General features: G+C 42.5%; 2 protein-coding genes and 2 long non-coding RNA genes across 6 annotated transcripts; 2 read left to right on the top strand and 2 right to left on the bottom strand.

The window, feature by feature from the left end:
- Window positions 1–40,200: 40,200 nt before the first annotated feature.
- On the top strand, window positions 40,201–193,414 carry QPCT (glutaminyl-peptide cyclotransferase). 3 transcript variants are annotated; one of them, XM_075203332.1, is made up of 9 exons: window positions 40,201–40,261; window positions 45,170–45,357; window positions 68,546–68,598; window positions 104,689–104,835; window positions 114,961–115,242; window positions 120,313–120,489; window positions 164,730–164,829; window positions 178,830–178,946; window positions 189,783–193,414. In XM_075203332.1, the coding sequence occupies exons 3-9, from the start codon at window positions 68,587–68,589 to the stop codon at window positions 189,926–189,928; spliced, it is 981 nt and encodes a 326-aa protein (XP_075059433.1). In that variant the 5' UTR covers window positions 40,201–40,261; window positions 45,170–45,357; window positions 68,546–68,586; the 3' UTR covers window positions 189,929–193,414. The 3 variants fall into 3 exon arrangements, with proteins under 3 accessions (XP_075059433.1, XP_075059434.1, XP_075059431.1); XM_075203330.1 differs by lacking the exon at window positions 68,546–68,598 and having other exon boundaries at window positions 40,203–40,261; XM_075203333.1 differs by lacking the exons at window positions 68,546–68,598; window positions 114,961–115,242 and having other exon boundaries at window positions 40,202–40,261.
- Window positions 41,135–45,072, bottom strand: LOC142144456 (uncharacterized). Its single transcript, XR_012689716.1, has 3 exons — window positions 45,048–45,072; window positions 44,318–44,347; window positions 41,135–41,704 (listed from the first exon to the last, which is right to left on the bottom strand). It is a non-coding gene; the product is annotated as an uncharacterized LOC142144456 (long non-coding RNA).
- Window positions 131,423–133,651, top strand: LOC142144455 (uncharacterized). The gene is made up of 3 exons (XM_075203334.1): window positions 131,423–132,036; window positions 132,267–132,350; window positions 132,948–133,651. The coding sequence occupies exons 1-3, from the start codon at window positions 131,532–131,534 to the stop codon at window positions 133,220–133,222; spliced, it is 864 nt and encodes a 287-aa protein (XP_075059435.1). The 5' UTR covers window positions 131,423–131,531; the 3' UTR covers window positions 133,223–133,651.
- A 7,863-nt stretch (window positions 193,415–201,277) lies between the features above and the next one.
- Window positions 201,278–216,723, bottom strand: LOC142142912 (uncharacterized). Its single transcript, XR_012689392.1, has 3 exons — window positions 216,660–216,723; window positions 201,722–201,835; window positions 201,278–201,368 (listed from the first exon to the last, which is right to left on the bottom strand). It is a non-coding gene; the product is annotated as an uncharacterized LOC142142912 (long non-coding RNA).
- Between the last annotated feature and the right edge of the window lie 42,762 nt (window positions 216,724–259,485).

The raw sequence follows: 259,485 nt of genomic DNA, 5'->3' as shown, positions 1-259,485 counted from the left end.
GAATACAATAGGTGGGGACAGCATGTAAGTAGCATCCCAATGTATTCAAGCTATAAGGCAGCACTTTAAAAGCACAGGCCCATCATCACCATTTATTTATATAGCGCCACTAATTCCGCAGCACTGTACATAGAACTCACTCACATCAGTCCCTGCCCCATTGGAGCTTACAGTCTAAATTCCCTAACACACACACACACACACACACACACACACACAGACACATATTAGGGTTAATTTTGTTAGCAGCCAATTAACCTACTAGTATGTTTTTTGGAGTGTGGGAGGAAACCCATGCAAACATGGGGAGAACATATAAACTCCTCACAGATAGGGCCATGGTCGGGAATTGAAATCATGACCCCAGTGCTGTAAGGCAGAAGTGCTAACCACTTAGCCACCGTGCTGCCCATGAAAAGAAACCCCTTTTTCTTTTTTTTTTAAAATTGACATTTAAAGTAAATACATAAAATGGTTCACATGTCCCCTTAATGCCATGCTATGTGTCTGCTCTAAATGGACAACTAAGATGTGGCAAGTAGTAAAAAATCAGCCCATGTGCAACAGAACTTCTGTGTACACTGCATATGTCAGTGACCTGCATGATCCTAAGTGGCTAAAGAAGAGCTGGGGGGAAGAGAATTCTTGCTACATGATGAGTGCAAAGATTGATATCACATAACATCTTAATTAACCTGAAAGTTACCACACATGTATTGTATAACCACTGACCCACCTACCACCGAATGGCTGGCAGGGAGAAGTGAAAAAGCACATAGGAAAATGATGAAGACTAGAATAGGTGTTATCAAGATTAGCTGCAGGCAAAACCCTCTTGGAATACAATAGCTATCATAACTGTACAGCCATAATAATACACTTAACTATGTGTCTCCTGCAGCCCATCATCTGCAATCAAGAGGAAAAGTGCAATCTAGTGTAGAAACTCTAAGGAAGGGGAGGCTGAAATGATAGGGGGTTTAGAAATTATGGTTATGTGGAACTAAAAAGGGAGGAAAAAACAGTAAAAGACAGGAGAGGTATAGAATAAGGAAAGGTAAAGAACTAGACAAAGGGAGAAAGCCACAAGATGGGAAATACAATGAGAAATGCAGCAGGGAGCATACAGGAATACAGCAACATCCAGAACTGCAAAGACTGACTATTTCTCCACCCATTCAACTTATAGACCCTGTCTACCCCTCCCCTATGACACCAGATGGGCGTACTCCCATAGTTAACTATTAAACTCCAGAGAATAATCCAGTTTGAAGTAGAGATGAGCGCACTCGGATTTCCTGAATCCGAGCCCACCCGAACGTTGCCGTTCCGAGTCGGATCCGAGACAGATCCGGGTATTGGCGCCAAATGAAAACTTGAAAGCGAGGCTCCGATCATAATCCCGTTGTCGGATCTCGCGATACTTGGAACCTATAAATTCCCCGCTAGTCGCCGCCATCTTCACTCGGGCATTGATCAGGGTAGAGGGAGGGTGTGTTAGGTGGTCCTCTGTTCTGGTAGATCTCGTGCTGTGCTGTTTAGTTCTGTGCTGTGCTGTGCTGTGCTGTGCTGTGCTGTGCTGTGCTGTGCTGTGCTGTGCTGTGCTGTGCTGTGCTGTGCTGTCCTGTTCTGTGCTGTGCTGTGCTGTGCTGTGTTCTGTTCTGCAGTATCAGTCCAGTGGTGCTGTGTGCTGTGCTCTGTTAATTTTGAGTTCAGTGGTGCTGCTGGGTCCTGTGCTGTGTCCTGTTCAGTCCAGTCGTGCTGTGTCCTGTGGTCGGTGCATCTAAGGGCATAGTTATTTCCCCATTATTCCCAAGTGTTTAAAAATTTTTAAAAAAAGTTATAAAAAAAAATACAAAAAAATAATTTAAAAAAAATTAAATTACAACAAAATTTGCCAAACCAATCCTGCAGTATAAGCCCATTGGTACTGCAATATTACCAAGTTCACACATTCAGCAGTAAAAGTCCAGTGGTACTGCTGCAATATTACAAAGTTCACACATTCTGCAGTATCAGTCCAGTGGTGCTGTGTGCTGTGCTTTGTCAATTTTGAGTTCAGTGGTGCTGCTGGGTCCTGTGTGCTGTGTCCTGTTCAGTCCAGTGGTCCTGTGTCCCGTGCTCTGTGCTTCTAAGGGCATAGTTATTTCCCCAATATTCCCAAGTGTTTAAAATTTTTTAAAAAAGTTAATAAAAAAAATATACAAAAAACTAATTACATTTTTTTTTAATTACAACAAAATTTGCCAAACCAATCCTGCAGTATAAGCCCATTGGTACTGCAATATTACCAAGTTCACACATTCAGCAGTAAAAGTCCAGTGGTACTGCTGCAATATTACAAAGTTCACACATTCTGCAGTATCAGTCCAGTGGGGCTGTGTGCTGTGCTCTGTCAATTTTGAGTTCAGTGGTGCTGCTGGGTCCTGTGTGCTGTGTCCTGTTCAGTCCAGTGGTCCTGTGTCCCGTGCTCTGTGCTTCTAAGGGCATAGTTATTTCCCCAATATTCCCAAGTGTTTAAAAATTTTAAAAAAAGTTAATAAAAACAATATACAAAAAACTAATTAAAAAAAAATTTAGTACCGGAGCCACCCCACTACACAGTCCAGATTTTTTTTTTTGGAAATTCAGAGCCGTGGAGGTTTTTTTTATTAATTATATTGTGGTGGCCACTCCTCTACGCAGTCCAGATACATTTATTGGTGCGAATCATACAAGTTCAGGGTTTTTAAATTATATTGTGGTGACCCACTCCTCTACGCAGTCCAGGTACATTTTTGGGTGCGATTAAGACCAGTTGATGGTTTTCTTATTATATTGTGGTGACCCACTCCTCTACGCAGTCCAGGTACATTTATTGGTGCGAATCATACAAATTCATGGTTTTTAAATTATATTGTGGTGACCCACTCCTCTACGCAGTCCAGGTACATTTTTTGGTGCGATTAAGACCAGTTGATGGTTTTCTTATTATATTGTGGTGACCACTCCTCTACGCAGTCCAGGTACATTTTTTGGTGAGATTAAGACCAGTTGATGGTTTTCTTATTATATTGTGGGGACCACTCCACTACGCAGTCCAGAAAGATACCTCGTTGCAACGTTTTGGACTAATAACTATATTGTGAGGTGTTCAGAATACACTGTAAATTAGTGGAAATGCTTGTTAATGAATGTTATTGAGGTTAATAATAGCGTAGGAGTGAAAATAAGCCCAAAAACTTGATTTTTGAACTTTTCATGCTTTTTTCAAAAAAAATCCGAATCCAAAACCTTAAATCCGAACCAAAACCTTTCGGCAGGTGTTTTGCGAAACAAATCCGAACCCAAAACATCGCGAAAATCTGAATCCAAAACACAAAACACGAGACACCAAAAGTCGCCGGTGCATATCCCTAGTTTGAAGCTATACCATCAGCTTTTAAATTGCCTTCAGACTTATTTTATCCCTCAGTTCTTATTTTAAGTGCTTACATCTGTCACCACCTCTTGCTGTTGGAGGTATAAATTCCAAACCAATATGGTCCCTCCAGGATTACAGTTAGGCTTGTATATTTTTTCAGCATGTTCTGGTGGTGCTTTAAAACCTTGTTTTTTTAATTTATGTATGGTCTGAATTATATATTGATTACTACAATCATGTATATAACAAATTGTATATTGCAGTTAATAAAAGTTTGAATTTGAAATTTAATTTTTTTTCATAATAAATGACTCAAAATATGTTTTTTTGATGTTGAGTGTATCACACCTGAGGATCTGTCTGTGTCCTTCCCAGCATCCTCTGACATCCTCTCTTCATTTGATCCCACAAATGAAGAGGAAGTTTCTACTCTCTTCTTATCTTCCTACTCTACCTCCTGACCTCTTGATCCCTTACCCTCACAAATTTATAGGTCTTTGTTTCGTGTGTTCATTTAATCTCTAACTAAAATCTATACTCTATCTCTCTACTGGTATCTCTCCATCACTATTCAACTATTCAAGCATGCAATGATTACTCCTATCCTAAAAAAAGTAAATTCTGACCCAAACTCTCTCTCAAATTACCGCCCCATCTCTCAGCTCCCATGCCCCTCCAAACTTCTTGGGAAAATTGCCTACACTCGCCTCACAAGTTTCCTTTCTGTAAACAACCTATTGGATCCTCTTCAATCAGGCTTTCGCCCTCAACACTCCACAGAGACTGCGCTGACCAAGGTTGTCAATGATCTGATTAGAGCTAGCACTAAAGATGATTACTCTCTTCTAATTCTCCTGAATCTCTCTGCTGCACTCGACACTGTTGACCACTCTCTCATACAGACCCTACAATCCCTAGGTCTTGAAGCTACTGTCCTATCCTGGTTCTCATCCTACCTATCTAATCGCTCTTTCAGTGTTAATTTCTCTGGAACAACCTCCACTCGGCTTCCTTTATCAGTTGGAGTACCACAAGGCTCAGTCCTAGGTCCTCTGCTATTCTCTATCTACAACACTTCTCTTGGAAAACTAATAAGCTCCTTTGAATTTTTGTATTATGTCTATGCGGATGATACACAAATTTATCTATCCTCATCTGGGGGTAAATGTATCAAAGTCCGGTTTTTTCATCTCGCGGGAGATCGGCGTCTTTGCAGCCAAAATTTAAAGGGGCAGGTACTTGAAAGGGTGGGGTTATCCAAAAAGGAACAAATACAGAGAAAAATCCCCCAGCACACAGCTATAACCAGTAAAGGAACTGCTATTTCTTATTTTACATAAAAAGCATCTTCTGCTTTTAATGAAAGTTGCTCTGGCGTACCAGACTACACAGCACTGCGTCACATGTCTGGCAAGTGTGCCAGGGGTTGTAGGACATGTAAAGCAGCATTACTATATATCATACTTTATCTTCTATACTGGAATAACTATATGGTACAAATAAAATTCTAATAATATATATTTATTTGGAATAGTGAATGTATGCCTGGCAATGTCCATCCTAATTTCCACAAGGACCTGCAACTGTCTCCTGCAGAGGTCACTCCAGCTGTGGAGTTGACTGCCTGCTGCCAAGCCCTATAGGCTGCATTTTTATTGAGGTACTGTGTGGCAGGCCCCAAGAAATGGTCGATGACCTTAATCAGGGCCCTCAGCTACATCTTGAAGAAGCTAGCAGACCGCATGTTTGCTGCCACGATCTGCCTCTAGCTGCTCTGCAGCATCTCCCTTGTGGATGCAGCTTGCCTCCTGCAGCTTCTGTTTGCCAAGAACTTTGTTGGACTTTGCCATTAAATGTATCCAGCCTGCAGTACCGTTGTCCCACCAAAGGGGCCACTGTGTTACTTAGACTGCTCTCCTACCTGCCAAAGTTTAGTTTGTTACCCCGGGATGCTTAGCACCTGTACTTGGCTTATAAAAAAAATACCTTCCCCCAGCAGTCCTTGCGAGTTCATCTGTTGCCTTTACTGCTGCTGGTTTTCCTGTGTATGAATTTTCTGGTTTTGACCGCTGCCTTGGCTTCTCGTTTTGCACCTCATCTTATGACTCAGACCCAGCTTTGTTGTGACTTCTCTTCTGCCTTCTCCCTGGTATCGTGGTGGACCGTGTGGCTTTGTCCCCTGGCTTGTTTGACCCTCCTGCTTCACTGTGTTTGAATTCCATTACACCACTAGAAATCCTGCACCTACACTTTATTACCTATCCAGCCCCTGTGTTCCATTCCATTGCACCACTAGCAATACAGTATCTACACTCTGTGGCATATCCAGCTCCTGTGTCTATAGTTGTTACACCTCTGTGTCTGCTCCAGTCTCTCTTGGCTGTCTGCCTACCTGGACCACCGAGTACTCTGCCCTGCAGACCACTACACTTTCTCTGCTTGCTGACCATCCAATGCCTCGTGTCTCCCTAGTATCCTACAGTCCTGCTACTCGTGACTCGCCCGATACCTCGTGCCTCCAGAGCAAACCAGGTATCCTGACACTCGAGGTTTATCCAGCTTCTCAGTATTGCCATACCCTGCTGACTTGTATTAGTTGCCTTACCATTTATTGCATTTCCAAACATGTGTAATAAATAAACCACTTTGTTCCACTTTCACTCTCTCAGTGGTCTTCATATTGGAATCTTGACATTTGCAAGTAAATCAGGTTTTTCACCATTCTCATTGATTTGGCTCACAAAACACGTATGGGCGTAGCTATATAAGTCACAGTTCCCTCAAAGACCAAATCTAAAATGGCGGATGTACACTACACACTACCTGGCATCTAAATGCAGGGGCTAAACAGCGCATCCGGGAAGAAATAAACAAGAATGTCAATGCTGTGGCTCACATATACAGCTATGTGACCGAAATAGAAAAAAAAGAGATAAGTGAACTATAAACTGCATAACCTGGATGTGTTTCACTCTCTTAACCATAACCTCCTAAGACATTTACCACTAACTTAACTTATCAAAAGAATAACTACACTGAGACTTATGAAAGTGGCTAAAGAAGGTCACAGTTAATTAATTAAATGAATAAGAGGCGATGAAAGCGACCTATGAGGCCGCTAAATCAAACTGATATTTGGAACCAAGTGTGGATGGCTAACGGTCAATCAGCGATAATGCTGTAACGATCAGCCGCAGCCCACAGTGACTTCTTACCAACTGTGCCTGCTCTGTGGCTTGGGTAAGAACAGGGCCGTCTCTTCCATTGGGCACGAAGGGCAAGGGGGCCCGTCTGAGGAAGCGCTCTTAATAAAAGATAAAATCCTGAAAAAAAAAAATTACTTACCTTGCGGTCACGCGGTCCGGCTCCGGCTCCCTCCCTGGTCTCCTCCTCCTTGCTGTGCTCGCCGTAAATGTCTGGCGTGACATCATCACGCCCGACATTTCCATTGTGCAGCGCAACATGGAGGAGTCACACCCGTGCACGCGAGAAGTAGCAACAGCCAGCAGTGAATCGGAAAAAAGAAGAGAAGAGAAGATGATCGGAGAACAAGCCGATCAAAGGTAAGTTAAGGGGGATGTGAAAAAAAAGTGATTATATGTATATAATCACTTTTTTTTGTTTTTCGCACACGCACATGAATGTCATTTATTTAAATTGCGCTATATTTTTAGGAATGGTAAAAAAAGGCATCTTCTCTGTGCCTGTAGCAGAATGAACCTCATCGAAACACATAGAAAGTACTAGTGTTTAAGAACCCTGAAAACAGACAGTCACCCAAAATCTTGACATAAATAAAAATGGGAACCTCAGTTTCTAACAGGTGCCACCCCTGTACCCATCTAAAAGAACCACCGGGTCCCAGGTACTTCAACTCCCTTTTGTAACACACCGTATTACATGACACAAGATTAAATGTAATCAGAACACTGCATGGTGTCAATTGCAGTGATAGGATGGATGAATAGGGCTCGGGTGATCTCAAACTATGAATGTCTTGGAATCAATGACCCCCACAGTTTGGGCAGGGCCATCTTCCATCTTAAATATATATTTATATATTACACCTTTTTTTTTTTTTTTTACATATATAGGGGCCCCGGTGCACTGCTTTGCCCGGGTCCCCATAATGTTGTTAAGATGGCCCTGGGTAAGAACCAGGTTAAAACTCACATGGCATGGAAGCAGGGTGGTCCAAAAAGGGCGTGGGTGGGTATGATCTCGAGCAGTGAATGAGACAGGGCATGTGACGTGCTAGGACTTATAAAGACAGATCTCCAGGCACTCCCTTTCGTTCCATATGGGACTCTCTTTTCATAAACTGCATAACCTGGATGTGTTTCAGTCTCTTAACCATATCCTCCTAAGACAAATACCACTTACTTAACTTTCTAAAAATTCAGTATAACTTTATTCAAACATATCAAGGCTGCAAATAGAATTATATCTTATCTATCCAAAGATACGCCAGCCACGCAAGAAATGCAGATTGAAACTCCAATAAAATAATAAAAACATAAACCAATATAAATGATAAAGAATAATTAAAAATAAAAAATAAATAAACTAAGTTATACTGAATTTTTAGAAGGTTTGATACAAGGGCTGTTTTAGCTCTGCATTGCCTCATTTTTTGTGTATATTTACTGATTTCCTATACATAAGAAGCGCTAGGAGATTTCTCTTATTTGCAGGGCCTGATCAACCACTAGGCTGACCAGGCTGCAGCCTGGGGCGCTGGGTCCCGGGGGGCGCGGCACTGTGGGTATTTTTTTTTTTTTTTTTTCTTCATTCATTTTTTTTTTCGGGGTGGGGGAGGGGGGGGGTCGCCGCGGGGGGGTGGAGGGCTCGACGATCAAAAGCATTGGTGGTCAGTGGTTAGCAACTAGAGATGGTCACTGACCCCCGTGTTTTGGTTTTGGATTCGGTTTTGGATCTGGATTACCGTCGTGTTTTGGTTTTGGTTTTGGTTTTGCAAAACCGCCATTGCGTGTTTTGGTTTTGGTTTTGGTTTTGTTTGGTTTTGTTTTGCAATTTGTTATAAAAATTACATTTATTGGTGCTAAAATAACATAATTTAGGTATTATTTTGTAGCTACATTATTATTAACCTCAGTAACACTAATTTCCAGTCATTTTTTATTCAATTTTGAACACCTCCTATGTCACAATATGATTTTCATACACTTGAAAAGAAAAATTGCTGCAGTTCTTGCCAGTGATAACAAAAAGGCCATTGTCATGCCTGGGCATAAGACCAAAAATCCACCTCTTAAGTGTGGAATTATTTTTACACGAATCCTGGCAAGAGTTGTCTATCCATTTGTAACATTTTGAAAGCCACACTCAGTAGAGGTAGGGACCTTAACCATCTGGGATCCTCATCCATGTTTCGTCATTTTTCAGCGAGTTATTGGCAAACTGTTGGGAAAATCAGAAACTTTGGTTAAAAAAAAATTAACAACAAGCATTCCAGCATAATCTACCTCCCTTCTCTCATCTACATCCCAGCACCTGCAATCTTCCCCCCCAACAATTGGCAAGTAAACAATCCTCTGCAAGAGGAAGCAAGAATGAAACCTGTCACCCAGTCGCAAAGCGGATCACAGACGCCCTGGGCAGTGCCGTAACTAGACATTTTGGTGCCCTGGGCGAGACAGGACACCGGCGCCCCCCATCTAAGTGGCAGTGGCATTTGACAAGTGGGTGTGGCCAACCTAATGTGTGGGTGTGGCTAGCACTTTACTGAAAGAAAAGTGCTTGATTGAGCCAGGGCACAGAGGTAGGTAGCGGGTGGCTGCTGCGCCCCCTTGGGCTTGCGCCCTGGGCGATGGCACCGCCTGTACCACCCTAGTTACGGCTCTGCATACACTCTAAAGTGTATACTGTCTAAAAGGGATTGCAAAATTTTGTAGGGGAATAGGAAATTTTATTGAAAATGGTCAAAAGTTTTCCTATGTGCAGCCCCTAAATGTCACTTCTTATTGACACTTATTGACATAATCCACATTAACGCAAACTCACAATTTTGCATACACAATTGAAAATGAAAATAAAAAATCAACTCTATTTTACACTCAGTAATATTCACACTCATACACACATTATTTGTACTTATTTGACCGGTAAACTATATTTTCCAATGTCAACTGTTTCTAGAGATAGTACCAGTTTTGTGCAGTACAACTTTCCTTCTGTATGATAGGTGTGCTTTAAATGTTGTGCTTATTCTGCATATATAGACAAAGTCACAGTACAATTTATCTTGTGCATTATACAAGTTGAGTCTGCTTCTTGATACCATGAAGAAATCAGAGATGCAGGGGGGCTGTCTTTTAATGACAGCTTGTTTTATCTTTCACCCTAGCAATGAGCGAGCAGCCCAGTGGGGACCAGCGCCGGCAGTGACAGATGAGTACATAATTTAGGGCAGGGAGGAGCTTGTTTACCCAGTAGCCAAAAGATTAGACCTTTGCTATTATCCTAGCCACAAAGTTAGAGCTCTTCTAATATACTTGCAGCCAGTCTACATACATTAGCCAACAGAGTGTAGGTCAGCAATACATTAGCTATATGTTAATGCATAATACATTATCCAATACAAAGCTATATGTTATAGAATATCTTTTTACTTACAGTGGTGGTCAGCGGTGAACGGCGCTGTAGCTCCGGCCCAGCGGCATCCTGCATTAGCATTTGGAGCGCAAATGCGTTCCAAACGCCTAACTTCCTGTCGGTGACAGGAAGTTCGGCATTTGGAACGCATTTGCGTTCCAAATGCTAATACAGGATGCTGCTGGGCCGGAGCTACAGCGCCGTTCAAGCTTCCGATGCCAGGAACAAATTGTTTCTGGTGGGGGAAGCTGTGTGTGATTGAGGCAGGGCACAGAGGCAGGTAGCGGGCGGCTGCTGCGCCCCCTTGGGCTTGCGCCCTGGGCGGTGGCACCGCCCGCACCACCGTAGTTACGGCTCTGGCCCTGGGTACTATGCTAGCGTTAGATCTGTGTCCAATGTCCACTATTAATACAGTTGGTTTAAGACATTTAATTGAGGTGTTATGTCCCTGTTAGCAAATGTCATCACTATACCATTTTACTAGAAAAGCTTATTCTCTCCTGTACCGGAAAGTTCCTAAAAATGTCATTATTGGGTGACAAAATGGTATTCTACCCACTGTACACTTAACCACAGATATGTGTACAAGCGGAACTGGGCAAACAAAAGATTATATGACTGTGAAAGCCCACTGGGTTGGTCTTTCGCCTTCCCCAGCATGGACAGCAGCAGCATGTACCCAGGTGCATCACATTTTTGAGAAGTAGGCTACTCTGTGTATCAGCAGCTTCACTAAGAGGCATACAGCTGACAAACTGTTCCAAAAACTAAGGGATGTCATTGAAAGATGGCTAATCCTGCTTGGAGTCTCCTGAGGATATGTCATTTCTGATTACGACCCCAATATTGGTCCAGCATTACAGCGGGGCTGAATTCCATCACATTTCCTGTTTTGCACACACTATCAACTTGGTGTTACAGAACTTTTGAAAAATGACATGCAGGAGATGCTGTTTGTGTCCATAAACATTTAGGGTCAATTTGTGGTTTCTGCAACAGCATGTAGGAGAATACAGCAGCTGCAAGAAGACTAGCATTTGAGGGGAATATACTTTAGTCCAGCGAAGTAGTTACCTGTGAAGAAAGTGCAGACACAGTTAGCTTGAGTCAAGTGATTGCCTTAATAATAGATTTTGAAAAGGTGCTACATAAAATTATAGTGTGCAATAAAACAAAGTAAATGTGCTAACTATATTTTAATTGTAGATGAAATACTTAATTTTCTTTGCAAGGATCCCAGACTTATCAACATCTTGTTGGGACGTCTTCTCCTTCAGTTTCTCTGGCAACTGCTTGTAATAAAAGAAATTGCTTTCCCAAGACACCCAGTGGTGATGCAGATGAGTCCGCTAAACATTTTGATATTTGCTGTGCTGTAAAAGAATTGCCCAAAAACCGTGACAGCTCTGCCCTAAAATCAACTAGTCATTCCCTTTGGAAGGCCATTATCAGTAATTACATCATACTACACAGACTTCTATGATATTGGGATATTGGGATGAATTAGTATTGTTGGAGGAAGATTATCACTAAACCCTGCCACCTCTCCAGTTTCGCAATGAGCTATGGTACAATAAAATGTAACTGCAGATTTAGACCAAGACTGTCAGCCCTATTATTTCTATTTCAGCAATTACAATTAGCAATGGAGCAATGGAGCTCTTCTCTTTGGGTGTTACCTATATAACGCAGCACAATTTGCCTGCAAATTCTACAGACAAGCCTGCTTGTCTTCCTCTCCATCAATGACTCTTAGCAATTGAGCACTCGTCTTTGGGTGTATATTACACCCAAACATTATTAGTGAAAATTATGAAAAATACAGTTTAATCCCTGATAGGCCCTCCACCATCCTTTGCATGTTAATAGTAGGATTGGTTGGAATTATGGTCAAGGTCACACATTTTTTTGACAAATCCTTCAAACCAGCCCAGATGTCAAACTGTTGTGGTCTGCCCCCTGCGTCATCCCTGCTTGTGTTTGGAAAGTGCATATTGGTGCCAGAACCTCACATGCCAGAACTGCTCCCACTGGTGCCACACTGCTGCAGGACTTACACAATCAACCGCATCCTCATCGTCGGATACCCAAATCTCCCCCACATCCTCTTCTAAAGACAAAGTGTCATCCTCACTTGGTGTATCACCGGCTACACTCGGGCTGTTCAGGCACACATCAGCAGAACTGCTGAAAGGGCCCTTCTTTATGGGTAGACTAAAAGAATGGTCACGATTAGACATCCCACTGTTGGATGGACTCTCCACAGGGATTTTTGTCATTTGTGAATCAGAGCAAATATTCTCCTGTAATGCCTCACTGTTATCTTGCAGCTCGGCTTTGACGCGTAACAGTAGTTGTGCACCAATTGTAGGCTGGGTAACTTTTTGGGATCTGCCACTAATAGCCAAAGGTGAAGGCCTCATTCTCTCTTTGCCACTGCGTGTGTAGAATGGCATGCTTGCAATTTTTTTTTTATCGTCACTTAACTTTTGCTCAGTTACACTTCTTTTTCGCTTCAATACAGTAAAATTTTTTTGGGTTTTTGTTTTTTGCACTAATTTGAAAACACTCTGTTGTTTGACATCGCCTTGGCCAGATGACGTACTGGGAACACTAACATCAGGACTGGTGACAGAACCTGGTTGCTCATTTAGATCATATGTGGACTGCTTTGAATCCATTCTGAGCGCAAACCACTGGGGAGTGCTAAAAATTATTTAGTAGATTCTGCTGACAGTTATGACTTTTGACAGCCAGAAATATTAATGCACAATTAGGGAGGACACCCCAAAAACACTGAGGTGTGCTACAAATTATTTAGTAGATACTGCTGACAGATATGACTTTTGACAGCCAGAAATATTAATGCACAATTAGGGAGGACACCCCAAAAACACTGAGGAGTGCTAAAAATTATTGAGTAGATACTGCTGACAGATATGACTTTTGACAGCCAGAAATATTAATGCACAATTAGGGAGGACACCCCAAAAACACTGAGGAGTGCTAAAAATTATTGAGTAGATACTGCTGACAGATATGACTTTTGACAGCCAGAAATATTAATGCACAATTAGGGAGGACACCCCAAAAACACTGAGGAGTGCTAAAAATTATTGAGTAGATACTGCTGACAGATATGACTTTTGACAGCCAGAAATATTAATGCACAATTAGGGAGGACACCCCAAAAACACTGAGGAGTGCTAAAAATTATTGAGTAGATACTGCTGACAGATATGACTTTTGACAGCCAGAAATATTAATGCACAATTAGGGAGGACACCCCAAAAACACTGAGGAGTGCTAAAAATTATTGAGTAGATACTGCTGACAGATATGACTTTTGACAGCCAGAAATATTAATGCACAATTAGGGAGGACACCCCAAAAACACTGAGGTGTGCTACAAATTATTTAGTAGATACTGCTGACAGATATGACTTTTGACAGCCAGAAATATTAATGCACAATTAGGGAGGACACCCCAAAAACACTGAGGTGTGCTACAAATTATTGAGTAGATACTGCTGACAGATATGACTTTTGACAGCCAGAAATATTAATGCACAATTAGGGAGGACACCCCAAAAACACTGAGGTGTGCTACAAATTATTTAGTAGATACTGCTGACAGATATGACTTTTGACAGCCAGAAATATTAATGCACAATTAGGGAGGACACCCCAAAAACACTGAGGAGTGCTAAAAATTATTGAGTAGATACTGCTGACAGATATGACTTTTGACAGCCAGAAATATTAATGCACAATTAGGGAGGACACCCCAAAAACACTGAGGAGTGCTAAAAATTATTGAGTAGATACTGCTGACAGATATGACTTTTGACAGCCAGAAATATTAATGCACAATTAGGGAGGACACCCCAAAAACACTGAGGAGTGCTAAAAATTATTGAGTAGATACTGCTGACAGATATGACTTTTGACAGCCAGAAATATTAATGCACAATTAGGGAGGACACCCCAAAAACACTGAGGTGTGCTACAAATTATTTAGTAGATACTGCTGACAGATATGACTTTTGACAGCCAGAAATATTAATGCACAATTAGGGAGGACACCCCAAAAACACTGAGGTGTGCTACAAATTATTGAGTAGATACTGCTGACAGATATGACTTTTGACAGCCAGAAATATTAATGCACAATTAGGGAGGACACCCCAAAAACACTGAGGAGTGCTAAAAATTATTGAGTAGATACTGCTGACAGATATGACTTTTGACAGCCAGAAATATTAATGCACAATTAGGGAGGACACCCCAAAAACACTGAGGAGTGCTAAAAATTATTGAGTAGATACTGCTGACAGATATGACTTTTGACAGCCAGAAATATTAATGCACAATTAGGGAGGACACCCCAAAAACACTGAGGAGTGCTAAAAATTATTGAGTAGATACTGCTGACAGATAAGACTTTTGACAGCCAGAAATATTAATGCACAATTAGGGAGGACACCCCAAAAACACTGAGGAGTGCTAAAAATTATTGAGTAGATACTGCTGACAGATATGACTTTTGACAGCCAGAAATATTAATGCACAATTAGGGAGGACACCCCAAAAACACTGAGGAGTGCTAAAAATTATTGAGTAGATACTGCTGACAGATATGACTTTTGACAGCCAGAAATATTAATGCACAATTAGGGAGGACACCCCAAAAACACTGAGGTGTGCTACAAATTATTTAGTAGATACTGCTGACAGATATGACTTTTGACAGCCAGAAATATTAATGCACAATTAGGGAGGACACCCCAAAAACACTGAGGTGTGCTACAAATTATTGAGTAGATACTGCTGACAGATATGACTTTTGACAGCCAGAAATATTAATGCACAATTAGGGAGGACACCCCAAAAACACTGAGGTGTGCTACAAATTATTTAGTAGATACTGCTGACAGATATGACTTTTGACAGCCAGAAATATTAATGCACAATTAGGGAGGACACCCCAAAAACACTGAGGAGTGCTAAAAATTATTGAGTAGATACTTCTGACAGATATGACTTTTGACAGCCAGAAATATTAATGCACAATTAGGGAGGACACCCCAAAAACACTGAGGAGTGCTAAAAATTATTGAGTAGATACTGCTGACAGATATGACTTTTGACAGCCAGAAATATTAATGCACAATTAGGGAGGACACCCCAAAAACACTGAGGAGTGCTAAAAATTATTGAGTAGATACTGCTGACAGATATGACTTTTGACAGCCAGAAATATTAATGCACAATTAGGGAGGACACCCCAAAAACACTGAGGTGTGCTACAAATTATTTAGTAGATACTGCTGACAGATATGACTTTTGACAGCCAGAAATATTAATGCACAATTAGGGAGGACACCCCAAAAACACTGAGGTGTGCTACAAATTATTGAGTAGATACTGCTGACAGATATGACTTTTGACAGCCAGAAATATTAATGCACAATTAGGGAGGACACCCCAAAAACACTGAGGTGTGCTACAAATTATTTAGTAGATACTGCTGACAGATATGACTTTTGACAGCCAGAAATATTAATGCACAATTAGGGAGGACACCCCAAAAACACTGAGGAGTGCTAAAAATTATTGAGTAGATACTGCTGACAGATATGACTTTTGACAGCCAGAAATATTAATGCACAATTAGGGAGGACACCCCAAAAACACTGAGGTGTGCTACAAATTATTTAGTAGATACTGCTGACAGATATGACTTTTGACAGCCAGAAATATTAATGCACAATTATGGGGGACACCCCAAAAGCGCTGGGGAGTGCCAAATATGAAGAAAAAATAATAAACCTCTATCCTCCTCTCTGCACTAGCGATTTTGGTTAGAGCAATTGCAAGAACAATATGGTATTCTCTGTCCCTGCTCTAATTAGCCTATGACTACACCCTGCTCTCTCCCTCTGTCAAATGGCGATGGATTGCTGTGGAGGCGTGTATTTATAAAGTTGAAGTATCGCGAGAACCGAGTCCCGAGATCCGACGACGTCACAATGACGTTCGGCCTCGATTTGGATTCGGAATGGGCGGGAGAGTACCGAGCTGCTCAGCTCGGTACTCGGATACCCAAAGTTCGGGTGGGTTCGGTTCTCGGAGAACCGGACCCGCCCATCTCTATTAGCAACACACAGCCAATCGCCAGGCTGCCTGTTGCTGTGCAGCAGACAGGAAGCAGGACGTCTTCACTTCCTATCTGCTGATCTGAGGAGAGGAGCGATGCTGGCACAACTACAGGTAAGTGAAGGGGGGAACTGCCCTGCATATCTATAGGGAGGGGGGGAACTGCCCTGTATATCTATAGGGAGGGGGGGAACTGCCCTGCATATCTATAGGGAGGGGGGGGGGGAACTGCCCTGCATATCTATAGGGAGGGGGGGGGGAACTGCCCTGCATATCTATAGGGAGGGGGGGGAACTGCCCTGCATATCTATAGGGAGGGGGGGGAACTGCCCTGCATATCTATAGGGAGGGGGGGGGGAACTGCCCTGCATATCTATAGGGAGGGGGGAAAACTGCCCTGCATATCTATAGGGAGGAGGGAACTGCCCTGCATATCTATAGGGAGGGGGGGGAACTGCCCTGCATATCTATAGGGAGGGGGGGAACTGCCCTGCATATCTATAGGGAGGGGGGAACTGCCCTGCATATCTATAGGGGGGGGGAACTGCCCTGCATATCTATAGGGAGGGGGGGGAACTGCCCTGCATATCTATAGGGAGGGGGGGAACTGCCCTGCATATCTATAGGGAGGGGGGGAACTGCCCTGCATATCTATAAGGAGGGGGGGAACTGCCCTGCATATCTATAGGGAGGGGGAGAACTGCCCTGCATATCTATAGGGAAGGGGAACTGCCCTGCATATCTATAGGGAGGGGGGGAACTACCCTGCATATCTATAGGGAGGGGGAGAACTGCCCTGCATATCTATAGGGAGGGGGAACTGCCCTGCATATCTATAGGGAGGGGGGGAACTACACTGCATATCTATAGAGAGGGGGGGTAACTACCCTGCATATCTATAGGGAGGGGGGGGGACTACCCTGCATATCTATAGGGAGGGAGAGGGGGGACTGTCATGCATATGTATAGGGAGGGAGAGGGGGACTGTCATACAAATCTATAGGGTGGAAGGGGGGGCTGCCATGAAAATCTATAGGGAGGTAGAGAGGTTGATATGTATGAAGGAGGGCAGAGGAGGGGGGCTGATATATGTGACTGGGGGAGTTTTGATGTGACGGGGGGGGATAGCTAGCTAGCAGAGTGGAGGTAAGGAAAATAGCTGCAAGGGGGATGGATGCAGGGTGGGAGGTAAAGAAAATGGCTGCAGCAGGGGTTAAGGAAAATGGCTGTGGGGGGGGGGGGTTGTGGTTAAGGAAAATGGCTGCAGGGGGTATTTAAAAAATAGAGCAGCTTTGGGGGTCAGAATCTCATGATTGTGTGGTGGTCACATGGGTGGTCTCAGCAATCACTAGAATACTAAATATTAGTGAGATGGGGCTGGTAGAGGTTTGTATTTGATTGACAACAAATATTCAGATATTGCTTATATATGCCTGTCCAATGGGGTACTTTTAGCTGGCCATAATGGAGTGTTTTGTTTTAACTAAAGGGCCTAATCATTCAGGGTTTGCATTATAATACATTTTTGCATTTTCAAAACAGGACGCCAACTTTCCAGAAGCCAGCGAGAGGATAACAAAGTTGCAAGAGAGAAGAGCAAGGACAGGTAAGAGACAATGGCACAATCTGTCTAAATTTGAATGCTGGAGAATACACCTGAACATTCATATTCAGGAGTGTTCCTATACACCTATATATTCGGAGGAGGGGGGGGGGGGGGGCGCTGCGGCCGTATTAGCCTAGGGCGGCCAGAACCCTTAATCAGGCCCTGCTTATTTGTGTATATCATATTATTGTTACATTTATTGGGTGGTTTATGTCTTGAGGAATTGTAGCTGCATTTTGTGCATGGAGCGCCTGTGAAGTTTGCTTTATAATTATCTCACTTAACTTATCTACACAATAACGACACTGAGACTTATGAAAGTGGATAAAGAAGGTCACAGTTCATTAACTAAATGAATAAGTGGCGGTGAAAGTGAACTGTGAGGCAGCTAAATCAAACTGATATTTGAAGCCAAGCGTGGATGGCTAATGGCCTACTCCACTTAACGGAACAAATCCTTAACTGCCTGGCCAGCACTAAATCTGACGTCAGAGTGACTACTCCCCCTCCCGACTACACAATGGCTGCCATCAGAAGCGGACTAAGGGATCCTCACCAAAAAGGACCATGAGTCACTTTCCTTGAGGGGGTAGCACCTGCGGTCAAACAGTGATATTGCTGTAACGATCAGCCGCTGCCCACAGTGACTTACTACCTTGCTGGATGTCCGTAGGGGACTGACAGCCCGCCACTGCCTAACCTACACATAAAGCTACAAAGTGACTATAGATCCACTGAATTAATATAACTACACCCTCGTCCGTGAGGTGAACCCCATCCCTGTGAAACATCTGTGTTTGTCCTGTAGCTAACAAGGGGTGTTCGATAAAGGAGCCACCCAATTGTTTAACGTGTACCCTTACTCCCCGGTTAATTTTTTTTGACTACCTTTTTCATTACATTCAAGGGGATATCAGACCTCCACTGGAGACGGGGCACTACTGCAGACCATATCAAACTGTTGGTCAGCCATTTGGATTTGATGTATGTCAGGTCCTTGCGTAATCTGAGAATCAGGTCTATTGACTTCCCTTTACCGAGCTTGTTGCCTCCTCAATGTAGTACTAGGATATCAGGGGGCCACAGTGATTATTTGTCGTGTCAGTCAGGGAATCAGGTTGGGCCAGCAGAGACCCCGTCTGCCCGGCCAACTAATGTCAATTGGGAATATAAATTGACTTAATTTGCCAGCTTTCTTGTGCCTGGATGCCCAGAACACGTATCCACAATCCAGATACGTTTAGTCTGAGTCGGGAAACCTGTAAATATAAAATTGCAATGCTCACCATAACCTTCAACATAAGCAATTGTAGCAGTGATATGGAAGCATCTGTTCCCGATCAAAATTCCTCTGTGCATCTTGTGCCCCGATCAGCGGAAAATCAGAGAAACTAGTTGGATATGAAAGAAAGAAAAAAGGTGGGAGATGGGGGGACGGGGGGGGGGGGTGAGCTAAGAGAAGGCAGGGTAGAGAAGGGGGAGGTGAGAGCAGTTTGCAGCTCCTGTGAAGGTAGAAAACCTAAAAAAACGGAGGCAAACCACTAATCAGGCCTTGGACCGGCCGAAAAAATGGGAAAAATTCCTTCACGCCCTTGCATAAAAGTGATAAGCAGCAGAACCAAGGGCTACCGGAATTGAGAAGAGAGAAAAGTGAAGGTGAGCAGGCCAAGTAATCAGGGAAAAAACAAAGCACATATGGTTAGACATTTGGCCTAATGTGTTTCTTATAGGACATTGATTTCAATCTCCCCAATGTTTTAATGGCTGCTACCGATGCACCACTTAAGGCTACTGATGTGGCCACCCCAATCCGAAAGGAATGGGTGCCATACTGTGCTGGGTCCAAACCCCTAAAACTTAGGGCTCTTTTAAATATTGCCTGGAATTGAAATCTTGTGATTGGGATGTTATTTAAATGCACTAGGAAAACGGGTGTGTGGGCAGGCCTATAATTACAAAATTGTTTATTGAACTTCACTGGACAGATCTTCGTGTCAGCATGTGGGTATATGTGTATCTATGAATCTTTACCTAGCCTGGTCTGTGTTTGGACCTTATTAACTTACATAATACTTTAGCGTCTTAAATGACTACATGTTGGGTCAACAGGCCTGAGAGGGGGTGAAATTTTGACAGCACTACTATCTCTGAAATTCTAAATGCGCCAAAAAACGCCAGCGCAAAGACTGTCTAGAAACACAAGCATTCATAAGGGTTCTCTGTTACCGATTGAAGGGACAACATTAGTTGTCGTAATAGCTGAATATCAACTGGTCGCCTCAGGTCTTCTAGAACTGGTCTCTCTCACGCCAAACCTTTTAGGGCTTTTACCATTATAAAACTTTTTGTCACGTCTGGGACGTTATGAAGGCAGGACATAAATGATATACCCGATAAAGTATCCCCCATGTCTGCCTTGGACGTGCCTGTATTATATCGTTCCCACATAAATACCATAATCCGTCTGACCTGACTCCTGGGTCTCCCTTACATTCAGGAATTTGGACCACTGACACCATACTGCCTGTTCTGCACATCTCTTGGAGGGGGCCAGGACCCACTCTGCTAGCCCTGTTATGCCGGCCAGATAATCTTACAAACATAAGGGGGACACAATGTTCCCATAAGATTAGCATGCGGTGCTAATGCCTTAAAACGATTTCCTCGGTTGATTTGGAGGCGCTGCTGTCTGCCACAATGGTATTCTGGCTCTGGGAATCTGCAACCGAAAGAATATTAGTATCTACCACACTAATTTCATTTACATTACGAGGGGTGGCTGGGGGTTGAATAGATTGGGCGGTGGCTGGGATCACTGGGTCTGACATTTTGCCTTGGTGGTCCATCATGCTGCCCATATGTATCACGGTTAAGTGTCAGACCAATATTCCTCGAAGGCTGAGCTGGCCTCACTCGTAACCACATGGGCCTCTGCGGTCCCTAAATTGAAATCTCTGACTTGGTAGGTAATTAGACATGGAACTGCCTAACGGTGCTTCATACTTTACCCGTTGTGCGTCATTCCTGAATATGGCAGGTGTAAACGGTAAATCTGACATGCTAGCAGTGCAAGCATAATGATAGTCTATGACCATGCTATTTGGGTGGCCTGTTGTTGGTTCGGATCTTGTGGTGTTATAGAGGGGGGACTGAGAAAAGGGCTGTATGAGTGAACGGGTATGGGGTTGGGAATATCAGTGGAGACCAATCCTGAACATCAAGGTTCCTACAACTGCCCAAATTCTCAAAAGCTGGGCCATATTGGGAGCTTACATCCTGAGGCTCATTAAAGGGACTGGCCTAGCTAGCAGTGGGGAATGGGGGAGGAATGCCCTTATATAATTTCTACATTGCCCATTGCCATCAGCATCCGGTGGTAGTATCTCTATCTAGTAACCCTGCTGATAAAGGGAACGCGGGGCCGCAGTGGGTTGTCTATAGAGCTGGGCTCCCCAATCTGACCCTCTGGGGTTGTGAGGTAAGAAAGGACTGGGGGAAAAATAAAGTTGGTGATGGGCAGGGCACAAAGCTGCATAATGTACGTTTCTCACTGGCACAGGAGGGGTTAAATGCACTACTGACTCGTGCCTTGTGAGGTGCTGCTGTGCTGCTCCCCCTGCTGGATTGTCCTGCAATTGCCTGTTGCCATGTATGATACCTGGGGGGGGTGTAAGGAATATAATAGGGCCTATTAACAGTGCTTGTTGTTGGAGGAGACACACTTTTCCTTGTACCTTCAGTGCTCCATACATTGAGCCTGCCAGGCGCACCAGAGCTGGGCTCCTGCGTCGCTCACTCTGGTGCGTGCGCTCTGCGCATGCGCACTGGTGCCGGCGGTTCACTTAGAGTCGCCGGACCACCCAACGAGGAGTCTCCCCTCCTGCTCCTCCGAGCATGATAAGGTAAGTTAGCGCCACGGGTTGGGGGACAATGAGGTGGAAAGCGGGCAGCACTAGCGCTCACACCACAGTCCATTTCACTATTAACTGCCGCAATATGGCCACCAGAAGAGGAGGGGGGGTCACAAAGGCTACTGGGGCGGGTGACTGCACACTTTGGCCGGGGCATGTTACTGAGAAGTGGGCAATCAAAAATATTTAAGGGAAAAGAAAGGGAAAATAAAGAAAAGGAGGGAATGGAAAAGAGGGGAAAAAGAAGGAGGTGGGGTGGGGGAGATGGTTTGGATGCAAAAAATGGAAAAACGGTAGGCAAAGCAGAAAAGGAAAACACTGACAAAAGGAAAGGGGAAATGGAATCAGGCAATAGCATATATAAAGCAAAAAAACAGGGTAAGGCAAACTGTATTTGACTACAAATTCTTTCAATGTGCTGCACACCAGTGCGCACAGCACTCTTTCACCACTCCTCTGCATGCAGAGCAGCAGTGAACAAAAAATACCTCTCAAATTTCCCACTCGCGAGACAAAGCTTTCCTGATCAGAGTGGCAGGCGAAAGACCTCAAATCGAGACTGTCCTGCCTAAATTGGGACAGGTCGCAGGTATGTGTTTATAATCACCGATGTAAAAGTAATGTAATGGACTAAATCATACATGATTGTAATATGTGTTTATCTTTTCCATTATGCAAACTGTACATGGCACGGAATCCCCTGACCGTTGTGAGGATCCCCATGACAGTGATGAAGGAGATGACAAAACCTTCCGAAATGCGACTAACAACATCTCCTGAGCGTCAAAATGTCACCAACAGTCAACGAATGTTGACAGATTTCTAGAAGACAAGCTGCAAAGTCAACAATACTTTAACCCAGGTATGTGAACATTTACTGTTGCACCTGCTGCTTCGAGTGACCAGGAGGCAGTTGTGTTTCAAAACTTCAAATATTGGGCCAGGTGAAAAAGGATTTAGTAAATTGCCTGATTTTCACACATTATCCTCAATACTTTATTCATCCACAAGTGCATCCTTTTACACTATTGTATATGCATCAGTGTGCTTAAACTATTTTCCTACAATCTGTACCACATGCCCGATTGCCTGAAGGCAAATGAATCATGGCTGCTGCTAGACCACTTAGCAAGCAGACATCAAATCTGAAGAGATGCATCACATATAGCTTGCACATTTATCGAGTGGAAATGCTTTCTATTTCTACAAAGTAGTTTCATTTTCACCCAGCAGGTATCAGGGCTATTTGTGTAGCATCTACTGCCCCTATAACGTGCAGAAAGTCAGTGGTGGGAAATTGCTGCTTTATGAGCACAAGGGGCTTCTCATTGAGTGGCAGATGAAAAAAGTGATGGATGACTAGCAGGAGAGCCCGCAGCACCACCATCAGCACATGGCTAAAGGTGGACTGTGACAATCCTGCTACAACATGAACCATCCCTGCGAAAACTGATGGCTTGGATCCTTTTGTATTATTAACCTTTTGTATTCTTTTTGTATATGTCCCCTCTTCACCTTCTTTCCTTTTTTTGCATGTTCTTTATTGTTACTATCTTTCTACATACACTAGTGAATATATGTATGTGTGTACATGTATGTATTTATGCATATTCTCATGTATCTTGCTATGACTGTGTGTATTTTCGTATAAGAGGTACATAATCCTGTTAAAAGAGGCACCTTCCTGTCCATCATCTGCGTGTGTTTCTGCGTCAATGGACACTGAAGAGCCTATGGAATTAGGAGCCTACCGTCTTTCTGCAGAAGAAAAAAACAGAAGACGGACGCAAGGTCTGTGTCTTTACTGTGACATCAAAGGACATTTTTCCCATTCCTGCCCTAACAAGTCGGGAAAAGAGTTGGCCTAGGAGAAAAAAAAGGAGGTTCACCTAGGTCTGCAGATCATCTCCTCTAAAAATGTAGTTTTGCTTCCCGCGTACATTACTTATGGTGCTCATTCTGTTGATATCTCAGCCTTTATTGATAGTGGTGCCGCTGGATATTTTCTGAAGATTTGATTTGCAAATCTTCTGAAATTCCTTTCAAGGGTATCATTACCGTATGTGGTCTAGAAGGAGGATTACTCCCAGATGGCAAGGTCTTGTATGAAACTCCTCCGTTACACTTGACAGTGGGAACCCTTCATTCAGAAACTCTCTCCTTCTACCTTATCAAACTCCCGTCTGTATCGGTAATATTGGGGCATTCCTGGTTGCGCCTTCACAACCCTGTAATTAAATGGGCACAAGGGGAGATTACCTAGTGGAGTCCCTCATATTCTCAGACTTGTTTGAGCTTGCGGCTTCGGATTCTGCAGCCTGCTTCTGAAATACTTCCTCCTCAGTACCGTGAATTCTGGGATGTATTCTTTAAAAAAGAGGCTGACACTTTGCCTCCACATCGAGATTTCGATTGTGCCATCGAATTAATGCCAGGTACTAAATTACCTAAAGGAAAACTGTATTCTGTCTCTGGTCCTGAAACCAAGGCCATGCAGGAATACGTCAAGAAAAATTTACAAAAAGGGTTTATTAGGCCTTAAAAATCTCCGGTGGGAGCTGGCTGTTTCTTTGTCTCCAAGAAGGATGGTGGACCACGTACCAGCTGTCTTCCAAGATCTCATTAATGAAGTTCTCTAGGAATTCCTTGATCAGTTTGTGGTTGTGTACTTGGATAACATATTAATATATTCCCGCTCCCTGTCTCAGCACCGGCTCCATGTTCAACAAGTTCTCCATAACTTATGGGACCATCATCTCTTTATCAAGTTTGAAAAATGCGAGTTTGAGGTTCAGTGTATCATTCCTAGTATATATACCGTATTTCCCCATGTATAAGATGCACCTTTTTCCCAAAAACGTGGGGTCTAAAAACTGGGTGCGTCTTATACAGTGGTAGCGGGGATTTGGGGGGGGGGGGCAGCGGTACAGTGGCAGCGGGGGGATCCAGGGGGAGGGGGCAGCGGTACAGTGGCAGTGGGGGGATCCAGGAGGAGGGGGCAGCAGTACAGTGGCAGCGGGGGGATCCAGGGCAACCGGCCAGCAAGTTCTCCCTGCCTGTCTCTACCGAACGGACCTGCACATAGTGTGCAGTGCCGGCAGCAAGCCCCTGCAATCTCTGCACACTTTTTGACAGCTACTGTAATATTTTCTTTTTCAAATTTTGAGGCCAAAATTAAGATGCGTCTTATACATGAGAGCGCCTTATACATGGGGACATATGGTAATATCCTCTACCGGTTTCTCTATGGACCCAAGTAAAGTTCAAGCTATCCTAGATTGGGTGCGGCCCATTAATCTAGAAGCTGTACAAAGATTTCTGGGGTTCGCCAATTATTACCGAAGATTTATTCAAGGTTTTTCCGATTTAGTGGCTCCCATTGTTGCTTCACCCGAAAGGGGGCAGATCCTAGTAATTGGTTCCCAGAAGCTATCAATTCCTTTGAGGCTCTAAAGAAAGCATTTATCTCCGCCCCTGTCTTGAGACATCCTAATCCTGAGCCGCCTTTCATTCTGGAGGTTGATGCCTTTGACATTGGTGCGGGTGCTGTTCTCTCTCAAAAAGATCCTGGTAATCACCGGTAATCACCGGCTGTTTCCCTGCACCTTTTTCTCCCGAAATTTCTCTTCTGCAAAGGCTAACTATGATGTTGGTAATCGGGAACTCTTAGCCATCAAATGGGCTTTTGAAGAATGGCATCACTGGCTGGAAGGAGCCATCCATGTCATCTCAGTCATGACTGACCATAAGAACCTGCAATACATTGAATCCGCAAAATGGCTGAATCCTAGACAAGACCGTTGGTCATCGTTCTTTACCCGCTTCCGTTTTGTTATCAGTTATAGACCAGGATTTAAGAACACTGATGCTTTATCCAGAAGCTTTGTCTCTCAACATGCACCAGTTCCGAAACCGTTGCCTATAATACCACCTTCATTTATTCACGCAGGTTTAGCCCAGGACTTGGGTATCACCCTTTGCAGATTCCAAAAATTGTCTCCCTCAGAGACACCCGCGAACCGCTTATTTGTGCCAGTCCATCTTCAAAAGGCTGTCCTCACTGAAACCCACGAAAATAAAACCGCCGGACATCCCAGTATCTTTAAGACCACAGAAAGTCTCTCACGCTCTCTGTTGCACCACCATGGCGTCAGATGTTCGAGATTTTGTTATGTCCTGTGAAATTTGTGCTAAAAACAAAACCCTTAGGAACTGCCGTTTTCTGGACAGCTTGTGCGATTATCTGTTCCTACAAGACCTTGGACACATTTGTCTATGGATTTTATTGTGGAGCTTCGTTCCTCAGCAGGACACAATACTATCTGGGTAGTGGTTGACTGCTTCAGGAAAAATGTCCTATTTCATACCTTTAACCAGACTTCCTAGTGCATAGATTTTTTCGTCACTTTTTGTCCAGCACATTTTTCGGCTCCATGGCTTACCATTGGATATTGTTTCTGATCGTGGCTCTTGGTTTATTGCTCAATTCTGGTAGTCCTTTTGTACATCCTTGGAACAAATATGAGCCTCTCCTCAGCATACCATCCACAATCCAATGGACAAACTGAAAAGGTTAATCAATTCCTGGAACAATTTCTACGTTTGTACACTTCTGAATTTCACAACAACTGGTGAGCCCTGTAACCATGGGCAGAGTTCGCATACAACAACTCGCCATTCCTCCACTTGTACCTCTACGTTCTATTGCAATCTTGGTTACCATCCTAGATGTAACTCATTGACTTCGCTTAACCCTTCTGGTCTCCCTGGCATACGCTCCACGGCTTCTAGACATTTGCAGATCAACACCGTAGGAGCTGCTCTTTCAAAGTGGGTCAGAATGTTTTGGCTCTCCACCCGTAATATCAGGCTCAGACAACCCTGTAAAAAAACTAGGTCCTAGATTCATTGGCTCCTTTTCCATCATCAAGCAAGTGAATCCTGTGGCCTTTAGGTTGAAGCTTCCCCGCTCTCTGAAAATTCCTAACACGTTTCATTGCTCCTTGCTTGAACCTGTAATTTTTTCCAGTAAATTTAAACATGTTCAGTCTCGGAAGCCGCATTCAGTTAATGTGGAAGGATACCGGGAATTTTTGATAGAGAAAATAATTGATTCCAAGAAAGTCCAGGGGCAGATTCACTTTTTGGTTCAATGGAAGGGCCGTGGCCTGGAGGAATATTCTCGGGTACCGCTTGTGATCCGCTGCTCGCTTCCTCCTTCAGAGTCCCAGCTGTCATGACAACAGTTGGCGCGTCACTCCCGCTTCCCCTCGTCCCGTCCATCTCCATGGCAATGGTTGGGACGCCTTCTGAACAGCGCCGCGTCCCGACAACACTGAGCAGCCGGGCGCGTGCGCAGGGTAGTGAACAGCCTGTGGGCTAAATAATCAGACAGCAATTTATTAAGAAGCCCCTGGGGGTACTTACTGGGCAAGGGTCCTGATTGTCTCTCTTCTGTATTTAAGGCAGGGAGGGCTTAGCCTCCCTGCCGGTTATAGCGTTCCAGTCCTGCACTGCTGCTAACCTGCTGTTGGATTGCTGTATACCCGATCTACCATTGTGAACATTTGCCTGTACCTTGGACCTTGCTTGTTTGCCTGTGACCCTGACCTTTTGGCTCGTATTCTGGACTTCGCTGTTTCACTACGGACCTCTGACCTTGGCCTGCTTCTGACCACCCGCTCCAGCCTGGGCTAGCGCCCCCGGTTCCATCTGCGCTGTGGCCATCAGGTTTGGTACACTGGATTCTGGATCTGCCCAACTTGGCCCTACTCCCAGCAGGGCGCAGAGTCTAACGGATGGATGGTATTCACCGGTGACCACCACAAGGAGATTTGGGCTTAGCGGCGTCCGTCCGCAGGTCGCGGTCCCTATTAGAAGTGTCAGGCGAGATCCCAGGGAGTAGACAATAAGATGTTATGCAGAGACACAATGGAAGTGGATGGAATGTAAACTCTTCAGTGAAGTAGTGGAGTGAAGATAGATGCAGGATGAACAATTCATGTAGCGGTTTAATGGAGATTAGTGTGGCTTGAACAATACAGCCTGTAGTGTAACAACACAATGAAAGTAGTTGCAGCGTGAATAGTTCAGCTAGCAGAGTGACAGAGACAAGTGCAGCTTAGCAATACAGCCAGTAATATAATAACACAATAGAAGTAGTTGCAGCCTGAACAGTCCGGTTAGCAGAGTAACAAAGACAAGTGCAGCTTAGGCGTTTGGGCCTGTAGTATAGCAGCACAATGAGGACCGATGCAGCGTGAACAGTCCAGCCAGCAAGATAACAGGGACAAGTGCAGCTTGAGCAGTATAGCCTGTGGTACAGCAACACAGTAGAGACAGGTGTAGTGTAGATGATCCAGCCAACACAGTAGCAGAGACAGGTGCAGCTTGAGTGGTGTAGCCCATAGTACAGCACCACAGAGGAGACAGGTGTAGCGTGGATGATCCAGCCAGCAAGGAAATGGAGACAGGTGCAGCTTGAGCCGTATAGCCCGTAGTACAGCAGCACAGCAGAGACAGGTGTAGCATGGATGTTCCAGCCAGCAAGGCAACGGAGGCAGGTGCAGCTTGAGTGGTGTAGCCTGTAGTACAGCAGCACAGTGGAGACAGGTGTAGCATGGATGATCCAGCCAGCAAGGCAGCAGAGGCAGGTGCAGTTTGAGCGGTGTAGCCTGTAGTACAGCAGCACAGCGGAGACAGGTGTAGCGTGGATAATCCAGCCAGCAAGGAAACAAGGCAAGGAGGCACTGACAATCCAAAGTGAACGTACAGGAGACAGACAAAGTTTAATCAGGCAGGTAACTTGATCAACAGGTCCTGAGGAGATAGAGGAAGTGCCTTTTCAAGTTTGGAGCCAGAACTGAGAACCAATGGGAATACATGCAGAGGACACAAAGGCTCTAGGTCTGCATATGCGCAGAACCAACACCAGAACGCCAGCAGCTGAAGTATGCTTTAATGAGGAATAAGTGAGTGTCTTGGTCTACGGTTGTGGAAGCCGAATGAGCGCCGTGTGACAGGCCATCTCTGATGAGCTTTTACTTGTCACACGCCGCACTCCCGCTGTCCACTTGCGGGAACCGGCGTGTGTACGCGCTGCCTCCCGCTACTCCCCCGCCTGATCTCTCTGTTTTCTTTACTTACCTGTTCCTCGCTGCTGCAGTCATCCAGCGCCTTCTCTCTCCTTCCTTATTTGGCGATTACTGGTTCTGCGCATGCCCAGAACATCCTAACCCTTTTCTGTGTTTCTACTGCCCTCTATTGGCTGCCTAATTGGAACTACACTATAAAATACCTTCTGACCTGAAGTCTGTGCTGGTTCTTTCAGTCAGTCTCTGACAACCGTATTGAATACAGCTCCAGTGTCGTCTCAAGTTCCCGGGGATTCCTACTCAGCCTTTCCGAGTTCCTGCACCTCCGGGCTCCTACGCCACAGTATATTCCGCTATTTACTCCTGGTGCTATATCGCATCATCATCGCTACCACCTCCAGTGGCAACGCGACAGGCTATCCGGTAGATCCGCTCCTAGCAACATCCCTTGGCTCATCTTCTCGCCAGTTGCCAGTAGCAACGCATACTACCTAACATCTGTCTACGCTCTCTCTCTCTCGTGGTTCGCTGGGAACTTCCTAGGGGGCCGCGACCTGCAAGTGGAATCACTGGTGAACACTGTCAAAGTAAATTTTAACGAAACTAACAGAAATATATATGAATTCACATATAATACTAATATATATAGAACCAATGTATTCTAGAGGCCTGTATTTTTATAAAGACATGTATTTTTAAGAAGATGAACTTTATCCTAGTTTTAGCAGAAAAACAAGTTATGTAATATTGCTAATGAGACACAGGCTTATAGCATAAGGTCCAACTATTGCACAAGATGGCGTCAACAGGATGAGAATCAAGGCCAGTTTGGCTAAAATAAGGTTAGAATGACCTTTAAAACAAAATCCATATCCAAGGAAATGTCCTCCTAACAAGTAGGAGTGATGATGTATTGTCTGTCTTATCGGACGCCAGGAGGTTTGGTTTTGGCGAGTGACAGTCGATGACATGTAATGTTTTTGGCACAAGTGACCATTTTACCCTATAAAGATACGAGCACTAATTTTATCTAATCAGAATTGGCTATCATATTGACTTTGATATACACTGAACGTACCTGCTCCGTTCAGTTCATTATTAAATAATAAAAACCTATTATTGGAAGAAAACTTGTTCATCCATTTATTACCCACTGGAAGATTACTTATACAACACCTTTTGCTTGTTAGACTCCGCGCCCCTAGCTGAAGTCATGTCAATTCCAGTGAACTACCAGGATCCAGTTGTCCCTCGTTGGAACCGTGACATTACTACTCTGAGCCTAAATCCTGGGGGCATCTGAGTAGCTGTGAGCCCATAAAGCTCTATGGGAAAGTCGGCTGCTAAAGGTGAAGATCTCTGCTCTAACTGTTCTAAAAGTTCATCTAGGTGGTCGTGGGCCCTAACATCTGGAAAGTATGCGTCAGTGGAGGGAGAGTAAACATTAATTCAGGTCTAAAAACCACTGTGTTGAATGCATGGTACTTTTGCATACAAAAACTGATTGATTTAAGATGAAAAATACAGGTGATGTGTATTTATCAAAAACAGTTCTGTAGATCTGGAAATCAAATATAATCTACCTATCTTCTTTTAATTCTTTAATGTAAGCAGTGTAACATAACCAAAATTTTTGATGAGAAAAATTGCTGTTAGGCAATGCTCTAGATGTCAAGGTCTTAAACATATTCTCAGGGACCTCTGTGATAAACGTATTTTGTATTCACAGACAAAAGACCATATAATGTTTATGTGAGGAATAAGAATAAAAGGGGTATGTGTAAAGAGTTGAGTTCTGAGTCTTCCCAGTCCCAGTTGTGGTACTATATTTGCCTGAGTCTCTGAGTTGTTGGAGGTACTGAGTCTCTAATCGTGGGTTCAGGTCCCCCCTGTTCCTTTGTCCAGGTTCCAGTCCATCAGCTCCAGATTCCAGGCATTTATTTCAGTACGGAGTTCAGTACAGCATTCCTCCTCCTAACTTCCAGTATACGGAATTAGAGCAAGCTCTATGAGCAAGGCATTCATCCAGCCTCCCAGTTTCCACTAAACTCCTGCCACAGCTAACCCCAGGGGTCCCGAGACGGATCCCAGAAACCCTCTTGCTGTGACAATCACGATGTACCACGCTTTGTGGAATCAGCCATGGACATTGACACTCACCTTCAGTTATTTGAGTCCATGATGGCAATGCATGATATACCTGTGGCGGAGTGGTCAAAATATTTGATACTTAGTTTGATGGGATGAGCGCAGGAGGCATACCATGCCCTGAGCCCAGAGCAAGGGAGAGACTACCAGGAGATTAGGAAAGTATTGTTGGCTCTGTCAAAGTCGAATAATTGGATGAAAGAAAATATATTGATTAATATTGTTTTACCATGCGATTGCAATCAGTACACCACGTGTCATGACGCAATCGCACGATAAATAACACACGCTTATACTTACACATTCACTTGTATATAGTTAATTTTTATAATAGTTCCAACCCACAGTCATTTATGAACTAATGTTATTGAATTTATAGTTATATATGATAATGGTAAGAAACACTTTATGGAGATCTAGGGTTCAGGTTACAGGAAACATATCATGTTTGGTGTCATTCTAATCCCCTATTTATCCTTAATGATTCGGTTCCATCGGCTTGAGATCGCACTTCGTGTATGCTAGTTATGGAATATAGGGAATTAGTGATCAGAATGGTATTGTGTGTATAATGTAAATAGACCAGTTTGAACTAGCTTTATTCAGGAAGATTGGTATGCATCTGACCCCCCACCCTTGGAGAGCTGATCCCAACCCTTGGAGGGTGTCGTTTGAACTGACCTATGAACTACACTATACTGGACTGTCCTGGAGCCTGAGCCTATGAAAACATGCCAAGTCATCTGTATTGAATTTACTGTAACACCAAATGTATATATATTACTCTCTGGAATTAGCTTACAGTCTCTTTGACCACAGACTTCACTATTGAATGACTGTAAGCTGGATCCAGCAGGGCGCGGTGTATGTATCGGCTGTACTTATTTATTTGTTATTATTTTGCTAATAAATCTCTTTGTGAGTTTGAACCACAAAAATCGCATCGACAATGATTATTGATAAATGATAAAATAACTTTAATAGCTCAATATGTGGTCACCCCTGAATCCTACCGCAGTGCGTTCAGAACTATGGCAAGAAGCAATGACTCTTCTTATACGGAATTTAGCAGTTTATTGCAAAGAAACTGTAATCGGTAACTAGAAGGGAAGCAAGCCACAACCGTAACGGACATTAAAAACATCTTTATATTGGAGCAGCTAATTAATAAAATGGCTCCAGAAATTAGAGAGTGGGTGGCGGACAGAAATCCCACTACCACAGAGAAAGCAGCAGCATTAGCCGATTAATTCTTGGCAAACCGTCCCCGAAGGAGGGGACCTAGCGGAGGTGAATGGGCGAATATTTGAAGGACCCCACCCAATCGCGATACACTACCGGCTATATCACACCCCATGTCGCCACGTTCCCAGTTGCACACTCTAGTGCGCCCAGACCTCGTGGTCCAGCAGCATCCAACCCTAGGAGGTGCTACACTTGCCAACAACCGGAACACATACAAAGATATTTCCCACGGGGAGAAAGACCATTCTCTGGATTGAGACCAGGTGGACCCCGAGTTTCAGTGTGCCAAGGAACATTAATTGAGGGTGGGGAGGGGTACTACTATCCTGATGCGCCAGAGGCAGAGGAAGTAGTCTATCAGGTGGAGGTAGTAGCAACAATCGGAAAGGCTACCCCTGCAAATATGAAGGGACACCTGCAGTTTGTAAAAGTGAATGGCCAGGAACCGCATGGACTCCGGGACTCGGGGGCTTCTGTTACTCTGATACGGCCCAGTTTAGTCCCACCTAGTCAACGGAAAATCTAAATTTCAATGGTGGGAGACCAGATTACAGTTATCCCCATGGCCAGGGTTAATTTGAATTGGGGCCTGAGTTCGGGGAAGGTGAATGTGGGACTTTTGGATGGATTACCTAGTCACGTTATTCTGGGGGGTGGATTGGCCAGTTACTTTGTGGGAGTTCTCATGCGGAGTCGACCACGGGCTTTGGAGACAGCTCCCGAGAACCCACCCATACCAGCACCAGAAGTTCCTGTTGGATCAGCTGCCACAACACCTGAACTGTTGTTGGTGAGTACCGCTGTACTAGACTTACCTGACATTGACGTTAATCTGGGGGAGGTAGATAGGACTGCATTTAAGGAAACCCAATGGACTGACCCATCTTAAAATGGTCTCCGCAGTGCGGTGGAAAAGACAGATTGGGGACCTCAGGAGGATAGGATCATGTGGAAAGAAGGGAGGTTGTACCGGGTGCCCACCAAGGCTAATTCTCTAGAGCCAGGAGTGGATAGGAAACAGCTGATTGTTCCCCAGCAGTACCATCGCCGGTTATTAGCACTAGCCCATGACAACCCCCTAGCTGGCCACTTCGGGGTTTGTAAAAACCCATGCCCAGTTGCTACGACATTTCTTCTGACCTATAGTAAACCAGGAGGTCAAACACTATAGGTCCTCATGCGATGGATGCCAATGCCATGCCCATCATAGGTGAGCCATTTAGGACGGTAGCCATGAACATTGTGGGACCTTTTAAGAAACCAAGCCGAACAGGGAAGAAGTACATCCTGACCGTAGTCGACTATGCGACTAGATATCCTGGCACTAGCATCCATAGATGCTGAAAACATTGCCCAGGCTCTCATGATATCTTTAGCTGTGTAAGATTCCCTCAAGAAGTAGTCACCGACCAGGGGACACAATTTCAATGGGGCTTGCTGCAGATAGTATGGGACAAATTTGGGGTCCATCCATTCCGCAAAACCCCCTACCATCCTCAGACTAACGTTTTTTTGAGAGATTTAATTGGATCCTTTATCAGTTGCTGCAGACACATGCTGAGTTGGAGGGGGAAGACTGGGAAAAGCCATTGCAGCAGCTATTATTCGCATAACGCAAAGTGCCGCAGGATTCTACCAGGTTCTCTCCTTTTGCGTTATTATATGCTCGAAGGGTATGGGAAGCTCTTGACCTAGTCCAAAAAAGCTGGGAAGGGTCATTTAAGGAACCTGAGATTTCAGTCTTGGAATATGTGGTAGAAATGAGGGATAGACTGCAGAGGTTGATGCAGCTCACTCATGACCATACTTTGGGGGTCGCAGGAACGGCAGCGCCATTATTACAACCAGGGGGCTTGAGAAAGGGAGTTAGAAGTTGGACAGAAGGTGATGGTGTTAGTACCTGCCAGAAAGCACAAGTTACAGGCAACCTGGGCTGGGCCCTATACTGTAGTGGACAGACAGGGCCGGGTAGATTACGTTATTGCACTAGATCGAACCAAGAAGCAGGTGGGTTCCTATCATATTAATAGGTTAAAGCAGTACGTTACCAGGGAAATAGGAGCCATGGCAATCTGCTGCCCACCTATGGACGACCCAGAGACTGACCCCATACCCGACATTCTCGCAGCAACCAAAAAGGGGTGGAGGCTGTGCCCATAGACCAGCAGTTAACAGGAGCCCAGACTCAACAGATGAAGGGAGTATTGGAGACAGAGTGGCCTCAGTTCACCAGCAGGCCTGGGCCACTCATGTAGTGGCCCATCATGTCGACATCGGGGAGTCTCGGCCTATTTGGCAATGCGCGTATCGAGTGAGTCCCGAGGTGCTTGACATGATCAAAAAAGATGTAGATGAAATGCTGTCACTGGAGCTCATTAAACCATCCAATAGTCCCTGGGCGGCCAGTGTGGTGTTAGTGCTCAAGAAAGACTGGAGTACACGCTTCTGCGTGGATTATAGGAAACTGAACAAAGTGACGGTGACAGACGCTTATCCCATGCCACAGGTAGATGAGCTGTTAGACAGGCTGGGGGCGTCTGGCTATGTGTCCACGCTGGACCTTAGTAAGGGGTACTGGCAGATACCCCTTACCAGGAAGGCACAGGAGCGGTCTCCATTCACCACTCCATTTGGACTATTTGAGTTTACTGCCATGCCCTTCGGAATGAAGAATGCCCTGGCCACCTTTTAGCGTACAGTAGACCGTTTGCTGACAGGGTGTGAGTTTTCCCAGGCATACCTGGATGATATAGCTATCTTTAGTGAGACCTGAGAGGACCACCTGCAACATGTGGCCTCAGTATAAGCCCAGACTAGCCAGGTAGGGTTGACGATCAAACCACACAAATGTCAGATGGGGATGGTGTAGGTGTTGTACCTTGGGCACAAGGTTGATGGAGGAAATATTTTACCGGAGCCAGCAAAAATTGATGCCATCCTGAATTGGCCTCACCCCCCCCAACCAAAAACAGGAACGTGCCTTCCTTGGGATGGCGGGGTACTATTGCAAGTTTGTGCTCCAGTACAGCACCATTGCCAAGCCACTGACTGATTTGACGACCAAAAAGTACTCCCGACAAATTTACTGGACCTCTGATTGTGAGCAGGCCTTTTCCCAGCTTAAGGATATCTTGCCCCAGTCCCCCGTATTAGCAGCCCCTGACTTACGACGGCCGTTCACTGTGCAAACAGATGCCTCGGGCTGTGGAATAGGAGCTGTCTTCAGTCAAGTAGGGGAGGATGGTTGTGAACACCCAGTGGCCTATCTCTCCCGGAAACTTGTTGATCGCGAGATAGCATACGCCACTAATGAAAAGGAGTGTCTGGCCATAGTTTGGGCTCTCAAAATGTTGCAGCCGTACTTATATGGGCGAGAGTTTTCGATGATCACAGATCATAATCCCCTTAGTTAGCTACAACGCACCGCAGGGGACAATTGACGGTTGCTGAGATGGAGCTTGGCCTTACAACCAGTGGTGGGATTCAGCCGGTTCGCACCGGTTCTATAGAACCGATTCCTAAAATACTTGCGGTTCGGCAGAACCGTTTTTTGGCCTGCTGTGCGGCTTTACACCTTGTGCACTGTAGCTTGCCCTGCTGGCCTGGAGAAATCAGTTTAATAGCTCTTGAAAAAGTTCTTTATAGAACGAAACGCAGAGGTCCGCTATCATTTGATACTTTGGCACTTGACATTTTAAACAGTTTTTTACTTTGATGACAGCGTGTAAACTGTCATTATCTGTATGTAGAATAAAGTTATTTTATTCAAGATCCATCCGTCTGCTTGATCTGTGAGAGGAAGGAGCGTGACTAACGAGGAGACCACTTGTTTTACACTGCAACAGCATTTGGGATACCGCGCTATTACAGGTATCTCTGGAGGTTAATTTGACCACTATACGTTTTGATGGTTCCCGCGAGGTGACAGTGAACAGAATTGGAATCTTTCAACCTACATACGTCTGCTTGGTTATGAGGCGGAAAGAGGGCTAAACAGTGAGGAGTACACTCACCTTCATATTTGAATAGAACTTGGGGCACACCGCTACTGTGAAAAATCTTGGAAGGTGTAAAGTTTGGACACACAGTGCGGTAGTCTTCGTTGTGGTGACATCAGGCGGAATTGGAATCTACTAAACTTATATGTAAGTAACGGATTGCACTGTTTTCCTTTTATCAACATGAGAGCTGATTGTTATTTTCTTTGTATATATATGGAACGAGACTAACACCTTTGCTTTGAGGCACATTATTTTCACTGCAGTGTTTAATGTGGCAAGAGAGGGGAAGGGCGGCTGAAGGCTGCTGCTAGCTTGCTGAGGAGGAGAAGGTTAGCTCAGGGGCTGGCAGTATGGCTGGGCTGGGTGCTGGGCTGGCTGAGGGCTGGCCAGAGAGGAGAGGAGCCATTTTAATTAGCCTGTAGTGGTGGAGGGGGGAATCAAAATGGCGCAGTAGTATGATGAAGATTCTTCATGCTGCCATGTGACCATGACTTCTGTACTTAGAGTGAGGCTGAGATGTATGCTTCTACTTCCATGTCCATAAATAAATGTTATTATATACAATTTTTTTATGTTTTTTATGTAGCCCTTGAAACAAGGATGAAAAGGCAACATACTTTGAGAGATTTTTTCAATAAGAAAACAAAGTCAGATTCTACTGTTGTATCAGAATTGCCCTTGGAAGGTTCAACACAGTCACTAGCACAACCAATACAATGTGAAGAAAGCAGCACGTCAATTGAAATAGAAAATCACAACAACTCCAATATTGCAGACAGTCTTCCGGAATGCTGGTCAGTGCAACAATATAAAAATTTTAAAGAAAAATATGAAGGCCTGGGCATTTGTAACAAAAAGTTAGGTTGTGAGTATTGTGCAAAATATGATTTCATAAAAGAGAAAAGTGTTCATGTGTCAAAAGAGTGGAAAGGTTTTCAGATTGAGGCATCAGGGAAAAACAGAATGGTACAACAAGCTTCTCTAAGGAAAAAAATGAAAGAACATTTTTCATCAAAGGCTCATAACATTTGTAAAGACAACTTCAAAATACGTGAGCAGGATACTATAACAAACGTAGTAGATACAATGAATAAAAAATATTTCAGTACTACTTGTAGAGTATTTAATACAATTTACAGCCTGACAAAAAGATGTAAACCATTTTCAGACATAGAAGATGAGATCGAACTGCAAATGGATTAGATATGGGAATAGGATTGCATTCACGTAAAACTGCTGTGAAAATAGTAGATTTTATTGCCAAGGAAATTAAAAAAGAAATATTTACTAAAATTACTGCAAAAGATAAGAAAATATGTTTGATTATTGATGAAGCTTCAACTATATCTTGCAAACCAGTTATAATACTGTTCTTAAAAGTTGAGGACTCAGTTTCATCTCCAACAATTTTTGTTGAGCTAGTTGAATTGGAAAAACAAGATGCAGAGACAATATGTTCTTCAGTTCTGGAAAGCTTACATAAAATTGGGCTTACCAAGAACTACTTACAAAAAAATTTAATCGGATTTTGCTCTGATGGTGCAAGTGTTATGCTTGGGCGAAAATCTGGAGTGAGCACTAGGATCACAAAAGACTTCCCAAACATAATAATATGGCACTGTTTAAACCATCGCCTCCAACTTGTTTTAGATGACTCAATAAAGGAAATAAAGCAAGTAAATCATTTCAAAATATTCCTTGATAAGAATTACTATTACTATTTTTCATCAATCCAATAAGAACCAGATTGAACTTACCAAAATATCCGAACAACTTGGAATTGAAATTATTAAGATTGGTAAAATTTTGGGACCAAGATGGGCTGCCTGTAGTTTAAGGTCAACCATAGCTGTGTGGCGCGCTTATCCTGCACTACATCACTATTTTTCTTCAAATGCCAAGTACTTGGGTATGGCTACCCGTCTTAAAAATATATATTTTTTAACTGATTTGGCATTAATGATTGATATTTTAAACGAAATTTCTCTGCTTTCCAATTCACTGCAAGCAAGAAATACAGACATAATAAAGGCTGAAAAGCTTGTGATTCGATCTATTAAAGCATTTGAAATGCTTGAAAAAGAAAAGGGTCCATACGAAAAAAAGGTTAATGAATTAATTACTTCAGAAAGCTACAAAAAAAATCGATTTTGTAGAAAATCATCGGTTTGTTGGCCTTCCTCGGAAAACACTCTTAGAAGGCATTGTAATGAATTTAAAAAAAAGATTAATGGATTGTGGCCATTTAAAAGCAAGTTGTAGCCAATTTGATGATAGTAATACATTACAATTTCTCAAGTTTTTGGAGCCAGATTACTGGAATATTGAAGAAGTAATAGTTCAATGGAAAGCAGCTGAAGAGCAATTGCATGTATTTAATACATTTTTCAATTACCAAATTGAGATTAATGTGTATCGAGATTTTGTGGAAAATGTGTTAAAAAAGCAACGAGAACTATTCAATTCCTGAAAGTGTTCAAAGAGCTAGAAATATTGTCAGAACAATTGCTGTAAGTTCAGCAGAAGCAGAAAGGGGTTTTTCAAAGATGAACATTATATGTTCTGAGAAGAGAAGTCGGCTAACTGTTTCCAATATATCAAACATTATGATTATCGGTCTTATCGGCCTACCGCTGAAGGAATGGAATCCTACTCCTACAGTGCAAAGATGGTTAAGGGTAAATCACACAGCTGATGATGCTCGGATAAAAGCAAAGAAAATTGCAAGTGAGGACGCCAATCAAACAGCAATATTCACTGTTTGTGAGGTATTTAATATTTAAAATCTTACGTTACACATAATCTAGTTGTCTTTACCTCTTTTACTGTTCTTATTGCAGTATTTAATGCGTGAATTGTTAGACTACCTTTCGGTTTATCTTTTGGTATAGTTAAAATGGTCATTAGAACATAGAACCTGTTGTTAATTTTTTTGAATCCCACCACTGCTTACAACTGTATAACTTTTCCATCTCTCACAAAAGGGTAAAGCTCACGGAAACACGGATGGCCTGTCCCATCAGTAGGAACCAGACTCCAAGTCTCGTTGCACCCCTGGAGATGTTCAGCCAGTCTCTCTCACCACAGGGTACATGGACTAAAATGTGGGGGGAGGAATGTAAAGCAACGGCATAATGTATGGGGTCAAAACCCTTTTATCTAATCCATACCTGAACTGCACTTTTTAGCCATGTTGTTATCAGGAAGTATCAGTGATGGAACTATAACATCTCCTTGGAAAAGTACTTCAGGTGTTAAATTACACCCCCACAGGGAACACTCAGGAGTTGAGTGAAATAAGCTACCAGTTATTTCTGTTTGCTTCCTATTGTCCAATAGTGAGCTCTACAGGCAGCCAGGAGCCGGACCCAGCAAGGGTCACCTGAGGGAAGACACCTGGGGAGGTAGGGGAGGGTGCTGGATATTGTGAGAAGCCACAGATCGAGACCTTTTGCAACTCCCCTTGGCAGGCAGTGCCCAATGTGGGATTATGAGGTGATAAAAGAGGCTACACTGGGAGCTGGACACATATGTGACTAATTTTGGCCAAGAGATGATGATCTGCCAGAAATGTGCTGTGGAAGCTATCTCACTGGATTTATTTTAACTGATTTCCTCACCTGTTGGACCTGTTATCGTTAAGGGGCCATGCTGTATTTAATCTTGTACTGCAGAATAAATCATCCTTCTATTTTTCCTCTAATACTGTGTCTGAATAATTTGAGAACCACGTATCTTCACAGTCTGTGACTAGTAATATTTAACTTATAATAGTTGGCTTTACCAAAGACATTAAGTAACACAGTAACCTTGAGTGAGTGTTTTATTTGATCTCCAGTAAATAGTAACATAGGAGAGGGGAAAATTATTACTGTATTAGTGTACACTGGGGCATTTAAACAGAACACCCTCTTGCTCTTTCAGGTGAGCTGTTAAATAAATTACTGCTATTCATTACATTAAATTGCATGTTGGTTTTCAGTCCGTTTTTAATCGGCTTGGGGAAACACTGCCTCTCTGTCGTAGGGGAGTACTTCATTGTAGATCCAGAGAATGAGAGGTTATTCTTCATACTAAAGGTAATTTAAGTCTCATGATACTTACCTGTGAGCCCGTCCCCCCCCCCCCCCCCCACACACACACACATCTTCTCTGGCATCACACATCCATGTGCAGAAAATCATTTCCTACAGCAGACATATTTTTTCGTACTGACTTTTTCTGTCGGCATTACCTACTTTAGTGTGGATTCTTAGTAGTTTTTAAATTATGAAATATTTTTCAATACGTCTGCATGTTGATTATACTAGCAAAATATTACATAATAAAGAGCTCTGTTGTGAGTGAGTAGATGCCCCCCCTATCAATACTGAAGGTGTTAAATAAACTGGCAGTTTTCTATATCAATGAATATCTGCTCTGTGGTTTGAGCCTGTTTTTCTGCACTTGGACAAGATGTTTCCATGGTAACCAGATGCAACTCGGCTTCAATTCAATGAAGTAGATAACAAAATTAGCAATTATGAGAGGCAAAAAGGAAAGACAAGGAAGGAATAATATGCAAGCTCATACTTAAGACATTGAAATGGACTGACCATGAGACTTGAGTATATGTCTTAAAATAACTAGTATTTAATATTTATTAAATATTGCTACTGCACTGAAAATGTATTAGCAATTACTTGATTTTGGATTGTCAATTCTGCCTAACATTATACTACTTTATTGTGAAGCTTAAAATGACACAGTAATAGCCAAAAGTCTGGAGTAATTCTGTTTATTTACTTGTTTGTATCTCTTATGTTTCTGGAAAACATAAAATAGTGTTAATATTTGAAAAAGATTAAAAAAAATAAATTAAATTTGAATCAGAACACATTTTATAGTGCACGAAAATTGTATATTCAATCTAACAATATAAGGTTAAAGATTAATCTTTTATTGAAGGTTACTTAAAAACTGTATGGATTGAGTGCAGTCCCTATTTACAAAAAAAATGTTTTTGGTGAATGCTAAGAGAGCAGATATTCCTCTTAATAGAAATGATTCTAGACTCTAACTATTACCTAAAGCTACCATAATGGAGTAGTTCCCAGTCGAATGTTTAACACAAGGAAAATATTTGAACAGTATATTTATTTTCCTATAATTTATAAAAGCCATAATTCTTCATATTCTTTTGTTTATCACTATACTCAATATTTGAAATTGGAATACTTGACAGTATGGAAATGACTGCAAGCTCAATGATCCCTTGCTTCTTGACTTGGATTTGCTTCTTGACGTTCAGTCTGAAATAAATAGCTCTTGTAAAGATGCACTGGCACCTTCTCCTGAAACCTTTTAAGTTCACCACTTTTAAAACCTCTTGTGGTTGTGGCTTCTGATTTCTCCTTCCTTTCATATCTCCCTCCTCAGTGTCACACAGCAATAGTTTTCATCGGCGCAGTGAGAAAAGCCTCTGAGCCCTGGGAAAAAATGGCTGTCATGAATGGGACCATGGCGATGGTGAATTTTTCACCCTAAATAGGAGAGATGCTTTAAGACCAAAATGTAACATTCTGTTGCTCAGAAGAATGTAAAGGTTATTCCTCTCTCATGTCTCCAACTCAAATAAAACAGGCAGTGTAAAACCCTGCCCATGACTTCCACTGTACGTGATTTTTACAACGTGCTTTAAATCTACTCATCAGTTTTGATGAAGGTTATAGAAAGAGGTTTATAACTAGTCCAGGGGGTAAATGTATTAATGTCCGGATTCTTCAACTCCGGCGTGTTCAGCGTCTTTGGCGATTAAATTTAAAGCGGCGCTGCATGGTAAAGAGAAACTTCCCATTACAATGCAGTGCCGCTTTAAATTTAATCACCGAAGACGCTGAACACGCCGGAGTTGAAGAATCCGGACATTAATACATTTACCCCCAGGTCTTGACCAGAATTCGACATACCTACTACAAGTATTGTAAGGAATCTCATACAATACAGATTAGTCATTTAACGCTCTTACTGTATGTGACGAAATGAGTGTGATAACCCTGTGAGCATTCAGTTTCTCATTTCTCACATAATGTGGATTATAGTACTTTTTATAGCCCATGCGTTTGTTCCCCAGCTCACCAGACTATAACTGCATTGTCCAATTACATGTGGCTAAGGGGACATTGTAGTTCAGTGTACATATGTATATTGTGTATTGTATATTGATGACTTGGTAAGGTTGCTATTCATTGTCTTTAAAGTGAAGCCAGGGGGATTATGGGTAGGGATCAGGTTGCCATGTGCTGGAGTAGGAAAACTAATTAGTGTCCATTGTTCACACCAGGCTAGTACAGACAGGCCTTCTAACAGGGGCGGTTCTCTGGAAGAACAGCTCATCTTCACTGCCCTCTCCAACCCCCCCTAGTCCAGCACTGACCAATGGTTTAGAAGAATAGACCCAGGGGGTTGCATAGGGAGGAGAAAGACTGTGGAAATTAGACCTGAGATATAAGGAGCGACTCCAGGGGGGAAGGGTGTTCATGCTGGGATTTCATTCATGAAGGTGCAAGATCTAGCTTTTGAGTTGTCGTTCTCTAAGTAGAGTCTATATATGCAGCTGAGAGGGATCCATGGGTTGTGAAGTCTGGACAGCAGGTGACTATAACTCCTTAAGTTATTGGGGTAAGGGACAGATAATGTGGTAAATCTGCCCGGCATTTATTTACTGTGTGTACATAATATTCTAGTGTTGTTTGTATGACAATAAATATACTGTTGTATTTTTATAACTGCATTTTGCCTGAGTGACCATACGAATCCTAGAAGGTACTGGGTAGCACTGGGCCAGATATACCCGGTATCTTCACACTGCACCTACAATTATTATCTTTCCTAAAGGCACATTTGCAGACAGCTACTAAGGAGGATGATGTTCTTATATCTTGCATCGGTCAGGAAAAAGTCACAGTCTAATTGATTAGCTTGCAAGAAAACAAAAAAAGTGCTTTACAGAATGCATATTGGTTGGTATACACACAAGCATGACCATTGATGCTAGCACAAGTGTAACTAACACTTTCCACCATATCATCCTCTATTTAGGCACAATCTAAGAATTCTGGGGTATTAATTCAGCTATTTATACTGGAGGAAGTTGGAATTATTCTGACACACTTTTCTATTTAACAAAGCATTGGTGGAATTTTTTTTGGGTTTAGTTGAACATTTATTAATGTAAAGGGTCTGATCTTTAGGCAACTTGATGGCTCAGTGGTTAGCATTTCTGCCTCATAGCACCAGGGTAATGAGTTTGATTCCCAACCAGGGCCCTATCTGTGTGGAGTTTACATGTTCTCCCCATGTTTGAGTGGGTTTCCTCTGGGTGCTACAGTTTCCTCCCACACTCCAAAGACATAGTGGTAGAGTCTACAGTCCTAAACACACACAAACTAAGGTTAATTTTGTCAGCAGCCAATGAACCTAAGCTTCTATATTTGTCATTGTTACTAACAAATATTCTCTGTAAAGTATTGGTGGAGCTATATAAGTAAAGATGATCTACCCGCTATGGGGCCATGCTGTAACTAACTGCTTTTTTCACAAGGTTTAGATATTTTTAATAAAATCTTCACTTAAGAAAAGCCTAATGCATGAGAAATCAGCAATATCTCCTGCATTAGGCAAATTACTACATTAACCACAGTCCCATAATACTCAATCGGGACTGCGGTCTGGGCAATATTATCAAGTTCAGAAAACCGTAGCTTTACTGAACTTGTCCGCAATGGCTAATGCCATCTGAAGATCCCTCACTGCAGCTTTCCTGCTCTCACCTCCTGGAGAGAAAACCTGTCATGAAAAGCACTGGGGCTCTTCACAGCACTCACTCCTGAGAGATGGTGGGTACTTGGTAGTTAGAAATATTGTAACCCCTGGAGTGGCAAATTTGCCACCTCAATGGTCCTTAATATTAAGGGGTCCCTAAACTCCCTGTCATCATACAAATATAGTGTAGAAAAGTAAATAAAACATGGATACATTTATAAAATATCAAGTTTAATTAAATAAAATGCTCCCCAATACCATGTCAGATTTTATTTTAAACCAAAGGGAAAAACTTGTAGTCCAAAACAATATGTACTTAACAAAATACAAACCATATCTTATTTCAATCCAAAGGGAAATATCTGTAATTCAATGGGAAATGTTCTTAATGTGTTTGTTTTGTACCATCCAACCCTACTACAAAATGTATAGCACAGGCAAAAACAAGCATAAGCAATGGGTACATAAAATAAACGAAACGAAAATGACCATATATATTTATCTTATCTGCTGCCACAAATGGTATGCTTTTCTACACCGTTTTAGCCATAACACCAGTTTTGATCCTGAAAAATAATAGATTATATTTTCATGCTTGGCTGACAACAAACTACAAAAAGAACGACCATTGACAAAATGTGTCACTGCTAACTAGTCTCGGCTAGGTGTCCTTACTGTTCCATACCTCGGGTGGCCATTTTTTCAAAATTACTTTTCTGCCGGGTGCGCCTGTCACATAAATCTTCTTTATTTTTGTGTGAACACGGGAATAACGTAGCATAGCACCTTGTAAGATTTCCACAATCATTCTAAGGGCAGTGTCTTCGGATGGTGATACACAATATTTCCATGGTACATTGACAACAAAATGTAGAAACAGTGTTTCGCTGGAGCTTTTAGCAAAAGGGTAAGTTCTTCTAAAGTATTCTTTATTTATCAAATAGTGTGCGTTTTTTCCAATTTTAAAAGGTCTACAAGTGGTGTCTTTAAAAAGTTGCTGATGTATATTACAAACATTCAGGAGTTCAAATTTCTTCCCAGATCCCACATTAATTTACATACCAAGATGACGTCCCAGATGTCTTCATTTGACTACATTTGTTATTTAGCAAACATACCCAACCCACGCCTACAGGATCATATATTTGTTTCTCCGCCTACCTATGACTTCTTCCCTCCTGCAGGGTGGGATATTACAACCAGTGGGGGAGAGGAATGCTGAATGAGAAACGCTGTCTCTGATCCCATACACATGGAGAGCAGGATGAAGAGCAGAGCCATGACTGCCTGCCTTGTGGGGATACTGTACCTGTCTGGTCTCCTCAGTCTTGTCACTGGGCAGAACGGAAACACTCAGTGGACAACAGAAAAAGTAGGTACATTTCTACTTATTGTACAGTAATATGGGATACATATATGTATACAAATTACAGTCTTACCTCAGGCTCAAAATTTGCATGGCGTGTTATTCGCATCTATAACGATAAACCACATCCTGTTGGATTAAAACGAATTTCATTTAAAATTTGATCGATTTTTGAAAGTATCTACTGCAATAGTGATAACATCAATCGGCACGTGGCAATGTATTCTATTTTGATTAATTTATCTCATCATACTGCTTTAATGTAATGTATTTTCTGTTTCTGTTTTTGTCTTCATGTTTTAATGCGTTTAACACACTTCAAATAGTTTCATGTTTCAGTACCACATTTATATTGCCATTGTCAGAAACTGCATATTGTTTATAGTAGCAGAATAATATTGACAGTACCCAAGAGTGATGGTTTTAATTTAAATTAACCTAATATGAATACTATTTTGTACTGTGGTTAATATGGAATGTTTCATACAGTTATATTACTAAATAGATTACTTGTGACTTTTGGAACCTTTTATTTTTTTTAAAAAAAGGAATCAGAATGATTTGTGATCATAATAAATCATTGCAAAATGCATCTAATAGCTGCTTATTTTAACAGTTATTATCCATTAGGGCTGGTTACTACAGAACCTCACAGCTATTTTTCTGTGTGCCTAATGGCAGTTACGGTAATGAAAACTCGTAAAATTTTGTTTCCACTTCTATGAAGTGCGAGCAAAAATAAGTGAAGATCATTACATACAACATTACGCTGTAACATACCCACAAGGTTACTATGGAACCTCGTGGCTAATTCAATCACCCTCACTGTGTTCTTGTGGGAAACATTTTTTATTTTTTATCTTTTACATTATGTCACTGATCCATGTGTTGGTGCAAGAGTATACGGACAGATCAGTATTTATTTTCCTCACCTTCTTCAATACACTGCATGAGTCTTGTGTCCTACTGAAGTCTATGGGATGTAGGAGGAAAAATGCTTCCACCAGGGGTTGACTTGGGAAGAATCCCTGCCCAAATGTTATACATTGAACACCCTCAACAAACCACACAAAATGGGAGGGGAAACATTTAACTTCCTTTTTTTTTTAAATGAATGTTTCTATTATTCAACAAAGTATTTATAAACGATAGCAATAGTGACATGCATGAAATACTGTAAACAGGCAATACTAAGGGGAGATTCAATTACCCCGTGGGCCAGGCACGAATACAGTTACTACAGTAATAGCTGCGCAGTGCTACCCGATGCTACGGTAATTTCAGCGCTGATTTTTATATTAAAATTAGAGATGTTCCCCCATGTTCTGGTTTTGGTTTTGGATCTGGATTAACTTTGTGTTTTGTTTTCGTTCTGGCAAAACCTCCCTTGCGTGTTTTGGTTTTGGATCCCGATATTTTTTTTCTAAAATCCCTATTATTTTTTTTTGCTAAAATCACATATTTTTGCCCCCCCCCCCTGCATTATTATTACCCTCAATAACACTAATTTCAAGTCATTTGCAGTCAATTTTGACCATCTCACATGTCACAATATTATTTTCATACACTTTCAAACAAAGACTGCAGCGACCTCGCTGGATGCTAAGCGACAGAGCAATGACACAAACAATCAGCAGTTCCTAGCACAGGAAACATTGCCACACAGTAGTGTCAGTAAAGAAAAGTTGTGCAATTAGCAATGGAGCTCTCCTCTATGTGTTTTACCTATATAACACAGTACAATGTGACTGCAGATTTAGAAAACCAAGCCTGCCAGACCTATTATTTGTATTTCAGCAATGACAATTAGCAATGGAGCTCTCCTGAATGTCATTAGAGACTTTGAAGAACACTGCTACCCTCCTCTTTCTATTGTACCTATGACGCTGCCCAACTGCACTAGAGACTGCCAAGAACTGTGCTACCCCTTCTGTGTCTCTCTGTGAAATGGATCGCCGTGGAGGGCGGTACTTATGGAATCCAAATCTTCCGAGATCCGTTTGCCTCGTTTTCTATTCCGAGAGTGCGCAAAAGTACCGTGCCAAGATGGCTTGGTACTCGGATCTGCTCAGTTCGGGTGTGTTCGGTTCCCGGATGCTCAGGCTCGGTTCCTGAACCGAGCCTGAGCATCTCTAATTAATATTATTGTACTAACGGTATTAAAGCGCGCCCCTAAATTAGTTACATGGATTAAATACATACAATGCAATATAAATTAGATCTATACACTCTTCTCTGAATGGACTGTCCTAATAAATGGACTGTATGATTCTGCAATTGTGTGCATATAATGTGATCTTTATCCTCCTAAAAATAATATAATAATTTTAATAAGTTACAGTACTGACATAGTGATTTTATTCTTACAGTACAATTAACAGTTATACCCAAATAGCTAATACAATTAACATTTTATAATACATATTTATAAAGATCAAACGTAAGTTCAGTAACTAACATTGGTGCACTTGAATCGTTGGGGACCCGGACAACTAAAGTTAATTGCACTTTTGGTGGACTGTGAATGATGCTTTTCCGGTGTTCTGGATCTGATGTTAGTAGTTTACACTTACTAATGTATTTGAAATTGTACTATTCTCACTTGTATGTATTAGCTTCAATCTTTATATTGCTTAAAACTGAATGTAATAGACCGGTGACCCCTATTTTTATTATTATTATTATTATTATTATTATTATTTCTTCCCCAATGGAAGTGATACATTATTTGAACATTTATATGATATTTTAGTGTTGATCATATTTTCTCGCTCTCAACAGGCACAATGTTCCTGCTTTTCACTCCCCATTCCTAGCTGTCCTTTTTTTCTTCAGCTTGTTCTGCCCATCTGCTGTAACAGTTTCTTTCCATTCCCCTTGAGGGATTTTGGGAGATGTAGTTCTTCTGTGATTGCAACACCGTCTTGCCCTCTAACACTAAACTTCCGACCATAATTCATGTAAAAGCCCCAATGGGGCATCATGATGGATTACAAAAGTTAATTCCATTCTTGCTTGAAAGGTTGCATTTGAAGAATGTTTTCAAACAAAATATGTTCTGGTTGGTGCAAAGATACAGTGGTGCTATAATGTTTGTGAACCCTTTAGAATTTTATGAATTTCTGCATAAATGTGTTCAGATCTTCATGTAATTCATACAAATAGATAAAGAGAACTCAATAAATCAAATAACACAGAAAAGGATATATGTTTTCATTAATTAAAAATGATACCTTAAATTTCTTTGTTGGAAATATTTTGTGAACCTCTAGGACTATCAGTTCAGTTAAGAGGATATTTAGAGTCAAGAGTCAATCAATGAGATGACAATAAGATGTGTGTTTTGGCTACCCTGCCCTTTTTAAAAAGAATTAACCTGACTTTTCACTACCAAAGACTGGTTTTTGACACACAGATTTGTGAACACATGCCATCCTTTCTGAGAATCTCAGAAATAGAGTTGTCAATGCTCATCAGGGTCGGAAAAGGTTACAAAAAGTCAAACACCAAACAAAAATAGTGTGCAAAGGAGGATAGCAAGGGGATAGCCACTATTCTCCAAGAAGATATTTCTGCTCATTTAAAGTTTGCTGAAGACCAGCTGGAGGAGCCAGGAGATTATTGGAAGAATGATACGTGGATGGATGAGTTTCAAATAGAACTTTTTGGCTTACATGAGAAGCGTTAGGTTTGAAGAAAACCAAATACTGCATTCCTACATAAGAACCTTATCCCAAATATATTACAGTAGCAGTGTCATGGTTTGGGGCTGTTTTGCTGCCACAATACCAGAATCTCTTGCCATCGCCATGACCTTGCTCAGTGTATGGCTCTGAAATGACCACCAATTATAGTTGTGCCAATTAAAATTTTATTGGATGGGCTGGAAAATGTGTCCAGCCAATGATGGTGTGTGGTGTGGCCCCATCACAGTGTGACTCAGTGACGATTGGAACAGCAGCAAGGGTGTATTAGGGTGAGCACAATAGGTGGGATAAGGGTAGACTGCAATAAATACTAATATTAAACAACCACTACTAAGGCGCTATATGATCCTAAATGCAGCCAAAATCCTAAACTCAGGTAATACAATCTGAAATGGTTAATAATAACCAAACATTAGGACATTCAGCGCATAAAAGTTCCCATAGAAAACAAATGGTTAACAGCAATCCATAATCACAATTCAGTTCTTATAGTAGGGTGATTATTTCTGTGACATAGATGTAGTCTCTTTCAAAGTGATTGAGCCCTTCCCATCACCTTCCGTGGAAAATAATACAAATGGATTCCTACCAGAGATCCTGATGTTCTCAGCATATAGGATATCCAGCGGAATCCTCTGGATGTCAAGCAGATCTTTGGAATATCACCACTTTTCCACCTTATTAAAGTCCTCCAAACGATTCTCACATCCGATAATATTTGATAGTGAGACAAAGGAAAGCAAACAGACTATAGTGTAATAACGTTTGTAAAGGTTTCTAAGTTTTATTAAAATAACACATTAAAACAAAGCTTTCCTTTTATATATAAAAATAAATATAAATATAAATGAAGTGTGATTGCTCGTACTGGAAATCAAACATTCAAAGCATATTGTGCAGAAGTCAGATGTCAAAATCCCGGGTGGAACCTTCTGTTCATAAGTCTTCAAACCAGTGATAACTGTATCGCCAATCACACTTTCAAAAATGTCAGTCTTATCACTCGGACGCGTTTCGACCAGCGAGGGGTCTTTGTCAAGGAGATAAGACTGGCTTAAAACTTCTAGCTATTTATACCGGATGTGACCAATCCAAGATGGTGGCCACGTCCGGACACAATCTATTCTGATATGAAGTGAAAATAAATATAAATGTAAGAACATCGAAAATGTATCATAAGACAAAACCAAAAACAATCTGCAGCATGAAAGATGAAAATAAAACAAACAATAAAGATATTGATACGATTCGTTATACCGGAAGTGACGTATCGTTACTATGCAAATCGAAAGTAATCGATATCGGGACCTACAGGTTAATGCACAATGCAAGATATACCTTTCCACATAGTACACAACTAGTGGTGGCACTCAGAAGGGAGGATGAAAACAGTAGGCACTGATAAGTGATAAGTGATACACGTACAAACGCTATTCCGGAAGTGACATGTCGTCATGGTGATTCAGATAGACACAATAGTCAGACATAACGAATCGATAGCAACATGGTAGATGGATCTCATATTCATATGAATTCAGACTGATAACTTAGGTTAACATGTAAATAACATATGTTAGGGTAATTTTACCTCTCCTTTATCAAGTCCCTTCAGATATCAGTGAGATAAGATGCTGGTTAACCAGGAGATCAGTAATCAAGACACAGACATGCCAATGTCAAGATGTATACTGAACTGTGCTCGTTTATTTCTGGCATACATTTATACATGAAAAAACTTTTGATCTGGTTATAGAGCAGAAACACATGATTGATATTTTCCTGAGTAAATATAAATCTTCTGACAAAGCTAGTTAGTTCTCTTCATGTCACTTTTATGGGTTCTTATCAAATTTCACTGGAGCCAGTACTCGATTATTTATTTTTTTAGAAATTTCTTTACTTCTCTGTATTCCTGTACCTTTGTTGGGTTTTATAACCCAACAACCCTGCTAGCCCTGTGCACCCTAGTATTCAGAATTGATCAATTTCTGAATATACTGTACTGTTGGGTTGCTTTACCGCATGCACTCTTATAGCAGTTATCTGTATTTTACAGAGAATTATACCTCAATACCACCGTTCAAAAACCTCTTAATTCCTTCTATTCTGGCTGAAAAATATTTGCATACCATACAAAGAAATATAATCAAAAAACAAACAACAATAATAACAATTGTGCAAATCTCTGTTGCAGCTGTAACCATTTTTGCTTTCTTATTTCATAATCACCAGAATATCCTTTTTACAATTTCATTATGTAACCCAGGTGGTAATTTCTTTATACTGTACAGACAGATAGGCTTCCCTTCAAAGGGTATGTGATTAACTTGCCAATATAGTAACACTTGAGACCAAAAAATACCTTATATTTTGCTGCAATATATATCCTTATTTAAATGCACATTTAGCATACAATAATATTGCTTTGCATCCACAACACATTCAAAAACAGTTCTATCAATTACAGCTTCCAGTGTAGAACAGTATCATCAGAATGCTTTGTAAGTATAACAGCACATGAACAGTCTGAACAACAACCAAATTAATTATTAAACTACAATCGTGAGTACTTTTGACATATATTAAATTCAACCATATAGTAAGCGCTTTTTATGCTCTTACACAGATATCTGGGTTCAGGAAATCTCTCTTACCATATACAGATGAACAGCTTTTAGACACACAACAAGAATGCTGGACAGAGAGTAAATCAGTGGAAAAATCACAGCTGAATTTACTCACCATACGGGTTTGAGCTGTCCGTGATTCTAGCTGGTGCTGCAAGCGTTATTTGTCATCTGTATAGGTTGTCCGAGATCCCGGCTATTCGAGCCCCCACGTAATGTTAGGGTAATTTTACCTCTCCTTTATCAAGTCCCTTCAGATATCAGTGAGATAAGATGCTGTTTAACCAGGAGATCAGTAATCAAGACACAGACATGCCAATGTCAAGATGTATACTGAACTGTGCTCGTTTATTTCTGGCATACATTTATACATGAAAAAACTTTTGATCTGGTTATAGAGCAGAAACACATGATTGATATTTTCCTGAGTAAATATAAATCTTCTGACAAAGCTAGTTAGTTCTCTTCATGTCACTATTATGGGTTCTTATCAATTTTCACTGGAGCCAGTACTCCCAATGTCCTCATCATCCATTATCCCATGTCCTAGGCCTCCATCCGGGGTCTTTGAGATAGTTCAAGGCTGGAGCTGGTGATTACACTGAATGTATTTTTAAGGCAAATACCAAGATTTTTAACTCCTTCACATATCATTATTACCATCATCATTGAGTACCTAGAAATGCTCTCACAATCTCCCTCCTTTTAATAATATATATAAAAGGTAAAAAATGTTAAGGCCTGAAATGGTGACATCTAACGCAGCCCAGACTAATTTTGTACAGTCTCTTGTGAGAAAGCAAGGGTCTTTCACCATTCACCTGGGACCGAGTACAGATATCAGCACTTCTGCCCCTGTTTATTCAAAAAGTATCTTTTCTTCATGCCTCTGCTGTAATCTCTATATCTTTTCTGAACATACATGACATATACCAGTTCCATCCTATCAATATGATCAATACCACAGTGATAATGAGTAGTGGGTATAATGCCCATACACAAACACTAGTGTTATGCTGCAACATACATGTTTGAAATACTGCAGTTTGTTGTGGGCAAACAGGTCTTATATCTCTGTTATCACAAAGATCTAGGTTATGTGTCCAGTGTGACCAGCGTCTTCTTGCAGTGTGATGGGTGCAGCCAGGAGTCTCGGTTCTGGAGTTTCACTGGTGTGGGGGTGGTCAGCAAGACCTGATACGGACCCTCCAACCTTGGTTCGAAAGTTCTCCTCACGTGTTTCTTTAAGTACACCCAATCGCCAGGTTTCAGCTTATGCGGCTGTAGGTCTGAACCAGGCTCTGGAAGTGAAGAAAGTGCTAGAACATGCAAATAGTTCAAATGGTCAGTTAGACTTCTCATATAGCTAGTCAAATCTCCATGTTTATGTTGTAATTGCTGTGGATAATAACACTCTGTCTTTGGTAGTGTTCCAAAAAGTATTTCATAAGGAGACCGCTTGCTATTCCTATTTGGCACAGTTCTTACACTGAACGAGGCTAGGGGCTGGCATTCTGGGCATGTTTTTTTTTTATTTTATTATTATTATTTCTGCCATGATTTTCTGAATCTTCAGTTTCAATGTCCCATTCAACCTTTCTACTCGCCCACTAACCTGTGGTCTGTACGGCACATGAAAAGCTTTCTGTATGCCTAGATCTGTCATTATGTGTTGTATTATTTCCCCTGTGAAGTGTGTACCTCTATCTGATTCAATTACCTCAGGGACACCATACCTGCACACAATCTCACCAATCAGTCTTTACGCAGTTGCTTTTGCTGTTGCCTTGGCTACTGGCCAAGTCTCCGGTCATTTACTGAAAAGATCTGTACAGACTAGAACACATTCATATATTCCAGATTTAAGCAGTTGTATATAGTCTATCTGTAGTCTTTGAAAAGGATAAAAGGCTTTTGAAGTTGTACCTTGTGACGTTTTTACTCTTTTTCCTGGATTTGAAGTTCCACAGATCCAGCAGGCCTGAACATAGTCTGTAGCAGCTTTATTGAATCCTGGAGCTATCCAATGGTGATGGACCACGCTAGTCATCTGTTCCTTCCCCAGGTGTGGCTGTCCATGAGCTATCTGTAACATGGGAGGGAACAAAACCTGTGGAAGACAAAGTTTATCATTCAGTTTCCACATACCAGCGCAATCTTCTTGTGCTCCTAATCATTTCCATCTTTCTTTCTCCAATGGTCCTGTTTGCTGTTGAAACTTTTTAAGATCAGTGTAGTCAGACATTTATTTCTGTACTGTGTATACTTCTCTTTCAGGCTTTCTCTTAGCCACTTTTTTTTTTTTTGCTTCTGCATCTGCACAACGTTTTCCCTTTTGAAACAAAAGTCTCATTCCTTGTATGTGCTTCTATTTTAATTACGGCAACCTTGTGTGGTAATTGCAATGCTCTAAACAAGTTTCTTATTAGACTGGCATGCTGTGCGTCCTTACCACTAGAGGTCTTGAAATCTCTGCTCTTCCATATTGGACCAAAGTCCTGTGTCACTCCCCAAGCATACCTGGAATCCACGTAGATATTGGCAGTGGTTCCTTCTGCATATTCCAATGCCTTGGTGAGTGCTATCAGTTCAGCAGCTTCTGCTGACAGTATCGATGATAGTGGTCCTGAGTCAACTACTTCATTTTCTGTAGTCACTGCGTATCCTGTAAATGGTGATCCGTTATCATAATACCTGGAACCATCTACATAAAGTACATACACAGCATTAGACAAGGGAGAGTCAGTAACATTTGGAAGAGACTGTGCTTCCATATCCATAAGAGCGAGGCAATCATGTGAAAAAGAAAAATTGTGGTTAATATTTTCACCCAATTCATCATCATCATCATCACCTTCACTATCACAATGTCTTTCTTCTGATGGCTTTTGTTCTTCACTATTATTCCCTCCTTTTGAATCTTGAGATTCATACATTAGGGGTAACAATGTTGCTCGATTTAATACTGTGCACCGTTTGATTGTGACATGTGAAGCACTTAACAATGCTACCTCGTACTTAGCGAGTCTGGCTGCTGAAAGGTGTTTTTACCTGTTGTATCGCTTGTACTCTTTGTGGCGTCAGATGTTTAGTGCCCTATGAAATGCAGTGTCCTAAGAAAATTACCTTCTGTGCTGCTTGGAGCTTGGATTTGGACACTCTGCAGTCCTGCTGGGCCAAAAAGGTTAGTAGAGAAACAGTTTCTTCTTTACACTGTTGTTCACTATCAGCAGCTATCAACAAGTCATCAACATACTGCAATAGTCAGGTAGTTTCAGGATATTGCGGTAACCAACCTTGTAAGACAGTTGACATTGCTTCAGAGAATTCTGGAGGGCTGGTGGCCTCTCCCTGGGGCAATCTGGTCCAGCAGTATTGTGTTCCTTCATGCGTAAAAGCCAGCATTTTCTGTGAATTGTTAGTTATTGGTATAGAAAAGAAAGCATTTGCTAGATCTTTAACTGTAAACCACATTGATGTAACAGGAATTTGGTTCAGCAAGGTATGTGGGTTTGGGACAATGGGTGCGTTCATACCCAGTCGTTTATTTATTTCTCTGAGATCGTGAATTAAACTGAATTCGGGAGCTCCTCCCTCTTACTGTTCTCTTTCCTTGACTGGGAATAAAGGTGTGGTAAAAGGGGATCGACATTTCTTTACTATACCTTTGTCTTGGTATTCTTGTAATTGTTTTGTGATTGCTTTATTCTGTAACAAAGTCAAAGGATATTGTTCAACACATATTAGTAGTGTGTTAGGTTTTAGTATAAGTTGTACCGGAGCAACTTTTAACAGTCCCACATCAGTTTTTTCCCTTTGACCATATTTTCTCAGGTACATCCTTCAGCCACTGTGGTAGTGGTGCCTCATCTTGAGATGTTTTTTCACTTGGTTGTATCAAAAACACCTGTGCTGCTGCTTCTACCTGATTAGATATGTTGTCTGGAAGTTGACTGGTGCATTTCATCCCTTCTGGGGTGTATTTAATGCATGCTCTCATTAACTAATATGTCGGCACCCAGTAGATTTACAGGACAAGTGTTTGAAGTGAAAAACTATAGGGACAGGAGTACAGTCTTTGTTTACTTGTATCTTCACTTTTTTACTTTTCCTCAGGTGTATAGGCTGTCCTGTGAACCCTGATGCTGTTACATAATCTGAGGTCACTTATTCTTGTGGTACTTGATCGTGTCTCAATACTGTTTGGCTTGCTCCCGTGTCAATTAGGCAGTCCAATTATTGACCAGTGGGCAGTGTAATTTGCACAGTAGTTCCAGGCAGCTTACCTTCTTCAGAGGTGTTTACAAGAACTGGACAAGGTGTTGACAACAGGGAGCCATATCTTCATCTCTTTGCTGCTGCTGCCATTTCTTGTATTTCCTGCAGTCCTTCTTCATGTGACCTGGTAATTTACATCAAAAACATCTGCCAGTCATGTCCTCACCTTGATTCCTTTGTCTTGCACTTACTGTTTCTGTTCCTTTTGGCTGCTGCCTTACTTGCCATGTTCCTTTTCCCTGTACCAGGTGTACAGTTACCTGAGGAGTCTTTTGGGCATTCTTTTCCCTTTTTTTCTGCTTCTTGGTCCTCCAGTCCTCCAAGTACCTGTAGCAAAGATTACATTTTCATAGACAATGCCTCAGGTCTGACTGTAAAGAGTTGGTTCTTACCTCATTCTTTAAACCATTCAAAAACTTTGTTTTCAACATTCTTTGACCATCTGGGATTTCTGTAGAAAAACCATCATCATTTGTCTGGTCGTTAATTTATCCAAATACATCCTTACTGAATCATTTCTCTGTGTTATGTCTGGTGCTTTTAATTTTTGTTTATGATACCACCATTGTACTCTGGCTAGAAATTCAAGACCACTGTTATACGTATTTCTTTCTTCTACAGGGGGTGCAGGATGAGTAATAGCGCCCCTTTCACCTTCTGGTGCGCTTGCTGTTAACCCCTGCTGTTAATTATTTGAGTCATCACTCCTATTATTAGCACCTTCGGCAGTATTGGCATCAAAGTTTGGGGTAGGCACCCTTTGTATTCTGACTGGATACATATTAGTGTGAGAATGCAATACCTGCTTTTCCAATGTTATTCTCCTTCTCACCCTCTGGTTTGTTGTTTCTCTTTAATGGACTGATATTGTGATCCTTCAACCGGCTTACCATCATTGGTATCTTGTAAACATTTTCCTGTAAGAATTATCTGTACAAGGAGGTGCATTAGATTCCACATTGCAAACACTGTCTCTCAGGATAATCATTTATTTCATTATTAGCAGACTGAGAATGGATTTGACTTGGGGTTTAAAACGTGATTGATGGAGTGTTACCTGCGTCCACTGGGGTCACTGAATGAGTTTCTAATTGCGAATGCCCCTTTTGTGCTGCTAACTGTACTATGTGACCTGCCTGTTGAGGTACTAGTGGTGTATCTGGTCTATTGTCTGGTTTCTGCAGTGGAGCTGTAGGGTCCACATAAGGCGGTGGCATGTCTAATAGACCTGTACCTATGTGTGCATTCTCTCTTTTTTTTTTTTTTTCCATCTCTAATGATACTGTATACCACATGTTAACCACATCTGCTTGTCCTTTTCTGCTTATCCATGCTTTATTGGTGTTTTGAAACCTTTTTCACTTTTCTGGATCTAGTTTGCCCTCTAATGGGAAACCTGCTCTGTCAAATATTTGTTTTTAAATATTTGTTGTCGATTATTTATTTTTTTAGAAATTTCTTTACTTCTCTGTATTCCTGTACCTTTGTTGGGTTTTATTACCCAACAACCCTGCTAGCCCTGTGCACCCTAGTATTCAGAATTGATCAATTTCTGAATATACTGTACTGTTGGGTTGCTTTACCGCATGCACTTATATAGCAGTTATCTGTATTTTACAGAGAATTATACCTCAATACCACCGTTCAAAAACCTCTTAATTCCTTCTATTCTGGCTGAAAAATATTTGCATACCATACAAAGAAATATAATCAAAAAACAAACAACAATAATAACAATTGTGCAAATCTCTGTTGCAGCTGTAACCATTTTTGCTTTCTTATTTCATAATCACCAGAATATCCTTTTTACAATTTCATTACGTAACCCAGGTGGTAATTTCTTTATACTGTACAGACAGATAGGCTTCCCTTCAAAGGGTATGTGATTAACTTGCCAATATAGTAACACTTGAGACCAAAAAATACCTTATATTTTGCTGCAATATATATCCTTATTTAAATGCACATTTAGCATACAATAATATTGCTTTGCATCCACAACACATTCAAAAACAGTTCTATCAATTACAGCTTCCAGTGTAGAACAGTATCATCAGAATGCTTTGTAAGTATAACAGCACATGAACAGTCTGAACAATAACCAAATTAATTATTAAACTACAATCGTGAGTACTTTTGACATATATTAAATTCAACCATATAGTAAGCGCTTTTTATGCTCTCAAACAGATATCTGGGTTCAGGAAATCTCTCTTACCATATACAGATGAACAGCTTTTAGACACACAACAAGAATGCTGAGAGTAAATCAGTGGAAAAATCACAGCTGAATTTACTCACCGTACGGGTTTGAGCTGTCTGTGATTCTAGCTGGTGCTGCAAGCGTTATTTGTCATCTGTATAGGTTGTCCGAGATCCCGGCTATTCGAGCCCCCACGTAATGTTAGGGTAATTTTACCTCTCCTTTATCAAGTCCCTTCAGATATCAGTGAGATAAGATGCTGGTTAACCAGGAGATCAGTAATCAAGACACAGACATGCCAATGTCAAGATGTATACTGAACTGTGCTCGTTTATTTCTGGCATACATTTATACATGAAAAAACTTTTGATCTGGTTATAGAGCAGAAACACATGATTGATATTTTCCTGAGTAAATATAAATCTTCTGACAAAGCTAGTTAGTTCTCTTCATGTCACTTTTATGGGTTCTTATCAACTTTCACTGGAGCCAGTACTCCCAATGTCCTCATCATCCATTATCCCATGTCCTAGGCCTCCATCCGGGGTCTTTGAGATAGTTCAAGGCTGGAGCTGGTGATTACACTGAATGTATTTTTAAGGCAAATACCAAGATTTTTAACTCCTTCACATATCATTATTACCATCATCATTGAGAACCTAGAAATGCTCTCACACATATGTCAGTACAATATCGGAACATGGGAAACATATATATATGGTTAACAAATCCATAGAATAAAAAGGTAAGTATCTACATATTAATGGATCCTAAAATAGAGTGCTAAAGAAGAGTGCAGCAGTACAAGATGTCAATACAAATTGAAGGGAAGATTCTCAAAGGAAACATTTGATTTCGAAATCCTTATTTAACCCATAGGGGACGAGGCTATTGAGCTGAAATATTCACCTCATCTCCATCTGAGACAACGCAATATCTATATTTTTATGTCTCCATGTAGATTGAATAGAATCTATACCCAAAAAATACATGATGTCTGTTTCTTTGCAAGAATGATGAGTTTTAAAGTGAGCAGACACTGAGTGCGTTTCTAAACCTTTTTTAATGTTATAGAGATGTTCGTTCATTCTCTTTTTCAAAGTCCTAGAGGTCTTCCCCACATACAATAATCCACATTTACACGCCATCAAATAGATGACATTAACAGAATTGCAGGTAATGAATTTATTTATTCGAAAGGTTTGACCATTCACTGTAAATTCAGTAATTCTATTGGTGGAGTTGTTCTTAAAGGTGGATTTACAAGCTTGACAATTCCCACATCTATAGAATCCCTTGTTTCTATTAACACCTATTTGTGGTGTATCATGAGGGAGTATACCTCTTACTAAATGATCCTTTAAGTTAGAGGATCTTTTATAAACAAATTTTGGTTTGGAAGGAAGGATAGTAGAAAGAATATTGTCTTTTAATAGAATATCCCAGTGTTTACAAATGATACGTTCTATTTTTCTATAGTCTTTGTTGAATTTGTAGACTGCAATAAAGAGGTAGATTTTCAGTGAGCATTTAAAGAAGACTGGGGGAGAGTCTGATCACACATGTAGGGAATATCCTATGTATCAAGTTTTCCCTATAGATTGTAAGCTAATTTGAGCCATCTTTACCTTCTGTTTGTATATAATTTGTTTGCATAGTGATCCCCTAAATTTACATTGCGATGTAGTATGTTGGTGCTTTAGAAGCAAAAGATGATAATAGCAAATTCCATAGGTAAGTAGAGGCACGGGTTAGTAGATGGGAGTGATAAGTGGTTATAAGGTGCAAGTCATAGGCAGATCTAGGAGGGCATGAGGGAGTGGTTTGAGATATATGAAGGGGTAGTACTGTTGAGGGCTTGGTAGTAAGGTGGATAAATGTAAGTATGACCCCTGTCTTCATTCAATAACATGCAGTTCAGGTTCTCTAAAATTGGTAATTCTGTTTAACAAGGAAAGTGTCTCTATTACTGTTCCATAAATGCCACAACTAACTGCAAGTATTACTCATTCCTATGCTTTACTAATATTAGCTGACCCAAATAGCATCATGAAATAAACTGAAGATGTGAAGATTTATAAATTAGAAATATATTATATTTTAAGCAAAACTGCATTTTTATTGAATCATCTGAATAGGTGAATATAAAGTATTCCTGAAATTAATTAATTCTCGGTTTACAGTATTTGGATTTAAAGCTAATTTTAGTCTAATTATGACAGACAACAGAAACATTCTAAGAATTTAATTATATTTTCTTTTTATGTGAAATGTCTGAAATTAAGAAAACCTGTTGACTATATAGGGATTGTTAGGGTAATTTTACCTCTCCTTTATCAAGTCCCTTCAGATATCAGTGTGATAAGATGCTGGTTAACCAGGAGATCAGTAATCCAGACACAGTCATGCCAATATCAAGATAGAACTGAGCTGTGCTCGTTTATTTCTGGCATACATTTATACATGAAAAAGCGTTTGATCTGGTTATAGAACAGAAACACGTGATTGATATTTTCCTGAGTAAATATAAATCTTCTGACAAATCTAGTTAGTTCTCTTCATGTCACTATTATGGGTTCTTATCAATTTTCACTGGAGCCAGTACTCCCAATGTCCTCATCATCCATTATCCCATGTCCTATGCCTCCATCCGGGGTCTTTGAGATAGTTCAAGGCTGGAGCTGTGAAGTGTGTACCTATATCTGATTCAATTACCTCAGGGACACCATACCTGCACACAATCTCATCAATCAGTCTTTACGCAGTTGCTTTTGCTGTTGCCTTGGCTACTGGCAAAGTCTCCGATCATTTACTGAAAAGATCTGTACAGACTAGAACATATTCAAATATATTCCAGATTTAGGCAGTTGTATATAGTCTATCTGTAGTCTTTGAAAAGGATAAAAGGCTTTCCTGGATTTGAAGTTCCACAGGTCCAGCAGGCCTGAACATAGTCTGTAGCAGCTTTATTGAATCCTGGAGCTATCCAATGGTGATGGACCACGCTGGTCATCTGTTCCTTCCCCAGGTGCAGCTGTCCATGAGCTATCTGTAACATGGGAGGGAACAAAACCTGTGGAAGACAAAGTTTATCATTCAGTTTCCACATACCAGCGCAATCTTCTTGTGCTCCTAATCGTTTCCATCTTTCTTTCTCCAATGGTCCTCTTTGTTGTTGAAATTTTTTAGATCAGTGTAGTCAGACATTTCTTTCTGTACTGTGTATACTTCTCTTTCAGGCTTTCTCTTAGCCGCCTTTTTTTTCCTTCTGCATCTGTGCAACTTGTTCCCTTTTGAAACAAAAGTCTCATTCCTTGTATGTGCTTCTATTTTACTTACGGCAACCTTGTGTGGCAATTGCAATGCTCTAAAAAAGTTTCTTATTAGATTGGCATGCTGTATGTCCTTACCACTAGAGGTCTTGAAATCTCTGCGCTTCCATATTGGACCAAAGTCCTGTGTCACTCCCCAAGCATATCTGGAATCCGTGTAGATATTGGCAGTGATTCCTTCTGCATATTCCAATGCCTTGGTGAGTGCTATCAGTTCAGCAGCTTGTGCTGACAGTATCGATGATAGTGGTCCTGAGTCAACTACTTCATTTTCTGTAGTCACTGCGTATCCTGTAAATGGTGATCCGTTATCATAATACCTGGTACCATCTACATAAAGTACATACACAGCATTAGACAAGGGAGAGTCAGTAACATTTGGAAGAGTCTGTGCTTCCATATCTATAGGAGCGAGGCAATCATGTGAAAAAGAAAAATTGTGGTTAATATTTGCACCCAATTCATTGTCATCACCTTCACTATTACCGCATGCACTCTTATAGCAGTTATCTGTATTTTACAGAGAATTATACCTCAATACTAACGTTCAAAAACCTCTTAATTCCTTCTATTCTGGCTGAAAAATATTTGCATACTATACAAAGAAATATAATCAAAAACAAACAATAATAACAATTGTGCAAATCTGTTGCAGCTGTAACCATTTTTGCTTTCTTATTTCATAATCACCAGAATATCCTTTTTATAATTTCATTACGTAACCCAGGTGGTAATTTCTTTATACTGTACAGACAGATAGGCTTCCCTTCAAAGGGTATGTGATTAACTTGCCAATATAGTAACACTTGAGACCAAAAATACCCTATATTTTGCTGCAATATATATCCTTATTTAAATGCACATTTAACATACAATAATATTGCTTTGCATCCACAACACATTCAAAAACAGTTCTATCAATTACAGCTTCCAGTGAAGAACAGTATCATCAGAATGCTTTGTAAGTATAACAGCACATGAACAGTCTGAGCAATAACCAAATTAATTATTAAAATACAATCGTGAGTACTTTTGACATATATTAAATTCAACCATATAGTTAGCGCTTTTTATGCTCTCAAACAGATATCTGGGTTCAGGAAATCTCTCTTACCATATACAGATGAACAGCTTTTAGACACACAACAAGAATGCTGGACAGAGAGTAAATCAGTGGAAAAATCACAGCTGAATTTACTCACTCTACGGGTTTGAGCTGTCCGTGATTCTAGCTGATGCTCCAAGCGTTATTTGTCATCTGTATAGGTTGTCCGAGATCCCGGCTATTCGAGCCCCCACGTAATGTTAGAGTAATTTTACCTCTGCTTTATCAAGTCCCTTCAGATATCAGTGAGATAAGATGCTGGTTAACCAGGAGATCAGTAATCAAGACACAGTCATGCCAATGTCAAGATAGAACTGAGCTGTGCTCGTTTATTTCTGGCATACATTTATACATGAAAAAGCGTTTGATCTGGTTATAGAACAGAAAAACGTGATTGATATTTTCCTGAGTAAATATAAATCTTCTGACAAAGCTAGTTAATTCTCTTCATGTCACTTTTATGGGTTCTTATCAACTTTCACTGGAGCCAGTACTCCCAATGTCCTCATCCATTATCCCCTGTCCTAGGGGTCTTTGAGATAGTTCAAGGCTGGAGCTGGTGATTACACTGAATGTATTTTTAAGGCAAATACCAAGATTTTTAACTCCTTCACATATCATTATTACCATCATCATTGGGAACCTAGAAATGCTCTCACAGGATAGTTAATCAAATACAATTACTGGGACTGCGCAATTAAAGGTCATGTTTTCCTAATTCTGCAATGAATGAAACAAATTTTATCTGGATCTATATTCTGTTATAAAAATGACCCATAATAAGCACAGAGTGACAACACTTTTACATTTAAGCATTTTATTCACATTTCTTTCTTATTTACATACTCTACACTTTATTTTATTTAGCTGAATTTTTATTTAACTTGCAGAAATAGATAATTTTGAAACAAAAATAAAGTGTTTATTTTAATAAGATTGCATATATCTGTAACCGCAATAGGACAATTGGCTCGATTCATTGAGGAAAGTTAAGCAAAAGTAAGCAAGTAAGGGAAAACCATGTCGCTTTGGAGGGGGAGGTAAATTTAAAATGTGATGGCAGATTTATAGTTGGGGTAGGGCATTTCCTAGATCAACTTTAAATTTCAGTGTACAAATAAGCTATCAAGTATTTGTGTACTAGATGAAACAGCAGCCAGTATTTTCCTTATGTGCAAAATAATAAACTAATTTGCATCCCTTGAATTGCAACATGGTTTTGTCCAGAACACTTAATTAAGAAAATGTACTACATTTTTTGCTTAGCTTTCCTTAATGAATCAGACCCAGTGTCTGTTTTTCTTTTGGCACTATAAACACAAGAATGGGATTAGAAATGTAGTTGACACCAGGAAACACATGACTGTTTCATGTGCTAGAAACTTGGTCATGTGAAGAAGGTCAAATACTGAGAATACTAGAAGTATTGACTTTAACAACAGCATAGGAACATAGTCAAAGCATCATGGTGTGTTGATGCAAGAATCAAGTCTTATGATTAGAAATGTTCACAGACCCCCATGTTCTGGTTTTGGTTTTGGTTTTGGATCTGGATTAACTTCGTGTTTTGGTTTTGTCAAAACCACCCTTGCATGTTTTGGTTTTTGTTACATTATTATTAACCTCAATAACACTAATTTCAAGTCATTTGCAGTCAGTTTTGACCACCTCACAGGTCACAATATTATTTTCATACACTTTCAAACAAAGACTCCAGCAGTTCTTGCCAGTGATAAGAAGAAGGCCATTGTCATGCCTCGGTATAAGACCACAAAATTCACCTCTTATGTGTGGAATTATTTTTTCCCAAATCCTGCCAACAGTAGTCTAGCCATTTGTAACATTGTAAAGCCACAGTCAGTAGAGGTAGGGACCTTAACCATCTAGGAACCTCATCCATGTTACGCCATTTGAAGCGAGTTCATGGAAAGCTTTTGTGAAAATCCGAAACTTATGCTAAAAAATAACAACAAGCAGTCCAGCATCAGCTACCTTCCTTCTCTCAGCTGGATCCCAGCACCTGCAATCTACACCCCCAACACCTTCAACATCAACATCCTCACAAGCGATCAGAGTTAGTCCTGCATCCAAGTTTTTAAGGCTAGATGACACCTCCCCTATCCAGGACTCCTCAGAAGAATCCTTGAGCATTAGGCCCACTGCTGTTGCTGCTGCTGCTGCTGGGGGTGGATCTTCAACCCAGAAGCAGACCAAGAAGAAGACTATTAATAGTTTACAACAATTGACTGTTAAACAATCCTTTGCAAGAGGAAGCAAGTATGACAGCTGTCACCCAGTCGCAAAGCGGATCACAAACGCCATGGCGAATATGCTAGTATTAGATCTGTATCCAATATCCACTATTGATGCAGCTGGTTTTAGACAGTTACTTGAGGTCTTCTGTGATTGTTACCAAATTCCATCACGACACCATTTTACTAGAAAAGCTATTCCTCACCTCTACCAGAAGGTTGTAAAAATGTAATTATTGGACTACAAAATGCCATTCTATCCACTGTACACTTAAACACAGATACGTGGACAAGCGGAACTGTGCATACTAAAGATTATATGATTGTGACAGCCCACTGCGTTGGTGATTCGCCTTCACCAGCAGGAACAGCAGCAGCATGTACCCAAGAACGTTGCATTTTTCAGAGGCAGACTATTCTGTGTATCATCTGCTTCACTAAGAGGCATATTATTATTATTATTATTATTATTATTATTATTATCATCATCATCGTAGATTTGTAAGGCACCACAGTGTTCCACCGCACCGTACAGTAGGGAAGACATGGAGATACATAAAACAAGACATACATAAAACAAAAACAGACAAGGCAGACAAAATGAATGGAGACATGAAAACAAAGGGTATGGAGGATCCTGCTCATTAGAGAGCTTACATTCTAAAGGGAAGAGGGCACAGCTGAAACAAGAGGAACGAGTGTGGCTCAGAGTAGAGATTGGGATAGTTGTGAGGGTGCATTAGTCTGAATAGTGTTATCGAGGATATGGTCACCTCTTTAAAAAAGATGGGTTTTCAAAGAGCATCTAAAGATTTGATGGCTTTGGGACAGTCTGATTGAGCATGGTAGGGATTTCCATAAGTGGGGAGCATGGGAGATGTCTTGAAGGGGGGAGTGAGAGGTGGTTATCAGAGATGAGACAAGGCGCAGGTCAGAGGTATTACCGTTGACAACCTGTTTGAAAAACTAAGGGATGTCATTGCAACATGGCTTATCCTGCTTGGACTCTACTGAGAATATGTGATTTCTGATAACGCCACCAATATTTTTAGAGCATTACAGCAGGGGGGGGGGGGGAGTTCCATCACATTTCCTGTTTTGCTCACACAATCAACTTGGTGGTACAGAACTTTTTAAAAAATGACAATGACATGCTGGAGATACTGTCTCTGTCTCGAAATATTTAGGGTCATTTAAGGGATTCTGCAACAGCATGTAGGAGAATGCAGCAGCTGCAAGAAGAATAGAATTTAGGAGGAATGTACTTTAGTCCAGCGCAGTGGAGAATACTTTCCGTGTTGTGCCAGGTGCTGAAACCACTCGAAGTAGTCACCTGTGAAGAGAGTGCAGACACTGTTAGCTTGTTAGACTTTTTGAAAAGCAGCAAGAGAAATTGAAGGAGGAAATGAAACAAAGCAATTCTGCTAATTATGTTGATCTTGTAGATGTAGTACTTTATACGCTTTGCCAGGATGCAAGAGTTATCAACATCTTGAAATCGGATCATTACATTTTGGCAACTGTGCTTGATCCAAGGTTTAAGAGCTACCGTATTTCTTTTCTTTCTTTCCAACTGACCCAGATCTGAAGAGATGCAATGAGCTCCTGGTCAGCAAGCTGGCAGTTCAAGTGGTACATGACACAATGACGTCTTCTCCTTCAATTTCTCTGGAATTTGCTGCTTGGGAAAAATTTGGTCTGGTCTAGAAGAATTGCCCAAAAGTCATGACAGCTCTTCCGTAAAATGAACTACAAATTCCATGAGGAAGGCCATTACCGGCAATTACATCAAAGTACACAGACTTCTATGATGGTGGATTCTAGCGGGGATGAATTAGTATTGTGTGAGGATGATGTGTACACTGATGAGGGTGAATATGATGACAGTGTAGATTGCAGGTACGGAGATCTAGCTGAGAGACTAGGAGCTAGCTGATGCTGGTATGCTTGGTAATGTTTTGGGTAGCATGGCATGTTGGCACTTATGTTTTTCTACAGTAAACTTTCACTTTTACTAGAGGGGTGTTTTTTTCTTTACAAAGGTACAAGCTTTTTATTTACATTTTTGTTTCCCTGACTTAAAACCACTATGCACTTGAACATAGACTTTAGCACATGAGGTAGAGGGATTAGTATCATCATGACTGAGACTGGAGAGTGACAAGAACAATGCCACCCCTCCTGTTTCTGTATGAGCTATGGCACAGTAGAATGTCACTGGAGACTTTTAAGAAAACTGACAGCCCTATTATTACAATTTCTGTTTCAGCACTGAACCCTGCACCTCTCCTGTTTCTGAGTGAGCTATGGTACAGTAAAATGTAACTGCAGATTTAGACCAAGACTGCCAGTCCTATTATTTATATTTCAGCAATGACAATTAGCAATGGAACAATGGAGCTCTCCTCTTTTGTGTGTAACCTATATAACACCATATAATTTGACTGCAAATTCAGAAGACCAAGCCTGCCAGCCCTAGTATTTCTATTTCAGCAATGACAATTAGCAATGGAGCAATGGAGCTCTCCTCTTTGTGTGTAACCTATATAACACTGTACAATTTGACTGCAAATTCAGAAGACCAAGCCTGCCAGCCTTAGTATTTTTATTTAAGCAGTGACAATTAGCAATTTAGCAATGTGACTGCAGATTTACACCAAGACTGTTAGCCCTATTATTTGTATTTCAGCACGGACAATTAGCAATGGAGCTCTCTGCTTTGTGTGTTACCTATATAACACAGTACATTATGTGACTGCAGATTTAGAAGACCAAGCCTGCCAGACCCAGTATTTCTATTTCTGCAGTGACAATTAGCAATGGAGCTCTCCTGAATGTCACAGGAGACTTTGAAGAACACGGTTACCCCTCCTCTTTCTTTTCTCCCTATGACGCTGCCCAACAGCTCTACAGACTGCTAAGAACTGTGCTACCCCTTCTGTGTCTCTCTGTGAAATGGTGCTGGATTGCCCTGGAGGGCGATACTTATAGAAAACTCCCGAGATCCAATGACGTAACAATGATGTTTTGCTGCGTTTTCAATTCCGAGGGCGCGTGAAAGAGCCGGCTCGGTACTCGGATCTGCTTAGTTCAGGTGTGTTTAGTTCTCGGGGAATCAAACCTGAGCATCTCTACTTATGATTAATGATAAAAACTTGTTTATAGATGGAAAAAGTTACCATGGCTAATGGACAGTATGACCCAGAAGGAATAGGGGGAAGTTACCTTCTATGTTTAGTCTCTCTAGGGGAGATGAGATGCAAATGTAAAAAAGAAGGTTTCACCATTTGCATTAATGTAAGGTTGCCTAACCTGCAGAATTATTAACCACATGGATTAGTAAATTCACTAACCATATTTAAATCTTACAAGAAACTTCATTTTTACTGTAATAAGTAGAGGATACTAGGGATGTGATTGAGTCAGGGAATTTGTACAGATTTTGGGCTTGATCCATTAAGGAAATTACTCATTATTTACTCCTGGACAAAACCATGTTACAGTGCATAGTAGTTTATTATTTTGCACATAAGGAAAATACTGGCTTTTTTTCCTAGATCAACCTTATATTTCATTGTACAAATAAGCTATCAAGAATTTGTGTGCTACATGAAAAAACAGCTATGAAGCCCGGAATATGGTGAAAGCATATGATAAGTATGTATCACCTCTTCCCACTCTCGCCTCCAGGATTTTGCCTGGGCTGTTCCCCAGCTGTGAAATGATCTTCCATGTTCCATCAGGTAAGCTACTCTTAAAGGGTTCAAACGTGCCCTTAAGACTCTTTTCTTTATTCATGTCTATCTATCCTCCTCCTAACTCCCTTGTCCCGACTTTCTCCCCCAGTCAGCACCAACCTTTTTGTGTCTCCCCCTTGCCTTTAGGATGTAAGATCTCACGAGCAGGGCACTCTTTCCTTGTGTTCTCCTTCTACTATTCCATCACCCTCTGTATCTCTTGGCCTGCTTCCCTAGCCCTGTTTTCTTAAGCTATGGCCTACTTCTCGCTGATTACTACTATCAATCTCAGTCACTGTTCCAGAATTTTTTTGATCTGCATTACCATGTTACCTGTATTTTTTTTTATATATTCATTCAGTATGTTTGATCTTTGCATTTTGTTCTGTGTATGTCATGTACGCCGCTGCGGACCCTTTCTGACGCCTTATACATAAAAGATGATAATAATAATAATAATATTTATGGAACTGATAGGATCCAGATAATAAAAATTGTAACAGAATAACCGTTAAGTTAATCAATGAGATTGTCTATAACACATCCTCTTTATTACTGGTTTTACAGTTTTTTCCAGATTTTTATATCATTTTATCACTGGAGGGTGCACCCTATTACTAATTTTAGTTCAAAGAGGGAAACAAGAGAAAAGAGAGTATATATAGATGCACTCCGGGATGTGAAAAAGTAATTCATTTTCCACATTCCGGAGTGCCTCTGTATATACTCTCTTTTCTCTTGTTTCCCTCTAGGATCCAGATAATGCAGAATATGGTGTAAACAGAGTATTGTAGTCACTGAACAAGAATTTCTGAGTGAGGCTGCAAGCAGGTAATAACTCGGGCCGAGTGGAGAGAAACTAGGTACAGAGATGTCAGCAAGCAGCTTGTAGTAGTCCCAGGAAAAAGGAGGAGAACTTGAGAAACAAGTGAGCACAACAATGTCAGGAACAGCAACATAAATGACCAGCAAAGATAACTGGGAAAGGCAGGTATAATAATGAGAGAACAGGTGCAAATGATAGCTAATGCAGCAGGTTAAGCCCTGGTAGTGTGAAGAGAGAAGGGAAGAAAAGGCACAATAGTAGCACCTCTGGTGGATTAGAGGTGCAGCAGGATAATTACAATAACCTAAAGTCCAATATAGTTCCAGAGGCAGGAGCTGCCAATGAAAAGCTGATGCAATGCTTCACTGGAAACAAAGGCAGATCCTGAGATTGTTGTAGCCCCCTTCGGACAGGAAATATACTTGTATGAAAAAAAAAGTTTGCAATAGTGAATTTATAGTCACAAATCGATGTGAACTGCGGATAATTTAAAAATCATTTATTATATAAATTCTTTAAAAACACATATTTAAAAGTTCAATTAGCGCTTAAATCATATATGCATTTTATCTATTATACAGACTATATCTGGAAACTACCTAACACCTAATTAATACTCAATAAGGAATATAATTGATGCACAAACTAGTTGATTAAATAAACTCATGCACAAATCGATGTATATATTTGATGGATATCCACTTGAGCTCCTTTGGTAGTGGCAAGGTTAATTCTGTACAGCTGTGCTTTAAGAGAGAGATAATTCCACTGCATTTATAAGAGAAAGTCCTGTTTAAATAGCGTGAACCCAGTCTGCTTAAGCAAAGATATTAGACAGGATTGATATCAATGAGGTAGAAAAATGTTTAATAACACCAAACTTGTTAGTGAGAAGGCAACCGGTCTCTTAGCAGATAACTGGAAACTATCCAATTGAGTGTACACAAATCGCTCCCCCTCCACACCACTTCCACATGTATTGGTTCCTCAATCTCCCCTCTGTGCTGGATACGTAAAAATAGCAGCACATACATATAGCTGCAGCCAACTTTAATAATATAACTAGGTACTCACAGTGCCAACAATCCTCTCTCAATAAAAATTAAGGTTTTCCAGCATAGATAGTTATCTAGCCAAGCAGACTGACACGTTGCATCGCCATGGGGCGATTTCCTCAAAGACAGGGTCCAAACTGTATAAAAGGCACTGGCTTGTATTGAAAAGTTGTTGTTCTTGTTTCATCCGACCTGATCACTGGTACCTCCAACCAGTGTGAGAGCAAATAAACGTAACTTGCTTCAAAGACCTGCTTGAAAACATCTTCAATCTTACTGTATTCCAGTGAGCTGCAGATTAGACCCTAAATCTAATCCGGCTGTTTCTGACGTTGGACCCAGCTTTTTCGGTACCACCGCTTTGCCTGCTACCCTGCAGCCCTGGTCAGTGTGATAGGCCAGGGGGAATCCATCCACAGCAACCCTGATCTATAGGAAGAGGTCAGGTACACCAGTAACTGGGTACACTTGCAGCGTCAGTTACCCATAAGAAACCCGGTACTGGATGCCAGTAAGGAGTCCAGTGATGGCAGCATTTGTAAGCCCCTCTTACTGCGGCAAGAGGGCGAATTTGGGATAACGAAAGGGAATGGTGTCAAAGTAAGCCCAGCCGGTTCTTAGCAGCAACAGACAGGGTGGCATAAGCGGTCCATCTTGTCACAGGTTAAGTTTCCAGAATCTAGTCCCAAGATTGTGGCTTCAGGACAGTTGACATCAGGGGGTAAATGTATTAACCTCCGGTTTCTTCAACCCCCGCGGGTTCGGCGCCTCGCGGGGGTTGAAGAAACCGGAGGTTAATACATTTACCCCCAGGATGGATGAGTGGTCAGAAATACTCCTAGGTAGATAAGCCACCTTCCCAGTCACGGAAGTCATGCTATGGAAAACTAGAGCAAGATCAATAAGGGAGAAAGTGTGATATGACATAGAATGACAAGAGGAAGTGCAGAAGGTGGGCAAACCAAAGTCAACAGACATAAGCCAAACCCTTGTCAAAGACTAGTTTAGCAAAGGGAGAAGAGCCTGCTCTTGTATTTGAGGTTACCTCCCTCCATCTATCAAAACCAGCATCCATTACATTGTTGTAATCGCTTATACAGTCTACTGGGGTATGTGGGGAGAGAGCAATGCATGTATCTGCCTTTTTGAGCACCATGGTATTGAAAGGGGGAGGGACATAAATGGACAAAAGTGTAAGGGGAGAGGTATCCTCTAAAACGGGAAAAAACAGGCAAAGATCATAGAAATCTTGTCAGGATCTGCCTGCAAGCATTGCATTGCATGATGCTTTGCCTGGCAGCTTCTGCCTTTTGGACTTTTATTATATATGTATTGTGGCAGTACCTCTGTTCACCAGAGGTGCTGCTGTTGCGCCTTCCTTGTGTGTATTAGGGGTTAACCTGTTCACTAATTATTCCTTGCACCTGGGTGTGTCCTTCTTATACTTGTCTCTCCCAGTATTCATTGCTGGTTATTGTTGTCACATCCTGTTGTTTCATTGTTGTTACTTCCTGCTGCTGTGCTCCTAGGTTTATGCTGCTTGGGATTTCTCCATACATTCTGCTTACCTGCATCATTTGTGAACTTGGTATTTACCTCTGCACTTGCTGCTTGGGATCTCTCCATACCTCCTGTTTACCATCAACAGCCCTGTACCTGGTAATTACTGCAAGCTCATTATTACACCTTCTGTTTATACTCTTCAACAAATAAACATTGAATGTTTTTCACCTTATTCGTGGCTCCTTAGCTGTATTCCTGCATTAATTTGTGACAGATCTATCTGATCCTGCTCCAGCGCAAAACACAAGTTTTTCTTAACCAACACTGACACTCCACCAAAGTTAGGGGAATGCACAGCATGATAAACCCACCCCACTCAGGGTTTCTTGAGCTGCCTATAAGACTTGCTAAAAGGTCTCTGGCTCTGACCCAAGTTAAAATGTAAACAATGACATAGCATGTCTGATTAAAACTTTATCGTTCAGGCCCCTTACATTCCATGAAAGCAGACGGAGCCCCCCAGCTATCCAAAGCCATCATATAAAGGCACAAATATGGTTCCTATGTATATCACCAGCATCCAGTCCCGCTTATACAAGAAAATAGAGACAACAGAAAGCAAAATCAGGAGATACAGGAGGATCCGAGAATAGCACTTTCCCCAACAGAAACCATAAGCAAGCAGACATGCACAGAAAATAGTACGAGCACTAAACCAGATATTGCAAAAAGCTATCATTAGCCACCAACCCCTCGTTGTGGTAGGAGATGAAAATAGTAATAAGTAACATCACATAACATAAAAAAATGAACTAAAACTTCTCAGGAAATACAACCTAAAATACGAATGTCATTAATTACATACCCAATGATGTTAGGCTGCTGGCCCTGATCACCAACCCACAGAACTAGATGACGGAGGTTTCACCTTTAGCAGCCGCCTTTCCCTTAGAGCTAGATGCGCTCACCGGTACTCGGATGCCCCCAGGACTTAACTCCAGGTGTAGTGTGGGTTGGTAATACAGAACCACAGCGGCGGGGGTCACGGGCAAGGTAGCAGAGTCCAAGGTACAAGCCAAAAGGGTCAGGGTCACAAGAAACAACAGGCAGGGTCCAAATCCAGGCAAGGGGTCATACACAGGCAATCCAGCAGGGTATCCACAGTAAAGGAACAAGGAGCAGAGCAGGTAAGCAGACTGGTAACAGAAAGCTATAACTAGCAGTGAGGCTGCAGACCTCACTGCCCTAAATACTCCTAACAACCAATCAGAGCCTAGATCTGATATAAACACAGGTCCAAACTAATAAATGAAATGAAACCTAAATAGCCTTCAGGCTATAACCTATCTTTGCGCACGCGCCCGGCTGTCCCCTGTTGCCAGGACGCGGCGCTATAATGCAGGGTGTCCGGCCATTGCCTTGGCAACGGTCGGGTGCTGGGCGGAAGTGACGTCCCGGCAGGGGGAGCAGGAAGCGAGCCGCGGCGGCTGAGAGTACCGCCACGGCTCGTGACAAATGGAAAAGAGAATAAAGTCAAGTTCTATCCTTGCTATCTAAAGAAAACATTCTTAGATCTAGCTCTGATCTGCACCTTGTCTCCTCATTGGTAACCACCCGTCACTTCCGCATACAAGACTTGTCCCATGCTGCCCCCCATTTATGGAATTGCCTACCACGCTCAATCAGACTTTCCAACAGCCTTCAAATCTTTAGACACTCTTTGAAAACCCATGTTTCTTTTTTTTAAATCAATTACTTTTATTATAATTTTCAAACGATACAGATACTACATATCACAATTAAATTAACAAACCATTCCAAAATCTGCCGCTAGGGATCTCTCTGCAAATCTAGATTTCAACCAACAAGACCAGACTTTATAGTACTTAGGCATATTGTTTCTGGACTGGTAGGTGAACCGCTTGTTTCCCACATTCTCGTTTACCAAAGCCACTCAGGCAGCAAAATTTGGGCCAATCATCAGCCATCCACTTTCGGGCTATTATGACTTTAGCAAATGCAAGGAGGTTGGTGACATATCTGGTTGCGTTCCTGCACGGTAGTAAATCCACTCCGATACCAAACACACAGATCTTAGGAACTAGTAAAGGGATCCTGATGCCTGTATCTTGTACCCCTCCACCACCTCCATCCAAAAGTCCCCAAGAACAGGACAGCCCCAAAGGAGGTGATACTTCTATAATATTCACGCTATCCAATCTGAAAAAGCGGGTAGATTCAAGCCAGATAAATAGATGACATTTAGCATGTTAAAAATAGATTGGCATTTCACAGCTCAGATGTAAGTAATCAAGCAAAATCAGAAATGCTTCATAATAAAACAGCATATAATAACCAAACAGAGGTGTATATCTAGCCTGCATAGAGAAAGTAGACAAACACAATGCCCGGGCATTTAAAGAAACAAAACCTAATTAAAACAAAGAGAAAAATGCTATTGAACAATAAAAATAAAAAATGCATGCAAAAATAGAAAAAAATCTAAAAAATATAAAAAAATAAAATCTAAAATAAATAAATAAATAAATAAATATAATAATTGGCGCAGCATAGTGGCATTAAAGTGGGTTACATCTCCGCTAAAGGGCCCATCATCCGTTGGAATTTTACAGGACTGTGAAGGACTACGTCTCATCAATGTTTTTATTATTTTATTATTTATTTATTTATTTTTTTTATATATTTTTTATGTGAAATGCCAATCTGTTTTTAACATATTAAATGTCATCTATTTATCTGGCTTGAATCTACCCGCTTTTTCCGATTGGATAGCGTGAATATTATAGAAGTATCACTTCCCAGCGATTTACATTTATTGTTGTTGTGGTTGCTTTACGATCAGATGAATCGCTGTTAGAGCTGCAGGGAGGTATTTGTTTGATCTTCTACTGTTTTAGAACGTTTGTTATTGACTGCTAGCGCCGTGGGTGATTCCTTAGGGATCTGTGTTTTAGCCCCAAAGGAGGTGCCAGAAGTCAGCAGGGGTACCCCCACCCTTTGGGCACACAGAGTTAGTTCTGACATCCATCTGTTGCAGCCTATGTGGGGACCTCCCATCCACCTCCCATCTCATCCAAAGCCCACCAAAGTCATCAGGAGCAAGGAGGGAAAGGACATTGGCATACAGAATGGAGAAAGTCTTGGTTGTGCCCACCTGTCCCAGAAGCAAACGGAGAGGGGCCATGTCAAAAGTAACGGGAGTTCTGCCAAACTAGGCCTCCAGGGAATGTCGGAGCTGCAGATAAGTAAAGAATAGGCAGTTTGGGAGTGGAAATTCTGATTGCAGTTACGCAAAGGATTTAAGAACACTGTTGGCATAAAGTTAACTCATGGACGTGACCCTGCGACTAGCCATCGGGGGAATAGCCGCAATTTATTCAACTCAGGAAGGGTTGGAAGTAATCCAGATTGGAGTATCAGTGTCCATCTCAAAAATATCCATCACTCCCTGGAGCACATTGCATACCAATAAGGCCTGCCTAAGTAGTGGTGAAACAATTGCTGCTTGGGAACGGCACAGAGTGGATAACCTGATTCTCACCCACTTCACCCCAAAGACCAACGAGGACAGGAATTTGTTAATCTTGGAGAAAATCCATCTTGGGAGATATACCGGCGAGTGGTGCAGTGGGTACAGGAATTTTGGTACCATTTTTATTAAATTAACTCTGCTTGACATGGACAGAGGCAATTTTGTCTATGTTAAAGTCTTGGCCTGAAGATAATTAATCACAGGGTTAATATTCAGTGGTATGTAGCCAGCAATCAAATTTGGGACTCATATCCCTAGATGTTTAAATTTAAGTGTCCACTGGAAAAAATGGGAGGCAGCAGGACATGCCGGAAACCCCCTAGAGATAGTGCATATATTTGCCTTGGACCAGTTTATCTTTAGGCCTGAGAAATCACCGAATTCCTACACCAAACACAACAGTGTAATCAGAGATACTTCTGAATCTCTAAGAAACAGAAGCATGTTATCTACATACAATCTAATTTTGTCAACCACATCCCCGACCCTGAGGCCACAGATAACAGGGTGAGTTCATATTAAGCAAGCCAGTGGCTCAATAGCTATGGCAAAGAAAGCTGGGGAGAGGGGACAACCCTGTTGTGTGCCCCTGCCCAAGTCAAAGGAGGAAGTAACATGGCCATTGATACTAATTCTGGCCGCCTGCCGAGTAAAGCAACCAAACCCAGGATAGAAAATTAGGGCCAATCTATGCATAACCGCCCACAATTATTCCCATTCCACAGAATCAAATGCCTTAGCGGCATCCAGGGATACACCACCACTGTACCATCTCCATGGTCACCGGCATCTGCAAATATGTAAACAGAAGTCTCAGATTGACAGCCGTAGATTTCCCAGGCACAAATCCCGTCTGGTCTGGGTGAATCAGCTAGAAGATGACTGTGTTCAGGCGCACAGCAAGGACTTTGGCAAAGATTTTCATAAGAACTATCGGGGTGGAAAAACAGCCGCCTCCAAGAATTCATTATATTGAGCAAGTAGTGTAGGAATAAAGAAAATACCACATTTTTTGTACAGCTCCATATGCAGGCCGTCTACCCTCGGTGCTTTACTGCAAGGAAAGCATACTATTGCCGCTTCAAGCTCCTCCATTGTAATGGGAGCCTCTAGACACTCCACACCCTCCATAGACAGTGTAGGGAGATGCACCTTGGACAGGTAATCGTATAGTTGAGTTACAGCGTAATCCATCTTGGAGGTGTACAAATTAGAATAAAAAGCTCTAAACACAATGGCTATACGTTCCGTCTGATAGTGTATGTCACCCGACCAGTCAGTTATAGCTGAGATTGTGTTAATTTGTAGTTGAGTCCTGGCCAGATAAGCTATAAGACTACCATTTTTATCCCCCTGCATATATAGCATGCCTGCAGAAGAGGAGCCAGCGGGAGGACTTGTCCACCAAATGATCAGTCCATGCCTTCTGTTGTTGGAGTCAAACCAGTCGGTCTTCAGATGTACGTGTGGAAAGGTAAACCCATTCTAAATGACAACATTCCTGTTCCAACCTCAACTCTTCCGCTCGGGAAAATCGCTTGCGGCCCTCCACACGGTTGATCAGGGTGCTCCGAAGAAAAGCCTTTAAAAGCATCCCAAAGTACAGGTGGTCTCGCCGTCAAAGCATTCACAGAAAAGAAACCCTCCCAATCTGCCACCAGGTCACTTACCAGAGTAAGTTATCAGAGTATGCCAGAATAGGTTTAACTTCCTGAAATGAGTGCCAAGGGCAGCGACTAACAGCACAGGGGAATGGTCAGATATACTCCTAAAGAGATAGCCGACCTCTGTGACCAAGGGGACCAGTCTACTACAATTCAAAGCTAAGTCTTTACGGGAGAATGTGTTCCGAGAGGAGGAATAAGCCAAAAAGGTCTGGCTGGTGGGGAAGCTGGCCCTCCATATATCTATCAATCCCATATCCACTATTAACCTAGCAAAGAGGGATGCACCATTGCCCACCACCCTTGAAGTCTTCCTCCAACTGTCAGACCCAGCATCCATAACTGCGTTAAAGTCCCACATATACAACACTGGAGTGTGAGAGAAGATTGCAATAAACTTGGAGGCCTACTTAAGTACTTCAGAACTGAAAGGAGGAGGGATATAGATGGCCAAGAATGTAACTGGGGAGTTATCTAATAGGGCTCAAAGAAATGCATAACGACCATAGGGATCCAGTTGTACCTGCTCCAATACAAATCTCAATTTTCATCTCACTAGTACTGAAACCCCTGTGAGTGTGTCGAGTGAATCTCCACAAAACACGCTATATCAGGGTTATATTTTTTCAGCTACGCAAGGACCAAGGAACTTTTTATGCAGTCATTAAGACCCCATATGAAATGCCATGACAAAAATCTCAGTCCCTCATTCCTTACTCCGCTCGAAGCCATGGGCCATGATGTAAACGTGGGTAGGGGGCAATCTGCCTAGATCCAAATTGAGTACTTAGAGCAAAAGAGAACTTGTTATAACAAATGCATCTGAAGAAAATATATGTCAGAGAATTAAGATACTCAACAACTGTACGTTGTAAAAATAGAAAACATGTCAATAGCATTTGTGTATTTGAAAACAAGATAAAATGCAGCATAATAACAGATGGGTATGTTGGCACTGCGTATAACAATCTAACCCCTAACTCCTCCCTCCCCCACCCCGTATGCCTAACACAAAATAGTGGTACACTTAATCCCATAACTATCCTTTACTTTACCTAACTAATCGAGAGCTATTCTACTTCTAACTTGTAGCAGGAGGCTTTCCGAACATATTATCTCCAAACACTGTAAATAAACATTTGCATAAATCTATTGCTCCATAGATATGTAACAGTCAGTCCCTTACTGAGACATAAAGCCTGCGCTATATTGCAGCAGCATTGGGGCTAGCTAGAGTTCGTCATTATCTCGCCTATGAGCCACACGAGGGCTGCTGTCCAGCCAGTCTGAGGCCTCTTGTGGGTTAAATAAGAAGAGCGTGCGACCATCCACCACCACTCTCAGCCATGCAGTAAACAGCATGACATACGGCAACTGAAGGTCCCGGAGTCTACACTGCACCTGGGCGAATTGGGCTCTGCTCTTTTGAACTTCCACGGCAAAGTCAGGGATGACCAAGACAATGTGGTTGTCGTATTTCAGAGGGCCCTTGGTCAGAGCCAAGCGAAGGACAGTATCGCTGTCCCGATAATGTAACATGTTGGCTATGAATGTTCGGGCTGGAGGCCCAGGCTGTGGAGGCTGTGGAGAAAGGCGATGAGCCCGTTCAACTGCAAATTATGTGGTGAAGGCGTCTCTGCCGAAGGCCGTTATCAGCCAGGATTCCAAGAAAACCTCCAGACTAGAATCCTCCGCTCTCTCTTGTAAGCCCACAAAGTGTAAATTATAGCAGCGAAGACCCCTTCAAGGTCTGTCTTTTTGTTGCTGGCAGAGATTAACTTGAGAACAGCTTCACGGTGTCTGCCTGAATGGGCGCAGTAGCATCCTCCAACACAGATATGCGTTGTTCCGCCTCAACAACTCGCTCCCGCATATTTTGCATATCTTGGTGGATAAGAGACAGATTCACCTGTACCTCACCATTATGGTCAGCAAGTCTCTTATCCGAGGACAGAAGACAGAAAAACCAGTTGAATGGAAGAAGAGTCCTTCGCAGGGGGTGGCGTCACCATGACGACCGGGACGTCACTTCCCTCCAACTCCCGACCGTTGCCAAGGCAACGGCCGGACGCCTCCTCAGTGCCGCATCTCGGCGGCCGGGCGCACATGCGCACTAGAGGCAAGTAATCAGATTCAGCCTGTGTCTGAATTAGCAGGTATTAGCCTGCAAGTGGGGATTTCAGGGCTAAGCCCTGATTGGTCTTTCTAAGTATCTGGCAATTAGCCTGCAAGTGTGGGACAGGTTCTGATTGGCTCTTGGCTGTATGTAAGGCAATGAGGTTTGCTGCCTCATTGCCGGTTATAGTCTCTGTATCCAGTCTGCTGTACCTGCTCTCTGCACTGTTCCTGTCTATTGGACTTGCTGTTGTTTACCCGTGTATGACCCTTGGCTTGGATTTGGACTTTGCTTGTGATTCTCGTGACCCTGACCTCTGGCTTGAATACCGACCTCCCTGTCTGCTCGTGACCATTGACCTCAGCTTGTATACTGGTACTGTTGTCTGCTGCCGGCCCCTGACCTCTGCTTGGATTCCACTCCGCTTGCTTGGGTTCTCCCCAGCCGGTACACACTTCACGACCCTCTGTCAGTCTGCAGCCCAGTCTGTCCCCACCATCAGGGGCTCCAGTGAACACCTGACTGGCAGAGTAGATTCCGGGTTGTGTTGTGCCGGCTGGAACGGTTCCTAACACTCCGCAGCACTGGTTCCAGAAGAACTACAGGCATATTTTTCCAGCTTAGATGGCAAATAATGTCGGCAGGAATAATAGGTGAGCACTATAGTTTCAGAACCACAGCATTCCTGAATAAGGCAATCCAGCTCCAGATCTCCATCTCCTAGGAGCTTACATGTATAGAAAATGAGAGTGTCAATGACCAGAAACCTCCAGTTGTCAGCAGGGCCGTATGTGCAGTGAAGTAGATTACTGTGCTGTAATACAGCTGGAGAGTAACAGATTGCATGCGATCGAAGACTGAAGAAGCACGGTATATATTTCCAGCCCAGCAGTGGTGGTGCCCTAATCTGCAGGAATCGGGAAGAGGGCACTGATAATCAACCAGCAGGGTAACAACTTCACAAGTGCTAATCTCTGACTCAAAGCCTGCAGAGGCAGTCACTTCCCAAGCAGCTGGTATTATGTATGGGGGAAAGGGATCCAGGGTTATTGCGGCAGCGGGTAGCTGAGCGAGGCACTGGCAACCAAATTCAGTGTGTCTTGTGTATATTCTGGAACTCACACCAGGCTGCACACTTCCGACCACGCTTTACCGTTACCACCGCTCTGCCTGCTACCCTGCAGCCCTGGTCAGTGTGATAGGCCAGGTGGATCTATCCACAGCAACCCTGATCTATAGGAAGAAGCCAGGAGTACCAGCCCAGGTACACCAGTAACGGGGTACCCTCACAGCGTCAGTTACCCAGAAGAGTCCCTCAGGGCTCTGTTCTCGGCCCTCTATTCTTTTCACTCTATACTTCCTCCCTTGGTGCTCTCATCTCCTCCTTCGGTCTTCAGTATCACCTTCATGCTGACGACATTCAACTCTACATCTCTTCTCCTGATCTTTCCTCCTCCCTCCTCTCTCGTGTATCTGACTGCCTCACTCCTATCCCGCCATGACCTCTCTATCATTGTTAACAACTCCATTATCTCCTCTGTCACCCAACTCCGATGCCTGGGTGTCTCTCTTGACTCCTTTCTCTCTTTTGCCCCCCACATTCAGTCCCTCGTCCATGCCTGACGCTTCCAACTCAGCAACATCGCCCGCATCTGTCCCTTCCTCTCTCAGGATGCCACCAAAACTATCATCCACGCACTCATCATCTCCAGCCTTGATTATTGCAACCTCCTCCTTTGTGGCCTCCCCCACTCGCACTTCGCCAGCCTCCACTCTATATTCAATGAGGCTGCAAGACTCATCTTTCTTTCTTGCCGCTCCTCCTCTGCCTCCCCTCTCTGCCTTGCCTTACACTGGCTCCCCTTTCCCTACAGAATCCTTTTCAAACTCCTTACCAACACTTACAAGGCTCTCTCCCAGTATACTGCCCCTTATATCTCTAATCTCTTCTCCATTCACACTCCTGCCCGCTCCCTGCGCTCGGCCAATGACCGCTACCTCTCCTCCTCTCTGATCACCTCTTCCCACTCCAGAATCCAAGACTCCCATGCGGTCCCCCTTAACTGGAATGATCTCCCTCGCTCCATCCGTCTCTCTTCTAATCTGTGCTCCTTCAAACGAGCACTTAAAACTCACCTGTTCCTCAAAGCCTACCAATCATCCACTTAACCCCCTCATCTTCCACCCTCATTCTTCCCTCTGTCCTCCTGACGCCCCTTTTTCTTCAACTACCCCTCCTTGTGCCTGTTTTTTGTTTATGAAGTAAGATCGTATGAGCAGGGCCCTCTTCCCTCTTGTCTCCACACCTATTCTTCTGCTCCGCCTCTACTGCATTAGCCTGCCTGGAGTTTCTGAAGTATAGGTATTTTTTGTTTATTGTTCTGTACTGTCTCACCCTGTATAGTCTACTGTTTGTTCTGTGTACGGCGCCGTGGAAATCTTGTGGCGCCTAACAAATAAACAATAATAATAATAATAATACTTCGTCAGGAGGGCGCATTTGGTATAACGAAATGTAACGGTGGCAAAGTAAGCCCAGCCTGTTCCCAGCAGCAACAGACAGGATGGCATAGGCGGTCCATCCTGTCACATGCACCGCACCTCTTTTTTAGAGGACACCTTATCCCCAATAACACTACTCACACTAACGCACCCTCACAACTGTCCCAATCTTCACTCTGAGCCACATTTGCGCCTCTTGTTTGGACTGTGCCCTCTTCCACTTCGAAAGTAAGCTCTCTAATGAGCAGGGTCCTTCATAACCATAGTTTTCATGTCTGCATTTGTCTACCTTGTTCATCACAGTTTAATGTATGTATTGTTTTACCTACTGTACCGCGCTGTGGAGCACTGTGGTGCCTTACAAATCTATGATAATAATAATAATAATAATAATAATAAAAAACCCTCCTCCGCATATACCTAGAAAAAAACAACTGTGGTATACCTAAAACCCTATCAAACCCAACTAAGAAACAAACAGAAGGCTAACTGCTACTAGCTTGTAGCAAGGAACTCTCCAGTAATAGAGAGTCTATATATTGCATATCTGGCAAATATCGACATATAAAATATTTACATCCTACTGAACAGAGCATTGGAACAGATTGTATAACAACATAATAGCATGAAAATCACTGTCTCGTGTGGTCCCCAGTTCAGGGCCTGCTGTCCAGCCAATCAAATGCCTCCAAATTTGTAGGAGAAATAAAGGCCTCTTTATTTGGGTGAATTAGCAAAATCGGAGAATACTGAAACTCTGTGATTTTCAAACTTGAGGGGCCCTTGTTATCTGGTGAAAGGAAGAACAATGTCCCGGTATTTATATTTTGCAATGAATGTACGAGCAGGGGTGTCACCGTTCCAACGAGGGACAATTGGATCCTGGTGGTTCACTGGAATTGACGTGACTTCAGCTAGGGGCGCAGAGTCTAACAAGTGAAAGGTGTTCACCAGTGATTCCCGCAATGGAATTTGGACTTCGCGGCTTTCACTTGCAGGTCGCAGACCCCCAGGAAGTTCCCAGCGAACCACAAGAGAGCGAGAGCGTAGTCAGATGTTAGGTAGTATGCGGTGCTACTGGCAAATGGCGAGAAGATAAGCCGAGGAATGTTGCTAGGAGCGGATCTACCGGATAGCCTGTCGCGTTGCCATTGGAGGTGGTAGTGAAGATGATGCGATATCGGCACTAGGAGAAATAGGCGGAGTATACTGTGGCGTGGAAGCCCGGAGGCGCAGGAACTCGGAAAGGCAGAGCAGGAATCCCCGGGTACTAGAAACAACACAGGAGCTGTATTCAATACGGGTGTCAGAGACTGACTGAAAGAACCAGCACAAATTTCAGGTCAGAAGGTGTCTTATAGTGTAGTCCCTTTTAGGCAGCCAATAGAGGGCAGTAGAAACACAGAAAAAGGATAGGACGTTCTGCGCATGCGCAGAACCAGTGATCGTTGAACCAGGAAGGAGAGACAGCGCTGGAGGGGAGCTGCAGCTTGGAACCAGGTAAGTAAGACAGGACATCAGGCGGGGGGAGCAGCGGAGGCCACAGTTATGCACGCCGGCTCCTGCGCCGGACAGCGGGAGTGCGGCGTGTGAAAAGGAGCTCCTGGCTGAGGAGGTTGAGATGGAAGGTAGTGAGCTCTTTCAACCGCAAATTGTGAGGTAAAAGCACCCTTCACAAATGGCTGTGAAAGACAATTTTCCCAAAAAGATTCTGGATTTGAGCCTTCAGCTCGCTTAGGTACTCACACCAATCTCAGATTGTTACATCTGAACCTACCTTCTAGAACAGACCTCTTTTGTTTGCAAATATTTGTTTGTGTTGCTTACTCTGCAATTTCACCTTTCATAGGCTTGGAAACATCTTCAAGCAAGGAGATACAATGTATCCTCGCCAACCCTCTCCCTAATCTTTTGTAAATCCTGACGGTTGAGGAAAAGTTCTTATTGCACCTCTCCAATCCGGCCCGTAAACCTCTTCTCAGAGGAGGTGATAGCAAGAAAAACTGGATGGAATTCGAGACCTCCATGCTGAGTGAATGGCTCAGACGATGCTGTGGAGGGTCTTTCAGGGCCTTGAGCGTGACTGAAAGTATGGACAGAAAAGGATCAAGCTAATATTTCCAGCATCGCATCCGTGAAACTGTTCGTTTTACCCATATTGGCAAAAATAAGTGGAATAAATGGGATAACATTATAAACACAGGCAGTGGATGAGCAAAACAGTACTGAAGTTAGCCCAAGTTGATGAAACAGCAGGCAACACCACTTGCAACTCACAGATATAAAGAAAAGTCAATGCAGGGAGACTGAGACAGAGTCAGGTGTAATACTTCTCAGCTACACCAAGTGGCAGCACTGGCCCTATTCCAGGCCATAAAGGTACAAACAGAAATATGAAATGTGCAGGCTTTCATCACTGTAAAGTATGGAGGGGTTCAATAAAATATGATGAAATATGTAATAAATGACTGAGCCATAGGCTTGATAAATTTAAAGTAAATTCACAACTTCGTCCAATAATGGCAGCAGTAAAGTGCGGGAAAAACTTGCGCCAAACAGGGATATCAGCGAGGGTAAATGTCACAAAACACAGCAATGACAGTGGGAAAACAGCAGAGCAGACCACGTGTCAAATAATAAGCTCTGGTCCCAGGAGGTAGCAGGGAAGGGTGCTCTCAGCCTGAAGCTCCCTGCTCCCTGAAAATCACAGCATTGGATGCTCGTCATCCGAGGGGGGACAGAGATGGAGTCCAGACACCCCAGAGTTACGGAGTGCCAGATTAGGAAAAGGCCATGTGGTGAAACCAAGATAATTGCACCACTTACCTGCCCAGCACCACCAACGGATCCCATGCATATAGCAAGTGGCAACCGATGGAGGAAAGATGGCCGCCTCCCAACGCTCTCTCACCAGGGTGCATCTTGCGGTTAGGGACAGGCAGACTGAGGTCCAGGGTGAGTCGGTAAGGGAGCAATAGCCCCATAAAACACAGCCAAGCAGTGCTTTGCTGAAAAACGGACCCTCAGGCATTTGGCAAGTCACTTCACGTGTTGCGAACAGTGTAATGGCGACTATCCTCAAGAAGGATTTATCGGCCAATTCTCTAGTCTGAATCAATTCAGAGGTGAGAGACCAGAATGGTTCTGCTCCAGGTATGTGCAGGAAGACACGGAGGCAGGTATAATCGTCAGCAGTAACAAGCAACGTGCAGAAAATGGATAAATAACCAGGATGTACAGAGGAGAGTAGGAGCCATGCTACCTACTCCATGCCGGTCCAAGCCACGCCCCAGAGGTCACATCACTATTCACAAAATGAATATAATTATTCCATGTTTCATGAAATAGAGTATAGAAAGTATGTCAGGTGAGGGCCCAATTAAAATATTAAATTGATAAATATGAATGTACAAGATTTCCCCTCAGACAAATGTTTAAAAATGTTTGGTCAATCAGCCCCAGGGGTAGGTAATTAAGTTAAGCTCATACCTTCTTCAGGAAATTAATTTAACATATGCAGATCACAGCCGTTTGGGTACAATCTCACGTTGCTGGCAACCCCGACAAGACTCACCCCGACATCTTAGAGCCCGATCTATTCTTCTCCACGACAGTTTACTATACTGACTTGGAATAAATGCAATTAATGAACAGGACGGCAGCACACAATGATGTAGATGTGCACGTCGACAGTAATCTTTCTACACTTAAGGGGGCAGTTATAGAATAGCTTAAGGCTACATTATGTAAGCCTTACTTAATAACATTGAAGAGGCGGCGCATCTTCCAACTGCCCCCTTAAGTGTAAAAGATTACTGTTGGCTGAGGATTTGTACTGTACTGAAGGTGTTGCGGTGAGTCTTGTCGGGGTAGCCAGCATTGTGAATTAGATTACCACCAGCATTCCCTCTGATCATTTGTGTCCTTTCCTACTTAGAATAGACTATCTCATTACGGTTTTATAAATAAAAAAGTAGCCAACTTGGGGCGTGGTCAGGTCGCCATTCCGGAAGGCTGCCTTTACTGAGGGCTCCGTAGACCCATCCAAATAAACAATTAAAACCGGGGTCTCTGGTCCCCCAAAAACTGTTGTGAAGGAGCAATTGTGAAGCAGGGACCCTAGAGCGCACACCCATACCGTCTGAAAGGCAACAGCTCACCTGACACCTCCAGCTGCCCGCTTCCTTAAGCCCCTGGACCGCCGATCAGCGTTGCTGCCAAGCCTCCCTTGTGACCTTCGCAACAGTCCGCTACCCCTCCACCACCTGTGGGTTCCTTTCCGCCGGCGACCTGTAAATCCCTCTGGGGACAGGCCTACTTCCGGTCGGGGCTCCAGACCTCGAGTACCAATGGGACTCGCGGGGCGCTCACTTCTGGTGGGCGGGGTTATATCGCCGAGCGGCACCGACCCGATTTTTGGGGTTATAGACCTGCCACATACCTGGTCTGCCTGCCCTACTCTGTCCTCCTGTGAGCCAACTCACAATCCTGACATCTTTGGCTGGCTCTGCGGATCAGGAATCAGATACCCCCTACCTGAGGCTCCTGGCTGGATCCCTAGGGCCGCACATCGCCAACGGCTGCCTACCTGAGGGACTGCATTAAGTAGGATCTATCCGGAGTCTGACCTCCAGCAACACTGGCCTTGTGGCCTGGGACCCTGCGCCTATGTACTTCTGGCTCACCCACATCTTGGCTCCACGTGCCCCACTGAAGGGTAAGAAGCACCAGCCAGCAACTGCTATAAGCCACCCTTTCCCCCCTGCTTATACTGGTCACACTAGCAGAATTCCACGCTTGAATATTTAACTGGCAGAGCGCTTGTCACATAGTGCCTCTTCAATAATCCATTCGCCGGGAGTACGGCTCCTTTCCACCAAGCTGGCTACTTGCTTGCATTCCTGCTCTGTGGCCTGACCCAACCCTCTAAAATGACTTGGTTCTAATTATGTAATTGTTTCCCTCTGGACCCTGAGCTACACCCTGTGGAACAACCGGGCTCCTCTCATCTGTACCGCCTCCCTATCCTCCCTGCCTGCCCCTCTTACCAAAATGCCTAAAGGGAAGAAATCTGCAGGAGGAGACCTTCTCCCCTACCTATCCAAGCAAAAAAACCAGACTAGATCTGGTGAACACTCTGAATCAGGATCTGACGAAGATGACCGCTCCCCCATCACCCGCCAGGACTTCCTGTCCCTCCTGAGAGAGGTGAAAGCTGTCAAAGACTCGGTGCCGGCCCTCCACTCGCTAAAGACAGATATCACGAATATTGGGAACAGAACAGACCATCTCGAACACCGTGTCGAAGAGGTGGTGACGTACCAGCAAACACATGGTACAGATCTGGACCAAATTCGCCAAGATATCCTCCAGCTGCAGGAGGGCCAGGAGGACCAGGACAACAGAGCCAGACGCAACAATATGAGAATTCGGGGAATACCTAAAAGCATTGAGTCTGCCCATTTGGAACTCTACCTTAAAAAGCTTTTCACCCAGCTTTCCCCCCAAATCCCGGAGGATCAACTCTTACTGGATTGAGCCCATCGCGCACTTAGACCTCACGCTCAGGACCCGTCTCAACCCAGGGACGTTATCCTTAGAATGCATTATTTCACAGCAAAGGAGGCCGTCATGCAGGGGACTTCCTTCAATTACCTACGATAATGCCACCCTGCAGATCTTCCAAGACCTCTCCCCACTCACTCTGGCCAAACGAAGGGACTTCAAGCCGATAACTACACTTCTCCGCCAAAAGGAAATTAAGTATCACTGGGGTTTTGCTTTTCGTCTCCTAATCTGGCACCAAGGTTCTATGCTCATGGCCAGAACCCTTCCTGCGGCGCAAGCTCTACTTCCCAAACTTGGCATTACTACAGGACTCCCCGTTCTCCCTGAACCCTCTCCCATCCCTCAGAGGCCGTCTAAACAGTTGCATCAAGTTCCCAGGACCGAGTGGAACACTATCCCATCGACCTCATCATCCACGACCCACTGAACCTTCTGGGACTTGACTTGCTGCACCAGGTATACGTCTTGTGTTTCTTTCCCATTTTTATTTTTCTCTCCATATTGTTCTTTCTCTGTGGGTTGGTCCTCGACCATGCTCCCAGTGAAACTCCTGTCATTCCCTATTGGGTTTTTGACTTCAAGCCCCCATATGCTAACGCTGTGTGGGCATGTCAACTGACAGTCTTACTGTATTTAGTTGCAATGTTTTGCAGTTTATCATATGTGCATTATTTACCTGTTGGTCTCTTCCTGATGTTCTTGGTCCCGTTGTAACCGTGTTACTGGATCCCGGCTCCTTTCGGCTGCCTCCCCTACTAGAGGGCGCATCCTAAGGCGTTTGGGATTCCCAATTTATACCATGTTATGTTATGTTATACAATGTTAAGCCAATGTTAACCGGAGCTACTACTCCTTTCACTGATGACCGTGGGATGCGGCCGGGGATACCCCACTTGAGCCGAGAATTTGTTGTTCTAGGTATTTGTTGTGCTCTGTTATTTTTTATGTTTATCTCCTACTACTTAACTTGGTAATTCTTTGGTCTTACTAAACATTCATACTACTTTTTCTTATCTCATAGACGCCTCTTAACTGCCTTCCCTTCCCCGATGGAATACCCTCCCATCCCCAGGAACATATTTTCTACATTCTACTTTCCCTTGAGACTAACCCCCCCCCCCCGTCCCCGTCCCCTACCCCATACTCGCCCACCCGGTTCTTCCGCCCGTGAATTTCTGCTACACGGGCCAGAGGGTTACACACTTAGAGCCTAGCTCTTCGCCCCCCCGGTGATGCACCCTCTCGCGGCCTCGCCACGCCTTCCTAGAGCCTATGGCTCTTTTGCTGACCTATGTACTTCCCCAGCATAGTTATCCTTCCCATTGTCGGCACCACAGGTCCCGGCCTATTCCGCTGAGTGACCATACACCCCCCCTCCCTCTCCCACTTCCCCTCTAAACCCTCCCCCTTTCTTATTTGACCACTCTGTGTTGGATCTTCTCCTGATCTTTCTCCTCCTCGCTGTACATGGGTCTTAGAGCACTTTCTTTTAATGTTAAAGGGCTAAATAGCCCCCAGAAAAAAGGTAAGCTTTTCGCTACCCTAAAACTTCATAAGGGCGATTTAATTTTTTTACAAGAGACACATTTTCAACGTAACTCCCATCCAGAGCTCCACTCCAAAGCATACCCCGCCTCATACCATGCTTGCGATCACTTAGCCAAAAAATGAGGGGTGGCGATCTTGTTTGCCCACCATTTGACCTACGAACCCATTGACTCCTTGGCAGACAAAGAAGGCCGATACCTCATCTTGGTAGGTAGGCTTAACAACAAGCTATGCACGTTAGTTAATGTTTATGCTCCCAACCAGCATCAGAACAATTACTTGTATTTTTCTAAAATAGATGTTTTGCTGTCCCGTATTCGGCAGCGGGATCTTATCGTAGCGGGAGATTTCAATGCTGTCTTGAATCAATCCTTGGATCGTTCCCCACCCTGTGGCTGCGCCGCCTAATGCTTCTGACCCTTTATCCTCTAAATCTCTCCTCAGTCTCATGAAATCCCAGCTTCTCTACGATTCCTGGCGAGTGAAGGAACCATCCTCTCAGGACTATACATATTACTCCCCACCACACCATTCATACTCACGCATTGATATGATCCTGCTCAGCCACAACTTTGCATTTAAACTCCAGGTGGCCCAAATTCACCCAATGATTTGGTCTGATCACTCGCCTATATCTATAGACCTCTGCGGCCTCCAAGACCGCCCCCGCCCCATGACCTGGCATCTCAATGACTCCCTGCTCCATAATGCGAATATAATTTCCCAGCTCGGGGCTTGCCTCGAAGACTATTTCGAGCTCAACGGCCACCCAGATATCTCTAGGGCCACTTTATGGACAGCGCACAAGGCGGTCCTGAGGGGGCACCTGCTTAGCATCGCTTCCAGAAGGAAAAAAGAAACCCTTACCATGACCAATAAGTTATCTGTTAAACTACTATTTCTAGAAACCCAACACAAAGCTACTCCGGACCCTTCCATTCTGCTAGCCCTCCGCGAGACTAAGAGCCAATTAGATCTTCTTTTCTCCAAGCAGGTAGCCAAACACCTTAAATGGCTCAGGCAATCCTTCTATGAAAAGGGGGATAAGGCAGATAAAATTATCGCTGCGTGGCTTCGTTCAGAAAGGACCCACAAAAATATTATATCAATCCGTGATTTTAAAAACCAGCTCCTCCATGACCAATCATGGCCATCAGAGAGGCTTTCCAGCAATATTACTCCGCCCTATATAATCTTCCACCTCCCCCTGCCTCTAACCCGCAACAGTCTAACGCCTCGCTGATTTCAGATTTCCTTGTTAAATCTAAACTTCCCAAATTGTCCCCTCAGGCCCTCCATTCCCTCAATGAAGAAATTACATTAGATGAAATTCTACTCACTATTAAATCACAAAAGAATGGAAAATCTCCAGGCCCAGACGGATTTACGGCAGCTTATTATAAAAAAAATTTGAGTGTGCTTGCCCCCCACCTGCTCTCCCTGTACAATGGTGTCCTTCAAGGAACCCCCTTCCCACCCGAAATGCTCGAAGCTAGAATTGTAGTGATCCCAAAAGATGGGAAGTACCCACTTCATTGTTCCAGCTACAGACCCATCTCCCTTCTCAACCTGGATCTAAACATTTTCACTAAGATCCTAGCAAATCATTTAAACATATTCCTCCCCTCGTGTATCCACTATGACCAGGTGGGATTTATTATGGGCCGCCAGGCAAAGGACAACACCAGAAGAGCCATTGATATCATACACATTGCAAATACCAGGAGTTCTCCCGCCATAATACTCTCTCTGGATGCTGAAAAAGCGTTTGATAGGATCTCTTGGGGTTTCATGAAAGCGGCTCTTGAGGCCTTTGACTTCACTGGCAACTTCCTCTCTGGCGTCCTGGCACTATATTCCTCGCCTTCAGCTAAAGTTTTGATCAACGGGGTACCCTCAAACCCGCTAGCCATCCAAAACGGCACAAGGCAGGGTTGCCCCCTTTCTCCCCTTATTTTTGCTCTGGCGATTGAGCCATTGGCCTCTCAAATTCGCCATAACCCTAATATTTCTGGTGTGCAGGTGGGGGACACCGACTCTAAAATCTCGCTTTTTGCGGACGATGTCCTGCTTTCACTCTCCCAACCAACGATTTCCCTCCCTAAGCTGTATAATGTTCTCCAGGCCTATGGTGACGTATCTAGCTATAAAATAAATTTTACAAAATTAGAGACCCTATTGCTCCATGTCTCCCCCCAGGCGGCCGAAGTGTTACGGTCCTCTTTCAAATTCAAATGGCAGACTAGGAAAATAAGATATCTGGGAGTCTACCTCACATCCCGATACGATCTCCTCTACCAAGAGAATTTCCCACCTCTCTTCTCCAAAACTCAATCTGATTTGGCTTCTTGGAACCGCCTTATTATCTCGTGGCTGGGCAGGATCATCGCAGTAAAAATGAATATTATACCTAAATGGCTGTACCTCTTCCAAACCCTGCCAGTTTCTGTCCCTGCCACCCTCCTAGCCAACATCCAGAAGGCCCTTACTCGGTATATCTGGAATCATAGGCCTCCATCGGTTGCTGTCCTGAAGAAACCCATCCCCGGTGGTGGTAGGGGCCTACCCGATATTAAGATGTATTACCTGGCCTCCCACTTCTCCCAAATTGTTGCATCATATGCCCCCTCAGGTTCTATGTCATGGCTTTATTTGGAGGCGGCACATACTGCCCTGCCTGATTTGACCCCACTCTTGGACCTGCTCCCTATACATCGCCCCTTGCCTTCTAAACTCCTTCCCACCATTAAATTTGACATTAAGATTTGGGATTCCTACTCCTTCAAATTAAAGCTTACATCTGCCCTCTCTCCCCTGACCCCCATGTGGTTTAATCCCATATTTCCCCCCGGCCTCTCTAGACTGAGACACCGTCTCTGGACTCAGGCTGGACTTAAATTTCCATCAGACTTCTCGAAACAAGGCCAGTGGCTTTCACTGGCTGAGCTTCAGTCCCACTCCCCAGACTGGGCGCTTTGCCCCTTTGAGTTTTTTCAAATCAGCCACTTTTTGCGATCCCTGCCACCCAAATTTATACTGCGTCCCCTCACTCCATTTGAGAACCTATGCAAACTCCACCCCATGTCCAAAGGCATGATATCACAGCTTTATGGTATCTTTCTTGATTCCACTCTTCACCCTCAGCTCCCCCATGAGGTTGAATGGGAGAGAGTTCTCGGCCCCCCGCCAGATGAGGAGGCCTGGGAGGACATGAGACTGGGGATAGCCAAAAGCTCTATATCGACTAGACTAAAAGAAACATCCTATAAAATTTACTATCGCTGGTATTATACCCCCACTCGACTTAATGCAATGTTCCCTTCCTCGTCACCTGACTGTTGGCGGGGTTGTGGCCACAGGGGTTCTATGATACATATCTGGTGGACTTGTCCAATCATCGCTCCCTTTTGGGACGCGATCCATGGCTTTATCAATACCTTATTTGAGACTCCCGTTGCGAAGGACCCTTGGATCTTTCTCCTTTGTTACCCTCCCCCGGACTTTGATAAATTCTCCAAAAAACTGACAGCGCACATCCTCACAGCCGCCAAATCTCTCATTGTCCTCAACTGGAAGCGCAGTTCTTCTCCATCTTTTTCGGCCCTTAAAAAACAAATTTTGGAATGTGGCAGCAACACGACAGAGGTTACGCTTTCAGCCAAGTTTGGGCTCCATGGCAAATGGCGGAAAGCGCGTTTCCCTCCGACTCTTAATTTCCTCGTGGGGGCCCATGTGTGGCGAGTGAGACCCTGCTCCTGTTCTACCAACCCTTGACCTTCTAACACACTTTCATTGCCTTCGCTCTGACCGGATCCTTGTCTATCTTCTGTGGTCTTCCTTCTTCCCTTCCCCCTCTTACCCCCCCTTTTTTACACCCCCCCCCCACCCCACCCCCCAATCCCCCAATTCTATTCTGATGTTGTCTGATCTATGTAAGGTAAAGCAAGAAATAACATAAAAAAACTGGTCAGTTTACATCTTAAGTTTTCTGTGGATGTCCTCCCTGGATTTCATTACAATGTAAATGTCTTCTTATGTACACACTGTAACTTTCAGATTTTGTATCTTGTATGCCTTGTATTGCTTGATCATTCAAAATAAAGAATTATAAAAAAAAAAAAAAAGTAACCAACTAGGGGGTAAATGTATCGTACTCCGATTTGTACAAGTCGCTGGAAAGGCAGCGCTGCTTAAATTTTAGCTGTCAGCTCGCCGATTTCCAGCGACTTGTGCAAATCGGAGTATGATACATTTACCCCCTGTTGTAAATTAAAGAACATTTTAGGCAAATGCAAAAAATAAAGGCTACCTATGCATGTATATAGGAAATATTAACTTCAATGAACATGCCTTCCTATTTCATACTTTGGGAAATCAGTGTGCCACTCTGTACTTAGGGGCAAAAAACACACAAGGATTGTGAAGTATAGACTGAAGAGGAAAACCACAGTAGTCATATATCTTTTGGAATAATATTTGATGTATATATTTGTTGTAATTCTATCATATTTGAAAAATATTTATTGTAATAAAATATTTTTCTATTGTTACCAAATCAGAGAGGTTTGAGGTCTACTTTTTACAGCTACTTGACCTTTGCTACATTGAGCATTTGATTTACTTTTTGGGCACTATTTTCAAAGGTTTTTTTCTAGAGATATGTGATGACCCTTGTGTTTCGGTTTTGAAACCAGTGTCTCTTCTAACCAGTGTTTGTGTTTCGGCTTTTCTAACCAGTGTTTGTGTTTCGGGTAAATTATTTTTCAGCCCTCCCTCCACATAAATATATAAGAGTACCGTGGTTTGATTCAGAAGGGCAGCCTAATGGCACAGATGTACCTCACTACAAGGAGAATTGTGGCTGGATCACTTATAAGTAACTTATGGTATAAATTTATTTAAAGGAAATAGCACAGGGTGCTTTTTTATAGAATTGCAAATGCACTTATTTTTGATATTTGTGCATATTTTGATACAGGAAATCTTTTTTTTCTGAGACCTGGGAAGAAACTAGTTTGTTTTAACCTTGCTAGAGAAAATGCATGATTTCTGAGGTGTATAGCTGAAACAATAAGCCTTTGTGGAGGAAGTCTTTTGTTTATCGTGATGGGGGAAATTACTTGTTTGGGGTTTTGTGACTTTCTTTGTGTATTCTGCAGCTGTCTGAAGAAAGGACCCATGTTAATCTCCTGCTAATTAGACCTTTTGATGTGTGAGGGTCCAGCACCTGAAGGCACAGGAAGGTTTAGTTAAGACTTGCCACTAGATTTCCTGCATCTAAGAACAAGATGCAGGTAATCACAGCAAGTTTTAGAATATCACAAATAAGTGTAAACATTGTTAGCTTTGCATTGCATGTAAATCCATGTTTGGGTTAACAAACTGCATCCTGATTCTAAAAATAGCTCAGACCTCAACAGGGCTGGCTTACCCTTTAAGGCTGTGTCCAAGTCTGTATAAAAAGCACTGACTTGTATTGAGAACTGTTCTCCTGTTCCATCTGACCTGATCACTAATACCTTCAATCGGTGTGACTACAAATAAACATCACTGGCTTCAAAGACCTGCTTGAAAACGTCTTCCATACTGAAAATCCTGTGACCTACAGATTAGACCCAAAATCTAATCTGCTCCCGGCTGTTTCTGAGGTTTGGACCCAGCATCCAGTACCACCGCTCTGCCCACTACCCAGCAGCTCTGGCCAGTGTGATAGACCAGGGGGTTCCATCCTCCCTAATCCATAGGAAAGGTCAGGAGTACCAGCCCAGGTACACCAGTAATGGGGTTCACTCGCAGCGCCAGTTATCCAGAAGACACTTGGTTATGGATGTCGATAAAGAAGTCCAGTGGTCTCTCTTACATATATCTTACACTAATAGAACATATATTATTTATATACTTTCCATATTTATATACATCGGTCTTGGGGACCACCTCCAATGCAAGTCTTGGGCAGTCCTCTTTACCTTGGGGTTGGATGAAGTATCCCCTGGGGGAATGATTTATCAGCCCTACCTTCCCATAAATATATATGAGTCCCTGGTTTGATCCAGAAGGGCAGCATTAGGACAGAGAGCATAAGTAAAACAAGATAAGGAAAGCCCTGTTCTTGGGAACCGATGAGTGCTCTGGCAATGTATTGTAGGCCTAATGTTTGAATTTTTGTAGTATGGCTGCAGGCCATCTTCATCTCTCAGCATCTTCATATACTTATATAGTGACAATGTAAGGATAACTCTGCTCTTGGCAACCAATGAATGCTCTGTCAATGTATTGTGGTCCTAATCTTTGATCTTTTGTAGTATGTGTGCAGGCCACCTTCATCTCTCAGCATCTTCATTATTTATATAGCAACAGAAAATTAGGTAGCTCTTTACAATGCCACTGTTCATCTAATGACATGTCATTGTTATAACCTCTTCACTCTCCATGATGCATGTTGTGTAATGTTCCAAATTTAGTGTGTGCGTTGCACTTCACCATTTTTATTGCTTGCACCTTACACTAATTTTTTGTGCTGTTTAATTGATCTAATGGTCTAATGGGCTTGTTTCAGTTAGTGGCATGGCAGATGACATATTTTTTTGCTGCAGCTGCAATGTTCTACATCAAGTCACTGAATGTGGATAGTGCCCAGAAAAGTCGTCACACACAAACACTCTTTTTTAAATATAGATTACACTAAATGACCCTTTCAAAAAGTATTATAAAATAGAAAATATTAGAATATAATAATATATAGCGTTTTTTTGTGGGTGTGCAGCTATTGTTCACCCTCACAAACACCTTTTTTAAATATATATTTCACTAAATGGCCCTTCCAAAATTGAGAAGTATTGAAAAATAGAAAAGATTGGAATATATAGCGTTTTTTGGGAGTATGCAGCTGCGTGCTGACTCTCAGAAACACACTTTTTTAAATATAGATTTCCCTGCATGACCCTTTTAAAATAGACAAGCATTGAAAGGCAACGGTCGGACGCTATTCTGTTCAGCGCTGCGCCCCGCACTATGAGGCAGCCGGGCGCATACGCAAGATACTAACAAGCCTGTGGGCTAATTATTAATAATAATTAGTTTATTATTTAGGCATAGGCTGAGGGCAATTTCAGAGCTAGGCTCTGAGCGGTCACTTTTGGTATTTAAGGCAGGGATGGCTTAGCCTCCCTGCCGGTTATAGCTTCCAGACTCCTGTTTGCTGTCTGCTGTTGGTGTGAAAACCTTTGGACTTTTGTTTACCGTGTATGACCCCTGCCTGTGCCTTGGATTTACCTTCTGCCTGTGCCCTTGACCTTCTGGCTTGAACCTTGGATACTGCTGATTTGCTCGTGACCTCGACCCTTGGCCTGTTTTCTGACTATTCTATCAAGCAAGTGACCCCTGACCTCGGCTAGTTCTCTGGATACACTGTCTGCCATTACTCTCTGTTCCTGGGTTCTCCACAGTTGGTACACATCACACGACCCTCCGTTTGTCTGCGGCCAAGTCTGTCCCCACCACTAGGGGCAACAGTGAACACCAGACTTTCAGAGCAGACTCCGGGTGTTGTTGTACTGGCTGGAGGGGATCCTAACATTATAACCGGCCATAAATTTCTGGAGTATTCGCTACCATGGATGAGAGCGGGGCGAACCTTTCTCCAGCCAAGTTCTGGCAGGACAGATCCAGTCCATCTCCAAAGTGGTCCAAAACCTTGTTCAACGTTTATCTGCTCAGGAAGAGGCCACCAGAGCCGCACAAGACCATGTCCAATAAAACCCGTCAGCTCCTGCCGTGGAGCCCAAGCTGAACTTGCCGGATCAATTCTCTGGGGACAGAAGTCTCTTCCGTAACTTTATGGAGAGTTGTAAACTTTACTTCCGTCTCAGACCCCGCTCCTCCGGTTCTGAACAACAAAGAGTGGGTATAGTGATTTCGTTGCTTCAGGGGGACCCGTAGTCCTGGGCCTTTAGCTTGCCTTCTGACAGTCCTTCACTGAGGTCTGTGGATTCTTTTTTCGTAGCCCTAGTCCTCCTGTACGACGACCCGGATCGGGTAGCCTCCGCTGAGGCCCACCTCAGATCCCTAAAACAAGGACGACGCTCTGCAGAAGAATACGCTGCTGAATTCCGGCACTGGTCCACTGACAGTGAGTGGAATGACCCAGCTTTACGCATCCAGTTCCATTTGGGGATGTCGGAACAAATAAAGGATTCCCTGGTACAGTACCCTTCACCTACCTCCCTGGAGGGACTTATGCAGCTCACGATTAAAATTAATAGACGCCTCAAGGAAAGAAGAGCCGAGAAGGAAGCACCCACTCCCAGTGCCTTCCTTTCTGTACCTCCTTCTAATATGGAAGCTGCGGAACCTATGCAGCTAGGCGCCTATCGTCTCTCCCAGGAAGAGAGAACTAGGAGACGCACCTTAGTCCTCTGCCTATATTGTGGAACCAAAGGTCAACTTCTGCGCTCCTGTCCCAACAAGTCGGCAAAAGATCAGGCCTAGAGAAGGTGGAAGAAATTCATCTAGGTCTGCAGTTCATTTCTTCCAAAATTGCATTATTAGTTCCAGCTCATCTTTCACGTCGATCACACTCCACTGTCATCTCAGCATTTATTGATAGCGGTGCCGCAGGCAACTTTTTGAATATCAGTTTTGCCAAGTCCATTGGAATCCTTTTCATGAAAATGAATTCCGCTATCACTGTCTGTGGTTTGGATGGGGGTCCCTTACCCGGAGGCAGGATTTCCTTCACGACTCCGTTATTACAACTTACAGTTGGGTCCCTTCATTCCGAAACCCTGTCTCTTCTCCTCATTGATTGCCCTTCCATTCCACTAATTCTGGGTCATCCCTGGCTCTACCTCCATAATCCAGTGATCGACTGGAATCTTGGAGAAATTACTTGTTGGAGTACTCACTGTTCTCAAAATTGTTTGGCCATGTCTCTTCTGCTCCTGCAGCCGCTACCGGATCAACTGCCTTCTGCGTATTGTGAATTCCAGGACGTGTTTTCCAAGAAGGCGGCTGATTCTCTACCTCTGCATAGAGATTTTGATTGTGCCATTGGTTTACTTCCAGGATCCAAGTTGCCCAAAGGAAGGTTATACTCCCTTTCTGGTCCTGAAACTAAGGCAATGCAAGATTATGTGTAGGAAAACTTGCAGAAAGGGTCCATCAGACCTTCAAGGTCTCCTGTTGGAGCGGAGTGTTTTTTGTGTCTAAAAAGGACGGTAGTCTACGCCCGTGCATCGACTTTCGTGGTCTGAACAAGATCACCATCAAAAACACACATATCCTCTTCCGCTCATCTCTGTGCTGTTTGACCAGCTACGGAATGCTACCATATACACCAAGATTGATCTTTGTGGCGCTTACAATCTCATACGCATCAGGGAGGACGATGAGTGGAAGACAGCCTTCAACACTCAATCTGGCCATTATGAGTATTTGGTCATTTGTGTAATGCGCCTGCAGTCTTCCAGGATCTCATTAACGAGGTTCTCCGTGAGTTCCTGGGTCATTTCGTGGTAGTATATCTGGATGACATCCTGACATATTCTCAGTCTCTCCCTCAACATCGTAATCATGTTAAACAGGTTCTGCTTAAACTCAGAGAGTATCATCTTTTTGCCAAACTTGAAAAGTGCGAATTCGATGTCAAGAAAGTGTCATTCTTAGGATACGTAATTTCTCCCGATGGATTTTCTATGGATCCTAGTAAAGTCCAAGCCATCCTGGAATGGGTACGTCCCATGAATCTGAAACCAATCCAAAGATTCCTGGGCTTCGCAAATTACTATCGGAGATTCATTCAGGCTTTTTCTGATCTAGTGGCTCCCATCACTGCTCTTACCTGCAAAGGGGCGGATCCCTGTAATTGGTCACCGGAGGCCAATGCATCATTCGAAGCTTTTAAGAATGCGTTCACTACTGCTCCGGTCCTCAAGCATCCTAATCCGCAGTTGCCATTTATTCTGGAAGTGGATGCCTCAGAAGTAGGCGCTGGTGCTCTCTTGTCCCAGAGGGACCCCGGTGATCATAAAGCGCGTCTATGTGCCTTCTTCTCACGCAAGTTTTCGGCTGCCGAAGTCAACTATGATGTGGGCAATCGGGAACTCCTGGCAATCAAGTGGACGTTCGAGGAGTGGCGTCACTGGCTTGAGGGAGCAGTTCATACAATTTCAGTCTTCACTGATCATAAAAACCTGTTGTACATCGAGTCTGCCAAGCGGTTAAACTCCAGACAAGCTTAATGGGCAGTATTCTTTACCCGTTTCAATTTTGTCCTAACCTACAGACCTGCTTCTAAGAATACTAAGGCGGATGCTTTGTCCAGGAGCTTTATACCTCATCAGTTACCCACTGGTGAACCACCACCTATCATTCCGGCTTCTATCATTCACGCTGGGTTGACCCAGGACTTAGGAAACACTGTACGTCAATTTCAGAAAATAGCCCCTTTTGTAACACCTACGGGGCGTCTTTTTGTTCCAGTGCATCTTCGTAGAGCTGTCCTCTCTGAGGCCCATGGGAACAAATCGGCTCCAAAACCCTTGAAATTCTTGCACGTTCTGTATGGTGGCCTTCTTTGTCCTCGGATGTTGAGAGCTTTGTCCGCACCTGTGAAGATTGCGCAAAAAAACAAAACCTCCAGAATCTCTCCGTCAGGTCCACTTATACCTTTGTCCCCGCCTATGAAACCCTGGACACATCTATCAATGGATTTTATTGTGGATCTGCCGTATTCTTCAGGAAAAAACACTATTTGGGTAATGGTGGACCGTTTCAGTAAAATGTCCCATTTTGTTCCACTGACCAAGCTCCCTAGCGCTCAGGATCTGGCTGTGCTATTTGTACAGCATGTTTTCCGTCTTCATGGCTTACCCATTGATATGGTTTTGGACCAGGGTTCCCAATTTGTCGCCCAGTTCTGGAAGTCCTTCTGCAGCCTTCTGGGGATTAACATCAGTCTCTCCTCAGCCTATCATCCTCAATCCAATGGACAGCCTGAGAGAGTGAACCAGTCGTTGGAACAATTTCTACGTTTCTATATCACAGAATTTCAAGACAATTGGTCATCATTGCTTCCGTGGGCTGAGTTTGCGTATAATAACGCATCTCATTCCTCCACCCAAATCTCTCGATTTTTCTGTAATTTTGGCTTCCATCCAAGATCCAATTCCTTATCTTTGCTAAACTATTCTGGTCTTCCTGAGATCCGTTCCACAGCTTCATACCTCAAAACCGTTTGGAAAAAGGTTCACACTGCACTAGTACGGGCCTCGTTCCAGTCTAAAAAAAATTCTGACCGTCATCGGAAGGACTGTTCATTTAAGGTGGGGCAAAAAGTCTGGTTATCTACCCGCAATATCAAGCTCAAACAGCCCTGCAAAAAACTGGGCCCTAGATTTATTGGCCCATTCCTGATCATCAAACAAGTCAATCCTGTCGCCTTCAGGCTAAAGCTTCCTCAATCACTTAGGATGCCGAACACCTTTCATTGTTCCCTCCTGAAGCCTGCTATCCCTGCACGCAAGTCTAGGCTCCGTTACTTACGGAAATCTCAGCCTGTCGTCCCGGAAGGCCACAAGAAATTCCTGGTGGAGAAGATTCTGGACTCCAAAAAGGTCCAGGGTCAAATCCATTTCTTAGTTCAGTGGAAAGATCGTGGCCCGGAGGAAAGATCCTGGATTCCCTGTAGACGTCTGCACGCCCGCAATCTCATTGAACAATTCCCTGGAAAACCTGGATGTCGGGGTGCCTTGACCCCTCTTCAGGGGGGGTACTGTTACGAGCCGCAGCGGTGCCCAGCCGCCGTGACTCTCCTACCTGACGTCACTTCCGGGGCCAGCCCCGACCGTTGCTAGGGCAACGGTCGGACTCTATTCTGTTCAGCGCTGCGTTCCAGCACTATGAGGCAGCAGGGCGCATGCGCAAGATACTAACAAGCCTGTGGGCTAATTATTAACTAGTTTATTATTTAGGCATAGGCTGAGGGCAATTTCAGAGCTAGGCTCTGATTGGTCACTTTTGGTATTTAAGGCAGGGAGGGCTTAGGCTCCCTGCCGGTTATAGCTTCCAGACTCCTGTTTGCTGCCTGCTGTTGGTGTGAAAACCTTTGGACTTTCGTTTACCATGTATGACTCCTGCCTGTACCTTGGATTTGCCTTCTGCCTGTGCCCTTGACCTTCCGGCTTGAACCTTGGATACTGCTGATTTGCTCGTGACCCCGACCCTTGGCATGTTTCCTTACTATTCTATCAAGCAAGTGACCCCTGACCTCGGCTAGTTCTCTGGATGCGCTGTCTGCCATTACTGTCTGTTTCTGGGTTCTCCACAGTCGGTACACATCACACGAACCTCCGTTTGTCTGCGGCCAAGTCTGTCCCCACCACTAGGGGCAACAGTGAACACCAGACTTTTGGAGCAGACTCCGGGTGTTGTTGTACTGGCTGGAGGGGTTCCTAACAGTACTAATATATATATATGCAATGCATTAACAACAGCCAGTAGCCACTAATTTGTGTAAAGTCTATTTACGATTCAAATTAAATGAATTTTATCAGTAAACTATTGTAGCTGACTATTCTCTACAGAACTGCTTTACAATAATGACAGGATTCTATGTCCCTGGTTCCTGGATCCCCAAAATCAGATTTAATCGGATTTCACATAATACCGAATCGCTCTTTTCTTGTTTTTCTAGAGATGTTCACTGACCCCCGTATTCTGGTTTTGGTTTTGGATGTGGATTAACTCTGTGTTTTGGTTTTGGCAAAACCTCCCTTGCGTGTTTTGGTTTCGGTTTTGGATCCCTATTTTTTTCTAAAATCACATAATTTTGCATTTTTTCCACCCTACATTACTATTAACCTCAATAAACACTAATTTCAAGTCATTTGCAGTCAATTATGACCACCTCACAGGTCACAATATTATTTTCATACACTTTCAAACAAAGACTGCAGCGACCTGGCTGGATGCTAAGCGACAGAGCAATGACACAAACACACAGCAGTTCATAGCACATCCAGGACACATTGCCACACAGCAGTGACAGAAAAGAAAAGTGGTGCAAGATGAAGTCCTTGGATCATAAAATCAGTTATGGTTCATTTGATCGCTCCACCTGTTCCTTAGATAACTGTGGTAATTCTACAGCTAATACATGGAGACGAGCGCTGTCCCCCACGGGATGCGTGCTATTATCAGACCAAGACCAATCCAGCGTGCCAGACAATGCACTAAAAAGAGCCATTGCACTTCACAGCAAATAGCAAGTTCATCACTGAACTTGGGCCCTCCCACCCACCCTGGGACCTCCCACCCACCCTTATGTTGGATCTTAAAAAGGACATGCACACTTTAACAAACCAAGCACTTCAGCGACAAAGAGTGCCACATTTAAGGCTGATGTGCTTGGTTTGTTTGTGCCCCCACAAAACAAGCTAACAATGGCCTTAAGGCACCTAAGATAACAGTGCTGTTAATGAACTCTACTGTGGCAAGATGTTGTTGTGTGCCAGTATATTGGGATCCTACTGTCCTTTTTCAATAGGTGGTGGCAGATTATAGTTGTGTATTAGTGTGAGAGCTTTGTTTGGGGGGCGATTCAGCAAATTTATAACCTGTGTGATAGGTGAGTGAAAGACTGAGTGCAATAATAGTGTTTAACCCCATACATAAAACAGGGACGCTGGGAAGATGTTACATATACAAAATGTACTACAGATCCTCTAAAAAAGAGGGCAAATCCTTAATCAAAGGTTGTTTAAAGTAAAATGTCAAAATACTCTAAAGGGAAGGAACTACTAATCAGCTTTCAAGGGAGTTCTAATGGGTGTTTATGATTTTTTTGGAAGGCGATAAATAACTGGCGTACTAGGGAAGGAGTAATTAAGATGTCATATTGTCTGTTTTTCAAAAGCCCTCAATTCGTTCCATTATTTAAAAGATATGTTAGCTGTTATATATGCCTAGGATTATTCTCTAACTTCATATTCTTGTCACTAATAAGCCTTTTGAATTCCAAAGTTATATAGTCCAAAGTTATATAGTCCTGTTTATTGACTATTATATAGTCCTGTCACCACCTCTGGGTCTCTCTCCCCCCCTTCCACCCTTTCAGTCGGGGTCCCACAGGGCTCTGTTCTTGGACCCTTACTCTTCTCTGTATACACCTCTTCCCTGGGTAAACTCATCAGCTCCTACGGCCTCAAGTACCACCTTTATGCTGATGACACTCAACTCTATCTCTCCTCTCCTGATCTCTCTCCCTCCCTCCTCTCTAGGGTGTCCGCCTGCCTCTCTGCCATCTCCTCCTGGATGTCCTCTAGATTTCTTTAAACCCAACCTCGCCAAAACCGAACTCATTGTCTTTCCTCCCCCTCATATTTCCTCCCCCTCTGACCTCTCTATCACTGTCTGCTCCTCCTCTATCTCCCTGTCCCCCAACTTCGCTGCCTCGGTGTCATCCTCGACTCCTCTCTCTCCTTTGCCCCTCACATTCTCTCTCTGGCTAAATCCTGCCGCTTCCAGCTGCGTAACATCGCACGCATTCGGCCCTTCCTCTCCCAAGATGCCACCAAATGTCTTATCCACTCTCTGATCATCTCCCGCTTGGACTACTGCAACCTTCTCCTTACTGGCCTCCCCCACTCTCATCTCGCTCCCCTTCGTTTTGTTCTTAATGCAGCCGCTAGGCTTATCTTCCTTTCTCGCCGCTCCTCTTCTGTCTCCCCCCTCTACCTAGCCCTTCACTGGCTCCCCTTCCCCTACAGAATCCTGTTCAAGCTCCTCACTCTCACATACAAGGCCCTCGCCAATTCCACTGCTCCCTACATCTCCAACCTCATCTCTATTCACGCTCCATTCCGCCCTCTCCGATCTGCCAATGACCGTCGCCTCTCTTCCCCTCTGATCACCTCCTCCCTTGCGCGTGTCCAAGACTTCTCCCGCGCTGCCCCCCTCCACTGGAACAAGCTCCCTCCCTCCATCAGAACATCCCCTAATCTGTCCAGTTTCAAACGGGCTCTAAAAACCCACCTCTTTCTCAAAGCCTTCCAGTCTCCCACTTAACTTCCTACCTTTTTCTGCCTCTCCCCCCTCTTCCCCCTCCCCTGACTCTGCCCCCATTCCCCCTTCTCTCCCTCTCATCCCTGTGTCTCTCTGTCTGTCTACCCCTCCCCTTAGATTGTACGCTCCCTTGAGCAGGGCCATCTCTCCTGTTTCCTACACTTCTAACTCTGCTCTCTAGCTACCTTTCCCCCTCAACCCTCTGGGGGTCTCCCCGTCATCCGCGCCCTTCCTCTTGGGCTCCAGCGCTTGCTGGTCTTCCCTCCCCCTCTCTCTAGCTGTGCTTTGAGCTTACTGAGTTACTGTGCTTACTGTTTACTGTACCGTGCTGTCCCACCTTGTATTGTACTTATTTGTCCCTGTACGGCGCTACGGACACCTAGTGGCGCCCTATAAATAAATATTAATAATAATAATAATACCTCAATTTATTTTTATCTGTCTAAAGAGGAATTGAGGTAGAAAATAAATAGGACTATGAAAGACTTTCTGTCCTAGCCACAAATTCCTCCAGTATCATCTATGATCAGGACTAGCCATAATTTCATAAGTGAATTATTTTGTTGTTGTTGTTGCTCAAAGTTTCAATAAAATGGCTGTACAGAATTGGAACTATTATTATTTCTACTTAGAAATTATCCCTGAAAAGAAGTGATGCTTAAAGGCTTGTAAAATTATTTATTGGTTTATTTTTTATGCAGAGTTCACATCGCCCTCTTGTTCTGCGAACAGCTGATGTGCGGCGTGTTCTGTCCCAAACAGATATCTCTCAGATGTGGAAGATGGATCTAAAACCTATTCTTATTGAAAGATTTTCTGGATCACCAGGGAATTACGCTGTGCGGCAAGTGAGTAATGCAATTTAAAACTTAGTGAGCATGCTAAGAAAACTGCATCTTTTATGACAGGGTCCCTATGACCATGGCTTCTGACTGCTGGAACAATTTCTTTGAAAAAAAAAATAATTTCTGTGGCTATACCATTATACATTAGGGATTCATATAAGTGCAAAATATGGTATAGCTAATGATTATTAGATTTTTTGTTACATTGGCATCATGTTTCCTACCCAATATACAGATATAATATATATCAAAATGTATGCAATATGCAAAACACATTCATCTAAATATGCCACCTATGTGAATAAAATATTGGTGTATTATTTTTCTACTACTTACCATGTTACTACTTACCTCCCAACTATCCTGATTTTGGCGGGACATACTGAGTTATGGGCTGCATAGGGGTGAAGCTTAGCATAAAGTGGGTGGATATTTACCTGAATTTGTGGGCGGAGTTCAGGCATAACAGGTGGGCCTTATTTTGTTCCAAGTATTCTACATGTTGGGAGGTATGCCATGTATGTGAATGTGTAAATGCACTTTCCTAAATATATACAAATGTGTTAGAATTATGATCTAAAAGTTCAAACTTTGTGTAAATGAGGATAGGTGGAAAGGTCCTCTTACCTCTCTGTCTGTTTTTATTACCCAATATTGCTTTATTACTGTCTCTGTTCCCAATTGTAAAGCACTACAGAATTTGCTGGTGCTGTACAAATAAATGTTTAATGATGATGAGCATGACTTGTACACAGAGAAACAGGAAGCATAACACAGAAACACAAAGGAGAAAATACAGGATCTTTGGTAACACACTGAACTAACATTACTTAGCAAACAATTTCCTTCCTGCATCTATATATTTTTTTACATTCCTGCAACAACTGATACCACTGCTTCATCCATTTATATGTGATTACTCATCATAATCTGAACTTTCATTTAATGGACATAACTACCACTGCATGATTGTATTGAGATATCTGGTTACACTATATTATCAACATCATATCATCCCAGCCTGGGGATTTCAGGCAACATCATTATAGATGTCTCAATTGTTTTGAACTCCGTTTGTCCAGCACTGTACACCTAAGATATCTATATATTATTTTATTTTTATTTCTATTTTAATTTCTATATATAGGCAATCGAAAGGTCACATTTTATCAAAATAGCTTGTCCATTAGTGGACTCGCTATATGTTTTACCAGGCCTAGTACTGTTTATTTATCTGCTCTATCCTGAATTGAATTTTTAACATAGCATAACTACATGTAATATTATGATCCACATTTGTTTTATTAAATACCTCTTTGCCTGTTCTTAGCTAATATATGGATAGGGATCAATAAAGAGACCTTATAAACTATCGAGTAGTATTCAATCATTAGAGGTTACCAACTAATATATATCTGACACACTATACAATATATATTGGTATCATAACTTTTTAGCCAGTGAGCTCACAGGAAAATTTTGTTTTTAATTTCCTTCCTGCAGTAATTAGTTCTGCGTAACTTCAGGTGCTGTCTGTGGAGAAACAGAGTCTACCTGGACTGTGGACTTTTTATTCATCAATCTTTTCAACCAGCAGCATGTCCTTTGTTTAACTGGAAACTAGCTATTGTTTACATGTCCACAAAAGTCATGTTAATCTGAGGTCTAACCAAACAGATTCACCATATGCAAAATAACTCTGTCACATTTTAACACTGAACTAAGAAGCCAATGTTATTATATTATGTTACATTATGCCTGTTTTATATAGTTAGTTGATATTGTAAGATTGTAATGCCCTGTTATAACATTGCTATTTCAGTACAGGCTTTAAATGATAACAGTGAGAAACTGTAATATTATGAGCTCAGCTATATCATTATGCAAATCAGATGAGAGTGGAAAGTTTTGTGTATTTACGATCCAGACATTGTGTTCCTAGGTGCAGCCACTGAATTTAATTAGTTCAGCCAGGCCATTATTATATTCTGGGCCACTTGAGATACTCTGACATAGAGGGAACCTGAACACACCCTTGCACCTGAGTCTATCCTGACTAGGGATGTGCACCGGCCACTTTTCGTGTTTTGGGTTCTGATTACCTTAAGGTTTTGGGTTCTAATGGGTTTTGCCAAAACACCCCCCTCAAGGTTTTGGGTTTTGGGTTCTGATTTTTTTTTTTAAAAAGCATAAAAACTGCTAAAATCCCGTTTTTTTGTTTGTTTTCACTCCTACGCTATTATTAACCTCAATAACATTCATTTTCACTCATTTCCAGTCTATTCTGAACACTTCACACCTCACAATATTGTTTTTAGGCCAAAAGGTTGCACCGAGGTAGCTGTATGACTAACATAAGCGACACAAGTGGGCGGCACAAACACGTGGCCCATCTAGGAGTGGCACTGCAGTGGCAGACAGGATGGCAGTTTGAAAAACTAGGCCCCAAAGAGCACATAATGCCCAAAAAAGAGGTGCAAGATGGAATTGTCCTTGGGCGCTCCCACCCACCCTTATGTTGGGGAAATAGGACATGCACACTTTAACAAACCAATCATTTCAGCGACAGGGCCTACAAAACTGTGGCTGAAATAATTGGTTCATTTGGACCCCCACAAAACGAGCTAGCAAAGAAAAAAAAGAGGTGCAAGATGGAATTGTCCTTGGGCCCTCCCACCCACCCTTATGTTGCGGAAAAAGGACATGCCCACTTTAACAAACCAATCATTTCAGCGACAGGGCCTACCAAACTACTGTGGCTGAAATGATTGGTTTGTTTGGGCCCCCACACAAAAAAAGCAATTCATCTCTCCCTGTACAAAGTAAACTGGCTCTACTGAGGCAAGATGTCGTCCTCATCCTCATCCTCTGATTCCTCGCCCCCTTCAGTGTGTACTTCCTCATCCTCACACATTATCAATTCGTCCCCACTGGACTCCACAATCACAGGTCCATCTGTAGTCTCTGGAGGCCATTGCTGGTCTTCATTGAAGAATTGATAATTCATTTTGATGAACATCATCTTCTCTACATTTTGCGGAAGCAACCTCCTTCGCTCACTGACCAGGTTCCCCGCTGCACTAAAAACTCTTTCGGAGTACACATTGGAGGGGGGACAACTCAGGTAAAATAGAGCCAGTTTGTACAGGGGCTTCCAAGCTGCCTTTTTTTCCTGCCAGTACAAGTAAGGACTGTCTGACATGTTTACTTGGATGGTGTCAGCAAAGTAATCCTCCACCATTTTTTCAATGGTGACAGCATCCATTTCAGCGACAGTAGACATGTCAGCAATCGTTGGCAGATCCTTCAGTCCGGACCAGATGTTCTCTGCATACCCGCCAGCGGGTCGTTTAAGAAATCTCAGCTGTTTCCTCGCAGCCACAGGTGTGGAAGAAATTGAAGGAGGAGCTGTTGCCATGTCACGGTTCTCTTCAGATGACAATCTCCTGACCAGCAGGTCTTTGCACCGCTGTAGACTTGTGTCCGCCGGAAACAGAGACACAACATACGCTTAAACCGAGGATCGAGCATGGTGGCCAGAATGTATTCCTCTGACTTTAAAAGACTGACCACCCTTGGATCCTGGCAAAACGTACGAAGGGCTTCATCCACAAGAGCTACATGCTTTGTGGAATCACAATGCTTTACCAGCTCCTCCCTCACTTTCTCCAGCTGCTTCTGCAATAGCCTGATCAGGGGAATCACCTGACTCAAGCTGGCAGTGTCGGAACTGACTTCTCGTGTGGCAAGTTCAAACGGCTGGAGAACCTTGCACAACACGGAAATCAGTCTCCACTGCGCTTGACTCAGGCGCATCCCCACTCCTTTGCCTATGTCGTAGGTGGCTGTGTAGGCTTGAATGGCCTTTTGCTGTTCTTCCATCCTCTGCAGCATATAGAGGGTGGAGTTCCAGCGCGTCACAACCTCTTGTTTGAGGTGATGGCAGGGCAGGTTCAGGCTTTTTTGATGGTGCTCCAGTCTTCGGTAGGCAGTGGCAGAATGGCGAAAGTGTCCAGCAATTTTGCGGGCCACTGCAAGCATATCCTGCACACCCCTGTCACTTTTAAGATAATGCTGCACCACCAAATTTATTGTGTTGGCAAAACATGGGACGTGCTGGAAATTGGCCATATGTAATGCCCGCACAATATTACTGGCGTTGTCCGACACCACAAATCCCCAGGAGAGTGTAAGTGGGGTAAGCCACTGCGAGATGATTTTCCTCAATTTCTCTAAGTGGTTGTCGGCGTTGTGCCTCTTACTGAAACCGACGGTACACAACGTTGCCTGCCTTGGAACGAGCAGGTGTTTCGGAGATGCTGCTACTGATGCTGCTGCTGCTGTTGCTGCGGAAGGCGATGCATCTACCCAGTGGGCTGTCACAGTCATATAGTCCTTAGTTTGCCCTGAACCACTTGTCCACATGTCCGTGGTTAGTGGACAGTGGGTACAACCGCATTTTTCAGAGCACTGAGGACACTTTTTCGTACTTCTCTGTACATCCCGGGTATCGCCTGCCTAGTGAAGTGGAATCTAGACGGGATTTGGTACCGGGGACACAATACCTCCATCAACCGTCTAAATCCCACTCCACAGATGGCGGACACCGAACGCACGTCTAACACCAACATAGCTGTCAAGGATGCAGTTATCCGCTTGGCTATAGAGTGACTGCTGTCGTACTTCGTGGTCATGGCAAACGACTGTTGTATGGTCAATTGCTTAGTGAAAGACGTAGCGGTCTTACAACTTCCCCTCTGGGAAGATGACCAACTCGCAGCAGCAACAGCAGCAGCGGCAGTAGTAGGCGTACCGCTGCAGGATCCTCCGGAAGAATCCCGGATTGAAGAGGACTCAGTTACTATCTCCCATCCAGATCGAGGAGGAAATTGATGAGGAGGGTGTTGCTGGTGTGGATACAAAGGGCACCAAGGGATTTAGGTGTCCCTGGACTGCTGACAGTCCTAGCCACAGCTTCTGAACTAAACACTGAATTGTGAAGGTTCTTCAGGTGACGTATAAGGGAGGATGTCCCTAGGTGGCCAAGATCCTTACCCCTGCTTATTGCAGCTTTACATAAGGTACATATGGCAATACATTTGTTGTCCGGATTGGGATAGAAATAATTCCAGACCGAAGAGGTGGATTTATTGGTCTTCTGGCCAGGCATGACAATGGGCTTTTTCATCCCATGGACAATAATTGTTTCCCCCCCTGGTGCCTTATTTAAGAAAACCACATCAGCATCCTCCTCGTCAAGTTCCTCCTCAGCGCCAGCTACATCAATATCCTCCTCCTGGTGTACAACATTGACACCTTCATTATCCAAATCTGTAACTGCACTGTGGGTGTTCCTTCCAGCATATGCAGAGGGCGTGCTGCAAATGGTGGAAGGAGCCACCTCTTCCTGTACAGTGATGGGAAGGTCAGGCTTCGCAACCACCAACACCCTTGGACTCGCCTTGGGGATTTGTGATGCCATGTCTTTAGAAGGCAGAGTTGTTTGCTGTGTTTTTGATGACAGCTTAACTCTCTTAAATTTTTTAGAGAGGGGGGGAGGAGGAGGGCTTAGATCGTTGGGTGAAACTGAACCACTAGTCATGAACACGAGCCAGGGTCTAAGCCGTTCCTTGCCACTCATTGTCGTGAATGGCATATTGGCAAGTTTATGTTTCTCCTCAGATTATTTTAATTTCTTTTTTTTATCATTTTAGTGACCTTTGGCTTTTTGGATTTTACATGCCATCTACTATGACATTGGGCATCGGCCTTGGCAGACGACGTTGATGGCATTTCATCGTGTATGTCATGACTAATGGCAGCAGCTTCAGCATTAGGAGGAAGTGGTACTTGATCTTTCCCTACTTTATCCTCCAAATTTTTGTACTCCATTATATGCAGCACAAAAGAGCGTACCCCTAAATACACACACCCGGCAAAGGCTTTAAAAATTATATGCGGCAAAGGACAGTACCACTGGACTGGAGTTATATAGCAGTACCAATGGACTTATACTGCAGGATCAGTGAACTTTGTTATATAGCAGTACCAATGGACTTATACTGCAGGATCAGTGAACTTAGTTATATAGCAGTACCACTGGACTTATACTGCAGGATCAGTGAACTTAGTTATATAGCAGTACCACTGGACTTATACTGCAGGATCAGTGAACTTATATAGCAGTACCACTGGACTGGACACAGGACAGCACCACTGGAATTATGGCAGCACCACCACTGGACTGAGCAGGACAGAGCACAGGACAGCACCACTGGACTGAGCAGAACAGAGCACAGGACACCACCACTGGACTGAGCAGGACAGAGTACAGGACAGCACCACTGAACTGAGCAGGACACCACCACTGGACTGAGCAGGACAGAGCACAGGACAGCACCACTGGACTCAGCAGGACAGAGCACAGGACAGCACCACTGGACTCAGCAGGACAGAGCACAGGACACCACCACTGGACTGACCAGGACAGAACCACTGGAATGAGCAGGACAGAGGACACCACTAACACACCCTCCCTCTTCCCTGATCAATGCCCGAGTGAAGATGGCGGCGGCAAGCAGGGACTAATATGAATCCGGATCTCGCAAGATCTGACGGCGGGATTATGAAGTTTTGCCTCGTTTTGAGTTTTGCGATCGGTGGGAATACCCGAACAGTGCTCGGATCGGCACTGTTCGGGGGTGTTCTGATTTCTACAATCCGAGCCCGCTCATCCCTAATCCTGACAGTATAAGAAGAGCCAACACATAGCAGTAAGTTTTTTCTATCTTGGAGGATCTTGGTGTACATAACACCAGCACAAAGGACTCTGGACCAGGCTTTGCGGTGCCGCCAAAGGAAACCCTACAAGGACAGGAACATAGGACTGTCTAGCCAATGGTAGTGGTAACACTGAGGGAAGATAGGATTCTGCAGACTCCAGAGAAACTGTGGAGATTATTACTTTGGGATTCTGATTACTAGAGGCTGCTGGAAAATATATGCTACCATTTACCTTGTACCCGTGAACTGTCTATTGTGCTTGTGGTGTCAATATACCTATATTTTGAATATATCCTGGTGTTTAATCCCACAGAGGGCAAACACCATCCCAGCTAAGGGTGGTTTCTCAACTTCTCCATGTGCATTGAATTTGAGTTTAAATGTCCATTTATATACTATTGCTTTGTGATATTTGTATATTGAGTCAATGTCCATTTTTCATTTTTATGCAAGCAAAACACTTTTTAAAAAAATTTATATAGAAAAATAAAATAAAAAATTCCTCTTGTGCTACTATTTTCCATTTCTTGGATTCCTTCTTTGGTAACCATTAATGCCAAACAGTTTGCTGTCTCCCTGATGCTCAGGGAAATGCTTGTGGGTTGAGCTGGCTATTTAGTATACATTATTACCAATGACAAAGTTAAAAGTAGATGGGATGAAATTATTTCAGGGAATCTGCTGAAAATTTAAGGCAAGGATTTACAGGATAAGATTTTTAATATGTCCTGTGCTCTGAAAGACAGATGGAACTTATGGGGGATAATAAGTGGCTGAGTGGTTAAATGGAGTTTGTTTGTGTTCATGAAGAACTGGACTACAATGGAAATGGGTTGCATCCAAATGGGGAGGATGCATCTGTAGTGGAGGAAAAAATAGTTAGAAGCATGGACAAAATGTTATGCAAAATACTTGGTGGAGACTGAATATACAAACACAAAATATAGAAGACATAGTAGGAAAGGATAAGGAGGTGCTTTAAAATATAAATGCTAGAAAATATAAAACCTATGGTAAAATTCTTGCAGTGGAATAATAATTTGGACATAGTGGATATAACTGAAACGTAGTTTGACTAGGCAGTGAATATAGAAAACATGTTTAGGAAGAACAAAGATAGAAAAGGTAGGTCTTTATGTAAAATGTTTTTTTAAAACAGATTTTGTGGAAAGTTATAGCTGTGGAAGGTGATAATGCAGAGCATTTGTGGTAGATACACATGGCATCAAAGGCACAGATAAAGTGCTTACTGGAGTTAGTGTCCTATAACAATGTGTAACGGATTCACTAATCCACACACACTATAGGTGATTTTTACTATGTAGACATATATTGGCATACTGAAACTAATGGGTCTGCCATAGGAAGTTGATTTTTATCAACTGTTAAAGACAACTACCTTATCAAAGTGGGAAAGAACCAAGTAAAGGAATAACTTATTGGATTTAAATGTGTCTAATTCAACATATAGTATATCTTAACAGCAGAAAGGAAAGGTTATAGGGGTTGGAAAGAATGATTATAACATAATTTGTGTTTTAATAAAGCCTTATCTAAGATTTTTATGAAGACCATGCATTTTAGAAAGATCGAGTTTGATTAGATGAGACAGACATTAAAGCTCATTCACTGAGATCCTTTCACAAAAGGCTCACTTTTAAAAATATTTGGAATATGTTTTATTACATGTATAAACCTCATGGCAATGTATAATAGTAATGAAAAGAAACAATGTGATGGGTACAGATAGAGGCTTTTACCCAAATGTAAAAACAATCAAGATAGTAAAGAGAGAAAATGACAAGTGAATTGCTAAAAAAAAAAACATGCTTTAACCAAAAGATTTAAAAAAAAATAAATAAAAAAAAAATGTTAAAGCAGTTCAAATGTGGGAACACACAGAAATTACTGACCTGAAAATGTTTACAATACGTCCAATAATTACCAACTCTTGGATTATTTATAGATCTATACAGATACAATCCTCCAGCACAATACTGTGAACTGGTAAAATGAACTACTAATCTACTTGGATATAAAATCCAGAAGTCTCAGCTATAAATATTTGCAAATATATGATAAGCTACCAGCTCCATCAGGTGCTCCTGCTAATAGGGTGGTCTTAACTCTAAACAATAAGAATCCCTATATTACTAATACTTGCCTCTTAAACAACAATATAGAATGGAAGTTGCTCATATTAGTATACAGGAGCGCTATGCTCTGTCTCCTGCATTTCCCTGGTGGTCTAGTGTATAGGAAGTGTGGCAGCAGCCTCATGTCCGTACTGCGCATGTGCGAACAGCGCAAACCGGAAGTTCGGCTTTCGCGCAGACACTTCCAGCCAGACAGGAATTGGGACAGTCCCACAAAATGCTGGTATAAGTGACCAGAGGCTCCCACATATATTATAGGAGACTCTATATGCCTACAAGTATAACCTGCATGGTCGTGCAGTGTATATATAAAGAACCTGCTACATATAGAAGTGTATAAGGAGGATACCAGAATACTAAACTGCATATGTATGAGTCTGTGTATACAAAACTGTACTGCAACTTCCAACTGTGAGTACCTGCATCAACTCTGTTGTTACCAAGTTCAATAAACAGCAACCTGTTTAAGTTAAAAGCGTTTGTGGCTTCACACCTACCTAACACCACTGACACTTTAATAATATCCAAAGGTATAACCAATAGCTCAATCAATTTATAGGTTCACAGCAGGGGCTTGAAAGGGTGGAGTTATCCAGAAAGGATACATACACAGAAAAAAATCCCCTACCAAGTATTTTGGAGGTTCCTGGATTACCTTTTGGTAAATTAGCTCTCAATTTATAAGCACATGAATGTATGACCCAATATGTAATCATTGTTTAAAGTTAGGACTATTCTATTAGCAGGAGCGCCTTGATGGGGCAGATGACTTATATATTTGCAAATGTTTGTAACTAAGACTTCTGCATTTTATGTTAAAATAGTATAGCAGCTCTTTTACTTGTTTACAGCAATGTGCAGGGTATTTTTTTTCTGTGGATTTTACTTTCTGGAGTAAGTGTTAAATGTACCCTAGTAACACAACCCTTAAGAGTCAAGAAAAGAACAATGTTGTGTGGGTTTGGTTATTTTGCAAGTTGGTCAGTAGTGTGCTATGTATGTTGTACTGTTCATATGTCAATTTAATTATTCACAATATTGTAAACGTTTTAAAAAATATAATTGTGAACTAGTTAAATGCACTTGTTTCAACAACAAACTCAGACACAATTTGTTTTTCATTTATTAGTTTACCTCTTTAATCAGCTTGTTAAGCTTCTGTAATGTTATAATGTTGTTCTACCAACAGCACATTAAACAGCGTTTGCAAAGACTTCGGGCTGGGTGGCACTTAGAAGAAGATACATTTGAAAGCCAAACTCCTCTTGGATATGTGACATTCTCCAATATTATCAGTACTCTGAATCCTTCTGCTAAGCGTCATTTGGTTCTGGCTTGTCATTACGATTCAAAATACTTCAGTCCTCAATGGGATGGCAGAGTATTTGTTGGTGCTACAGATTCAGCTGTACCATGTGCAATGCTGTTAGAGCTAGCGCGGGCTCTAGATTATCGCCTTCAAAAATTAAAGGTTTGTGCTTATTTCTCTTTGACATATATGTGCAGATGTTTAAAGCTAAACATTACTGCACAATTCTTGAGTTATCCCTTCTGTCTGTAGCTGAATGTATTCCCGTTTATCATGTTATGAGTCTTAAGTGTCTGTTTTTGAAGCAAAATGACAAGATTTCTGTGTCAATATTTTATGTGTTTATGGTGGATATTTTTAACAAACCAACATTCACTTGATAAAATTTAATTTGTGCTGCATCAAAATATTGCCCTTTAAAAAGCTAATATAATCAATAATTACAACATAATAGGTACAGTGAAAATTCTACTTGTCAAGGAAGTACATTCCAGTGTCCATACCCATTAAACGTAGATATAAATCAATGGAATGTAGAGCTAAACTTTCCTTCAGCGATAAGTATAGATTGGGACTTGCACAGCCTGTGAGTCTCTTGTAGTCTGAGAATCTATTTTTGGGGGTAAATGTATCATACTCCGGTTTCTTCAAGTCGCCGGAAATCAGCGAGTGGACAGCTCAAATTTAAAGCGGCGCTGCCTTGTAAAGGCAAGTTTCCCTTTACAAGCCAGCGCCGCTTTAAATTTGAGCTGTCAACTCGCCGATTTCCGGCGACTTGAAGAAACCGGAGTTTGATACATTTACCCCTTGGTGTCTTCTGATATACAATACATTTTGTTGGAACCCACCTATTTTGCTGCCCCAGAACAATGATACACTTACTGGGTTTCATCTAAAACGAAGTTGATCATTACTGAACTTGTTATCCAGACTTTCCCAAATAGAGGTGGAGAGCTGCCACTTATTGTTTATAACATATCATGGAAATAAATGTTCAGCGCTCCTTATTGTAACGTATCAGTGGACGAGCAGGCACCTGGGAGTAGGGGGATGGTAGGAACAGCTCAACCCTAAAGTAGGAATACATTTTCGATTATAACTCCCTTAGCACTTGAAACAGAGGGGACAGTGATTAATAGCAAAAACGGATTTATTAGAGGCAGTAAAATGGGTAACAACCCTACAGTGTACTTTACACTGACATAATAATATGGAAAAGGCACATAAACATTTTATATACCGTGAAGGCAGGCAAAAAATGTCAGTATAAAGTCCAGATAGATCAAACAAAAGCTCTTGAATCTGCAGATTCCTTTCTATTGGTTATTCTCAGGAACATCAGAGATTTTTGTGAATAGAGTAAAGAATATATATCTTTGGAGCTGTACAGCATATATATATGATATGTTATAAATTTTCGATTATAACTCCCTTGGCGCTTGAAACAGAGGGGACAGTGAGTAATAGCAAAAACGGATTTATTAGAGGCAGTAAAACGGGTAACAACCCTACAGTGTACTTTACACTGACATAATAATATGGAAAAGGCACATAAACATTTTATATACCGTGAAGGCAGGCAAACAATATCCGTATAAAGTCCAGATAGATCCACATGGACCATAAATACCATGGTTCTCTGGTAGGGCTAATAATAGTCCACTATAACGCCAAAGAAAAAAATGTAGTCAGTCCTGTGCAGAAAGGCAAATGCACAATTCTCCTTTGGGTCTGTCAGCCGACAGTAAGTTCCAGTGGAGAAAGCCTGAAACGGACTTTGTAATAAAGGACTTACCCTTGAATATTTAGGGCCAGTATTGTCCTCTCAGGTTCCTGCTTGATGCCAAGAAAAAACGATGCAATGAGCACAGTAATGCCGGTGCGCTGGAGAGCGATGTAGCAACCCGTAAGTCGCGGGCAATCTCGTGGTCGGCAGAGTTGTGCATGCACATGCGTGACCGGATCCGTTCGCTATCCACAGCGGCAATAAGGGTCAGTTTGTGTGGCCCTTGAAGGGCGAGAGCTGGTCGAACCAACGTGTTTCGCACTAGGCTTCTTCAGGGATCGATAGTGTACTGCAGGCCACAGCTGGAATTTAAATATATTACTTCCTGGAAATGCTCCAATGGTTAGTAGCCTGGGCTGGGTCTGCAAATGATGGACGGGCGGATTGTCTAATCCGCGAGTTGTGATAGTCCATTCTGGATAAGGATAGGTTCTCCCATTGTTTGGTAAACATCAACCACGTGTGTACAAGGAGAATCAGATGAACTGAAACATCATATCATACCGAATAAAGTGATTCTTTGTAGATTCGGTTGCATTATTTCCCGTTGTCCTTATTGCTTAGCACAAATATAGGATTGAGAATCACTTATAATGAAAACGGCATTAGTATAGTTCCTTAGTCCATACAAAATAAAGCGATTCTTTGTGGGTTAATTGAATTATTTCCCGTTGCCCTTATTGTTTGGCACAAATTAAGGATTACAAGTCACTTATAATGAAAGCAGTATTCGTATAGCTCCATAGTCACTTATGCAAGTAGCAAGTGTCCATTCTTATGTTATGGAGGTTGGAAACTCTTAGTTACAGTATCACAAAAAAGGTGGTTGATATAGTAAGAAATATTGGTCCTAATCTAGTTATACTAGGATGGTTATTGAGAGTAAGCGCTAGGTGGCTAATGGCATTAATGAAGGAAATGATTGAGCTCAAAGTCTATATTCAGACCATCTGGTGTAAGGGTCTTGATGCTGAATATTAGTTTGGACTCCTCTTTGGACATAAACTTGATGTAATCACCCCCCCTCCAGGGCTTGAGAACCTTTTTTATGCCCATGAATTTGAGTAGGGAGGGGTCATTTGAATGGTATTTGGCAAAGTGATCAGAGACACTGTGTTTGTCAAACCCATTTCTTTGTTTTTTTGTTTTTTTTTGTCAAACCCATTTCGTATATTCCTCTGATGCTCGGAAATACGGATGTGTAATTTCCTGATAGTTACGCCTATGTATTGCAACCCACAGGGGCATTGCAGGAGGTAAATGACCCCTGTGGTGTCGCAAGTAATCTTGTCCTCTATAATGAAATTTTCCCCAGTGGTATGAGATGTGAATTGGGTAGTAGGTTTGGTGGAACTGGTGTTGCTTTCCCTGCAGGCTCCACATCTATTGCAGTGATAGAACCCATTTCTATTTTCATTAAGCCAGGTGTTGTTTGTGGTGGATAGGCTAGGTGTTCTTGACCAATTTTTTTCTTAAACTTTTGGCTGAAATGTAACCCTTCAGTTTTTCATCTTCCAACAAAACCTTCCAATGTTTTTTTACAATATGTTCAAACTTTTTAGCATCCTTGCTGTATTGGTTAATAAAGGGAATCTCTATGAATGTCTTTATTATTGTTCAGGATGCTCTCCCTATTGATATCTCTAACAGTGGAAATGGCTTGCTCTACATACAGTGGATCATAGTCTCTTTCTAGGAACCGATTTTTCAAAACCTCGGCCTGAGTGTTGTAATCCTCAATTTTTGAACAGTTACGTCTAATTCGCATAAATTGCCCTTTGGGGATGTTTCGTAGCCAGTTCACATGGTGGCTACTATTGGAGGGAATAAATGAATTGGAGTCTACCTCCTTAAAAAAGGTTGTAGTCTCCAGTTTGGTGTTTTCTACAAAGATCTGCAGATCTAAGAAATTAATAGACTCAGTTCTAATGCTAGATGTGAATTGAAGATTAAGGCTATTCTGGTTTATATATTCGAGAAAGAGGGTGAGATCGTGTTTATCTCCTGTCCAAATGAACAGGATGTCATCCATGTAACGGCACCAGAGTTTAAGATATTGTAAGAACGGATTGCTATTCCAAATGGCCTTGTTTTCCCATACAGCTACAAACAGGTTCGCGTAACTGGGCGCAAATTTCGCGCCCATCGCTGTTCCGCGAACCTGTTTGTAGAATGACCCCTCAGACCAGAAGTAGTTGTGGTTCAGGGTAAATGAAATGGCGTCTATGATGAAATCGATCTGTTCTAGTGAGAGAGTGGATTGATGAGTAAGGATGTCCCGGACATGGGTGCAACCAATACTGTGTTCAATGACAGTATACAAGGAGGTGACATCGCAGGTGGCCAGAATATAGCCTTCCTGCCAGGTAATACCCCCAAGTATGTCTAAAACTTGCCCAGTATCTTTGAGGTAGCTTCTTTGGGTAGAGACCAATGGTTGAAGGAAAGAGTCTATGTAACTGGAGGTGGGTTTAGTATGGATTTGTGGATTTTGGGTAGGTGGTATATAACTGATAATCTGGGGAATTTAACATAAAGGTAATCAAACTCTGCTTTGTTAAGTATTCCCTTATGGAAAGCGGGAGTGAGGAAGTCAAATAGTTCTTTTTGGTAGAGTTTGGTGGGGTCTGATTTCAAGGGCTCATAGGTGGTTCTGTCATTGAGCTGTCTATTTAGCTCTTCTAACTCTGCCAACCACGAGATTGCCCGCGACTTCCGGGTTGCTACATCGCTCTCCAGCGCATCGGCATTACTGTGCTCATTGCATCGTTTTTCTTGGCATCAAGCAGGAACCTGAGAGGACAATACTGGCCCTAAATATTCAAGGGTAAGTCCTTTATTACAAAGTCCGTTTCAGGCTTTCTCCACTGGAACTTACTGTCGGCTGACAGACCCAAAGGAGAATTGTGCATTTGCCTTTCTGCACAGGACTGACTACATTTTTTTCTTTGGCGTTATAGTGGACTATTATTAGCCCTACCAGAGAACCATGGTATTTATGGTCCATGTGGATCTATCTGGACTTTATACGGATATTGTTTGCCTGCCTTCACGGTATATAAAATGTTTATGTGCCTTTTCCATATTATTATGTCAGTGTAAAGTACACTGTAGGGTTGTTACCCGTTTTACTGCCTCTACTAAATCCGTTTTTGCTATTACTCACTGTCCCCTCTGTTTCAAGCGCCAAGGGAGTTATAATCGAAAATTTATAACATATCATATATATATGCTGTACAGCTCCAAAGATATATATTCTTTACTCTATTCACAAAAATCTCTGATGTTCCTGAGAATAACCAATAGAAAGGAATCTGCAGATTCAAGAGCTTTTGTTTGAGATGACCCTCATGAATAAAACTGTACATGCTAAAAACAGTATAAGGCAACGTATTTCTCTTTATTCATATTACGCCTTATACTTCGCAATGCTTATTTTCCAACAGAAAAGCTCTGGATCAAAACCAGATCTTTCTCTTCGATTGATATTCTTTGACGGTGAGGAAGCGTTTCATTATTGGTCACCTTATGATTCCCTCTATGGCTCGCAACATTTAGCACAGAAGATGGAAAATACTCCTCACCCACCCAATTCTGAAAGCACAAATCAGCTTCATGGCATTGTAAGTATTATACCTTGTATTTTATAGTTTCGCACATGTGAATATAAAAATGTTCTTGCTCAGACACAAATGTAGCACGTGTCAAATTGTTAATCTTCCATGTGCTGCCGTTTTAAGGAACTACATGTGTGTTTTCTAAACCGTAGCATTGACAATCGACACAGTACCTTCTTTTTGCATTTCGAGGACACTAAACAAAACCACAGAGCATCAAATTATTAAGCAGCCCCAGCACTGACCAAAAGCATGGGTTCCTCCTGATGTACTGAAAACCAGCCCCAGATACCAAAAAAGGTTTGATATCTCACAGACCTGTGAACTGAGGCATTGTATCTAGATTTTATAAATACATGAATACAGCAATAATTCATATTTGGGTACCCTCTATGTCTCGACTTTGCACAAATGTACCTAGATTTCCACTGTCGCACTAGGAACAAAATGGCCACATTGTGTAAAAGCAGAAGTTTGCACAGGTAGATAGGAGGATGTCACGAAATCTGGAGAATTTAGTGAGTCCTGTATACCTGCAGATGACAGATGCTCGAACTGGGGCACAGAGTCTAACAGTAGGTGTTTTTCACTGTGACCCTGGGAGAGGGCATGGGCTTAGACACACCTATTACTGCAGGTCGCGGTTCCCAGAACAGGTGATGCAGGAATATAGGTGGAGGCAGATATGGAAGGAATATGACAATAACAGGTAAAGTTCACTGAAGACAATAACAATGAGGAAGTTAGTTGTTACGTTGAGAAGAGCAGTCCAATGGAAACGGTATCGATGAAGAAGCAGCAGATCCATTCAGACGGTAACTCAGAGCAACAACAGCGGAACCACTGATACAGCGACAGTTCAATAGAAACAAATGTGATGAAGAACAATCTGATCCGTTTAGATGGTAACTCAGAGCAACGGCAGATGAGTTACTGATACAGCGACAGTTCAATAGAAAAAAATTGATGAAGAACAAGCTGATACGTTTAGATGGTAACCCAGAGCAACCACAGATGAGTTACTGGTACAGCAGCAGTTCAATAGACACAAATATGTTGAAGAACTAGTTGATCCCTTTAAGTGGTAACTCAGGACTACGGTAGAAGAATAGCTGGTATGGCAAATGTTCAGTAGAAATGGAAATAATAACAGAGTAGCTGATCCGTTTAAATGATAATTTAAACAACCACAGTTGGATTGCAGCAATAGTTCAGTAGAAGCAGCAATAATGAAAGGCTTGGTTGATCCATTTAAGTGGTAATGCAGGTGACAGCAATTGTGTATTGATACAGCCACATTTCAGTGAAACAGCAATAATGAAGACTTAGCTAATCCGTTTAAAGAGTAACTCAGGTAACAGTAGTTGATATACTGATACAACACAGTTCAGTAGAAACAGCAATAATGAAGACTTAGCTGATTCGTTTAGCTGGTTCAATGCAGCAGGTGAAGGAGGTTCCTAGTGAAGTTAGGAGTTGCAATAGTAAAACGGAGAAGTCCAATGAATGAAGCTGTAGATGATACACTGAATGCAGCAGTGGAGACCTGATAAGGCGAGAGTTCCAATGAAGGCACCAAAGATTAAACACAGCAGATCTTGAAGCAATGATGCACAGCAACCACGGGTAAGTCACACGAGGGGAGCCCAATTCTGACAAGAGTAAGTAACTTGAAGAACAGGATGCAGAGAGCAGGAACTGGAAGGTTTAAATAGTGCTCCAAAAGCATCAAGGCCAATAGGAGCGAGTGGGAGGTAATGAGAGAATAATGATTGACACATGTGTAGAATAGAACCAGATGGAGACTCAGACTAAAACACTGGATCCAATACAGCGTGTTCACCGTTTATGAGACAGAGGTAACAACACCGGTACTCGTCCATAGGGCCGGTGTGTGACACAGGAATTGGGTGAACTGAAGTTTTCTCACTGAAGTAAGGGAAAGGGGCACCAGTGAAGCAGTACTGGCCTTCACTTAAAATTAATCATGTGGCGAACGTGGGAAAAGCTTGTCACTGGTAGTGAGTGAAGGTGTTACTAAATCCTGGCTTTGATTAATTCACAGTGGTCGTTCCTAGTTTTCTTTTGGGTCTTTAAAGGATTCAAGTATTTTGAACTATGATGGTGTCAATTATACTGGGACCACAGGTGACAGATTTTCTTTTAATGTCTGGTGCTTAGGCTAGTTGAAGATTTGGGGTGGGGAAATGCTGTCTGTAACTCAGGCACTGTCAGTTCTCTGCCCTTCAGCCATGTATATATTTACTGCAAGTTACTTCTCACACCACAGATGCATCTTGCACAGACACAAGTGCATTAAAATTAAATTTATTTTATTATTTATCATCATCAGCATCTGTCATTTTTAGTGTAACTGTGGTTCTCACCACAACCCCATATACTTAAAATGATACAATAGCAATCAATGCAGTTAACCATGGTATTGGAAGTAAAACATATCAATGGTTTGATGTTTTACATCGACATATTATGGGCTGAGAAATGGCAGCACAATCACTCAACATGAAAAGACAAAATTACAGATGCTACATATGTATGTTTTAGTACATTAATATAGGAGTAGACAACTTTTAGTCTCCTTCTCTACTACAAAATGTTCCCTGGTGTTACGAGCCGCGGCGGTGCCCAGCCGCCGCGACTCACTCACCTGCGTCCCGGCCGTCGCTATGGCGACCGGGACGTCACTTCCGGCCCTGACCCGGCCGTTGCCGGGGCAACGAGAAGACGCTTTGGCGCTGCATCCCGGCAATGAGAGGAAGCCGGGCGCAGCGCTCACCATATGTTCTAGCCTGTGGGCTAATTAATGCAGCCTATTAATTATGCTGGGGGCTGTGTCTAATTCAGAGCTAGGCTCTGATTGGTGGCCACTGGTATTTAAGGCAATGAGGTCTGCTGCCTCATTGCCGGTTATAGCTTCTGTGTTCCAGTCTGCTAACCTGCTAGTTCCTGTCCTGTATCCTGATATCTCTATTTGACTCCCCGTGTATGACCCTTGGCTTTGATTTGGACCTTGCTCGTGTTTCCTGTGACCCTGATCTTTGGCCTGTTTACCCATTCTGCTATTTGCCTGTGACCCCTGACCTCAGCTTGTTCATCAATACCGTTGTCTGCTGCCGGCCCTTGACCTCTGCGTGGACCTGACTCCTCTTGCCTGGGTTCTCCCCAGCTGGTACGCACTTCACGACCCTCTGTCAGTCTGCGGCCCAGTCTGTCCCCACCATCAGGGGCTCCAGTGAACACCTGACTGGCAGAGTAGATTCCGGGTTGTGTTGTGCCGGCTGGAGGGGTTCCTAACACCTGGCAACTGAAATCTGCAGCTGTCCATGGCTCAAATATCAGTACTCCAACTCAAAACTGAGGTGCCTGTCTTTATGCAAATCTAATGAATGGATTTGTGTGTTTTATAGTGGACCATGATCCTTTGCTTCAAGCATATTTCTTCTTAAATATTTATAATAAAATGCATTCACAGTGGTCACAATGGTCTTGTGGAATCTTCCATTTCCCTGCTACGAAATTTCATATTTCATTGCATGCTTTCATCATTCTTCACTTTGACTTGATGTCGTTTGATGTAGTAATTTATTTTCATTTGTGATAAGAGGATAGATATTTGGTCAGTGTTGGTGGCATACAACTTGGTATGTTCCAGATTACCCATTTAACCTTACTTTCACCCTATATGGTGACTTTACAAAAAACAAAGAGTGATATTAATTTGTAAATTCTTATATTTATTTAACACCCCCTTCTGTATTATGCATTGTGAGGGTGTATATATATTGAACAATGCAGATGCTTCTCACCTCGGTACTTGATTTTCAGTGCCTCCACCCAAATCGCTGCTTTCTCTTCTGGGGGGTGTTCAAAAGATACACCAGGGGGAGATTCGGAAAACCCCCTGCCCAGTATTAACACTCTGTGACAAACTGTGTGCTGCAAAAGCCATCCAGGCACATTTATTGAAATGGAAACCCTGAATGCAGCTTGGTAATTTTATAGAAAAATATAGTTTGGTATAATTTGAAATAATAGTGCAAACAATACAATACAGTAATAAGACAGTGTGAATGAAAGTGGAGCACCACTTCTTACTATGAACACCACGTTAACACAATAACTCGCAATAAATCAATAACATTAACAGCATACAATATGAACATTAACTGTCACAGCCTTATACAAAAATATATCAGATACCTTACTTGCTCCTGATACTGGGAATATCTTGCGGGGTGAATGTATATATATTTTCCTTATAGCTCTACAATGTACTGCCAAACACACTATTAAAGTAATATTATAGTTTTCAAATAAGCATTGCATAGGCGATTGTATTGTGTTTCTAACGCACAAAGTGATTTATTTTAGCAGATGTAAATAGTCAACAATTCAATACATTATTATATTATGATACAGTACAGTTCAGCCAATACCAAAAGTTACATACCGCGCTCTTATCGCATGCGCTCACTGCCCTAACCACGGGCACCCCTGGACAGTGATTCACCTTTGAATACTGTGATCAGTGAAGTCTGAGAGCTAGGTGCACAGCTATGATCATATATACACAGTCAATGTTACAGAGAACAATGCTTGCTTCTATAGGTCCAGACATCAGATGGGTCCAGGCTAATCAGGTCATAGGCTGATTCAATCTAAGGAATCCAAAGGTGGGGGTCGTCTCTCCAGGGGATGAGCTCCTTTCTTCCTGCCAATGCTCCAGTTACAATTAGCATTTCATAGCCAGCATCATACAAAGGTTTATTCCCTAATATCAATAACTAAAGTATGCAATGTGCGATCTCTTCGCCGACTGCACCGGACAGCTGCTGATGATTAGGGTTTCAACATGATACCTTTACTATAACCTGAACCAGTGGTTCCCAAACTTTTGCAGTTCACGGCACCCTTAGCGCATTTTTTCAAGGCACCCCTCCAAAATAATTATTGAGCAGTCCTGTTTTAGAAGTAGTTGGGTCAAAAAATTGTAATAAGTATTTAGGTCAGGACAGAAATACTTATTTAGTTGTATGCAAAAATGCCCCCTCTGCATCCAGACACACTGCCCCCTCTGCATCCAGACACACTGCCCTCTCTTACACTGCCCCATCTGTCACGCTATCCCCCCTCCTCTGCTCTCTGTGACGCTGTCCCCCCTCCTCTGCCCTCTCTCACGCTGTCCCCCCCCTCTGCCCTCTCTCACGCTGTCCCCCCTCCTCTGCCCTCTCTCACGCTGTCCCCCCTCCTCTGCCCCTCTCATGCTGTGTCCCCCTCCACTGCCCCTCTCACGCTGTGTCCCCCTCCACTGCCCCTCTCACGCTGTGTCCCCCTCCACTGCCCCTCTCACGCTGTCCCCCTCCACTGCCCCTCTCATGCTGTCCCCCTCCACTGCACCTCTCACGCTATGTCCCTCCTACGCTATGTCCCTCCTCTGCCCCTCTCATGCTGTGTCCCCCTCCACTGCCCCTCTCACGCTGTCCCCCTCCACTGCCCCTCTCACGCTGTGTCCCCCTCCACTGCCCCTCTCACGCTATGTCCCTCCTCTGCCCCCCTCCACTGCCCCTCTCATGCTGTGTCCTCCTCCACTGCCCCTCTCATGCTGTGTCCTCCTCCACTGCCCCTCTCACGCTGTCCCCCTCCACTGCCCCTCTCACGCTATGTCCCGCCTATGCTATGTCCCTCCTCTGCCCCTCTCATGCTGTGTCCCCCTCCACTGCCCCTCTCACACTGTCCCCCTCCACTGCCCCTATCACGCTATGTCCCTCCTACACTATGTCCCTCCTCTTCCCCCCTCCACTGCCCCTCTCCTGCTGTGTCCCCCTCCACTGCCCCTCTCACGCTATGTCCCTTCTCTGCCCCCCTCCACTGCCTCTCTCATGCTGTGTCCCCCTCCACTGCCTCTCTCATGCTGTGTCCCCCTCCACTGCCCCTCTCACGCTGTCCCCCTCCACTGCCCCTCTCACGCTATGTTCTCCTACGCTATTTCCCTCCTCTGCCCCTCTCATGCTGTGTCCCCCTCCACTGCCCCTCTCATGCTGTCCCCTTCCACTGCCCCTCTCACACTATGTCCCTCCTCTGCCCCCCTCCACTGCCCCTCTCATGCTGTGTCCCCCTCCACTCCCCCTCTCACGCTGTGCCCCTCCACTGCCCCTCTCACGCTATGTCCCTCCTACGCTATGTCCCTCCTCTGCCCCCTTCCACTGCCCCTCTCACGCTGTGTCCCCCTCCTCTGCCCCGCTGTGACACTCACTCTGACCCGCTGTCACTCTCACTCTGACCCGCTGTCACTCTCACTCACTCTGCAGCGCTGTGACCCTCCGCTGCCTGTCACTCCTCTGCCGCACGCCAGCCATAGAAAAAAAAAAAAAGAACACAGAAACTTACCAATCCGCCGGGCGTCGGGACCCAGCAGCCCGGCGGATTGGTAAGTTTCTGTGTTCTTTTTTTTTTTTTCTATGTCTGGCCCGCGGCACCCCTGGGAGCTGCGGCGCACAGTTTGGGAACCGCCGACCTGAACCTTGAATATCACTGAAGTGTACATATAATCATTATATATATATATATATATATAGAATAATAATAAACCAAATACTATCTGCTCATAAATTACAGTGTAACGGAACCAATATGAATATGAATTATATAAATAACTAAATGTTGTAATGCGAGTGTGTGCGTGCGCATTTTACCGTGCGATCGCACCATGCCACGTGTTACGTGGTGTACGGATCTTTGTTACGTGGCATACGGATCGCAATCGCACGGCAAAACAATATTAACCAATATACTTTCGTTCATCAAATTATACGACTTCGACAACACACATCAGCAGTATTCAAACATGCCACACAAATGGAGCAGTGCACTGCAAGTTGGGGCCCTTCTGTATGGATGCAGCATGGCATGGAAGCATCATGTGTCCAGATTGCCGATTTTAGATGTCTTTAAATCACTTGCAGTGAGGTACAGCAGTCACAGTATGCAAACCCTCCTGTAGCAACAACTGTAAAATCATTTCTTATTTGTATTCTGGGACTTGTAGTTCCACAAATGCTGATTAGACATCTATCCCACCCATCTATCCCTAACTCTTTAGCCCTTGTGGCCAGATATAATCCAAACCCCACTTGAATAATAACAGATAGGTAAAAATAACCAGTTACTTATCTGCACCAGTGTGTGTCACAGGTCTGAACTTGATTATCTCCAAAATGGCTGACTTGTAAAATGTCCTTCTTCAGAGGTGCATGCAAACCTCCTCCTACAGCTTCATACTGTGGCTTCCAGCAGGTTCTGTTCAGGACTGCACTGAGCTCTAATATCTCTGCAGACTGTCTGCTCTCTCTGCTCAGACCACCCATCCAGTGCCCTTCTGCCTAGGGTCACCTATCTGGACTGGTCACACAGCTCAGTCTCTCCCAGAATGCTCCTCTCTCTCTCTCTCTCTCTCTCTCTCTCTCCGCCCCCTGGTTTCTCAGTCTTCTTAGGCTCAGCCCCCTCTCCACAATAGCCTTGTGGGAAATGTAGTTTTTCTTCCTGGACTGGTAAATAGCTATAGCCATCTCTTTTTTTACTGATGCAATTTTGATTAGTAGCCCCTGGGTGCTCAAGTCCAACTGCAGCATCCCCAGGGGTTACACACTCCCCCTGTGGGGCAAGTCCACAATGAACAAATGATGAGGCTTGTCCCACATCCTGCAAATTTAAAGGGGTTAAGACATCCTGTCTATACACACTCTCACACCCATACACAACAGGCCCTGTCATAACAGATATGGGAGTCAGATATGGCCACTGGTAGACCCTTAGGAATCTCAGTCATATGACCTAGACTATCATAAGTCAACATCATTGGGGCTCTAGGGGTCCTTTTGCGCCGACCCTGAACTGGTGGGTTCTCTCCCTCTCCCCCCAACACCCTTTTGGGGCGTTCAGTGTATCCTCCATCTGGATCAACGACGTCCCCATCCATGTCAACTCTCTGGTTAGATCCTTCTTCCACTGAACACTGAGAATTCAACCGTCCAGCTACTCTTGGGTTGACACCTTCATCTGAAATGGCAGCCATAGTTCTCCTTTCTTCTACTTGTGGAGGTCTTACAGCGGCCCCCTCGGTAGACCTAGAGAGCCTTCTGATATCTTGTCTCCAATCTATTTCTCCCAATTTCCCTGGAGCATCATACCCCCAATCATCTCCTTCCTCATCTTCTTCTGTGATCGGTTCTCTGAATCGTCGTGATCTTCTGGGTGTGGACACTTTTGGCTCATCTGTTTCAGGCTCCTCCCAGAACCGGACACCATCTCTGATGGGAAGCAAATGTTGTTGATGGTATGTCTTTATAGGGCCTGTCAGCCCCTCGGGCCTAATTCGATAGGCTGGGATGTCTGGCAATTTCGCAACCACAACATGAGGATCCTTTCGCCAACGATTGGCTAACTTGTGTTTCCCCGGGAGGCCCAAGTGTCTAAGTAAAACCCTATCACCTGGCTCCAGAACATGCTCCTTGACCTGTAGATCGTAACGACCCTTGTTTCGTTGTCCAGCTTTTGATGCAGCTGCTTCCGCTAGTCTGTAGGCCTCCTTTAGTTCTTGTTTCAGCTGCTCCACATATTTCAAATGGGGCTTTTCTTGGGGATCAGCAGTGTCCACTTCAAAACAGATATTGATTGGTAATCTAGCCTCCCTTCTGAACATTAAGAGATATGGGGAGTACCCCGTGGACTCGTTTTTCGTGCAATTGTAGGCGTGAACCAAATGGCTCATGTGCCTACTCCAATGTGCCTTTTTTTTAGTGTCCAAAGTGCCCTTTATGCTGAGAAGGGTCCGATTAAATCTCTCCGTCTGCGGATCTCCTTGGGGATGGAAAGGAGTAGTCCTGGACTTCTTTATCCCGCAGACCTCGCACAGTTCATTTATTAGCTTGCTCTCAAAATCCCGACCCTGATCTGAATGAATGCGGGCTGGCAGTCCATAGTGGACAAAGAACTTTTCCCATAGGATTTTTGCCACGGTCACAGCTCTCTGGTCTTTTGTCTGGTAGGCTTGAGCATAGCGGGAGTAATGATATGTCACCACTAGAATGTTACACTTGTTGCTTTCATCCGGTTCCACTGATAGAAAGTCAATACAGACTAACTCTAAAGGCCCATTGCTGGATATTTGCTTTAAGGGGGGAGCCTTGTCCGGGAGGGATTTCCGAAGTACGCATGTCCCACATGATTTACAATAACTTTCAATGTCTTTCTCCATTTTCGGCCAGTAGAATCTTTCTGAAATTAAACTCATGGGGCTAGATTTACTATCAGGCATGATGCATGGCGGCTTGAAGCCATTGCATTGCAAACAGCCAGATTTACTATTGGGCGCATTTCAGCTTCAATTTGAAGCCGCCGGCGATGTCACGGCGGGATGTAATGCTCAAAGCCGCCGGCGACTTTGAATAGAACATGGCGCTTTTGCTTTAAACGACGGCGCTTTCGTGTAAAGGCGGTTTTTTTGAAAATTACACCTGTCTCCTGGCCTGTTACTATTGGCTATTTTCAAACTCAGGAGATTTGACATCACAAGCCCTATATAAACCACTGGCCTGACACTTTTTTCTCTGATAGGGTTTTGAGGAGTTTTGAGAGAGGAGTTAGTTGGTTTGTGCTTTGTGAGAGTTGGTGAGAGTTGGAGTTTGGTGGATTGGTGGAGCGATATCTGATTGAAGTGTGAGTAGTCCTGTGGTATTTTTCTGTTTTGTACATTTATTTTCTCTTTTATTTTCTGTCTTGTATTACCGTATATACTCGAGTATAAGTCGACCCGAATATAAGCCGAGGTACCTAATTTTACCACAAAAAACTGGTAAAACTTATTGACTCGAGTATAAGCCTAGGGTGGGAAATGCAGCAGCTACTGGTAATTTTTTTTTAGATTTATTCATTATTATGTTTTTAATTTACATCTGTATATGCATTTTTATATCATGTGTGTTTTTCAGTTTATTGCTATTTTGTCATTTTGATGTATGCTTTCACCCCCTATGTACATTGTTGTGGAAAATAAGAATATGTATACACATAAAATACAAATAAATTATTAAGTGTGTAAATTGTGAAATTTGAAAATCTATTACTTGCAGTTTGGTGGGGTTGTCAGTTGTCAGGACTTGAGTTCCAGGGTCACTCTCACACGTTTGGGGCCACTATTGCACTCCTTTGGGACGTACGGCATCATATTTGCCACAGCCTCTATTATATGTGCATCCTCCTGGAGCCCATATTGTCTTAGCTCTTCCTTGATACACATCTTCACATGCCGGCGCTCCAGTGGCAGAAAGGGGATGAAGAAATCAACTATGTTCTGGTCAATGAGGCTGCTGTGAAAGAATGCACCTTTTTTGTTGTAAAGTGCTAGAGAGATTTCAGGCTGCAGATCCTGTAACTTCATCTCCTCCCTGTCTTTCCCCATTTTCAAGTTCTCAGGCACCTTTGTGTTTATCAGGTTGCCATAATCATTGCTGCTGAAAAATGAAGATCGCTTTAAGGTAAGACACTCCGTTAAAAAAAAAAAATAGAGAGAGATTTTTTCAGCCTTTTCCTTCCTCCGCAGTGGAACGCATATGCGTTCCACCAACAGGAAGTTCGGCATTTGGAACGCAAGTTTGCGTTCCAAATGCCGAACTTCCTGTCAGTGGAACGCATATGCGTTCCACTGCGGAGGAAGGAAAAGGCTGAAAAAATCTCTCTCTATTTTTTTTTTTTTAACGGAGTGTCTTACCTTAAAGCGGAACTGAACAACTGAGGGACCGGCCACCAGGTAAGTTCACCCGTGTATAAGCCGAGGGGGCTTTTTCAGCATACAAAAATGTGCTGAAAAACTCGGCTTATACACGGGTATATACGGTATTTGTATTTGACTTGTCCTTTGTCTGTGTTACTTGTGTGTGCCTGTGTGGAGAGTGTGTCTGTATTTAGTGTAGTTTGTCCTTTGTGTTTGTAAGTCTTTCTGTGTTTTCTGTGTTTGGCATTTATTTGTCATTATGTCCAGAGATAGGAAGGGAAAACAGGCTGAGGAGAGGGAGATGGAGGTTGAGGGGTCAGAGGAGGGAGAGGGAGAGGTTGAGGAGACAGGACAGGGCAGGAAGACCAAGACAGGGAGGAATGTGCGTTTCTCACATGATGAGAATTGTGTGTTTGTGCACAACATCATTCCCTGCTACGAGGTCATCCTAGGCAACCTGGCAGCCCGGACTCCTCTAAGGCGGCGTCACCAATTGTGGGGGCATGTCTGTGATGCCGTGAACGCGGTGGGCCCACTGAAGCGGACAGTGGCGCACTGCCACAAGCGCTTCTCTGATATTAAGAGGAGGCTTAAAGAGAAGATGGCCCAGGAAAGGAGGTCTACAAGGCGCACGGGTGGTGGCCCCCCACTTCGTATGGAGTACACCACGTACGAGGAGGAGCTGCGCCAGATAATGCCGGCTGAAATTGTAGAGGGCATAAATGTGCAGGACACCGATTCCCCCTCTTTTGGCCAAGTAGTTGGTGAGTTATTTGTTTTTTTTACCCTAACAGTATTTTAAATGTTTTTTTCTTTTTTAAATGCTTTTTTTTTTAAAAAAAATTTTAAGTGTTTTTTTTACTCTATAAGTTTGTAAAGGATTTTTTTTTTTACAAGACTTCTGTTTTTTTATTCGCAAACACATTTTTGAAATAAACAGTATATTTTTAACATGTTTTTTGCTGCAAATACATTGTATGCTTTTTCTATCCAGAATCGACAGGACCGCAGTTCACTCCCAGTCCCAGACCTACACCTCCACCTTCAGCGAGAGATTCAGGCACAGACGAGCAAGCAGGTGCGTGATTTATGTTTAGGAGAGAAATAATGGAGTTAAATGATTTTCTGTGCAAATGTTGCTGTCAATGTTTTTTCTTTTTTTTTTTTTTGTTTGCAATGACAACTTAGGGCTACATTTACTAAACTGATATGTTGCCTATAGAAACCCATCAGAATATACCTTTACTTTATTTATTGCATTCAACAAAATGAAAGCTAAAATCTGATTGGTTGCTATAGGCAACATCTCCACTTTTTATAGCATGCAGTTTAGTCAAAATAACCCAGCATGTACTACACAGAGGTAGTACTAAAATAGTAGTAGTTTACCCCAAAGCACGGTCTAGCAGCATTTGGCTGACTAAATGCTTATATTTGTAGGTTAAAAAGATTTTGCTTTTTTATCCCCCTCAGCCATACATAGTCCAAATGATAATGGGTATTAAAAGGATAATAAGTGCATTCTTAAGCAGGTAGCATAGGACAAGAAATCAGGAATGCAAACATTGTGAAAGAATCTGTAGTTGCTAAAGAATATTATTTCCTATCCAGTGTTCAGAATGCAATATACAAACATATTATATACTATATACTTACCGTCATTTTTCATACACAGGGCCCTCTTCATACCAGGCACCTCAGGCGGAGTCCCTGGAAATGTCCCCTGAGCCAGAGGATCAAACGACCATCACCCTGGTAACAGTGGATGCCCCTGTGTCTGGCCTCCAGGAAGTTTCACCTGGCCCTGCTGAACCATCACACCACCAACCTGCACCTGAAAGTATGGACCCAGCCAGAACATGGCGCTGTCTATTCACGCATTCCAGCAGCAGCAAACAATGTTCATGGACAGGCAAACTCGCCACATGTCCCAAATTGCGGCCCAGTTGAGGCGGATACACCGCTCCAATAGTCAACTCCCTGCTGGAATCAACCGTCTGGCAACTGCTTTAGAACAAACCAATGTGCAGCTGGCCCAAATGACTGGGGCTGTGGAGGCCTTACATTCCACAGTACGTGAGGGGAATGCCAATGTGACCCGGCTGGTAGGGCAACTACATTCAGAAATTGTAGCCCGTTTACCAGCACCTATGTCTTCAGCCACCACCAGTACCGCTAGTACACCTAGCAGATCTATACAGAGTACTCCTCCAAGGAGAGGTGCTCGCACCAGGGGTGGGCGAGGGAGGGGAGAGAGTGGCACCAAGCATTGCGATATGCCTGCAAAAAGGCGTCGCTAATGCAATAATTATTATTTCTTAATGTTTTCAAAAGTTTGTGTAAGCATTATACGTTATTATTTATTGTGTTCTGCAATAAATGCAGTTAAATTTCTATGGTGTCAGTCTTTCTTTTCTGCTAATTAAACAAGAGTATACTGATGTTTTAAAAACTATGCACTAATTTCACGTAAACATTGACCTCTGACTGTCACATTCCAGGGATGTTCATATTTACCACATGAGGAGTACACACTATCCTCTTTTTAAAGGTTCCAATTTACAAAACATTTAACATAAAAAAAAAAACCGCACTCACATAAAACACATTTTTGAGCAATAAATGTTTATCATACTATGTACTTACACGTAAAGTAGTTTGTAATTAGACGGTCTCTAATCTCCCTTCCGCCCTCTGTGCTCTGCACATCACCAGATGTGACACGGACCCCTTCTTCTTCACTGTCTACTGCAATAATGGTTGGGGTAAGTTGATGTATTGCTAGATTATGTATCAAACAGCCAGCCAGGATAATATCAGACCCCTTTTCAGGTGCATACATAGCCACCCAACCAGATTATTCTAGTAAGCTGAACCTAGTTTACCAAAGTACAAAGGTACGCTATAACACACCTCTACTAGTGGGTATGTGCCTCATTGAATTTGTGCTGTGCAGATGTGTGAGGACGCAGCAGAGGAGTCATCAGCCAGAAACCCATTCTTTATTGAGTACATTAGAATTGCTTTTACACTCTGTTAAGGGTTTTGTTGCAATATTAAAAAAAAAACAACAAATGTGGAAATCAGTAAATAAATTGCATGGTGGGAAAACACAAGAGAAAAAGAAACCAAAACAACGCTGCAATTACAAGACACTGGCCTTTTAACATATACAATCCCAAAGGAAAAAACTTTGTACATGAAATGGCCCTTTTCCTTCTGTTCTGATTGACCAAATATCTGAAACAGCACACTGTTTGAACAATCTCGCCGCTCACAAGCAGCGCTTTCATTTTGGTCTATTGAATGGCGGTTTTCCGGCGGCTTTATAAACCCCCTAATAGTAAATCCGGCTGTTTGTATGTTGAACATTGTTGAAACTGTCATGGCGCTTTATACAGAGGCGGGTTTGGAAACATCATTTCTGGCCATTTGGACGACGGGTTTAGCCTTAGTAAATCCAGCGATGGCTAAACCGCCGCCAAACCCGCCGAAAGTCGGCGGGTTTACAAACACGCCTGTTAGTAAATCTAGCCCATGGTCTTCTCTATTCCCAGGTGGCCGTGTTTATCATGCAATGCACGGAGAACCATGGGACGGTGCTTCTTTGGCAATACTAGCTGTTTCCTCTCTCTGCCATCTGCTTCACCACCAATGACTCTCTCTGTCTGTTTAGAAAAATAGCTTCCTCAGTTTTCAAACTGCCCTGGTGGATTCTTTGTCTGTGTTTAACAGACCACCTAACTGCTGCTATAGAGGAGTCATTCTGCTGATCTTCTTTGACTTGGCTCGAACTCAACTTCTGAAGGTCACTGAGCTCCATTTGACTCAGCCAGCAATATTGTCTTGGTAGCGCATCTGTCGTTGCCCCTAGAGCTGTTAAGCATTCTTTGACTGGAGGCACGACCACACGTCCCTCGTGACACATCCCCTTCACCTCTGGAGCTGGCAACTCTATCCATTCTTCTTCCTGATATTCCACAAACCTTCCCGGTAATCTTGACAAAGCATCGGCATCTACATTTCTTTTCCCAGGCCTGTACTTTATTGTGAGATTGTAAATGGCCGGCGCCGCCAACCATTTGTGCCCAGTTGCATCTAGCTTCGCTGTGGTCTGCACATATGTGAGGGGATTGTTGTCTGTATGCACTTCGAACGGTACTCCATACAAGTAGTCATGAAGTTTGTCAACAACTGCCCACTTAAGGGCCAGGAACTCCAACTTATGCACCGGGTAGTTCCGTTCACTGGGTGAGAGACCTCGACTGATGTAATAGACTGGTCTTAACCTTCCTTCTTGCACTTGGTATAGCACTCCCCCAAGTTCCTCAAAGGAGGCATCTACATGCAGAATGTATGGGAACTCTGGATCTGCATATGACAGAACAGGCGCTTGAATCAGGCAGGTTTTCAATCCCTCAAAAGCTTGTTCACAAGCCTCATTCCACCTTTCCTCAAACGCATCATTTACCCGGGAACAATGGTTTCTCTTTCCGATGGGAACCTGTTGGAGCAGGGTAACCTTGAGTTAGATCTGTAAGAGGCTTGACAAGTTTACTGTAGTTTGGGACAAACCTTCTGTAATAGCCACAGAACCCCAAAAACGACCTTAATTCCTTCAGTATTGTTGGTCGAGGCCATTCTTTCACCGCTTCTATCTTCGCTGAATCTGTAGAAATTCCTTCCTGATCCACAACATATCCCACATACTTGACCTGGGTTTTACAGAAGCTACACTTGTCAAGGGACAACTTCAACCCATTCTTTATTAAGCGATCCAATACCTTGAGGAGTCTTTCGTTGTGCTCATTTAGTGTTCGGCCAAATACTATCAAATCGTCCAAGTATACTAGCACTTCCCTGAAATTCATGTCACCCACAACAGCGTCCATGCATCTTTGGAAAGTGGCTGGAGCCCCTGATAATCCTTGTGGCAATCTTTTGAACTGAAAGAATCCAACCGGGCAGATGAAGGCGGTTTTCTCAGCATCCTTCTGACTCATCAATATCTGATAGTACCCGCTGCGTAGATCTAGCACAGAAAACCACTTGCTTCCCTGAAGACATCAAGGGCTTTGTCTATCTTAGGGACAGTGTACTGATCAGGAATAGTGCGCTTGTTTAATGTCCGGTAGTTCACGCATATCCGTATTTTTCCCGACTTCTTTCTAGCCACCACAATAGGAGAAGCATAGGGGCTCTCAGATTTCTCAATCACAGCATTCTCTAGCATCTCCCTTAAATGTTCCCAAATATCATCCAAATCAGCAGGGGCTAGGCGTCTTGACCGTTCTCGGAAAGGCCTGTCGTCCGTTAGCCTTATGTGGTGCTCCACCCCTGTCGCTAGGCCTAAATCCCAGTCCCCCAAAGAGAAGGCAGCCTCTCTTTGTAGCATTTGCATAACTATCCAGTGTCGGTCTTCTTGACTAGCATCACTACCATTAAAGCATTGATCAAAACTTCCTAGTTGTAAAGTGGTTTTCTTCTGAGAAATCTTTCCCTCTTTCTTCTTATAAGCAGCCAGACACATAGGATGAATCTTAAGTGTTTTACTATAACTTGTTCCTCCCACCTCTTGGCACCAGTTGGCCAGTATCTCGAACAAGTGGGAGTTAGTTCCAATAATCACTGGGACATCTCGAGGTTCTCCTTCGGCCTCAGGACAGACAAGTGCAACCACCTTCACTTCTATTCCAGCTGCTTCCAGTGGGAACTTCAAATGTACAGTGATGTACCCAAGGTAGGGATAATTCTTGTCGCTCAGACCCCAGATGGTCAGTCCACACAATGGCTTGATGGGCAAGTCAGATAGATTCTCTCGGTACCTCTTCTCGAACTCAATGGACACCTGTGAACCACTATCTAGCAAGGCTATACAAGGTCTTCCATTTAGGCATGCAGGCACGTGAGGAGTGGATCCCAGCAATCCTTTGGGCAAATGACTATATCCCAGGTGAGAGTTCCCCACAGTGTTAGTGTCAGCTTTCTTTAGAGGGCATTGTCTAGCGAAATGCCCAACTTCTCCACAAGTGAAACAATCGCTCTGCTTCTGAGTCGTGTTAGCTTTGAGAACTTGTCGGGGGCGGATGTTCGGGTGCAGTTGCTCGGTAGTGTGGTTTTTTCAGCATCTGTGCTTGAATCTGCTTCTGCATCTCCAACAACTGAGCAATCTGTTCACCTTGTTTCTCCACAATCTTCATTAACTCAGTGCTGGGAAGGTCAGCCTCAAGCTTTGACTGTACGACCTTGACTTTCTTGGTATTGGGAAGCCATCTCTTTCCATGCCTCGTAAGTTTCTTCCCCAGTAGGGACTGGTTTTATTCCTGAGAAAAGTCTGAGCCTTCTGTAGTCCCCTTCATGCTGTGACTTTTCTAACTGCTCTACCAGTTTCTGTACAGCAGTGAGGAACAGTTCGCTTTGAGCCTCATCAGTTTTCCTAGTACTGGAGGGTGACTGAGAATTCTCTTCCCTGGCCTGAGGGAAAACTTGTCTGTTAATATCTCCATCCGGAAGTTCAGGGTTAAGAGGTGCTGCGGCTAGCTGTTTTGGCTTCAATGGAATCACAATGTGCCATTTTTGTTTTTGCGGCCCAGAAACAACAGAGGGAAGAAAATCTCTATCCAATTTTGCTTGCGTCTCGCATAGGATCAGACTGGTCTTATCCATATCTCTATCTTTCCATCCAAGGATTTTAGGATGCTCTACCCCATAAATCTTATGGAGCATATGCAGGACTTCCACATCTGTCGCTCCCTGAGAGTCACCATAGATCCCCAAACATCGAGTTGGGGCCACAGTCTGCTGTTCACACCACAGAAACACTTCTTCTCTTAGATTATCCATGACGTCTGTGCTGATGGGTTTCACTGAGTGTGTCTTCAGGATCTCAGCAGTGCCTCCACTGTAACACCCCTTTCTGTATTATGCATTGTGAGGGTGTATATATATATTGAACAATGCAGATGCTTCTCACCTCGGTACTTGATTTTCAGTGCCTCCACCCGAATCGCTGCTTTCTCTTCTGGGGGGTGTTCAAAAGATACACCAGGGGGAGATTCGGGAAGCCCCCTGCCCAGTATTAACACTCTGTGACAAACTGTGTGCTGCAAAAGCCATCCAGGCACATTTATTGAAATGGAAACCCTGAATGCAGCTTTGTAATTTTATAGAAAAATATAGTTTGGTATAATTTGAAATAATAGTGCAAACAATACAATACAGTAATAAGTAAGGATGAGCCGGCTCGGATTCCGCTAATCAGAGCCCACCCGAAAAGTACGGATCCGACGGGATCCGAGCACTGTTCGGGTACTTACGCCCGGGGAAAAAATCCGAAATGAGGCTATGACATCCAAGTCTCGCGTCGGATCTCGCGAGACTCGGATGTCATAAATTCGCTGCTTGCGGTCGCCATCTTTATTTGGGCTGAGATCAGGGAAGAGGGAGGTTGTAGGGTAGTGGTGCTCCTGCTCCTGTGTGATCAGTCCAGTGGTGCTTTTTTCTTTTGTCCTGTGCTCTGTCCTGCTGAGTCCAGTGGTGCTTTGGCCAGTGCTCTGTCCTGCTGAGTCCAGTGGTGCTTTTGTCCTGTGCTCTGTCCTGCTGAGTCCAGTGGTGCTTTTGTCCTGTGCTCTGTTATGCTGAGTCCAGTGGTGCTTTGGCCAGTGTCTTTCCTGCTGAGTCCAGTGGTGCTTTTGTCCTGTTCTTTGTTATGCTAAGTCCATAGTAATTTTATAATTATTAACAAATCATAAAAAAAATGTAAAAAAAAAATTATACAAAAATAATAAAAAAAAATATAAAAAAATAATTTAAAAAGTATAAAAAAAAATCTAGAGCAATATATTCTTGCAGTCCAGAAATATTAGTACTGCAATACCTACGTTTACTGTTCTTGCAGTCCAGAAATATTAGTACTGCTAAATTTCCCTACGTTCACTGTTCTTGCAGTCCAGAAATATTAGTACTGCTAAATTTACCTACGTTCACTGTTTCTGCAGTCCCAAAAAATAGGTACTGCAATCTAAATTACTACGTTCACTGTTTCTGCAGTCCCAAAAAATAGATACTGCAATCTAAATTACTAAGTTCACTGTTTCTGCAGTCCAAAAAATAGGTACTGCAATCTAAATTACTAAGTTCACTGTTTCTGCAGTCCCAAAAAATAGGTACTGCAATCTATATTACTACGTTCACTGTTTCTGCAGTCCCAAAAAATAGGTACTGCAATCTATATTACTACGTTCACTGTTTCTGCAGTCCCAAAAAATAGGTACTGCAATCTATATTACTACGTTCACTGTTTCTGCAGTCCCAAAAAATAGGTACTGCAATCTATATTACTACGTTCACTGTTTCTGCAGTCCCAAAAAATAGGTACTGCAATCTATATTACTACGTTCACTGTTTCTGCAGTCCCAAAAAATAAGTACTGCAATCTATATTACTACGTTCACTGTTTCTGCAGTCCCAAAAAATAGGTACTGCAATCTAAATTACTACGTTCACTGTTTCTGCAGTCCCAAAAAATAGGTACTGCAATCTAAATTACTACGTTCACTGTTTCTGCAGTCCCAAAAAAAAGGCACTGCAATCTAAATTACTACGTTCACTGTTTCCGCAGTCCCAAAGTGTGTGTGGTTTAGGGGTACGCTCTCTTGTGCTGCATATAATGGAGTACAAAAATTTGGAGGATAAAGTAGGATTAGATCAATACCCACTTCCTCCTAATGCTGAAGCTGCTGCCACTAGTCATGACATAGACGATGAAATGCCATCAACGTCCTCTGCCAAGGCCGATGCCCAATCTCCTAGTAGAGGGCATGTAAAATCCAAAAACCCAAAGTTCACTAAAATTACCAAAAAAAGGAAATTAAAAACATCTGAGGAGAAACGTAAACTTGTCAATATGCCATTTACGACACGGAGTGGCAAGGAACGGCTTAGGCCCTGGCCCGTGTTCAGGACTAGTGGTTCAGCTTCACCCAAGGATCTAAGCCCTCCTCCTCCACCCCCTCAAAAAAAATTAAGAGAGTTAAGCTGTCATCAACAACACAGCAAACAACTCTGCCTTCTAAACAGATGACATCACAAATCCCCAAGGCGAGTCCAAGAGTGTTGGTGGTTGCGAAGCCTGACCTTCCCATCACTGTATGGGAAGAGGTGGCTCCTTCCACCATTTGCAGCACGCCCTCTGCATATGTTGGAAGGATCACCCACAGTGTAGATCCAGATTTGGATAATCAAGGTGTCAATGTTGTGCACCGGGAGGAGGATATTGATGTAGCTGGCGCTGAGGAGGAACTTGACGTGGAGGATGCTGATGTGGTTATCTTAAATGAGCCACCAAGGGGGGGAAACAGTTGTTGTCCATGGGAAGAAAAAGCCCATCGTCATGCCTGGCCAGAAGACCAAGAAATCCACCCCTTCGGTCTGGAATTATTTTTATCCCAATCCGGACAACAAATGTATGGCCATATATACCATATGTAAAGCTGCAATAAGCAGGGGTAAGGATCTTGGTCACCTAGGGACATCCTCCCTTATACGTCACCTGAATAACCTTCATAGTTCAGTGTTTAGTTCAGGAACTCGGGCTAGGACCCTCAGCAGTTCAGGGACACCTAAATCCCTTGGTCCTGATGTATACACACCAGCAACACCCTCCTCGTCAATTTCTGACACAATCTCGATCAGAGGTAGTCCTGCAGGCCATGTCACCGGCATGACTGAGTCCTCTTCAATCCGGGATTCTTCCAGGAGGATCCTGCAGCGGTACGCCTACTACTGCCGCTGCTGCTGTTGGTAGTCGGTCATCTTCCCAGAGGGGAAGTCGTAAGACCGCTACGTCTTTCACCAAACAATTGACCGTCCAACAGTCGTTTGCCATGAGCACCAAGTACGACACTAGTCATCCTATGGCAAAGCGGATAACTGCGTCAATAACAGCTATGTTGGTGTTAGACGTGCGTCCGGTGTCCGCCATTAGTGGAGTGGGATTTAGACGGTTGATGGAGGTATTGTGTCCCCGGTACCAAATCCCGTCGAGATTCCACTTCACTAGGCAGGGGATACCAAAGATGTACAGAGAAGTACGAACAAGTGTCCTCAGTGCTCTGAAAAATGCAGTTGTACCCACTGTCCACTTAACCACGGACATGTGGACAAGTGGTTCAGGGCAAACTAAGGACTATATGACTGTGACAGCCCACTGGGTAGATGCATCCCCTTCCGCAGCAACAGCAGCAGCTGCATCAGTAGCAGCATCTCCACAACGCCTGCTCGTTCCAAGGCAGGCAATGTTGTGTATCACCGGTTTTAGTAAGAGGCACAACGCTGCCAACCTCTTAGAGAAACTGAGGGAAATAATCTCTCAGGGCTAGATTTACTATCAGGCGTGTTTGTAAACCCGCCGAATTTCGGCGGCGGTTTAGCCATCGCCGGATTTACTAAGGCTAAACCCGCCGTCCAAACGACCAGAAAAGATGTTTTCAAACCCGCCTCTGTATACATCGCCATGACGGTTTCAACAATGTTCAACATACAAACAGCCGGATTTACTATTAGGGGGTTTATAAAGCCGCCTGAAAACCGCCATTCAATAGACCAAAATGAAAGCGCTGCTTGTGAGCGGCGAGATTGCTCAAACAGTGTGCTGTTTCTGATATTTGGGCAATCAGAACAGAAGGAAAAGGGCCATTTCATGTACAAATTTTTTTACTTTGGGATTGTATATGTTAAAAGGCCAGTGTCTTGTAATTGCAGTGTTGTTTTGGTTTCTTTTTCTCTTGTGTCTTCCCACCATGCAATTTATTTACTGATTTAGTAGAGGTGTGTTATAGCGTACCTTTGTACTTTGGTAAACTAGATTCAGGTTACTAGAATAATCGGGTTGTGTGGCTATGTATGCACCTGAAAAGGGGTCTGAAATTATCCTGGCTGGCTGTTTGATACATAATCTAGCAATACATCAACTTACCCCACCGATTATTGCAGTAGACAGTGAAGAAGAAGGGGTCCGTGTCACATCTGGTGATGTGCAGAGCACAGAGGGCGGAAGGGAGATTAGAGACCGTCTAATTGCAAACTACTTTACTTGTAAGTACATAGTATGAAAAACATTTTTTGCTCAAAAATGTGTTTTATGTGAGTGCAATTTTAGTATTTTATTGTAAATTTTTTGTACATTGGAACCTTTAAAAACAGGATAGTGTGTACTCCTCATGTGGTAAATATGAACATCCCTGGAATGTGACAGTCAGAGGTCAATGTTTACATGAAATTAGTGCATAGTTGTTAAAAAATCAGAATACTCTTGTTTAATGTGCAGAAAAGAAAGACTGACACAATAGAAATTTAACTGCATTTATTGCAGAACACAATAAATAAAAACGTATAATCGTTATAGAAACTTGACAAAACATTAATAAATAACAAACATTGTGCTAGCGATGTCCTTTTGCAGGCATATCGCTATGCTTGGTGCCACTCTCTCCCCTCCCTCGCCCACCCCTGGTGCGAGCACCTCTCCTTGGAGGAGTACTCTGTAGAGATGTGGTAGGCGTGCTAGCGGCACTGGTGGAGGCCGATGAAAAAGGGGCCGGCAAGCGGGCAATCAGTTCCTGCTGGAGTTGGCCTGCCAGCCGGATAACGTTGGCATTCCCCTCGCGAATGGAGGAATGCATGGCGTCCACAGACCCAGACATTTGGGCCAGCTGCACATTTGTCTGCTCCAAAGCGCTCGCCAGCCGGTTTATTGCAGCAGGGATTTGGCTCGTGGAGCGGTGTATTCGCCTCAACTGGGCCGCAATTTGTGACATGTGCCCAGTTTGCCTGTCCATGAATAATGTCTGTTGCTGCTGGAATGCGCCAATAGACAGCGCCATTTCTCTGGCTGGGTCCATAGGTGCAGGTGCAGGTTGCTGGTGTGATGGTTCAGCAGGGCCAGGTGAAACTTCCTGGAGGCCAGACACAGGGGCATCCACTGTTACCAGGGTGATGGTTGTTAGATCCTCTGGCTCAGGGGACATTTCCAGGGACTCCGCCTGAGGTGGCTGGTATGAAGAGGGCCCTGTGTATGAAAAATGACGGTAAGTATATAGTATATAATATGTTTGTATATTGCATTCTGAACACTGGAAAGGAAAGAATAATCTTTAGCAACTACAGATTCTTTCACAATGTTTGCATTCCTGATTTCTAGTCCTATGCTACCTGCTTACGGATGCACTTATTATCCATTTAATACCCATTATCATTAGGACTGTGTAGTACATGCTGGGTTATTTTGACTAAAGTGCATGCTATCAAAAGTGGAGATGTTGCCTATAGCAACCAATCAGATTTTAGCTGTCATTTTGTTGAATGCAATAAATAAAGTAAAGGTATATTCTGATGGGTTTCTATAGGCAACATATCAGTTGAGTAAAATGTAGCCCTAACTTCTCATTGCAAACAATAAAAAGAAAAAAAAAAAACAACATTGACAGCAACATTTGCACAGAAAATCAAGTAACTCCATTATTTCTCTCCTAAACAGAAATCACGCACCTGCTTGCTCGTCTGTGCCCGAATCTCTCGCTGAAGGTGGAGGTGTAGGTCTGGCACTGGGACTGAACTGCGGTCCTGGCGATTCTGGATATATTAGAAAAAGCATACAATGTATTTCCAGAAAAAAAAAATATTCCAAATATACTGTTTATTGCACAAATGTGTTTACAATTTTTTTTTTTTTTCTATGAGAAAAAAAAACCTTTACAAACTATTAGAGGCAAATATACACTTTGAAAAATAAAACAAAAAAAAAACGTTTGCAAAGAGAAAAGCAGTTTTAAAAAGAGAAAAGCAGTTTTAAAAAGAGAAAAGCAGTTTTAAAAAGAGAAAAGCAGTTAAAATACTGTTAGGGTAAAAAAAACAAATAACTCACCAACTACTTGGCCAAAAGAGGGCGAGTCGGTGTCCTGGACATTTATGCCCTCTACAATTTCTGCCGGCATTATCTGGCGCAGCTCCTCCTCGTACGTGGTGTACTCCATACGAAGTGGGGGGCCACCACCCGTGCGCCTTGTCGACCTCCTTTCCTGGGCCATCTTCTCTTTAAGCCTCCTCTTAATATCAGAGAAGCGCTTGCGGCAGTGTGCCACTGTCCGCTTCAGTGGGCCCACCGCGTTCACGGCATCACAGACTCTCCCCCACAGTTGGTGACGCCGCCTTAGAGGAGTCCGGGCTGCCAGGTTCCCTAGGATGACCTCGTAGCAGGGAATGATGTTGTGCACCAACACACAATTCTCATCATGTGAGAAGCGCACATTCCTCCCTGTCTTGGTCTTCCTGCCCTGTCCTGTCTCCTCAACCTCTCCCTCTCCCTCCTCTGACCCCTCAACCTCCATCTCCCTCTCCTCAGCCTGTTCTCCCCTCCTATCTCTGGACATTTTTACCCAGAAGACAGAAAAACACAAAACACTGAAGGACTTACAAACACAAAGAACAAACTACACTACCTACAGACACACTCTCCACACAGTCACACACAAGTAACACAGACAAAGGACAAATACAAAAAATACAAGACAGAAAATAAATGAGAAAATAAATGTACAAAACAGGCAAAAACCACAGGACTACTCACACTTCAAACAGATATCGCTCCACCAATCCACCAAACTCCAACTCTCACCAACTCTCAGCAAACCACTATCCTCCAAACTCCTCTCAAAAAACTCCTCAAACCCCTATCAAAGAAAAAGTGTCAGGCCAGTGGTTTATATAGGGCTTGTGATGTCAAATCTCCTGATTTTTAAAATAGCCAATAGTAACAGGCCAGGAGACAGGTGTAATTTTCAAAAAAACCGCCTTTACACAAAAGCGCCGTCATTTAAAGCAAAAGCGCCATGTTCTATTCAAAGCCGCCGGCGGCTTTGAGCATTACATCCCGCCGTGACATCGCCGGCGGCTTCGAATTGAAGCTGACAAGCGCCCATTAGTAAATCCGGCTGTTTGCAATGCAAACACGCCGGAAAACCGCCGCGATGCATGGCGGTTTGAAGCCGCCATGCATCACGCCTGATAGTAAATCTAGCCCTCAGTGGCTTTTCCCACTTACACTCTCCTGGGGATTTGTGGTGTCAGACAACGCCAGTAACATTGTGCAGGCATTACATATGGGCAATTTACAGCACTTCCCATGTTTTGCCCACACAATAAATTTAGTGGTGCAGCATTACCTGAAGAGTGACAGGGGTGTGCAGGATATGCTTGCGGTGGCGCGCAAAATTGCTGGACACTTTCGGCATTCTGCCACTGCCTACCGCAGACTCGAGCAACAACAAAGAAGTCTGAACCTGCCCTGCCATCACCTCAAACAAGAGGTTGTGACGCGCTGGAACTCCACCCTCTATATGCTGCAGATAATGGAGGAACAGCAAAAGGCCATTCAAGCCTACACAGCCACCTACAACATAGGCAAAGGAGTGGGGATGCGCCTGAGTCAAGCGCAGTGGAGACTGATTTCCGTGTTGTGCAAGGTTCTCCAGCCGTTTGAACTTGCCACACGAGAAGTCAGTTCCGACACTGCCAGCTTGAGTCAGGTGATTCCCCTGATCAGGCTGTTGCAGAAGCAGCTGGAGAAAGTGAGGGAGGAGCTGGTAAACCATTGCGATTCCACCAAGCATGTAGCTCATGTGGATGAAGCCCTTCGTACGCTTTGCCAGGATCCGAGGGTGGTCACTCTTTTAAAGTCAGAGGAATACATTCTGGCCTCCGTGCTCGATCTCGGTTTAAAGCGTATGTTGTGTCTCTGTTTCCGGCGGACACAAGTCTACAGCGGTGCAAAGACCTGCTGGTCAGGAGATTGTCCTCTGAAGAGGACCGTGACATGCCAACAGCTCCTCCTTCATTTTCTTCCACACCTGTGGCTGCGAGGAAACAGCTGAGATTTCCGAAACGACCCGCTGGCTGGGATGCAGACAACATCTGGTCCGGATTGAAGGACCTGCCAACCATTGCAGACATGTCTACTGTCGCTGCATTGGATGCTGTCACAATTGAAAAAATGGTGGAGGATTACTTTGCTGACACCATCCAAGTAGACATGTCAGACAGTCCATATTCTTACTGGCAGGAAAAAAAGCCAGTTTGGAAGCCCCTGTACAAACTGGCTCTATTTTACCTGAGTTGTCCCCCCTCCAGTGTGTACTCGGAAAGAGTTTTTAGTGCAGCGTTGAACCTGGTCAGTGAGCGGCGAAGGAGGTTCCTTCCGCAGAACGTTGAAAAAATGATGTTCATAAAAATGAATTATCAATTCTTAAATCAAGACTAGCACTGGCCTCCAGAGACTACAGAGGGACATGTGATTGTGGAGTCCAGCGGGGACGAATTGATAATGTGTGAGGATGAGGAAGTACACACTGAAGGGGGCGAGGAATCTGAGGATGAGGACGACATCTTGCCTCAGTAGAGCCTGTTTAGTTTGTACAGGGAGAGATGAATTGCTTTTTTTGTGTGGGGGCCCAAACAAACCAATCATTTCAGCCACAGTAGTTTGGTAGGCCCTGTCGCTGAAATGATTGGTTTGTTAAAGTGCACATGTCCTATTTCAACAACATCAGGGTGGGTGGGAGGGCCCAAGGACAATTCCATCTTGCAACTCTTTTTTTGGCATTATGTGCTCTTTGGGGCCTAGTTTTTCAAACTGCCATCCTGTCTGCCACTGCAGTGCCACTCCTAGATGGGACACCTAAATCCCTTGGTCCTGTTGTATCCACACCACAAACACCCTCCTCGTCAATTTCCTCCACCATCTCCATCAGAGATAGTCCTGCAGGCCATGTCACCGGCACAGCTATGTTGGTGTTAGACGTGCGTCCGGTGTCCGCCATCTGTGCAGTGGAATTTAGACAGTTGATGGAGGTATTGTGTCCCCGGTACCAAATCCCGTCGAGATTCCACTTTGCTAGGCAGTCCAGAAATATTAGTATCAGATATTAAACTACGTTCACTGTTCCTGCAGTGCAGAAATATTAGTATCAGATATTAAACTATTTTCACTGTTCCTGCAGTGCAGAAATATTAGTATCAGATATTAAACTACGTTCACTGTTCCTGCTACATCAAAAAAGCATGAACCTGCCCTGCCATCAACTAAAACAAGAGGTAGTGACGCGCTTGAACTCCACCCTCTATATGCTGCAGAGGATGGAGGAGCAGCAAAAGGCTATTCAAGCCTACACAGCCACCTACGATGGGGCACGTGTTTGTGCCGCCCACTTGTGTTGCTTAGCTTAGTCATCCAGCTACCTCAGTGCAACCTTTTGGACTAAAAACAATATTGTGAGGTGTTCAGAATAGACTGGAAATTAGTGGAAATGAATGTTATTGAGATTTATAATAGTGTAGGAGTGAAAAAAAACCCTAAATATGGATTTTAGCACTTTTTATGCTTTTTTAAAAAAAAAATCAGAACCCAAAATCAGAACCAAAACCTTTCGTGGGGTGTTTTGGCAAAACAAATCAGAACCCAAAACCTCAAGCTAATCAGAACCCAAAACCCGAAACACCAAAAGTGGCCGGTGCACACCCCTAGTAATAAGACAGTGTGGATGAAAGTGGAGCACCACTTCTTACTATGAACACTAAGTTAACACAATAACTCGCAATAAATCAATAACATTAACAGCATACAATATGAACATTAACTGCCATAGCCTTATACAAAAATATATCAGATACCTTACTTGCTCCTGATACTGGGAATATCTTGCGGGGTGAATGTATATATATTTTCCTTATAGCTCTACAATGTACTGCCAAACACACACATCAGCAGTATTCAAACATGCCACACAAATAGAGCAGTGCACTGCAAGTTGGGGCCCTTCTGTATGGATGCAGCATGGCATGGAAGCATCATGTGTCCAGATTGCAGCTTTTAGATGTCTTTAAATCACTTGCAGTGAGGTACAGCAGTCACAGTATGCAAACCCTCCTGTAGCAACAACTGTAAAATCATTTCTTATTGTATTCTGGGACTTGTAGTTCCACAAATGCTGATTAGACAAACACTTATTGCAATTTTACCTGCCCACCCATCTATCCCTAACTCTTCAGCCCTTGTGGCCAGATATAGTCCAAACCCCACTTGAATAATAACAGATAGGTAAAAATAACCAGTTACTTATCTGCACCAGTGTGTGTCACAGGTCTGAACTTGATTATCTCCAAAATGGCTGACTTGTAAAATGTCCTTCTTCAGAGGTGCATGCAAACCTCCTCCTACAGCTTCAAACTGTGACTTCCAGCAGGTTCTGTTCAGGACTGCACTGAGCTCTAATATCTCTGCAGACTGTCTGCTCTCTCTGCTCAGATCACCCATCCAGTGCCCTTCTGCCTAGGGTCACCTATCTGGACTGGTCACACAGCTCAGTCTCTCGCAGGATGCTCCTCTCTCTCTCTTTCTCTCTCCGCCCCCTGGCTTCTCAGTCTTCTTAGGCTCAGCCCCATCTCCACAATAGCCTTGTGGGAAATGTAGTTTTTCTTCCTGGACTGGTAAATAGCTATAGCCATCTCTTTTTTTACTGATGCAATTGTGATTATTAGCCCCTGGGTGCTCAAGTCCAACTGCTGCATCCCCAGGGGTTACATTTAATTTTTGCTTTTCAGTTAAATGATAGTTTGCATTTATCATTCTGTTCATAGTGCTACTGTGTACTAAGCTGGACACAGGGGTTGTTGTTGGACATACTAGGGTAATGATATGGTTATTGTGGCTGGTGTATTTCTCAGAGTGGTAAAATGTTAGATACTGAGGCTATTGTGTGGCACCCTAGGGTAGTATGGTGGTCACTGTGGAAATTCTGGGAAACACTAAGATAATATTGTGACTATTATAGTCTATTGTGAGACAGATTTGGAAAGTATGGTGGACAGTAGGACTATTGGGAACATCTTGATTTAGTGGGTTGAACAATCTGGCTATTGTTGTGTGCATTGGGTCAGTATGGTGTACATGTGGCTGTTAATGGGCATATTGGGTAACATTATTATTTATTTATTTATTTATTTATAAGGCGTCACAGATTCCGTAGCGCTGGGTACAGAAGCAAGTAACAAATAGATGGGGTAATACATATAAGTAGCACAGATGAGTGTGAGTATTGCTATGGGTGCTTACACCGTGTGCAGCAACAGACAGGATGAACGAGGCAGTGAGACAGTAGACAGACAATAGGTAGAGAGGACCCTGCTTACATTCTAGAGGGAAGGGTGGTGAGAGACAGTAGGACCAACTGGGAGAAGATGGAGATGGCAGGCTAGGAAGCGGAGGTGTTGGATAGAATGGTTAGGAGGTAGTAATATAAGGGAGCTTAAAAAGGTTAGAATTGAGTGAGCATTTGAAGAACTGAAGTTTGGGTAGAACGTAGTGAGACAGGGTAAAGAGTTCCAATGATTAGGGCAGCATGACAGAAGTCTTGGAGGTGAGCACGAGAGAATGTAATGAGAGGTGAATTGAGGCCAGAGTGGAGTGGCCGGGTAGGTATGTACCTGAAGATAGGTTAGAGATCCAAGTGGTAAAGGCTTTGTATATGAGGGTAAGGAGCTTGAACTGAATTCTGACACGCATTGGGAGCCAAATAAGGGATTTACTCGGTGGAGAGGCAAAAGAGGTGCGGTGGGAGAGGAAGATGAAACTAGCCACAGCATTCTGTATGGATTGAAGGTCAGAAATGTGAGAGTCAGGAAGGCCAGTGAGAAGGAGGTTGCAATAGTCGAGACGAGAAATGATGAGTGAATGGACCAGGATTTTAGTTGCTTCCTGAGAAAAGGACGGATGTTTGTGATGTTACGGAGGAGGAAGTGGCAGGATTTAGTGAGGTCATGGGTGACTCCAAGACAGCAGGTTTAGGTGACAGGAGAAAGAGTGATTACAGAAATAATGGCTATTGAGTACAATGATGTAATATTTTTGGCACAGTGAATATTTTGGGGACCCTTTAGCATAATATGGTGGACACTGGAACAGTTGTGGAGGCACTTTTCGCTAATATGGTGCACACAGGGGTGATTGTGAGGCATAGTGAAGTAATATGGTGGACCTTTAAGTTATTCTGTGGCACTGATTTTAATGTGTGACACATTTGGAAAATATGGTAGACATTGGAGCTTTTGACTGATAAATTGGAGTGGGTTATTAGACACTGGTACATCAGCTATATAGCCTTCATGCACTGTACTGCCACTAGCACATCTATTGTCCAATGTATAGCCTCAGGGCAGATTCAGTTAAGCACATGGTCCTGTTGTTGCCTTGTGTGATTTGCTCCTGCACACATATCCAGTATTATGGTACATAAGTCTGAGGTGTAAGCAAAAATAAGCAATATTTTAGTACTCCCACATAGTTTAATAATGGAAGTTCCATCCTGCTGAGTCTTGTCACAAAACTTTGTACTTAATTGAATCTTCCCCTATGAATCCATAATTTAGTCTCAATCACATCCACTATATAAACAGTGTGCACTATTTTATAGCCACTACCACAACTTCTAATGCTTTTGCTGCATAGCAAATTATTGCTTCAATCATATAGCCACCTCCCATCCATTTTTTTACCTCTATGCATTTGCTGTATAGACACTATTACATCCTTTATGGCTTCTTTGGTTAGGGATTAGATAATTGCTAAAATGAGGGAGTCCTACTGGCAGTGTGATTGCTTGTAACCTAGTCACAGTTAAACTGAACAAGCCATTTTCTGCCGTATTCCTTCCTTCCAGTTAAAGGTTTTTGGACCATAGGGGAAGTGCTTATATTTCCTGTAAGCACAATCTTAATTAGTTTGAGTAGGCCCTTGCTGTTCAAGCCTACATTACAGGCTGTCAAATGTTTGTGCAAGCTACCATTACCAGGACTGCACACTAGTCTCCCTCTAGACCAGTGGTTCCCAAACTTTTGCAGTTCGCGGCACCCTTAGAGTCTCCAAATTTTTTCAAGGCACCCCTCCAAAATAATTATTGAGCAGTCCTGTTTTAGAAGTAGTTGGGTCAAAAAATTGTAATAAGTATTTAGGTCAGGACAGAAATACTTATTTAGTTGTATGCAAAAATGCCCCCTCTGCATCCAGACAGTCTGCCCTCAGGCACTCTGTCCCCTCTGCATCCAGACACACTGCCTCCTCTGCATCCAGACACACTGCCCCCTCTGCATCCAGACACACTGCCCTCTCTCACACTGCCCCCTTTGCCCTCTGTCACGCTGTCCCCCTCCTCTGCCCTCTCTCACGATGTCCCCCCTCCTCTGCCCTCTCTCACGATGTCCCCCCTCCTCTGCCCTCTCTCACGCTGTCCCCCTACTCTGCCATCTGTCACACTCCTCTGCCCCTGGTTACACTCCTCTGCCCCGTTGTGCCCCAGCTGTCACCCTCTCTGCCCCTGTTACACTCCTCTGCCCCGTTGTGCCCCAGCTGTCACCCTCTCTGCCCCTGTTACACTCCTCTGCCCCGTTGTGCCCCAGCTGTCACCCTCTCTGCCCCAGCTGTCACCCTCTCTTCCCCAGCTGTCACCCTCTCTGCCCCAGCTGTCACCCTCTCTGCCCCAGCTGTCACCCTCTCTTCCCCACTGTCACCCTCTCTGCCCCAGCTGTCACCCTCTCTTCCCCGCTGTCACCCTCTCTGCCCCAGCTGTCACCCTCTCTTCCCCGCTGTCACGCTCTCTGCCCCAGCTGTCACCCTCTCTGCCCCAGCTGTCACCCTCTCTTCCCCGCTGTCACACTCTCTGCCCCAGCTGTCACTCTCTCTTCCCCGCTGTCACGCTCTCTGCCCCAGCTGTCACCCTCTCTTCCCCGCTGTCATGCTCTCTGCCCCAGCTGTCACCCTCTCTTCCCCGCTGTCACCCTCTCTTCCCCGCTGTCACGCTCTCTGCCCCAGCTGTCACCCTCTCTTCCCCGTTGTCACCCTCTCTTCCCCGCTGTCACGCTCTCTGCCCCAGCTGTCACCCTCTCTTCCCCGCTGTCTTGCTCCCTCTCTCCTCTGCCGCGCGCCAGCCATAGAAAAAAAAGAAAAAGCACATAAACTTACCAATCCGCCGGGCGCCGGGACCCAGCAGCCTCCTCTCTTCTGGGGCCCGGCGGATTGGTAAGTTTCTGTGCTTTTTCTTTTTTTCAATGCTTGGCCCGCGGCACCCCAGTGACAGCGCCGCGGCACCCCTGGGAGCCGCGGCGCACAGTTTGGGAACCGCCGCTCTAGACTGTAAGCTCTCACGGACTGGGCCTTCTCTAATTATAAATATGTCCCACCTACTTTCTCTACCTGATTTGTACCTGTCCTATGTCGTATTTCTTTTATTCTTGATTTTGTATAAAACTCAGGGTGTGATTATCCAACAGGTTGACTAGCCTGGGGGGAAGGGGCAAAATTGTTTTGGGGTGCAGAATTGTGACACTGAGAGGTATAAACTAAAATTAATTTAAAATATAAGTGAATCGTTTTTTTCCAAGAGCTTCTTCATGCCTCCATTCTGCTGTACAGTTCTGATTTTAATAAAAACTAAACGAATGACAATTGTTGCTGTGAATAAATAATATAACTAATATAAGTAATATAACAATAGACATGGCAGATATAATGATTCCACTAGACGAGTGTACTGGCAATTAATAATAAATTTTAATATAAATACAAAATGAACCCTTTTCTATAACCAGACTTTAGTCATTAAGAGCAATGCTACCGATGTCTGGATAGTATCAATCAATCCAATATATTTTACTGTCAGTAACTAACTTTCTTGAATGATATTCAGACAATACTTCAGAGTGTGCAGTTCACTTTAGGAACATTGTCCCATACAAACAACAGCTGTGTAATACTGTAGTTCGCAGAAGCCCTGAATTTTGGTATCATTTTTATTTGTAGATTTGTTATTTGGAAACAATTTTTGTTTGTCTATATGTAATCCTTCATTATAGTACCAACATTGGTGAAACTTCTTAGTGCCCAAATTTATTTAGATATCTGTTTAAATTTGTCCACATATCTAATTGCACTGTGGAACTGAGTTTCAAAACATTTTTGTTTCTACTTTTGATGGTGGTGAGTTTTTCTATCTTTTTTCTGTGTTGTTGATATTATAATTATATAAGGAAACTTTTCAGATGTATTTATTTCTTCCTTTTTTTACTGGGTCTAAAATGTTCATTATGAGTAATCCAGGGATTCTTGTAGACATTTTCTGCATATTTTTTAATTTAATAACTCTCAATCAATGAAAGACTTGATTGTTAAATAGGCCATCATAGATGCAATTCCTCCCCAGTTTTTGAAACTGGTTAAATGGTATGTTCCTTAACCACTTTTTAAATGACAACTTGTAAAGTCCAAATAGCTGTCAGAATAGATGTTCCACAGAACAAGAGGCCTCATAACTAATCCATTTCCACACAATAATCAAATCATAATATATTGATGACAGAGGACCTGATTTTGTCCACCAGGATTGTTTGGCAGATTGCTGGAAACATTAGCTGGGGCTAGTGGTTTCATCCGTAGAATCGGTTCCATTCTGTCAATTTCTCTTTGATGGTGAATGGATCTAATCAGGCTTCAAAGCATCTATCCATGGCCTCTAACCACATGGCAAATAATGACAACAGTTACTGTTCTGATGGAGTGGGGAGTTAATCTCTCCCCTTAGGGTCAATGGATGTGCTCAAGAGTCCAGTCTATTGATGAATATTTTTATTTATTTACTTACAAGGCACTGCAGATTCCATAGCGCAGGACAATTGTACAAATACAGATAGGACATAAATAATACGGTATGCATAGACACAAATAAATGAGGCAGTTACGCATAAGTAGCACAAATAAGTGTGCGTAAAACTGTGAACTCCCACAGGATGTAGCCAAGGACATGACAGGACATACAAGGGAGACGGATAGTAGACTGACATGAGACAATAGATATTGAGGACCCTGCCCATGATAGCTTATATTCTAGAAAAATTATGAAGCTTTGTACAGTGTTCAATATCTTGACTGACTGGCTGTCCATTTTGACAGGATCGCCAGTGCGGACAATGTCACTATGGAATACCATACAAATCAGGACATTTTGATCTCTTCAAAACTCTACATAGCACATCCTTCATTCACATTTCACTTTCGCTAAATACCAACAGCTGGTTAATATATGTAATATGCCTCAGGCTGCAGAAGGCAGCCTGGTCGACTGCATTGCATCATCCTCAGGCCACCATTTGAATAGAGGGTCTGGATATATTGGCCTGTGTGTGCAGTAATTACTATTAGGTTACATTTGACATGTCACATGCAGGATCTTCTGCAGTACTTACCAGGCGCACTGCTTGGGGCCTGTTCCTCGGCTCTGGATTCCGATGGTGGCCCCACTTTTGTCTGCAGGCACACGCATGTCCATGATTTTAAGGACTGTCACATGACCGAGTTCTGCCTCTGACTCCCTAGACCAGTGGCAGGTATATTAATCTTCTCAGTTCATCTGTAAGGTGCCAGATCTTTTAGTCTAAGTCAGCCTTGCTTCTCGGACCATTTTTGGCGGCAGATACCTGTTTACTTACCTGTGTTCCAGCTCCAGTGATACTGGAATACTCACATGTGTTCCAACTCTATTGTTACCTGTATACTCACCTGGAGTTCCAACTCCAATGTCAACTTTGTCCACACTGCTACTCCTGTCTGCAGCATTTTCCTTATTTGAGTGCTCTAGCAGTCCTTATTCTGTTCCTTTGTGCTTCGGTACTTAACTGTCGGTCACCTCTAGTAACCACACTGGGGGCTATGACCTGATTGGCACTAGCAGCGAAGACCATACCTCCTTGCACTGGTGAAAATTTATGCCACCCGTTGCAGGTAGATCCAAATCAGACTCACTGCGACGGATTCACTAATTCCTGTGTGTCCCTGACAAGACCTTTTCAGGTCACTGGGTGTCCCAGCAGGACACCCACCAAAGTGCTATTATTTAGAACAGAGGGCATTTAAGAACATTTTACGTGGAAAACCCCTTTAAGTATTCTTATTGAAAAAAAAACATATTTTACAATATTCATAGCAATACATTCTAAAATCAAATTAAACTGTTGTCTAATGTTTGATTCATTTTAATATTTGTTTCATGCCTGCCATCAATTTTCTAGTCATTGAAGCGTTGAGCTTTAGTCTGAAGTGTGAATAGCGAACATGAAGAAACTGTAAAATAACACATTCGGTAAAGTGTGTGCATTTTAATTGAATGTTTCTTAGTCTAGCATGACCTACATTTTCAAACCACAGTGTTGCCATAGAGATTAGTAAAAGTGTGCATTAAGTCTGTGGACCTCTGTCAGCAATAATTGGCATACAGTAGTTGCACACTACACTTTAAACAATAATGCATATATTTGCTAGATATACTGTAATTGGGTACATTATCTTACAAACAAAATTAATGCATTCTCTTAAATCAGGTTTTTTTAATATTTTTTTTCATTTTTTTTTATTATTGCTTATTTTTATCAAATAAAATAAAGAGGAATGGTAGGAGAATAGGAGAAGTGGGTACACAAATCAAAGTGAGAGGAATATGGGGGGGATACAGCAATTTCAAACGAGCTGATTTGTAGCTGAATTATTGTCTATATGTAATTTGCTAAACCAGTCATAAAGGATCCTTACTAGTTTGCACTGCAATCAGTGCTGTATTCCATCTACAAAATTCTTTAAAGCTGCATTACCACTTAAGCGGCAGAACATTTATAGTGGCTGTGAAAGGTTTGAGTGGGAGGACCAATCATACGCCACAAGCTCTGTGATTGCAGCTTCTGATTCGTTGGACAGAATTGACTGCTGTACCTGATCATTGGTGTTCCAGCTGAATGTCTGTATCTCATGGATCAAGACTAGTGTGTTCAGATAATTATTACACAGACACACACATAATGAGATTACAATCATCACACAACCACTTTGTTTCACCTGCTGAACACTCCAGATTTGATGCTGGTTGAAATCAGCTATTTTGTGACCACAAACTGTGGTCTAAAACAGCCTAATTTGCCCTGTGGTAATTGTTTCACCGATTACGAGAACTCTGACAAGGTTGACACCTACAAAAAAAAATCCGACTGGCTAAAAAAACAATTAGAATAAAAACAGACTTACCTGAAAACCGAATCTCCAGATGTCCGATGGCAGCGGCATGCTGACAGGCAGTGATTCCGAAGACCCAGCTGTCCGGCACTTCAGTGTGACATCAGTGCGACTTTATTTTAATTTAAAGCGGCAATGTCAGGACCCCGCAGGTTACGTGTTTAAACACTTAACCTGCGGGGTCCACACATTGCCGCTTTAAATTAACCTACATCTAAGTCGCGCTGATGTCACACTGAAGTGCCAGGCAGATGGGTTTTCGGGATCGCTGCCTGTCGGCGTGCCGCTGCCATCGGACATCTGAAGCTTCGGTTTTCAAGTAAGTCTGTTTTTATTCTACTTGTTTTTTTAGCCAGTCAGATTTTTTTTGTAGGTGTCAACCTTGTCGGAGTTATCAGAATCGGGAAACCGTACCCAACCCAATTAGCCATCTGAATTGCAACATGTATGGATCTTTGCTGATCTTAAGTAAATATTAAGTACAGTTTTCCCCCAAATATAGACTTTCATGCATAATGGTGGTGGTCATCTTTCCAGTGGTTCGATCTGTCGACGTTTATCCTATCGATAATAAAATGGTGACAGGGTAAATATCGACTAATTAATTTTGTTGACATGCTTAAAATTTAGACAGTGTGATTGTGACTATTGACATTACTACTGTCAACAATGTCAATATTAAACAAGCAATGCCGCCAGACCCACCGGCACAAAACAGTTATAACAAAGAAATAAAAACATTAACCAAGCTGAAAACTACCCTCCCTCCTAAAACGCACACAATCAGATTAATCCTAGTGCTGCCAAACATCGACAGATCCACCATCGGAATTTCGTACCCAACCCATGCATAAAATAATTTAAACTTTTTTTTTTTTTAATTATTATATTGATCTATAGTAATAGTTTCATGTAGATTAAACCTTCTGGCATGCATTTTCCAGAATAAGCCTCTTATTTGTGTTCTTAAATTACCATCATATTCCATGTTAGTCTGCAAAAGGGAGTCAATGTTAGCACATCCTGGTTATGACAAATTGAATTGCACGGATATATAGAAATAGTAAAGTGTTTCTCAGTGCAGTGTGCAGTCTGAATGATTATATATAATTGGTCCGATATATTAAAGGGTCGCTGTTTTTCAAATTTTGTAGAATTTAAATTTCTTCATAAACATAACCGTGGCACCCCTTTCCCTAACACTCTGAAACGGGTGATGAAATTGTGTCTCTCTCCGCTTCAGTGCCTCCACCCAACTCTTTTGCACAGTAAGGTGTGATGCAGACTATAACTGGATCCACCAGGGGTTGACTCGGAAAGCCCCTTGTACCCAACCACGTTAATCCTCTAAGTAATAATGGACCACACACTGTTGTTATGAACAATCAAATGGGTGTTTACTTTGGGGGAAGTAAATGGGTAAGGCAGATTTAATGAGGGTGAGATTCTGGGCTGGTTAAGTGGGACAACAGGGAAGATAATAATGGCAGCAGTACAGTGAACAGTAATGAGAAAAAGCAGAATTGTTGCCACGCCTGAATTCACTGAAGCCCCACTTTCCACACTGCACTCATTCACACAAAGTGTGAGAAATACAAATAAAAAATAATTTAAAGCAATAATCACAGGTCTAACACTATTAAATCTTTTATAATATTAACCATTTAACATTGATACACGTATAAACATTGGTAACCCATGCTACTTAACTTGAGTATCTTTAGATGTAACTTGTATTAGATCTCTAATTATTTTAGCGACATTATTTTAATGTCTCCATATCGCTGACAGGTAGCTCAGTCTATGACATATGTACAGATTATGAGTAGAAAATCTAAATTGTAAAATTAGAGGTATAGGGCCTGATTCATCATGGCTCGTATCTGCCGATTTTGAGCGAATCAAACGCAAAATCACTTTGTGCATGCCCAAAACTGGCCGATACGACTGTGAATGCAGACCTGTTCCATGCACTGGCGAGCACAAGGGACACATACCACTCCCTACTATATCGGGAAGTGAACTATTGCCGTAGCTATTTTACAGTAGGGGAGTGCCAAACTCGAGCGCCGTCAGAGTAACTTGTTTTTCTGTTGTATCTCTTGCACCAGCTCTGGGTCTAGTCTAAGTTCAGCCGGCAGGTCCGGCGGCATTACAACTGCCAGACATGCAGGCTTTATACAGTGTAAAAAGACAGAATTTTATAAAAAGACAGCACTAGGCAAGCCAGCCAGGGCTGGTGGCACTATAGCAGGGGATAATGACACACAGCCCCAGGCTGTTTAGCACCATGCTGAATTCCATAGGGATTGGAGTCCGCACCCTCTAGGAATACTTAGCCCTGTGCTGAAAGCACTAGGGCTCTTCACACACCCTTGGGTGGTGGGTATGGGGTACTAAAGAGTTAACTATAAACCATAGTGCTGCCAGCTTAGGGCTGGTTGCTGGTTGTGGGAAAATCGGTGGGACAAACAGTATGGGATACCTCCAGTTTTACTCCAACCAGCCCTAGGCTTAGCCAGCTGGGGCTGGTTGCACCATCAGGTGAACCCACAGCAAGGGGTCCCCTTTCCATGATGCCGAACAGCCCAAGGCTGTTTAGCACGGGCTGGATTCCCTAGGAAGTGAGGTCTGCAAACAAAATGTGAGGGCCCCTATTCTATGGGTACCTAGCCTTGTGATAAAAGCACTAGGGTTCTACCCACACCCATTGGCTGTGGCTGTGGGCTAATAAAGTGTATAAAAAATAAAAGAAATAAAAAATATTCAAAACACTATTTTAGTTTGTAGAGCTACAGATCCTAGCCAACCTGGATTGCCATTAACAGTCATGGCATGCTGGTGCTTATAGAACTAAAAGCACCAGCATACCCATGGCAACCACAGAATGCTGTCACTTGGAGAACCACAAGTGCAAGCATGCCCTGACACCAAGGGCCCGCTGAAACATGTAGTACTACAAAGTAAAATTTGAATAAAACACAGACTTCTTTGAAACCACATTAGTTTAATAAAAAATAAATAAAACTAAATTGTAAATAAGTCACACTCCTCATTTAAACCACATAATTTTGTTAAAAATAATAAATCCCTAAATATACTTACCACCTGTAATGGCTCCAGTCTTGTTAGCTATTAATCTTTAAGGCTTGAGTCCATAATAAAAACCATAATATTCCAAGGTCCCATAGGTGTCCGGAAAAAAAAAAATCACATCTAAGGTCCTGCAGTTGTCCATTATAAAAAAAACTTAAATAAAAATATTTCACTGGTAGTTGTAAAAAACAATGAACCCAAATAATCTTCAGGATACTGCTTTGCAAAATAATAAACCCATAAAGAGATCAAAATTAACTTTGTTCCTCTATGGCAGAACAACTGCTGCAGAATGAAATAATAAAACCCACTTATCAACACACAATGCTCTGATGTCAAATAATGAAAAAAAAAATTGAAAGAGTTTTTTTTATGTACAAATAAAAAAGACTAATTAATTGCATAATATTGACTACTGTGGCAAAAATGGTGATTTGCCACAGGCCGTTAAGGGAGCGACTAATAATTTCTGTGGCTGTCTGCGGACTCATGCTGCCGACAGGGCTAAATCTCCACATCTCTGTACACACAGAGCACAGTTTCACAGGTGGAACACATGGGTGTGATTAATGAAATGTTTAGCCACTTAGTGCTGGGAAGGAAACTAAGGATAGCATGGTGGCTTAGTGGTTACCACTTCTGCATTACAGCACGGAGGTCATGAGTTTGATTCCCGACCATGGCCTTATCTGTGTGGAGTTTGTATGTTCTCTCCGTGTTTGCGTGGGTACTCCGGTTTCCTCCCACACTCCAAAAACATACTTGTAGATTAACTGGCTGTTATAAAATTGACCCTAGTGTCTCTCTCTGTGTATATTAGGGATTTTAATCTGTAAGCTCCAATGGGGCTCCAGGGACTGATGTGAGCGAGTTCTCTGTACAGCACTGCGGAATTAGTGGCACTATATAAATAGCTGCTGCTGATGATGAAATAGCTGGTTTGTTGTGGATAGGGCTACTGATGCAAGCCGGTGACTAGTGAGGAGACTGTATGGGGGGAATTCAATTCCCCCCGATGTACCGCCATGCTAAATCTGTTACCGTTATTACGGTAATAGTGCGCGTTATTACGGTAGTTCTAAGGCCAGTTCTTTGCTCGCAGCTCCCTGATACTGTAATAACGGTAATATCTATAACGCGGCGGTGCTTCGAGGGGAATTGAATTCCCCCCGATGTCTAGCTATATAACACAAGTTAAGCGCTCATTGACTAGTGAGGAGGATGTCAGATATATTGCACAAATAATACTGCAGTCTCTAGTTATTGGTTAGTACATTTACCTATAACCGTATGTCCTGATATAATCATGGAAGACCTCTATAAACAACCATACTTTAATAAATAATTGACAAATAAACAGACACAGTGCTAAAATATACAATTAAAATGAATTGATTAATTAAAACACCTAAAACAATCAAATCACATGTGCACACACATATGGTGATAACAATACCATTCATATATGTGTGAAGTCCATATACATAAGGATCTAAAAGTCATCTCAATGGCAGTGGGTCTAGTATAGGTAAATCTCCAGATATCCACAGTCAACAATATCCCACTAACTGTATAGCGGTGTTAACATAATTTCCATAATGGGGTTAACCAAGAGGTAAAAAACCTGTAGGTAATCACAAGAGTGTTACACTAATGCCAAATAAAAGTCCCAACTATTCGCAGCAGTATTTTTGTAATTTTCATTGTTTCAATTAATACTTGCTGTTAGATGACTTGTTAGCGGTGGCCAGGTACCCAGCATTCCTGTGGATAGATAAAAATCAAGCTGAAGTCCGTGTTCAGCATTTGTGGAAGTGAGGAAGTGTGATGCGTTTCAATGCTGAACACTTGCGTCACTTCCAGTTCCGCAAGTATCCAATAGGGAATATGGGTGTATGGATCCTTCGTGTGTCTAGCTAGCAGCAGGGTTGCATGGAATTGTTCTGCTAGAACTACAAGAGTTGCTGTCTGTACCATCCTGACACTCCTGAATAAAACTACAGCAAAGTGTTCCAGCAAACTTGTGTCAGCATCATTTGTTTGAAATGCTTTTCACACTACGTATTCGCCACAACTTTTACTGTTTGGTAGAAGCACTATTAGATGCAAATACAACTGTGAGTCTGTTTGGCTGTGCACATCTGGGTACTGCCAATTTCATCCATTCTTCTTAGCAATATTGCCTGAATTCTATCAGGTTGGATGATATTGAGATCTGGCATTTGAGTGTGCCAAGCCAGGAGATTTGTTTATTTAAGTTTTATTTAAGCCACTTCACTCCAATGAGTTGTATACAGTCATGGCCAAAAGTTTTGAGAATGACACAAATATTATTTTTCACAAAGTCTGCTGCCTCAGTTTTTATGATGGCAATTTGCATATACTCCATGAAGAGTGATGAGATGAATTGCAATTAATTTCAAAGTCCCTCTTTGCCATGACAATGAACTTTATCCCCAAAACAACATTTCCACTGCATTTCAGCCCTGCCACAAAAGGACCAGCTGACATCAAGTCAGTGATTCTCTCCTTAACACAGGTGAGAGTGTTGAAGAGGACAAGGCAGGAGATCACTCTGTCATGCTGATTGAGTTAGAATAGCAGACTGTAAGCTTTAAAAGGAGGGTGGTGCTTGAAATCATTGTTCTTCCTCTGTTAACCATTGTTAACTACAAGGGAACATGTGCAGTCATCATTGCTTTGCAGAAAAAGAGCTTCACAGGCAAGGATATTGCTGGTAGTAAGATTGCACCTAAATCAACTATTTATCGGATCATCAAGAACTTCAAAGAGAAATGTTCAATAGTTGTGAAGAAGGCTTCTGGGCGCCCAGGAATGTCCAGCAAGTGCCAGGTCTTTCTCTTAAAGTTGATTCAGCTGCGGAATCGGGCCACCATCAGTGCAGAGCTTGCTCAGGGCTGGCAGCAGGCAGGTGTGAGTGCATCTGCACACACAGTGCGGTGAAGACCTTTGGAGGATGGCCTGGTGTCAAGAATGCCAGCAAAGGAGCCACATCTCTCCAGGAAAAACATCACTAATAAACTAATATTCTGCAATAGCTACAGACTGCTGAGGACTGGGGTAAAGTCATTTTCTCTGATGAATCACCTTTCAGATTGTTTGGGGCATCTGGAAAAATGCTTGTCCAGAGAAGGAAAGGTGTGCGCTACCATCAGTCCTGTGTCATGCCAACATTAAAGCATCCTGAGACCAATCATGTGTGGGGTTGCTTCTAGTCAAGGGAGTGGGCTCATTCACAATTTTGCCTAAAAACTCAGCCATGAATAAAGAATGGTACCAAAACATCCTTCAAGTGCTACTTCTCACAACCATCCATGAACAGTTTGGTGACGAGCAATGCCTTTTCCAGCATGATGAAGCAAAACATCGAAATTTTGGGTCCATGGCCAGGAAACTCCCTAGACCTTAATCCCATTGAGAACTTGTGGTCAATCCTCAAGAGGCGGGTGGACAAACAAAAACCCACAAATTCTAACAAACTCCAAGCATTGATTAGGCAAGAATGGATGGCCATCAGTCAGTATGTGGCCCAGAAGTTGATTGACAGCATGCCAGGGCGAATTGCTGAGGTCTTCAAAAAGAAGGGTCAACACTGCAAATACTGACTCTTTGCATAAACTTAATGTAATTGTCAATAAAAGCCTTTGACACTTATGAAATGCTTGTAATTTTACTTCTGTATACCATAGCAACATCTGACAAAAGGTCTAAAAATACTGAAGCAGCAAACTTTGTAAAAACCAATACGTGTGTCATTCTCACATTTTTGACCATGACTGTACATCCATTTTTCCCTCTGCATCTCCAAAGCATTTTACTCTTTACACCTTTCTTTAAGGTAGGAGTAGTTCTTGTAGTGATAGGCTTGCACCTGGCATAGGGTACACAGTAATTGAAAGTACATATTAATCTTAATTATCCCTGGATGTTTCTTTGTCAGTTATAACCTTTAATCTTGTGCACTTCTTTATGTAAATCTATGCATTTGTGCTCATAGCACGTTTATGCTCCCAAGGCATGCATGGAATGTACATGTCTTCTGAGCAGGAATACAAATGCAGCCCGTTTGCGCTCTGTACAGAATCTGTGACCTTTCTCAAAGTATTCTTCTCAAAATTTGCCCATTCAACTCCCCTTTTGCTTATTTATTTATTGTTTTTGTACTTTTGTGCAATGCAGTAGCCTGTGGCTTTCCATCATTTACCCATTATATAGCTAAAGAATGTGCATGCCCTCAAAGACACACCTTTTTCCGGCGTAGATGACCCTTGATTTGTTTTGAATATGGTTGAAGGGATGGGAGGTTACTGTGTTTAGAAATGTGGAGAGTTGTTTAGTTCCTCTTCTACCAAGCTCTCTACAGTGCCACTTTCAAACAGGAAGGATTACTTTTCTTTGCAAGGAACAAGCTAATTTTGTGTTTTTGCAATTGGAACTGGGTACCAGAAGCATAGATTCCGTTGTGGAAGTGATGATGCCAAGACAATTCGCAATGTCAATGTATGTATTGACATTGTCAGAGTCTAAGAGCTCACCAGTAACATCAACTATTCATGAATTTCTTTTAAAGTAATTAATTGAAGTTATTTTCAATGACATGTTATACAGCTTACTAGGAAAATATTGGCATTGTACTATATCCACATTATAGATGGCAAGGTAAAGCAATTTTGTAAAAAAACAAAACTAAGAAAAGGTCAATTTGCTTATCATTGCATTTCCTGTATTAAAGCAGCAATCCCACATAGAAAATGTATTTGTTTTTTTTCTTCAAATAGCAAGTTAAGTACCTTTTTAAGCATGCATTTTTCTTAGCTATCCTCCAAATCATTATCTCCTGATGTTAAAAAGACACATCTGATTTTTTTCATGTGATTGCAGCTTTAATATATTTGATCTCAACAATAAAATAATGGAAAGTCTGGATTTGATCATATATTCTTTTACATTTGTACTTAATAGATATAGTATTTTGAATGTTGTTGTTTTTTAATTCAAACAAATTTTATGTGATTTTTATGAAACAGTAACAACAGTCACACAAATATTACCCATGTAGGGGTATTTTATGGGTGTTATTAAGTTTAGATTGTTGTATGTATAAACTTTGGTATTGCATTGAATGCTATTAATATCAATTAAATTAACATATTGTTTTAAAGTGGATTTTTTTGTTATTTATTTTAGGATTTACTTATTCTACTAGATTTAATTGGAGCTGCGAATGCTTCCTTTCCAAACTACTTTCAAAATACCATTCGATGGTATAACAGACTTCAAGCTATTGGTAAGTGTTTTGCATTATAAAACAGCAAAAGGAATCTGTTCATTAACTTTGTACGGAAATTTGTGAAAATTTGTGAAAACCCTAAAAAATAAGGTATTGCAGTTTGGAAGGACTTCAATAACACTGAACGAGTCCCTGGCCACTCAGATCCTATAGAAAAGTAGTATAATGCAGTGTTCCAATTTATATTAAGCAGGAAACTCTTTTGACTGCAAATATAAAGGGGAATAGGGAGTTTCCCCAGAATTAAGTGAAAAGCTAATGTAGGGGTCATTTACTAATCTACAGTCTGTGCAACCCACAGCATCGAATTAGTTGTAGTGCATATTAGATTGAAAAGAAAACAAATGTCTAATTTGATATGAGCTGCTACAAATTAGTAAATAATTCACAAAGAATAAGGTAATTTCTAAAAGTGCAAACGTGCAGAGCAAATGCTGTTTTGAATGCTGATTCTTGAGCAAAAACACCCATTTTTACATATAATTGCATAGATTTGCAGGTAAAGTTAATGACATTTCTATATTCTGAGCTTGGTTTTACTTGAGTGCGTGCTAAATCCATATACTTTTTTTTTCTTTTGTTGCAAAAATGTGATTTAGTATTGAAAGACAATTAAGTCATTTTTTGGAGAAGGTGCATTTAAGGGGTGTTCCCCATTTTGTGGATCTGGGAGTGCATACAGTATTTTCATCCGTGTAAAGGGACTTGAATTTTATGGTTACTCAGGAGGTTAATCAGCAGGTGTCCCATGCCCAATGATTTTTGCACCCTTCAAAAGTATTCTAATCAGAAAACACATTTCAACCACATAAATAAAACATTCAAACACAAACAAGTGATACATGTAATAAAGATGATTCCTTCACATTAATTAATTTAAGATATAAATAAGGCTAAACCAAGCAATATTTTTGTACAAATAGAATTGGTTTATATTTACATTTATTAAGGGAGTGGTCCTAAAGTGGTATTAGAATGGGCTTTCCACCATGCACATTTCTAGTGCATGTTTCCAGCTGTCCCTAGTTGATTTCCAGTTTGGCCATTTGAAAGGGGCAGAACCATGGCTGCATCACAATATTTATCATGATTTACCAGGGGACATGGCAACAGTATGGATTATTTGTTCAAAGAGGGTGGATGTGAGCAAGGCCGCTATCAGGGGGTACAGCCAGTGCTGCTTTTGAGGGGCCCGGACAGACTAGGGGGCCCGGACAGACCTCTCCGTCTGTCCGGACTCCCTGGACTGTCCAGGCCACGCAGTCACCGACCGTGCTGCCCCTTTTTTTTCATACCTTATTCTCCACGATGCTGCAGCTCCGCCTACCAGATTCTGATAGGCTGGGAGCGCAGCGCGGTGACGTCATCATTGCGCGCCGCGCTCCCAGTGTATCAATGACCTGGAGCTGCAGCATCGCGGAGGAGGACGTAAGTTAATTAGCTATTCTTTTTTTTGAGGGGGGAGAGGGAGAGCCTCGTGGGACCATAACTGTGGAGGGAGGGGAAGGAGAACCTGGGGGACCTTAACTGTGGAGGGAGGGAGGGGAACATTAACTGTGGGGGGTAGATTAACTGTGGGAGAGGGGACTTTAACTGTGAGGGGGACATTAACTGTGATTGGGGGGACATTAACTGTGCTTGCGGGGGGGGGAGGGGAACATTAACTGTGCTTGCGGGAGGGGGGGAGAGGAGGCATTAACTGTGCTTGCGGGGGGGGAGGGGGACATTAACTGTGCTTGCGGGGGTGGAAGAGGGGGACTTTAACTGTGCTTGCAGGGGGAGAGGGGAACATTAAATGATTAAATGTGCTTGGGGGGAGAGGGGGACATTTACTCTGATTGCGGGGGGGGGAGGGGGACATTAACTGTGCTTGTGGGGGTGGAGAGGGGGACATTAACTGTGCTTGGGGGGGATGTACTGTGATGAGGGATAGGGGGCATATATATGGCGAAGATGGAGGGGTGCACATGTATGGGGAAGGGAGGCCCTGCCAGATTAATTAGTACTGGACGTGGGGAGGGGGGGGCCCCGCCAGATTAAGTAGTACTGGGCCCCACAGTTTCTGATGGCAGCCCTGGATGTGAGAGTCACATGACTGACTATTGTGGGGCAGCCAGGTGATTCCATTCCCGTAAAAGTGTTTTACAATGTTCCAAACAGATTTTTTTGTTATTAATTTAATTAGTGTGCATCTGTAACAACTGATAAAATTGTTTCTCTTGAGTTTGCTTTAGAAGAAAAAATATGTTAGTGAAATTCTTTTATTAAAAATGTTATAAATGGCACCAGATTTATCATAATTACATCTACTCCAATATTTGCATGGCACAATGTAAAGCACGGTAAAGTACAGCCTTTATCCTGATCCCCATCCGCATCTACCCATTATGAACATAACCCACACCAAGGGCTCCTTGCACAGTGTGACGGATCATACTGAGTGTCTGGAGAAAATGAGTTGCCAAGGGAGATGATTACAGTATGTCACTAATAAAGAGAACACTATTGAGAGATGTTCATGATAATCTACATGCCCTCAGTGCATTTTTCATGTTTTTTTGTTGCTTCTGATTCTGGACTTGAACTAGATTATGGCAGTCATCCACAAAGTACTGAGTATCATGTGTGGGCAGTACGGTGGCTTAGTGGTTAGCACTTCTGCCTCACAGCACTGGGGTCATGAGTTCAATTCCTGACTATGGCCTTATCTGTGTGGAGTTTGTATGTTCTTCCCGTGTTTGCCTGGGTTTCCTCCGGGTGCTCCGGTTTCCTCCCACACTCCAAAAACATACTGGTAGGTTAATTGGCTGCTATCAAATTGACCCTAGTCTCTCTCTCTCTCTGTCTTTCTGTGTGTGTGTGTGTGTGTGTGTGTGTGTGTGTGTGTGTGTGTGTGTGTATGTTAGGGAATTTAGACTGTAAGCTCTAATGGGGCAGGGACTGATGTGAATGAGTTCTCTGTACAGCGCTGCGGAATTAGTGGCGCTATATAAATAAATGGTGATGATGATGATGATGTCAAATAAAATTAAATATTTCAAAACCTTTCTATAAATTACCTCAGAGTTCAGTGCAGTCCATTATACAGAAGTTTTGACGTATGAAACTACATCCTGAATGCCTTGATGAAGCTATCACCTTAAATATTCATTACTTTAAAGGAAGGTGATGTACATGAACGTCTGACCTTGTAGAGTTTATCTCGGTGGTTACCAGGACTCTGGTCATGTGATCTTAGGCATTTAGTTGTAGTTTTCTGTGGCGCAGTGTAAGTTGGTGTTGTGATGTGTTTTCGAGTTGGTAGCAGCTAACCTTGATGATGCTCTCATTTGTTTGGTGGGTTGGTATTACTGGGTGTCTTCTTTGAGTAGAAGCCGAAGTTGGTTCAGTTCAGAATATTTGCTGTCGGTGTTAGTAAGGTCCAGTGTGGGGGGGGGGGGGGTGTAGGAGTCTCACCTTTTTTGGTCTTTGGCGGTTTGCAAAGTACCCAGTTACTATGTCCTTAGCTCTTTGTTTAAAAATAAGTGTTATAGCTCTTTTGTATTGGATATTTTGCTGTCAAAGGTTATGGTCTGCAGGTGTAAAAGTATATAGCTTAGAATGCCTGGGAAAAATCAGGTCTCTTGCATAAAATAGCTCTCTGAATGTCTATAGCACACTGCTTTAGTGTATATAGCTTGGGAAGTCCGTGGGTTTTAGGGGAAAACGAGTAGCTCTTATAGAATATTAATAGCTCACAGTTTTAATGTCTACAGCTCAGACTGCCTGTGATAATGAAAAATAAACTTAATATAAATATTTAGGAAATTAAAAATTAATAAATAAAATAATGAAGATAAAAATATTTCCGTTAATACAGATGAATCCGGAACAAAAAACTGCGATTGTCTGCAAAAAAGTATACATTGGGAAGAAAATTTGTCTTTCAACAGTTCAATGATCAAAGCACACTGACTACTTAGTGTAATAGCTAAATATAATACTTTACTATTCTTTCTTCTGTTCTGTGTAGTATCGGACTGGGGCATGAAGGGCCTACCAGGGGAATGCTGTGGTAAGGGCCTATAAAATATGTTTTGTGCAGGAGGGACGTGACAGCCTCTAGAGGAAGACGGTCTAGTACTCGTTAATTATACAGACAACACTGTGGCTTCTCAGTGCTGTGCCCTGCAGCTGGACTGAAGTCAGTGAATTTTCATCACATCAGCCAAGCAGTGAAATATTTGATGACAGTACCTCAAGTGGAAGTATCAGCGTAGCACTGGCAAGTTACAGTGGCATCCGTATAATTAACAAGTACCAGAAGGAATAAACTTTATTAATTTAGTAAAAAAGTAAAAAAAAAAACATTTTATGTGATATAGATAAAAATATAGATAATATAGAAAGTATATTTTATAGTTTTGAATCCAAAAAAAGAAAAATAGAAGAAGAATAGAAGAATAATATATTTATAATAAAAGTAATGTATAAAAATACTATACACACACTTACCTATATCAAATGTAATGCAATTTATTTCTATTCTTTCTTTTCTTTCTTTAACACTTCAATTTCTTTAATGCAATTTGTTTCAGTTGAAAAATGCATACAAGATAATACATAGATAAAAAATTCACTCTGGGCTCTGGCTAGAGATCAATAATGACAGCTAATATTTTGAGAAGTGAGAGCTAGGTCTGTATGTATGTAAGAGAATATGACTGTATAAAGACAGATTTGTGTGGTGAATGCAAACCTCCCAATTGTCCCGATTAGTGAGCTGCAAAAGAGGTGTGGCTTAACCAAAAATAGGTGGTCTTTTACCCTAATCTGTACATTTGTGGACGGAGTTTGATGGAACGGGGGCAGGGCTTATTTAGTCATTATTTAGTGGTTCTAAATGTTGGGAGGTATGTAAACATGCCTACAATTTTCCACAGACATTCCAAAGACAACAGATAAAGGGTAGCATGCATTAAGAAATAGTACACATTTCTCATACACGCGGAGATATATATATATATATATATATATATATATATATATATATATAGTATACATCAGTCACAAATTTAAAACCACTGACAAGGGGAGTGAGTATCACTGATTATCTCATTACAATGGCAATTGTCAAGTGAACAGTCAGTTCTTGAAGCAGGAACAATAGGCAAGCGTCAGGATCTGAGCGACTTTGACAAAGATCAAATTGTGATGGCTAGATGACTGGATCAGAGCTTCTCCATAATGGCAGGTCTTGTGGGATGTTCCCAGTTTGCTGTGCAACCACAGACCGATCAGAGTGCCCATGCTGTCTCCTGTCCACCACCGAAAACGCCTAAAATGGACACGTGACCTGGTTTGAGTAATCATCTTTTCTTTGCGATTAGTAAATTCTTCTTGATTTCCTCTTTTCTTTCTTCGGCTGCCGACCTCCCCTCCGTATCTTCTTAAATTTAAACTGTCTGTCTGAGTTTATAAAACCCTTTCCTAAAAAAATCATTCAGGCAGAAGTCTATATCTGGGAGTGAGTTATCGGAAGTCTCATTTTCAGAGGAATCTATGTCTGAAGTAGAGTAGGACAAATTAGTTATTCTATACTTGAGTGTATTCCATCTGAAGACCTGATTTAAAGCATAGTCTTTCTGGTCTCTAATAAATTTAGTTCTTTTCTTATCCATAATCTATTTTTCAAACATATCTAATTCTGATTTCAACTTCTCATAGGTCTTCTGGAATTGATCAATTTTCTCATATTCTTTTAGGTTTTCTCCCATGGACGAGATTTCTTTGTTATATTGATCTAGCAAGATTTTGTCATGTCTAAAGAGGACATTAGTCAGTTTTTCAGCACACTGAGTAAGAGCACACTCCCAGTCTTTTTTAAGATCTTCTGTAGCTAAATCAAAAGCTGGGTAAACCTTTGGTCTTAGACCGCGAGGTATCATATTATGTCTGATGTAATTATCAACCATAGTCTTATTCCAGTGTGTCTTAATTTGTTTAATCATAATTGATTTTAAGTCATTAAGATGATCTGACCAGTTTTTATTAACATGATCTTGTCCCACCATATCGAGGAAATTAACATCTCCTTTACTAAATAGCTTTTCCTTGTCTTGAACAAAGATTGTGATAGATATTAAAAGTTGACATTTTAGAGCTGTCCAATCAATTAGTTTTAATAGTTCTTAAATAGAATTTTATACAAGATATAATTTGTGTCAAATAAATGACTTCCTGTGTTGGTAAATCAGAACAGTGAATAAGTTTCACTGATGTGTTAATACTTGTTAAGGAGAGTGAAGAAACCGCACCAGGTATAGTAAGTAGACACTGCCCCTTAATTTGTTATATAGTAAAAAAAAACATTTTTTATTATTTCGCTCTCCTTTTTTTAAATCTTTTTAATACATCTATAATAAAAGTTACATTTTAATAAATTACTACCCCTGAGTGCCTCTAGATACACGTTGCTTTTCCCTTTCTAATTTGATATATGTTAAAATTATGTGTTGGGTGCACCCTTCAAGAGTGTACATGTTCAGGGCCCTGTTAAGACCATCTTGGGCCCCCGGGCACAGCAGTGCACTGGGGCCCCTATATATACAAAAAAATAAAAATGATTATATATATGGGCCCGTCGGAGGAAGCCTAAAAACAAAAAAACCTGGAAAAAGAAAAGAAAATACTTACCGTGCTGTCAGCTGGCGATCCAGCTCCCTCCCTGGTCTCCTCCTCCGTCGCGCTCGCAGTGCATGTCAGGCGTGACGTCATCACGCCCACCCGACATCCAGGTTTTTTTTTTTTTGCTTCCTCCAACGGGCCCCCCTGGGCTGCAGGGCCCCCCTGGGCTGCAGGGCCCCCGGGCACCTGCCCATTGTGCCCTATGGGAAAGACGGCCCTGTACATGTTCCTCTTGAATAGTTTTTACCAGGGCCGGATTGGGACTAAAAATCAGCCCTGGCATTTAAAACACACAGGCCCACCTGCTGTCGACTCCATGCACAATATTGTTGCATGCAGAGATTAATACGGGCATATCAATGGGACACAAGAAAAGTAAAAATAAATACCCATCCTCAGCATAAATGGGTAACACATTTGAAAAACAATCGAAAGAACTGTCATATAAATGTAGTTGGACACCAACTAACCAAACCTGATAATGTTTTGAGCACAGTCACAGATTAACAAGTACCAAGCAGTTTGCTTGATTTACAAAAGCGTACTGTTCCGACTGCGTGAGACAACATGAAACGGCTACAGTAAACCCTGGGCCTGATTAAAGATTCCGGTCACCATAGGCAAATACACCAACAGCGCCTCCCCCCCAATGTATAGGAATACTCCTAAATATAAATATTCGGAAATATTCTCCAGCATTCAAATTTAAATTGATTGCGCCGTTCTTACCTGTTCTTGCTCTTCTCTATTGCTGCTTTGTTGTCTTCACGCTGGCTTTTGCAAATTTGGAGTCCTGTATTGAAAATGCAAAAATTTTAATATATTACAAAATGTTAACAGACCCAGAATGATTAGGCTCTTTAATTAAAAAACAACAACACTCCATTATGGCCAGATAACACTACCCCATTGTACAGGCATATATAAGTAATATCTGAACTTTTGTGGTCAATAAAATATTAACCTCTAGCAGCACCATCTCACTGGTATTTATTATTCTAGTGATATCTGAACATTTGTGGTCAATAAAATATTAACCTCTACCAGCACCATCTCACTGGTATTTAATATTCTAGTGATAGTTGAGATCAGAGAGCAGCCATGTAACTGCCACACAAAAAAGATATCATGCCCCCCAAAACTGCTTTAGTTTTTAAATACAACCCAAGACATTTCATTAACCCTGTAGGCATTTTCAGCCCCTCCCCCCCTGCAGACATTTTCAGCCCCTCTCCTCCCCTCTGCAGACATTTTCAGCCCCTGTCCACCCCTGCAGACATTTTCAGGCCCTCCCCCTATGCAGACATTTTCAGCCCCTCTTCCCTCCCCTGCAGACATTTTCAGCCCCTCCCCCCCGCTGACATTTTTAGCCCCTCTCCCCCCTGCAGACATTTTCAGGCCCTCTCTTCCCCCTGCAGACATTTTCAGCCTCTCTTCCCTCCCCTGCAGACATTTTCAGCCCCTCCCACCCTGCAGACATTTTCAGCCCCTCCCACCCTGCAGACATTTTCAGCCCCTCCCCCCTGCAGACATTTTCAGGCCGTTCTCCCCCCTGCAGACATTTTCAGGCCCTCTCTCCCCCCCTGCAGACATTTTCAGCCCCTCTTCCCTCCCCTGCAGACATTTTCAGCCCCTCCCCCCCCTGCAGACATTTTCAGGCCCTACCCCCCTGCAGACATTTTTGGGTCCTCTCCCCCCTCCCCCCCTGCACACATTTTCGGGTCCTCTCCTCTGCCAACACTATTTTCCCTGTGAAAATAAAAGATACACTTACCTCAGCAGCCTCTGGGAATCTATGCGCTCTCTACAGCCAGTCCTACGCGACTGCGCATGATGTCATGATGTCACATCACACGGGAGCAGTGCCGGCCCACCGAGCTGTCATGACGTTTGATGTCATGACGGCTCCTTCGCGCCTCCAAAAATGTATTTATTTTATTTTATTCCGTGATCGCAGGGAGCCGGACCGGACCACGCTGCCATTGGCCCTGGTTTTTACTATATCACAAATTAAGGGGCAGTATCTACTTACTATACCTGGTGCGGTTTCTTCACTCTCCTCTACATGTGAAATCCATGCCGCGATGGGTCACCTGTTTTGGCAGTACAAGCTGGGCCTACACAATATTAGGCAATTGGTTTTAATGTTGTGGCTGATCAGTGTATATAATGTATACTACTGATGGTTAAACTGGTTTCTAATCATACATAAATTCTTTTGATTAGTATAGGTTATACAGTAATGTGTTTTTAAATGCTATGGCTACAATACAACCACTAAATCGTCATTGTAAAACAGTTATATTTATGTACCTTCTTTTTGTAGCTTGCTGTTTTTGACATGAAAACATTGTCTGTGTCAACAAACTATATAGTAATGTTAATATGACATGACACATGGGTGTTACATTTTAAGCCATTTTATTTTTTCTTAGGCACAATGCCACTATCAATGATAACATCTACAATGATTCTTTAATATTTTTAGCATCTTTTTTAGCATTAGTTTACTTTAGTTCTCACAGATTATTTTCTACTTAATGAATACATATCATTGTGCCATATAATGCATTCTGCCTCCTACATATTTCTATATGAACAAACTTTCATACTAAGTTGAATGGAATTCTTTGACTTTTAAGTAGTAATACAATACATTAGACAACTTGTGCTATTCTCTATTTAAAGCTGTTCTATTTTACCTCATATTTCAAGTACACCCATTTGGTTTTCTCAAAATGGGATAATTACTTTAGTGTAATTACCTATAAAATAAAGTGGTGGTAGAAGGTTTGTGAACTCTTTAGAATTTTCTGAATTTATGTATAAATATGACCTTAAATGTGTTAGTTTAAGTTTTGTAGTAAGGGTTTCAATAAGGTAGAACAGTGTAGCAGGTAGACCAAATACTGTCCCTAAATTTATTGTAATAAGATGAAAAGTGGCAGAGCTGCCTATTGGGACTGGATGGTATCACTATTATCCAAATAATATAATGTAATCCCTGGTGCTCTTCAAGTCATCAAAATGTATATATGTTGCAAAGGGATGTCTGTATGATATTACTTTTTTCTATGTTGTTTAAACATGAAACACAATGAAACAAATGTGAACAAAAAATATATATAAAAATGTGGTCCGGCCAGAACTTACATACATAACATTCAACAACTGAATGACAAATAATGATCTTAGGTTATCATACATGTAACTCTTATTTTGTGGTCAAGAAAGAGAATCCTATTGGGCTTAGCCTTAACATCTCTGTATTACCACTGATTACCTAAGATCTTAAGTCAGAAACAGGTGGAGTCAGAAGCAGGAGATCCAAACGGTACAAGTACGTGAGGCAAGCGATTAGTCAAGAACAGGATAGCCAACAGAACTAGCAGCACCAAGGGACTAGAAGCACTAGGGAACACACAAAGTCACTAAAGGAGTGATCTAGTACTCTGTCACTGGATCAGTGCCAGAGTCTGCCTTATATAGGCAGCTCAATCAAGGTATCGATGGTCAATGACGTCAGGAATCAGAGAAGCCTCCCGTTGTTTAGCAATGGGAAGCGTGTGCGCAGAATAGCCAACGGAGTAGTCTCAAGTTGTGTCCCATTGCCTAGCAATGGGATGCACAAAGATGGCGAGAGAAGGCAACCTTCCCCGCATATTGCTATAAAATATCTTTACAGTCTTTGTGTACTCTTAACTCCATAGTCTTTAGAGATTACAATGGTGTTTTATAACTATGCTGCACTGTATGTACAATATTGTAGTATTAGTCTGCTTCTCTATCTGTGATCTTTCTGTTATTTTGTATTTATTTACATAAAAGATTGTCTTTGTTTTAGTTTTAGATGTGCGGAGACCCCGCACATTTTGATTTTGGTTCTAAAATTACTTTTGTGTTTTGGTTTTGTATTTGGCAAACCACGCTCATGTGTTTTTTGGATTTGGAACTAGATTTCATAAAAAATGTATTTGTTCTTACATTGGTATTTATATAAATCACTTTTATTTACAGTCTATTTTGTAATGACCACATCACAACTGTCAATATCTTCACCAATATTGGCCAAAGGCTGCAGAGAGCTGGCAGGCTGAAAATAGTAACAGAGCAGCGGCACACACATACAGCAGTTTAGAAAAAATATAAGTCCTATGAAATATAGTAGCATAGCAGTGGCGGATAGATTGCCAGTTTAGTAAAGTAAAAGACAACTTTAAAACATAAAGACAGAGCACTGACTGATAGGATGGTCAGTTTGGAAAAGAAGATATCCAAAGGTGAGCCCATCACGCAAGTGAAATGGTTTGAGAAAATTTTAATCTCATTCCCTCTCCATGTGTGACATGGATAGCAGTGGCAGTAATAAAATGTAATTTTAGAAAATAAGATATGCCTATGTGGGCCTCACCCAGAAGTGAAATGATAATATTTCATTCTCAATCTTATACAGATTGTGTGACATAGTGAGGGACAGCAGTGGCAGTAATAAAAGCTAATTTTAGTCAAGATGATACATCAAGGTGAGCAAAGTCCATAATGTTAATTAGTGCAAGATGGAATTGTTCTTGGGCCCTCCCACCCAACCTTATGTTGTATATTCAAAAGGATATGCATAGTTTAACACACCAAGCACTTCAGTGACAGAGAATATTACTTTGTGGCTCAAGTGCTTGATTTGTTGAGGCCTTCACAAAGGAAAACATTTTCGTTGTCGCTTGTTGGACTGTAGAGTAGATAGAATTTTAGTGAGAGGGGAGAATCATCCGCACAGAGCCAGGATATACCTCATTCCTATGTAAAAAACACTGTTTCAATGAGAGGGTGCTCTTTCCATTGGTAACATGAGAAGGAACAACAATATTGGATTACATTTGGTTTATTATAAGAGCCCTGTTTCCCTGCTGGCTCCACATTCCGTGGTCATTTTTAATACACTACTATATTTTTCCTTTCACATTTAATCTTTTTCTTTCTTTTATATTTCACTTTTTACTAATGAGGGTATCAGTACTATTTGTATAGATATGTTTTTAAGATAATACACTTAATAAAGGCATTTGCCCTAAAAAATAAAAAAACATTTATTTACTTAGATTGGATAGGAGTGCTCTGGCAATCCATTTCTCTTCTTTTCTGTACCTTTTGATTGAGCTGGTGGTATGGCTACATGCAGTGATTGAATGCTGAAAATGCCCAGACATTTTATCAGCATCTCCTTCACCTACCTCTTGTTCTTTAAGAAATTCTGAACCACCAAGTTTACTGTGTGTACAAAGTATGATACATGTTGAAATTCAGCCAATCGTAATGCACACATAATATCCACTCAGTCATCGGCAATGAGGTATCCTGAGGAGAGTCTTAGTGGGTGAGTCATTTTCCTCTGACATTCATGTGTTTCTCCAACAGATTGACACTGGTATTTTTCGTAATGAAGTCATCAATACAGAGAGTAGCTTTTCTGTGAATGTCATGGCATTCGGTGCTAGCACTGCTATGCTTAAAGAATGAGGAGGTGATACACCTACCCAGTGGGCTGTTGTCATGTAGTCTTTTGTTTGACAAGTACCGAATGTACACATATCTGTATTCTGAACATTGGCATTTTCTAGGGACTGAATGACTTTGTGTTTAACCCCTGGGTACAGCTGAGTTATTGCTGTTCTGGAGAGATGGAATCAAGATGGAATTTGGTAGTGTGGACACCAGACCTCAATTAATCTGATAAAACTTGATGCATTGAGGGAAGAAAATGTACCCACATCCAGTGCTAACATAGCTGCCATGGCTTTCGTGATCTGCCGTGCAACAGTATCCTGGCTGTCATACTTGGTTCCTCTTGTAAAAAACAATTTTCAAAGACAATTGTTGTTTAAAACAATGCTTAGTCTTCTTGATACCCTTCTGTATAGAAGTTTCACCACATTCATCAATAACTTTTCCCTTAATACTTACATCAACTGCTGATGTTTCCTTTGAGATTGACAAATACTGGATTTGGAGAGCCCTTTCTTACACCTTCTTCCCACGTGAACTTTTTTACTAGTAGTCTTTAAAAAATCTTACTATTGTCAGTACTAGTACTGGAATGCTCCTGGTGTATAAACTGAACCAGGATTGACAACAGGAGTAAAGTTACTTGAAGTTGGAGCCACTTGTGGTTGCCACCACACCAGGTGAACACCCAATGCGATAGGGAAAGGAGGACTGTTATCTTGCAATTCAGACACTGCTCCACAATATCATTCAAATGATTATAATTAGTTCTTGGGAAAAAAATGTGTTTTTTATTATGGGTTGTGTTGTTAAACAGAGCACCCTACCTGCTAGTACAGAGATGATACTGACCTTCGCACAATAGCCTTCACATACAATCACTTGAATTGTAAAATAAACAAATGCTTTGATTTTTTTTTGTGGGGGGAGGGGTGCTGCTCATAGTCAAACGCAGCAGGCCTCACTCTAGTGTCACATTGATGCGTTTTCTGTATATGCATTAACATTTTTATTTAATTTGCCTGCACAGATTCCCTGTCACACATAAATTTACAAACTTTTCAAATGCCTATGTACGGCACCCATCAGGGCCATCTTAACAACATTATGGGCCCCCGGGCAAAGCAGTGCACCAGGGCCCCTATATATATATATATATATATATTATATATATATATATATATATATATATATATAGATATAGATATAGATGTATAGAGATACAAATATAGATATAGATATATAGAGATAGCGATAGATAGATGTACTTGCTCAGTGACCCTTGAAGGTTTTTTTGCAGGTTTTTTCTTTTGCAGGATTATTTATTCTAATTAGGAGCCCTGCCCATCGTGCCCAATGGAAAAGATGGCCCTGGCACCCATGGGTCAATAGTCTCACCCTTGTCTCTGTGTTCAGGCCCCCAAGCTGCCTAAAACACATTGGAAGTAATTTCACAGATGTGAACTCAAGCTGTTGACCCAGTGCTCAACTCGCACTGTGATTTTAAAGTCATGTTTTACAAATAATTTGTGGCAATAAATGACCTAGAAATAATTCATCAAGAACCCAAATGTGATTGTTTATGTAACGTGCATTATCAAGAGAAATGTGATAGATGCCATTGGAATATTTTCATTTTACAAACACTCTTACTTATCTAATAAAGATTATTATACTAATAGATTTTTCTTTACTTTCACTATGTGATCAATAATCTATTAATAAATAAATATGGTACAGTGTTATACCATTAAGCTGTAACCTATCTGTCCAACTTTCATAGTGAATGTAAACAAATAATGTGATTATATCTTTTTTTTTTCTTTGTTTAGAGAGAAGACTCCATAATCTCGGTCTACTCAATAATCATTCTACTGAAACTTTATACTTTGCAAGCAGTTTGCGAGCTAGACAAGTTGAAGATGACCATGTTCCATTTTTACAAAGGGGTAAGAAACATAATCCGCTTATCGGTTGACATCTTACCTTTACAGTGTTACTGACAGAGTTAATATACCCATGAAATAAAGACACGGAGACTTGTTTTGGCTAAAATGAAAGGTCAGCAATTTATTGAAATGTTCAATATATTGAGAAGAGGTGGCCAATCTAAGCAGACCAATCAGCCCCTAGGTCACACCCATGAGCTATAATCTCCGCCCCAATAGATTAGGTACGGCTGAGGCACGCCCGCCTTAGCGGAGCCCCTTTACCCCGAAGGGGTATTCTCACTAATTGCCCAATCCCTTTAGGGGAGAGTGCCTACCACGTCTTGAATGTGAACAAATTGTCCGCTGACTGGGCTGCTTACCGCCGCTATGAAACTTTATTTGTGAAAATTTCACTCAACTGACCCAACACTAAAAACCATAAACAATAAGAAAAATTAATATATAAACCCAGAGCGAGAAACCAAAATAGGGCCTGGGTGGGTGGGAAAAACTCTCAAGACAGTAAAAAGGGGAAGCTGACTGCTGGTGCCTGGACCTTATCCTGCTTCCCCCACTACATTCCTGTAATCCTGACCCCTACGTCCCTACTGATTGGCTGACCCCTGCCCCCCAGTGGAGTTAACTCTTGCTATATTGGTACTTTCTTTTACCTGCCCCCTCAGCGTTTATGTTACCTCTGGCTAATCCCCACCCTCTGTTATCCTAATCCGTTTATCGGTTGACATCTAACCTTTACAGTGTTACTAACAGAGTTAATATACCACTATGAAATAAAGACACAAAGACTTGTATTGGCTAAAATGAAAGGTCAGCAATTTATTGAAATGTTCAATATATTGAGAAGAGGTGGCCAATCTAAGCAGACCAATCAGGCTCTAGGTCATACCCATGAGCTATAATCTCCGCCCCAATAGATTCGGTATGGCTGAGGCACGCCCGCCTAAGCGGAGCCCCATAACACCGAAGGGGTATTCTCACTAATTGCCCTTACTTTAGGGGAGAGTGCCTACCACGTCTTGAATGTGACCAAATTGTGCGCTGACTGCACTGCTTACCGCCTCAGCTGGGTTCCCGCTAGGAACCCAAGCCCGCCACCAACTGACCTCTCATAGCCAACGCACAGAAAATCTGCTCTATAAAATACAACAACCCTGTATCCGACAAATGTACCACGTCAGGCCTATGGAATTTTGTGAAACGTGCTCTGATGCACGGGTGACCCGAGAATATTATCCACGCAGCCCTGCTATCCTTCCTGTGAGCCTTTCCAACACTAGCTGGGCAGTCCGCTCCCCTCCATTTGATTCTAGGAATGATGCCCGACCATATGAGGTGCATCGCTGGCCAATGTAGCTTTATTACCCCAATATCTGTTTTGATTCTTACTATGGGTTCCAAACCTTTTCACTTACCCAAATCATTGCCCCCGAGATGGATTATAAGTACAGAAGGCCCCCAAATCTCAGCTCGCTATCCATTAGAACCTTCAATATCGACTCCCAATGCAGCCCCCTGTGTCCTGTCCACCTAACTGAACTTGCCTGGGGGGATCTGGCCCAGTTATGAGTGGAGCCACTTTTACTGGCCCAAAAGACAAATGATTGGTCAACCAGCCAAATACTTTGGCCATCCTGACGATAACCTGCAAGATGGACCGAGATGCGCGTCAACAAGAGATGTAATGCACACTTAATAAATAGCGGAAAAGCACACTACTGTTTGTGCAAGATAGGGTGACCCATGCGGAGGTAAAACCAGAAACCCCCGGGGTGCCAACAGCCAATCAGGCCCCCGAAGAAAAGAAAATGGCAAATCCCTCCGCGCCTCCTTTCAACAAGAACAAGCAACCTATGTCATGGGTCAGCCTCCCGAAATCGCAGCAAATACGCTAAAGCCCAATAGGTGGATGCACATATTTCCTAAAACACTTTGCCTTCCACCTACCCAACGCCATAATAGACTGTTCTGAAGCGCCTTCTTCAGCCGCTACTATAGCTGCTCCTATTCTGAAGGAGTGAGTCCCATAATCTGCGTTTTTCAAGCCAAGCTTCGCCGCGCACTTCTTAAAGACAGCTGAAAACTGTTACTTTGTACGGGGGTACCCATCACGGTGTCTAAGCCAATTGCCAACAGGGGAGGGGCCCATGCCCCTATACAACCTAGCTAGCTCAAATGGACAAACTGCACTGTCCCTGTTGTAATGCAATGAAATCCACCGCCACCAACTCACTTATTCTGAATGCTCCGAAAAAGGCCATATAGCAAACGACCCCCTAAACAAAGCAGCCTCAACAGCATTGCTAGCTACCAAAAACAGTATACGCTGCTGATCAGGCTTACCTTCGGCCTCCCTTGATGAACAAAACCCTTCACATGACGGCCAAGCCAACCGATATTTCGTCAAGGAACCCAGCACTATCGCATGTTTTGCAAGGTCCACTATACCGCTTTATAATCTGCCAGACAGAATCAGGGCATAAAACACCAATCTCATTAGCCCCAGGGGCTAGCGGACGACACTTCAACCAATCAAATCTAGACAAAGCATCCGCAATCCTATTATCAGGCCTAGGCACATGTCTTGCCTTGAAGGTAACGTTAAACGATAGGCATTTCTATACTAAATGCCTCCATAACCCTGACGCCGGGGGAGGGGTAGCTTTCTGATTATTGAATAGCATGCACTACCCCCAAATTATCACACCGAAAACTGTACTCTTATCGCCATGGCGATTACACCACAATTCCAATGCTACAACAATTGTGAAACAATTCCAGCAACAAAAGATTCCTCATGAAACCTTACTAACGCCAAGAAGGGGGACACGCGGCCACACACTACTCCCCGTCCAGGTAAGCCCCAAACCCATACGAGCCAGCCGCATCCGTAAACAAGTGAAGCTCCACATTATTGGCGGCAGGCGCCAACACAAATCCCATTGAAATTCTCCAAAATAAACGCCACATGACCAGATCGTCCCTAATCTCCTAGGATATCTTAACCCGATGACGGGCTTATGCAACCCAACTGTAGCTCTCTCCCACTACCTGCAAATAACCCTACCCATGGTGACAGCGAGGCAATCAAAATTAAGTAGACCAAGCAGGGATGGAACGTGCTTTAACTGAGCCTTACTCTTGCCTTGGAACAAGACAATGACACCCTCCAACTTAGCCACTTTCTTCCTAGGCAACCTACAGCACCCTGCTCTAGCGTCAATTTCGCTACCCAGGTATGACAATCTCTCTGTTGGACCTTCCGATTGTCCGCATCCACTGGAACTCCCATAACTCTTAACAACGACTGAGCGGAAAACAAAAACTCCTGACACACCAAGGACCCACTTGGTTCAATGAACAAGAAATCATCCAGGTGGTAATGGGCCACACTTTGATGCCCCATCCCCGTTACAACACACCAATGGAGAAAATTGCTGAAACCCTCAAAAAATGCACAAGACATTTTACATCCCATAGACAAACATTCATCCACATAATAACCATTCGGCAAACAAAAACCCATCTATTTAAAAGAAGATGGATGCAAACCTAAATGCTGACTCAATATCGAGCTTTGCCAGCAACGCCCCGGCTCCGCACCGCTGGACTATCAACAACGCGTCCTCAAAGGACTGATACATCACCGAGCATTCAGATTCTGCAATCGCGTCATTCACGGACATACCATGCGGGTTAGACAGATGCTGTATCAGCCTAAACTTACCAACTACCTTCTTTGGTACTGCACCCACCAGGGAAATGACTAAGCCCTGGCTCGGGAGGGGGGGGGGGGATAGCAGAGGGTCCGCACATTCTGCACAACTCGTTCTCTTTATTCAGTTTCTCCTGCATGACCAAAGGCAACTCTAGAGCTGATTTAAGGTTCCTGGGAGACCCCGTATGTACAGTTCCACTTACAGGCACTTTAAACCCATGCCTAAAACCATCCCTTAAAAACTCTGAATCTGGTCTATTGGGGTACCAACCTAGCCGTTTATCCAATTCAGACAACACAGTAGTAGAAAAGGCCTTAATTCGCAGGAGCACCTGCGGTGGGTCTGTCTGTGGCACCTTGCCCACTCCTCTTAGGAGATTCCCTTCTGGGATGCCCTCCTCCACACGCGGCACAGGCATGCTTACGCCTACAGGCCGCACCTCTGTCACACTGACTCACGTTATATGCAAAACATCTCCCTCGAAAGGGCTGGACCAAACTGTTCGGGAGTTGCCATATCCTTACACCAATTCCATCATTAATAAACCATCTTGATTCCTGTGAAATGCCCCGTCATAACGTCTCCACATGTTACCTCTGGAGTGGGTATACATCCCGTGTATCAAGAAAAATGTATTTTATAATGTTCATGTGCTCCTCCGGCCTACTCACCGAATAACAGGCTGCAGACACCAGGAAACCCCCAAACAGTTGGCAAAACTTCTATAAACCTCCTCACCCACGCCAGAGTGTGACATTGCTGCTGCCAAATCGTCCTTAGCCTTGTTGGTAATGCCAGACATATCTACAAACCGGCCCGTGCGTATCTGTCACGCATCCTGTTTCTCATGTCCCGTAGGACAGCTGTATTGGAACAGCGCACCACATCATCACCCTTCAACCTGTTACTGAGGCTGTTATTCATAACCTCTGCTCGCCGGCGGTTACCACTCAACTTCCTCTCCAGCAGTCTTATCAAACTTGTGTCCAAACTCCTGGACCGAGTTGGAACCTCACTCTCAGAGGAAGAAGAGCTTGACTCAGAGCTCATGGCCGACATTACACTGGCATGCTCACCGACTGGCTCGCGGCCACCACCGTCCGCTCCAGGTGATGTTCCTACCGCGGCCGTAGAGGCGACTTCCGCATAAGAAGCGCACCTGGACCCCCGGCCCGATGACACATGTCTGGTCCGACCTGCAGAGGAGGAAACAGAAAGAGAGTTCCCTGGACCAGGAACCGAGGCCCCTGCACGCAATGACCATTCCGAATTATGCCCTAATAATCTGGGCTCAAGAGCCATAACTGCACCAGCTGGGTGGGATTAACGTCCTTTAAGTCGACCGTGCCAGGGATGCCCAGAGAACCCGTCAGGGAGGACGCGTGACCCTACCCTGAACCGGGCCCTCCGGCCACTATCTGCACGTTCTGAGAACCTAATGCCCCTGAAGGGGCTAATGCGGATGTCTGCGTGCCATCCAACCCTGAGAGAACGGAAGCAATGGAAACTGTAGAAGCAAAGGCACCTGTGGTTAAACCGTAAGTACTGGGACAGGTAGGAAAAGAAAAAATAGGGAGCATAGGCAAGGAAGGGGAATTGAATAATGAGGGGGGGTGGGGGCAAAATTGTAGAGGGGAAAGGTTACTGAGGGAGGGTTGCAGGAAGGAGGGAAAGGGGTGGGGAAAACTTCTACTGATGCGCATGGTGGGGGGCCTCTGAAGGCCTGCAGGGGGTAAGGGACTGGCCGTACTGAGGGCCGCAGGTATGGGGTCTCCCCCCTAATATCACTCCCGCCCCCTCCCGCTCCCTCCCGCTATGCTGCTCAACTGGCCTAGTGGGAGGGGGGGGGTTGGCTGTAGGATCTGCCTTGCCGCTGGTGTCAGTGGAGTGGGACACTATCGGGGGCTCCTGGAGTGCCCCTACCTAAAATGGCCACCGCGGCACATAGCTTTCATCAGTGGGTACCATGGAATATGTATATGGGACCTGGCTTGGGGGTGGTGGGCTGTGCTTGGCTGCTGTTATACCTGTGACAGTAACTGCTATTAGTATTGTATTACGCACACCTTCTTATCAGTTGTACTGGAAGTGTTTTGCAATGTAGTACTGGAATAGATCTATGGTCGTTGGTGGGAAGAACGCATATCACCAATTATGAAAGCCATTAATGCAGCACTTTATAATTGTTGTAATCTCTTATACCACACATCTATATTCAATGTAATCCCGTACAGTTTCTGACTATACCGATTCAGTGCCAAGTCTGTTGGTAGAATGCCAGGAATATTTTTTCCTCCCGCTGAATGCCTCATAAACTGTCCACAGGATATTTTAAATAGAAACTCATAGGGGAGATGAGTGAGCTATTCAAAGCGGGGCCATAATCGTTGGTGGCAGCGGGGAAGGTTGCCCGCATGTAAAATGGCCGCCGCTGCCCCTATGTCCGTCCGCGCATACGCGGCCGAACACGTCGCTGAGCATGCGTAAAAGCGATACTGGCCGCCGTAGATGCGGCGCGTTTACCCGGCACTCGGGCCTCAGGGGAGGGGGGGGGGGGTGTATGTGGTGCTGCAACCGCAGTCACCACTGAGGAAGGCCTTATAGGTAAGGGGGGAGCGGTGCGGTATGCTGGGGCAAGAAGAATAAGGCTGGGGAAACTAGATAGTGGGAGGGAACCGAGAATTATAGATGGGGAAATGAGGTGAATGGACAACGAAGGGGAGAATATAGCGAAAGTAATGGGACAACAAAAGACACAGGGAACAGGGGACTGAAGGAATGGAACAATAAACGACACAGAGGACAGGAGACTAAATAGAGGACAAATGAAGCAGAATGGAGAAGGAGATGCAGATGGGCAAATAGCAATAATCAGGGGAAACACAGTAGATGACCACAAATCAACAGCAGTATAAAAAACAAGTTTGCACAGTAAATACTCACCAGGACCGCAGAGCAGGATAGATTCACTCAAACTCTCCAGACAGTAAAAAGGGGAAGCTGACTGCTGGTGCCTGGACCTTATCCTGCTTCCCCCCACTACATTCCTGTAATCCTGCCCCCTACGTCACTACTGATTGGCTGACCCCTGCCCCCCAGTGGAGTTAACTCTTGCTATACTGGTACTTTATTTTACCTGCCCCCTCAGCGTTTATGTTACCTCGGGCTAATCCCCGCCCTCTGTTATTCTTACTTGCACACTTGTTTAAGAGTGATGGCAGAAAATGCTACACATTTTCTTGGGGTTGAAATACATGGTAATGAATTCTACTTATGTCATGATACAGCACTACTTAAAAAGTAAATTAAATTCCCATAAATCCTTCACCCCTAAAAACAAATCATTTACACTTAACGTTTTTCATTCAGATAGATGATATAGGCATAATAATTAAACAAATAGTTTTCTATGGAGAAACAATGCAATGCAATGCAACAAACAATAATATATTGTGCTATAATTCATGTCAGTTCATTAGGTGTAAAATCATTTTAAAAAAGACATAACAGGATATGCAGAATATACTTTGATTATCAGTTGGTATGTATTTAATCCTAGTTCTTATTATTACTGCTATCAAGAGTTAGAGTTTAGCAATATCTCATACTTACCTACTTTCTTCAGCTCTCTTCCGGGAGCCAGCCAGTGGAGGGGGGCGTGAGGGGGCGGGGCGGCCAAAATCGCGTCATTTCGGCCCCGCCCCCTGTGACGTCATGACGCAAATTGCGTCATTTGACAGCGGGGGGCGGGGCTAAACGCCGCGATTCATCGGGAATCGCGGCGTTTGGGATCTAATTCTGCCCACTTCACTAGGAAGTGGGCACTTCCTAGTGAAGTGGGCAGAATTCGGGAGATTGCCACACTCGCCCGGGAGTCCGGGAGACTCTCGCAAAATGCGGGAGTCTCCCGGACATTCCGGGAGAGTTGGCAAGTATGCAATATCTAATTATAGCTTGCAAGAGTATTTTCTTGGGGAGTGCTGGTGTCTTCTATTCATTTACTCAGGTCTGTGAATTTCCTTTTGCACCATAGGCTGTTGCCATTGAATTTGAGGCTTTATAGTTTATTTAAACACAGATAATATAGCACATTTACCATATGGTTGTTGAAAAACTTTGCACTTTGTCATCTATATAATAATGCAGTGGATCCCAAACTTTTTCGGTTCAAGGCACCCTTAGGGTATCCATTTTTTTCAAGGCACCCCTAAGCAAAAATAATTACCAAGTTGTCCCCCACCTTGCTTACAAATGGCCCTGGCTGAGGCACCCCTGTGAGATCGCTGAGGCACCCCAGGGAGCCTAGGCACACAGTTTGGGAACCACTGTAATAATGTATATAATAACATACTTACCTACTTTCTTCAGCTCTCTTCCGGGAGCCAGCCAGTGGAGGGGGGCGTGAGGGGGCGGGGCGGCCAAAATCGCGTCATTTCGGCCCCGCCCCCTGTGACGTCATGACACAAATTGCGTCATTTGACAGCGGGGGCGGGGCTAAACGCCGCGATTCATCGGGAATCGCGGCGTTTGGGATCTAATTCTGCCCACTTCACTAGGAAGTGGGCACTTCCTAGTGAAGTGGGCAGAATTCGGGAGATTGCCACACTCGCCCGGGAGTCCGGGAGACTCTCGCAAAATGCGGGAGTCTCCCGGACATTCCGGGAGAGTTGGCAAGTATGTATAATAATTTGAAAAATATTGTCTTGCACAAAAAAAGTTTACTAATGTAAAGGAAATTAATCTACTTCTAATCTATCTCCAAGTCCTATTAGTAGTGTCTTGACATCAAACATCAAGGAGCTCTCACAACCTATCACTTTGATTATTACTGATCTGCCTTTAGTTGCTTATATTCTGTTTCATGAATCTAATTTACTAGAAATCAGCCTGCAGAAAGGGGGAGGGGGAATCTTACAGATGCAGGGTTTTGGCAACTTAATGTTGGGAAGCACAATACAGGAGTTTCTGTTTACAGTCATAATAAATCTGTTAAGTCATCCAAGCCCTGGAGGTCTAACATAATATTGGCTGGACGGGGATGTATGGACTACTTTGTGTGGTATCCACCACACACACACAGACACAGACACACACTCAGTGGAGTACACAGTTGAGAGTGCCCACCTAAATGGACCTGCATATGACCAAAACAACCAAGTACTCTGCACACATATTGCTAAGTTTTGAATTTTCAAACCATGTATTTGGAGAGCCTACTGAACTTACAAGTAGCATGTTCTATGATGATGATGAGATTTGTAGGAATTCGAACGGGAGTATAATATTTGATAATATAGCTATTCAATTGGTCTGAAGTGACATGAATGCCATGGCAAACATTAAGCAGTCAGTGGATGCAAAATACATTACATAAAAATGTATTCTCTCTTCTCCATCTTCATGTTGCTATCTTTTGTTGCCCCCCATGTCCACAGTCTCCCAATTCCTTGACAGCTTTGATGCCTACCTCACATATTTTAAATCTTTTTGCTCTACCTACTCTTATACTAGGCGATTTCATCATTCACACTGATGACCACACTGTTTCTGCTAAAAAAAATCTGTGGTCCTCATGTCTATTGTCTGGCCCTCTTTAGCTAGACTTTTGTCCGTACTTCCTCCCATATCTTGTCTTTCCGTGTACCTTATTGCCTACTTCTTATGCTTACTTCCTGACTGTGAAACAGGCTAATCCCACGCCTCCTTCTTTTTATTTTTTTTTACTGTCTTGTTCCTCAAGCTTCTTCCCCTCCTCCTCACCCCATCCCTTCCTCCTGCTGAGAGCTCCTTGTTTACCTCAATTTGGGCATCCAGTATGTTTCACAGGAAAGGATCAATTTTGCAGACTCCACTGATACACTTTTTGCTGGGCACCACTTTTCATGAATGACCGATTGCGTTTTCGCCATATGGACGGTGTTTGCTTCCTTTACACAACTAATCGGTTTACATTTGTTGGATAAGGGTAAATGAGAATATTCTAAACATAGAAATGTTATACTTTAAAGCCTAAGTAGCTACCGTTTATTTAAATTAAAAGGATAACACAGGAGTGCTGACAGCACTTCTGCCTCACAGCACCGGGTTCATGAGTTTGAATCCTGATCATGGCCTTATCTGTGTGGAGTTTGTATGTTCTCCCTGTGTTTGCGTGGGTTTCTATACTAATAATTGTATGTTATCAATTTGACCCTAGCCTGTATGTGTGTGTGTGTGTGTTTGTGTGTGTGTGTGTGTGTGTGTGTGTTGTGGAATTTAGACTGTAAGCTCCAAATGGGCAGGGACTGATGTGAGTGAGTTCTCTGTACAGCGCTGCGGAATTATTGGCGCTATATAAATAGATGATGATGATGACAGGGACCAGAAGCAGCAAACAATTGATGAACTGCAAAGAGCAATGTTTGGGGCAGGTATATAAGGCAGTGGAACAGATGCAAGTGATCAGGAAAGGAGGGTTAGTTCCTGCAGGGGATGTGGAAATGTCCAATGGCAAAGCAGCAGCACCTCTGGAAGCATAGAGGTACTGCAGGCCAGATACAAATTAGGGTCAGAGTCCTAACACTCATTCTCACTTGCTCTCTCCCATTCTCACTCTTTCTCTCTGTCCATGTCATTCTATCCCTGTGTCTCTCATTCCTTCTTTTCATTCTCTCTTTGACTCATTCTCACCAACACTCTCTTCTTTCTCTTTCATTTGTCTCCTCTCTTCCATGCTTGTGTCTGTTTAGTTTTATTGCTGTGAATATATACAATGCCATGCCTTGATTTTAGCATATTTGTATTAATATTAACCTTAATTTGTTTTTTTATGGTTTCATTTATACTTCCAATAAAAGCTATTGTTGAAAAAGAGTTGAGAAAAAGATTATTCAAGTTGGCTAAATTATATTCCTAAAAAGCTGCCTGGTAGATACTGTTGACATTTTTAGTGGTGTCCACCTATCATATTTCACAGATCCACGTTTAACTGGATATATTAAATACTGTATATTTGTGCAGAAAAAATGAAAGCAACAATTACGATGTATATCACTTATAGCTTAGTATGGTTAATGGGAAGTTGTAAATAATTATGTACTACTAATTAAGCATACAATAAACATATGTTTTATTGCAGGTGTTCCGGTCCTGCACCTTATTCCTTCTCCCTTTCCAAATATCTGGCACACAATGGACGATAATGAAGAAAATCTTGATTTTTCAACAATAAACAACATCAATAAAATTATACAAGTGTTTATTCTGGAATACCTTAATATATAATGGTACTGGATGAATCACTTGGTTCACAGGTTAAATTCTATTTTGGTAATATACTAAATTGTGCAATCTCAATTTGTATACAGAATTGAAAAATATGTGTTGCTACCGCTTTAAAAAACAGTTTGTGAACCCCTTAATAGTAAGTCTACATTATAATAATGGATATAATCCAATTTGACAATTAACACACAAATTGCATTTTTCATGCCTTAATTTTATTCAACACATTGATGTGGCATTCACAATTTTGCTTGTAAAAAAAATGAGTAAACCTTTAATTTAAGTAACTGATAACATGTATCCACACTGGTTAGTTCCATCAGCTTGGAGGTATTTTTCCCATTTCCTTCAAGTTGTGATATGTTTGGTCTGTCTTGCACTAAAGCTTGCCTCAAGTTATGACTCAGCTATTTAGTTGGGTAAATGTCAGGACAACGGCCAAAACATGCAATTTCGTGTGCTGCATTCCCTCTTTATGACCCACATTCTGTTAAACTTACTGATTGATACCTTTTTTTTTAACATGTTGAATTTGCTAGTATAATCCAGGATTCATCAACCCCTGATAGATTGCAAGCTGTTTGTTTTTTGAAGCTGAAAAACAGTCCAAATGCAAAATTATTTAGAGGAACTCACTATGAGAAGCAGTTCTAGCAGCGGTGGTACAATATCATGAAAACAGGAGTGAGGATACAACAGAATAGAGCCGCAATGATGCAGACATTATTTGCAGTACCACAAAGGATTCTGTGAATCTATGAGATCCATGAAAACCATTTTTTTATTAATTATGCTCCAACCTGCCTTGGTGTGCTGAGATGTCGTCATTACAGTCAGTTCATTACTGAATATCATTCATAATTGTTGTCAAAAGTGGATAGTGCTTTTAATCATTTTTTATAAAATATTGTTTTTCATAGTAAAATAGATCATGAGGTTGAAAAAACACTCCAGTCCATCAAGTTCAAACTATTTTTCATCTCCTGCGATCCTTATCTTATATTTGAAATTGATCCAGATGAAACACTCACCAACCGGTTTCAATCAGGAAAAATCCCTCCTGACCCAATATTGCAGTTCTATTTCTCCCTGGATCCACTACTGTCCTTCATTTTAATTAACGGTCGTAACTCTGGACACCCTTTTATGCTAAAAGTTTATCTATATGTATATTTTGGTTTTCCACATATTGGCACCTTGGGTGGTTCTGTTGTGCGACTGGCTTTCATTTAATAACTTTGTTGTTTTCCATTGTGCAAAGCAGTTCAATAATACTTTCACTGCTATGCTTCACAGTTGAAATTTCTATGATGATAGCACATTTTGCTTAAACCATAAGGTTGAGACTTCTGGATCATCAAAAGGGTCTTCACAGACTTGAAACAGACTGCCATGTTCTTTTGAAAAGTAGTTATTTCCTTCTTTGTAACCTATATACACTATATGGACAAGTATTCGGATACTTGACCATTACACCAACAGGGACTGTAATGACATTGTATTCAAATACATATACTTTAATATGGAGTTGGTCCCCATTTTACAGTGATAACAGCTTCCACTCTTCTTGGAAGGCTTTCCACAAGATGTTGGAGCGCTTCTGTGGGGGTTTGTGCCAATTCATTCTGTAAAGCATTTATGAGCTCAGGCACTGATGTTGAAAGAGAAAGCCTGGCTCGCAATCTCCATTCCAGTTTATCCCAAAGGTGTTTGATGGGGTTGAGGTTAGGGCTCTGTGTGGGTCAGTCACGTTTTTCCACACTAACTCATCAGACCATGTCTTTGTAGTTCTTGCTTTGTGTACTGGGGCACAGTCATGTTGAAATAGAAAAGGGCATTCCCCAAACTGCTGCCACAAAGTTGGAAGCATAGCATTTTTCAAAATAACTTGGTATGCTGCATTAAGATTGCCCTTCACTGGAGATAAGCTGCCTAGCCCAAACCCTGAAAAACAGCCTCATACCATTATCCCGCCTCCAGCATACTTCACAGTTGGCATTATGCAGTCAAGCAGGTAACCTTCTCCCGGCATCCACCAAACCCAGACTCGCCCATCTGACTGCCAAACAGAGAAGCATAGTTCGTCACTTCACAGAACACGTTTCCACTGCTCCACAGTCCAGTATCGATGTTTTTTACACCACTCCATCTGACGAATGGAAACCCATTCAATTAAACTACCGCCGCACAGTTTTTGTGCTTACATTAGTGCCAGTGGAAGTTGGGATCTCTTCAGCTATGGAATCAGCAGAGCGTTGGCGACTTTTGCGCACCATGCGCCTTAGCAGTCGGTCACCTGACTCTGTGATTTTGTGTGCTCTTCCACTTCGTGGCTGAGCTGCTGTTGTTCCTAAACGCTTCCATTTTCTAGTAATATTACTTACAGTTGACCTTGGAATATCTAGCAGGGATGATATTTCACAAACCGTCTTATTGCAAAATTGGCATCCTATCACAGTACCAAGCTTGAAGACACTGAGCTCTTCAGAATGACTCATTTTGTATCACAAATGTTTGCAAATGGAGGCTGCATGTCTAGATGCTTGATTTTTTTACACCAAATACTTTTGTCCATATAGTGTATATCATCCGTTTTAACCATTTTCCTTATGGTGGACACATAATCACTTTTATTAAATAATGCAATAATGTGCTGCAGATCCTCTTTAGTCCAGCTGTGTTCTTCATTCCACAGAGTACTGTACTTTTGGAGTAATATTATTGTTGTCAGTTGCCTGAAAATGAATAGGCCAATAATTGTGTAACCTGTTATAGCCTCATGAAAATTTCAAGACATTGTTTCCCACTGTTTTATAGAAAACCCTTTATGTTGTGAAGTAAAATTGAATGTTTTGTCTTGGGTCATGAAAAACTACAGCTGTTTTTTGTTTAACCAAATTCTCTTTATCATTAAGATTCATATGAAAATTCTATCAGTGTAATGCACTTTTACAGATAGTTCTGAAAGGTTTGCAAGCTTTACAAATGTTGTAGAATGCAGAGGAAAGATTAGGCCGAGGACAGTGGCAGGTGGGGAGTTTGACTGGGGCGGTACACCTGTCAACCCGTAACGCAGGTGTCCTAAGGCGAGCTCAGGGTGGACAGAAACCTCCCGTGGAGCAGAAGGGCACTGTAGTGTAGGTATCCTGGTGGACACATGTAGCCCTCAGAGGTGTCATATTTTGCCCTTCTGACACAATCCAATGAATAGAGAATCTTGTGGCCAATTAAGTACATTGGCATGTATCGTGTTATTGGTCAACCAGAGCAAGGAAGATTGTAGTGACCATGAGCGATTTTATTGTTAAACACAATCAATGATTCACCAGATATGTGACTCCCATTTGGACATTCACAATCATGCCAAACAACAGATCTAACAGTGTAACTATGTTTATATTAGTTTCATTCATGTTTATTTAACTATATAAAGAACTAAGGAATTATTAATTATTGTTGTATCATGAATAAAATATAATAATAGTACTATTGTTTGCCTTCACTAATTTGACCAGTTTTATTTGTAGATTTTCAGATCTTACAGGTTCGTACCATGTTCACTATATGGTGACCATGTATTACTTGTATATGCTTCAAAGGTTTGGATACCACAGTACTGTGTTTTTTGTAAATTCCAAATAATACGAATGAATACCTTTTGGTAGAAATATTTTTTTCAATCACCATTTGCATGTTGTGTGATTTACTAACCAATTCTACTATGTGACCTAACTTTTCTGTGGAGTGTCACACAGATCCAATTGTATCATTAATAAATCCCCTATGACTCTGTTCATCTTTTGATACCAAACATGATGAAATTTTGACAATGTGACATGCCTTTTCCAAAGATATGTGATTTTAGCTGTTCCTGGCTAACACCCGTACCTGTCATTCCCAACCCTGGTGTGATTTCTGCTCCTCAGTATGGTGTGGCACCTGGATTCTCCAAAATATGAACTATGAAAACATTTTCCTTTGAAACTCCTATTTATATATATCGGTATAGGCCTTCAAAATGCTGCCTTGGGCTGCAAGGATGTCCAGCTGTGACCGGCCACACAAAGTCTATTCAGGAGTCCAAAAACTAACTTGTGTCAGGATATATCTCACAGCAAGAGCTCTTTGACGCTGCCACTAATGACACTCCTAGCTTCTCACACTGGAATGTGCAAAGCCATCAAATACATTTACATCAGACTTTCTGTCTTCACATTTTACATTTTAGTAGCTGAACCTATCAATGGCTTCATTTGATATAACATATTTATACTGCAATTATGATTCATCCCTTATTAATAACTGTAAGTTCCCTATGTTCATGATGCTCTTTTGCTCTTTTTTTGTTCTTACATTATTATTAACCTCAATAACACCAATTTGCACTAATTTCCAGTAGTCAATTTTGACCATCTCACAGATCACAATATTATTTTCATTTACTTTCGGACAAAGACTGCAGGGACCTGGCTGGGTGCTAAGCGACAAAGCAACAACACAAACACACAGCAGTTCATAGCACATCTAGGAAACATTTCCACACAGCAGTGGCAGAAAAGAAAAGTGGTGCCAGATGGAATTGTCCTTGGGCCCTCCCACCCACCCTTATGTAAGATATTGAAAAGGACTTGTACATTTTAACAAAGAAAGCACTTTAGCAAGAAGGAGTGACACTTTTGTGGCTAAAGTGCTTGGTTTGTTTGAACCCCCACAAAACAAGCAAGCAATAGCTTAGCTGCCTTAACCCCAACAGTGCTGTCAATGAACTCTACATTATTAAACAATGTCTGCTCGTGCTGCATCTTTAATCTCCTTCTCCTTTCTGGAAACCACCCTCTCATCCCTGAAGAACTGCCAAACTTATAACTGGAGTGGCATTACATCTGCTTCAGACAGAATATGACACAGAACATGTGGACAGCATGGAATCCGTCATCTTGGAATACGCTGCATTGAACAGAGATTTAAACCAATATATAGATGCAGTTAAGGAGATCGTACTTAAATTAAAGCATGACCCAACGGATGAGATCCCAGATTTAAGAGAGCTTCTACACGAGAGCTACACTGCGCTTCAGAAGAATAATAAAGAGGAGGCCATGATTCAGGATGATAAATGTTTCCAGTTTAAAGAACAGCTAAGAGACCTGAGAAAACAAATGGGTGTGTCACTGGCCCCTGCAGATGAAGATTTGGAAGTTGAAGACGAGGAGATCGCCGTCACCCAGAGCACTCCTATAACACAGTTGGAGATGGTGAACCCAGTGAAAAGCAAAGTATGTGGTCACACATACGAGAGAGAAGCAATTGAAAGGATTATTGAAAACAAACTTCAGCAATTATAGCACATGTAGGTAACATTGGCACATAATCGTAGCTGAAAGGGAAAGTGGTGAAAGATGAAATTGTCTCACCCACCCTTATAACGGATATTAAAAAGGACATGCACACTTTAACAAACCAAGTACTTCAGCGACAAGGACTTTTGTGGCTGAAGTGTTTGGTTTGTTTGGGCCCCACAAAACAAGCTAACAGTGGGCTTAAAGCACCTAAGCTAACAGTGCTGTTAATGAACTCTACAGTGGCAAGATGTTGTTATCATCATCTTTAGCCTCATCCTCACTCATCAGTGTGTACATCATTCTAACACAATATTAATTCAACCTTGCAGGAAACCACCATTACAGAAGTCTCTGTATCATAAATGTCAAAAACAAAAATGTAAAAAAAAAAGATTTTACCTTTTTAAAGATAAAAAACATCTTTAATAAAGGTGAAACTTTACTGTAGAAAAACATAAAGTTGCCAACATGTCATTTTACCCAAATATTAATAAGCCTTCCAGCATCAGCTAGCTTCCTTCTCTCACCTAGATCCCAGCACCTGCAATCTACATTTTCATCATCCTCACCCTCATCAGTGTGTACATCATTATCACTCAATACTAATTAATCTTGACTGGAATCCACCATTACAGAAGTCTCTGTACTTTGATCTAAGTGCCAGTAAAGACCTTTCTCGTGGAATTTGTAGTTCATCTTACGACAGAGCTGTCACGATTTTTGGGCAAATCTACACCAGACCAAATGTCAAAATGTTGAATCATCTGCATCATCCTTGAGTCTCTTAGAAAAGCTTAGTTTTTTCCTAGCAGCAGTAGCCTGAGAAACTGAGGGAGGGGACGCCGTCGTGTCAGGTATCACTTCAGCTGTCAATTTGCTCACAGGAGCTCATTGCATCTCTTGTGATCTGGGACAGTGGGAAATAAAGAGAAGACTTAGCACTTAAACCTAGGATCAAGCATAGTCGCCAAAATGTAGTGATTTGATTTCCAGAAGTTGATAACTCTTCGATCCTGGCAAAGCGATTAAAGTACTTCATCTACAAGTCTGACATACTTAGCATAATGTCTTTGTTTCATCTCCTCCTTCAATTTTTCAAGGTGCTTTTCTAAAAGTCTAATTAAGGGAATCACTTTGCTCAAGCTATCGGTGTGTCTGAACTCAGTTCACAGGTGACTACTTCGAATTGTTTTAGCACCTTGCACAACAAGGAAAGTATTCACTGCGCTGGACTAAAATACATTCCCCCTGCTTTCCCAATGTCATGGCTTGTGGAGTAAGCCTGGATAGGGTAGAAGTCATCTAGCCTTAGCATTGTGGATGCAGGACTAACTACGATCACTAGTGAGGATATTGATGAGGAAGGTGTTGTCGGTGTGGCTTTACAAACACTACAGATGACTAGACAACTGTTGTCAAGACTGGGTAAAAATAATTGCACACATAAGAGGTGGATTTTTTGGTCTTATGCCCAGGCATGACAATAGCCTTCTCTTATCACTGGCAGGAACTGCTTCCACTGGTGCAGGACTTACACAAACAACATCATCCTCATCAACATCTTCATTAGCGCCGTCGTCGGCTACACAAATATCCTGTTGTAAATACAACGTGGTATCCTACATTTGTGTATCACCAGCTACACTAAGAGGCATACCACTGACAGCCTGTTTGAAAAACTAAGGGATGTCCTGGCAACATAGGTTATCCCGCTTGGATTCCCCTGAGGACATGTCATTTGTGAAAATGCCACCAATATTGTGAGAGCATTACAGCTGGGAGAATTCCATCAGATTCCCTGCTTTGCTCACACAAACAGTTTGGTGGTACCGAGCCTTTTAAAAATTGACAGTGACATGCAGGAGATGCTGTCTGTGTCAGAAATAATTTGGGTCATGTTCAGCATTCTCCAACAATATGTAGGAGATTGCAGCCACTGCAAGAAGAATGGAATTTAAGGAGGAATGTACTGTAGTCCAGCCCAGTGGAGAATACTTTCCGTATTGTGCAAGATGTTGAAACCACTCTAAGTAGTCACCTGTGAAGTGGGTTCAGACACTGTTAGCTTGAGTCAAGTGATTCCCCTAATTAGACTTTTGGAAAAGCAACTAGAGAAATTGAAGGAGTAGATGAAACTAAGCAATTCCGCTAACTATGTAGGACTTGTAGATCAAGTATTATATTCGCTTCGCCAGGATCCAAGAGTTAACAACATCTTGAAATCAGATCACTACTTTTTGACAACTGTGCATGATCCTAGGTTTAAGAGCTATGTCTTCTCTCTCTTTCCAGCTGACCCATATCTCAAGAGCTGCAGCTCAAGTGGTACATGACACGACATCTAATCCTCCCTCAGTTTCTTTGGTAACTGCTGCAAGGAAACAACTTAGCTTTTCCAAGACACCCAGTGGTGATTCAGATAAGTCAGCACAATATTTTGACATTTGATCTGGTGTAAAAGAATTGCCCAAAAATCGTGACAGCTCTGTTGTAAAATGAACTACAAATTCCACGAGGAAGGCCATTACCGGCAATTACATCAAAGTATTGAGAGTTCTGTAATAGTGGATTGCAGCAGGGATGAATTAGTTTTTTGTGAGGATGATGTACACACTGATGAGGATGATGACAGTGTAGATTGCAGGTGCTGGAATCTAGCTGAGAGAAGGGAGCTAGCTGATGCTGGTATGCTTGTTAATATTTTGGGTAGAATGGCATGTTGGCAATTTTATATTTTTCTACAGTAAACTTTCTCCTTTATTAGAGAGGTGTTTTTTCTTTAAAAAGGTACAAGTTTTTTTCCTCAGATTTTTGTTTCCCTAACTTAAAACCACTGTGCACTTAAACATAAGCTTTAGCTTTAGAGGGATTAGTATCATCATGACTGAGACTGGAGAGTGACAAGAACACTGTCCTGGTTGGTTTCTGTGTAACCAACTACACTGAGACTGGAGAGTGACAAGAACAATGTTACTGAAGACTGGAGAGTGACAAGAGCAATGTGACTGGAGACTGAAGATTGACAAGGACACTGCCAACCCTCCTGTTTCTGTATGAGCTGTAGCACAGTAGAATGTTACTGGAGACTTTTAAAAACTCTGCCAATCCTAATATTTGAATTTCTGTTTCAGCCCTAAACACTGCCACCTCTCCTATTTCTGGGTGAACTATGGCACAATACAATGTGACTGCAGATTTTGAAGAACACTGACAGCCCTATTATTTGCATTTCAGCAATGACAGTTAGCAATGGAGCAATGCCACGTAGACTCTAGACTGGCAACAACACTGTGACCTCTCCTGTTTCTGTCTGAGCTATAATAACATAGTACAATGTGACTGCAGATTTGAAGAACACTGACAGCTTTATTATTTCTTTTTCAACGACAATTAGCAATTGTAATGACTCACCGGGCACTCTGTCAGAGTTAGCTAGATAGGTAGATAGTTAGTTAGGAGTAGGTAGGTAGGTATTTAGGTAGGTAGTTAGATAGCCACCATGGGTGTTTAGATAGGTAGTTAGTTTAGTTCTTAGATAGATTAGATAGGTTAGGTAGATCAGATAGGCAGATAGATTAGCTAGATAGATTAGATAGGTCTTAGATAGGGTCAGTTAGGTCTGTTCTCTGTCAGAATCTTCCCTCAATCATGCTGTCATTTCCTATGTAGTGCCTCACTGGCCAGCTTGTTTCTCTTAGTCCACTCACCTGGCTTCCTCATTATCACTTGCAGCCTATTGGTTCTGCTCTCCTTAAATAGCCGGCTAATCTTCTGCAGGATTGCCAGTAATACATTTACCATAGTGTTCTGCTCCCTTGTGCTTTCCCTGTTAACTGTTCCTGTTGTTTCCTGCCGGCTTGTTGTATCCCCGTGTACCAGACCGGTTCCGTTCCTGTCTACGCTTCATTTGATTTCCCTGTGTACCGACTCGGCTCTACTTTGACTCTTCTCCTGTGTGCATATCCCGTGTGCCAGACCTGATCCGGTTCCTGACTATTCTCCATTGGATTCCCTGTGTACGAACCCTGCTATTCCCAGCTATTTTCCGGACCCCTGTAAAGTCGTGCTCCCAGGCTCCGGCATGATCTCCAGCTCCTCTGCTCATCCTATCCTGTATACGGAGACGCAGCCCCTGCAGCATCACTGTGCTATGATTTCAAAAATCTCCCCCTGGCTTCGGACTCAACCTTGCCACAGGTACTTTTGACTGTTTACATATATCACTTTGTGCCTGTAGTTGTAGTTAACCCCGACAACCGCCTAAGAACTGTTCCCCTAAATCTCTGGACTCTCACCAGTACTGTGGGTTGTAGTTACTCCTGGTAACCACCTAGGAACTGTTTCCCTCTAATCTCCGTACTATCACCGGTACTGTGGGTTGTAGTTACCCCTGGCAACCGCCTAGGAAGTGTTTCCCTCTAATCTCCGGGCTATCACCGGTACTGTGGGTTGTAGTTACCCCTGGCAACCACCTAGGAACTGTTTCCCTCTAATCTCCGGACTCTCACCGGTACTGTGGGTTGTAGTTACCCCTGGCAACTGCCTACGTTCGGTTCCATCATCTTTACCTATCACTGCAAGTTCCGTTCCTTTCCGGACAAGCACCGGTACAGAAGCTGCTGTGTATCAGGGGACCTCTCCATCAACTGTTCCTTTATTGATTCCAATGGCCACGAGTGATATATTAGTCTTGACACCCTCCACTCAGTGTCTCTCCTGACTCCCTCCTGCACTACCTACTCTACGGCCTCGGTAATTCTATCCCTGGGTTCTCCCCAGCCAGTGCACATCTCACGACCCTCTGTTTGTCTGCAGCCAAACCTGTTGTCCACTAGGGCAACAATGAACACCAGGCGTTCGGAGCAGACTCCGGGTTTTGCTGTACTGGCTGATTGGTTCCTAACAGCAATGGAGCAATGCCACGTAGACTGTAGACTGGCAACAAAACTTGGACCTATCCTGTTTCTGTATGAGCTATAAAACCACAGTACAATATGAATGCAGATTTTAAAGAACACTGGCAGCCCTATTATTTCTATTTCAGCAATGACATTTAGCAATGGAGCAATGGACCTCTCCTGTTTCTGTGTGAGCTATAAGAGACTTTTAAGAAAACTGTCACCCTCCTCTTTGTGTTTTAGATATGATGCTTCCCAACTGCACTAGAGACTGCCAAGAACCCCTTGTGTGTCTCTCTGTGAAATGGCGCTGGATTGCCGTGGAGGGTGGTACTTATAGAATCCAAAATGCACGAGATCCGACGATGCAACAATGATGTTTTGCCTCGTTTTCACTTCTGAGGCCCGCAAAAGAACCGAGCCAGACCATCTCTAATATTAAGAGTGGTGCAAATACCAAAAATGGTAAAAAGTTTCACATTCAGAGTTTCTTCAATTGTAACACATGCTACATAATAAATATGCTAAAATTTAGCTGATCTTTACAGTATATCAGCAAGACAACCATGCCATCCCATCTTCAACATATTGGGTCTTATTCAAATCTGAATGTAACTTGGACGTAACTTGAGATGTGAAAAAGAGCATGTAACTTGTGTGTATGTATGCCCATATTTAAATCCAAGGAATCTGAGCAATACTTTCAGTTGTGAATACGTTAGTAACCTACTTACAAGGTGTAAATATCATGTCAGCATAATTGTTTTATGAGCAAATGCACTTTTTTTCACTACATGTGTAATACTCTTAATTCACATCTGAACGCACATCTATGTATTTCCTTAATTACTCTAATTGACCATATTATTCCTAAACACTGATGTTCGCTGACATATAAATAATATTAAGCCTTTCACTGGATTACCTCATCAATCTGTACTATTCCATGCTAACAATAACTACTTAATCATATCTTTTAATAACAAATATATCTCATTATTACACATTTGCTTTGCAAAAATAAAACACACACAATGGTTTTTTTAAGCTACAAACTTTTTTTAAAAAAAACAACAAAAATAAACATTTAACAAACTTTACAACAAAGTTATTATTTTTTTTTAAATCAAATTCAGATATTTATAAAAATATATTTTCGTTTTTTCAATAAAAATGTGCAGGGAGAGATTGGTTTTGCACCTGGAAAAAAAATCAAACAAAAAAGTTAAATACTATATTTTAACATGACAACATTATTACATGTTATAAACATATCTTTCATATCTATGGTTTTTGGTCACACATTTTTCTAGCTCTGCAGAGTTCAGAGATGCTATATTAATAGAAATGATCTGAAAGATTCATCATAGTGTTAACACAGTACTAGCCAGAGGACTGCATTTTGGAGACGCATGCAGATGTATTGTGGGAGTTGCTATATTTAAAGACAAACACTTATTTGGCTCATTAAGTCATACACCTGTGTATGTATAGTTTTCTGCAGAAACAGCACACTAAAATATACTGCTAGATTATTACATCAAGATACATACATTCGTCTTCATGAGCCTGGGATGTGCTCCTTCTATTCTCCAGCTGGGCCTCCTGAGGTTTGTCCAGGGGCTCCTCCTCTGATTCCTCCCTTTTCTCCACTTGGAGGCTGTGTTCTTTTTGACGAAATATCACACATTAGTATTTTAACGAGTATTATGTTCTAGATAAACAGATATCATTTTGGGGTTGAACTAAACATCACATTTAGAGTACACTCCACCATTGCCCAATTACAAATATTCTACACCATTTATAGAAACAATAATGGCAACAATCATGCGCTCAATTGACTAATTTAGTTATTAAATTATAGTCTCTATCTCTGTTAGGAACTCCCAAGCCAGTACAGTTAAACTCGAGGACTACTCTTAAGGCCCGGAGTTCGCTGGATCCCCTAGTGGTGGGGACAGACTTGGCTGCGGGCCGACCGAGGGTCGAGTAACGCATACTGACTTAAAGGAGCACCCAGGAGTGGAGTGATTGGCGGGCTGTAGTGAAGAGGAATCCAAGGTCAAAGGTCACTAGCACAGATACAGAATCCAGGGACAAGCAAAGGGTCAGACACACAGGCAAAGAAGCAAAATCCGGAATCCAGGCAAAAAGGTCAAGGTCAGAAGAGAAGGTTCTCTGGTCCAGGAACAAGCAGAGGTCAAAACACGGGTAGTCAATCCAAGGTAGCAATAACCAAACAGAGAGAACAAGCAGGTAGCAGGACTGGGGGCAGAACGCTATAACCGGCAGTGAGGCTGCAGACCTCACTGCCCTAAATACCACAAGCCACCAATCAGAGCCTAGCTCTAAGCCTCACACAGCCCTCATAATTAATTACATTAATCAGCCCACAGGCTGTGTTAAATTGCGCGCATGCGCCCGGCCACTAGTACCGCCGGGACGCAGCGCCAGATTAGAAGCGTCGGACCGTTGCCTTGGCAACGGCCAACCAGGAACTGGAATTGACGTCCCGGTCGTCAAGGTGACGGCCGGGACGCCAGAGGACCCAGGAAGCGAGCCGCGGCGGCTCGTAACAATCTCTATGTAAAAATCCAAGAATGACTAATGGTATGAATAAAAAATTATCTGTTCTGTGTCGGTATGGTGGGATTAGTGATGTAAAACGATCTTAAATAAAAGATAACAATATTGTCACTGTAGTTGTAAATTTATCAGTGACCACATAAAATGAGTTCTAAATGTCCTTCAGGTGATTGCTGTGACTTTCATATAGAGGTCAGGAAATAATAGGTGTGACAGGATGGACTGCCTATGCCACCCTGTCTGTTGTTACTGGGAACCGGCTGGGCTTACTTTGCCACGTTCCCTTTCGTTATCCCAAATGCGCCCTCTTGCCGCAGTAGGAGGGGCTTACAATGCTGCCACCACTGAACTCCTTTATGGTGCTCAGAACCACGTTCCTTTTGGTTAACTGTCACTGCTAGTGTACTCCTGTGCTGGTACACTTGGGCTGGTAACTCCGGACCTCTTACTATGGATCCGGGTTGCTGTGGATGTATCCTCCCTGGCCTATCACACGGACCAGAGCTGCATGGGTAGCAGGCAGAGTGGTGGTACTGGAAAAGCTTGGGTCTAAACCTCAGACAGCTGGAGAATGGATTAGATTTTAGAGTCTAATCGGCAGGTCACAGGATTACAGCAATATTGAAGAAGTTGTCAAGCAGGGTCTTGAAGCAAGAAGTTTATTTGCTCTCACCCTAGTTGAAGGTACCAGGGGGATCAGGTCAGATGGAACATCAGAATGATACATTTCAGTGTTCAAGTCAGTGTATTTATACAGATTTGGACACATGTTATTTTTAGAATCAGGATGTACTCTATTTACACAAACATGGATTTACATGCATTGGAAAGCTAGCCATATTTACACTTATATGTAAAATTCTAGAAATGCTGTGATGTCCTACACCTGGTTTTCAGATGCAGAGAATCCAGGAGCCAGTCTTAATTAAAAGTTCCTGCCTTCAATGTTGGACCTTCACACATCAAAAGATCTAATTAACATGGGGCCTTTCATCAGAAAATTCAGAATACATATTCACACAGAACAACAAAAACAAGCTAGTTTCCCACATCACAATACACAAGAGGCTTTGTAAACAAAGGCTCATTGTATCAGATATATACATCAGAAATAGGCATATCCTATAGCAAGGTTAAACAAGAGACAAATTTCTTCCCCATGTCTCAGAAGTAACGATTTCCTATCTCACAATATATACAATATCAAAAATAAGTGCACGTGCAATTATATAAATAAGTGCACTGCGCTATTTGCTTTAAATAAATTTATACCAAAAGTTATTTAATAGTGATCCAGTCACAATAGGTAATTAGTTTATACTTTATAAACCAGTGTTTTGTCCAGTAGCACTAAAGATGAATCCAATGTCTTTTGTATTCAAATGGAGATTATTGAGGCTCAGTTCTAGCTTTCTTTGTGTTATCCTTATTTATAGTTCTGTGTTGTTAATCCTGATTCTCAATGATGCATATAGATTATTCCAGTCCATTAAAAATGAATTTATATCCTTATTCTGTTAGCTACTAAATGTGGTCCAAAACCAAAGGGAGGCATTCGAATTTGTGTCTTTGTTTGGAAAAATACTTCTGTATTTTTAAATAGAATGTGATGTCTTCAGATAGCCTCAATGAAGAGATCATACATCAGTCATATATACTTTATTTGAAAAATATATAGGCAACTGGATCATACTTAAATCTATAAGTCACTTTTGAGATAAAGAAGCCTTAATTCTTTGGAGGGATAATATTAGGTTTGTGGAATTTGGTGCAAGATGAATGAGACCTCATTTGGGTGATAGATATGGCTAATAGTGACTGAAAGACTGTATACAGAAACACATGTTACCAAAAAAGTCTATTTTATTGAATATATATTCTCATAAATTCATATATGATACACAATAATACAACATTTAATATCATACTAGAACCATGTTAACATATAGAATAGGATCAATCTATAGGTATAGGATTCTAAAACATACTAAAACACTGACAATAATCGACAACAACTGACAAATTGACAATAGTAATCAAGGAGGGATACATTGAAGATTGTGCAGCTCTTGCAACAACAATAGAAAACGTTTGCAGTCCTCTTTTTCTTTTGTGCATTGTACCTCTACACCATTTGCATTATGAACTTGACATGGAAGGCTTATTAAAATTACATATTCTAAAGTGAATGTAATCACACATTTAAGCATTATACTGACAAACCACTAATACAAAGCAGGCCCTGTGATTTGTACTATGAAGGGTATTACAAGGCTGAGCAACAGACCACCTTGTGCCTACTCTGTGTTGCAAATAATGTTTTGCAGTTTTATAGGCTATATTTTTGTCCGCGTACTGTGGGGCTTGACCCAAGTAAAGGTCCATCACTCTGGTCAGGGTCCTCAGCTCCATCCTGAAGAAAGTAGCAGACCTTATGTTTGTAAGTGAATGAGGTTTTTCAACATTCTCCTCATTTTATAGGCTTGCAAGACACGTGTGTGCAGAGAAACGTAAGTTTTAGTTCACTTCAAGACCGTATGTAAAACAGCAGATAAACTTTCCTTTCACTTGTCCATGTTGCAGTACCTGTCATATTCCCTTCAATCAGAATAGTTGACTGCACCAAAGCAATTAGGGGCGTGTTCACACACAACAAATGGTAGGGGAATGCGCATCTGCAGACCTTATATAAAGCTGAAGAGGTAAGTATTGTGTCTTGCCTATTTGTGATTCAGTCTCCATGTTGGAATTATACGATCTTGTGATTTTGTAGAATGTCCCACTCTAAGGAAGAGATGCCTAGCCCCAGTCAAGTGTCCGCTAAACTTAGGCAGCCCAACTTCGGCTACAAAGAGGCTGAGGTGCTGATGGAGTTTTGCACCACACTAGCTGCCAGCTATCCGCCCTGGGAAACACTGCAATTGGGAGGACTTTACCAAGCAGGCCAATGCTGTGAAACCTATTGGGGTATCACTGAGGTTAAAAAGCGGTAAGAGAACGCAAATGTTTTTAAATCATATTGGGCCTGAGTCATTAAGGCACGCATACTGAGCGCAGCGCACGTACCTGCACCAATGCAGGTATCTGGTTGTTGCGAACGCCCGAAGTCAACAAGACGCGTATTGTCACATATGCAGCTTAATGACTTCTGGTGCAAATGTTCCTATCATACCTGTTTACGGCCGTGCACGCCAGCAAATAGTAGTAAGTTCTGCATTACTTGCAGAAGTGAACGCTATGCCTTTTATTGCCATAGTTGCATCGTTGGTGTATCTCTCAAGTGTTGATTTATGTTTTAACAACTACCCTTGTTTGTTATATAGTGCTGGTTGTAATTAACAGTAAAATATCTATTCCCCTTGTTATGCTACTTTGTTTACCTATACCACCAATGGTCTCTGTGGATCCCAAAGTGTCAGCATGCCTATTGCCCTGGTTGTTATTTCTACAATTGGCAAACTTTGCCACTAAGCCTGGCATTAATGCCCCCATGTACATGATGGACCATTGAGGGGGCATGATCATTATCCCCTAATGGTGATAAATTCACATGCATACAGGGGAGGCAGGCCGCCACCAGCTGTGGGCCCTGTAACAGCTACACCTCCTGCTTCTAAGGTAGCTCAGGCTATGGGGGAATATCACAACCACTACACTGCAGAAGTCCTCTGATGGCATGGTAAAGAAAACAACCTGTAATGGTGCACGTTTGGTAGAAATTATATAACTGATATGTGTTTTTGGCTTATTACATTATAAACCGGATGTGAGGTGTGACCCTATTGTACCGTGCTTGGCCTCTTCTCCATTGCCTTTTAACCAACAGCATTACTTAAATTTATAATGATAATAATAAAAATTGGTAAATCAAATCACACACACACACACACGTTTTTCTTTTAGCTAAACAATTTTTATATACAAATGAAATCAATATAAAACATGTAACATCAACAAAGCTGCACCAACATACATCTCCTCTCTTGTCACAAAATATCTCCCAACTCTGCAACTCCGCTCTGCACAAGATCTGCATCTCTCATCCACACTCTTTACATCCTCCGATTCCCGATTACAGGACTTTTTCCGGGCTGCACCCACTCTATGGAATTCTCTCCCTCGCACAATAAGAATCTCCTCTAGTCTACAAGCTTTCAAGCGTTCTCTGAAAACCAATCTCTTCAGAAAAGCTTATAATATTCTTCAACCACCCTCATAACCTCACTACATTACCCAGGGCCGCCGAGAGGGGGGGGGGAGCGGGTACTAATTACCCGGGCCCGGCATGTCAGGGGGCCCGGCCCGGGCCCTTGCGCTGCTGATTTTTTTTAATTTTCAAATATTTTTTTTCAAAACGTTTTTTTTCCTTTTCTTTTTTTTTTTTTTTTTTTTTTTGGCAGGGGGGGGGGGGGGGGGGGCTCGGTCGTTGGTGGGGGGAGCAGGCTAGTTTAAAAAAAAAACAAAACATACTCACCTGATCGCGGAGCCGGCATCCCTCCTCTCTGCTGCTCTGTGCTCTATTCAGACTGTCTGAATGCTGGGTGTGATGTCATCATGTCATGCCCAGCATTCAGTCAGTCTGGAGCAATGGAGCACAGAGCAGCAGAGAAGACCAAGAGAGGAGAAAAGGTAAGTGAAGGGAGGAAAACGAGGGGGGCACAAAGGGGTTAAAAAACGGGGGGGCAGCATGACAGAGGGGTTAAAAAATAAGGGGGAGCACAGAGGGGTTAAAAAACGGGAAAGCAGCATGTCAAAGGGGTTAAAAACGGGAAAGCAGCATGTCAAAGGGGTTAAAAACGGGGAAGCAGCATGTCAGAGGGGTTAAAAACGGGGAAGCAGCATGTCAGAGGGGTTAAAAAATTAGGGGGAGCACAGAGGGGTTAAAAAACGGGAAAGCAGCATGTCAAAGGGGTTAAAAACGGGGAAGCAGCATGTCAGAGGGGTTAAAAACGGGGAAGCAGCATGTCAGAGGGGTTAAAAAATTAGGGGGAGCACAGAGGGGTTAAAAAACGGGAAAGCAGCATGTCAAAGGGGTTAAAAACGGGGAAGCAGCATGTCAGAGGGGTTAAAAAATGAGGGGGAGCACAGAGGGGTTAAAAAATGGGAAAGCAGCATGTCAGAGGGGTTAAAAAATAAGGGGGAGCACAGAGGGGTTAAAAAACGGGAAAGCAGCATGACAGAGGGGTTAAAAAATAAGGGGGAGCACAGAGGGGTTAAAAAACGGGAAAGCAGCATGTCAGAGGGGTTAAAAAATGAGGGGGAGCATAGAGGGGTTAAAAAACGGGGAAGCAGCATGTCAGAGGGGTTAAAAAATGAGGGGGAGCACAGAGGGGTTAAAAAACGGGGAAGCAGCATGTCAGAGGGGTTAAAAAATGAGTGGGGGCACAGAGGGGTTAAAAAATGGGAAAGCAGCATGTCAGAGGGGTTAAAAATTGAGGGGGAGCACAGAGGGGTTAAAAAATGGGAAAGCAGCATGTCAGAGGGGTTAAAAACGGGGGGGGGGGGGCAGCATGACAGAGGGGGTGAAAAAATGAGAGGGGCACAGATGGGTTAAAAAACGGGGCAGTATGGCACAGTGGGGTTAATAAACAGGGGTCAGCATGGCACAGTGGGGTTAAAAAATGGTGGGCAGCATGGCACAGTGGGGTTACAAAGGGGGGGGAGGCATGGCACAGTGGGATTGAAAAAGGGGGGGAGCAGCATAGTATAGTCTGATGAAGGGGAGCCAGATGAAGGGGGCAAAAACAGCATGGAGGGCACAGTGTGATCATAAGGCATGGCGATGATGAAGGGGCACATTATTGTAATATTGGAGCTGGAGGAAGGCCTAATTATTAATCGTGGATGGTATTGATTTAACGCCAGGGTTGTTTGGAATTATCTAAATGTAGCTATTTTTTTCCAAATAGGGCCCCCAGCATTCCAGGATCCAGACAAGCCGCAACTAAAGAAACATGCAGCCACAGGTGGAGAAAGTGAGAAGAACAGGTAGGAGAGAGCAGGACAGTATGTGAAATGTTGTGATTCTAGTAGGGACAATACCAATTTTTGGTGAATGTTGTGCCCAATGTAAGGTGTAGGCCAAGACTGAACTGTTTGTGTACACACTGCATTGTTTGTATACTACACTGTGGTGGTAGATGTCCTGAAAGTCAGGAGTGCTTGAACATATGTGACGCTCCGGCGAATTGAGAGCCTAGTGGTTTTTATGTTAGCCACGCCCCAATGGCACGTTTGCCACGCCCCAAAATGCATGACCACACCTCCCAAAATTTTTGCACCGCCGTTTGGCTAGCTACGCCCCTGAATGCATGACCATACACCTAAATTTTTTTGCGCCGCCGTAAGGCGGCGCAAAAAATTTTTGGGGCTTATTTGACTATGAGGGGGGGCCCCATGAATTTGTTGTACCCGGGCCCTGAATTCTTCTTGGCAGCCCTGACATTACCCTATTACCACCTGTTATACAACTACCCTTCACCAACATTATTGTGTGAAAGGATCATTTAGCTTATGAGTCACTTTTGCAGTCTGGCTGGGCCGACTGCAAATGTAGACTTAACCTCATGTGTCAAACTCCCATTGTCCAATAGTTGTAAACTTGCAAGCAGGGCCTTCTCACCTTTTTGTCTGTTTTACCCAGTTTGTTTATTAGTTTACTATTTTTGTCCCCAATTGTAAAGCGCACACGCAATATGTTGGCGCTATATAAATAAATGATGAATGATGATGATGCTGATGTAACATTTTACAACTCCAAAAAATGTATCTAACATTTTTTTTAGATATTTCATTTTTTTTAACTTTTTTTGCTTTTTCTTTATATATTTTTTTCTTTCTTCAGCTCTATCAGTAGCCTCTAGCTGTGTGGTTTGGTGGGACCCATCAACTCTTCATCTGCTGCATAAAATGAAAGACAACAATTTAGTTAATGCACTCTTCATACATTCATGTGGTAAAATGCAAGGTCTAGGTTCCTGTACATATGTGTATGCATCTTGCCAGCTCGGTATAGTGCAGAAATGGGATGTTACCCAAAAACTGGCCCCATTTTTTTAATTCTGCTGAATGTAGGAGTAATAAGAAGTACCGTATTTGCCGGCGTATAAGACGACTGGGCGTATAAGACGACCCCCAACATTTCCACTCAAAATTATAGAGTTTGTTATATACTCGCCGTATAAGACTACCCCCTCTTCCGCACACCTTCCACACACACACTGTATTAAATCACTGGCCCCCACACACACTGTATTAAATCACTGGCCCCCACACACGCTGCATTAAGTCACTGGCCCCCACACACACACTGCATGAAGTCACTGGCCCCCACACACACTGCATTAAGTCACTGGCCCCCACACACACACTACATGAAGTCACTGGCCCCCACACACACTGCATGAAGTCACTGGCCCCCACACACACTGCATTAAGTCACTGGCCCCCCCACACACACTACATGAAGTCACTGGCCCCCACACACACTGCATTAAGTCACTGGCCCCCACACACACACTGCATGAAGTCACTGGCCCACACACACACACACACACACACACTGCATTAAGTCACTGGCCCCCACACACACACACACACACACTACATGAAGTCACTGGCCCCCACACACACTGCATTAAGTCACTGGCCCCCACACACACACTGCATGAAGTCACTGGCCCCCACACACACACTACATGAAGTCACTGGCCTCCACACACACTGCATTAAGTCATTGGCCCCCACACACACGCTGCATGAAGTCACTGGCCCCCACACACACTGCATAAAGTCACTGGCCCCCACACACACACTACATGAAGTCACTGGCCCCCACACACACTGCATTAAGTCACTGGCCCCCCCACACACACTACATGAAGTCACTGGCCCACACACACTGCATTAAGTCACTGGCCCCCACACACACACTGCATGAAGTCACTGCCCCCCCCCCACACACACACTCATATGCTGATCACACACACACACACACTCATATATGCTGATCACACACTCTGCATTGACATGACATAACATAAAACAAACATAACATAACACATACTAATAACACTTACCTTCTTCTGCTGTCACTCTCCTCTGTCCCCCTCCTGTCACTCTCATCTGTCCCTCTCTCCCTCTCTCACTTTGCCCCCTCTGCCGCGCTCCAGCCATAAAAAAAACCCCAGAAACACTTACCAATCCGCGCGGCGCCGGGACCCAGCATCCTCCTCTCTCACGCAGCCTGTCACTGATATATGACAGGCTGCATGAGAGAGGAGGATGCTGGGTCCCGGCGCCATGCGGATTGGTAAGTGTTTCTGTTTGGTTTTTTTTATGGCTGGCCCGCGGCACCCCTGAGACCCCTGAGTTTGGCACCCGGCGTATAAGACGACCCCCCCACTTGGAGGCATGTTTTTCAGGTCAAAAAAGTCGTCTTATACGCCGGCAAATACGGTATATAGTATAATTGTGTGTTGTTTTTTTTATATATTTTCTTCCTTGAAAATGTTGGCAAGCAGAGTCTCACCCTCTAGGGTGCATTTTTTAAGACAGCCAGCTGCACACAAGACAAGAAGTTGGGGGGGGAGGGCAGTTTTCCCATTGGGGAACTTAGGATGGCCTCTACTGTGAATGGGCAGGGAAAACTTTCTCATGTCCTACGTCTATCTCGTAAAAAACAAAAAAAAGCTCAACAATACGAAAATTACCATGTACTTACTTTGTTCCACCAGCACCTGTGGCTGCTGAGAGGGGGGTTCAGGCTGGCTCTGGAAGAGCAGTGGTGAAGTGCTGAGGTCTTCACCAGCCGCCAACTCCTCCTCCACCGCCGACTCCTCCGCCACCGCTGACTCCTCCTGTGGCTCTTCTCTTTCCACTGCCGCCTCCACCCCTGCCGCCTCCTGTGGGACCACCTCTTGTTGATTGCGGCGGTGGTGTCGGGAGCTGCGTTGGCATCCTGTTGGAGAGCATGATGTGTTATCTTACTTGTAATTCCATCTGCGCTGCAATTGGACGATGGAGCGACGCCTTCCCAATTGCAAGCGCAGACACCTGCGTACTGCTCTATACAAATTCAGTTTCTCTTCATTACTCACATACCGCCCTGCGGGTTCAAAACAACGGTCCAGCGTTGCTGTAAGAACCCGCCGTTCGGTACGTGAGAATGTCGCCGCTCTCATTTTGCCTCCCAAATGACACTTTAATATCCTGCTTACCTATTAGTTCTCAGTGCACGTCGGTGCGTCTGCACGTCCAGCGCGGAACCATTACTAAGATGGCTGACTCACCTGTCAATTACTTTTCAGCCAATTGGGGGGCCTAGCGTTCTGGCGCCTACGCAAGAGAACGCACCGGTAGCAATTAAAAACTTACACTGCATGCGATAGTCGGCCCTGACAATTTATGCATGGACAAAGTTTTTGCTGTCGGGAATAGGATTTGATTGGTTGATTTTGAGGTAAGTAACATGGGCCTAGGTCTGCAACCTGACATAGCATATTAGGAGAAGGAATCATTGCACTTTCTTTTTTCTTCTTTAGTTTTCCATTGAATTTTGTGGGTCACAGCACAGGATAACCCTCCATTTTGTGGTAAGTAACATGGGCCTAGATCTGGCCTTTTAGTATAGTGATGGACTAAACTTATTTTATTTCAATTTGTAGACATGCCTGAACAAGAAGCAAATCAGCCTTCCGGCTCATCATCTGTTGGGGCGAAAAAAACACGCCAGCCCAATTTTAGTAAATTGGAAATTGACATTTTGGTGGAATTGGCTGTTGATAGGCTCCACTCCACAACGCGTCAGCTCTCAGCAGGATCCAAAGCAAGAATATGGGAAGAAATCACAAATGAGATCAATGCCGTGGCTCTAATAAGACGCTAGGTGAATGAGGTCCAGAAAAGGTAAATATGAAATCGTGAAACAATTAGCTCTTTGTTCTTATAGTAAATGTGTCAAGGTTTAGGGGATAATTTCATCTTTCTAATGTGTCTATTTTGCACACAGGTGGCAAGACTTTAAGCGTTGCCTTAAAGACAAAATTACAGAGCACCAGAGGCATGCACAAAGGACAGGCGGTGGACCTCCGCCACAACTTGAACTAACTGCATTGGAGACCAGGGGGTAAAGGTATTAACATGCGGGTTCTTCAACACCCGCGAGTTCAGCGTCTTCGGTGATTAAATTTAAAGCGGCGCTGCATTGTAAAGGGAAACTTCCCTTTACAATGCAGCGCCGCTTTAAATTTAATCGCCGAAGACACTGAACTCGCGGGTGTTGAAGAACCCGCATGTTAATACATTTACCCCCAGGGCCTGTTTAGATGCGGAGATGGTGCAAGTTGTGGACCGCATTGACACTGGGCGTAGCTCACCCGTCAGCAAGCCTATCACAGCTCCAGGTGTATACACACATATATTATATATATTATATATATATATATCTTGTGGCAAGAGCCCGCTACTGGTGAAGCACACGCGTACAACTTCTTCCTTTTTATGGTTCTTTATTGTCAGGATGGTAATAATTGTTTGACACCGTATACTTGCACAGCAATTATGGAGACCCTAAACGCTTACTATACATAGTCCAGCTCTCTGTCAAGATCAGCCAGCTATCCCAGCGTTGATCTCCCTGAACAATAAAACAAGCAGGGTTTTATACCTGACATTCCTCCCACAGGCCTAGCTTGATGGACAGGTGACACACCCACCTTCTCTTTAAAAAGGACACACCCATCCCTGGCTCTGTTTAGACTTTCAGATACACCCTGTCTGTTTGCTGAGAGGAAGCAGCTTTTTAAATCTTGTAAGTAAACCAACTTTTACTACACATATGTTTTTACCTGGTTTAATCTCCACCTAGGTACATAACTGTGCCAACGTTTTACTCTACTTCCCTGCTTTCTCTGCATATTGCCAGCTAAATGCCTCCTTTTGTTACAATATATATATATATATATATATATATCTGTTAAAAATTAATTGGGCTTTAAGTAGCAAATCCTAAAACTAAACTCAAACATATCTGCAGTTACATATAGTGAGAAGTAAAGAGGTTATATTTTAACCACCACACACACCAAAGTAAACAATTGTATTGACAATGTATCGTTTCACATCATGCGCACAATAACAATTCACAATATCTGCCTTAACACGATATTAACTTTTTTATTTTCAATTTGTCATTATAGGGGCCAATACAGCTGGAGAAAATTCCGAGGATGAGCTGGTGGAAGAGGCACGTGATGTGGAAGAGCATCAGATGACTGAAGAACCAGAAGTCAGTGAACAGGAATCACTGCACGCCTGCTATCACAGTATTCGGGAGACAAATACCACTATTCAGTCCAACACCACAGATATTGCCACAACCCTCACCCGTATGGAGCATACTTTACACAGTAGCCTCACCCGTATAGAGAACACTTTGGACTTAAACCTTACCTCTATCAACAATACCCTTACACGTCTCACTGACCTTATTGCAATCTATATCACCAATCCTGCTGCACGCATATAACAGGGATCTTCTCCTCCTTCTTTCTCTCCATCTCTCAGTCCCATCTATCAATCATACTACACCTCACCTAATTATCGTTCCACAAGTAGAGCCTATTGCGTGCACCCGTCTTCACATGTTGAACAACTCCCCTCTCGAGGTCCTATTGTTTCTAGCGTAAGACCCCAAATGCATCACCATCGTTACCAAAGCAACCAATATTTTGATAATGACCCATAAGCACATTACAATCCGTCAAACAACTATCATTTACCTCCACCTGCCCCTTCTGCCATCTCTGTCATCTATGCCCCTTCTGCCATCTCAGCCCCTTCTGCCATATCTGACACCCATGCCACCCGTGCACCCCGTGTACCCCGTGCCACACAATTGTCGGCTGCTGCACACTCACTCACTGCGGCTACACTGGCCTCTGCTTTCAACCCCACTGTTGCCTTCTACATCACGGGTTACCAGAAGCCAGACTCATCCAAGAACAGCTGCAACCATTGTTCCAGAAAGGAGGCCCCGAAAATCCAAGTAATTGTTTGTTTTTATTTTTCCTTACAGTGTAAATTAAATCTATAATGACATACTTCTTAGTTACTTCTTCCTCTTTATTAATTTTTTTTTTTACAAGAAAAGTAGGTGTCCAGGACATATTGTTTAAAGGAGACAGCATCAACTGATTCAGGATGGCTGGATTCAGCATCTAACACCTCCTGGCCAGCAACCTCGGCCTCTTCCACCCAAAGAACCCCACTCCTAATGTTATGGAACACCACGCACAGAGCTATGATATCACACACAGTGGATGGAGCATACATTAGAGCACCACCAGATCAATCTAGGCAACGGAATCTGGTCTTTAAAAGACCAAATGCCCGCTCCACAACCAATCTAGTGGCTGTATGTGCGGAGTTGTATGCCATCTCCTGCTCCGTACGTGGGTTCATTAGAGGAGTGAGGAGCCAAGGGCGAAAAGGGTATGCGTTATCTCCTACAAGGAGTGACAAGAAGGAGAAATTGAAAAAATATGAGTGACATAATTGTAGGTCCATCAAGAACACAGACAACATGTTGGATGACAAATAGTGGCAAATGAAGCAATTAGACATGTATTAGACACAATTAGACACAGATATTACTTCAGAGAAGCTTACATAATATCCTCAATGTAATTTGACCCAAGCTTTAATCTTTTGAAAAGCTTTTGATATGGGGAGCTGTCCAGGTAGGATTTTAAGGTAAACATCACAATTGAATGTACCTGGGAATGATATTGCAATGCGCCTGTAATATGTTTACTTAGCTATCAAACTTAAGACACTAATATTTTCACTTTAAAGTACTACATATATGATATCTATTGAAAAGAATAAAACAGTCCCTAGTAGCCACGCGTCACCATTCGGCCTTGCACCCCCTTGCCTCTGTTGCAATCTTTGCCACATCCCTGATTACCGGAAGGCAAAGGAGTCGTGTGTACTCCCTGGCCACATAGCTACTAGGTCACGAATCTGGAGAGGCACGTAACATATAGCTTGGACATTTATTGAGTGGAAATGCTTGCGATTCAAAAAATTGGCAGCATTCTCACTGGAGGGGCCAAGGCTACATAAGGCTACATGAGTCCCATCTACTGCCCTATGACGTGCGGGAAAACGGCTATGTTGGAAAACTGCCGTTTGATCTGCGCAAGGGACTCCTCATCGAGTGGCAGATGTATGAATTGCCTGAGCCGCGACAGGAACGCCCCCAGAACAACCTTCAGCACACGACTGAAGGACTTCTGGGACATCCCTGAAACAATTCCCACAGTGGTCTGAAAAGACCCTGTGGCTTCAGGTCACTCTGCACAGTGCGCATGGTGTCCAGGATGACACGAGGCGGGAGCCGATAACGATGCAGCACCTCAGCATCAGACATCCCAAAGAGGCTGACACATGGCCTGAAGACACGCTCCCTGGGCCGGCGACAATGGACTAGTTGCTGATTTTGGAGGTGTCGATGCTGGTTGCCCTTCTGTGCTGCCACATGTACCTCTGCCATTTCTAAGAAACACTATATTTGAAATGGAAGGATGTTAAAAAAAAAAATTACCTGATAGTTTTGGAAATATCACTCCTGTTTGCACAGGAAACATTTACAATATACTTACATCAACAAGTGGGTTGGCCAAACTCATAATGGAGCTTAAAAATAAAAATGTTGTGCACAAAACCGAGAACACAGTTTGCCATTGTGACACATGAATAGGCATTAAACAAAGCAAGAAAAAACCCTAAAAAAAAGGACACATATATATGTCTCGGGGGGCGAGGGGGGGGGATAAGAAATTATTCCTTCTCCTTATATGCTATGTCAGGTTGCAGAACTAGACCCATGTTACTTACCACAAAATGGAGGGTTATCCTGTGCTGTTAATGTACTGTGACCCACAAATGTCAATGGAAAACTAAAGAAAAGATAGGAAAAATTAAAAAACTAGTAAACAGCCCCACCAAGGAAACTATTGCATGAAACAAAGTATTACACCCCAAAAAATACAAAACTCAGACCCCCCCCAAAAAATAAAATAAAATGATAAACAATAGGCTAGCAGTAATCAGACACTTTCAAAAATAATAAACCAAATAAACCCTAGCTTAAAATATATAAAGCAAACATACCAGTAAATCAGTCAGCAGTGAACAGGGCACATGATGTACTCAGAGCTTTATAGCATTGTTTAATTGGCAGAGAGTATGCAGGTGAGAGTCAGCATACGGCACGATCACATGGCGATCTTGAGGCCAATTTCTGTGTGTTAGTGGTTCAGCAATGATAGATAAATTAGACCCCGAGCAGGTGCATAGAATACGCCGCCAAGCACGTGAGTGCATGCGTTTGCTCAAGTCTGACTTTGACGTCAGTACTCGGGAACGCCCTCATTGTGAATTGACTACAGCACCACGCCCCGTTACCACCCTTTTCATGCCCCAAAGTCGTAGGTTGTCGCAAATGGCAATTGCGTTTGCACCCGTAGAGCTTTTGAGTTCGGAAAAGTGTGTTCGCTCAACTGCTGAGCATGCGTACAACACTTTTGCGTAAGGTACCTGCTGAAAATGGACATACTTAATGACTCAGGCCCATTATGTTCAGAATACATTTTAAAAATGTCCGCCTTCTTTCAATATTATCAGATGCGTCTTTAACTTGGAGAACAGTCCTTGTTATGAACGAAATGGCACAAGAGTAGTCTTCCTCCATCAGTCTTATATAGTGCTGTTAGATGAGATAAGTGATGTCAGGTGTACAGGTGGTTTGGCAATCATCCCATTAGAATGTAAGAGGCAATATCGTGTTTGGTCATCACCATCATCCATCAATTATACATGCCCTGGAGTGGTTGCAAACCTTACATCTTAATAGAAGCATACTTATGACAACGCCAGGACTGTATATGCTATATATATATATATATATATACACCAATCAGCCACAACATTGAGACTACCTGCCCAATATTGTGTAGGTCCCCCTTGTGCTGCCAAAATAGCTCTGACTCCACATGACCTCTGAAGGTGTCCTGTGGTATCAGGCACCTAGGTGTTAGCAGCAGATCCTTTAAGTCTTGTAAGTTGCGAAGTGGGGCGTCCTTATCTAGGAATTATTTTTCTGGCACATCCAACAGAGGCTTGATCGAATTGAGATCTGCGGAATTTGGAGGCCAAATTGACACCTTTAACTCTTTGTCATATTCCTCAAGCTCCTCCCCTCCTTAGCCTAAACTTTGCCCTTTTGCGGCCCGCAAATCGGTATGTCTCTCCTATATCTGGACCATTGGGAGATATACACTAGTGGTGTGCAGTGCACAATCACAAAAGATTGTTGGGTGCTAAACCATCTCATAATAAAACCAAATCTAAAAATGTATTTAAAACGCCTACTCCTGCAGAACACAGGCATAATGGTGCAATTGTGTGAGATATCAAATACCAATCATCTCCTGCAAAGTATTTTGTCACAATAATACAGATTTGGTAATTCACATACCCAATATTTCTGGGTGAAGTAGTTCCACAGCATGCATTTATAGTTTTTTCTACATACTATATGTGGCAGGTTCTTGCACTCCTCCACTTACACTATCTCAATATCAAAGAACTCTTATCCATATAGCCACACCATCCTTTACACCAGAGTCCAACTTCCACAACTTGTATCACAGCGACCCCTACCTTACTGTATGGGACACTTTTCAAACGAAGACTCCTACTGCTGCTGTACTAAGCATCATCCCACACACATGCACTTACTATAATGGATGCTTTCAGACTGCTCTTGGCTTAAAACATTTCCCACATTCCGTGTCTTATATGTGGGACTTTATATCCCAGAAACCCCCTTCCTTGGTGTATTTCGTTTTCTCCACATGACTCTTACACCATGCACACACTCCTCGTCTCCCTGGTGCTGAATCTTTCTTAAATGGGGTACCTACTCCTAACTGGCGCCCTTCTTCTGGGGTAACCATGAAAGTGTGGATCCTCATGCTGACTGTTTCACTGCAGCAAACTTATTTTTATCTTTGGGGTCTCTTTTTCCCTCTCTTAGTCACTAAAGGGACTCTGACTTTCTAAACTCTCCCCCTCCCCCTGTGCAATCATCCCTTTTAGTGGCTTCTCTGATGGGGATCTCTTGATGGGACATCTTCCTCCAAGATCTTTAGTGTGGCCCATGCAGCTCTGCCACAAACTGCTCCTGAAATGCCAGGGGAACCTGGGACCTAGACCTGTCCCAGTTCCTCAGCAAGATGGCGCTCTCCATCTAGATGTGGGGGACCAGAGTATTTTAAAGAGGAACCTGAGCAGCACCTCAGGTGTAAAAAATGTCCCCCATATGTTTTTAAGTAAAGAAAATAAGAACCTCAGAATTATGACAAAAAAAATCACTCAAAATTAAAGTAAACACAATAGTTTTATGAGGGGGATCATTATCATCTTATTTATAATATGTGTATTTATAAGGCGCCACAAAATCTACAAGTTGCAAAAAACACTATTTTTGGCACTTAAGGTGCACCGTGTGCCTCTCCCAACTCAGTGAATCAGTCCAATTTTGCATTAAAACCATAACTGTTCACATATCTAATGATATAACACACACACTAAATCTGCCAGTGACCTTTCATATTATACCACAAGTACCTTCTACACATTACAGTTGCCCTGCCCTATACAGCAAAATGGACCTAAGCAGAGTGCAACCCCACAGCTATTATACAATTGTAGCCAGTGTTGATCACGGAGAACTCTGTTCCCGATGGTTCACAAAATAGACAGAGCCCTGTCCCAGGTGTCCAGTGTAATATATAGAACACTTTTTCATGGTGGCTAATCTAATATACAAATCCCATTACCAATCATGATTATGGGGCCTATTTATCAATAATCACAATTCTACATTGATTATCATCCCTTATCTGCGCTTTTCGCTGCGATAAGGGCTGGCTTTTCAAACCTATTTATTAAAAAAGTCATGCTAGCACAGCACATCCGATGGGAGGCTGTCCCAGTTATTAGTGTTTAGTACTTGCTATTCTTTTACCGCTTGCTTATCGTAGTGGTAAAAGAAGAAGCTTCTGGATTCTGTCCTGGGATCTTTATTGTATTGGCATTCCGCGATGGATGATACCATAGGTGTGCAGCAGGAGGTCTCATAGATAAAGAATCACCTCAGGAGTTACCTTATATTCAGACAGAACGAGTCATGAGATGTATATCTTCTTTATATAGTACTAAGTGCCAGGATCAGTATAACAACAGCTTTCAGTAATAGTTTCTTAACATAACATATCAGTAACATGAGCTGCTCAGCTCACCTCCTTTCTCAGAGAGTCTTTTATAGAACACAGAGAGTTGAGACAGGAAATATACAAACAAGTACATGCATATACAGCAGACAAACAATACACCTCTGTATGAATACAGCACCATCTGCTGGCCCTCCATGGTAACTACATGCATATAAACAAACCCATAGTCTGTTGTACATATTTCAACACCCCTTCTCAACAGACTGGGTTTCTTCAGTTAGACCCATCTTTGACGTAAGTCTCCAATGTCTCTCTCTGACAAGAGGCTTAATCAGGATATCAGCTGTCATATCTTCTGTTGGGCAATAGTTCAACTCTATAAGACCTTGTTCCTGTAGATCCCTCAGGAAGTGATGCTTGACATCAATGTGCTTGGTTCTTGGGTTCACTCTTTCTGTTTGTGCTAATGCAAGGCATCCTTGGTTATCCTCATATATCTTGATAGGTTCTTCTTGAGGCATTCCTAGGTCTGATAGTAGTTGCATTAACCATACCACTTCTTGACTGGCGTGAGCTGCCGTGATATATTCAGCCTCTGTAGAAGATAGTGCCACGGAAGACTGCTTCTTGCTTGTCCAGCTGATTAATCCTTCTCCGATAGAGAATAGATATCCACTTGTGGATTTTCTGTCACTTGTGTCTCCAGCCCAATCTGCGTCAACATATCCTGTTAACTTGTGACTTTTGCTTGCTGAGAGCTTAAGCTTCTTGTTAATCGTTCCCTTTAAGTAACGAATTACCCTCTTAACTGCATTCCAATCCATCTTGGTTGGTTTAGAAACTTTTCTGCTTAAAATCCCAACTGCTGTGGAGATATCTGGTCTAGTGACGGTTGCATCATACAGCAATTTTCCTATGGCCTTTCTGTATAGATGGTTATCGTGTAACAGGTTGCTCTGATCATTTGGTTCCTTTACATAACTTGTCTCCATAGGAGTGCTTGCTGTCTTTGCTTCCTGTATACCAAATTCCTCAATGGTTTCCTGAATCTTGTATTTCTGACTTGTGAATGTTCCTTCATCTTCTCTTGAGATTTGCATTCCCAAGTAATGTGTTATGTGGCCGAGGTCTTTTGTTTCAAACTGACGGTTTAATTCTAGTAGCAATTCAATTTCGTCCCCTTCTTGTTCGAAACAAACTAGCAAATCTTCCACATAGATCAATACATAGAACCATCTTTCCTCTGCCAACTTTGTATAGAGACATGGGTCTGCTTTACTTCTGACGAATCCCTTCTCTGTCAGAACTCCATTTATCTTTGTATTCCATGCTCTTGCTGCTTGTTTAAGACCATATATACTCTTGTTAAGCTTACATACATGATCTGGGTTTTGAGAATTCACAAAGCCTGGTGGTTGTTCCATGTATATATTAGGGATGTGCACCGGCGACTTTTGAGGTCTCGTGTTTTGTGTTTTGGATCCGGATTTTCGCGATGTTTTGGGTTCGGATTTGTTTCGCAAAACACCTGCCAAAAGGTTTTGGTTCGGATTTAAGGTTTTGGATTCGGATTTTTTTTGAAAAAAAAATAAAAAGTGTAAAAATCAAGTTTTTGGGCTTAATTTCACTCCTACGCTATTATTAACCTCAATAACATTCAATAACAATAATTTCCACTAATTTAAAGGCTATTCTGAACACCTAACACCTCACAATATTTTTTTTTTTTTAGTACAAAACGTTGCAACGAGGTATCTTTCTGGACTGCGTAGAGGAGTGTTCCCCACAATATAATTAAAAACCCATCAACTGGTCTGAATTACACCCAAAAATAGTATCTGGACTGCGTAGAGGACTGGTCACTGGCCACCACAATATAATATATAGAAAACCTTCAACAGGTCTGCATTACACCCAAAAATAGTATCTGGACTGCGTAGAGTAGTGGGCACTGGGCACCACAATAAAAAAATATATAGAAAACCTTCAACAGGTCTGAATTACACCCAAAAATAGTATCTGGACTGCGTAGAGTAGTGGGCACTGGGCACCACAATAAAAAATATATAGAAAACCTTCAACAGGTCTGAATTACACCCAAAAATAGTATCTGGACTGCGTAGAGGACTGGCCACTGGCCACCACAATATAATATATAGAAAACCTTCAACAGGTCAGAATTACACCCAAAAATAGTATCTGGACTGCGTAGAGTAGTGGGCACTGGGCACCACAATAAAATATATAAAAAAACCTTCAACAGGTCTGCATTACACTGCACATACGGCTGCTCCTCCATCCTCTCCATCATATACATGTTGGAGATTCAGCGTGTGAAAACCTCTTGTTTTTGATAATGTCAGTGCATTTTGAATATTTTTCAATTTGCCCCACACCACTGAATGTACTTTATCTATGATACGCATCTATCTATCTTGACTGCGTAGTGTGGTGGCCCCAGTACACAATTTGTTACCGAGGCCACAATATAATTAAAAAACCCTCCACGGGTCAGAATTCCACCAAAAAAGGGTATGGACTGCGTAGTGTGGTGTGCCCGGAACACAATTTTTTACAGCGCCAACAATATAATTAAAAAATTGGGCATCAACTGTCACCGTTGTTTAATATCTGATACACCTAAATATGGACTGCACAGTGGAGTGGCCCCGGTAGTAAATTTGGTGCCGGGGCCACAATACCTCCTCCAACTTCCAAGTGTAGTGTTTATAAAGACAGACAGCGTCGAAGTGTTATTAGTTGACTTTCTTAACCCTAAAATTGTCCCTGTTGCAAATATTCGTGTAATGGACAGTTACTTTTTCATTGAAAGACTCAAGCTTTCAAGTGTAGTGTTTATAAAATATAAACAACAATACAGTAGTTTTAGAGCACGTCAATACCTCTTGTTTTAAATTATGACAGGGCATTTTACTTTTGGTTTAATTTCTTGAATTTGTTTAAATTTGGTTTTACTTTTTGAACATGGCAAATGACTGTTGATTGGTCATATAATGCAAAAAAAAAAGTTCCAAGATGGAATTGTCCTTGGGCCCTCACACCCACCCTTATGTTGTTGAAATAGGACATGCACACTTTAACAAACCAATCATTTCAGCGACAGGGCCTACCAAACAACTTTGGCTGAAATGATTGGTTTGTTTGGGCCCCCACACCAAAAAAGCTATTCATCTCTCCCTGTACAGACTAAACAGGCTCTACTGAGGCAAGATGTCGTCCTCATCCTCAACCTCCGATTCCTCTCCCCCTACAGTGTGTACTTCCTCCTCATCACACATTATCAATTCGTCCCCGCTGGACTCCACAACCACAGGTCCCTCTGTACTATCTGGAGGGCAGTGCTGTACTTCATTGAGGAATTGATTATTCATTTTTATAAACATCATTTTTTCAACGTTATGAGGAAGCAACCTCCTTCGCCGCTCACTGACCAGGTTCCCCGCTGCACTAAAAACTCTTTCCGAGTACACACTGGAGGGGGGACAACTCAGGTAAAATAGAGCCAGTTTGTACAGGGGCTTCCAAACTGCCTTTTTTTCCTGCCAGTAACAATATGGACTGTCTGACATGTCTACTTGGATGGTGTCAGCAAAGTAATCATCCACAATTTTTTCTATTGTGACAGCATCCAATGCAGCGAGAGTAGACATGTCTGCAATGGTTGGCAGGTCCTTCAGTCCGGACCAGATGTTATCAGCATCCCCGCCAGCGCCTCTTTTGGGAAAACTGAGCTTTTTCCTCGCAGCCATAGACGTGGAAGAAAATGAGGGTGGAGCTGTTGGCATGTCACGGTCCTCTTCAGAGGACAATCTCCTGACCAGCAGGTCTTTGCACCGCTGTAGACTTGTGTCCGCTGGAAACAGAGACACAACATACGCTTTAAACCGAGGATCGAGCACGGTGGCCAGAATGTATTCCTCTGACTTTAAAAGAGTGACCACCCTCTGATCCTGGCAAAGCGTACGAAGGGCTACATCCACAAGAGCTACATGCTTGGTGTAATCGCAATGGCTTACCAGCTCCTCCCTCACTTTCTCCAGCTGCTTCTGCAACAGCCTGATCAGGGGAAAGACCTGACTCAAGCTGGCAGTGTCGGAACTGACTTCTCGTGTGGCAAGTTCAAATGGCTGCAGAACCTTGCACAACACGGAAATCAGTCTCCACTGCGCTTGACTGAGGCGCATCCCCACTCCTTTGCCTATGTCGTAGGTGGCTGTGTAGGCCTGAATGGCCTTTTGCTGCTCCTCCATCCTCTGCAGCATATAGAGGGTGGAGTTCCAGCGCGTCACAACCTCTTGTTTGAGGTGATGGCAGGGCAGGTTCATGCTTTTTTGATGTGCCTCTAGTCTGCGGTAGGCACTGGCTGAATGCCGAAAGTGTCCAGCAATTTTGCGCGCCACCGCAAGCATCTCCTGCACACCCCTATCACTCTTGAGGTAATGCTGCACCACCAAATTAATGGTGTGGGCAAAACATGGGACGTGCTGGAAATTGCCCATATTTAATGCCCGCACAATGTTACTGGCATTGTCTGACACCACAAATCCCCATGAGAGTCTAAGTGGGGTAAGCCACTGGGAGATAATTTCCCTCAGTTTCTCTAATATGTTGTCAGCGTTGTGCCTCTTATTAAAGCCTGTAATACACAATGTTGCCTGCCTTTGCACGAGCAGCCATTTTGTAGATGCTGCTACTGATGCAGCTGTTGCTGTTGCTGCGGAAGGGGATGCATCTACCCAGTGGGCTGTCACAGTCATATAGTCCTTCGTTTGGCCAGAACCACTTGTCCACATGTCCGTGGTTAAGTGGACAGTGGGTACAACCGCATTTTTTAGAGCACTGAGGACACTTGATCGTACTTCTCTGTACATTTTTGGTATCGCCTGCCTAGTGAAGTGGAATCTCGACAGGATTTGGTACCGGGGACACAATACCTCCATCAACCCTCTAAATCCCACTCCACTGATGGCGGACACCGGGCGCACGTCTAACACCAACATTGCAGTTACAGCCGCAGTTATACGCTTTGCAATAGGGTGACTACTATCGTATTTTGTGGTCATGGCAAACGACTGTTGGACGGTCAATTGTTTTGTGAAGGACTTAGCGGTCTTACGACTTCCCCTCTGGGAAGATGACCGACTAACAGCAGCAGTGGCAGTAGTAGGCGTACCGCTGCAGGATTCCTCGGATGAATCCCGTATTGAGGAGGACTCAGTCTGGCTGCTGACTTGGGCTGCAGGACTGAATCTGATGGAGATTGTGGAGGAAGTTGACGAGGAGGGTGTTGCTGGTGTGTATCCAACTGGACCACGGGATTTAGGTGTCCCTGTACCGATGAGGGTCCTAGCCCCAGTTCCTGAACTAACCACTGAACTATGAAGGTTATTCAGGTGATGTATAAGGGAGGATGTTACTAGGTGGGCAAGATCCTTACCCCTGCTTATTTGAGCTTTACATAAGCTACATATGGCCATACATTGGTTGTCTGGATTTGGATAAAAATAACTCCAGACCGAAGAGGTGCATTTTTTGGTCTTCTGACCAGGCATGACGATGGGCTTTTTCATCCCATGGACATCAGCTGTTTCCCCCCCTGGTGCCTCATTTACAATAACCACATCACCATCCTCATCATCAAGTTCCTCCACAGCGCCAGCTACATCATCAATAGCCTCCTCCCGAGCCACCTCTTCCCGTACAGTGATGGGAAGGTCAGGCTTGACAACCACCAACACCCTTGGACTCGCCTTGAGGATTTGTGATAATTTCTCTTTAGAAGGCAGAGTTGTTTGCTGTTTTGTTGCTGACAGCATAACTCTCTTCAATTTTTTGTAGGGGGGGGAGGAGGAGGAGGGATAAGATCCGTGGGTGAAGCTGAACCACTAGTCATGAACACGGGCCAGGGCCTAAGCCGTTCCTTGCCACTCCGTGTCGTAAATGGCATATTGGCAACTTTACGTTTCTCCTCAGATGATTTTAAGTTTCTCTTTTTGCTACTTTTTCTTAACTTGGGCTTTTTGGATTTTACATTCCCGGTACTACGAGATTGGGCATCGGGCTTGGAAGACGACGTTGATGGCATTTCATCGTCTATGTCATGACTAGTGGCAGCAGCTTCAGCATTAGGAGGAAGTGGGTCTTGATCTTTCCCTACTTTATCCTCCAAATTTTTGGTCTCCATTATATGTAGCACAAGATACTGCAGAATGTGTGAACTTGGTAATATTGCAGTACCAATGGACTTATACTGCTAGATTGGTTTTGCAAATTTGGTTATAATTACTTTTTTTTTTAAAAAAATTATTTTAATATTTTTTATAACTTTTTTTTTATTTTTTAAAAACTTGGGAATAATGGGGAAATAACTATGCCCTTAGAAGCACAGAGCACAGGACACAGCACCACTGGACTGAACAGGACACAGCACAGGACCCAGCAGCACTACGGAATTCAGCAGGACAGAGCACAGGACACAGCACCACTGGACTGATACTGCAGAATGTGTGAACTTGGTAATATTGCAGTACCAATGGGCTTATACTGCAGGATTGGTTGTGCAAATTTTGTGGTAATTAAAAAAAAATTAAATTCGTTTTTGGTATTTTTTTAAATAACTTTTTTTTATTTTTTTAAACACAGGGGAATATTGGGGAAATAACTATACCCTTAGAAGCACAGAGCACAGGACACAGCACCACTGGACTGAGCACAGCACAGCACAGCACAGCACAGCACTGAACTGAACAGCACGAGATATAGCAGGACAGAGGACCACCTAACACACCCTCCCTCTACCCTGATCAATGCCCGAGTGAAGATGGCGGCGACTAGCGGGGAATTTATAGGATCCGAGTATCGCGAGATCCGACAACGGGATTATGAGTCAGAGCCTCAGTTTCAGATTTGAATTTGGCACCAATACCCGGATCTGTCTCGGATCCGACTCGGATCGGCAACGTTCGGGTGGGCTCGGATTTCATAAATCCGAGTGCGCTCATCTCTAGTATATATCTTCCTTTAGTTCACCATGTAGGAAAGCCGTCTTTACTTGGAAATGTTTCACTTGCATACCTTTTATGGCTGCTGTTAGGAGTAAGGTTCTAATGGTAGTGTGCTTCACAACTGGAGCAAACGTTTCATCATAATCTTCTCCAAATTTCTGTGAATATCCTTTAGCGACCAGTCTTGCCTTGTATCTTTCTATTCTTCCTTCAGAATCATACTTGACCTTAAAAGTCCATTTACATCCTATGGCCTTTTTGTCTACTGGTAGTCTGGTCAATGTCCATGTCTGGTTATCTTCCATTGATTCCATTTCTTCCTTTGCGGCTCTTAACCATTTCTGTGCTTCTCTTTCTGAAAAATTGGCAATTTCTTCCCATGATGTAGGTTCTTGTATGTTAATAGCTTTTGCTTTGTAAGATAAATGTGCAGGTGGTTTTCCCTTATTTTCTCTTGAAGAGCGTCTCACCTCCTCGGATGTACTCTCCCGAGTGTCGCTGGTATCTGTCTTGTGTTGTACTTCAACTTCTTGAGTGATCTCTACTTCATCTGTTTCTTTGGATTCTGTACTTTCTTCTTCAGTAGAGTCTACTGGAATTATGACATCATTTCGTGTTTCTTCTATGAATGTCACACTGTTGCTTATAATTACTTTTCCAGTTTTTGGATTTAAGATTCTGTAGCCTTTTGAATGTTCACTGTAGCCAACTAGAACTCCCTCTACTGCTCGGTTCTGCAACTTGATTAGTTTTTTAGCGGGAATGTAGGCGAAGGCTCTGCATCCAAAAACTCTAATGTGCTTTAAGCTGGGTTTCTTACCACGCCACAGCTCGTATGGTGTCTTCCTTACTGCCTTGGAAAGTAGTCTATTTTGAAGATAGGTGGCTGTCGCTGCTGCTTCACCCCAATATTTGTCAGGTAGTCCTGAATCTGTAAGCATGCACCTTATCCATTCTGTTAGTGATCTGTTTTTCCTCTCAGATACACCATTTTGCTCTGGTGTATATGGTACTGTCTTCTGATGCTCAATACCAAGTCTTCTTAAGTACTGTTCTATTTTCTGGCCTGTGAACTCACCTCCATTGTCACTGCGAAGAGTTAGCATATTCCTCTTGAACCTGTTTCCGGTCATGGTCACATAGTCTTGCAGTTTTTCTAAGACTTCATCTTTACTTTGTATTAGATAAGTGACTGTGAACCTGGAATAGTCGTCAATGAATGTCAGCATATACCTTTTGTCTCCTACGGTTCGCGTTTTCATAGGTCCACATACATCACTATGTACCAGGTCTAGTGGTCTGGAAGCTCTGTTTTCACTTTTCTTAGGAATTGTCATCCTTGTTGCTTTTGCTTTTATGCAGCATTGGCATTTCATCATTTCCGAATAGTCTGACACTGTGAGATCCCTGGCTAGGTCTCTCCTCTGCATTTCCTTTATGCAATCTGGGTGTCTATGTCCTAATCTTCTATACCACTTGTGAATACAGTCAGCGTGTTTCTGTGCGCTCAGCTTTGCCTGCTGTTCTGCGATATCTAGACAGTATAAATGTTCTCTTATTCTGGCTGTAGCTAGCGTTTCTCTTCCATTTTGGATAAAACACTTATTATTCTGAAACTTTACAGTAAGTCCTTTTTCTACTAGATTCTTTACTGACAGCAGTGCTCCTTCAAGCTTGGGAACATATAGCACATCTGTTACGGGTATCTCTGCATAGCTGCCATTACCCTTGGAGCATAGGAATTGACCATTCCCTTTCCCTTCTGCAATGATATTTGTTCCATCTGCCAGGTAGATTGTTTCTTTATGGTTCAAATCAAGTTCAGTAAAGAAGTCCTTGTTGTTTGTCACATGACTAGTCGCTCCTGAGTCTACATACCACTTTTCCGACAATTGGGTTACTGTCGCTTTAAATGTTCCATTCCAATTATGTGCTCCTGTATCTGTAAGTGTGGCTTTGGCTCTTTGTTTGTGTAATCTTTCTGGTGGTTTGTGCTGCTCTGTCTTCCATATGGTGCAATCTTTTTTCAGGTGACCCACTTTCTTGCATCTGAAACATGCTCTTGTTTCCCTGGTGTGTGGCTTAGTGTCCACCATTTTAAGTGCTTTCTCTATGTCACTCTCAGTATTGCACTCTGCAAGCTCCTTTCTGCGTTGATACTCCTCTATAAGCCTGTTCTTCACAAAGTCTAGTGTGATTTCTGCTTCAGGTCTCATTTCTAGTGCATTTATTAGTGCACTGTATGTATCTGGTAAGCTGCACAGGAGGATAGCTACTATGTGGTTGCTTTTGATTTCTTCTCCCATTGACCTGAGCTGTATGGTTATCTCTAGTAGTGCACTGATGTGTTCTTGCATTGTCTTGCCTTTGTTAAATCTCATTTGGTATAGTTTTCTTAATAGGAATAGTTTGCTGTTCAAACTTGATCCTTCATGCACCCTCTGTAATGCAATCCACATGTCTTTAGCTGTACTCTCTTGTCTTATGTGTATAAGCTGATCATCTCCCACCAGTAAACTTATGGTGGCTCTTGCCTGTTTGTCCTTCTTAATCCACTGCTGATCCTCTCCTTCAGGTCTATCTGCACTTATGACTTCCCATAAATCATCTCTGGTTAATAGCATTTCTACTTTAAACTTCCATGTCTTATAGTTCTCATTAGGAAGCTTGCTAGCAGCTAGTCTGAGATCTGTGTAATTGGCCATAACCCTTCCTTGTATGAATCTCTCTATTCTTCTGTGGTATTAAACTTGTTTTACTCACAGTTTTCTCTCCAAGGTTCTCCTGGGTGTTTCTTGTGTACGTTACACAGTCTGCTGTCTGTGCCTGCTGGGACTTGCAGTGCAGCTCGTGATCTGGATGCTGCTTAGGATGCACTCCTGATAACTTTATCTTGTATAGACTCCAGTCTGGGCCCATAACCTATTGGCATTCTGCGATGGATGATACCATAGGTGTGCAGCAGGAGGTCTCATAGATAAAGAATCACCTCAGGAGTTACCTTATATTCAGACAGAACAAGTCATGAGATGTATATCTTCTTTATATAGTACTAAGTGCCAGGATCAGTATAACAACAGCTTTCAGTAATAGCTTCTTAACATAACATATCAGTAACATGAGCTGCTCAGCTCAACTCCTTTCTCAGAGAGTCTTTTATAGAACACAGAGAGTTGAGACAGGAAATATACAAACAAGTACATGCATATACAGCAGACAAACAATACACCTCTGTATGAATACAGCACCATCTGCTGACCCTCCATGGTAACTACATGCATATAAACAAACCCATAGTCTGTTGTACATATTTCAACATATTGCACTTGTACTGCCACAGGTCAGAGATGAGCAGAGACAGATCAGATTGTTGTTACTCACAAATAGAGATGGGAGTGCTTGGTTCCTCGAGAACCGAACCCGCCCGAACTTCAGGTATCCGAGTACCGAGCCGAGCAGGCTGGGTACTCTAACGCCAATTTGAATTCGAAATCGAGCCAAAATGTCATTGCGACGTCGTCGGATCTCGGAGCTCGGTTCTCACAATGTTTGAAATGCATAAATAGCCGCCTCCACAGCAATCCAGAGCCAATTGACAGAGGGAGAGAGAAGGGTTAGGTCGCAGGCAGCATTAAAGCACAGAGAGAGCATTCCTTATAACACTTCTTACAGCAGGAAGAGAGGAGGATAGAGGAGGCATTTTTGCAAACATTACCAACTGTTTGGGGTGTCATATTCCCTCCTCCAGAAACTATTTTCTGCCTGCAGAAATAGTAATATACCAGCAGTATATATTTCTGAATTTGCACTTCAAGTGTTTGGGGTGTCAGATATTCCCCTCTGGGAAAAAACAATTTTTCTGGTGCTGAAAGTATTATCTAGCAGCACTATATATTTCAGATTTTGCACTACAAGTGTTTTGGGGTGTCACATATTCCCCTCTTTGATTATCTAGTATTATCTAGCAGCACTATATATTTATGAATTTGCATTAAAAGTGTTTGGGGGTTTCAGATATTGCCCTCTCTGAAAAAACATTTTTTCTGGTTCTGAAAGTATTATCTAGCATCACCCCCCGGGCCGCTCAGTTTAAACCCTGTTAGGGCCGCCCCCCCCCCGGATGCAATATAACCTATATATAACCAGACGGCCGCATCACATTACAGGCAATGCGGCCGCGTCAGCGCACAGGCTGCCGCATCACATGACATGCGATGCAGCTGTGTCATCATCGTGTGTCATGTGATGCGGCCGCCTGTGTGCCCCATGGGCTGCATGTTGCCAGCCCGCACCTGAAGGTATCCAGATCCAAAACCAAAACACGGGGGTCAGTGACCATCTCTACTCACAAACTACTTTATTACACAACAAAAAATACAGATGTATTACACAACACAAAATACAGTTGTCAGCGCTTATCCTTTACACTGCATATCATGAGGTATTATGAACTAATACCTCATGTTTTCAGTTTGCTAGATACACACAGATATGCAGTGTAAAGGATAAGCGCTGACAACTGTCTTTTTTGTTTTGTATACATATATGGGCATTTATATTGCCACGCAGCTGGTACCATATACAATATGGGATATACCGAGCATGGGCTTGTTTGTTCTCTGTTTTTACTTTATTACACATAAAAACATCAATGTTATTACTAAAAAATTGTCATAGAATAAACCATTAATCTCTGAAAGTTTGTGCAATATAAACAGCAAAGTACAACTCGCAGTTTGAAGGAGACTGAAATGATAGAGACTTCCTCCAGAAATAGAGGAGAGACATTTAATTTTGCTGTCTCATCTCCAGTGCATGGTCCTGTTGATGATAAGGGAGGCACAAAGATCTTGGGTGCTATAAGTGGTGGGAGTGGTCGGATTCCCCTTGGAGGCAATCCTACACTGAGATGGGCTGTTGGCTGAAAGAGATGTCGATTGCAACACCTCTGCAACCCTCTCTAGGCATTCCAAGCTGTGGCTCAGGGATGCTAATTCAAGAATAATCAAGTATATTTAAAACAGAGGCTGTCTATCGTAGTTACATAAAAAATTGCCACGTTCTGGTGGGCACATAAAAAAACTAAAGTTCCTAATGGTTCTCTGGAATATTAAGGGGGAGAAGCTTTGGAGGCAAATTTAAAGGTGCCCAGGACCCACCACACTATAACCCCAGCATATCCAGTGTCCCACATGGATAATAAAGAAAATAAAGTTTGTGGGCAGGAAGGGAGATGTGAGAAAAGATGGTTGGGGTTGTGTGTGATAGAAAAGTGGTTTGACCAGGGAATGTAAGTAAAGAGCAAGAACTTCGAATGGAGGATATTAGATTTGATGATATCCGAGGAAAAATTACTTTACCAGACCTGCACTGGATAGGTGGAATAAGCACCCAACTGTTACGACTCTGCCTATACTTTGTATGTGGCAGCAGTACCTCAAATCCACCAGAGGTGCTGCTGTTCTGCCCCTCTACACCATACCTGTAGGATTTAATCTCCATACCTGATTAGAACTGCACCTGTCTCACAGCTACAAATACCTGCCTCAATCTGTGTTCTGTGTAGTTCATAGTTAATCCCTGGCTGCTGCTTGTTTCTCCCTGTTCTAGTGTTTGTTCTACAGGGTGATTCAAAAGTCGCAGTACACCCTTTTATTTCAAAAACTCTACAGGAATTGGGCCGATTGGCTGATTTCAAGATGGCGCCCATGTTTTGTACATACCGTAAAAGATGGACCACGTCACCCATACATTACTGGAGTATTCAGGTTTCCCAATTTCCTGTAGAGTTTTTGAAATAAAAGGGTGTACTGCGACTTTTGAATCACCCTGTACTGCTGTTTGATCTCCCGTCGTGACCTTGGCCTGATTACCGGTTTATGCTTGCTTGCTTGTGACCCTGAAATCTGCTTGGATACTGGCTTCTGCTTGAACTTTTGCTGCCCAGACGTCTGCCTGGTCACTGGACTCAGCTACTCTGTTTGCTTCCCTGGACAGACTCGTGCATCCTGGCAATAGGATAACTCTATACTTGTTCCTGCATTTTAACTGTATTTGTCATTGCTTGGAACCTGTTGCTCTGTGGACTTTCCTGCCATTAATCACACCTGTTCATATTTGTGTATTGGAGTTATACCTGTTTATGCTGTTACCTGAAAATCTGCATATTCCATGAACTGAATCCTTGTTGGCATATGTTGCCTAAATAAAGATACTTGGCTTCTATACTTACGTTGCCGCTTCCTGAATTTGCTAGGAATCTTACTACCAACCGAGGTGGTAGTGGATATTAATAGAGAAATGTAAATATGCTTGGCCTTAGAGAATAAGAAATATAGGGTATACTAGATGGGCCAAGTGGTTCTTATCTGCAACCAAATTCTATGTTTCTAAATTTTAAATCATAAATATTTAAACTTTGTAAAAAGTTATAAAATTCCGAAGACAAAAAAGCCTTACAGTTTAACATGTCCAATTAAGGTGCCTAACACATCATCTAAAAACTATTGAAACTCTTCCATTCATACTCCAATGAAATTACGTTAATTAAGACAAAAAACTTAATGGATGTGTTCCTCGCACAATGATATGATAGGCCATCACATCCTGTGGTTAACTGAATAGCCAGCACTCTCATGGAGTGAGATTGCTGTCATTCACAAAATGGTGGTGCTGATGGTCTGAGCAGCTATGTAGCACAAAAGATAGTCCCACACTTTTTAGTTTGCTGTAATTTTTATGCATGTATTTTATTCTGAGTATAACTGATTGGTTTGTTTTTATTATAGATTTGTGGATTTGTGATGTACCAGGAGATCAATGAGAGAGAGGAGCAGCCTGACTGAGGGTCTGTGTTCACCTGTCACATTGTTGAGTGTGGGGAGTAAAAATTACTGAGAGAGACTGCACACAGCATGAGAAATCCCATCACAGCTTCTCCCCAGTGAGTACTTCAGTTATTCTTACTGCTCTGCACATTGATACAATCCTCAATCTACACGCTTGCTACACCTTGGGTCCCTGACAGGCGGTGGACTGCAGGCTAAACAGTTCCCATATCCAGAGCAATAATGTAGCCACACTGCTGGCTATGGGTTCTATGGTGGCCTGCCTCTAATCTCCCTCTTCACTCTCTAGATTCTCTGCCTGCCATCTGCAATGTACCCATTTTCTTCAGATTTTGAATTGCAGCTTCTGACTCCATGTTCTCACCTCCCCACATATATAGAGACACATGAGAGAGAGATTACAGGATTGTGTGTGTGATGGGGTATCTTTCTCCAAGCTCTTTAATGTGGCCCATGCAGCTCTGTCACAATATTAAAACCACTGACAACTTAAGTGAATAGCATTGATTATCTCATTAAAATGCACCTGTCAATGGTTGGGATATATTAGGCAGCAACTGAACAGTCAGTACTTGAAGTTGATGTGTTGGAAGCAGAAAAAAAGGACAAGCATAAAGGTATGAGTGACTCTTACAAGGGCCAAATTGTAATGGTTAGACAACTGGGTTAGAGCATCTCCAAAATGATAGATCTTGTGGGGTGTTCCTGGGATGCAATGGTTACTACCTATGAAAAGTGTTCCAAGGAAGGACAACTGGTAAATTGGTGACATGGTCATGAGTGCCCAAGGCTCATCAATGTGTGTGGGGAGTGAAGGCTAGCCCGTCTGGTTCAATCCCTTGCCCAAGCCTGTCGCTTCCAACTACGCAACATCGCCCGCATCCATCCTTTTCTCTCTTAGGATGCCACCAAAACTGTCATCCACGCACTCATCATCTCCCGCCTCGATTATTGTAACCTCCTCCTCACTGGTCTCCCCCACTCTCGTCTCTCCCCCCTCCGCTCTATACTCAATGCGGCCGTAAGACTCATCTTCCTCTCATGCCACTCCTCCTCTGCCTTGCCTTACACTGGCTACCCTTCCCCTACAGAATCCTTTTCAAACTCCTCACCACCACTTACAAGGCTCTCTCCAACTCTACTGCCTCTTATATCTCTAACCTCCTCTCCATTCACACTCCTGCCCGCTCCCTGCTCGGCCAACGACCACCGCCTCTCCTCCACTTTTATTACCTCTACCCACTCCAGAATCCAAGCCTTTTCCCGTGCAGCCCCCTTCTCTGGAACGACCTCCCTCGTTCCATCCGTCTCTCTCCTACTCTGTGCTCCTTCAAACGTGCACTCAAAACTCACCTCTTCCTCAAAGCCTACCAACCATCTACTTAACCCCTATCTCCTCCCTTTAGCTCATCCTCCCTTCTCTCCTCTTGCCTCAACTGGCTCCTCTTGTGCCTGGTCTGTTTACCCTCCCTTAGAATGTAAGCTCGTATGAGCAGGGCCCCCTCCCCTCCTGTCTCCATACCTGTTCTTCTGCTCCGTCTTTACTGCATATGACTAACCGGAGTTTCTGAAGTATTGGTACTTTTTGTTCATTGTTCTGTATGGTTTCACCCTGTATAGTCTACTGTTAGTACTGTGTGCGGCGCTGCGGATACCTTGTGGCGCCTAACAAATAAATGATAATAATAATAAGCTTAAGCTTTGCCTAGGGTGCCGAGCAACCTTGCACCGGCCCTGTGTCCACCTCTGAAAGTGCTTACACTGAAAACTCAAAACATCATTTGCATTGCAGGCCTGCAATTTTGAACTTCCAGAAATCTTTACTACTGCTGTTAGCAACAAACTGGCAGTAGATGATTATATGTGGATGTATACTTTCCTTGTATATCTAAGTCTAGGTCTATGACCAGATCAATGATACTACTTTTATTGTGAAGGGGGGAAGAAATCATTTAATATCCCTATTCAAGCTGAGCAGGCACCTTCCTCCATTAAATAACCACTGTTGTGTGCATGCCGCTTCCCCTTCACAAACAGAGCAGTATGAAGCAGGATATAGCTCGCAACTGTCCATGCAATCTGGACAAATAACTGACAGCTCGGTACAGACCACAAAATTGTAAATATCCAACCACAATCGGGACAGTAGTCACAAAGAGCTGCTTTCTCCTACCTGTCTTGCAGCTTTAACTACCTGCTGCTGCCTCCTCCCCACAGCCATACACAACATTTAAATTACAAGCTGTTATGTTTTTACTGCTCTGATGTCTACAGATCATTCCATATTTTGCTGAATTTCAGAGTCTTTGTGTTTCTGTGTTCTGGAGGTAGCTAAGCAAGCATATTCACCCTGCTTCCTTCGCTGCTAACAAGGATTCCATGTTGCAGGTTTTTTTTATCAGCTCTTGCAAGATTCATCACTGCTCACTACCTAGCAGCTGATCAGCCAACACTCTCTGCTCACATGATTTCTACCCAGCAGCTGATGAGCAAGGTATTGCATAAATACACTCATTGCCATATAGGACATTTTTGCAAAAAAATTGATGTTTAATAAAGAGAACCTCCCATCTGACCTACCATTAAATAGCATTCATATTTCACCCCAACCAGTCCCAAAATTAAATAAATAGCATTCATTTCCCCCGACCAGCCCAGACATCAAATTAATAAATTAAATTAATAAATTCATATTAAATTAATAGACCTATTTCCCCCAGTCAGCCCTAGCATCCAATATATAGCACAAGCATTTAATATGTACACTCCACGTTGAATTAATTCCCCTAATATATACTAAAATCCCTCATCAACCCCACATTACATAACTAGTCCCCACATAACATTAACCCTTACATCAGTCCTCACATAACATTATCCTGGAACACCAGTCCTCCACATAACATCAATCCCCACACATACTCCAGTCCCTATATAACATTACTTCTCCCACACAACATCAATCCCCACTAAAGTCCCTGCATAAAATCCACCAAGCATCAGATCTGTCCCTTTGGGAAAGCTCACTGTGTTCGGCATAGCTTGAGAGAAAAGTATACTATATAACCCAAAAAGGACTTTCCAGTCAAAAAGGCTCTTCCAGCCAACCACCAGCAAAACAAAAGGCAACACAATTTTGCCAATAGGCCATTTCGGTAACAAATTGACACACGCCGGTTCTATAGACAGGTACTGGCGCTGTTACTTTCCTCCTGTAAGCGGTGATTGAACCTACTACTTGGTTCTGAGACATCACTTTTACACATGTGCTCCTTGTTAACTTGTCTTGGACCTCCTTCTTATTCTGATTGGTTCTAGAGTATTATTTAAACCTCCCATGGTTATTTGTTCTTTGCCTGTTCTTTGTGTTACTCACTCAGTCTAGGATTTGGCTTCCATAGTTCTGACTTACCTATTATTCGTTCATCGCCTGGATTCAGCTGTACTCTTCACTGCTCCTGTTTGTTTCATCTGGACTCGTTATAGTAGCTGAACTTCTCTCTGCTGCTAACCCGCATGGTGAACTATTATTGTAAACTACATGCTACACCTGTGTTCATTGCTGCAGCTAAAGTTTCCCATTCCTGTCCGGCTGGCTCAAACATTGTCATTACTTCAATGTTGGATCTACTGCCGAGTTAAGTATCATCTGTAGTTCCACGTTCGGCTCAGCTGAACTTCCCTCCGCTGCTAACCCGTATGGTGAACTATCATCGTGAACTACTTGCTACACCTGTGTTCATTATCACAGCTCAAATTCCTCATTCCTGCCCGGCTGGCTCAACATCACTATTGCTTCACTATTGGATCTACTGATGAGTTACCTGTCACCTGTAGTTCCACGCACGGCTCAGCTATATTTCACTCCTCCGCTACTTCTAGGTAACAAACTGTTTGATGTACTTGTCTTCATTGAAGTTAGAGACACATGTGGTAGAAGGAAACATGCTTAACAAGGGCACTCTGTAATAATCATTTGATTAAAATATACCTTTTATTAATGTGTTTAAAATATAATTTAAGATTTAGCTACTTTATTACAACATATTACCAGGACAGCGAGACAGCAGGGTAGTTTTTCTACGTTTTTAACAGTATTTATTATCTCTTCAATTGTCATTACCATTTCCTTTCATTTAATATTTTGCTATATCTGTTTTTAATGTATATCAATAAAAGATATATTTTTTAATATTTGTTTATTATACATAGTATAACCCAAAAGAGTGCTCTAGGAACACAATTCTTTCTTCTACTTGTCCTATCTGTAAATGTATCAACTGACAAAATGATGGTTTTTCAGACGACAAACACACAAATATGAATTGAAATGCAAGATTTGTGTTCCCTACGGAAAAAGGCAGTCTGGAAGGTGAAGGGATGTGGTCAAGAGTCCTCTGGACTCCGGAGAGATGGACAAGGTAGGCCCGTGGCTCCAAGAGCATATTACCCAGGCTTGGCTGAGGCAGCACATGGTCTGACTCATCTAGGTAAAGAAGGTATGTGTAAGCAGGTTAGAGCATACTGGTGTGTACCAGGCTTTTCTTCTCAAGCAGGTAAGAAGGCAATGTCTTGTCTTACTTGTTTGAGGATAAATGTAGGGAAGACAATACCAACTGCTTTCATACAGCCAATTTTGGTTATAGAAAACAACAATGTAGTTGATTGATATACTGTCCATATATATTTTAGGACAGTTACTGTGGATATTTTTCTCTGTAAAATAGTGCAGGTAACCACACTATAGCAACAGTAAACATTTTTGAGCGTCAGTACTAACACAGTATAATCAGGCTGGTCTTACCAGCTGAATGAAAATCAGTTATATTGTAATTTTGCACCAAAGTCTATTAATTGGGGATACTTTTAATGCTACAATAATAGTGCCATTTGGATATCAATTTATAAATATTTTCCAATTAAAATTTCAGACCCCCTGGACTGCGACTTTGCAGTGAAAATTTAAAGAGGCGATAGCTTGTAAAGGCAAACTTGCCTTTACAAGCCATCGCCGCTTTAAATTTTACCTGCAAAGTCACTGATTTCGGATGAGTTGAAAAAATCGGAGGTTCATACATTTGCCCCCAGCTGTTGATTCTGCGGCAGGGTCATGTTTTGTATTGCTTGAAATCTGTCTGTTGCTAAGTGTCTTAGCCTCTGGGTGAGACAGTGTCCCAAGTATTTAACCTTGGTCTGACATGGCTGTAATTTAATCTTTACAACCTTGTTTCCTGATTGAGTGAGGTAAAGCAACAATAGTTTAGTATCATGTACAGATGACATAAACAAATCAGAACGCAGCAATAAATCGTCTACATATTAAATTAGAACAGACCCATTGCTTGGATGGAATGATTACAAACAGTCATGTAAGGCCTGGGAGAAAATAATAGGACTGTCAATGAACCCCTGGGGAAACCTTGTCCATGTATATTGCACCCCGCTGTAGGAGAATGCAAAAACATATTGACAGTCAGGATGAAGAGGAACAGAGAAGAAGGCAGAACAGAGGTCAATGACAGTGAAATGACTGGAAGATGGAGGAATCTGCATAAAGATGACAACTGGATTGGGCACTACGGGGAATTGGCTCCCAACAACTTTACTAATTGTCCTTAGGTCTTGGACTAATCTGTAGCCCCTCCACCCACTCTTATTTACTGGGAAAATTGGACTATTGGCTGTGCTAGATGTACGAATTAAGATCCCTTGTTGTAGCAGCCTTTCAATTGCAGGATACACCCCTAATTCCACCTCCGGTTTTAATGGGTACTGTGAGCTATCCTGCTACTTTTCAGATTAACCATTACGGGAGCTACATTTGCCATCAATCCAGTGTCCTGTCCATCTTGGGTCCATAGCGAACCCGGTATTTGCAGTAACCTTTCCTTTACCTGAGTTGGACTTTGTTCTAGAACGATAGAGTGTAACATTTATTTTTGTGGGGTGTTCAACATGTCCTGTACCTCATGTGCAACCTTCACTGGTATGTCTAGGAATACACCATCAGGGGTACAGTAAATGACACATCTCATTTTACACAATAAATCCCTGCCCAGTAAGTTAGTAGGAGCCGCTGCAGCCAAGAGAAATGAATGCTTGGTATGCAAGGGCCCGATAGTAACCTCTGCAGGTTTAGTCAAAGGGTAATGTAGCACTCTTCCCCTTACTCCCATAGCTGGAACAGTTCTGTTAGTAAAGCTAGGTACACACTAATACAAAATTCTAACGATACGATATTTTACCAATTTAGCTAATTGTGTACATGCATACACACTACACTCGATTACCTCCAGATCTGTGCTATTCATATTTCATTAACTATCAGCTGAAAAGTAGCAGCATAGTGTCTCTCCATAGTGTCCTCTCCTGGTACCCAGCTAAACACATCCTCAGCATCAAATGCAGCAGCAGTGAGGTGTTTTTTTTATCGCAATAAGACTGTAAGCTTTACAAGGGATCTAATAAACTGCAGGGAGCTGATGCCGAGACCCAACTTTACCTTTGTTTGAACTCCACATTTCTAAAATTATATTCCCAGAGTTGCATTAAGTCACAATTATCAGTGTGTAGTAACACTGGATTGCTTGAACCAAACTATTTCTATCACTGAAGTATTTAACAGCATATTATAATATTGTTCTGCTAGTGTTTCAGATTGTTTTATAAGTGTATCCAACCTGCCACATTGTAAATCACATCTTGCTACAATGACATTTCCTTTCCTGATGTAACAAAAATGTTGCGTTTATTTTGTAATAATGCATAGCAGTCTATTTCTGCCTTCCTTGCTCTCCTACGCTGCCTGACTCTCTCCTTTCATGTGCTGTCATTGCAATATGCTGTAAGGAGCAAGTGTGTCTATGTTTTAATGCCCCGTTAATGCCCCAGCTACGGTACATGGTGCAATAAATCTTGCCTGGCCATAAAATACAAAAACCATTGCTATATAGGAAAGGCCCCTCGAACTTTTAGCTCTTTATATTTCAAAAGTGAAATAAATCTTCATTACTACCAAAGAAACACGTGAATAGCGGAACACATTACATATGTTTGAATGCTTATGAAACTTAGGGTTATCGTTGAAAGTGGCATTGTTTCTGCTATTCATAAAAGTAATGTGCTTCCTTACAGCTTTGTAAAACCCTCAGGTGAAGCCTGGCTATGCCCACTTATAATATATACACATATGTATAGCACACCTGTCACACACAGCCTGCGCAAAATCTTCATGCTCAGTCAGGCAGCTGTCACAATGGGTTAAAAGGAATAATCTGCACTATAGAGCTGTCAATATTTAATTTTTAACTCCCTTCAGCAGTTTGCATAGAAAAAGAATTTCTTACAGCTCTTGCAGAAGTATCTCCTAAACCTTGTCCGGCATACAGCAATCTCTGCTGTCACAATGGGAGAAAGTAAAGTAATAGTGTAAAAGTGTACACTCCTGTGCCATGCTGATGACAGTCTCCTTGGTGGCAGAATACTCATCCTCTTCCGTGAAAGCATTATACAGGAACGAGTCTCCCTGCAACTCATGCTGATCCAGGATCAGGGCAAGTGATAGGCGCATGAAAGAAATAATCTTTACGAACTGAAACAGACCCAAAATTTGCCGTACTGTTGTGCCAAACCATGTGCAGAGGAATAAATCAGCAGAAGACACAGAAAACAGTGTCCTATAACCTTTTGTATTAATACTTTGCAGATTATTGGCATTCTAACGTTACTTCATTACTGGAGATCTGTCTGTGTCATTTCATATACTCTAGTGACAGAAAACACTCGCTTCTCAAACCACTTGTTAAAACTGTACTACTTAGCATATCAATAAACTATATATTTCACAGCATGCAGCCTGGTAACTGGAGCTGGGGTAACTGTCACTGATTCCTCCGGGTAACACAGGGGTGTGTCACTGTGCAGTGTGCAGGATCGGAAGGTGATCGGAACTAAATTATTAAACAGTACGACCAACCAAATGAAACGACAATCGGTACTTTGGAACGATTGTCGTTCATCGTGTAAGTATACACACTAATGCGATATCTGGCCGAGCAGTCGTTTATCGGGTGATTGCCCGATATTTGGCTCAAAAAACTGCAGTGTGTACCCAGCTTAACCTGTAGACTCAAAGGAGAAGTTATCAATGACCTGGCCGCCCTGTATCCACAAGAAAGGTATGTGCTACTCCAGATATATCAACTGTCACTGTAGGTTCTTCCCTAAGATTGTCAGATAACCTAACTAGTTGTAGGATACAGATATGACCTGACCCCTAGTGTGGGCTATTGTTCTCCCGCAAAGCATTTGCTGCTATGATGCATGCGGGCAACTGTTGGGAAATCTCTGTGGGTTGTGTATGTCACTTATCTTGTTAGTATCTATGTGATTCCCTCGTAGGTGGCCCATAACTTCCCTCTCTACAGTATTTCCTTATGTGTCCTTTTTTATGGTAATTATAACACTTCACTGATGTATATCGCTTTTTTTATGTATTATCATCATCATCATTTATTTATATAGCGCCACTAATTCCGCAGCGCTGTACAGAGAACTCATTATAAGTTTATGATCGTGTATGTAGTCCTTCTAAAGCCTGGATACTTACCATCATTAGCCTATCACTTTACACCTCTTTCTTCTTGCCTATATTTTTATCATGCTCCACGGCAGACTCTGAAAGTGCATCTACCGTGATTCCCCTCCAATTAGGTAAAGAAGTTTGTACCCTGGTCTTCAGATTTTCCCTGAGACTATGCATTAGTACTGTTACAGCTATTTCCCTGTGATGCCCATCATCCTTTATGTCTGATATCCCTGTGTACTGGGTCATTGCTGACAGAGCTCTGTCAAAATAATCTGACACATTTTCACTATCCTTTTATTTGATAGTAAAAATTTTGCTCCACTTCACAACCACTGGAAAGTATACAACCAACTGTGAGATTATACGTTATTTTCCTAATTATCATCTGTTAAAGACTTATCTTCCTCCAATATACAATCCTTAATAAACTTTTGTATATCAGTATTGAGAGGAAGACAGGCCCTCAACACCATTCGCCAATCTTTATTTGGTGGCTAGTGTGCATTACCTAAATCTTTAACAAACTTCTGACATTTGGCCAACTCTTTCCTAGGATCTGGGAAATCAGACATAATTGAATGTAGTTCAAATCTAGTCCATGGACAATGCATTGCTACATGTTTTATGGGAACTACACCATCTTTGTCCGCTTTTCCATTGGGAACTGCTATTGTGCGGACAGGATGTAAACCTATTAAATCACTACATTCTGGATTTATTGCTGGAATTACTGTTTCAGTACAATGAATGTTTCCCCGCCTATTAATTTCTGCATTGCTCTCACCCCCTGCTGATGGCACCGCTCCCTTTCCTTGTCTGCGTAGTACTTCTTGCACATTAATAGCATGGGCAATGGCTGAAGTAACAGTGGGTTCATCATCTTCTTCAGAAACACTACCTTTGAAATTACCTAATACAGGATTTAAATTACTTGTTCTATTTTTATCATTTTTGGTATCGGCTGTACTATTGCCCCCGTCCGCATATGGTGCGGGGGCGCGCTTGCGCTCCCTTCTCCTCACTTCGCATCACTTCCTTCCGGTACGCACCGCTACCCTGCTACGTGCTTCCTTCCTGTTGTCACATTTTTAAACAGTCATTGTGTTTAACTCTTTGTTTTAATGATTTAATCAAACAGATTTTATCTCTAACAGTACTTAATACCTCTGAATCAAAAATACCAACCTTGGGAAACGGTTTCACACACTCATTGGTCATCTTGAACCACTAATCACAGTACGCCATTGCGTACGCACCATATTTCACACGCATTATATACCTAGCTGAACCTATCAGCCCTTCCTTAACCAGTACCTCATGGACCATCTCTAATGTTTGCTTAGCACTCATGTGGAAACAGAATTTTCCAAAGCTTCGCAGCACAAAACTCCTGCTAAAGATTTTTATTGGCTGTGGATGAATTACACAAGCTACATCTACTCACTTCTTCTCCACTGTATACCACTATACAATACACGCGATTGTCAGCGTATCCAGCAAGGTCCCTAATACAGAAACTGGGAGCACAAAAATATCAACTTTGCAATATCCTGCCTTTCCAGCACACCTGCTGAGTGTTCTACCCCTGGTAGCACTAAACATTTACTAATACCAGCCTTGCCAGCGTATTTCCTGGCACAACTTTCAAGTCACAATCACGGCTGCACGCACACCCATGTGGTCCGATCGCACTGCTTAGAGATACTAGGTATCAATAAACTTTGCGACTACTATTCGGATTGCGACGAAAAACACTAGTTTTCGTTTCACAGTATACCACGTACATTCCGGCGTCTCTTTATACCCTGTTTTCTTTCAAACAGAATGCCACAAAGGTCTCTTTATATCCTGTTTCTTTCAACAGAACCTTTGTCCCTGTCTGTTTCAACAGTAAATCATCTTTATCTTCACACAATTCACATACATATACACCTTTGTTTTCTGCACAGAAAAATACTTTCCTAAGTGTTTTTAATACGTTTTCGGAAGTTTTAAGAATTGATTACACTATAAAATACAACAGGACTATCTATCAAAACGACTGGTTAAACACCTGGCAACAATACAGGAAAATTTATGCATACACACTTCTGGTAGCGTGATTACCGCTCAGACCCCCAAATATTGTTATGTTCGTCTAGTCACTATCAATAAAAATTGTCTGCTGTGATCAATGTGGTTCCAATGCACAAAGAGATTTAATAGCAGGATGCAACAAATAACAATTCAATAAATAAAGTACAGCCGATACATACGCAAGCGCTCTGGATCCAGCATACAGTCATTCAATCCTGAAGTCTGTGGTCAAAGTAGACTGTATGATGGTTTCAGTGCCTGGTTTATATACAGTTTTTGGTACATAAATATTTGCTTGTCCATGAAGTCTTAGATGTATGTGAGTAAGAAGAAAGAGCTAGCCTTGTGTGTGAGATCAACAGGATGCTGGTTCCCTTTATTGTGGCTTACACTTGATATGTAAATGTAGTCTGCTTTAAAGGCTATATATGATGGGGGAGGAAAGCGTAATGTCCAGTTATTTGTGTGAAATGTAAAGTGTCAAATATTATACTCTTTCTCACATGGGGTGCTATACTTGTATACAGCCCTAGCATGTTGTGACCAAGAGGGTAAAATGTGTACACTTAGAAAACATATTAAAATAACTGCTTGCTGAAGTGGGTTGCAAGGTAAATTAATAATATTTTAAAACCCAAGTGTCGCTATCACTGAATTTGATTATGAATGAGTCATGTCTGGATCACCATGGTACCGTGGTAATCTTCAGTGGCCCCCACTGCCTGAAAACCTAACTCTTTCCCCAGGGGTTGGGTATGAAATTTCAACAATGAATATGTTGATATACAGAACGTTGACACAATAATGTTAACACTCAGGATGTCAACACAGTTAAAAGTTTGACATTTAGAATGTCAACATATTCATTAGAAGGACAGGGTTAAATGTCGACATTGTGAATATCGAGCTTTGAACTTTGTTGACATTCTGAATGTCAATATTATGGTGTCAATAAATCAACATATTCATTCTCGACATTTCATAGCGAACCCTTCCCAACAATTTAACCAACCCTAGTGCTGCCAGCTTAGGCTGATACTAGCAAATCAGACTGACAAAAAGCGTGGGGTTCTCCTGATTTTACTATTACCAGCGCAAGGCTGTGCCTTAATGACAAACCAGCACAGGGCTGGATTCTTTATGGAGATCTGAAAATAAACCAAAACATCCCTTATTCACCCTATTTATTGCTCAGCTACATCCAGGTGGTCTCTATCTGTAATCTGTTGTGGTTCCCCAACAGCCAGCAATCCCTAGCAGCAATGAGTATGCTGGTGCTTGTAGTAATACCAGCACCAGCATGCCCAGACACTCAATGGCAGCCTGAACATGTTGGGACCTATAGGATACCAGGGCCAAAAACTTTTTTTTTATCACCCCACTGGTACTCAAAGCCGCCGCGGCTCGCTTCTGGCTCAACCTGGCATCCCGGCCGTCACCTTGACGACCGGGACATCATTTCATCCTCCTGCCCGGCCGTCGCCAAGGCAACGACCGGACGCTTCTTCAGTAGCGCTGCGTCCCGGCAGTGTTAGAAGCCGGGCGCAGGCGTGTAGTAGACAGCCAGTGGGCTGATTGTATGAGGGGGATTTATCTACTTAACATTACCCTGCAACTGTGAGTAGTTCAGGGACAAGCCCTGATTGGTTCTACTCTGTAACAGCAATTACTCTGCAGCTGTGTATGCTAGTGCTGATTGGTCTATGCCTGTATTTAAGGCAATGAGGTCTGCTGCCTCATTGCCGGTTATAGCTTCTGCTACCCAGTCTGCTGACCTGCTTTGTTCCTGTTCCTGCTATTGAACTTCTACTGATTCTCCGTGTATGACCCTTGGCTTGGATTTGGACTTTGCTTGTGAATCTCGTGACCCTGACCTCTGGCTTGAATACCGACCTCCCTGTCTGCTCGTGACCCTTGACCCCAGCTTATATACTGGTACTGTTGTCTGCTGCCGGCCCCTGACCTCTGCTTGGATTCCACTCCGCTTGCCTGGGTTCTCCCCAGCCGGTACACACTTCACGACCCTCTGTCAGTCCGCAGCCCAGTCTGTCCCCACCATCAGGGGCTCCAGTGAACACCTGACTGGCAGAGTAGACTCCGGGTTGTGTTGTGCCGGCTGGAGGGGTTCCTAACACCCACACGCAGGGGTGTTTGAAGAGCCCCTTTGCTTTCAGCACAGTGCTGGGTACCACCAGAAAAAAAGGGGTTTGCATTTATTTTTTGGGACCCGATCTTCCTAGAGGATCCAGCCTGGGGGTGGTTTGTCATTATGGCATGGTGACCCCACTCTGCTAGTTTACCTAGTGCTAGTAATAATAAAATTGTGAGGATCCCATGCTTTTTCTCTCTCCAATTTTGTAAGTACCATCCTAGGCTCGCAGCACTAGGGCTGATTAACCTTAAACTGTTTGGTGCTGGGTACGCTTTTTAAAAAATAGAAGATATATTTACTTCTGGGGTTTTTTTTGTTTTTTTTACTGTATTGCTGGCGTTATTGTCAGTTTGAATTTAATCCTTTACAAACAGTCGACATTCACAATGTCGACAGTTTAACCCTTTTGATCTAATGAACATGTTGACATTCTGAATTTCGACCTTTTAACACTGTCAACATTCTGAGTGTCAACATTATGGTATCAACAGTCTGTAAGACAACATGTTCATTGTCGACATTTTGACTACATCCCTTCTCTAAGGGTGGGGCCAATCTACCACTATTGCTGGTAGCTGGCTATGACATTGAGACCAGTACATTCAAGACTTCCTCGCTGGCAATGAAGGTTGAACATAGCTTGCAAAAGATTTTGAGCTTTGGGGAATGCCAAGCAATGATGGAGGGCTGCACTGCTGCTATCGAAAAGTCCCTCAACTTCAGGAAGATCTATGAGCTGCTCTCAGCGGCTGCCTTAATAACTCTGATGGAGTCGATGTGGAACCTTTCACTGAAGATGTGAAAAAGATGCTCTAGTAATTCAAAGAAAAACAGTAGGCGTACCCCAGCAATTTATCCACTGAGGCTTCATTTATAAACCTGGCACTGGTTGCAAAGGTCAACCTGGCATATGTCATGATATTCAACAGAAGAAGGTAAGTGGAGATTTCCAAGATCCTATCAATACCTTTCCTTTGATAGATACTTCGGATCTCCATGAAGTTGTTGCCCTAGCTCTTCCCCAGCTTGAGAAGAATCAATGCTGGCATTTTACAAGGATTGAAATCCGGTGAAAAATTAGGAGTAAAATCTTGCTGACACCGGCAATGCAAAGCACAATGGAACTTCTTGCAGAGATACATTAAGGTGGAGTGGAGGCTGAAAAGGTCTTTGCTTGCCAGATCAGCTGTTTTGTTGCAGTGCCCCAGAGCTTTATATATGTGTATGAGTCCCTTTAAATGATCTGTGCAAGCTCAGGAAGCATAGTACATATAAGCTTACTGCTCATTGGTTCTTGCAGCTGTCAGTCAAGGAGGGACAGACTGAGAGAGATATCACAGCTGAAATGACACAAGATATAGGTGTGTCTAAAAGGAGATTTTTGCTAGAAAAAACACACAAGAGAAGTGTGGTGTGAGGTGCTGTTTGCAGAGAGCAGTAGCAGTGCAACAGACAAGCAGGAGGCGAGTTGGAGATAACAGAAGCATGACTGACAAGCTTTTCCATTGGGAACAAGGTAGCAACTACGACATCAAAAGCACCATGGTCCCGGGATGAGTCTTTTCACTATACCCTTTAAGAGTGGGACTTTGTACCGTTTGTAATAATAATTTACATTATTGTATTTAAAAATTAAATATTATATTCATAAGTTTTAACCCCATTCTAACCTCATTGTTAAAACAAAAACAAATAGAAAACTACAATGGACCTGATTCAATAGGGCATGTATCTGCTGATTTTGAGCATTTTGTACGCAAAATCACTCTACGCATGCTCAGAAACAGCAGATAAGGCCAGTAAAACAGCTCTTTTCCATGTGACAGCACACAGAAAGGTCACATACTATAGCCTACAATTTAGGGGGTGTCCTGGGTGGGGAAGGGGCATTCTCAGATAGTCAATGTACAGTATGGGCGTGCCAAATTCAAGCGCACGCAGCCCAAGAAGTAGCCTTCCCCTTTTGCCGTATCTCTTACTCCAGCTATGGGGCTAGTCTAAGTTAGTCATGGGAAACCCCCTACAATATAAATAGACCTTGCGTCTGTTTACGTTTCACTCTGTGGCAGATGGTCTTCCAATAGAAGGTCATAGTGCGTTCATTCTTAATGGTTTTGTATTTTGCCAAGCTGGATCCTTTGGATTACTTTGGGGACCTTTAGACCAAAGAAAAGAAGATTATTTCCAGGAACATTTGGAATATTTTTGGGGGTATAATTTTTTTTCGGACTACGCTAGGACCTTGGATGTTATTTTTTTTGGACACCTACAGAACCCGTGGAATATTATGGTTCTTTTATGGTTGGTTTTAAGCATTATTGGAGTAAATGCTTACAAGATTGGATCATTTACAGATTAATTGGTTGATTCATTAATGATCGGATCTTGTGCTTAAGTTGCAATGAGTATTTTACGAACAAATGGGGAGATAAGAAATTCTCAATTCAATAAGGAACAGAAAATTGAAAAGCACGCCCACCTTCAGACCTTTATGCAACGGAATATAAGATGCATCGGATCTTAAGCTCATCGTAAAATATGCATCACAACTTCCGCTCCTTATTTAAAGGTAAGAAAAAAGTGTGCTACGTAACAAAAATTGTGGGAGGTGCTAAAGGTTTGTTTACCAATGTTTAAACACACTAGGGAGTGTATTAGGCAACACAGTTGTAACCTAATTATTCGTTGCAACACTTACAAGTTTATAGAACCTTGCACAAAGGATTTTGTTTTGTTTTTAATGAACTAAATTAACACACCTTCTTAATTAAAGTTTGTGTAAAGAGTTTGATTACAACTAAGAAGATTTAATGCAGTTTAATCTCATAATAATTCAATAGTATAAATTATTATGCATATTAAAATAAACAGTAATTAATGTATTTTTTTAAAATTTCAATCATTTGTGTTAAAAAAATGCGTAGCCTACTCTTCCAGCGATACATAGAAAAGTGCATATAGAGAAAGGGCATGAGTCAGGAATCAAATTCATTAATCCATTATGGGAAGGTGGATTGGCTAACCACTAAGGCAATATTCATTTGGAAACATAAATAAATTCTATAGACTTGAGTGAGAAGCACAACAATACAGCATGTGTGCAACCGATGTAAGAGCTAGATAATAGTACTCTTAGTTATTATCCAAAAATATATGCCAATTACAATCTGCACAGTTACATTAGTGGTTAGCACTTCTGTCTCACAAAACTGGCGTCATGAGTTCAAATACCAAGCATAGCCGTAGCATCTGTGTGCAGCTTGTGGCCTTTATTCATTAATGAAAGAAACGAAACAGGAGCTTTGGCCAAACCAGCCCTAGTTTTGTTTTTACAAGGGCTAGTATTATGAAAGTATTTAGCTAATAAGGAAAGTAATGGTTTGTTATCATGAAACTCAAAAATATTTGTTAGCTTGTATTAAAGTAATTCTATATTTTTCAAATAAGCATTGCATAGGCGATTGTATTGTGTTTCCAAGACACAAAGTAATTTATTTTAGCAGATGTAAAAAGTTAACAGTTCAATACATGATTATTATATAATACAGTACAGTACAGCCAATACCAAACGATACATACATACCGCTGCATTCGCATGCGCTTGGCTGCGCTCCCACGGGTACCAGTGAACAGTAGTTCACTCTTGAATACTGTGGTCAGAGAATGACTGACGCTAGTGGGAGCGCAGCTATGATTATATACATTCAGTATTACAGAGAGAACAATGCAGATTACGTGGTTTGCTTCTATATGTCAGGTCATAGGCTAGTTCAAACAACACCCTCAAAGGCTGAGGTCAACATTCCAGATGATTCTCCCGCCCAGAAACCAGTTACAACTAGTCCATTAGCATTTTACAGTTTGATATCACTCTAACTTTTTATTCCCTAACATCAATAACTAGAGTATGCAATATGCGATCTCTTCGGCGAATGAACCGGACGGCTGCTGATGAATAGGGGATTAAAATGATATCAGACATGACACTTTTCCTATAACCTGAACCTTTAAATAACACTGAAGTGTACATATAATCATAATATAAAAACTAATAATAAACGAAATACTATCTGCTCATAAATCACTGTGGAACGGAATCATTTTATATATGAAATACATAAAATATCTAAATAACTAAATGTTGTAGTGCGTGTGTGTGTGTATTTTACTGTGCGATCGCAGTATGCCACGTGCAATCCCACAACAAAACAATGTTAACCAATATACTTTCGTTCATCCAATTATACGACTTCAACAGTTCCACCCTTTGATAGTATAATAAACTATCACCTTAAAGATTTTATATGCAGGATCTCAGTACCACGTTTCATTGCTATGTAATGCACGTCCCCCTTGGTGTATTACCATGATGTCTGTAGATCTAGACAAGTTATCATAAGAGAGAGTCTTAATCCTCAAAACAATTTCTTCTTTTACTATAGACCGTATACCTCTGGAGCTTGGAGATGACCTTTTGTATGCCCTTCAAGGGTGCAATAAAACATGTAATACATTATTTGGAGGGATACAGAGTACAATAGAGCATGTATCAGTTATACAGAATACTCTACTACAGTTCTCCAAGTTTAACAGGTTCATCCGTCCAACGTATGTCTTTAAGCTCAGAATATATTTAAACACTTCATGTTCATCAATAACATCATCGTATGTCTATCAATAATGTCATATACAATCTCCTTCAGCTTGCGTTAATTTACACTTCTAATAATGTCATCAGCCCTTTTCATCAACACTTGTGGGCGGGCTATTTTCTGTTCATTCTTCACAGTCTCCCAATACTCAGGTTTCTTTGTACATTAAACAGTGATCGGCTTGCAAAATATTGGGAGACTCCAGACTAAGGGACCTAGGTGTCGTACTTTTCCCCTAGTGACCTCCCACCCATAATTCGGGTACCTCAAGAATATTTAGTGGAAAGAGAACTAGTCCTGATTGATATAATCACTGAGGCACGTGAGAGCAAGCCCAGCACTTTGTTTGGTCTAAAACCTTACCCTCCCAAGAATGATAATCATTCTCAAGGATGCCTGCTCAAGTCTGAATATTACTGGTCTGGCATCGCTGGGTGTACTTCTCTTCAACTTCGTGGTTAACGTATTTATGGATGTAATGCTACTCAGACAATAGCCCCTCGAACTTTCTCCAAGCTCCAAGGTTTCCAAATTTTCCTTTACCCCTGAATTGAATAGAGTAATTGGCTGGACCGATTATGCTACTAACTTCTCCTCCATCCCCAATACCTCAATATCATTACCTGAACCAGCCTCTGTCACCTGTCAACAATCAAAAGAATTGACCGTTCTGAAAAGAGAATGTGATGAGAGAAACACAGAACAAGAAAAACTACAACTTCATGCTGGACAACTGTCTTAGCCTTTGGCTCAGGTGCTACTAACTGCATTTGAGGCCTCCCAGAACAGATTCATGAGTGCACATGGACCCTTCTCTGAGTGTTGGCCCCTCTGCAGTGGTTGAAATGGGCACCAGTGTGTCTCCGCTACCCTTGAAGTCGTGATGCTGGTAGCCTACACCTGGTACCTGTCTGTCAAATAACCTGAGCCTAGGAAATTACTGCTCCACAACTTACTCTCCCGGTCCAACATCCTGACAGTTAGTGTGACTTTTCAGGAAACAGTGTTTTGAATGTTCTCGGTTGCTGTCTCACCATTTACCTTCCCTCTCAAGGTCTAAACTAGCCTCTCAGTTACGAACTCATCCCAAGAGGGGTCAAGAATATTTTTAAAATCAACAGGCCAGGAGTGATATTTGGTAGCGGGGAAGGACTAGTGGCCAAAGCTATCAGCCACTTCAATCAAGTTCCAACTCTTATTCTATTCAATTTGTTCTACCTAGTACCGTTACGTTATGTTCACACTGGTTTGTGGCTAATCAAAAGTATGTAATTTGTTACCACTACTCATACATTATACCTTTATTATCAATAACATGAATACCCCTATCACCTATTATAACTCTAGGGCTATCACATTGAATAAAAAAAGCTTTGAGTATAACATAGACACATTTCAATACACCTTTACCCAGACATATTTCATTGGTACACCAGTGTATACTTGAGGATCCTGCATGGTGGTAATTGGATGACGTGGATTTGTTTTAATCTGGAGAAAAATCCATCTGCAGGAGGGATATTCGATGGCTCTATTGGTATCATCTTCCTGACATTCTCTTAATCAAGATAGGACGTTGCCATCCTACTGGCTTGAGAAGAAATGTCTGGTGCACCCCAATATACTCTTACCAGCTTGCACATACCTTCTATACCCAGCTTAGCCAGACCATGTGCTGCCTCCACTAGGTCTGGAAGATACACTCTGGGAGCTACTGGTCTACCTTGTCCATCTCTCCAGGGTCCGCCAGACACCTAACCACATCTCTTCACCTTCCAGACAGTTTATTCTTCAGGTAACACAAATCTTCATATATTAACCAGTATGTGTATTGTGTGTGTGGACTTTAATAGCAGCTACTTCAGTTGGTAACTGTGTCACTGTATAAAGTCTTCTATGCAGTGTCCTACTCATGTGCTGGTATTGCTATAAAGGATTTTTCAGTCACCTCAACATCGCCCCCTAGACTAGAAAAATGCTGAAGACCAATGTATATCAATCGATTTTCCCTCTGCCAACTCACATATCATTTTCAGTACCTTATATTCAGCAACTTGACTAAGTGAGAAGGGCAAAGAGGTCTAATTCTATAACACTTTCTTCAAATATAACAGTATCCATTACATGTCTGTCTAACAGTGAAAAAATATAAAACACGAAAATTCTACATTTTCTAGGGTTTCACATTATGACGTATCTTGTGGCGAAAATCCTACTCCAATGTTCTACACAGAGATGCATATCTGTATGTTTAACCTCTAGCGATCTCTCCACCCTTTGTGCATAAATATAAAGGCACACTTTGTACAGGAGACAAAAAGCAGATATGCAATTTAAAAAAAAACATGAATCATATTTCCACAACAAAAAACTTTCTGCTTAACATTAACAGTTTCTATACACATAACACCAAACCCCTAACTGTTTCTGTAACTTATGTCAATCTAGTGTGTATCTCCCTGAGTTCGTCTTATGTAAAAAAAAAATGTCTTAGCCCCAATAATGAGACTGTGTCTATGTCTTTTCATATCTCTATACAAGAGAAGTGAGAGAGAGAGAGAGAGAGAGAGAGAGAGAGAGAGAGAGAGAGAAATAGAGAGATACTAGCATAGATGTAAAGAATGAGAAATAAGAAAGCAAATGAGTAACAAGAATACAAAGATTTCGAATGCAAGGGTTTGAAAACAAACAGAGATGCACAAAGGAAGATTTTACAGCAAATATGACAGCTGGATTGGACACAATGGGACAATGGCTGTATTCATTCCACTAATCCCCTTAGCTATTCACCAAACTATGACCCCTCCCCATGACTAGGGGGTCTTACATCAACCGTGCAATCCAGTGTTGTCCGTCATTTGTTCATTAAGAACTCGGTATCACATAACTATATACCTTTGCAACGGACTTCCTGACTTATAACAGAGAAATGGAAAAAAAAATTAACTCTTGGTGACTCATCTGAGATACATAAAACGATATTTTGGAGCAAAGTATGTACATACTTCATTTTTGGATAATGATTCTCAGCCAAACAAATTATCATGAGTCACTGCAGCCTAAAACAAAGAGTGTTCCAATGATCCATTGTTAATTTGTCTTTCAAGAGTAATTTTTCTATTTCTCTATTCCACCCCCTTAAGCACTAAGTCTAGATTTCTTTCATCTACCCTTATCTGTGAGAAGAAAAGACAAGATAGTTATCTTTAAACAGCAAATGAAACAAACATTTTCATTCTTTACCATCGGCCAGCGATCAGAAAAGCAAACATGTGATAACATAAATCAAACAAGCAAAATCAACAAAGTATACTTTTAAATCAGTAACCTGCACACTAATACTTACCACAGTTTAATATTTACCACAACTGGCTGCAGGACTACAGGTATGACATTACTTCTTGAGTTGGCTATAGTTCCCCCTCAAAGTATTAGTTGGTATGAAGTGTGCAGTCAACTGTTGGGAGACCTCTGAGACTGGTAAACGCTTCCTTTATGGGTGTTTATGTGACCCTCCTCTAGGATTGTGTTTTTCTTTCTACAATCCTTCCTAATATGTCCTTCTCTGCAATTGTGACATCTCAATATTCTAGGTTTCCTGTTATGTGGGTTGTATGCTGGTGGTCGTGTGTGCAGTCCCTCTAGTGCTGGGATACTTACCATCATTACCCTATCACTTAGTGTCTCTTTCTGTTTATTTATACTTCTATCATGTCCTATAGCTGACTTCTTGAGAGCACTTACAGTGAATCCTTTCCAGTTTGGTAATGAAGCTTGCACCCTTCTTTTCAAGTTTTCCCTGAGGCCATCCATTAGAACTGAAACAGCAACCTCCCTGTAGTGTACATTATACTTTATGTCTGATACCCCAGTATATTTGGCCATCGCTATCAGAGCCCTGCAAAAATAGTCTGTTGTATTTTCACTGTCCTTTTGTTTGATAGTAAAAATTTTACTCCAGTCCACTATCGTAGGAAAGTATATGGCCAACTGAGAAATTATGCGTTTAATATTTTCATGTTTATCACCCTCTGTTGAGGTTCTATCTTCCTCCAACATACAATCCTTAACAAACTTTTGTATATCAGTATTGAGAGGAAGACAGGTCTTCAATAATACTCGCCAATCGTTATTAGTTGGCTCATACACATTACCATAATATCTAATAAACTTCTGACATTTGGTCAAATCTTTTCTAGGATCAGGGAAATCAGACAAAATTGAAAACATTTCAGACCTAGCCCATGGATCATGTTTTGCTACATGTTTTAAGGGAACTTCACCATCTGTGTCCGCCTTCCCATTGGGAACTGCTGTTGTGCGAACAGGATGTAAGCCTACTAAATCACTATGTTCTGAACTAGTTGCTGAAATTGCTGTTGCAGTACAATGGATGTCTCCCCCTTTGTTAATCTTTACATTATTCTCACCAATTTCAGCCGCTGCCCTTGCTGGTGGGATCGTTCCTTTTCTTTGTCCTGAAACATTACTTTTAACATTACTTAAAACAACATACAAGCTACTAGTTGCAGTTTTTACATTTTTGGTATTGGCTGTACTTTCCGCCCCGACCGAATTTGTCGGGGGCATGCTTGCGCTCAATTCTCCACGCTGTGCAACGCTCACTTCCGTTGTGCATGTGATTTGGGCCACGCCTACTTCCGCAGAGCACGCGCTCCATTGCCACGTGTACCCTTCTTGTTGCCACAATTTTAAACATTCATCATGTTCAATTCTCGTTTTTGTTGATTTAATCAACCGTACTTTATCTTTAACATTGTCTAACACCTCTGAGTCAAAACTACCTATGTTTGGGAAAGGTTTCACACACTCCCGGGTCATCTTGACCTATTTGTCGCAGTATGCCGTTGCATACACACCATATTTATTATGCATAACATACTTTGCCAAACCCACCGGCCATTCATTAGGCAGCACACATATGGCCATGTCTTCTTGGCCCTGGACGATTTCAACAGGTACGTCCCCTCAACTCCACGCTACTGAGTACAACTAAACAATAACATGCGATTTTCAGCGTACTCACTGGAGAAACAACCTAACACAACTGGGATCAGACAAGTACCAACTTCGTAATACCCTGCTTTTCCTAGTTTGAATACTTTACCACTGTTAGCAACCGATATCAATCAAGAATATCAGTGGTTGCAGCGTATTTCCTCCCACATCTCCCAAGTCACAATCAGGGCTGCACAAAATCAACCATGCGGTCCGATCTCACCGCTTACAGATACTAACTATCAGTAAACTTTGCGATTACTATTGGGAATGCCGCGAAAACCTGTTATTTTCGCTTCGAGTATACCTGCCATGTATACTCTGTGGTGTCTCTTTATCCCCTGCTCTTTGATAGAACAGAACACCACTCACACAAAGGTTTCTTTATATCCTGTTCACACTTAGAACAGAACCTTTGTTGTCAGGTCACCTTTTTTACCGTGCCGCGTCAGACACACCTGAACCAAAGCGCTATCAATTTTCAACAGTTCCACGCTGCCCTCCCAATACTCAATCACAGCCTTACCATGCGGTCGAATCGCGCCGCTCAAACTAGTTATCAATAAATATCGTGATTAGTATTGGGCGCACGTGCAAAAACCTATATTCCGTTACCAGTATACTTTTGTCTTTATGTACTTATATTCACATACACACACACCACCTTTTTGTTTCTGTACAGAAAATAGATTTCCCAAACAATGGTAATATTTTTTTCAGAGGCTTTAACAATTGATTATACTATACATATATAACAGACTATGAACACGACCGTTGAAACACGCGGCAACAATACCAGAAGTTCATACACGCTAAACAGGAAGTACACATATGCTATGCAATGCAATACCTTTTAAAATGCAAAATGACAATAAAAAGAAACATTTTTCTTTCTTGTCCCTCGATTCAAGTTAGCGTTCCTTCAGATTATGCAACAACGGACATTCGGTTTCGCAACACAGAGTGAACAACAGGTTTTGAACACATTGCATTCTTTCCAGTATGTGACGCGTCAATCCACCCTTTGTTGAGGAACCGAAAACCGTAAGCGTTGCATACCTGCCGATAACGTAACCTCCAAACTCAGAGCCCCCAAATTAATAAAGTAATTCTATCTTTTTCAAATAAGCATTGCATAGGCGATTGTATTGTGTTTCCAAGGCACAAAGTAATTTATTTTAGCAGATGTAAAAAGTTAACAGTTCAATACATGATTATTATATAATACAGTACAGTACAGCCAATACCAAAAGATACATACATACCGCTGTGTTCACATGCGCTTCGCTGCGCTCCCAGTGGACAGTAGTTCACTCTTGAATACTGTGGTCAGAGAATGTTTGACACTAGTGGGAGCGCAGCTATGATTATATACATTCAGTGTTACAGAGAGAACAATGCAGATTACGTGGCTTGCTTCTATAGGTCCAGACTTCAGGTGGGTCCAGGGTAAACAGGTCATAGGCTAGTTCAAACAACCCCCTCAAAGGCTGAGGTCAACATTCCAGATGATTCTCCCACCCAGAAACCAGTTACAACTAGTCCATTAGCATTTTACAGTTTGATATCACTCTGACTATTTATTCCCTAACATCAATAACTAGAGTATGCAATATGCAATCTCTTTGGCGAATGAACTGGACGGCTGCTGATGAATAGGGGATTAAAATGATATCAGACATGACACTTTTCCTATAACCTGAACCTTAAATAACACTGAAGTGTACATATAATCATAATATATAAACTAATAATAAACTAAATACTATCTGCTCATAAATCACTGTGGATCGGAATAATTTTATATATGAAATATATAAATAACTAAATGTTGTAGTGTGAGTGTGTGTGTATTTTACCATGCGATCGCAGTATGCCACGTGTAGCGTGGCATACTGAGTGCAATCCCACAGCAAAACAATGTTAACCAATATACTTTCATTCATCCAATTATACGACTTTGACACTTGTTTTTTACTTTTGTTGTTCAGAGGTGATCTACTACACACTCTACCACAATGACAAATCTGCCCTCATATTTTAGATGTATCTCCCCCTCATATGCAACTTTCTTAGGGCAATCTTTATTTTTTCTTTCTGACAATGTTTTAACTTTCAAAAAGGATGATGCCCCACAGGTCACATGCACATTATTATGTGCATGCTGACATTTATTGCTATGAATGGCTTAATGAATGGCCTAATAGGGGGGATATTGATGTTGAGGGGATGGGCTCCTTGGAGTTAAATGCAACATTGTCTTGAAACCTTGTTTTTTCTGCATCTATGGCTCATGAGTTCAATTTCCAACCATGGCCTTATCTGTGTGGAGTCTGTATGTTCTCTTCCATGTTTGCATACGCTGATATTCTAAGTTGATGTACAATATGCTTTTTCTCAAAATTAAATATGACCTCAGATTTAACATTTACCTCCCACTCAAATGCAACATGATTTTGGGATGTTGCTAATTTTGAATTGCATTTGGCATATACCTTCCTTAATGATTCTGGCCCCAGGGCACAATATGTGCATGCTATTACTACAGATAGGCTACCTCTTGGAGGGAGGATTGTTGTTTGAGGGCACAGGTTCATTTTTGTGAAATGCAACTAGCAACTGCAAACCTTGTTTTGCTCATCTACTGCCTCTATGTTATTTACTCATCTTGTATAGAAAAATACTGCAGCCAACACTCAGCATGGTGGCCTATGTCTAGCACCTCTGCCTCCCAGTGCTGGTGTCATGAGTTTGATTCCTGACCATTATCTTATCTTTGTGGAGTTAAGGTAATGGAACATTTTCTAATTGGTCAAAAGTCTTAAGTGGAGTACCTCAAGGTTCCGTGCTGGGGCCACTCCTTTTTAATATATTTATTAATGACCTTGGTGATGGTTTAGGTAGTAAAGTTTCTATTTTTGCAGATGACACTAAACTCTGTAAGGTAATAAAATCAGAGCAAGATGTAGCTTCTCTACAGGGGGACTTAAATAAACTGGAGGATTGGGCGGCCAAATGGAATATGAAGTTTAACATAGATAAATGTTAGGTTATGCATTTAGG

This window comes from Mixophyes fleayi, chromosome 3 (assembly GCF_038048845.1).
Source record: "Mixophyes fleayi isolate aMixFle1 chromosome 3, aMixFle1.hap1, whole genome shotgun sequence".
NCBI classification, from domain to species: domain Eukaryota; kingdom Metazoa; phylum Chordata; class Amphibia; order Anura; family Limnodynastidae; genus Mixophyes; species Mixophyes fleayi.
This window is presented reverse-complemented; position numbering and strand designations above follow the sequence as displayed.

Excerpts from the sequence above, each read along its gene's own strand:
- QPCT (XM_075203330.1), top strand. The coding sequence starts at position 45,208 with ATGAGAAACGCTGTCTCTGATCCCATACACATGGAGAGCAGGATGAAG. Across the intron at positions 104,836-114,960 it reads GGAATTACGCTGTGCGGCAA|CACATTAAACAGCGTTTGCA; the intron begins GTGAGTAATGCA and ends TTCTACCAACAG. Across the intron at positions 120,490-164,729 it reads CAAATCAGCTTCATGGCATT|GATTTACTTATTCTACTAGA; the intron begins GTAAGTATTATA and ends TATTTATTTTAG.
- LOC142144455 (XM_075203334.1), top strand. The coding sequence starts at position 131,532 with ATGTCCAGAGATAGGAAGGGAAAACAGGCTGAGGAGAGGGAGATGGAG. Across the intron at positions 132,037-132,266 it reads CTCTTTTGGCCAAGTAGTTG|AATCGACAGGACCGCAGTTC; the intron begins GTGAGTTATTTG and ends TTTTCTATCCAG. Across the intron at positions 132,351-132,947 it reads AGGCACAGACGAGCAAGCAG|GGCCCTCTTCATACCAGGCA; the intron begins GTGCGTGATTTA and ends TTTCATACACAG.